This window comes from Panthera leo, chromosome B1 (genome assembly GCF_018350215.1).
Source record: "Panthera leo isolate Ple1 chromosome B1, P.leo_Ple1_pat1.1, whole genome shotgun sequence".
Taxonomy (NCBI): domain Eukaryota; kingdom Metazoa; phylum Chordata; class Mammalia; order Carnivora; family Felidae; genus Panthera; species Panthera leo.
In genome coordinates this window covers 40,685,131-40,907,364 of record NC_056682.1, presented here as the reverse complement: position 1 = coordinate 40,907,364, position 222,234 = coordinate 40,685,131, and the positions used below count along the sequence as shown (strand labels likewise).

At 38.7% G+C, this 222,234-nt stretch overlaps 1 protein-coding gene across 4 annotated transcripts; it reads right to left on the bottom strand.

Moving 5' to 3' along the window:
• Nucleotides 1–24,310: 24,310 nt before the first annotated feature.
• KAT6A (lysine acetyltransferase 6A) lies at nucleotides 24,311–137,866 on the bottom strand. 4 transcript variants are annotated; one of them, XM_042934748.1, is made up of 18 exons: nucleotides 136,280–137,273; nucleotides 135,532–135,619; nucleotides 134,301–135,217; nucleotides 79,917–80,025; nucleotides 75,689–75,804; nucleotides 75,011–75,092; nucleotides 72,657–72,792; nucleotides 70,974–71,290; nucleotides 65,331–65,449; nucleotides 50,299–50,414; nucleotides 42,451–42,592; nucleotides 40,811–40,972; nucleotides 39,652–39,745; nucleotides 37,444–37,675; nucleotides 36,266–36,473; nucleotides 34,480–35,082; nucleotides 31,408–31,720; nucleotides 24,311–29,313 (listed from the first exon to the last, which is right to left on the bottom strand). In XM_042934748.1, exons 3-18 carry the CDS (start codon nucleotides 134,898–134,900, stop codon nucleotides 26,630–26,632), a joined length of 6,033 nt encoding a protein of 2,010 aa, XP_042790682.1. In that variant the 5' UTR covers nucleotides 134,901–135,217; nucleotides 135,532–135,619; nucleotides 136,280–137,273; the 3' UTR covers nucleotides 24,311–26,629. The 4 variants fall into 4 exon arrangements, with proteins under 4 accessions (XP_042790682.1, XP_042790680.1, XP_042790683.1 ...); XM_042934746.1 differs by lacking the exons at nucleotides 135,532–135,619; nucleotides 136,280–137,273 and adding an exon at nucleotides 137,780–137,866; XM_042934749.1 differs by lacking the exons at nucleotides 135,532–135,619; nucleotides 136,280–137,273 and adding an exon at nucleotides 137,780–137,866 and having other exon boundaries at nucleotides 72,678–72,792.
• Between the last annotated feature and the right edge of the window lie 84,368 nt (nucleotides 137,867–222,234).

The window sequence follows — 222,234 nt, the reverse complement described above, 5'->3', positions numbered from 1 at the left end:
TATTTCTTTCTGGCGTTCCCTCTGTTCACACAATTCCAGCCATCCATCCAGGTGTGGGCCTGGAAGAGCCTTCCCAGAAGGCTCCATCAGGTTCTATGCACACTGCTGTTAAGACTCATCACAAAACTTTGTCCCTACCTGTTCATGTCCCTCCATCCTACTGGCCACTTTCAGTTCAGCTCAAGTACACCTTCACCCCATCCTATTCACCCTCAAGCAAAGACTAACCACCTGCTGGGCACCGGCCACTGTGCTGAGCCATGTTCATTGTCTCACTGGATCCTCACAGCCACTCCAGGGTGTTGTGGTGTACAGCACAGATAGACTGGTCCCTGCCTCACCCTGAGTGACACCAGGACTGGACCCTGGTGGTTTGTCTGTGTCACTACAAATCTTTTTGTATACAATTGCAGGGGGTGTTAAGAGACTGGTGTGAGAGAGGGAGAAGATCCTGGAGATACAGGGAGATGGATAGAGGGAGATGAGTCAGCAAAAGAGATAAGAAAGAATGGCCCTGAGGAGCGAAGGTGACCCGATCACCGGAACTAGGTCCAGTGGCTCAGTAGAAGGTGAGGGACGTTGGGCTGGGAATCAGGAGGGACTGCCAGTGCACCTTGTTCATGCACACAACCCGAGCACCTCGCACGGTGTTGGGCTGAAACCCGTGTCAGTGTCTGCTGAATGAAGACAGATGAAGCAGGGAGTGAAGGAGAGAAAGAAGCCAAGCTCTTTACCGCCACTCACATCTAGGGCCCCTCCTTATTTTAAGACCTTTGCAGATTTTCGACATTCCTTGCACTAATTTTCAGCCTTTGCCATCTGCAGCTCCTCTCCCCTTCTCTCTCCTGACCTTCATCCCACCACCCCCCCCCCCAACCCCTGCTCCAGAGCAGCCCTTGGTCTCACCTGACCTTCCCCAGCAGGGATACTCCCCACAGCTGATCTCTCCTGCCTCCGCAGGCACGGAATACCCTTGGCTCCCGGGGCACCTGCCGGCCACCTCCCCGCTGACCTTTCTGGCCACTCCCTCTTGCCTCCCTGCCTTTGCTTATTGGATGGCCCGGGACTCTCTCCATCTGCCACTCTGCTCCCTCTGCCCACACTCTGGCGCCCGATGGTCTCGTGGGTTTAGCCACCTGCATCTGCCGATGACTCCCACTCCTACTTCTTCAGGCTGCACCCTCTCCTGAATGCAGGTCCAGCGTCCAGCTTTGGACGCGACATCTCCTTTTGGATTTCCAACATGATGCTCTGAGCCCAGAGGCTTCTAACATGCTCAGAGCGGAACCCCTGACATTTCCCCCACTCCCTGCTCCTCCTACTGGCTTGCTCGTCCCACTTCATGGCAACTCCATTCCTCCAGACGCTCAGAACAAAAACACTGGAGTTCTCTTGACTCCTCTTTCTATAACATTCCACATATGATTTGTCAGCTGTTCCTACCAGCTCTGCCTTCAAAAGACATCCAGGATTCAACCACGTTTTATCCACTCCTCTGCCTCACCCTTGTTCAAGTCGCCATCAGCTCTCATCTGAAGCACTACCCAAGTCTCTCCACTGGTTTCCCTGCTCCCTTGTCTGACATCTATTTTCAAGTCAGCAGCCAGAATGCTTCTGTCAAAATATAGGTCAGACCGTGTCACACTTCTCTGTTCAAAACCCCTAACAGTTTCCCATCTCAGAGGAAAAGCCAACACCACCCCCCATTTTCTCACACACTCTGTCACCTCCCTGACCTCCCGTTACTCTGTTCCAGACACACAGGGCATATCGCTGCATCAGGGCTTCTGTACCCACTGTCCACGTCATCCCCTTAACACCTACCTGCTTGGCTCATCCTTTGGCTCACTTCTGATCTCTACTCAAAAGTTCTTTTCAGTCGGGTGCCTGGGTGACTCAGTTGGTTGAGTGTCCTACTCTCAATTTTGGCTCAGGTCGTGATCCCACAGCCATGGAATCCAGCCCCCCCATCCAGCCCATGCTGAGCATGGAGTCTGCTTAAGATTCTCTCTCTCTCTCTCTCTCTCCCTCTGCCCCTGTCCCTTGCTTCCACTCTTTCTCTAAAATTAAAAAAATAAAAAGTGAGGGGTGCCTGGGTGGCTCAGACGGTTGAGTGGCCGACTTCGGCTCAGGTCATGATCTCGCAGTTCATGAGTTCAAGCCCCACGTCGGGCTCTGTGCTGACAGCTCAGAGCCTGGAGCCTGTTTCAGATTCTGTGTCTCCCTCTCTCTGACCCTCCCCTGTTCATGCTCTGTCTCTCTCTGTCCCAAAAATAAATAAACGTTAAAAAAATTTTTTTTAATAAAAATAAAAAAATAAAATAAAAAGTGAGGTCTTTGTGTTAGCTAAGATGGCCATAACAAAGTACCAAGACTGGGTGACTCCAACAATAGAAATTTATTTTCTGGAGAAATATACTTCTGGAGGCTGGAAGTCCAAGAATAAGGTGTCTGCAGGGCTGGCTCCTTCTGAGTCCTCTCTCCTAGGCTTGTAGATGGCCTTCCCTCTGCCTGTGTCCTAATCTCTTCTTTAAGGTCACCAGTCCTATGGGATCAGGGCCCACCATAATCATCTCATTTTAACTTAATGACCTCTTTTTTTTTAATGTTTATTTATTCTTTGAGAGAGAGACAGAGACAGAGACAGAGACAGAGAGACAGCATGACTGGGGGAGGTGCAGAGAGAAAGGGAGACACAGAATCTGAGGCAGGCTCCAGGCTCCGAGCTGTCAGCACAGAGCCCAACACAGGGCTCGAACTCAGGAACTGTGAGATCATGACCTGAGCCGAAGTCAGATGTTCAACCGACTGAGCCACCCAGGCGCCCCTAACTTAATGACCTGTTAATTAAAGACCCAATCTCCAAATATAGTCATACTCTGAGGTGCTGAGGGTTAAAATGTCGACATATGAAGGGGGTGGGGATGATGCAAAATTCAGCCTGTAACAGTCTTCCCCAACCATTTTACCTAAAATTTTGTCCCCTTCCACCCCACACGTTACATTTCTCCTGTTTGTATTTTGCTCATCAGCACTTACCACTATCTGTCACACTATGTGTTGTAATGGTGTGTTCTCATCTCTCGCCTCCACTCGGGTATGAGCTCCGAGTGGGGCAGGGGACTTTGTTTTGTTCACTGCATTATCTGCAGTGCCTCTCACAGAGCCTGGTATACAGCAAGTACTATGCTAGTACAACATAATTCACATATTTAATTCACTAAAGCCACAACTGTTTTTGCAAGGTCTCTAGAGCATCCTGGCGCTCGTATTTCTTTCTTTGATTATTTTTATTAAAGATTTTTAAATGAGCTTTGAAAATGGACTCTCATCTAAAACATTTGCCATCATCATTAATGACATGCTCTTGCCCATTTATTAGCAGACTGTTTTCTCCCTGGTACCATTTCCCTCAATCCAACTGTAAAAAGCCTTTTTGGTTCTTAACCTCTTTTTGGAACCAGAAAGCATATAATTTTGTTCCCTCTTGCCCTTCTGTTTGGTATTTAAAAACGCACTCTGAGAGGCATAAATGCAGCTTTTTTTCCTTCAGTGAATTTTCTGTAATTGCGGGCCCTGCTTTAAGAAGACCCAATATACGAAAAGTTTAAGATGCCAAAACTTAAGGAGGGGGAAATGCCTTAGTAAAAGATTCTTTTTTAAAAAATTATTTTCCTTTTAAGGATTCAGTTTGCATGCCCTTAATGATGGTTCTTCTCTGGTGCTTTGCAAACGTGGATAGGCTTACACATTTTCTTTCCTACAGAACGAGTTTGAGCACCAGTACAGCATCGAGTTAGATATAGCTGTCCTGCCATTTTGGGGGTAAAGACCTTTTCTTAACCTTTTTATTCCTTCTCCCTAGAATTTCTAAATGGCTGCTCTGGGCTCCCAGTGTTGGGATCAGGGCTTGTGTGAGAACAGGGCATCAGGAGGGTGATATGGGGCCATGTGGAGGAGTCTGGGCAGGGAAACCAGCTTCACACGACTGCTCCCAGCCCGGGTGTCCCTCACAGCCTCCTCTGATATCACCTATGACCCAGGGGAAAGGCAATCACAGACTGGGATTTCAAGATTTCAGAGACAGTCTCCCTTATCCATCAGGTTTTCAAAGTTATGAAGGAGGGCCACCTCCAGAACCCCTGATGGCATCACTGGATGTCAGAGCCAAAAGGCACCTCTCAGGTCCTCCCACCCTCATCCTGCAGAGGAGGAAACGAGGCACAGGGAGGGGGTGTGACTTGCCCAAGGCTACCAGGGGATGCCCTGAGGGACCAGGAGGGAAGGCCAGGTTTCCCTGAGACATCCTGGGCTGGCGTCTCCAGAGAGTGGCACTCAAGGGTGGAGACAGACCTCTGGATGCAGCCCAGAGTGTGTGTTGTTTGATGGCTGACAGGCACTTTTAGCTCAGCTGGGGTGCACCTCACAAGGTGCCCCAGCACAAGGCCTGGCCTGAAACAGAGAAGGACAGAGGTTGCAAGGGGGCCTGGTCAAGGGCGCTAGAGATGGCCCCAGCATGGGGGAGGGATGAGGAGCGAAAGCACTGGCACAGTGAGTGAGCAGAGGGGAGCACCCTGCCCAGGTCAGGCTGAGTCCCGAGGGAGAGGCTGTGACCCTGCGTGGGGGGCTTGGAGCTGGTGTAATAAATTAAGAACATGCAGATAATGCGAGCACCTGGGTGGCTCAGTTGGTGAAGCATCTGACTCCTGATTTCGGCTCAGGTCATGATCTCACGGTTCCTGGGATCGAGCCCCAAGTCGGGCTCTGTGCTGACAATGCAGAGCCTGTTTGGGATCCTCTCTCTCGCTCTCTAGCTGCCCCTTCCCCCACTTGTGCTCTCTCTCTCTCTCAAATAAATAAACATTTTTTTAAGTTAAAAAAAAAAAAGAACATGCAGATTATAATCTGCTGCCTGCAGGCATGAGCCACCCCCGTAGGGTCAGATGGTAAACCCCCTCAGCATCTGAGCTCCCACTTTGGGGAAGTGAAAACCCCAGGGTCATTTCGATTAAAGGCACAGTTCCAATTCACTCCCACAAAGGAAGTCGAGTCCCAGATTTATGGCGAACAAATTCTAGAAACCTGGCAGGGTGGGTGGGCCGTGAGCAGGGGTAGGCCAGTCCTCCGTCCTGGGTCACCAGCGAGCAAGGGACAGAGAGCAGAGAAGCAAGCACCCACTACTTAAGAGGTGGTTGGGGCGAAGGTCACTAACTTTTCATGGGTTCAACTCTAAGTGGTTATTGTAAAGGTGGCCCCGGGAAAAGCAAAGGGGGAACTTGGGGGTGAATCCTGAGCCTAGGTCCCATCTAAATGTCCAGACTCGGAAGGTCAGCAGGGCTGTCACACTGTCAAGTGCCAAGGCAGCAACTCAGAATAGCTGTTTCTTCATCACACTGCCCAAGGACCTGCTCTGTGACTCACTGAGGCTCAGCAAGTGTGAGTGTGGCTCATTCTGTCTCTCTGGTCCCTTTACTGCTCTGCCTTCAGCCTAATCTGGTGTCTGGCATAGAATTTAGTAAATGCTTATTGAGTAAAGGAGTGAGACGTATTTCCCTATGCACAATCCCACAGAGCCTCAAAATGACAATCAGGTTGTGTGACCACAGGCAAACCCCCTAACCTCTCTGGGTTTTAGCATCCTCATCTCTAAAACAAGACGCTCTGCAAGGTCCCTTCCACCTCGAACGTTCTCAGATTCCAGAAAGTTGTACAAATGAAAAATCACTTTCTCATCTACTAGGACCAAATGTAGCTGCCCAGTACTTTAAAAGTAGACATCTATAGAAACATATGTATCAACATGAAGAGTTTCAAAGATGTCTAAACACAAGCTGCTGAGGATTCTTTTTAACCTCTAAACACAGGTTTGATTTTGTTTTGAATCCAGCAAAAGGTGCAAGGCCCTTGGGGTGCATAGGCAGCAGAGTAGGGTGAAAGAAAGAGAAAATGAACAAGAGGAAAAACACAAGTGAGAAGGAGCAGAATGAAAGCAAAAGTGAAGGGCAGGGAGGTTTTCAGGGCCCAAGAATTTAAGAGATTTCACACACAGAGGTCCCTTCATTCAAGTTCCTACTGAGCATGTCTGTGGCACAGCCCCGTGCAGAGGAAATGTCTGTGGCATTGAGCACTTGTACTCCAGCTGGACCACTGAGTAGGAAAACCCTACAGGCCACAGGAAAAAGTGAGAAGCAGTGTGAGTTAGCCCATAGGTGTAATGGAACGTTGCTACACAATGGAAAACTATGCAGCCACTAAAAAGGAGGAGGTCATTCCAGGTAGTGAATTATACACAAAAATCTCTCCAAGATACAGCAAGTGAAATAAAAATAAGATGAAAAACAGCAGTGGTGGTAGCATTTTACTTGGATAATAAAATAAGAAGAGTAGAGCTATTTGAGAGAGCCCCATGCTTATTTGCAGACAAATATATCTATCTATGCTTAGACATGCAGAGAAAGTGTCTTGAAAGACACAGGGGAATTCTTCACGAGGCTGCCTTTGGGGAAGGGAACAAGAAATTGGGGAGGAGAAGGGGGTTTAGCTTTTCACTGCATGGATACCCTTTTATGCAGTTTTAATTCTTTAACGTGTGGATGTCTTGCTTTCTTTACTATTAATTAGTAATTGCTGCTAAGACCAGCATTTTTGGGCTGTTCTTTGGTTGCTCTGGATTTTCGCTGCATCTGTCTCCTCAGTCATCTCCTGGCAGATGAAGTCCAGATGAAGGACTTATGTCTGGGCCAGCGTAAATCTGGTTAAGATGGCTCTATTTCTTTCTTGTTGTTCCATATTTATCTTTCCCGTGAGCCTGTCAGTGGCTTCCCAACTCTTCTCCCGTCCATCATTTGGTACCACTGTGCCAGGTGGTGGACCCTCCTTCCTGCTGGCACACAGGTCCTTGTGACAGCCCCAGACCTACACTCAAGGCAATCTCTCAGAAGACCCATGAAGAAAAATTGGTCCCTAGCTCTCCTTTGTTGGCTCTTTCCTTTCTCCCTCTCTTTTTAAATTGTGATAACATATCTATAACAGAATTTTACCATGTTAAGCATTTTAAATATACAGTGGCATTAAGTATACTCACACTGTTGTGAAGCTATCACCATCATCCATCTCCAGAACGTTTTCATCTGCACCCATTAAACAATAACGTCCCATTCCCCGGTCCCCCCAGCCTCTCTGGTAGTCTCCATTCTACTCTTTGTCTCTATGAATTTGGCCACTAGAAGTACCTCATTTGAGTGGAATCATATAATATTCGTCTTTTTGTGTTTGGCTTATTTCACTCAGGGTAATGTCCTCACGTTTTCTCCGTGTTGTAGCAGTTTCTTCCTTCTTAAGGCTGAGCAGTTTTACATTGTGTGTGTGTGTGTAGCACACTTGTTTATCCATTCATCCATCAATGGGCACTTGGGTTGCTTGAACTTTTTAGCTATTGTGAATAATGCTGCTATAAACATACATGTACAAATACCTTTTGTTTTTAAATCAGATTTAATCAGGTATAATTTATATACAACAAAATTTACCCATTTTACACGTGCAGTTTGATCAGTGCTGTCTAGATATGGAACATTTCCATCACCTCAAGAAGTCCCTTGTGACTCTGGGCAGTCAGTCCCTCCCCCACCCGTAGGCAACCACTGATCTGCTTTCTGTCACTATAGGTTAGTTTTTTACTTTTATTTATACATGGAATGATACAAAAAGCACTCTTTTGAATCTGGCTTCTTTTGCTCAGCATCGTGTTTTTGAGATTCATCTATGTTATCAATAATATGTCACTAGTTTTTCCCTTATTGCAAAACAAGTATCCCATTGAATAGCTATACTAAGTTTGTTCACCCATTCAGCAGTTGATGAACACTGGGTTCTTTCCAGTATTGGGCACTCGTGTTTTAAGCTGCTCCAAATAGTTATGTACAGATCCCTGGGGGGACAGAGGCTTCCATTTCTCTTGGGTAAATACCTAGTGTGTTTGTGGGGGAAGTATGTGGTAAGTTTGTGTTTAACTTTATAAGAAACTGTCATACTGTTTTTTCAAAGTGGTTGTATAATTTTCCATTCCCACTAGCAGGGTACAAGAGCTCAAATCACTGCACAACTTTATCAACATGTGGTAAGGTCATTCTAGTGGTGAGGTCCATTCTAGTTGTGTGAGGTGGTATCTCACTGTGGTTTCAATTTACATCTCCTTGATGACTAACAATGTTGAACATCTCTATTCACACATTATTGGTCATTTGTATATCTTCTTTGTTGAAGTGTTTCTTCAAGTATCTTGCCTAGTTTTTAAGAATTGGGTTGCTTATTATTGACTTGTAAGTATTGTTTATATATTCTGGGTACAAATCCTTTGTCAGGTATATGCATTGCAAATAGATATATCTCCTGACCTGTGACCAAACTTCAATGGTGTCTTTTTTTTTTTTTTTTTTTTTTTTTTTTAGAGAGAGAGAGAGAGCGAGCACATATGAGCAGGGGAGGGGCAGGGGGTGACAGAGAATCTCAAGCAGGCTCCGTGCTGAGATCATGACCTGAGCTGAAATCAAGAGCTGGATGCTCAACCAACTGAGCCATCCAGGAGTCCCTTAATGGTGTCTTTTGAAGAGAAGATTTTTATTTTGATAAAATCCAATTTATCAATTATTTTATTTTATGGTTCATGTCTTTGTGGTCCTACGTATTTTTTTGTTTGCCTTCCTTTGGTCATCATTACTCTTAAGATTCATTCACTGCATGTAACTGTAGTCCTTTCATTTTCAGTAGTGTATAGAATTCCTTTGTAGGCACATACTTCAAAATATGTCCATCTTATGCCCACTCTCACCGCTGTTGTTTAACATAGTGTTGGAAGATCTAGCATCAGCAATCAGACAACAAAAGGAAATCAAAGGCATCAAAATTGGCAAAGATGAAGTCAAGCTTTCACTTTTTGCAGATGACATGATATTATACATGGAAAATCCGATAGACTCCACCAAAAGTCTGCTAGAACTGATACATGAATTCAGCAAAGTTGCAGGATACAAAATCAATGTACAGAAATCAGTTGCATTCTTATACACTAACAATGAAGCAACAGAAAGACAAATAAAGAAACTGATCCCACTCACAATTGCACCAAGAAGCATAAAATACCTAGGGATAAATCTAACCAAAGATGTAAAAGATCTGTATGCTGAAAACTATAGAAAGCTTATGAAGGTAATTGAAGAAGATATAAAGAAATGGAAAGACATTCCCTACTCATGGATTGGAAGAATAAATATTGTCAAAATGTCAATACTACCCAAAGCTATCTACACATTCAATGCAATCCCAATCAAAATTGCACCAGCAGTCTAAAATTCAATTCTAAATTCATATGGAATTTAGCAATTCTAAAATTCATATGGAACCACAAAAGGCCCTGAATAGCTAAAGTAATTTTGAAGAAGAAGACCAAAGCAGGAGGCATCACAAACCCAGACTTTAGCCTCTACTACAAAGCTGTAATCATCAAGACAGCATGGTATTGGCACAAAAACAGACACATAGACCAATGAAATAGAATAGAAACCCCAGAACTAGACCCACAAACGTATGGCCAACTGATCTTTGACAAAGCAGGAAAGAACATCCAATGGAAAAAAGACAGTCTCTTTAGCAAATGGTGCTGGGAGAACTGGACAGCAACATGCAGAAGGTTGAAACTAGACCACTTTCTCACACCATTCACAAAAATAAACTCAAAATGGATAAAGGACCTGAATGTGAGGCAGGAAACCATCAAAACCCTAGAGGAGAAAGCAGGAAAAGACCTCTCTGACCTCAGCCGTAGCAATCTCTTACTCGACACATCCCCAAAGTCAGGGGAATTAAAAGCAAAAATGAATTACTGGGACCTTATGAAGATAAAAAGCTTCTGCACAGCAAAGGAAACAACCAACAAAACTAAAAGGCAACCAACGGAATGGGAAAAGATATTTGCAAATGACATATGGGACAAAGGGCTAGTATCCAAAATCTATAAAGAGCTCACCAAACTCCACATCTGAAAAACAAATAACCCAGTGAAGAAATGGGCAGAAAGCATGAATAGACACTTCTCTAAAGAAGACATCCAGATGACCAACAGGCACATGAAAAGATGCTCAACGTCACTCCTCATCAGGGAAATACAAATCAAAACCACACTCAGATATCACCTCACGCCAGTCAGAGTGGCCAAAATGAACAAATCAGGAGACTATAGATGCTGGAGAGGATGTGGAGAAATGGGAACCCTCTTGCACTGTTGGTGGGAATGCAAATTGGTGCAGCCGCTCTGGAAAGCAGTGTGGAGGTTCCTCAGAAAATTAAAAATAGACCTACCCTATGACCCAGCAATAACACTGCTAGGAATTTATCCAAGGGATACAGGAGTACTGATGCATAGGGGCACTTGTACCCCAATGTTTATAGCAGCACTCTCAACAATAGCCAAATTATGGAAAGAGCCTAAATGTCCATCAACTGATGAATGGATAAAGAAATTGTGGTTTATATACACAATGGAGTACTACATGGCAATGAAAAAGAACAAAATATGGCCCTTTGTAGCAACGTGGATGGAACTGGAGAGTGTGATGCTAAGTGAAATAAGCCATACAGAGAAAGACAGATACCATATGTTTTCACTCTTATGTGGATCCTGAGAAACTTAACAGAAACCCATGGAGGAGGGGAAGGAAAAAAAAAAAAAGAGGTTAGAGTGGGAGAGAGCCAAAGCATAAGAGACTCTCAAAAACTGAGAACAAACTGAGGGTTGATGGGGGATGGGAGGGAGGGGAGGGTGGGTGATGGGTATTGAGGAGGGCACCTTTTGGGATGAGGACTGGGTGTTGTATGGAAACCAATTTGACAATAAATTTCATATATTGGAAAAAAAAATGTCCATCTTATTGTTGAGGACATGTGGATTGTTCTTGGCCATTACAAATTTTACTGCTGTGAATACTCTTGTATGTGTATCCCAGCGCATAGGTGCATGTACTTGTCTAGGTTTACAACAGAATGGAATTGCTGGGTGAGAGGATCTATATAAATTCAACTGTACTACAAAATACCAAGATGTTTCTAAAAGTAGTTGAACTAATTTACACTCCCACCTGTGGTTTATGAGTTCCAGGTACTTCACATTCTCATCAATAGTTTATATATATTTTTTATCCTTTTCATGTTTACCAATCTGGTGAGTACATAGCGATCATTCATTTTTAGCCTTTCTTTTTTTTTCTTTTTTTAAATTTATTTACTTTTTATTATTTATCTCTTCCCAGTAACAGCCTATTTATGTAAATAGGCTCCATAAGGGCAATGGTCCTGTCTTCCTTTCTCACCACTGTATCCTCAGCATCCAGAACAATATTAATATGTAGGACAACAAATAATTATTTGTTGAGTGAATAAAAGGACATATGAAGACAAATAATAATAGAACACTTTTTTTTCTTTCCTTTTTTTTTTAAGTAGCTTCACACCCAGTGCAGAGCCCAACGCAGGGCTTGAACTCATGACCCTGAGATCGGAGGCTTCACAGACTGTGCCACCCAGGCACCCCAACAATAGAACACTTTAATTTTGCACTCTCCTGAAACTTTATGCAATCTAAAGTAAAAAAATTTTTTTTTTTCAAAAGAGAGAACAATTCTCAAAGAAAATGAGGCAAAAAGACAACTTCCTAACCCCCAACTCTCCCTCTTAGCAGAATATTAGAATACTTTTCTCTACAAAATATGACAAACCCTCATGAGAATAATTTAAAAATTATATTTTGATTTCTCTCAATAAATGCCTCAGTCAGTTTACTTATGGTCCATTTTTACTATATAGTAAATCTCAAGTTGACAAGCATCACCCAAATGACAAGTTTTTAAAATGTTTTAACCTCTCATTTGAAAATATAAGCAAATAAAACCAATATTGCACTGTATGTTAACTAACTCAAATTTAAGTAAAAATTTGAGAAAAAAAGTATCATAGCCAAGAATTATCAAATATCAAGAAAATCCTTAAAGACAAAAGATAAAGACAAAAATAAACACAGAGAAAAACAACTGGAATAAACATGATCATGTGCTGTAAAAAAAAAAAAAGTTAAAAAGAGAAAGAGAGCTCTTGTAGTTAAAAGAATGAGAAGGGCGATGGAAAATTCTTTATATCACTTGGACGATGAAGTTGAGGGCAAATTCCAAAAAGTAGAGAAAAAGACAAGACAGAGAGATTAAAAATAGGAGAGGTAATATAGGAAATTTAAAAGACCACTCTAATGTTCAATATTTGAACAACAGGTCTTCCAAAAAAAAAGGAGGAGAGAGAAAATGTGGGGGGGGGAGGGAGAGAGATCATTCACAAAATAACCAAAAACCAGGTACAGAAGGACATGAATTTGCAGGTTTAAAGGGTTATCAAACCTCCAGCAAGACGAGTGAAAAAAGATCCACAACACGGAACTGACAGTGAAATTTTAGGTTACAAGCTTCTGGGAGTAGCTACAGACAGGAACATAAAAAAGACTCAGTGATTAGAATGAGAATTTTTAAATATATGTATTTCAATTAAGGCCATACATTCCTCACAAAATACTTCTTTATTTGCATGTGGTGATTTTTAAAAACACTTTTATCATGAAAATTTTTAAATGTATTCAAATGTGAAGAGTATCATGAACTTCCGTGTACTCATTAGCCAGTTTCAACAATTGTCAGCTCATTGCTAATATTATTTTATTCACATTAGTGCTGGATTGTTTTGAAGCAAATTCCAAACAGCATATCCTTTCATCTATACATATTTTAACATTTAACTCTAGAAGAAAATGATCTTTAAAATTTTTTTTTAACATTTATTTAATTTCAGAGACAGAGATGGAGAGCAAGTGGGGGAGGGGCAGAAAGAGAGGGAGACACAGAATCTGAAGCAGGCTCCAGGCTCTGAGCTGTCAGCACAAAGCCCGATGTGGGGTTTGAACTCGGGAACTGTGAGATCATGACCTGAGCTGAAGTCAGATGCTTACACGACTGAGCTACCCAGGCACCCAAAAATTATATATATATATATGTGTGTATATATATATATATATACGTATATATATATATATATAATATATATATGTATATATATATATGTATATATATAGTATAACACACTTAAATAATAGGAAATTCCTAGTATCATCAAATATGCAGTGTTTGAATTTTCATATGTTATAAATACATTTCTAAGTTAATTGCTTAGAATCAGGATTCAAACAAAGTCCACACATAGCATTTCATTTACATGTCTCTTAAATCTCTTAATCTGTAAATTACCACCACATTACTTTTTCCCTCACCTCCAGTCTTTTATTATTCCTTGCAATTTATCTGTTGAGAAAATTTGGGTCATTCATCCAGTAATGTTTCTCATATTCTAGGTTTTGTTGGTTGCATCCCTGTGGTGGTGTTTAACATGTTCTTCTATCCCTTACATTTTCTGTAAACTGACAGATTGAGGTTTATTTAGAATCAGGTCGATTTTTTGGTAAGAATATTTTCATAGGTAGTGTGAAAACATATGATGTCCTGGATGTCTCTCTTTTTGTGATGCTAGCAGCATTTGGTGATCTTTGTTTAGATCCTCTATTTCATATGGATTGCAAATAATTCAGCTCAAAATACTTTCTAACTTGGACCATGAATTTTATAAAAGCATTTCTTTTTTTAATAATCTTTTAATTTTCATTAAAAAAATTGTTAATGTTTATTTATTTTTGAGAGACAGAGCATGAATGGGGGAGGGGGAGAGAGAGAGGGAGACACAGAATCTGAATCAGACTTCAGGCTCTGAGCTGTCAGCACAGAACCCAATGTGGGGATCAAACTCATGAGCCATGAGATCATGACCTGAGCCAAAGTCGGACACAACCAACTGAGCCACCCAATAACTTTTTTAAGCTTATTTATTTATTTTGATAGAGAGAAAGCATGAGTGGGGAAGGGGCAAAGAGAGGGAGAGAGATAATCCCAAGCAGGCTCCACACTACCAGCATGGAGCCCGATGTGAGGCTTGAACCCACAAACTGTGAGACCATGACCTGGCCAAAGTCAGATGCTTAACCACTGAGCCACCCAGGTGCCCCTTTAATAAGTTATTGTTTTAATGTTGACTTATTTGTTTTGAGAGAGAGAGAGAGAGAAAGCTCAAGTGGGAGAGGGGCTTGAGAGAGAAAGGGAGAGAGAATCCCAAGCAGGCTCCATGTTCAGCACGAAACCCAAGTAGGGCTTGATCCCATGACCATGAGATCATGACCCGAGCTAAAATCAAGAGTTGGACACATGGAGCGCCTGGGTGGCTCATGGGTTGAGTGTCCAACTTCGGCTCAGGTCATGATCTCATGGTTCGTGGGTTTGAGCCCTGCATTGGGCTCTGTGCTGACAGCTCAGAGCCTGGAGCCTGTTTTGGATTCTGTGTCTCCTTCTCTCTCTGCCCCTCTCCCACTTCTTCTCTGTCTCTCAAAAATAAATAAATGTTAAAAAAAAATTTTTTTAAATAGAGTTGGACACTTAACTGACTGAGCCACCCAGAAGCTCCATATAAAAGCATATTTCTTAATATCTAAACATATGGGGATTTTCTATTTTGTTGTTGTTGTTACAGACTTCTAGCATAATCATATAGTAGTCAGAAGACTTCCTTGGTGTGATTTCAATTCTTTGGTATTTGTTGAACCATGCTTTATTGCTTAGTATGTGCAATTTAAAAAAATGTATATTCTGTTATTCTTGCCTGCTGTGTTTTATATGTGTTCATGAGGACAATTTGTTAATCTTGTTCAATTATTTTATATCACGCCTGGTTTCTACCTGCTAGTTACGTCATTGACTTTAAAAAGTCTTTTAAAATCTCCCACTCTGAGCTTTCCTATATTATCAACAATGAACAAGTAGAACTTAAAATTAAAGTTTTTTACACTACCATTTACATTAGCTGCCCCCAAATTAAATACCTATGTATAAATCCAACAAGATATGTAGATTTATATTAATAAAACTATAAAATTCTGATAAAAGATAGGAAGGACAACCAAATACGTGAAGAGATATTCCATGTTCATAGATAAGTCTCAATACTTTAACGTGTCAGTTCTTCCCAACTTGATCCATAGAGTCAGTGCAATAAAAATCAAAATCTCAGCAAGTTATTTTGTGAGTTACAACAAAATCATTCTAAAGTTTATATGGAGAAGCAAAACAAAAACAAAAACAAACAAACAAAAAAACCAACGCAGAGAAGTCAACTCAATACTGAAGAACAAAATCAGAGGACTGACACTACCTAGCTTCAAGACTTACTATAAAACTAAAAAGTAATTAAGACAGCGTGCTACTGGCAAAAACAAAACCAAAAACAAACAAAAGTAAAAAAAAATAGAGTAATGGAACAGAATAGAAAGTCCAGAAATAGTACCACATGAATATAGACAACTAATCTTTGACAAAGAAGCAAAGGCAATATAATGAAGAAAAGATTATCTTTTCAGTAAATGATGTTCCAACAATTGGATACTCACATTTCAAAAAGATGACTCTGGGCACAGATCTTAAACTTTTCACAAGGATTAACTCAAAATGGATCATAAACCTAAATGTAAGATGCAAAACTAAAACTCCTAGAAGATACCATAAAAGAAATCTACGTGACTGTGGGTATAGCTATGACTTTTTAGATACAACCCTAAAGGCATAAAGCATGAAAGAAATAATTGATAAATTTATTTATTTTGAGAGAGACAGAGACAGCACAAGTAGGGGAGGGACAGAGAGAGAAGGGGACAGAAAATCCCACGCAGGCTCCGCACCATCAGCATGGAGCCCGATGAGGGGCTCAAACTCATGAAACCATGAGACTGTGACATGAGCCAAAACCAAGAGTTGGACGCTTAACTGACTGAGCTACCCAGGCACCCCAGAAAATAAATGTTTTAAAGTTAATATTTTTAATAGTTTCAAAAATAATAAACACCCAAGAATAAAGTAACAAAGCACAGAACCTCTGCAGAAATCAATAAAAATTTTGTTAGAAATTAAAGTCTTGCAATCCTTATCAAAATAACACCAGCATTCTTCACAGAGTTAGAACAAATGATCCTAAAATTTGTATGGAACCACAAAAGACCCCGAATAGTCAAAGCAATCCTGAAAAAGAAAACCAAAGCTGGAGGCATCACAATCCTGCACTTCAAGATGTATTACAAAGATTTAATCATCAAAACAGTATGGCACTGGCACAAATACAAACACTCAGATCAATGGAACAGAATAGAGAACCCAGAAATGGGCCCACAAATATATGGCAAAATAATCTTTGACAGAACAGGAAAGAATATCCAATGAAATAAAGACAGTCTCTTCAACAAATGGTGGTGGGAAAACTGGACAGCAACATGCAGAAGAATGCATTCTTACACCATACACAAAAATAAACTCAAAATGCATGAAAGACCTAAACATAAGACAGAAAGCCATCAAAATCCTCAAGGAGAAAGCAGGCAAAAACCTCTTTGACCTTGGCCACAGCAGCTTCTTACTGAACATGTCTCCAGAAGCAAGGGAAACAAAAGCAAAAATGAACTATTGGAACCTCATCAAGATAAAAAGCTGCTGCACAGCAAAGGAAAAATCAGAAAAACTAAAAGGCAACCAATGGAATGGGAGAAGATATTTGCAAATGACATATCAGATAAAGGGTCAGTATCCAAAATCTATAAAGAACTTACCAACTCAACACCCAAAGAACAAATAATCCAGTGAAGAAATGGGCAAAAGACATGAATAGACACTTTTCCAAAGAAGACATCTAGGTGGCAAACCGACACATGAAAAAATGCTCACCATCACTCATCATCCAGGAAATACAGATTAAAACTACAATGAGATATCACCTCACACCAGTCAGAATGGCTAAAATTAACAATTCAGGCAACAACAGATGTTGGCAAAGATGCGGAGAAAGAGGATCTCTTCTGCACTGATGCAAACTGGTGCAGCCACTCTGGAAAACAGTACGGAGATTCCTCAAAAAATAAAATAAAATACAACTACCCTATGACCCAGAAATTGCACTACTAGGTATTTAACCAAGGGATACAGGTGTGCTGTTTCAAAGGGGGCACATGCACCCCATGTTTATAGCAGCACTATTGACAATAGCTAAAGTATGGAAAGAACCCAAAAGTCTGTCGACAGATGATAAAGAAGTGGTATATATATACAATGGTGTATTACTCAGCAATCAAAAAGAATGAAATCTTGCTATTTGGAACTACATGGATGGAACTAGAGGGTCTTATGTTAAGTGAAATTAGTCAGAGAAAGACAAATATCATATGACTTCACTCGTATGTGGAATTTAAGATACAAAAGAGATGAGCACAAGGCAAGGGAAGAAAAAATAATATAAAAATGAGGGGGACAAAACATGAGACTCTTAAATACAGAGAACAAACTGAGGGTTGCTGGAGGGGTTGTGGGTGGGGGCATGGGCTAAATGGGTAAGGGGTATTAAGGAAAACACTTGCTGGAATGAGCACTGGGTGTTCTACATAGGGGATGAGTCACTGGAATCTACTCCTGAAAGCATTATTGCACTATATGCTAACTAACTTGGATGTAAATTAGAATAAATAATTTTTAATGTTTGTTTATTTTTGAGAGAGAGACAGAGTGCAAGCAAGGGAGGAGCAGAGACAGAGGGAGACACAGAATCCAAAGTGGGCTCCAGGCTCTAAGCTATCAGTACGGAGTCCGATGCGGGGCTCGAACTCACAAATCATGAGATCATGACCTGAGCCGAAGTTGGATTCAACCAACTGAACCACCCAGGTGCCCCAATAAATAAAATGTTTAAAAAAAGAAAAAAAAAAACCTGGGATTTTTCTGAGAAAAAAAGTAGCAGTCCTAACAAGAAAGAGAGAGAGAGAGAGAGAGAGAGAGAGAGAGAGAGAGAGAGAGAGAGAGAGAAAGAAAGAAAGAAAGAAAGAAAGAAAGAAAGAAAGAAAGAAAGAAAGAAAGAAAGAAAATATTAAAGTCTTACACAAATGTATCATGTTCAATGAGTGGGACTATTAATACTGTTAAGATGTCAATTTTTGCCAAAATGATTTTGAGGATCAGTGAAATCACAATCAAATGTCAGTAGGAACTTTTTAGGAATCTGGTAAACAAATTCTAAAAATATATGGACATACAAAAAATCTAGAAGGGGTTAATCACTCCGGAACAAGAAAAACAACTTAGGAGGACTTGCTTTACATACTGTCAAGACTTCTCATAAAGCTACAGTAATTAAGACAGGATGGATATACAGACCCATAATGAAACAATAATTAGACCTATGCATATAGACACTTGATGTAGAGCGGTGGTGAAGGGACAAGCAAGTGGTGCTGGAATTGTACATCTATATGGGAAGAAAGTGAAACTGTTCCCCTAACTCATGCTAAAAAACAAAAATCACTCTAGAGATATTAAAGAATTAACTTTGTAAGCAAAACAGTGAAGGTATTAGAAGTTACAGAGAATACTATTATAATCTTAGGGTAGGAAAAGACTTCTTAATCCAGGCAGAAAAAATAATTACCCATAAAGGAAGATATTATTGAACTGGATCACATTAAGAACTCAGTTCATCAAATGACACCATTAAGAAAGTGAGAGGCAAGTTACAGAATGGGAGAAGATAATTGTAATACATGTACCTGGCGGAAAGACATCGACAATGCATAAACTACTCCTACAAGTCAATAAGAAAAAGACAACTCAATAGTATTACAGGGAAAAGACTTGAACAGACACTTCACAAAAGAGGGTTTTCAAATAGCCAATAAGCATATGAAAAGGTACTCAATCTAATTAATAATTCAGTAAAATGCAAAATATAACCACAAAGAGATTCCACTACATATCTCGTGGGTTGACAAAAATATAAAATAATTGAAAATATCAAATACTGGAGAGAATGTGTATAACAGGAGCTCTCACTCATATACTGCTGATGGGAGCAAAAAGAAATATTATGGCTATTTTTGAAAACTCTTTGGCAGTGTCTAGTACAGAAGTTACATCCTATCATCTAGCAATTCCCCTTCTAGGAGAATCCTAAGAGAAATGTCTGCAAATGTGTGCAGGAGACGTACACAGGATTAAACATAGCCATATCACAGTAATAACCCAGAACAGAAACAACCTAAATCTATGTCAACTTTAAAATGTATAAATACATTTTGTATAGTTCTATAATAGAATATTATACAGCCATGAAAATAAAAGAATTATAGTGACATGCAACATCAGGAACAAATCTCACAAATATTTTGAGGGAAACCAGATGCAAACTGCAGAATTCCATTTTTTGAAGATTTATTACATGCATTTTTAGGTTTGTAAAATTGTCAAATATTTTTAAACCATCTCAACTTCTAGTAAATTATTCCATTTCAGCGTTACAGGCTTTTTGAAAATTCATTACCCAGTTTTCTTTTTTTTTTAATGTTTACTTTTAGTTTTGAGAAAGTGCATTGCTGTGTGCATGCGCAAGAGAGGGGGAGAAAGAGAGGGAGACGAAGAATCTCACTCAGTGTGTGGAGCCAGATATGAGACTCAAGTCCTCAACCCCCCAGATCATGACCTGAGCTGAAATCAAGAGTCAGAGGCTTAACTGACTAAGCCACCCAGGGGCCCCCAATTTTATTTCTGAAACAGATTTTTGAACTTCAGGAGATGGGTATGATGTCTTAATTAAAATTTTAGGTACCATAAACTTAGAGTGAAAATGCGTTCTTTTAAAAAAAATTTTTTGGAACACCTGAGTGGCTCAAGTTGGTTCAACATCCTACTCTTGACTTTGGCTCAGGTCAATCCAATGGTTTATGAAACTGAGCCCCAGGTTGGGCTCTGCACTGACAGCTCAGAGCCTGCTTGAGGTTCTCTCTCTCTGCCTCTCCTCCTCTCATGTGCACCCTCTCTCTCTCAAAATACATAAACATTTTAAAAAATTCATTATCAAAGTATAGTTGACACACAATTTTACATTAGTTTTAGATGTACAACATAGTGATTTGACAATTCTATACATTATGCGGTGCTCACCATCATGAGTGTAGTCACTATGGGTCACCATACAAACAACATTGTTCCAATATTATTGACTATATTCCCTATGCTTTACATGATTCCATTTTTATAAAGTTCAAAACCAGGCAAAATGAAACTATGGTGTTTCAGAATGCATACCCAGGGGCACCTGGGTGGCTCAGTCAGTTAAGCGTCCAACTCTTGATTTCATCTCAGGTCATGATCTCACAGTTTGTGAGATGGAGTGGCGCATCTGGCTCTATGCTGACAGCTCAGAGCCTGCTTGGGATTGTCTCTCTCCCTCTCCCTCTGCCCTTCCCCCCCACACTCTCTCTCTCAAAATAAACATTAAAAAAAAGTGCACACCTAAGTTGCAAAAATTTTTTTTAAAATTAAAGACGTATTTACACATACGTCTGGTGCTTATCTTTGGTCGGGAGAGAAGATTACAATTAGACAAGGGCCCTCACATTTCTGGGCGGCTGTTCTACTTTTCGAACAGATTTAGTTGTACAAACCTATTCACTTTAAACAGACGCATGAAGCTGTGTTTAATGGACTCTGTGTAGACTCTATTTTCACAATAAAAATAGGCATAAGAAGACAGAACCACCAAGTCACTCTTCTTCTCTGGGCATATTCACCTTTTCATTGGACGCCTGGAACCGTGCAGGAGGCAGCTGGAGGACAGCTGAAGACCAAGTGGCTGCACTAAGGAGGATGCAGCAAATTGATGAACACCATTCCACAGCCTGCGAGCCCCAGCAAAGTAACTCAGCAAAGATAGACTGTAGTGGCTGGTTTGGGTCTGCTTTGTTTTCCTTTGTAACTTTAACAGAATTACTTCCTTGGCCCTATAAAGTTGTTCTTTCAATATTCCACGTTCCTCACTTTTCGGATTTAAAACTTTCAATCAAGAGTCCTTTGAGGCTGTCAAGTTAGGAGTTCTGGTCAACTCTAGTTACTTTTCTTAAATAGGAGCTAGACAAACTTTTTTAAAAATGGTGTAATTATTCTATTTTCCAAGAGGTCATTGCGTTTAGTAAAGCCGCCCTTGCTGCCTCCCACTCAATATATTGCTGTTTTCATTTTCTCTGGAAAACTAGGATCAAATTCAATCATTTTGACATAATTGACTACAACTGCTTTTCTAACTTTCCTCTGAAGAAAATTGAGTCAGTCAACTTTATTAAATGTAATACACCAATTAAACAGTTTGAACTTGTACATGGGCAGAGCCTGAGTCCTAGCATAGAAGTTCTATGTATGAATGTTTTTCTTTACTTTGTTCACAAGAGACTTTAATCTTGGGAAACCAATTTAAATGTTTTATATGAAATTTCCCAAAAAAGAAGATTCTGGGGTTCAAAAAGCTAAGGCCAACTTAAATAACTTGAGAAGTGATCTGAACAGCTTGTGTCTTTCAACATGAACCAGATGTCAGTTTTTCAGTGTGTATTCACAGAAATGCCAATGAGCAGGCCCTCATTCCATGCTTTAAAGTACAGGTGACCAGTTGATGTCAGTTCATCCACTTGTCTTTGTTTGCTCATCTCTGTACACATATAAATTAAAAATGGCTGGTTAAAAAAATGTCATCTCAGAGAATGTTAAAAAAATTTTTTTTGAATGTCGCTTAAATGTGGCTTTCAGAGATGTCTGTGTAGTAGAGTTAAATGTTGGAATGTTTTTTTCTTGATGACAAGAATATATTATCTCACACTTAAAAGTTTATTCATGAAAAATCACCAGAAAACAATTCACTGAGAACGTCTCTGCCTAGTGTTTTAAAAGATCTCAAAACACCAAAGCCCATCATGATACCCCAGGGTTTTCCTTATTCCGGGCAGAAATTACATCTGTCACCTTTTTGAGGATTTATGTAATTGGTACCAATACTAATATTTAGTCTCATTAATACAGCAAGGAATCTCATTAAGCCCAATTTGTAGCTGTCACTTTGGGAAAAAAATCCATTGGTCTGTACTGCATTAGGTGACCACACCAGCTTACGTAACAAACCCACCCTGTCCCTTACCAGAAATTTATTAACAAACGAGTTGAGTTTTACTCTGGGGATTGTCAGCTTTGTTGGGATGACTGTGTTCAAGAATTCCAGACATTTGCCAACCTAAGAAATGTTAAGTCTATGTGGTCTTCTGAGTTCATTTACAGAAATGGGCCACTTGAATTTTTAGATTTCTTTAAAGTCACATCGAGAATATGGAGTTTGTTTCCCCACCACCTGTCATAATGATCTTGCTTCTTCTGTTCTGCCAATAAGGACAGTTCTTCCTTATTTCTTTTCACTATGCCTTTCCCTTTCCATCATCATTGACGTACGTCTTGCACATTAAGAGGAAGGACAAAACCCCACCATACACCGCCCCAGTTGTAACATGAAGAATCTGAAACAACAATTGTCACCTAAAGAGCTAGACTTGACTACCTGACAGGCCCCACAGTTGTCACTATGCTACAAAGGAAGCTAGGCACTACCTGAGATGCTCAGAGAGGCCCAAAAGGAATAGATTTCCTGGAACCCTAGTTACTGAATGCAAGGCCATAGAGTCTAACACTGGTAGGCCAAGGCTCTCAGCAATATACATGAATTAAATGCATTATCATTTTCCTCCCACATCTACCTTTTGATGTAGAGTGAAAAGGCCAGAAGGTGGACCATAAAGAAACAAGAGTACCTCCTAGTGAGATCATTCATGGGTTGGCTATAAATGAAATATTATTCAAGTTGTAATTTAAATGTAATTTAAATATAGTGGGAGTGTTAGCACTTTAAAAAATCTAGAATACATTCTGTGGTCACATCTCCTTTGTAAGAAAATCAGACTCGCTGTATTGTTGAATTCACTTACAACAGGTAGTCTGCAGGAACAAAGAAGCTTGTTTTGGAGACAATCCACTAATGATTGCATAGTACAAGTGCCAGCAATGGGTCCAAATTATAGTTACTTCAGCAAGCAAAGAAATCAAGGGAAACAAATCATTTCTTTTCTGGAGATGACAGAACTATAAACTTAAATGGCATTAAGATCAAGAACAAATGTCTGCTATAGGTACTGTTCATGGACACTTCATGAATTCCTCACTCAGCAAAGAGTGGCAGCTAAAACTTGCACCTGCCTTACCTCCCTACCCCCAGCTGTCAGTTTCTCAAAGCCAAATCCAAGTTTCTGGAGTCTGCCTTCTATCCAAAATTCTAAATGAAGAGAGGCAAGTACAACAGCTTGGAAAACATCAGAGAAGATCATAAATGTTCAAGACCCTGGCTTCTGGCAAAATCTTCCTCGATTATATCATAATCAGGTAAGCTGAGAAAAAACAGCTTTGTTCCAGTTCTAGGAGCTACTTGTTATTGCGACCATATTTCCTCTCTTTGCTTAAATGAATTACAGTACCTATAGGTTTCAATGGAATTTCCCCTAAAAACTCCAAAGGGAGATTATAATACCATTTTCACCGGAAGAGGAAAAACCATCTATACTGTCTGCATTTAAACACACATAGGAATGAAGACTGGCATTTCAAAGTAAAGGCCATGAACTTATACTTGCTACATAAAGAGGAATGTGAAAAGGCTAATATTTATACTTGCTACATAAAGACGAATGTGAAAAAGGCTAATATTTCTAAGTCTCGGTGTGTAGAAAAGGAACCTGAGAGTTTGAAATATTTGGGAGAAAAATTCCACATGCAAGACAGACATCCAAAATGGCTCAACATAATTTATTTTTTTTTTATGTTAAAATGTACAGAGTTTTTTTGAAAGTACTTGCTAGAAAGGGGAAAAAAAAGTGATATTACATACAAGGAGAGGAAGGGAGACCGACTGGCCCAGGAGCGCATGACATGGAGAAATACAAAGGCATCTAGGCACCCCTTCCCCGTAGCTTACAAGTCACCATGAACAAAGTACAAAGAGGTTACAAAACAGGAAAAGCAAATATAAACAGACAGGAATAGACTTAGCTTCATTTGTACATGCGGCTTTTAGAGGCATCTGGAGCTCTATTCACACACTCTAGAGATCTCTTTAAAGAGAATTTTTATCTTTCTTAAAATAGTTTTTAATATTCTACAACAAAGATAAAAAATTTTAAAGATGGAATGAAATGAAAAAGCTCTTATTTTAAAAGGCATCAAAGTCACTAACAGTGAGTTTTTTAAATTTCTTTTTTAGAAGATTACCCAAGTTATCTTGCTAAAAATACATTTTTTTTTTAAACAGAAGTGAAAAAATGACAGGTACCAATATTACTGTGTTGGATAATTTCTTTCATAATATAGAAAAGAACATTTTCTCTACAATAGTTCTACAGTCACAAAAAGGCTTGTGGAAAAGGGAGCTGCCCGATTGAATTTTTTTTTTTTTTTTAAAGAAACAAATAAAACCAAACACAACCGCAAACCAACAGAAACTGAATTCACGGCCCTCATTTCAACAGCTTCTCCTTCTGCCTTGACCCACCCTCCTCCCAATATACCTCCCTCCCGACCCACCCCATCCCCACCCCAACCAGGAAGCAATGACATAGCTGAAGATGTAGGGAGAGGGCAGCACAGTGCACTTTCTACATAGATGATTGGGAACTGGAAGAGTATATACAGAGAAACTGGGTCCTACACAGCCTTGCACATGCTCAGAATTGATAGCGGTTAAGATGTGGAATTCTGCCTTTTTCTACCTAACACATTTAATTGAGAAAGTCAATTAAAGTGTATTTAAAAAAAAAAAAACAACAAACCTGTGCATTTGAAAAAATTTAATGCCTAATTAGTACTTCAAAAATTTATCTATATAAAATGTACAAATAAAGGAGAGAATTTAATGCTTACAGGTATTTCTTTAAGCAGTACTTCCCCCTTTTGGATATTTGACTGCACATACCGAGTGGTATAATATTTTCCATCTTCTAATGATGGAACATATATATAGATATATATATATTTTTTTTTTTTTTTTACCTATCCCTGGAGCAAGTAACAGGAAGAGAATGGGCGAACTGGCTGCACAAGAGAAAAGATAATGGAGTTGGGAGCAACAAAGGAACCTGCTAAAACCCTGCTGTCCAGATTTGCCCTACTATGCTGGTGGTTGGTTTATCCCTCTTCTCTTTTAACCACTCACAGGAGAGGGGCTGGTGCACTCTGATTCACAGGGAATGAACTCAGGATCTCAAGAAAATGAAAACTAGAGGTATGTATCATTTAAGTAGCTATAAAACTCACACCATGATCTCCCTTAAATCATCTCTTCCAACATAAAATAAACAGTGTCAAATGTCTGTCAGGTATTTTTCAAATCACTGAAATGTACAGTCATCCATCAACACTTTGTATAAGAATGTAAGAGGCTAAGCACTGGGGACTGCTGTTTGAGTTTAGTCAAAGTCAAAGGCTCAAGAATCAAGACCCTTAGCATCTCAAAGTACATACTAAAAACAAGAGGCTGCATGGAATATGTGTGTTATGGCTGATTCACCAGGTGGTAAAAAACAAAGAGGTTAATTTCCTCTTTTTGATTGTTAACTGACCATCTCTATTCCTCCAAGGCTGGATTAGGATTGCAAACAGCTTTCCTCTGAGATTCTGCTGTTAATTGAGACTTACAGTATTTTTGTGTCTCTGAGTGCTGAGTGGGAATAGTAAAAAACAACCCCCCCCCCAAAATTATATTACACTTGATTTAAGAAAAACAAACATTTCAGTGAAGTCCATCTATAAAGAAACATTCTTGGGGAAAGGTTTCAAGAGGTCAAGAGGGGTGTGTGTGTGTGTGTGTGTGTGTGTGTGTGTGTGTGTGTGTGTCTGTGTGTGTGAGTGTAGGGAGTGGAGGGGATTTTAAAAGGAGAAGCATTTTCCTGCCTCGCTTTATTAATAATAATAATAATAATATTAACAATAATAATAAGTTTAAGGAGCTTGGGTTGTTCTCCATGTCCCCATCCGAGTCTCCCCTAAGTGCCTCCTGCTGGAATGAAGTAGGAAATGAAAGGTTGGGTTTGGAGGAAGGGGTCTCGTTAACCCCCGAGATGTATATATAACATTTAAAAATGACAACATTGGGAGCTGCAAACAGTGAGGGGAAACATACATTTTAAAATAAAATAAAGATAATTCACTTTTACACAAATTCTGTCCATGTGGTATGTAAAGAAAGTAAGGCTCTTTTTAATTATGAAAAGATTTTTGTGCATGTTTCCCCTATCCCCAAATCCATTTTTAGATGAGTTCTATTGTAAAATGTTCAAGATTATGAAGAAAACCAAAACCCAGAACAAAATGAACCCAAAAAAAAAAAAAAAAAAAGAGAGAGAAGACCAGGTTTTCTAAAAAATAAAATAAACCAAAGAAAAATTCCTCTAAATCTACAGCAATATTTTAACTGGAAAAAGGTCCATTTTTCTCTGGTTTGTCAGTATAAAAGGTTCCTTTATTTATATATATTTAAGTTTTTAATTGCAAGTTCATCTTGCTCATCTTCTCATGTAAGGTCCATTGAGTGACTGCTTGGGCACACCAGCAGCGTTCATGTAGCTGTGATGGGAGGGGCCAGTGTACATCATGTTTCCATGAGGGTTTGGCTGCATAGGCTGCTGGGTATAGGCCTGGCTCCCCATCATCCCCATCTGCATCTGCATAGGATACTGTGCTGTCTGGTTCATGTAGGCAGGGTTACTATGGTAACTGCTGTTCATCATGGGCTGCGTCATTCGATAGCTGTTCATGGCATTCAAGGTGTTCATATTCATGGAATTGACATTATAGGCAGGGGTCGGCATCAAATTAACCCCCATGTTCATGCCACGCTGAACAGCCAATGCACGAGGGCCAGCCTGCATGGCAACCGCTGGTGGGCTGCGGCCATACAGCTGCTGCTGGTGGGCAGCTGCAGAGGGCAGTGGCGCAGACTTGGAGCGGATGGAAATGTGCCCCTTCACTGGCATCTGCCCTTGCAACCTCTGAGTGTGAGGAATGCCGATGTTGGTGGCAGACATGTTGCACTGTAGCAGAGGTGACGTGAGGTTCATGGTGGTGGATGCCAAGTTTGGGGGCGGCGTCATGGTGGCTTGTGCTTGAGGGGTCCCAGCTAATGGATGAGACGGAGCTAGCTGAGCCAGTCCTGTATTAGACAAAGAAACACTGGTTGCATAGGAAGTCACAGCAGGAGAATGGCTATAAGGCATGGCATGAGGGTCCATAATGGTGTTAGTCAGCTGCTGCAACTTGGCTAGACTGAAGGTGGCTGATGGTTGAGAGTAGCTGCCGGCACCAAAGTCCCCTGGAATCCTCTCATAAATACTTATGTTCCCAGTGCTTCCAGATTCCGGTATCTCCATGATCATAGGCGCTGGAGTGAAACTGTTATTCATACTACACTGTGACAGGGGGGGCTGCTGCTGGGGCGGGGGCGGGGGCTGAGGCTGCTGGGGCTGAGGTGGTGGCGGCGCCGGTGGCTGTTGCTGCTGCTGCTGGGGCGGCGGAGGCTGTGGTGCTGGTTGCTGCTGCTGCTGCTGCTGCTGCTGCTGCTGCTGCTGCTGTTGCTGCTGTGGTGGTGGGGGCGGCGGCTGCTGGTTACTGGGAGGCCTCTCCACCACACAACTCTGAGGTGACTTGATGTTGCAGTTGGCAGCAGCAGGCTGGACGTTGTTCTGCTGCATCATGCTGCAGCTGTTGCCCATGTTTGCCATTTGCTGAGTGACAACACAACTGTTCTGGGTGAGGCTGCTGGAGGAGGACAACCCACCATAGGAGCAGCTGCTCTGGGAAGAGTTAGTCCCACAAATGCTGCCACCCATCGTAGAATCGTAACTGCTGGGGTTCTCATAGTTTTCTGTGGTGCTCTCAATGCTGCCCAGGTCACTGAAGCCACTGTCCACCACCTGCTGAGAGTGGTCTGATACGGAAGGCACATCCATCATGGGGCTGGTCTCCATGTTCTGCATAGAGGGTGCGGACAGGGATCCTTGCTCCGGGCTGATCTGGGTGTAACCGCTTTCAAGGGCAGGCACGTTGGGACTACTGACTGAACGGACCGATTGGCTGGGATGAGACTGAACAGAAGATATCGGGCTATTATGTTCTGAAGCGTGGCAGTCTTCCACCATCGACATCTGAGGGTCTTCATCGGCCTGGGTGTAGCTCTGCAGGGTCTGACACGCGGCCAGAGTTTCTTCGCAGTCCTGGTAGGCTCCCTCATGCTCGTTGCTTTCTTCTTGAGTCAAAGACTGCACTGCTTGCACGGTTTCCAGATCCAGTTCACTGTGAGGAATCTCTTCCTCCTCTTTTAGCTCAATTAATTCTTCTTTAGAGTTTGAATCTTCTTCATGATCGTCCTCAGACCCTGGCATGTGCTCTGATACCATGGATGTTTCGTGGGAAGTCTGTTCCTCTTCAGAATCTGGTTCTGTTTCATCTTTATCCTTTATATTCTCCCTATTGCTCTGCATATTAGTATCTAAAAAAGACTCCTGGCCACCAGGCTCCTCTTTGACATCTTCTCTAACGGGCTGCTCCTCTAGCTCTTTTTTCTTGGTAGATTCCAGATGGCCGTCGTCTTCATCATCTGCATCATGGTCTTCATTCTGGTTTGTCTCTACAGCCACCTCATCCTCTTCCTCTTGCTCCTGTTCTTCCAGCTCTTGCTGCTCCTCCTCTGACTGCCGCTGCTCTTCTGAGACACGGGGCTTCTCTTCCTCCTCTTCTATTTCGGGTTCTTTCGTTTCAGTCTCGGGACTGTTGCTATCCACTGGAGATGCCGCTCTAACTTCACTGCTGGTTGTATCTTCTTCTTCTCCCTCTTCAACCTCTTCCGCTTCCACGTGCATCTCCTCCTCATCCTTCCTTTCTTCTGTTAAAGGCAAGTCTTCTTTTGGTTCAACAGTCTCTTCATTCTCTTGAAGTTTGGGTTTCCGTCCCGGTTTAGGAATGGGAATGGTGGGCTCAACAATGCATTCTTGGGTAGAAACGGGTAGGATTTCCCGATTCAACTTAAATCCTGGTTTGCGACCAGGTCTTTTCTTCCAGTGGATTGGTTTGCGGCTCTTGCCTTTGGGCCATCCCTTTTTCTTTTTCATAGGTGTGGATGTATCTGGCTCAAGCTGAGAATCCTTCACATCACATTTTCTCAAGAGAGATACTGGCTTTAGAACAGGAGTGTCTACACAGAGGGACAAAAAAAAAAAAAAAAAAAAAAAACACACACACACACGCACGTTAAAAAAGTTAAAAGATTTTGTATATTTTCTAGTACTTTTTTCTGAGACCACATGTGCAACGGGAATGATTTTATTAATCATCACAAACTCCTGATTACCTTCTCTTACAAGCTAAGAATCTAAAGGAGAAATCTAATTAATGACATCTTTTAAAGTCACGCAGTGAGCTGGCAGAACAATGAAAGAATCCAGGTCAACATTCTGTTACCAACCACCAGTTAAAGCCAGTTCAGGTTTATCATCACCAACTGCATGGTTTTGTAAGTTAGTCTAAAATACTCAGTTTTATCATCTAGAAAACAGAGATAAGCTGTGTAAAGATGCAAATACTCAATAGTTATTACAACTACTTTAGACAAGCTGTCTTTACTATGTAAGTTACAAATCAACTCATTTCTTCTTTTTTGTTTTACCCCTGTTTGCAATTTATATTATCTCTCTGGCTTTTTTTTTAGTTTCCATAAAATCATGACTTCAGGTAATATCATGAGTTAATTACTCCAGGCCATGACTAAGCAATCTGACATGCTCAGTCAATGTTGTGTTTGTATGGGAACAGCTGCAAGGCATTTAGTCCCAAATAAATACTGACCGGAAAAAAAAACAAGTTAATGACAATGATTTATCAGAAATAAATTTGATATTGGTATTATTTTCTCCCCATTAATTTTTTTCTATTTTTAAAGATTGTAGTAAACTACGCATAGCATAAAATGTACCATTTTAACCATATTTAGGTGTGTGGTGCAGCATTAAGTACCTTCACATTTCCTATTAATTTCTAAAAGGAGGAACACCAAGCAAAAACAGGATCTGGAGAGGAGAACTAAGAAGGTACAGTTAGCAATAACTTGAAAATAAAGAATGGAAATGGTTGCATCAGAGAAAATTTGTCCAAGTCAATAAGAACTTAAACGGGGGATACTATTTGAGCTACAATGATCCAAGGCAGAAATTTTACTGAAGTGCCAAATTTATACAATAAATATTTAGTTTAATATATACATCACAATAAAAGAACTCAGTCATCTTATCACTATTTAAAACTATTTATTATATAAAAACAGGAGAATGGAGAAAACACAAGTTTCCACTAGATATGAAATTGAGTGGATTTATTTTTAAGAGAAGAATAAAAAAACTCAGTTAATAAAAGCTATACATCCACCAAGAGAGGACAACTAGATTTCTTCAAATTCACCCACCAAAGTAAAAAAAAAAACTCAGTCTGACCTTATGGTGAGGCAAACATTGCAGCTGCAGGCAGCATGAGGCACTGGCAGAAACTTTAGGGGAGGATGAACTAGTCTGTGACCTAGCACATTTCTGAGCCCATTTCTTTATCTCTAAATGACAAGGCTATTTCAAAAGTAAACCATTGGATTTTTAGCTATGCCATAAAAATTGAGCCTATTTTGAGGCACTGTCACCATTTTTATTAGAAATTTACTACTCGTAGAGAAAGGCACATTAGAGATATGATTCAGATATGATTCACATCCTGAACAGATGTGAGGCAAGTCCAATTTACATGAGTCGGATCTTAGAACCATTGTAGCATGTATTCATTTAACAATATTTACTGAGTGTCTATTTTAAGCACTCAGCATACAACAATTAGCAAAACAGGTAAGTCCACAAGAGTGTACTTTCTGGTAAAGGGTTATTACTTCAAGATCTTCCTGAGGCTAACTCCAATCCACCAACTAACGGAAGATTCAGATAATGGCTGAGAAAGGAGGAGGCAAAAAAGAACAATTTCCTAACAGCAAGATATTTTCTCCAGTGGAAAAACTAGGTCCTCAGTTGAAGGGAAGACTAGAAAAAAACTTTTTAAAAGGACAGAGGACTAAAGGAGAAAATGGGGATGAATGTGCTTGACACAAATTTTTAGAGATTATCAAGCCGTCCTTTACTTGCTTAGTGGGGTGTGTCACTTTTCAGCTTTTTTGTTGAAGGGTTTGCAGTTATCACTTGAAGTGTGTTTCTTTAGAGACACTAAAACTACCATAAGCAGCGGGTTCTGTAAAACATACCATCAGCGTCATCGGACTCTTCTTCGTCATCTTCATCTTTAGACTTCCTCTTAGAAGAGGATCGACACCTGAGCACATCCTGTGAGGACAAACGATGGAAGTATCCTCTAGAAAAGAGTTCATTTTCATCCTCTTCCTCTTCTTCCTCATCAATCTCAAACGTGGGTTCTAATCGTGGCATTGGCCTCTCAGAGTCAGAGTCTTCAAAAGGTTCATCCAATACCTCTGTAGTCTCAGAAATCGTTTCTGTGACCACGCTGCTGTTGTGGTGTTTGCGCTTTCGGATTCTCCTTCTTCGGTGAAGAATTGGTTTCTATTTAGAAGAGAAAGAAAGTATTTACAGGAATTAATACTATCATTTCTATTAATAACAAGATTAATAGTTTTTAAACCTACTCGAATCAGCCAACAGACATTTTGAATATTATTTCAAAATACTGTACCATAAAGTATCACAGAAAGATGGTGGGTAACTGAATAGAACTTTATAAAAGGCATAGAGAGCAGATATTGTAATTCCCTTTAATAGTTCAGTTAAATTTAACACCCTAGGGAATTGCCTATTTCAATACTGAAATGACACAGAAGCTAGTCCTTTAACTTCTCTTACTTCAAGAGGGGGAAAAAAAGGACTAGAACACTTTTTGTTCGTCTCATAGCTCTCTGAAGATCAACAGAACTATTAGTAAAGCTGTATGCCATCTTCATGAGCTACCCATAAGGAGTTATGGTGAAATGTAAAAACATGGAGCTGATGTGTAATTACCTGATACGAAGTATTTCAAAAGTAATAAATCTGTTACTGGAAAGTGGCACACTGGGCACAATTTTGTACTACGGTTGATCTAATAATACCTTAAATTACACAACAGATAAAACAAAATGATAGAGACGATGCACCAGAAATAATCTAATCCAATCTCCTTACTCCAGAGGTGAGACAGGTTACAGGACCTGTGTAAGGTCACATACCCAGTCAGTATGGAAACGGTTGTAAAAGACAGTCTCTGACTCCCAGTCTGGCGCATTTCTGTAAGAACTTCAGGTATTGTGTACATGATCTCACTGCCTGTTACGATATTCTCTTTTTTACACAGGGAAATAGCACAGTTTTAAAAATAGGCAATAGAAGCCTGGAATGGCAAAGATACAGTCTTCCTGATCACATAATGAATGGCAAAGTGAGCCAGGGTTCAATTTCTCTCCGCTTCAAATTTACTAGTCTGTTTAGTTGAAGTACAATTTTCAAAGTAGGTTAAACATGTCTGGCTCTTCTCTTTGGAAAAATGGCTGACTCTAGGACTGGGACATAAAATATACAAGATAAGCTTAGATCATCTCGCAGTACTAGGAAGTAAGGAAGTGCTCAAAAAAAAAAAAAAAAACAAACCCAAAACACCTTCACAACGATGGGGGTACATATTAAGTTAAAGGGACACAGAAGTGAAGACTCCTATGGCCAAAGCTGGAAGAATCTGAGGAACAAATTAAATAAAGTAGTACTACTGGTTTATAACTCAAAGTGTAAAGTAAATATCTGGGTCCATGCTGACATAAAGAAATGCTTGAATAAATAAGCAGATGGGGAAAAATGGATAAATCTCCAAGCAGAACTCCTATGGAATACAGTGCAACTCTCCACATCTTAAGCGTGGCGTGTGGGCAGTGCTGCCTTCCAAAAAGTACAGTATGGGAGAGGGGAACAAAGGAGTAACTTTACAGTGGAGAAACTGACAAACACAACCTCAAACCCGGTGATCGAGACTAACCTCAACAGTGATAAGTCATATTGACAGTAATACTCTTGTGTTTGGTGTGTGCATGTGTATACATGTACACACGTATCACACACCCTTTATATGATAAGAATGACACTTTATCTCTGTGGTCTTCTTCCCCCAAACCTATTAGCCCATTCTAATATCATGAGGTAAATTCTAAAATACCTAGCCAGTACTTGTCAAACTGTCAAGGTTGTCAAAAACAAGGAGTCTGAGAAACTGTCACACCCAAGGGGGCCCAAAGAGACATGGCTACTAAATGTAATGTGGTATGCTAGATGAGATCCTGGAAGAGAAGAACATAAGGGAAAACTGAGGAAATCTAAATAAATATGGGCTCTAGTTAACAAAATATTGGCTATTTGTGACAAATGTACTATACCAACGTAAGAGGTTAATAATAGGGGAAACTGGGTGTAAGGAATACAGGAACTCTCTGTACTTTCTTCGCAATAATTGCATAAATCTCAAACTGTTCTAAAATTAAAACCTTGTATTTTTATATATAGCCCTTTTTTTTTCATAAGGCTCTGCTTAAGGAAAGGAACAATTTCACTGCTTTGGGTGAAAGCTGTCACCCTTCTACTACACGGTGTTTCATCCAGGTTGCTGAGCTCAGTGTGGCTGGCTTGTGGAAATGCTTAAAGTTCACTCCACAGCCTGGGGTAGTTCTGGTATACAGTTAACCAGAACTTGTTTTCATCCTCTCATCGCATTTATAAACTGGTTTCATTCAAACTTTGCAAGATGACAAATAGAACTGAGAAAATATTTTCACAACCAGGTTAAGTCAAACCACTGGAAGAAAGGGGGGGGGGGGGGAGACAGAAATGGGAGAAGAGACCACAGGGGGTAAGTCCCACTCAAGACGAATGGCCTCACTCAGAGCACCCCCGACACAGGGCACCACTGTCCATCAAACTGTCAAATATTTCTCTCCTTTTCTAACATAAACATTTCCGATCTATATATGCTTTTAAAATATTTTACAAATCCCTAAAAGTCATGATCAGAACATCAAATCAGCAAGCTAAAAAAGTTTGTCGGCTCTTAAATAAGCTCATGGTGTCTATGTTCATTTCCATGAACCAAAGAAGTCCTATACACATTTCAAATGTTCACAGGGAGGATCATAAGCTACAATACACCAAGGTATAAAGTCTAAAAAATACACACTAAGAATTTCTACATTTACTTTCTCAGAACTCTGGGATAGACAAATGTATATAGTAAGCTGCAACTGGGGAAAGAACAGACAAGTCGAAGAAACGAATCACAAGAAAAGCCTTACCTTTCTCTTCAGTGTGGGCTTTGTAAGAATTGGTGGGGAGCTGGACCGAGGACTTTCTGGCTCTTCTTCTTCCTCACTACTCTCACTGAAGCCTCTGAGGAGAGCCCTGTCACCGTCACTATAGCGACGGGGCAGCCTCTCATTGCCTTCTGGTAGTCTACACTTCAGTGCCTCGGGGCTCTTCTTTAGCTGTCCTCGCCAGAGCTCAACCCCCTCACTTAGTCTTCTTTTGGGAATGTCTGGCTTCCCATCCTGGCTGGGCTGCTCCTGAGAGGCTGCTGACTGCTCCTCACTTTCAGTGTATTGTTCTTGGGAGGTTTCTGATTTTTCCTCACATTCTCCATATTGTTCCTGAGGAGCTGATGTCTCTTCCAAGAGCAGTTTAGAATCTTTATCACCAAAACGTTCCTGGGTTTTTCTGTTCTTCCTTCCCCAGCGGCCTCTCCGAGATGGCTGATTGTTTGCAGGAAGACTATCACGAGGAAGGACTTGCTTGTTCAGACGCGTAGAACTAGCTGGTGCCATAACTTCTGGTTTCTTTTCACTTTCTACTGAAGAGTAAGAATCTTGCTCTTTGTTCTCCCGAGATGCAGACTTTCCCACCTGATTTTAGAAAATAAAACCATGCTGGTTAATCTTTCAGCCTTATTCAGTTATATCTCCTATTTGACCTCCTAAATACAGAGATAAGAAAACAAAGTTTTAAAAAAGAAAAGCATAATTTAGTAGCTATCATGAATATTTCTCATGTGTTTGACATTGCTTTAAATGCTTTATAGTATACATTAATCCTCACAACAATTGTATGAAGTGTTATTATTACATCCTCATTTTACAAAACGAGGTAACCGAGGCACAAAAAAATATAAGTAACTCGCCTTAGGACATGCAATAGCAAATATAGAAGCTGGGATATAAACCCAGGCAGTGAGACCCAAGAGTTAGTGCTCTTAACCACTATGTAATCCCACCTTCAATAAACAAAATGAACAGCATTGTTCTTATAAATGTTAAATGATATAATTTTAAAATTTATCAGAAATAAAAATTTATAAACAGAGAGAAGATGGGCTCTGGGGTATGGGCAAGAGAAAAGGGGTGTTTGAAAAAAATGAAAGAAAATTTCTGTAATTATTTTGATTTATTTTTATTCTGAATATTTAATTTCATTTTGAAAATTAAATTACATTAAACAGGGGCATGAAATTGTTTACGTTTATCAAAGGACATAGATTTTTAAAGGAAGAAAGCACGGCTTTAAAAAAAAACAGAGAAAGGTAGGCATCATGTGACAAAAAATACTGAAAACTATACAATGTCATACAGTCCCTCATTAACCCTTTAATGGCTAAAGACATCTGTGTACCCACTGAACTGTTTAGTGCTCTATTAGAACATACATGTTTACATTATTTCCTTAATGTTTTACTTTAAGGAAAAGGTATCTTAATTTGTTTTAACAATGGTCAGAATTAAATTCAGATTTGTCAGTTACTACACAGCTTAAGATTTAGCCGTTTATCAGCACTCTGGTAAGAAATATTTAGTTCTACATAACACATTATTACAAATTTGAAGGTCTCCTAATGACCTAAGGCTTAAAAATATACAATTTAAGTAAACAAAACCCAGCTTTCTTGAAATCTCTATCACTGTAATCATCTCTGAAAATCTAATGTGAATTGACGGTGTTGGTTTAAGATATTGTAACACATATCACAAATAATCATGAAAACCAAAAATAGAGCCTTCTGTTATCAAAAATAGAGACTACTCATGCCCTTACACTTGTCTCTAACTCTCTTTCCTGGCACTGCGGCTCTTCGTTTTCTCCTTCCTCAGCCTCCTCTTCTTCCTCCTCTGAGACCACAGAATTGGAGACTATGACAGGGGTCCAGCGCAAACATTCTGGATCTACATCTACAGGCCGCAAATTCAGCTGAAGCTTTGCCATGTGATCCTGGATAAGTTTTTCCCGGCGGATTATCACAAATCTGGAACCAGAGTAAAGTTTATAGCAATCAACAACGTATAAGAGTACCTAACAATGAATATGGAGCTATAACCCCTAGAAAACCTGGAGATGATGATAAATGCTTCAAAAATAGCCTGCCTGGGAAGATGAAATATAGAAGTATGCCACCATACAAGATAACTAATACAAAGTTGGACACATACTTCATACTCAACAACAGCAATGGATTTGGTTATTTTAACCATTCACTGTCTCATACTTCCCAGCTCTGGAATTTCTGCTACTCTCCTGTACACTATCTCCTATTCTCCATCTTTCTAGCCCAATGCTTCCTTCCTTTCTCTGTGATCTTTTCCCAATCACTCCAGATAAGAGTGAGCTGACTTTCCCTTGACCTATATTTTATTTTATACCACATATAATGGAAATAAATCATGGACATATATTTTATTAGGCATTATTTCTAGAGTTGTTCTCATTACGTGAAGAAGCTCCCAACATTAGAAAAGATTCAGTAGCTTATGTCCAAAAGTTAGAAGAAAGACCAGAAAAAACAATTTAAAAAAAGTTTAAGGTCAACGGTATCAAGGATCATAGAAAGGAAAATGTCGTCTCAGGATTACCAAATGTATTAGTTTATTATATTAGTTTATACCCTTTCATTGATATTTGGCTGCCTGATCCAAAAACTTCCACCTGATTATCTTTTGAAAGTATAACAAAGGGGGGCGCCTGGGTGGCTCAGTTGGTTAAGCGTCCGACTTCGGCTCAGGTCACGATCTTGCGGTCCATGAGTTTGAGCCCCGCGTCGGACTCTGGGCTGATGGCTCAGAGCCTGGAGCCTGCTTCCGATTCTGTGTCTCCCTCTCTCTCTGCCCCTCCCCCGTTCATGCTCTGTCTCTCTCTGTCCCAAAAATAAATAAACGTTAAAAAAAAAAAAAAATTTAATAAAAAAAAAAAGAAGTATAACAAAGGGATGTGATACTCACTGATCACTACGGAAGTCCAGCATTCGTAGGTGGTGGAGTGTGGAAGTAATGTCTTGAGGACAGATACCTGTCAACTTGCTTAACTTCTTAATGCTGATTTGCTTGTCATTTTGGTGATAAAGGCACTCCAATATTACACTTTTCCAATAAGCCATGTAGGAAAGACGACCTAGATCGGATAATGGTTTCTCTGGAGACCCTGCTTGGCCTTCACGCTTTGATAACAAATAACCTAAAGAAACCACCAAATCACAAATATGTCAGCGAGCCTAAAATAGGCTAATTCACCAAAATAACAATCCCCTCTTCCACAACCAATCTAAGTAGTACAGGAAATAATAATTTCAAAAGCAAATTCCTCCAAGAAAAAAAAAATTAAAAAATTACTTCAACACAAATTTGCAGAAGATTATGTAATTTATATATACTGAGAGAACATGAGGTTAGCATTACTTTGTCTATACTTGCTATAAACCACATTGTTAAAATATTCAAACTTAAAAAAAAAAAATCATACAACCTCATATTAACAGGCTACATAAGATTAAGGCAATAATGCTTTTTATTTTATAGGGGAACCACTCTTGCATGTTTTACCTGGACCACCAGATGGCAACAGCTATACCTGAACTATTGAACAGTACAAAAGGATGCCTTAGTTTTTAAATAATTCTATCTATTAAGATTATGATTCTTCTGCAAGTGAATTAGATGACAATTTCTCACTTCAGTCAAAGCTCTCTTTGCAATTACCCGTCACCCTAATTCTTGATAAGTAAGGATGTCAGCGTGGGGCTGTCACAGTGAGTGTATGGTGGCATTTGTCCTCCTGTCTAGAGCATGACTCTCAAGATCAGGAAAAGAAAGGCATAAGTTCTAAGAAGAAGTATCAAAAATGGAGATGGCAGAAGAAATGTAGTTTTTTTGTCATCAAAGGAAACTTTATTAAAGGCAATCTATAAATGGTAATGTGGGAAATTAGGTTACATTAGGAAAAGCAAATGAAAACAATTAGTATAATAATCCTAGACTATTGTTTATCTCAAATATATAACAAATTTTCCCCTAACTTTGCTGTGTAATGGAATAACACATCCAAACATGAGTTCTATTTCAACACAATATATTGATATTAAATAACCTAAGCTGCTCTCTCTACTACTAATCCAAAAAGGCCAAGAAAATATATAAAATAATCAGTGGCATATTTCCAATAAAATATGGTCAGAAGTGCAGTCTAAGGCCAAGTGGAATAAGCTGTGCTGGTCCATCTTGAGAATTAACTTCTTACCACTGGTGATATAACCATCTGATACTTAGAAGAAAAACCGTATCAAAATATTCCCTCAAAAATCACTATTTTATTAATCAATATAAAATTTATTGTAAACATAGATTTACTTTCTAAGCAAGACTATCAACATGTTCCATGATGACTTTTTTCAGAACTGTTCCTTTCCATTTTTAAGTCAGATTAAATTATTTCCTATATTTCCTATAAATTATTTCCTAGATCATTTATTTTTAAGATTTTTAAAGGTGCACTGCATATTTTAACCACGAGGTAGAGTCTGTAAGTAAGAAATGATGTATACACTTTCCCAGATAATTGAATAACAAAAATAAGGCAAGTCCTGTACTTTACTGTATTAATTTAAGTAGTTATACATGTGTTTAGTATTGTTGTGAGTTAGAATTAGCATAAAACTAAGTTCCACTGTAAGTTAGCAGTTGAAAATTAAAACTATTTGCAAAAGATCACACAGAAGTTAGTATTCAGTATAAGCTATTTTATTTTATTTTTTTGAATGTTTGTTTATTTTTGTAGGAGAGAAAGAGCATGAGCAGGGGAGGAGCAGAGAGAAAGGATGACACAGAACCCGAAGTAGGTTCCAGGCTCCGAGCTGTCAGCACAGAGCCCGGCACGGGGCTTGAACTCACAAACCATGAGATCATGACTTGAGCTGAAGTAGGACGCTTAACTGACTGAGCCACCCAGGCACCTCCGGTATAGGCTATTTAAAAACATTTCATGTCCAATCCAAAAAAAAGAAAAAAGAAAAAATTCATGACTTTAGGTTTTAAAGTCCCATACAGCAGTACAACAGAAGATACTAGCAACCAATAAATCATCTGCAAATCTTTAAAAATATATACGGAAGGCCCACAAAAAGAGATAATGAGAAATGGTATTATTATAATCCTTACTGAAATCGATGAGAAACCTGCCATAGCCCTTACGCTGGTACTGGGGAAGAATCATTATGCAGGAAACGTTGTACTTCTGCTGGCAGTGCTTTTCCTGGTAAAGAAAGTTTTAAAACAACACGCTAGTAAGACTGAATAGTAATGCTAATTATTAAGAAACAAAGACTAACAGTCAAAACCACAGCCCTAGTCCTCTGAGAATAGCATATGCATCAAGGAAAAAATACCCCAGTGGGAGGAGACAGGACAACGTTAAGTCATTGTCACTACCCACAAAGCAACCATCCCAGGAGAATAAAAATATAAAATAAAATTATGCCATCCAACACCATCTGCAACTCAAAAACAGTATGTCATTGCCTAATATGAACAGAGGAATCTCAGTCCCAATCAATCTGCAAAGCTATAGATGATTGGTCAATGTGACACTCCAGAAATGGGAAAATTCATCAACTATTTCAGGGATTCTTTTGTTTCCTGCTCTGGTGCTACATAGGGCAGTCCCATCTCCCCATTAGTTGTACCTAACTTTACAAAAATAACCCCAAAATGTTGTGTACACTTTTAAAAATAAGGCAATATATATAAAATTATATTTAACTTCTGAAATAGCCAACAGAAAGCTGGTACTTTCCACTTAGCCATTTCATATACTTAGATTTTACCATAGGCCAGCTTAAATAAAAGTACATCTTTTACGTTGTTTGACTACAAAAAAACACCTTTTGTTCACCCCAAAAGAATGAAAGACTATAGGAAGGGAAGAAAACATCCGTTAATAAAAAGGGCTTATTCTTATTTCTGTGCTTCAAATTTAAAGTAGGAAGAGCAGACTTAAACTGAGAAAGAGCTCAAAGAGGTAATGACTGTGTTTATTTCACAAGTTCTATCTATTATTACCATGGGAATAGAAGTCATTTTAAAACTCTTCCTCTTGAGTATAACCGGCAGCTCATGTTCCTAGGAGACTACAGTCTGTTGAATGTTACTAGATACCTTCTAGCCTTTGGTAAGTTTCTGAATATTCCTTCTATTTTCCTTTCCAAAAGCTAGATGGTGCCCAGAAGGTGCTGCACTTTGTAGTGTTCTAGTGAGAACTGACAAAGTTTGCTTCAGATTTCCGTGTGAATTCAAACATATTTTAAGCTGATATACTTACTTTAGAAAAGTAGCCAACAAGGTGGCAGCCCTTGACATCATTCTGTGTTAGTACATAAAAAAGAAATGGCTCCACGTCATAATAGAGTGTTTTGTGGTCAAGAAACAACTTTGCCAAGAGACACAGGTTCTGACAATAAATGGTACTCACATTCCCATCAACCTAGAAAATAATAGAACAAAATGGTCAGTAAAGTCGCTCTTTAGTTCTAGAACAATAATACACATTACTTACAAATACCTGTGAGTATCCACAGTCCAGCCTAATAGGGCTGTCAGTGATCAGAACCTGGAAGCTATCCTCTGAAACAGCAGAATTACGATACCTGCTGTTGTAAGACAACTAAATATATAAAATACTGCATCTCAACAAAGTATGAATAGCTAGACAAGGAGATGATGACCCTTTTAAAAACAGCACTTTTTGCTTTTATAACAAGATCGGTTGCAGTAATCCTTCAGACAGCAAGCTGATTTGATTCATTTTTTAAAGTAATTCAACAAAAGATCTAAAAGCAGCCTCTTCTAAAATACATTTGTTAAGTAAAACAAGGTATAACTATAGTCCACTCTATGCCAGCATCCAAAAGCAATGCAGTCTGGCTGCCACAATCAGATTTGCCCCGAAATAAAGCTATTTTCAGGAGTATTAACTATTGCCAGAGGCATCAACCAAGCAGGTTCCCTAGGTAGCAACCTGGCAAATGAGAGATTTCTTGGAATCAGGATGGCCAAGATCAGGAGCACCACTGTGTATTTCTCCTGACACACCCCTGGGTTGCTGGAGCTTCGAGAGCTTGCTCTTTTACACAAATGCCAACAGATACCCACATTAAACCCTAAGACATCAATATTTCAGGATAGAAACCTCAACAATTTAAGTAATTTCATATTACTTCTTTTAAAATATACACCAATATATGCTTAAGGCGAGAAGCACTTTGCTCTTGGGTATTGTAGACCACACCCTTATTCCTCCCCCCGCCCCGAGGGTGAAGAGATCCACTACTTCTCACCTAAAATGAAGGCGCAGGGAAAATCAAGAAAGTTAGAGACTGAGTGATCCCCACAATCTGAAATTCTATCATCACAGTAATTAACAGAACTGAGCACATGGCAGGTGTTCAATTAATACCTGGCAGTAAAACCATGAACTGAGGATCTAGAAACTAAAACCCCATGACCAACAACACAAAATCACGGACATAGCCTAAGTCATATCATCATGATGAAGTAAGAAATATATATTTTTATAACTTTACAAAATACAACTTACTACAGTTATTAAATATCTCTACCAAATATTCCTTTAAGTGGGGCAACAGAAATTTTTCATTTAAATACCATTATTTCATAGATTCTAAGACACAATTTTATCACATCTAAACATAAAAAATCATTTGGTATTTTATAATCAAATGGAATCCTGAAATACAGAATAATTTATTCTGAGATCAAGATTGTGACCTCGGTACAATCTGGATTGGCCTAATTCTGCTTCTCCTATAAACTGGATTATCAGACTCAAGAGTGAGTACAACAGTAAAATAACATTGCAAAAAAGACAACTACAATTAGATACAGTATAGGTGGTACTGCATTTGAAATGATAGGAAGACAACTATAAAACATCTACTTTACCTCAAAGACAGAAATATTATTTTTTCTGTAAATCTCATTGGCAGGAGGATGGAACCAACCACATTTCTTCATGTGCTGCTGGAGAATAGTTCTACTTTTCATGTATTTTAGACAGAATTCACAAAGATATAATTTAGGCAGCCTGTAAATAATAATTAAACAAAGAAAGACAGGACTTTTTATAAGACTGTAAACTTTCACAGCTATTCTTTTTTGACTCTCATTACTATTCAAGTAAAAAGGTGGAGACTGTCTTATCATCCCCATTAACCAAATGAAAGACAGAAAACAAACTAAAGACAAAATTAATTTGGTTAATAGCATCCAACTAATTAATAGCAGGAGGGCAAGGGTGAGAAGATACCCGAGATTCAGTGCTCTTCCTATCAGACTAGTAATTCCTAGTCGTCTTAAAAGCTACCCACCTGGCAGACAATGAAAATCTCATATTCTCCCCTCCTTGATAATCTCTAATAAGTAGAAAATAAAGTCTACCTTCAAAACACACCAATAAGAAGATTTTGTCAAGCTATATATTTTCTTTGGTTCTTTATTTGATCATTCTTTTTTTTTTTTTTTTTTTTTTTCCAAGAAAATACACATTTGTTAAATACCACTGATCTCTGAACAACATGGGTTTGAACTGCATGGGTCCACTTATAAGTGGATTTTTCTTGGTAAATACAGTACAGTACTGTAAATGTATTTTATGATTTTCTTAACATTTTCTTCTGTCTAGCTTACTTTATTTTTATTGTAAGAATATAATATATGGGGCATTTAATACAAATTATGTGTCAATTGACTGTTTATACTATTGGTAAGGCTTCTGGTCAACAGGAAGCTATTAGTACTAGTTAAGTTTTGGGGGAGACAAAGGTTATACATGAATTTCTGACTGCACAGGTTGGGGTCCCTAACTGTAGTGCTGTTCAAGGGTCAACTATACTACAGTGTGTTAGGCCTTGTGCTAAATGCACTAGGGACAGAGTGCTGAGTAAAATGGATATAGGGTGGGTACTATAAAAGCAGATTTTATATTATCTTTTTAAGTATAAAATTATAATAATGAATATGTTTTTTCAAGTTAGGACATACTGCACTACCTCCTTCCTTATGAAACCCCTGAAATTCTGGCTTTTCCTCTGGTTAAATATCACATTACATCCTGTAACTTAAAAGTCTATTATTCAACAAGTGAAATAAAAGTTCAAATTAATCTTTCAGATATTCTAGTATTAATTTGTATTTATACAACAGTATTGCTATTTTAGCAATAATTTAACAGGACTTCTTCTTTACAATGTTCCTTTTATGAGGAGCTAGGCAAGAAAGTGACTGGATTAGTTCGTAAGAAGGAATATAACCTAATTAAAATTTATACCTGGTTTTAGTCTAATCCAGAAGACCACATGGCTCTTCTATTATAAAATACACACTTCATTTATCCTCAGCACAGAGACTTCCCTGCATCCTGAACTGTGTGTGTCCAGAACTGGTCATGCCTTGGTAATCGGAGATCTGATACTATCTTTAAAAACTACATACACAAAAATACTGGATATGATGACAAAATATATAATCCAAATAAATTTGTCTCTCAAATAAGTAAGTATTGAGGCTGAAGGAAATTTTAATAAACCTCATTAATTTAGTTGCTATCAGTTTGGACAGCTATGCTTTAAAAAGATTACAATGGAATTAAAGAAAAGATTAACACACAAAAGGTCTAACTTGTTAAAGTGTCAAGACCACACTACTTTTTCAAGTACCACTCTGGAAGCCACATTTTTTAACGTTTTTTTTTTTCATTCATTTTTTTGAGAAGACAGACTTTTTTTTCCATTCATTTTTTGAGAGACAGAGAGAGCACGAGTTAGGGAGGGGCAGGGGGAGAGGGAGACACAGTATCTAAAGCATGCTCCAGGCTCTGCACTGTCAGCACAGAGCCCGATGAGGGGCTTGAACCCACTAACTGTGACATCATGACCTGAGCTGAAGTTGGCCACTTAATGGACTGAGCCACCCAGGTGCCCCAGGAGGCCACTTTTAAAACTTAATTATACTTTATCTGAAAACATCTAACATTCAACCAAGGCCTTTGCCAAGGTGTATTTATGGAAACACTAGTCCTGTATGTAATAAGTGTTTCATGCTCAAATAAGGGTGAAAACTGCCAGTCAGTGCGCTAAAAGCTTCGAGGGAACTATTTCAGTATAATATTTCTAAGTGTCTACAATATCTAATACTGTTTTTCAACATCTCTCATATTAGACAGACCAATACAACTCGAAATTCTATCATTAATACAAAAGTCATTCCAAAATAAGGTACTGAGTAAAACAAATAATAAATGACATCATAAACTGAAGTCAAGAAACAGGAACCAAGGGCATGAAAAAGAAAGGTTTCCTAGGCAACTGTGCTTATTTCCTTTGCATGTTGCTTCAAATTCCACTACTCAGAGAAGGAAGGGCAGTGAGATAGATGGCTTCCCCCTCCCCCCTTTTTTTAACGTTTATTTTGAGAGAAAGAGCAAGAGAGGGGAAGGGCAGAGAGAGAGGGAGTGATAGAATCCCAAGCAGGCTTCATGTTGTCAGCACAGAGCCCAATGCAGGACTCGATCTCACAAATCATGAGATCATGACCATGAGATCATCAAGAGTTGTTGCTTAACGGACTGAGGAACCCCGGCGCCCTGAGCTTTTTCCTTCCTTACCAACCAGAACTAAAAAAAAAAAAAAAAAAAAAAATCACAAAAGGAAATGGCCGCAATTATTAACTTCATCATTAATGTGGGCACTAGATATCCTGAGTCTCAGAGCTGACCCACAACTGCCAGATTGTTTTACTGAATATGTGGATTTTGAATAATTTCTTCTTAAAAAGGAAGGTGGAAGGTAATTCTCCCTATGTAATTAAAGGCATCCTCCTCCCTCCAACTACTCTACTGCTTACCTTTATTTACCTGTGCTAAATTCTCAATGAGCAGTTTTAACTTGCTGCAACATGAAGACATAGAAGAATCCATGAACACAGTTTCACTTTGAGAGCTAAATATTACAACTAAATTTTCCCTACAATGTGAATCTGAGAAACATAGATAAAATCCTGGGAAAAAAGGAAGGGAGAGAGGAGTGACAGACAACTAAAATTTCTAGATTACGCTAAAGATAAATGCCAACTTTAAAAGCATCCAATTTAACTTTTACGTCTTGGTACAAAGACATGAAAATAAAGTACAGCTTATTTCCTAAGGCCTATGAAAGAAGGTCTAATTTTTAAAGTTCTTGTAGTAAGCAAGTTGTTCAAGAAAACACAGGAAGCAATGAAACCTATAAGAAAATTACTGCCAAGTCTTATCTGGTGAATTTTAAGTTCATGCTATTTCCTTGGAATAGCAAGATGTATGACATTTTCTTGATTAAAAAAAAAAAAAAAACTTTAGCAAATCTTAGTATTTGAAAAATAACAAAGTAAAAGCAAATATCATAATCTACTTTACTCCAATTCAGCTCTTGCTGAAAACATTTTAAAAGCCTCTTACTTTATTATAATCAAGCCCACTGGAATGACACTATTAGTCTAAAGGGAATCATCTGATAATAAAACATTTTGTTTTTCCAGGAGTTTTAACAGTACAAATGGCTGAAGTTTCCTTGTTGAAAAAATAGATCATATAGGAAGAACATGAGATCACATCAAATGAAGTATAGTCATAGAGTATGAATACTCTTAGCCCTAAAGATGGCTGCTGCTTTTTGTCATTGTCTTCCTGACAGCCCTAGTCCTTGACTATCAAATAGGTGTATGGTTGCCTAGATCAACTGCATCATGGGATGTAGCCTCCATACCTAAAGTTTATTCTAAATCAGCCACTCTGCTGACACCCTCACCTGTGAAGTCAGGACTAGGCTGCAGCTATGTGTGCTTTAGAAGCATTGCTTCCCTTACTTCTAAGATGATACAAATACTCTTCCCAGGAATTCCTACAGTATCTTCTTAGCTTCTGAACATTGCCCAAGATAGTAGCAATTTGTGTGACCATTATAAGAGGTCCACCTGTAGTAAAATTTTAATACAAATTCTATCAAATATTACTTAAATAAAAGATTATGGTACAAGCTATGTGAGATCAAGATAGACACACAGATGCTATATGGAGCAGGGCAAGCTCAGTGCTTAAAAGCTATGGCTATGTGGTAAGAGAAAAGTGAGATTAAATCCTGGTCCTGCTACTTGGAAACTGCATGGTCTTGAGTATGTTTACTGGGCCCTGGTCTGGAAAATGAAGAGAGTAATATCCACCTCTATACAGAATTATTCCAGAGATATTTAGTCCAGTACCATGCTCAATGATGATAACTAAAGATACTATTAATTTATGATTAAGACTATGAATAATTTTATTCTCCTTTCATTCATTTTACTTCATCATTTAACAGTCATCCAAAGACCCTAAGGATGTTGGTCTTTAGTAACTGAGGCTGTACATAATCTATGCATCAAATCAAGTCAGGAACAGGATCAAAAGGGAGAGGAAACTTCCTAAGCTACTCAGTTATATAGAACCCATCCTTTAGGATTTTAATGATCTTACTGTAAAAACGTTATTATAAAGTTAAGTTCTAAACAACTCGGGAGTAGAGGATATCCCATGATCACAGTTACTCTTGCCTTCAGCCCATCCATGTCATGTTTTATTGGCAGAGTGGGGCTCTCTATGAACCTGTCTGCCATGTATGAGCATCACACAGCCCTGTTGGAGAAACTTAGGGTTAAAACTCTGGTTTATACTATTCAATGTCTAAGACTTAATCATACTGCTCCACATAAAGTAGCATTACTGCTTCACTGTTGTTGATTTTGTTTTGTTTTGCTTTTTTTTAAGTCAGGGATGTAAGATTACTTCATATACAATGCACACACAAATATCTGGATATTATGGGAAATAACGCATAATCCCACTTCCCAAAAGAATATCCTTTTGGGATTCTTTTTTTTTAAGTTTATTTACTTATTTTGGGAGAGAAAGAGAGAGAGCAAGAGAGAGAGAGAACCCCAAGCAGGTTCCACACCATCAGCGCAGAGCCCGACGTGGGGCTCAAACCCACAAACTGTGAAAGCATGACCTGAGCTGAAACCAAGAGTCAGACGCTTAACCGACTGACCCACACAAGTACACTGAGATCTCTTCTTTTTCATTTGCCCCAATTGTTCTGTTTTTGCATGCTTTGGGATTTTGAATTTTTAAAAAAGTCCTTAAAACCTGTAACAACAAAAAAATAACTTCGAATTTGGCAAAGAATAGTAAATAGTCATTAACAAAGTAAGGATATAAGTTTATTATTTGGAAAACATTAAGAGTTCTAAACATTTTAGCCAACTCAATTTTAATAGAACTCAGAAGTAAAACAAGCCTAAACTCGTTTAAATTAGACATATGGTTTTTTTTTTTTTTTTTTTTTAAATGTTTTATTTATTTTTGAGACAGAAAGAGCATGAGCAGGGGAGGGACAGAAAGAGAGGGAGACACAGAATCCGAAGCAGGCTCTAGGCTCTGAGCTGTCAGCACAGAGCCCGACGCAGGGCTCGAACTCACAAACCACGAGATCATGACCTGAGCTGAAGTCAGACGCTTAACTGACTGAGCCACCCAGGCACCCCAATATATGAATTTTTTCAATGTAACTAAGATAATTATGAATAGAGAAAAAGTCATAATTACTAAAGAACCTATTAAACTACAGAATATTTTCTTGGAACACGGCACAAAGAATAAGGAAATGTACAGAAAATGTCTAAAATTTTATTTAAGAAAGTTGATAAATTTTACAGTTCTTATCACACTGCTGCCGTCTGCTATGATTCCTACTTAGTGGTTATTTATTTTTCTGCCTGCAATGCTTATTAAGAATAAGCTGATAAGCAATTCCCTCAAATCTTATTAAGAAATCAGGTTCTAGTGACAATCTAATCAGAATAAAAAGCAACATTTTTAATGAAACCTTTTCATATCTCAGAAGACAACAACTTCACGGTTACATTCTCATTATTCTCTTAAAAGTGTGTGCTGAGGCTGGCCCTCTAGTTCCATTTCTAAGTCAATTTCCTCTCCTCCCCTTGAGTACAAGAGTCAAGGTGCCAACGGTTTCAGTCTATCTATACCACAATCCGTGGAACAGTTGATATATGCACATGTTGAACAAACTTTGTTGCCTAAGTTGAGCATGCTTTTTTGATTTGAATAGCTTGCAAAGAGCTCACTAAATAAATTATAATAATAATTTACTTTAAACCTGATGAAGAAATTAATTCTTCAGCATATTTCTTATTGATCCTGTAATTCTCTGGCTATCCAGAACTCCTGAGGAACTGCCTTGAGTACCTGAGCTCTGTAGGTAGTTGAGGAATTTCCTGCCCTCTTTTAACATATATAAATATAAATACATAATCACCAATAAATATAATTTAATGTTCTTTTAACAAACTCATGTTAATTGTTGTTATCCCAGGATATAAATAGAATGCTGCCTTAAAGATCTAACATAGTGTTTGGGGTTAACTGACCTTACGATAATTGGCTCTCAGTTGCTGTTTTATAAACTTGTGTGTTAGTTTCCTGAAGTTTTGCTTTCTCTTCTTTTTTTTTTTTTTTTTTTTTGTCACTGAGGTCTATGTCTATAGCAACATTCTCACTCATTTTTTTTCTACTTCTGCTTAGGTTTGGAAACCAACTATCAAATTACACAGACAGAAAAAGTAAAAACAATACTGAGTTTTAGTTTTTTAACAAATATACTGGCTTATTCCCAGCTTCTGGTAATAACCCATGTTAAAGATCTCTGTATACTGTAAAGTACTAAATAAATTAATGTCGTTATAATTATTTTTGCTAATGTCTTAGACTAGCAGTGTTACCAGACAGGTAAAAAGCCGAATAACGAGAGTACTCTGAACATATGTTTAACTCACAGAGCACTTATTATTCCTCACAACACTCTGCTAAATGAGAAACTTGAGATATAAGTAGTTTACAGATTAAAGAGAACATTAATGTAACTGTCACATGTCAAAGTTTAATTTTTTGACCAAATCTTACTTTCCAACTCTTTTAATTTCAACCCTAAAGGAAAAAAAAAATATCTGACATTTTTGAGCACTTAATCATTTTCTAAGCGATTTACATGTTTTAACTCAGTGCTCAAAATAAACTCTATGAGGTAAATACTATTTTTATCCCCATTCTGCAGATGAGGAAACTGAGGTACAGACTAGTTGGGTAACTTCTAAGGTTATACAGCTTATGAATGTCAGAACTCAGTCATGAAACCAATTTGGCTTCACTAAACATGCTGCCTCATCCCAAAAAGCTGGTGACTGATGACTTTTTAATGTCAAGAAACCCAAGCTATTTACATGTAACATAACTGTATACCAATTATCCAAGTATTTCTGGGAAAACAAACCATTCACTAGATTTGTTAAATCATAAAAATTTAGATAAATGGCTACGCAGTGAAACTTGTAAGAATCTCTCTCCAATTCTTAGTGTGAAGTATGAAGGCAAATTTCTCTTAAAGAAAAAATGTTCCCCTTGTCATTGTGACCATGCGTCAGGTTTCCAACTTTAAATAAAAGCTTTGGACAGGTTACAGAAAAGAAAAAAGAAAATCTAAAGCCAACTGGGTTTAAGTGGCTGCCAAAATATCCTGTTACTATGGACATTTAAAAGCCACCAGTTTCCTCAAATATGTAAAGATGAGCCAGACTAAAATGTCCTCAAGATCTAGTGTTGGGAGTTCTATGAATCTAAAAACAAAAGGTAAAGGGTCTCTCAAAACATACCTTGAGTATTCTTGAGGATATGGGGAGGAGTACCAGGTGTGAATTTCATACTTCCCAAACTCAATGACAGAGGGACAGCGAACTTGTGGATCAGGGGGACCAGTCACTCCAACTTTCTGTGCAGTCAAAAAATACATCACAAAAGTTAGCTAAATTAAATACACTGAGATAGATATAAAAAAAAAAAATTTGAAACTAAACATCTTCTTAGGATTCCACAGAAGAACAAAAAAAGCCAGAAATAAGCTAACAAGTTTTGAAATAAGCTGTCTTATTCTTTGTAAACAGGGTACTTTAATGAAGAACAAAAATGCTAATAAATCTTTTAGAACCAAATGCAGTTGGTCTCATTGCATATTCCATATTTAATAATACTGCTAATATTTTCTGCATTTAAATTTACTCCCTTAATGACTGAGTTATTAAAGAGAAACTGCTGGCATTTGGGGATAGAAGATAGAGCACAATTTTTAACAAGGAGGAAGAGGGAGCTCTGTACACTCGCCCACGTCATACATACAGTGCCTCCCTCACCTGACAACAGAAACGACCTACTAAACATGTATGCACACAGAGAAAAGAATGACTTTCTGGTTTGGGAAAGTAGATAGTATTAGAAGAATATGACAAAACAAGTATCAAAAGAGTCCATTCATTTTACACTAAAATTCCCTTCATTAGTAGCTCTTTATAGATTTAAACCAAAGGGAAAAAAATACTGTTATACACATACTGTTATCCCTTTTATCTGCCTTCTGTTTATAATGAAAACAATCTCGATGCCCCCCCATCCCTGCAATAACCTGAACTATACTATCTAAAAGAAGAGTAACTTGTAAAGCCTTTATGATGTCCACACCAGCAATTTAAATACATTACTGACAAGCACAAAGATCAAGTTTTAAAACCTTAAATTCAAGAGCAATTTGATTTGCTCTACAACCAATACAGGAATAGATTCATATATATATACACATAGGTGAGTGTATTAGGTATATAATATATATGCACTATATGTACATTTATCATGAATACTCTGTAAACACTCATTTTTAAGATTTAACATGAACACTGACTTAAGAAAAACAGTTAGAATTTAGCCTAATTTAGTATTAATAACTCTTCATCAAAAGAATAAACAATATTATCCTTCAATTTTATGCTTTAAAAACCAGAGATAATATACTAAGAGTCTCACTGAAGACCATAGACAGACAGACAGACAGACAGACACACACACACACACACACACACACACACTTTCTAACAAAATTAAAGAGACCAGGTATTTTCTATTTATGTAAATTCATTTAAGGAAGAAGCCTCTTCACTACAACTCATGAGAACTCTCCCTGGCCTTTCTAACCATTCCCTTTTATAAAAAGGCCAAGGGACTTATCTCCGGTTTCATACTGGAGTACAGCCAGGTGAGAAACCTCAACCTCTTCCTCAGACATCTCAAAACAAAGACAAACATCTATTAGTTGGATCAATTGTGTTATGATGCCAAGGAATACTGGGACTCTCCCAAATGCAAAAACCATTAAAACCAAATACAAGACAGGGTTAAAATTAGATTTTTTTCATTTCTCAAAACCAAAATAGAACTTTGTAAAAAGCCTTTAAAAACACTGTTCTTTAAACTACATTCCAGAATCAAGTATTATAATTCATAAAGTAGCAACTTTTAACCTATCTTCAAGGCTCAAAACAATAAGAACAATAGGATAGAACATATCAGAATGACCAAGTATCAGAAAACAAATCTAACTTCCTGATCAAATAGAAAGCACAAAAGTTGAAGAAGATGCACCTGCCACAGCACTGCCTGTTCTTTAAGGGCTTTCCCATCAGCTGCCTGTCGCTCCTCCAGGCGGATGCCCGATGTGAAAGTGGATATCCAGTTCCAGTATAACTGTTTGCACATCACCGCAACTAAGAGAGTCTGTGAAGAACTAGATTCACAGCAGATTTCCCCCACTGCCTTTACCTATCCTCACCTTTTTGCACTGCGAAATGTCTGGCACATGCGCTCATCCACCTCTGTCCTCCACCACCATCTCTAACTCCCTTGTGAAAGCCTCAAGAGCCAGTGTGTTGCTGTGTTTCCATTCACTAAGGTAAGTTAACAAAGGCTCTCTGCGGTGAGGAAGCAACAGGTGCATCCAAACCACTCGTTAACCCAGTCCTTGCCAAAATCAGACTGCCCGATCTAAATTACAACATCACTTCTCCTAGGTCATTTTATTTTTAAATTTCAGCCAAATACTCTCTCATTAAACATGAAGGTTTCCAAAGCAGTAGAGCACAAAAATAATATTTAAAACTTTTAACTAGAATTCTGCCACACTCTGTGCCTCCTTTTCATTTGAATATGCCAACATCTTGAAAGGATGACATACATTCCTGGCCAGAATGGAGCTTTCAATATAAGAAAGCAAGGGGCGGGGGGCACTGAATGCACTAATAATTGGGTTAAACCAAAAGATAACTTTACATATGCCTATTCTAGATAATAAAACTTTTATTAGTAGGAGTTTATAAGAAAAGTTGCTGTTCTGCAAAAACTCCACCTCCACTAAATGGCTGATCTAATTCCAATTTCCAATGTATAGAAGCAACTCTTCCAGAGTCCCCTCCAAGTCCAGATTGGTACAAACATGAAGATTACAACTGATCTACAACTGATCTAGACACAGTTCTGCTCCCTTCCTCTTGCCTTCCATTAGATAGCTCCCCCTTGGCCTACCCTTTCCATTCCTCACGGGAAAATGGCATTTTGAAGTGGGAATAGAGGGTAAGACTATACCCTTATTATTAGTATCAGAATATGAAGTGTAGAGAAAAGAGATGTCTTCTAGTATCTGAACATTTTCCTATAGAAACACTGTAATAAAAAATAATTCTGTTCATTAGGGATCAGAAGTTGCATGATGAAAGAGATATGTAAGGATGAGTTCACACGCTCCCAAATGGAGACAGCATGAAAAAAGAGAATAAAGAGAATCGGCATTTGTGGAGCAGATACTATGCCAGACTCTATGCCTTATATTGTTTATCTCATTTAATCCCCACAATCTGTTCCTCAAAGTCGAAAACAATATGTCCACTTCATAGATGGGGAAAAAGGCTCAGAGAAGTTAAGAGGCAAAAAACTTCAGGAAAGCAGCATCAACAGTGAAGAATAAAGACAGAAAAGAACAAAATGGGAGGGGTGAGATACAAAGGATGCACTACCCTCAATTAATTAATGTTCTGAATTCCAAAAGTTCTGTGTATGGTTTTTAGAACGGGAATTTAGTTTTCCAAAGAAGTGAAGCTACAAGTTCACAGACTCTTATCCAAAACCCTTGGCACAGAATGTGCTTTGGAATCTTGAATTTTTCCAATGTTAGAGAAGTATTACATATGTATCTGAAATCCCAGTAGGATTTGGGGCAACATTCCATAATCAGACAAACTAGTATTTCTTTTTTTTTTTTTTTTAATTTTTTTTAATGTTTGTTTATTTTTGAGACAGAGAGAGACAGAGCATGAACAGGGGAGGGGCAGAGAGAGAGAGGGAGACACAGAATCTGAAACAGGCTCCAGGCTCTGAGCTGTCAGCACAGAGCCCGACGCGGGGCTCGAACTCACGGACCGTGAGATCATGACCTGAGCCGAAGTCGGACGCTTAACCAACCGAGCCACCCAGGCGCCCCCAAACTAGTATTTCTTTAGCAAAGCATAGGAAATATTCACATTAAATGGGGTAAGTAAAGAATATGTATAGTTTCATGTCAGTTAACACCACGTTTTGCCAACAGTTCTGTTTAGGTAAATGAGATCTTACTGCAAAATGAATTATAATTTTTTCCATTCTCCAAAGAAGATATACAGATGGCCAGTAAGCACATGAAAAGATGCTCAAAATCACTATCATTAGAGAAATGCAAATGCATTTGAGATATACCACTTCACACCTACTACAATGGATATTATCAAAAAAACAAAACAAAAACAAAATAACAAATGTTGGAGAGGGTGTGGAAAAACTAGAACTCTTGAGCAGTGCTGGTGGAAATGTAAAATGATGCAGGCACTGTGGAAAACAGTATGGCAGTTCCTCAAAAAAAATTAAACAGAATTTTTGTGTGAACCAGCAATATATAAAAGAATTGAAAGCAGAGACTCAACAGGTATTTGTCCACCCATGTTCACAGCAGCATTATTCACAACAGCCAAAAGGTAAAAGGAATTCAAGTGTCCATCAGATGAATGCATAAACGTTCATGGTATATACATATATCAAGTGATATATATATAAATTCTGGTAAGGGAATTTTGACACATGCTACAACATGGATGAACCTTACAGAAGTTATGCGAGGTAAAATAAGCCAGAAAGGGACAAATATTTTATGATTCCATTGAGACCTACCTACAGTAAATTCAAAATCACAAAGTAGAATAGTGATTGCCAGAGGATGGGCAAAGGAGGAATGGGAAATTATGGTATATTGGGTACAGAGTTTCAGTCTGGGAAGACAAATTCTGGAGACTGATGATGGTGATGGTTGTACAACAATGTATTGCCACAGCAATTTTTTGTTAAGTTTTCAGGATTCCAGATCTCAGAATTGTAGATGTGATTCCAGGCTACTTCTGTCTCTTTCTTCTCCTATGTCTCTTTTGTTCGTCTACACTCAGACATCTCCTTTGCTTTACCATTAAATACTGATTAAAATCTAGGATTTTGTCTTTAACCCTCTTACCCTTTCTTTCCACAGGACCTATAATCCAATGATCTACCAGTTTTTCACTCTCCATATGCCCTCCTTCTCTTTATCCAGCTTAAATTCCAAGGTCTTTTACTATACTTCATCTTTGCCTACATATATCCTTAACTTCCCTGATATTCTCCCAATTCAACAACAAAATCTCAACTCTCGTTAAATTCAGTTCTCCACATAATCCAACATCTGGATATGGTCAGAGAAAAACACAGAACCCATGCTGACTAGACTCAAATTGTAATTTAAACAAAAAAATTTTTTAATGTTTATTTACTTACGAAAGAGAAAGAGAGACAGAATCTGCGAGCGGGGAAGTGGCAGAGAGAGAGAGGAAAACAAAGAACAGGAAGCAGGCTCCAGGCTCTGAGCTGTCAGCATAGAACCTGATGCGGGGCTCGAACCCACAGACCACAAGATCATGATGTGGGCCTAAGCTGGACGCCTAACCAACTGAGCCACCCAGCCACCCCTGAATTTGTAATCCTTTTTTTTTTTTTAATTTTTTTAATGTTTATTTTTGAAAGAGAGAGAGCACGAGTGGAGGAGGAGCTGAGAGAGAGAGGGAGACACAAGAATCCGAAGCAGGCTCCAGGCTCTGAGCTGTCAGCACAGAGCCTGACTCAGGGCTCGAACTCACAAACTGGGAGATCATGACCCGAGCCGAAGTCGGTTGCTTAACTGACCGAGCCACCCAGGCGCCCCTTAACTTGTAATTTGTAATTCTTAACTACTGACCTCAAACGGGCCCTTGATGGTTCTCTAACTCCATTCACTCTCTCAATTCTCCTAAAAAATTCTTTTATACTTTCTCCTATCTCTTTAAGCCTCCAACACACCTCTTACCCCATTTTCACTGTCAATCCATGCCTTTGCTTTCTACTACACTAGAAAACTAAGAAGCAATCAAAAGAGAACTTCCAAAGCTTTCCAAGGCCACATCTGTATGTCTACCCTCTGTGCCCACATAGCCTACCTTTCCTTAATATTATGTCTAGATGGTCTATGCTCCCATCTAAAGCCAACGCTTTCACCTGTGCATTAGATGACATCCTCTCTTACATTCCAACAATCTTCCCTTCCCTCTTTTGCATCATCAGATTTCTATCCACTAGATCATTCCTATCAGCATAAAAACTACTGCTATTTCTCCCATATTAAAAAAAAAAAAATGGATACCTTCTTTTGCCCTCACATCTTCACCCAAATATTCTCCTCTGTTCCCCTCCATTGCAAACCACCTCAAAATAGTAGCCCCATATTACTTCTATAACCAATTTCTCTTTTCTTTCTCAAACCAGTTCCAATTATATTTTCATCTTCCCCTTCCCTCACTATGGAAACTTTCTCAAGATTACCTCCATGTTACTAAATCTGATGGTCAATTTTCAGTCCTCAGACCTATCCGCATAATTTTCCATTCCTTCCTTCTTGAAACATTTTGTTTCAATTGGCTTGTAAGGAACCAATATCTCCAAGTTTTTTCCTCCTTCCCTAGCCATTCACAGTTTCTCCAATCTCTAAAAAGGGACTTCTCAAAGGTCTCTCCTTTTCTTTGGTGACCTCATCTAGCCTCATTTCTTTAAGTACCACCAACTTGCTAACAAGTCCTGGATTTAAATTTTCAGTCCAGACCTGCACTTTGAGTTCCAGACATATACTATCCCACTGTCGACTTGATATCTCCTCTCCTGAATGTGCTCAAGTTTAATGCGCTCAAAATCAAACTCCTGATCTTTTTTCCCCCTCAAACCTGTTCCTCCGGTATTCTTCTACATTTCAGCAAACAGCAACTCCTTCCTCCAACTGTGCTCTAGCATCATCCTTGATTCCTGGTTTTCATAACCATCCAATCCATCAGCATATCTAATGGTCTACCACCTTCAAAACATAATCAGAATTCCAATTCTACCACTACCACTATGATACAAACCACTGTATCTCTTACTTGGATAATTCTAATAGCCTCCTAAGTTCTCACAGTCTGTATTTTCCCCTCATTCTACACAGAAGCCAGAGTAATCCTTTAAAACCTATGTCACTCTTCTACTCAAAGTCCTCCAAGAGTTCCTACCTAACTCAAAATAAAAGCGATAGTCCTTACAATGGCTTACTTGGTTCTGCCCTCTCCTTCAACCCCAACTCCCAACACCATATTTTTCGCATTCTATCCTAAATCTTTCTCAAAATCTCTGCTACTGTATCTCCTCCACCTTCATTCAGTCCTAGTCACTTCTCGTTCTGACTACTGTAATCATCAGACTGGTAGATGTCCTTGTCCAGGTCTTCGTCAATCCAATGCTTACCGAATCACTAAAGTTGAGTTTCTAAAAGCAAATACAATCATGTCACTCTTTTTAAAAAGTCTTCAATTCAAGAGCTATTTAGCTACTTTAAAGAGCTACTGTAACTAAAAAAGAAAGTGCAAACTTTTTCACAAGGACCATGGGAACTTTGTGATCTGGTCTGTCCTTACCATTTCAATCTCATCTCTTACTTGAACTTCAGCCAAACAAGCTACATGCAGCTCCAAGGGTTCAATATGCTTTCTCACACTCAAATTGTTCTTTTTGAAATGCTTTCCTCCTTTTGCCCAATAGTAAATTCTTACTCATTCCCTCAACAGCCTGCTCAAATAGCACCTCTTCTATGAAGGCTGCCCTAACATCCCTAGACAGATGCCTTCCTGTTCATTCTCATTTCATCTTATGCCTATCTCTATGGTAGCAGACCATGAACTAGAAATTAAGAGTTATGGATCAGAAGTCAGACTGTGGGTTCAAATATTGACTCTGATACCAACAACTATATAATTCTAGGTAAGACAATCCTTCTAAAGCTTCAGTTCCTTCATCTGTAAAACAGGAACAAGTAACAAGGTTGAACTAAATGACAAAATTTATATATGACGTTGAATGTAGTACCTGACACACAGTAAAAGGATACTATTACTAACCACATGGCTTTATTTATAAAGGACTCTTCAACTGGAGAACAGGGACACATTTCCTATTTATCTAAGTATTTCTAGCACTTACCACTAAGATAACTAGCAGAAGCTCACATTTATTTAGTGCTCACTACGTGAATGGCATGCTAAGCACTTTGCAAATATCAACTCAATTAATCCTTTCAACAAACCTATTAAGTAACTTGTTTGACCAAGGTCACTTAGTAGAGGTAGGATTTGGATCTGTTCAGGCTATCTCTAATACCTAGGCTCTTAACCAGGATCTTAATAAATACTCAATAAAACCGTGCTAAACTGTCAAATGAATGAACTCAAAATACAATTAACTAGCCTTTAATATGTAACTTAACAAATGGCTTAAGACACTAAAACAATCTCCCACTCCTCATCTCTAATTTCACCAGTACCAAAGAGAAATCATTTTAACAACAAAAAAGCAGTCATGGGGTTACCTTAAAATCCTGGCATGCCAAGACAAATGTCCTCTTTCTAGCTTTTAAAGCCCTCCAAATTTCAGCCCTATACTACTAATTCAATATATTTCTTACCAATGCCCAACAAAAGTTCACTGTTTTACGTATTAAACTAAACCACAAGCAGTTCTTACTTTACACGGTGCCATGTTAACTGAAACATAAGAATACCTAAACTGAGATCAAATATCAGTCACCACAGCAATGTATAAAGAATGGACACGATTAGGGGCGCCTGGGTGGCGCAGTCGGTTAAGCGTCCGACTTTAGCCAGGTCACGATCTCGCGGTCCGTGAGTTCGAGCCCCGCGTCAGGCTCTGGGCTGATGGCTCGGAGCGTGGAGCCTGTTTCCGATTCTGTGTCTCCCTCTCTCTCTGCCCCTCCCCCGTTCATGCTCTGTCTCTCTCTCTGTCCCAAAAATAAATTTAAAAAAGTTGAAAAAAAATTTAAAAAAATAAAAATTAAAAAAAATGAAAAAAAAAAAAAAGAATGGACACGATTCTAATAGGCACATGTTTCCATTAACACAGTGACGTGCAAAGCAAGGACTGCCTGTATTGTGACACCTTTATGAGCAGCTATTGTGTTTTCTACATCAACTCCACAATGTGAGTTGCACATATTAGGCCCACAAGTATTTGTTGATTTCATGGGACCAATAATCACAACGTCTCTTGCATTTACAGTTGTCATTAATTCCTCAAAGCTCAACTTAATGCTGGTTACTCTACCTGGGAAGCCCTCATTCTCTCCATTTACCTAAATCTGAATCATCCTTTATGCCTGTTTCTTCTGTAATCATCTCAGATCACACCAGCTCTTACTCATCTTAGTATATACTGTTGCCACATGGAACAATCTGTATCATTTAATACAGCAATGACTTACATGAACTGGTAATCTTATGTCACTGTTTGCTATTTGTCTTCCTATGTACTTTGCCCTACTTGCATAAATGCACATGCCTTATGATTTTGATGCCTCCATAACATTTTTTAACAGGGTAATATGGATATTATTATCATTAAGGGCATAAAATATGAAGCCATACAGGCCTGGGTTCAAATTCCACTTCTGCCATTACTAGTTACATAACTTTAGGAAAGTCACTCAACTAAAAGTCTTGGTTTCCTCATATGTAAAACGGTAATAACAATCCTTATGAGGTTAGGAGATTTGGTGAACCTAGTTTATTCCATTTCTAATAAATGTTCAATTCTTTATGCAAAGAAAAAAAATACTTTAATAGCCCACATAGATTTCAAAATTGCTCTGTTAACTTTCTACAACCACACACACACACAAATTCTTCAAAATTAGCATTAAAATTAACATGGAAATATAACATGTTCTTTGGTGACATTTTACGTAAAAATCATTGTATGTATTTTAGAAAGGTTGCTATGCTCCAATGAGATGAGCCAAATACAAATGCTTCTTTTTGGTGGTGGAACTCAAAAAAACCATTTACTCCAAGTCCATAAGATTACTGTAAAAAAAATTCCATAACAAAAGCTTATACTGCTAATTTTTCATGCTTTTATTTTCAGAGGTGGCTCTTTTTTTTTCTTTTTATGAACATATTCATTGTATAGCTAATGAAACACAGTACCAGGTAAATGATATTCTTACTTCTCCTGAAACTAAAACAAAACAAAACAAAAAACAATCAAAACCAATTAATAGGGCCCCCTTTTTATAAACATTTCAATAATTCTTGACTGACTTAGGTAATGCACCACACAAAACCTAATTACTCAATAAAATCACTCAAAAGCAAATACTGGATTTGCTTTTTGGGCACATTTCCTATGAGATGGTAAGCTCTATGAGAATAAAAAATATATAAAATAAAATTGGTTTCAACCCACTTTCATGAAGTCAGAGAACATGGGAGTCAACCCTAGTGTTCTCTTGCTCCCTCAAACAACACAGCAAATCTATCACCAAGCTCTACTGATTCCATCTCCAGAATATATTCTAAATCCATCCACTTCTCTCCCATTTCCACTGCCATCTCTCTAGTCTAAGCTACTGTCTTCTTTCAGTTGAACCATTGAAAAAGCCAATAAATTGATTTCTAAATTGATTTCTGTGCCTTCTCTTGCCTAATTCCACTCCATTCTTCATATAGTGGCCAGGAAAAAAATTTTTTAAAAAAATTTATTTATTTTGAGAGACAGAGAGAGAGAGAGAGAGAGAGAGAGAGAGAGAGAACAAGAACATGAGCAGGGTAAGGGCAGAGAAAGAGGGAGAGAGAGAATCCCAAGCAGGCTCCATACTGCCAGCACAGAGACCGATGCAGGGCTCAAACTGACAAACCGTGAGATGATAACCTGAGCCGAAATCAAGAGTCTGATGCTCAACTGACTGAGCCACCCAGGCACCCCAGGAAAAAACAAATTTTAATGTAAATATGATCCTGCTATTTCCTTGCTAGAAATCATTCAATGGTTTCCTACCACAATTACAATAAAAACCCAAATCCTAACTTACCTCTTCAATCTCTCTCTCCAGCTTCATTTTATATGGCTTTTTTATTCATCGTACTCAAGCTATACTGGCCTTCTTACAGTTCCTCAAACTTACCAAGTGCTTAGGTACCTCAGAACATTTACACAAGCAGTACCCTTATGTCCGGAACATTTCTTCTTTCTAGCTCTTTGCCTTGCTGACCTTCTACTCATCTTTTAAGTGTCAGTCTCTGTGTAAATTATTACTTCCCTAAAAGAGGAATCCCAATATCCAGCAATCTAGATCAGGAAGCTCCTGTTATAATCTCTTGCTGCATTTTTATTTTCTTCCTATTAGCTATCAGTTTGTAATTACAGATTTATTTATATGATTGTCTATTGTCTTACTTATGCAACTGAAAGCTTTGTGAAAGCACAGTCTATGTCTTTTTGTTCACCCTACAGCTCTCATAGCATGCCAGGCACATGAATACTAAATGAATGAACCTCACGGACAAATACCACCATCCTAAGAATTTTAGTGCACTGCCAATGAAAATAAGGACCAATTAGAATTTAAATATCTAGCTGTTTATTTCCATGGTGCCGATATACACATGGACAATCACAAGTTTAATAAAATGTGCAAGAAACACACAGTTAGTTAGATTACTGTTGATACAAATTTATACTGTCTCCACTTGGCCTCAGCATCCCTTTTAACTCTTTCTATCAATCTTTCTTTCTGCAACCCTATTATTCCAACCCCTGCCAACTAGACATCTAGACTAGAGGAACAGCAATCCAGGCAGAGGGAACAGTAAGTACAAAAGGCTCCCAGGCAGGACAGTGCTTGGTGTGTCTAAGAAACAGGAGGCCTGTTGCTGGAGTAGAGTGAACAAGGGCCAGAACAAGGGGAGTAGCTAAAGAAACAGGCAGGCACAAGATGATACTGGGTCTAAAGAAAAAGGAAAAAAAAAAAAAAGGATAAAGACTTTGGTTTTAAAAATTCTAAGCAAGACTGAAAGACATTAAAGATTTTCTGTGCAAAGAAGTGGTATGATCCAACTGAAGTTTGAAAATATTGGGGCACCTGGGTGGCTCAGTCGGTTAAGCGGCCGACTTCGGCTCAGGTCACGATCTCGCACTCTGTGAGTTCGAGCCCCGCGTCAGGCTCTGTGCTGACAGCTCAGAGCCTGGAGCCTGTTTCAGATTCTGTGTCTCCCTCTCTCTCTGACCCTCCCCCGTTCATGCTCTGTCTCTCCCTGTCTCAAAAATAAATAAACGTTAAAAAAAAAATTAAAAAAAAAAAAAAAAAAAAAGAAAATATTTACTCTCGGCCCTGTATAAAGAATATGGACTACAGACTGGGGTGAGGGACAAAAGTAGAAGCAAGGAAATTAGTATAGAGATATTACACTAGCCCAATCAAGAGATAATGGTGGCTTTGACTAAGGTAGTAGATGTGGAAGTGGTAAGAAGTAGTCATAAGCTGTATATATTTTGAAGGTGGAAACTATCAGGATTTCCTGATGAATTAAATATGGAGTATGAGATAGAAAAAGAGAGAGAAAAAAATCAAGAATAATATCTCACTGGACCTGAGCAAGTGAAAGGGCAAAACTGCCATTTACTCACATTCTCCAGTAAAAGAAACCACGGATTCTTAGAGAAATGGCTAAATTGACAGCCAGAACAATAAGACCCTGGAACAGATTGCTGTGGTCAAAGGTAAGTAAGAATGATTATATATATAAACAACGAATCATTATGTTGGGGCACCTGCGTGGCTCAGTTGGTTAAGTGTCCAACTTCAGCTCAGGTCATGATCTCATGGTTTGGGAGTTCGAGCCCTGCATTGGGCTTTCTGCTGTCAGCACAGAGACAGCTTCAGATCCTCTGTCCTCCTCACCCTCTGCCCCTGCCCCACTTGTGCACACACATTCTCTCTCTCTCTCAAAAATAAACATTAAAAAAAAAAATCAAATCATTATGTTGTACATCTGAAACTAGTATAATGTTATATATCAGTTATCTCAATTAAAAAAAAAGAGTTGAACAAACTGGACAAAGTAAAAAAAAAAATGACAGAGCCATGTCAAAAGGACACAGGAGCAGGCTTGAAAAAGCTCCCCTACCCAAATGTGGAACAATTTTAAGCATCAAAACAAATATTGATAGCAACAAATTATAAGTCATAAGAATCTTCAAGTCTAAATGAAATGAATAAATGGAAAGAAAAAAGGACCTTCCTTACACTAGAATGCCAATTAATAGACATAAAAGGAATGATGAAATTAGAATATCATCTGTTTAATAACCAACAAAGCAACAATTTCAGGCAAAAATCACCACTGTATGCTAAATCTAGTGGATAAAAGTTTGATAAGAAATAGGGTACATTTACATGGTTTCAAAGTGTATTGCTGCAAGATATTTATAGAAGGAAAATAATTTTACAGGGAAGCAACATGGCATAATACTACCTTAACCAAGTGATCAGAGTTAACATCATTCGTAATAGGACAAATTAATACTACATACCTCCTGATAACATGCAGAGAGGAGGACACATCGTCTCTATAGTATTTCTGCCAAAAGTAGATCACCTGAATCTAATCATGATGAATCATAAAACAAGCACAAACTAATGGACAGTCTACAAAATACATGATTTGCGCACTTCAAAACTGTCCAGATCATGAAAGATAAAGACTGAAGAGCTGTTCCAAGTTAAAGGAGACTAAGGAGACATGACAACTAAGTGAAACACATGATCCTAGACTAGATAAAACGAACCAGGGCAAGTTGTTTTCTTTTCCCCCTTTTGCTATAAAAGAACATTAGTGGTATAACTGCTAAAATTTGAATAAAACCTCCAGGTTGGATAATATACTTTATCTGTGTTAAATTCCTGATTTGATGATCGTACTGTGGTCATGTACAAGCACGTCCTTGTTTTTAGGAAATACACACAAATAAGTAAGAGTAAAAGGACATTAGCATTATGTCTGCAACTTAATCAGTAAAAAAAGTTCTTCAAAGGAACTACTAATTCCTTCTTTGAATTCCCACTGAACTCCATGTGAATTTCTACTATAGTACCTATAGCACTTTGTTTTACTTATTGGTAGGAAAAGAAATGTGCTTTCAGAGGTTAAACAACCTTCCCAAAGTAGAAGTTAGTAAATGACAAACTACAAATTGAATGAAGATCTATCTGACTCAAAGTTAACACTCTGTGAAATCACAAGATTGTAGAATGCTCAGTAAATGTTTGCTGACTATTCATATTGTTATTTTTAAAAAATACTCACAGAATGATCTACATAAACAATCTATGCACAAATAGGTTTCTTAATCCCAAGAATTTCACCTGCACAACAGGAATCCCCAGTGTCATGCTTATAAAACTATAAACTCTTACTTTCAAGACAAGAGATAGAACTCAACTTGGCTAACATAGTGAGTTGGTGGCAAAGAAAGAAAAAACACAAGATAAATGAACTTAACATAGAAGAGCCTTTATGATCTAGCCCTGTGCTTTTCCAATCTCATCCCTTGTCATTATCTACACCCAGTGTTCTTTATCCTATGTGGAAATTTATTCCCACAAGTTAGTGAAAACATGCTTTGTTTTCTCCCATTTTCAAGTCTTTGCATTTTTGGTCCTTTTGATTATATAGGACCCCATTCCTTGTCATCTGGATCAATTCCTATATATTCTTTGTAAGACCAGCTCAAATAGTATTTCCCATCAACGAATCCTCTGACCTCCCCAGGCTTAGACAAATGCTTGTTCCCTATTCTTCCAAAACACCATGTACCCTATAATTAAACTTTTTACATGAATGAAATTATTCATTTAGTCTCTCCAGGACTATACTTGAGAGAAGGAATCTTGTCATTCACATTGGCTTCTTCAGCATCTGAAGCCTAATCAGGTTCTTTGTCTATACATTTATATTTTGCTTCATGTCCCAAAGGATCAAGGCAAAAGCAGTTAATAAATATTTACTGAAGTAATGAAAATGGGTGTTTTATCACTTGAAAGGAGCTTGGTTTTTGTTTGTTGGTCAAATCCCAAACTCTTCTTCATACATAAGACAGAAAATAAATACACCAAACTCATTTAATACTGGTAGTCAGAAGCAACCTGTTTATCTGCAAAACCAAAGAAGTCACAATGTTTAAAAGGAATACCTTAACAAGCAGAACTACATATATGCACAAACCACATCTGTCTGCAGATCAGATGGATGAATAAATTGCTGTTACTTACTGCTCTATCCCAATACAATTAATCCTGTTTCTCATTCACGACCAAAGTATTTAATTGTCCACTCTGCATATCCAACTTTACCTGCAGTGCTTGTTCTTGGATATCACGAAATAATTCCATATCTTTCTCAGTCATGATTTCCTGGCTCCCAAAAAGCCGTTCCTCACTTTCTTGTTTGCCATCCCAGCCATCCTGATTGTCTGCACATAAAGAAAGGGCTCACATGTTATTAACTTTATCCTTAGTTTAATACATAATTAGGAAACATTTCAAAAGTGTTGATTTCAGTTTGAAGACCTTAATATTATAAAAGAAGAGGATACGAGTAAATGGACACCTAGAAAGATGTATCAGTAAATAATATGTACATATTCTATCTGCTTTATGATGGAAAATCTGAACTGTTCTAAAACTTCTTAAAATTATCACATAACTAAATTTCAACCTCATCAAGACATTAGATTTTAGTATAATATATATAAAAGTTTGATGAGCACCAAGTGGTGAAGTGCTGAAATACTATATTGTACATCTGAAACTAGTATTACACAATTTTATACTGTGTACGTTAACTAACTAGAATTTAAATAAAAACTTAATAATAATACAAAATCAGAATAGAGTAAAGGTCTAAGGAATAGGAAACCTACTTTGAAATAATCTGAATATAAAAGTTTTACTATGAATTTAACATATCAACATTCAAATATTGCTTATTCATACTTCAGTAGTATGGAAGAAGTTTATGTTTTACCAGGACATGATTTTCATCATATGGGACCAAAACAGGGAAAATTTGTTCCTTTTATAATTCTCAATGATTCCACAATCAATAGAAGGCCAGTACATTCTTATCTCAGCAAGAAGATAACCTTTGAAATAACTACCGTAACTCCCCACACATTCTGGGTGCCGTTTTAAATAAAGCAGAACTCCACAAATCTGAGGATCACAGATGATAATCCTCAGGGTAAGTATGAGAAATTATAATAAACATCCATAAATGACGCATCTTCCTCAGATGGGCAAGGAAATTCATGAAAGGAGTACTGGAGGGATTATGTAGATCGTTATCCTCTGCATTTGAATATGGCACTGTTGACGGACGAATTTCCTCTTTGTAGGAGTATGGCTGAAAAGACAGTTCTTTTCAAATTAAATAGACATATAGGCTGTCAACAGACACCTGTGCACTTAGTATAAGAAGAATAAGGACAAGAACTCACTGCTGAAAATATTCCCAAATTGAAAAATATGTATCTGAAGATCCTTTGTGATTTTAATGCCCCCTAGTGCACGACACAGATGGATGCAGGCACCAATCTAGTACGGCATTCAGTAGCATTCTATCATATATATGGTGCAGATTGTTCCTTAAACTCTACAATTCATAAGAAACTTACAGAGCCAATTATAGCAAAAACTCACACCAATGCAGAAAAGTCAATATTGATTCTCCATATACTTTACACATTTGCTCTAATTATTTCTATTTCTAAAACTTTCCAGGAGATTCTTATAATAATCCATCTCCAGTTTATTCAAAAATGGCTTTCATTAGAATCTGCTTTAGATTCTTTCTTCCTAAGCCCTAAAGGACTTGTATATTTTCTTAGATAAACATACTCAGACTGGAGCTACAGTGTACATGGCTGATAAAGACATGAAAAGTACCTGAATGCTCAAAGAGTAATTAGTTGATTGCCACTCTGGTGAAAAGCCAATCAATACAAGCATAAAAAGAGGGAACTGATAATGATGAGGATTTCCTCTCTTGTGCTGGACCAATCAACCATTTATATAAGCAGGAATGAAGAAGCAGTGAATACAACTACCAATGGGAAATTCAGAGGAAATCAAAGCTAAGAAATTCTCTTGCAGTATATTAGACACTCACTACACCTTTGGCCGTTGTGAACCAAGAATCCATTCTCATTCTTCTACTTTCCTGAGAGACTTTTCTACTTACTTCAGAGGGTCACATTCTCTAAACTCAAGGCACTAAATAGCAACGAGACCAGTTTAAGCTTTAATTATCAAGATAGATAATCAAAATTTTTCTCCTCTGATTTGAATTACCTGCTACACTATTAAGTCTTCTCTACAGATCTTTTCTACCTTGAAAACTAGGAACCTTAGCCTCATATTTAAGTATGAAATGAATAAAAGAGGGGATGTTACAACTGATACCATAGAAATACAAAAAAATCACAAGAGACTACTATGAACAATTATACACCAAAATGCTGGGCCTATTTGGAAGAAATGGATTAACTCCTAGAAACATATGACCTACCAAGGCTGAATCATGATGAAATAGAAAATCTGAACAGGCCGATTACTAGTAAGGAGACTTGAATGAATAATCAAAAATCTTCCAACAAATAAAAGCTTCACTGGTGAATTTTGCCATTCAAAAAATACTTAATACCAATCCTTCTCAAACTCTTCCAAAAAACAAAATGGGGAACTCTATTTTATGAGACCAGTGTAACTTAACCAGACAAAGAGACCACAAGAAAAGAAAATTACAGGTCAATACCTCTGATGAACACAGATGTAAAAATCCTCAACAAAATACTAGCAAACCAATTTCAACAATACAATAAAAGGGTCACACACCATGACCAAGTAGGATTTATTCTAGAGATTCAAGGATGGTTCAATATCCCCAAATAAGTCAATACGGTACACCACATTAACAAAATGAAGGATATAAGTCAGGTGATCATTTTAACAGATGCAGAAAAAGCATTTGACAAAATTCAACCTTCATTTATGATAAAAATGCTCAAAAAAAGCAGGTATAGAGGGAATGTACCTCAACATAATAAAGGCCATATATGATGAGCCCACAATTAACATCAACCTCAATGGTGAAAAGCTGAGAGCTTTTCCTCTAAGATCAGGAGTAAGACAAGGATGCCTATTCTCACCACTTTTATTCAACATCAGATTGAAAGTCCTAGCAGAGCAATCAGGCAAGAAAAAAAAATAAAAGGTATGCAATTTGGAAAAGAAGTAAAACTTGTTATTTGCAGGTGACATATAGAGAAAACCCTAAAGACTCCATAAAAAAAAATGTAGAATAAATGAATTCAGTAAAGTTGAAAAATATAAAACCTGCTGTATTTCTATACATTAATAATGAACTACCAGAAAAAGAAATTATGAAAACAATTCCATTTACAACTGCATCAAAAAGAATAAAACACCAGAAGTAAATTTAACCAAGCAGGTGAAAGACCTGTATGTTGAAGACAAAACACTGTTACAGATATACATAAGACATTAATGAAGGCAATTAATGAAAAAAACAAATAAATGGAAAGATATTCCATACTAACAGACTGGAAGAATATTGTTAACATGTCCACATTACGCAAAGCCATCTATAGATTCAATGCAATTCCCATCAGAACGCCAATGAGGTTTTTCACAAAAACAGAAAAAACAATCCTAAAATTTGTATGGAACAACAAAAGACCCCTAATAGCCAAAGCAATCTTGAGAAAAAAAGCTCCCTGATTTCAAACTACATTACAAAGCTATAGTAATTAAAATAATACAGTATTGGCAGAAAAACAGAGATCAATGCAACAGAATAGAGGACCCATAAATAAACCCATGCATACATGGTCAATTAATTTACAACAAACAAGGTGAGAATATACAATGGGGGAAAAGACAGCCTCTTCAATAATGTTGGGACAACTGGACAGCCACATGTGAAAGAAGGAAGCTATACAACTCTACTATACCGCACACAAAAAGTAACTCAAAATGGGTTAAAGACTTGAATTTAAGACCTGAAACTGTAAAACTCCTAAAAGAAAACATAGGTGGTAAAGTCCTCAACAGTTCTTAACAATTTTTTTTTAATCTGATACCAAAAAGCAAAAACAAAAGCAAAAAACAGTAAGTGGGACTATATCAAACTGAAAAGCTTTTGCACAACAAAATAAAAAGGCAACACACTGAGTAAGAAGATATCTGCAAATCACATATCCAAAAAAGAGTCAATATCCAAAATAATAAAGAACTCATCCAACTCAATAGCAAAAAACAATCTAGTTAAAAATGAGGAGATCTGAACATTTTTACCACCACAGACATAAAGATGGGCCACAGGTACACGAAAAGATGCTCTACATCAATAATCAACAGTGAAATGCAAATCTAAAACGCAAGAAGGTATCACCTCACACCTGTCAGAATGGCTATCATCAAAAAGAGTAGAAATTACAAGTGTTGGTGAAAATGTGGAGAAAAGGGAACTTCTGCACTGCTGGTAGGAATGTAAATTGGTGCAGCCACTATGGAAAATATTATGGAGGTTCCTCAAAACTTAAAAATAGAACTACCATAAAATCCAGCAATTCCACTTCTGGGTATATATCCAAAGAAAACAAAAACAATTTAAAAAGATATGTACAGGGGCGCCTGGGTGGCTCAGTCGGTTGGGCGGCCAACTTCAGCTCAGGTCATGATCTCGCGGTCCGTGAGTTCGAGCCCCACGTCGGGCTCTGTGCTGACAGCTCAGAGCCTGGAGCCTGTTTCGGATTCTGTGTCTCCCTCTCTCTGACCCTCCCCCTTTCATGCTTTGTCTCTCTCTGTCTCAAAAATAAATAAACGTTAAAAAAAATTAAAAAAAAAAAAAAGATATGTACACCCCCATGTTCACTGCAGCATTACTTACAATAGCCAAGATATATAAGCAACCTAAGTGTCCATAAATAAAGAAACTGCAGTGTGTGTCTAAGTATATAATCTTATTCAGCCAAAACAAAAACAAAAACCTAGCAATTCCTAACCCAACCACCAGCTGTGCTGAAATGAAATAAAGTGGGTATGTTGCAAAACTAACCCCCCAAAAAAACCAAATCATGCCGTTTCTGACAACATAGACCTCATTATGTTAAGTGAAGTCAGACAGAGAAAAACAAACACCATGTATGCTGTTTGTATGTGGAATCTATAGATAGATAGATAGATAGATAGATAGATAGATAGATAGATAGATAGATAGATAGAACCAAACTCCTAGATACAGAGAACAGAACAAATTGGTGGTTGCCAGAAGAAGGGGGTAAGGTAGAGGGTAGGAGAAATGATGAATTTTTTTGTTTTTCAGTTTCAATAAATTGAATTTTAAGTAAATAAATGAAAAGTAGGAAACAGCCTGATACATAAGTAAATTATCTGAAGCTGTAGTTCTCTCTCTTTCTCTCTTTTAAAGTATAATTCATGAAAAATTACAAATCTATTTGCCAAGATTTGAAGTAGAAAAATTTTGGTCTTTTCTCTATACTTACTTGATCAACAGTATTTTATCTACCCACATTCTTTATAATTTCTTTCTGGAAATAAAGCAAGCATCATGATGCTCATCACATGATTTATTTTGTAATTTATGAAATGTAAAGATATTCTTGACTTAAGGTTATGCCTTAAATTTCTATAGGAAGATTCTTTGTGGTTCTACCAAAAAAGCACCATCTTTTTCCTACGAGCTCTTATTTGTCCATTCTTGCAACTTCATCTTCAGCCTCTCAATTTCTGCCATAGTTATTACCACCTTACTTTCATCTAAATAAGTATCTTTAATATCTTTTTCTATTCCATAACCAGTGTTTAATAATCAAATAAACCTATTCCAGATAACTAGTGTTATTTCAAATAATGCACTTGTGGAATACATTTTGCTTCTAAGTGAACTTTTACCTGTGGGCCAATCTGAAGTGCTTGATTTTCTGTTGCCCTTTTTCCTGATTCTATATTGCTCAGAGTAATCTACCACTTCCCCTCGAGGTTTCCGCCCATCAGGGGAAGGGGTGAAGAATTTGGTAAGGCCATCAATGAGCCCTTTGGTTTTCTTGTTGAACTTCAAGGGGTGACTGCTATCTCTGCAGAAGTCCAAGCCATCTATTCGCTCTAAATATCCTTCTTCTGATGACGATGCTGATTGGCTGGAGAGAGTGATTTTACGTTTACGACCCCTTCCAGGACCAGTTCGAACTTTGCTGAAGGGACCTTTTGATCTAAAGAATCAAACAGGGAAAAGGGTAACTATTAAAAAAGAAATTTTTAAAAGGTTTCTATTTAATATATAACTTGTAATTGGTAAATAACCTGTGGCTTTATTAAAAAAAAACCACAGTTACGAATATTCCATAAATCATAAATACTATAGGGAATGAGAAATAATATTGTTATTAGAAATATCTACTTCCAGGAAGCCTAATATTTCATAGCAAAATGAATCCTAGGTTGGGAGTCAGAAGCCATGTTTGACTCATAATTCTGCCACTTTCTAGCTATACCTCTTGGAGAAATCATTGTCTAAACACCAGTGTCTTCATCTGTAAAATGAGAGTTGGACCAGATGACAACTAAGACCCTTCCAAGTATAAAGTCTCATTATCTCTGCACCAACTCAGAGTTACACTTTACCTTTAAACACAAGGATGTATTACCCTCTGAAAGTCAGAAATCAAAAGATTATCTCATAGGAATATTTTAAAGCTTAGATTTAAGATTTAAAATATGAACTACAATACTGGTGCTATATATTTCAAGCTGCTAATGCCCATTCCTTTCAGTTATTAAGACTGTCATCTTTAAGACACTCTTAAGTGTAGAAAAGGTGGGTAAAATTTTTAATAGAGGTTTATAGGCTTAAAGATATTTTGCATATTATCAAAGGGGAATTACTTATAGAAATACTCCATAAAAAAAAAAAAAAAAAAAAAAAAACTACTACTGAATCTTGCCCCACCTCCTCCAGACATAGCCCAGTTTCCTAGTCCACAAGGGATAATTATATACCTGATTTCTGCTAATAGATGAAAAACACATTATTTTATTTTACATCAGGACACAGAAATGCGACTCAGCTATGACCTCAACAGAAAAAGCTACGCAGTGATTTGTACATCTAATATAAACTACTGAGACTACATGAGAAATCTATGAAATGCTATAGCAACATAATTTTTTCTTTGTTTACATAAGAGGAACAATATAAGACAGTGGCTGAGTCAGACTTTGGTGCCAGGCTACTTGGGTTTTAATCCCAGTTCAACATTTATTATAAAATGTAGTTTCCTTATTTCCTTCTTATTTGAAAAATAAGAGTAACAATAGTATCTACTTCATTTGGTTGTTGGGAAAATTAAATGATTAACACACTGTAAGACACTCAGAACTTTAATAACTTTGTTCTAACTTTATTCTACTGAATAAAGAGCTCTTTATTAAGAGCTCAGTAAGTATTAGCCCTTTTTATTATATGAAAGTGCCAGTTGTAACAACTGAAAATTTTTTTCATAAAGCAAACAAGTGACTCCTACACTATAGACAAACCCTATTCTTTTCTCCCCTCACCTTGCCACAAGTACAACTTACACCGTGTTTTGTTTCTTTAACCTGTTTTTTGGACGTCCTATTGGGTTAGCATAGCGCCGTTTTATCTGCGCCGCCTTCTTCTGTAGAAGTTTTCGTCCTTTTTTCCTAGGTCGACATATTTGACATATCCACATACCTATAAAAAAATCAAATTCCACATAAAAGCACAATAGACACAGATACACTGAAAGAATTCAGATACTCTAAGCCAGTAGTTCTTAACCACTTTTAGGTCAAGAACGCTTTTAAAACACTGATGAAAGCCCCCTAAAAAAATAAACATGAAAACGTACACACACAAAATTCTACAAATGATTGGAAAAGACGCACAAGTATTCTGAAGCCCACATATGGTTGAAGTCCACTGATCCTCAGGTAAAAAAAAAAACCATGGTCTATACCTGGCACCCAGATTCTACAAGAAAAGAAGCCAGGTTTCCTTAAGTAATAGATGATTCCAGGACTGAAGCAGGGAAAATACTGGATAACCTGAAGCATCTCATGGTGCCAGAAAATGGAAAAGTATTCAAAAGATGAGGAAGGCATGTCAAAAGGACCTACAAGCCAACTTGAAGGAGCTCCCAATAGCCAAATCTGGGTCATTCTGAACAAAAAAAAAAAAGAAATAATCATGTCAATGGATTATAACCCACTGAGTAAAATAAATACCCATCAGTCCATAAGAATATAAGTAATTGAATAAATAAATGGGAAAAGCGATAGCTCTTCTTTACAGCAGAATTCCAAATAGTAAATACAGAAGGGATGATGGAAGCTGAAAAATAATCAATATGCAAACACCAAAGTAAAACTGGTACAAACAAGAATCACTGATGGATGCTAAAGTCAGTGCAAAGAGGAAAAAGAATAACTTTAAGGTCAGGTTTCTTCTGTAATCAAGTGATCAAAGTTAACATTACCAGTAATAAAACATATTAGTATTATACACCTACACTACAATGCACTAAGAAGGGCACAGTATCAATTCTGTGGTGTTCTTGTCAAACTTCATAATCTTAATTTAATCATTATAAAGAAAGAGACAGACCCAAATTGAAGCACTTTCTACAAAATCGCTAATGAGTATTCTTCAAAAGTGTCAAGGTCAGGAAAGACAGTCTAGGGAATTAACAGACTGGAAGAGACCCATGATGATTAAATGCAGTATGAAATCCAGCACTGGATTTTGGACCACAAATTCAAATAAGGTGTATAGATTTACTAATCGTATCATATCAATGTTAGTTTCCTGGTTTCAGTAATTGTACTACAGTTTTATAAGATGTTGACATTAGAAGAAGCTGTGTAATGGGTACAGTAGGAAGTCTCTGTACTATTTTTGCCACTTGTCTGTCAGTCTGCAATTATTTCAAAATAAAATGATTCCTGCTTTAAGCTGCTATAAAACTTCTTTTGTAGGCATTAAATACAAACAAATGAAGTCCTAAGAAAATCTTTCTTATCTTGAAGGATTCTCAGAAGACCTGTTACCCAAACTTCCAAGTAAATGGAAAAGGTAGCAAAGGGGGTGACATAAGAGTGACATAAGAAGAGACTCAAGTTAAGATTCTAAGTGGAATAACTTAACTATACCTAAGGTTGAGTCCCTTTCCATCCACAGGAAAATTTTTTCTGAGCAGAAATTATAAAATACTCTATAAGCATTTTACTTAAGAAACCTGTTAAGTCACAAAAACAGAGTTAAAAATGGAATTTATGATAAGGCAAAGCAGGAGACACTAACTGTTTTTGTTTTTTTTTTTTTTTTTTAAGAAACTATAAGCATATAATAGGATGGAAGTTCAACCAACAGGCAGTTACATCCCAACCAAATACTTGTCAAGGAATAGGAGTCAAAAGAATAGAATACACTAAGCTATATTCTTATGATTTAACACACAAAAATTATCTGTTTACAAATTATTTTATTAAAAAAAAAGGCTCTAGGCCTTTCAAAAGTGATGAACAGTGAAATAACCAATACTTATATAATCAACATGATCTAATACAATTTCATTTCTTCCTTTATAGAAAGAGATATTTCAAAATTACATAAGGCATGTATTTTGTCCTCTAGCTATAGGACTGGCAAATACTCATAAATGAACCACTTCACTCTCCATGGATACTTAAACATTGAAAATAGAGGAAGATAATAATGAATCCATACACATAGGAATGTCAAGATGCCTAAACAGACTGTCCCCACCTTTAAGGTGCCAGCTCTCTTCCTACTTATACAACCCCAAATAGAAAGATGGAAATTATTCTTTCATTTTAACAAAGTAGACAAAAAGTGCTTTCACGGACATGCCCATTACAGTGCCAGTCTGACTTCAGGAAGTATTTCTCACCTTTTGGCATCCGGGTGAGTGGCGGATCACAACACTCCATGTGAAAACCTCGGTCACAGGAATCACAAAAGAGCATATTATCCTAAAAAAGAGAAGGGACAGTTCTGCTTAACCTTATGAAACAAAAACACATCAGGATCACGGCTTCATAAAACCTAGAAAGCTTCAATGATCTCACAAAGATGACAAGCTACTATAGTAGTAAAAGTTTCCTTAATTTGCATTAAACTGAGTAAATGGACACTCCAAGTTAGCAAAAAGTTTTGCTTCATCTAATCTTTAATAAAGAACTACAGTTTCATAACTTTCAGATATAAGCTAACTTTAGTTTGTTCTAATGGAAAAGAGAAAAGGATGATTTGTAGTTAATACACTGACCATTCCTAAATGAATGCGCCTCCATAATACTCAAACAAATTTCAGAAGTATTTCTTTAAAGTAGCTTAGTCTTTCTGCAAACATAGAATTAAGGTGTTTTAGAAACTACCTAGAATAGAAAGAATCCAAGTCTCAAATACCAAGTATTCTAAACTAATGATGTGTAATTGAATGGGACCAGTGTTTCAAATTCTGCTGGTCCAAGGGAATGAAAAATAATCAACAAAACTTTGAGGAAAATATTAGGTGTACACTCTACTTCTACATGAAATAGTCACATCAGAAAGCAAGGATACTCACTGCATTCTTGCCTTGATCTCGACAGGAGCTGCACGTTTTACACTCAATGCACTGCCACCGTAAGGCCTTCACTCTAACCGTTAATTCAGGGGAAAACTTTAAACAGGATGGATGACCTAACAGGAGGGGAAAATTCTCAAATGAAACAATCAAGAATCATTTTGTAATTGTATTAAAGGAATGATGAAGAAAAAGGCAATTACCTTAAATCATAATATGTATCAAAGAAGAGATGCCCTTGGAAGCTTGCCATATGTGTCTCATCAGGATTTGGCATTCCAATTCAGTTGTACTGATGCTAAGTATAATTTAGTACACCACCTCCCCAATATGATTATAAAACACCTGACAAACTCCTAACTTGTAATAAGCCTGCATTAAAGCATCATGGGTATACACATGCTTATACGTATACCAATACATAATATGCTCAGGTCATTTCTGGAAGGACACAAAAACTGTTTGCAACTATAATGTCCTAAGATATGAAACTATAAACATCTTGATTTTTAAAATATTTTTTATAAATTTTATTTATTTATTTTGAGAGAGAGAGAGAGAGAGAGAGAGAGAGACCGACCCTTGAGTCGGGGAGAGGCAGAGAGAGGGAGAGAGAGATAATCCCAAACAGGCTCCTTACAGTCAGCGCAGAGCCCAACTCAGGGCTCAAGCCCACGAACCATGAGATCATGACTGAGCCAAAGTTGGATGCTCAACTGACTCAGCCACCCAGGTGCCTCAAAACTATAAACATTTTGAATAAGGATTTTACCTTTCACTTTATACCCTTCTGTGCTCTCAATTTTTTAGCAATAACGTATTACTTTTATAACTGAAAATCTATTTTTATTAAATCCCATCATTTAAAGTGAGCTACTTCCTCATATTTTAAGGCACTCAAGCTAAAAACTAATACCTAAACAATATTTCTATTGTGATCAAAATTAACAGCAACAGAAAAAATTTTCCTCTTCCAAAAGAGTATCGTTTGATTCTCAAAATTATAGAAAAGTAAATCTGCCTTCACTCTGGGAAGATTTGTCCTTTTCCTCTAAAAGTTGGTTATGTTTATTTTTCTTTGGTGAGAGAAAAGCCTGGTTATTTTTTCTCCTCTCTCTTCTATTCCTAAATTTCTCTTTTATGAGATGATATGAAGTTTATTATCAAAATATCACTGACATTAAAGGAAAATGGGAGAGGAAGTGTAAAAATCTCATTCATAATCTCCTCGTCCTAGATTAGCCATTTCCTGTTCTACTTTTCCTTTGTAGACTTCCTAAAGGTGCTTGCATGGTTTTAATTATAGAGTACATACAGTTTTGTTTTGCTTTTCTTCATCCTTTTAGTCAAGTAAACTTTATATTCTTTAAACTATAACCTATAACCTACCTGACACTACTTCCCTATTGTTAACTAATTAAACTACTACCTGTAATAGAATACTACAATGAATTATTTTATATCTACAGATTCTTCCCTTCTTTTATTTATTGACTTTGAGAGAGAGGGAGAGAATATGCAAATGTGAGCAAGGGAGGGGCAGAGAGAGAGAGAGAGAGAGAGAGAGAGAGAGAGAATATCCCAAGCAGGCTCTGAGCTGTCAGCATGGAGCCAGATGTGGGGCTCCATTTCATGAACCGTGAGATCATAACCTGAGCTGAAATCAAGAGTCAGATGCTTAACCAATTGAGGCACCCAGGTGCCCCATCCTTCTTTTAAATTAATTCCTTAAAATAAATTTCTGTAAGTGGGGTTGGTAAGTGAAATGAAAGAAACATACCAGCAAAGTACCAACGTTTTAATACAATTTCATCAACTCTAGGTTTGGGCTCTTTTATCTTTCAAATTTTATTATTATAAAAGTTATAAAATGGCTTTCACTGCTGCACTGGTGTGCATGCCTATAATTACTTGGGTAAAATGTTTTTTTAATATGTTCAACAATTAACTTTCGTTCATAGGCTCTGCCCTTTGACTTTATGCTAGAAATGTAAGCACGCTCTTCATAGCTTTTGGCCCTTTATCATATATAATGCAATTATTTTCCCCCAAAATTTTTTACTTTTTAAAATTTCGGGTATTTTAGTTCTCACTTTGGTAATATCAAATATCATATACTTAACTATGTTCATAGTTTTCTTCCTTGCCTACTGTAATAGTCAGGCTCCAAGCTGCCCTCCAAACGTTCTTGTCTTCTGGCAAGAATACCAATTGACACCTGTGTAGTTCCCTCCCACACAGAATAGGGCTGATTTGTGTGCTGCAATGACAAGCTAAGGCTAGGTAACAAAAGATATTGCCGATTCCACCTTGCTACCTCTATCAGATACCTGCTTAGGGGATGCTGTGGGCAATTCATTTTTTTTTTTTAATATGAAGTTTATTGTCAAATTGGTTTCCATACAACACCTAGTGCTCATCCCAACAGGTGCCCTCCTCAATGTGCTGTGGGCAATTCATACAGCCCTATGAAGAGGTCCACATGGCAAAGAACTGAGGCTCCCTGTCAACAGGCAGCATTAACATGCCAGCCAAGTGAGTTATCATGGAATGGAAGCCTTCAGATAACTGAGTACCAGTTAAAATCTTGATTGCAACCTCATGAAAGATTCCAAGTAAAAATGACTTAGGCAGGCCATTCCCAAATTCCTAACAGGAACAACATGAATTAAAAACTGTTGTTGCTTTTAGCTGCTATGTTTTGGAGTGGTTTGCTTCTATAGCAACACATAACCAATAGTTATTTATTCTACTAGTTCTTTAAAAGTTCCCTCTACTGTTTTCAAATTGCAAAGAACTCAGAGACCACCCCAAATACAATGCTTCTTAGAAGACAGGGGTATACCACAACTCTCCTTCCACCCCCATTTTATTCCCACCTCACCTGAGTAGATTTTTATCTGTTTTATGTATTTGGGCTCCCATACAATTTCTTAAGGGTGCTCCTACTAAAATAGTTTGGAAGTCAATGCATTATAGGACATGTCACTATATTTTTATCTAATATTTTATGATTTTATGGTTTATATTTAACTGTAAAATCCATCCCAAGTTCATTATGGTTTGTGATTATTATGCTGGAATATGGTCACCTACCACTCAAGATCCCTTCCCACCTTCTTTTAAAGCCTTCTATCAACAAAAACCAAAAAGCTAAAAACTGTACTTCCTAGACTCTTTTGCAGCTTGGCTCTAGATATGAATTAACTCCTACCAACTGGATGTTTGAGTGACTTTTTGAAAGGGAGAAATGAAACAAAGACCACTTTTCTTCTGGTACTGCCAGTACCCAGCCACTTTTCACCTTCGTGGCCATCCAGAGGTAAATGTGGCGATGGCCAAATTCAGCCTTTCAATATCCAGCTACAGCCCAGTAGCCCCCTGCTTCCACCTCTTCCAGATGGAGACAGATATAGTGACTCCCCTGGTGGATCACTTCTGCGATATTCTAAGATCAGTCCCTAAAGCCCAGCCTAGAGCTCTCCTCTTCAGCATTTCTAATAATTTCACAAATATTTTGTTCTCGCATTAAATTTCTTTCCTCTTGAAGTATCTACAGTGATTTCTGGTTTCTTGACTAAATCATGGTTGTTATAGATATAAAACACTGAAAATTAAGCCAATGATCAGAGATAATGTTGATTTACTAAGGCCTTCCTACAAAAACTTTTAAGTTCTGAAAATATAGACCAAGAATATCTCTAGAATTGACAAACTAGAAGAGTCTTTGCAAAATCTTTTTTAGACCTCAGGATCTCACACAGCTCACTAAATTGCAGTGTCAACATTCCATTTCCCAATGTGACACATGTAAGTTTCTATCAAGAAGAACAAACGTGTTATCATCCCCGTTCTATTCATAAAGCCTGATGCATAAATCAAGAAAGATAAGTAGTGATTATTAAAGAAGCTAGCAATAATTTCAAACTGATTGCTGTGATTTGAACAGATGTTTGACAGTCAAATATAAAGATCAACAAGAAAAAATAAGTCTGTGGAAAGATTTTTATAAAAAACAAAAATCCGAAACTAAGACCTGACTGAAATTAACTGAATAAAACATGTCAACTATACATTTAAATCCCTCCCTCGCCTAGAAGATTCATCTCAGTTACCTAAAACCAGCATCAAAGTATTGTTTTATAAGGATCAAGGATACCATCTCAGTTAAATACACTTCCCTCCTGCCTGAGAGCATACATCAGAAGGAATAAAGGAGATTACATACCACTGTTGCCACAGTCGGCACAGGAGATGAGTTCTTCTGGCTTCTTTTCTCGGTTTTGTTCTTTTGTACCAAGACAGAAACTACAGATGGGGATTGGTTCAGCAACAGGCTACAAAGAAAAAAACAATTCACTCAGGTACGAGTACTTTATTTTCAGTATTAATTCAAAGACATTAAAATTACAGTTTTAAATTCCTATGAGAGTTACATGTAACCAAGACAACTGTATCACTCTCCTAAATTTCCAACTAAGTAAGGGAGTTTTAACAAAGCCTGCTTTGGCTGGGCCTTTACAACTAGTCCTTCTAGTGACAACTTTGGTCCAAAAAAATCACATACCAACCATCATTTTCACTCAGAAACTTAATGACACAATATGGACTGGACAAAGCAAATCCTTCACCTAAAACAAAAAATTCAACTGAATTAGGCATAAGAAATCATAGTATCAGACCTTAAAAGGTATGTGGTGTCAGAGAAGTGATAAAATGTGCAGAAATAAACACCATACAAGGCAGCAGACCTTAAGTGGTAGAAGAGACAACCAATAAGTACTCTGTACAAGTATAAAAGATAAATTTCAGTTGTGGTTTGGAGGAGAAGGGTTGAAAGAGGAAGATAACATGTATTAAGTACTAGTACTAGGCTATGGGATCTTGAGAAGTTTGTCCAAGGACAATAGACAAAACAATTGTTAAAACTGGGTTTAAACCTAGGCTTACATGTGGCTCTACAACACTACCCCCTTCCCCTCCAGCCCAAAGGATGGAGAGAAAGGCAGTACAGGTAACATAAATAAGATAAATTTAGGTGTGCAGTCTGCTAAAGCCAGTGCTTAAAGGATATGGTTTCTGTCATAAGTGGTAGTAGAGAGGGTGGGTAGATCACTTCAGTTTGTGAAGACTGCCACTGAATGTCTTATAAAGTTGGATTTTACACTGCAGGAAGAAAACAATAGAAGACTACTGAACCAAAAGAAAATCACCTGTATTTGAGCAAAACATCCAGTAGCAATATCAAAGATGAATGAGGAGAAACCTAAAGATGGATAGAACATTTAAACAATGACCACAATAGTCTGGTGAAGACAAGAACCTGAACCAAAGCTAAAAAAAATGGAACAGAAAAAACAGCTATGGACTTAGAAATAAACTAGTTGTGGAAGGTAATAGAAAAGGAAATGAGTTTAATAAGACTGACTTAATGAAAAGATGGTGTGAAAGGTAAGTATTTTAAAGAAGAAAATCAGAAGAAAACCAAAGATGCTGAGTCTGATTTTAGATGTGTTTAGCTGGAGGCAATCTCAGTCAAATCTCAACCACTTATATGGGAGAGAGGCATAAAGAACTCAAGATTCTTTTAGACAACTGGTGAAAACAGATAAAATGTCTGTCAGTGCTATTACAGAAGTGTTACAATGAGAAACAACAGAGGAATCAAGCGGGGGAAATGGGTAGCAAGGAAAGGTTTCCCAGACTTAAGTTCTTCTGGAGGTACTTGACAGGGAAGGTGTTCAAAGAAAATATAGAATCAAGCTTGAGAGGAGGGGGGATGAGCTTAGTTTGGGACTGACTCATGGAGCTTAAAATGCCTATGGAGCATCTATGTAGCAATGCCCATGGGCTTTGTGATACAGGAATCTGAAGTCCAGGAGAATGGTTAGTCTGGAAATAATCTAGAAATCATATACCTATAAAATGGCATTAAGATTCTCAAAATTGAGGAGTTTTCTCATGGAGAACAGGTAGAAAGAAGAGACCTAAGGTCAGAATACCAAAATTTAAGTGGCTGTTAGAGGAAAAATCCTGAAAAGGAAGTGGATTAGTGAAAGAGTTGGATGGTACATCAATAATGTCCAACACAAGCAAATTAACAGTATTGCTCAGCCAAGAGACGAAATGAGAGATGAAAAGCTGGAAGTTGTCTTAATAATTGTGGCTGTGGTAAAGACTACCACATCCTTTCTTTAAAAAGGAATATAAAAAAGAACCAGGGAGTAAAGTTAGGAAAGACTTCACTGAGGAGTAGAAATTGGAAGTAAACACTAAGTGAGAAGACCACCCACAGAATGGAAGATATTAACAACATATTTAACTAACAAATGGCTCACAGCCAGAATATATTAAGAACTCTTACCTGTCAGTATGTAAAAGACAGACAATTCAATAGAAAACTAGGCAAAAGTCTTCACCAGGCACTTGACAACAGCAGGTACGTAAATAATAAATGGCCAATAAACATAAGAAAAGATGCTCAACCCATTAGCCATCAAGGAGGTAGAGCTTCATGAACGGCTAAAATTATAAAGACTGGCAATAGTTAAGTGCTGATAAGAAACTAGAACAACAGAACTCTTAACACTGCTGATAAGAATATAAATTGACAAAACTACTCTGAAAACGATTTGACAGTATTCACTAAAATTAAAGGCATATCATATGACTCAGCACTTCCATTCCTAGCAATATATCCACCAAATGAAGCACACACACATATGTACAATAAAACATACACAAAAATGGTAAGAACAGCATTATTCATAACAAAATTTACTCAAACAAAAAATTACCCAAATAACCAGCAATGGGTGTACAGATAAATTGTGCTATATCCATAGAGTATTAAACAGTAATGAAAATAACAGTTAACAACGTGGGTGACTATTACAAACAATGCTGAATGAGAGAAAAGACGCAGAAGACTACGTACTGTATCATTTTATTTATATAAAGTTCTAAAACAGTTCTATATAGTTATAAGTTGAGACAGCAGTTACCTTTAGAGAGAAAAGAAGAGGCAGTGAATTGGAAAGGGACTCTGAGGTGCTGATAATATTCTTTTTCTTGACCTGGATGGTGGCTTCATGAAGGCAACACTGGAGTTTGGAAATTAGAATAGGCTAAAGAGATTTAAAAGGCAGCAACATGTAGGTGATAACTGACAGCACCTGGTGAGCAAGAGGAGTGAAGTTGTAGTAAAAATGAACAAGGAGAGGGGATTGGAGAAGTGAGACAAAGTCTAAGCAGAAGAGTATGGGGGCAGGGGAAGAGGGGGGACAAGAAAGGACCAGTCTGAGGGAAAACAGAACGAAGAGGAAGTCCTAACACAAGAATTTCAAGAAGCAGAGAGCAACCAACAATCAATTTGGGGAAGATAAAATATCTACTGGATTGCACAACTGAGAAATAGTTGGAGACCTCACTAATAGTGAGCCTTTCTCAGGATAGGATTTGTCTTATCCTATGACAGGATAAGAGCTAAAGTCATAGGAACCAAGAAACTGCCATGAAGGGACAGAAAACAGACAAGATATGGCTTAAAAAAATGGCAAAAGGTTTTGATGTGTTCTAGGTATTTAAGATGCAAAAGACTAAACCTATTTAAATGTGGAGAAGACGACACACATGGTCAGAGAGATTCAAGAAACAAGAAATAACAGGAACATATTTTATGGTTAAGGTTTAGAGCTATACTATTCAACATGGTAGACCCTAAACCTTGTGGCTATTTAAATCTGAAATAAAATAAATTTAATTCCTTGGTCACACTAGCTACATTTCTAGTGCTCAACATTCACATATGGCTAGTGATTATGGTACTGGACAATACAAATATAGAACAATTCCATCATTACAGAAAGTTCTACTGGATAATTAATACTGGTTTTGAAAAAAGGACGAATTTTAAAGCAGGGATAAAGGGACTGCCCTTCATAGTATAGGATGGTATCAATGCACACTATTTGTAGGTGGGATATGGTGGGAAAAGGGAAATGCTGAGGGTGCTCATTTCTGACAGATTCATTATTTCTGGAAAATAGGAAATAAAAATTGCCTGCCAAAAGTGGGACAGGAATTGGCTGGATAGAGCAGGAGAAAGTGAAAGCTGACTGAGAAAACTGACAAGTGAGATTGGCCGGGTCTAAGAGCAAAGATAGCAGAAAAAAAACCCTCCTATCAAAATGGAAAGTGGACACACATTTTTCAGGCAAGAAAGAATCAGAAAAATATGTTATTAACATAGAGAATAAATTCAAAATAGAAGAGAGAAAAGTTGATGGAGTTCCTACAAAATGGCCTCTATCTCTTCACTAAAATAGAAGACAATGTCACTTACTTAAACAGAAGTAGACCAGTATGAGTTTGGGCATTTACAAAAAGAAAAAAAAAAAAAAAAAAAAAAAAAAAAGGCTGGAAGTCTCCGTGTGGAAGATGATAGAGAATCAATTAGTGATGGAAAATAAAACTGTCAATCAGCCCTAACCACACAGCTAAGATCAGAAAGTGTAATTTGTAGTGTTTCCAATCAGAATAGTTCTACATCTTTCCTTAACTCCTCTGCAGCCTTGGACTGATAAAATCAGAGAGCTGTAGACTGATGAGATAAGCCAAAGGGTAAAGTCTACTAGAATGCAAATGCAAACACAGCTGACCTTTGAACAACATGGTTTGAACATTCTGGGTCCACTTATAAGTGGGTTTTTTACAAGTGTATGTTGTTACCTTATGATTTTTACTTTTTACTTTTTTCTTGGTGGGAGGGACAGAGAAGGAGAGAAAATCCCAAGCAGGCTCCGCACCATCAGTGCAAGGGGGGATCGATCTCTCGAACCATGACATCATGACCCAAGTCGAAATCAAGAATTGGATGCTTAACCTACTGAAACACCCAGGCGCCTCTATTTTATGATTTTGTTTTCTCTAACTTACTCTATTATAAGAATATAGTATATAATTATATAACATACAAAATATGTGCTAATTAACTATTTACATTATTGGTAAAGCTTCAGGTTAACAGCAGGCTATTTAGTTTTGTGGAGCCAAAAGTTATATATGAATTTTTGACTACACAGGGGTCAGAGTGCTGCGTTAAGAAGGGTCAACTAAAACGGTGGGACACAACGTTGAGGCTGGATCATAAGCAGGTGGGGGTTGATAAAAAGTGTCTGGAGTTAAAGTACCATGGAAATCTGATGAAATGAAAACAAAGGTCCACAGGAAGAAAAAAGGATTGAAGACTGGGGTCCACAGGGAAACTTTAGAATTTGTGATTTCTAAGTCTAAAGTCCTAGCTAATAAACGAAACCTCCAATGGCAAATGTGCATGAATTCTTTAATATTTAGTAAGCACTATTACAGACATTTGAGGGAACAATGGTGAAAAAGGCAGCCAAAGTCTCAACTTTCATAAAGTTAACACTCTAGCTGATGACAGAAAAAAGTATAATTAAAGACAAAGAAATTAAGAAGGCAAGGGGAGCCTGGATGGTTCAGTAAGTTAAGTGTTCAACTTGAGCTCAGGTCATGATCTCATGGTTCATGGGTTCAAGCCATGTGTTAGGCTCTCTGCAGTCAACACAGGGCCTGCTTCAAATCCTCTGTTCCTCTCTCTCTCTCTGTCTGCCCCTCTCCCCTTCTCTCTCAAAAATAAACAAACACTTAAAAAAAAATTAAGAAGTCAAGAAGCTAGGAATGCGTGATTTTAGAAGAATCGTATAAATGTGTTCAAGTCAGCAAAAATGATGATTGCACCCAAGAATAGGGAGGTTTTGCAAAAACTTTTCTGAAGTTTTAGAGAAAACTTTTTATTTTTATGTTTTTAACTTTTTTTTTTTAACGTTTATTTATTGAGAGGCAGAGAGAGACAGAACATGAGCAGGGGAGGGGCAGAGAGAGAGGGAGACACAGAATCTGAAGCAGGTTCCAGGCTCTGAGCTGTCAGCACAGAGCCCGATGCGGGGCTCGAACTCACAAACTGTGAGATCATGACCTGAGTTGAAGTCGGACGCTTAACCAACTGAGCCATCCAGGTGCCCCTAATGTTTGTTTATTTTTGAGAGAGAGAGAGAGCGCGCACACGTGTGCACACGAGGTGGGGGGACGGGCAAAGAGAGAGGCAGACAACAGAATCCAAAGAAGGCTCCAGGCTCTGAGCTGTCAGCACAGAGCCCAATGCGACGCTCGAACCCAGGAACTACAAGATCATAACCTGGATCAAAGTCAGATACTTAACTGAGCCACCCAGGTGCCCCCACTACACACTTTTTAAAAAGCAGATGGGAAGAACTTCATGTCAGAAGAATTTGTTCAATAAAGGAACAAAAATCATCTTAGAGGCTGTGAAGACCAATGTGTGACCAATGTGTCAATTCTTCTTCTTGGGTCTCTCCCCACCCCCACCCTCCTTTTACAATAGGGTAAGAGTATGAAAAAGTAGCTCTACTAGTGGCATATGGACATAAGGTTATAATTCAACGTAATGACCTACTAGTGCTAAACCGGTACCACTTTCACATATAAAGTATATTATATTACTTCAGCAGTGTGGTTACAAAAAGAACAACTTGGGTTCAGATAAAGAATCCTGTGTAACCTACAGTCATAGTGGAGAAGAAGTCTACATTATAAGAAGCTGTAGGGCAGAGTAGGAATAGTATTATGATTCAAACTCAGTTACCATAATTAATAACATTAGTAATAGCAAAGTACTTGGTTAATCTGCTGCTACTTTTAGGATTAGATTATATGTAAGGGAGATTATATCATACTTAAGGGAGCAAACATACAAGGATGAAGAAAAGAGAAAGTCTGAAAAACAAATTATTGTTATTCTTCAGCACAGGAAAACAGTTCGAAAATTAAAAGTGACATAGCAATTTGTGTTTTTAAATATGTGTCTTTATCATCTAGAAAATAAAGTTCCCAATGACAGAAAATGTTATTTAAAATCATACGTAAGAAATCCTTAGCAAAACTATCCCTATATATTCTTGTATAATCTCTGTAATATTACTGCTGTTAATATTTTTATATGTGATCAATCACTTCATATTACTAGATTTTATCTATCTCAAAACAAAATAACTGATGTCATTTAAGTGTTCATTAAAGTTGGTGAGGGGAGGAGGGGAGTGATTTAGACAAACTGGCTGCCTGGCTACTTAGAGCTGTGTAGATAGTTTAACTCAATTATTTTGATTCTTATCAAATGACCACAGTCTTAGACCTTGCCTACTTACTAGACAAAACAATTTGCTGATTGTTCTCAGTATGAAATCTTACCTAAGTTTAAACAATATTGATATTTTTAAAGTTTTTATTTAAATTTCAGTTAACATACTGTGTAATATTAGTTTCAGGTGTACAATTTAGTTATTCAGTATTGATATGCACAGTGTGAAAATAAGACATAAGCTGAAAAGATATCTGTTAAGTCAAATAAAGACAGTGGTCCAAACAGACTCAAATTACAAAGAGAGTTGTCAGTAATACAGAGGGTACAGCTATAATTTCCCTCACCTACACATTTCACATTGAAGATATTTACTCTTTGGCATCACAGAACCAAGCACAAATATGATAAATTTTTCAGCTACCAAAACAAAACTAAATCCACAGAGAAATACTATTACTAGCAATGACTGTATCTTAATTGGTAATTTCAGGATTTTAAATGCAATTTGGGAAAGCATACTACTACTCTGAAGATTGGTCATTTTAGCTGATAAGAATACAAGCCAAAAAAGTGGTTTAAACATATTATCTAGGTTACAACATAAATCTATGAGTTTTTCTTTGATCAAACAGCACTGCTGATCAGTAATTGTGTGATTTGTTTTAGAATATGCCTAAATAGAACGTAAAAAATTACAACTCCAGATCATTCTCATTCCTAAAATATTAAGAAGCATGAAAATAAATAAGAAAGGGGCTAAAACTACATTGGGTTTACTATAAGATTTGAATCTGAAAATGTACTGGGGTGATTTTAGGACAGTGAGGAGATATTAATACCATTTTCCAAGTGAAACTCTACAAGCTGATTTCAATTATTCTGTATCACAAAGAATAACTGATAACCTATGAATACAGTTTTTAAAAACCTGTGCAGAGATATGCACCATGACATACAATTGCTGTTCCCAAATCTGTCCACACTAAGTCTTAAAGCCTACTGTTCTCATATCTATATAAAGTGAACCTGTTCCTACAGCTAATAAAACAAGAAAAAAAGTTTGTAGCAAATGACTTTACATACCATTAAACACAGCACCCCGAGTGAACCTGTTAAAAGGTAAATCAGAGCACCTCACTCGGCTGCCCCAAACCCTCCATCCAGTCCAGAACCTTCCATCTCAGATTACATGCCAAATGAACTACAAGGCCTTATGTGACTTGTACCCCCACATATAAATACACAATTACACCCCTCTGACCTCATGTTCTATTGCCCTCTTCCTCTTACATTCTACTCCAGCTTCCTAGCTTGCAAGTCAGATGTCCCAATCACAGGGCCTTTGCATTTGCTTTCCTTCTATCTGCATGCTCTTCCCCAGATCTTTCCAATCTTTACTCAAAAGTCCCCTGCTTGGTAAGGCTTTCTTTGACCACTGCATCTAACACTTCAAAACAACTCACCAACCACAATAATTTGTATCCCCCTTTCTTGCTTTATTTCTTCTCCTTAACCCTTTTCATTAATTAACATATGATGCACATGCATGTGCGTGTGTATCTTATTATTTGTCCCCCACTAAATATAAACTCTATGAAAGTTCTGATTTCCATGTGTTTGTTCACGACTGTATTGCTAATACTGTCAACAGTACTATAGGATCCAGTAAGAACAGTGTCTAACAAACAGTATGCATCCAATAAGCATTCAATACCTTAAATTACCTTGTAGAAATAAAAATAAATAACAAAAATACTATCTTAGAACAATGAGTTGGCAAGAGCCTGATAAAGATATGTGCATCTTAATAATATATAAATGTTCTGTTTACAAAGTAATCTCACAAAGTAATCTCATGGCCTCAATAACCAAATTAAGATTTCTGCCACACAACCCACTTTTATTCAATTTCTTAAAAACGGGGAGATTTGTGGCAGAAAGCACTTAGATTGCACCTTGCATCTCTTAGGGTGCCTTAAGCACATGCTGCGATCTCCATAATAATCGCCAGATGGCAGCATTGAGGCAAAGTAGATGCTCTGATAAGTAAACAGCCGGTTGAGCAGCCAGCATTCTGACATGAGCTTTTGGAAATAACTTTTAAAAACAAAAACAGCAAAAATTTTGCCCAATGAGCTCTGCTACATGAGGTTGATACCATGAAAGAAAAGAATTTTTAGATATAATCATTTAGAATATCTTCAATATTTCTGTATTGAGATATTCCAATCTGAAAGTCGAATTTTCATTTCCCCCCAAAAAACTTGTCTTTAATTTTTTTGAAGCCATTATCCACTTGTCATTGTCTCCATTTTCTAATATCTTCTGAGGAACTCAAAACATCTTGTCTTCGTTCTTAAACACTGACATAAAGAATAGTCAAGAATCTGTTTTGTTCTATGTAATTATTTCTAGTTCTTTCAAGACAGAACTGAATAAGTTCTAGAATTTATGACCACCAGAATTTTCAAGTAAAAAGACTGCACGTGTAAATTTAGACTTATGACTTCAGAAACCTCTAAGAGATCATTTCATAAGCTATCAGGCAATAAAGATGTGTGATTTCTTAAAAGCTACAAATTTTCTCAGGTTTTATGGACACTGGAAATTATTGAGACAAATTAACATAGCTAACATTAAGAATATGGAAGCACATAATTCATATAGGACTTGCTATAATACCCAAAGATGCACTAAAGCAATAATGGTCACATCATTCATTTAAATAAAAAAAATCTATAAAAAATTATAAATACCTCATTAAAAACAACGTTCATCTATAATTACTGCAACTCGTTTTTTAAAAAATCAAGTGGTATACCAAAAGAACAAATACTGTTTAATTCCACTTATGTGAGGAACCTAGAATAGTTAAAATCATACAGGCTGAATGTAGAAAAGAGGTTATCAGAAGCTGGAAAAAAGGAAGAAATGGGGAAGTTACTGTTTAATGAATACAGACTTTGAAATGATAAAAAAAAGTTCTAGAAATGGGCAGTATTAATGGTTTCAAAGAACTGTGAATATACTTCATGCCCCTCAATTATACACTAAAAATGTTTAAAATGGTAAATTTTACAATAAAAAATTGAACTAAAAACTTAAGTGGTATGTTTCAGTCTCACAGGTCACATGATTTAAGTAATAATAGGTCAAAACTCACACAGTGAGGGATGTCTGGGTGGCTTGCTTGGTTAAGCGTCCAATTCTTGATTTGGACTCAGGTCATGATCTCGTGGTGGTGAGATCAAGCCCTGTGTGGGACTCCACACGCAGCATGGAGCCTGCTTAAGATTCCTCTTCCTCTCCATCCACCTCTCCTCCCCTGTCCTCCTGACCACCCTGCTCCTGTGCTCTTACTCTCTCAAAAACAAAACAAAAAAACAAAAAACCCTGTCACACAGAGAGGCAACTACTTATAATCTGTCTTCATTTTCAAAACCTGTTCTTTTAACTGTTCCCATGGAACCCCTTATTATGTTCATCTTGACTACAGTGATTAGACTTAGAAATACCACTTTAATCCCCCCCCCCAAAATTATTTACTAATAGTAAATTCTGGCTACTGAATTTAAAGGTCAGCCATTTTATTCTCACTATACGCACATCAAAGTTAGTTTCACCTTTTAATCCAACTAAATAAAAATAGGTCACCCTTACACCTTAATATTTTTCTTACAAGACAAGTCTAAGAATTAAAATCTATCTACGGGCACCTGGGTGACTCCGTTGGTGAAGTGTCCGACTTCAGCTCAGGTCATGATCTCACGGCTCATGAGTTGAAGCTCCACATTAGGCTCTGTACTGACAGCTCAGAGCCTGGTGCCTGCTTCAGATTCTGTCTCCCTCTCTCCCCCACACATGGTCTCTCTGTCTCTCTCAAATATAAGCAAACACTAAAAAAAATATTTTTTTTTAAGAATTAAAATCTATCATGCACTGCTAAATTACCAACTAAAACCTCTTTTTGACTGCTATGTATCTAATCCAGCCAGGTTACTCTGCATGAAACATCATAAGCCCCTCTCAAATCCACCCACCTAATTCAAAGCACTTATGTCAATAAATACAAAACAAAATCCACACAAAATAATTAGAAAACAGTTAAATACTACTCCCATTATCCACTTACATCCCAAAAAATTCAAAAGTAAGTCTTCTGAGAGGATATCTACACAATTACTTATTTCTGATACTGTAAGAGCACACAAAGCTCACGTTAGGAAATTAATGCTTTGTTGGAAGGTACTTTGTTGAGAAAGCTGAACATTCTAATACAGCGTTCTCTTCTCAGGCAAACCTTCCTCTCGGTTTTACCCAGTGCTTCATGTCTTCACTACTAATGGCCTTAGATGAACTCCCGCTCCTCCCAAATCCTTTATGATAGTTCAGAATTTAGCTTTCCTTGATCTTTTCCAGAAAGACAGCACTAGCTAAGCAGATATCACGCTAGACATCTTAATTCACCTCTTAAGTACCTTGCACACAGTTATGTACTAAATTCTGTGTGCTAAATTTCAAGAATTCAATGAAATTAAAATACAACAAAATCATGCTTAGCTCCAAATAAGTTTATCAATTCTTACTCAAAGCCTCTCCTCTAAGATTCAGTAATCTTCAGAGGAGCTGTACTTGGGTAGGATTTAATCTCTTTAAATTTGTCAGCACCCCATATACTATCAAGCACTCCATGGCAGGGACACCTAGGTGGCTCAGTTAGTTAAGTGTCTTAACTGACCTCAACTCAGGTCATGATCTCACAGTTTGTGGTTCAAGCCCCCCATCAGACTCTCCGTTCTCAGTCCAGAGCCCACTTCATGTCCTCTGTCTCCCCCTCTCTCTGTCCCTTCCCAGCTTGTGCTCTCTTCATCAAAAATACATAAACAGAAAAAAAAAAAAAAAGAGTACTCCATGGCTGCTTATTAAACATTTTCCTCCAAAGTATACAGTTGCAAAATACATATAATAATAAAACAACATAAAAGGCCTGGAAAAGAGCCCATTTTTCATTATTAATAGTCTACAATAAGGTAATCTTGTATAATTTTAATCAGTTCCAACATAACCCATTAGCCATTACAAAGCTTTTAAGAGGAGTACTAAATTGAATTCATTCTTATTTTGATGAGTCCATTCAATGACTTGTACAATTAGACACAACAAGATTATTGGTAAAATAAGTTAATGATATAATTAGAATAGTAATAATCAATTTCAACCTACACTTTTACTACATATACACATTACCATAAATTTAGATGAGATAGCAATCATCTGTCAAGATACTATAACAATTTTCCCTTTCCTAATCAGAGGTGACATCAAAAATAACAATGTGCCGGGCACCTGGGTTTCAGTCAGTTAAGCGTCTGACTTCGGCTCAGGTCATAATCTCATGGCTCTTGAGTTTGAGCTCCAAGTCAGGCTCTGTGCTGACAGCTCAAAGCCCAGAGCCTGCTTTGGATTCTGTGTCTCCCTCTCTGACCCTCGTCCACACTCACTCTCTCTCTCTCTATCTCTCAAAATAAATAAAACATTTTAAAAAACTAAAAAATAACAATGTGCATATTTGCTGAACTTCAATTCTATGCTAAGAAATTGTAAAGAGTTATCTTTCTTTCCCATATTCATCAATTAAATTGAAAGTTCCACTTTCTGTTTGTCAGTAATAAATCATTCTCTTCATTCACCCAAATAAGATACTGCCAAATTATTACTGCTTCTCCTTCCCTTTGTGGTCCTTTACTTTCTATTTTAGTTTGTTTTATGTAAGTATGGCTCTTCCCTAATTCAGAGTCACATCACCATGTGCAATCTTCTACATGGACTGACTCTAGCCTTTCTTTGATTTTTCTTCTGCACACTGCTTCCAGATGAAGCCCCTTAAATACTATTTTTTAAAATACATATAGATTTTTAAGTTTATTTATTTTGAGAGAGAGAGAGAGAGAGAGAGAGAGAACGTGCACAGAAGCACACATGTGCGCATGGGAGAGGAGCACAGAGTAGCGGGGGAGAGAGAAAATCCCAAGCAGGCTCCACACTGTCAGCACAGAGCCTGATGTAGGGCTCAATCTCACAAACTGCGAAATCATGACCTGAGCTGAAACCAAGAGTAGGAAGCTTAACTGGCTGAGCCAGGCAGGCACCCCTAAAATACTATTTTTAAAATCTAGTTACCATGCTGGCTCAAAACTTATAAAACATATCCCAAATGCTAACTCCTATGGTTTGGTATTCAATTCCTTCCACCATATACCAAACTAGTTTTTTCATACTATCTTTCTCTTCTCCCAATCTATTCACTTGTCTTCAGAGATCACATTTTATGCTCTTTCTCCTGGTTATCTTACCATTCCCCTCAAAGTTCTTTGTATTCCTCCCACTAGGAATCAGCTCAGCAGAGCTTAGAGAAAGACTGAGTTCTGCCACTTACGGCATCACTTTGCCTATGTAAGTTAACCTCTTTGGTGTAAAATGGTACAATATACCTACCTTTCAAGTTACCGTAAAGATTAAATGGGATAAAGATATGGGAGTGTAACTCAAACATAAGAGGTATCTAATAAATGCGGATTTCCTATATCCCTTTCAAAACTGTATCTATCCTTCAAAGCTCATCTTTGTTAAGTAACCAGTTGCCACTTTTTAAGTCAGGACAAGATTTTGTTTTGTTTTAACATCCCAAAAAAGGCAAGGTGATGAAAATTTTGTGTGGACTAATATATTTTCTATATATGGTACTTATCTACATGATTGCATTAAGACACATTTACCATACTGTGCATTACCCACATTTAGAAAAGTCTTTAGTAGTACTTGAGATTAGGAGTATTAGCATGGGAGTATTTTTTATGCTACAAATGTATGAAATAATGGTTTAGAAGGAACAAGATGTTCAACAAGACTTTCCTATTCGTTGCAATTTTAAGAAACTGAAACTGTAGGCATTTATTTTGGCCAAACTGACATCTAAAAGAAGTAATGGTTTGAATAAATTGGCAAATAGCATCATTTTCTTCAAGACCTACCAAAAATAATAACTGATACATAGTATTCTGCTACCATCAGAATCATGGTCTGTGGAAGTGGAAGGGAACTTCAAAAAACATTATACAGCTGACCCTTGAATACAGGGGTTAGAGGCATGGACCCTATACAAAAATCCATGTATAACTCTGGACTTCCCCAAAACTTAATTACTAAAAGCCTACTGCTGACTGAAAGCCTCACCAATAACATAAACAGTCATTTAATACATACTTTGTATGTTATATGTATTACATACTGTATTTTTACAATAAAATAAGCTAAAGAAAAGAAAACCTTATTAAGGAAATTATAAGGGGTCGGAGGGCCTGGCCTGGCTGCCTCAGTCAATAGAGCATATGACTCTTGATCTCAGGGTTGTGAGTTCAAGCCCCATGTTGGATGTAGAGATTACTTAAAAATAAAACCAGGAAGGAAGGAAGGAAGGAAGGAAGAAAATCATAAGGAAGAGAAAATATGCTTTACACTACCATACTGTATTTATCAAAAAAACCTGCAAAAAAGTGGACCCGGACAGCTCAAACCTGTGTTGTTCAAGGGTCAACTGTATACTCATTTTACCAAAGATAAAAATCATTGCCAAAGGCTATACGTGACTAATAAAGTAAATAAAATTATTCAAAGTCAGGTACTCCAAGTCCAACTCACAAAAGAGTTTTAACTCACTCACCCAAGTAAACAACCTACAGATAAATTCATTTTTTGAAAAAGAGACTTTAGAGATGGTAAGTGTTGAGTTTCCATTACTGGCAATTAGTGATACTATTTATTAACAAAATGGTGTGGCAGGATTTAAACTTGTGTCTGTGTATATACATATACATATACATATACATATACATATACATATACATATACATATACATATACATATGACTGACCAGAGATTCTCCTGCCTTCTTCAAAGACTAGCATTATTCACAGCACTAAGTTTGGTTCTAAGCAGAGCTAAGAGAACTCACCCAAGGAACCAAGGCAAAAGTAAGACGGAGGCCTCAGGAACCTAGTCAGAAGCATCAAAATAATGCAAGTCCCTGAGCATTTGTAGGGACCTGAGAAAAGAATGAAGTTTTCCCATGAGGAATAAGGATCTTGTCAAAAGACAAGCCTCAGTTGTCAGATGCATCTAGGCTGCAGTGGGAAGTGCTATTCTACCCATAAAGCATGCGAGGTTAGTATCAGGACTTCCAAAAGTAATGAAATACTGAATGTGTCTTTGCCAGCTTCATCATTTTCAGTTATAACAGAAAAACTTTACTGTTTATTCTAATTACAAAATCATGATATTCTCACCTTAAAAATTAGATAATAAAGAAAGGGAGAGGTGCACCTGGGTGGCTCAGTCGGTTAAGTGTCCAACTTGATTTCGGCTCAGGTCGTGATCCCTGGTTCATGAGATCGAGCTCCACATTGCACTCTGTGCTGACAGGGTGGAGCCTGCCTGGGATTCTCTCTCTCTCAAAATAAATAAATAAAATTTTAAAAATAAAATAAAAAAGAGGGGCACCTGGGTGGCTCAGTCAGCTAAGTGTCTGACTTCGGCTTGGGTCATGATCTCGCAGTTTGTGAATTCGAGCCCCACATCGGGCTCTGTGCTGACAGCTCAGAGCCTGGAGCCTGCTTCAGATTCCGTGTCTCCCTCTCTCTCTGCCTCTCCTCCACTCACAGCCTGTCTGTCTGTCTCTCAAAAATAAACATTAAAAAAAAAAAACTTTAAAAAAAAATGAAAAAAAAAGAAAAAACAGTAAACTTCTAATCTTTCTCTTCCTCCTCTATATATTATATATACCTAATGTTAATGAGCACTTGAAGCAGCTACATATGCTTTATAAATATTAACACTTTTAGACTTAACAACTACCCTATGGAGTATGTACTACTATCACCATCTTCCAGGTAAGAAAACAGATCCAGAAAGACTAATTTACCCAAGGTCATAAAAAGTGGCAGAGTCCACATACAAAGCCCAAGCTGCCTGGCTCCAAAGCCTGCACTCTTCAACTTGGCATTGTGCTCTCTTTTTTATGTATTTTTTCCTCAACTTTCCCTATATATTGAAAGAAAGAAAGAAAGAAAGCAAGAAGAAAGAAATCCATACTACATATAGCATATAATCTGTTTTGTTAAATTTACTTCCACATCAATCAATCCAAGTCAGCCTCATCTTTCTAATGGCTATATAACATTTCACTACATGTGTAAGATAATTTAACCAATCCCAAATAGATAAACATTTAACACTTCTAATGTTTTTTATCACGTTCAACACTGTAATCAAACACCCAAAGGGGCGCCTGGGTGGCTTAGTCAGTTAAGCTTCCGACTTCGGCTCAGGTCATGATCTCAAGGTTTGTGGGCTGGAGCCCCACGACGGGCTTGTTGCTGACAACTCAGACCCTGGAACCTGCTTCAGATTCTCCCTCTTTCTCTGTCCCTCCCCTGCTTATGTTCTGTCTCTCTCAAATGAATAAACATTTAAATTTTTAAAAAAATCCTTGTACATACATACATCTTTGTGCACTTTTTGGATTATTTTCCTTAAGATATATTTCTTGAACTACAATTGCTAGGTCAAAAGATTTACACATTTCTAAGATTTTTGATACATATTGCCAAATTGGATTTTACAGAGGCTGTACTCCCACCAATAATATCTGTGCCAGCTATGAAGCTGTTGTCTCTCAATTTCAAGCTCGCCCTTACTCTGCTTTGTGGTGCTAGGCTCAGAACGCATTATGTCATTTCTCCTCTGTCAGCCGCCTTCCATTAGGCTCCACCAATAGGGAACACTAGAGGGAGACAAGATGATGACAAAAGAATGGACTTGCTCCTTCCAGACACTTTCCTCTTCCTGCCAGTGTCACCCTAGCATGGGTCCTTTTTCCCAGCAGCAACAGTTGCTGGCAGTCTTCAGCTTCCTACAGAAGACTGATTTCTCATAAAACTAGCTTCATCATGTTCCCTCAGAAGTACCAGCCACAGCAGAGCAACATATCCTCTTGGGAGGCTTGCGTCCCAACCTTTGTGCAGGCCCTCTCTAAGGTTTTAAAAGCAACCAAGCAGTGAGACCTCTTCAAAGGTCTGAACCCCAGCTCCATGGGGCCCCTCCTCTAAACCTCTAGGTTCTAAGAACCCAAATCTCTTTCTTTTGTTCCTCCAGCCCTAGCAGTGGTGGCTGCTTAAGGAAGTTATTACCTCTGTGTCACTTCAATGTTCCCACTTTGTCACTTCAACATCTGCTTTATCAATTCCCTGTACTACAGTCACTCATGGTTTCTGTTTCCCTTACTGTAATTTTACTGACATGTTATCTAATAGCATAATAACCTGGCATATCTTTCTATCTTCAAGTGTTATGGACTGGACTGTATTCCCCACAGAATTCAGATGTTTAAGCCCAAACCCTTAAGAGAGAGCGCTTCTAAGGAGTAATTAAGGTTAAGAGAGGTCACAAGGGTGGGGCCCTAATCCTATAAGCCTAGTGTATTGTAAGAGGTGGAAGAGACATGGGGGGCGGGGGGCAGATGTCTGTACCCAGAGAAAAGGTCATGTCAAATGCAGCAAGAATGTGGCCATCTGCAAGACAAGGAGAGATGGCTCAGGAGAAACCAACTGTGCCAGCATCTTGATCTCGAACTTCTAGCTTCCAGAACTGTGAGAAAATAAATTCTTATTTTTTAAGCCATCCAGTCTATGGTATTCTGTTTGGGGAGCCTTAGATGACTAAGTCAGCTTGTGAAACGGCCTCACATTATTCTCATATTCAGTGTTACTTCCACATACCATTATCCATAGTATCTCTCATACATAAGGACACTGAGTTAGATGCTAGAGAAACAAGATATAACAAAACTGGTTCCCTACTGCTGGGTCTTACAATCTAATTGTAAAAATAAAACATGCATTAAAAATACATTACAATACAGAATAGCATGTGATAAGGAACAAATGCAACGAAAAATACTATAGTTAAAGGTATATTCAAAATTATACTTTACTAAATCATAATAAGACTAAAGGATTTAGAAAAAAAGTAGGACCTTACTTTATTTTTTTAAGGACTATGTAATGCTTTAATAGCCAAAACCTTTTCTTTAGACATGGATTTAAGCAGTTTCACCAAACTGTGGAAAAGAATAAAAACTAATTTTTTTCTCTGAAATCACGGACACATTTTGCACAGTCTAGATCCTCAACTTTATGAGCAATCTTAAAACTAAGAACCCCAAATTTAAAGGTCTCATATTATCTTCTTTAATTCAACATACAGTAAATAAATTAAATCACTTCTATTCTAGAAATGTCTCCTTGCAATGCTGATCAACAGTTAAAAATCAATACCTCTCTAAGCTGTCTTCAAGGTCCTTTAAGAAAATGTCTCTCTTGCTGAAGAATTTTTGTTAAGCAATGTAATAATTTCAGGTGGTTACCAGTACCTTATCTTCTCTACACTATCATAATATTGCCCAGAAACACATGTGCGCACATGTACACATACATACCTAAGTCGATATTCATCAAATTAAAATTTCTCTTTCAGACTTAAATATGTTTCATCTTCAATATCACCACCATAATAGTATAAATAAAGCCTTAAGTGTTTAACAAGTTTGAAGCCTGAGGACAGTAGCTCTTCAAAAGAAAAGACAGGGTGGAGAACAGTGACGTAACGCTCAACAAGGAAAGCCCTGACAAGTGTAGACTGCACACACACAATAAGAGATCAGGAAAGCGAGGCTGAAGCAGCCAGTTTGGTTTCATGCTGCAAATTTTTGGCAGACATTCAATTCCTTCTGCTGCTTTCCTAGCCAGCACATTTATCTATGTAATGTCACCAGATCTAGGGAGGGAGTAAGGTTGAGAGAAGGGGGAAGAGGAGAAAAAACTGTTTTACAGGCTGCCAGCCCCTCTGCACATGCTGTTACTATACAAAGGATGTCTAGAAAGCCAACGTGCTGCACAGATCCAAATGCTACAAGCAGGCGTGCCTGCGCACGCGCCTGTGTGTGCGCGCGCGCGAACACACACACACACACACACACGTGCGTGCACTCCACCCAAAGAACAACTGCAGAAAAAGGAAACTGTCTTTCAAAACAAGAAAGCCTATAATTAAAGTCTTGATTCACAAGCCAAAGACTCCCTTCTGAAGCTGATTTCAGTTTTGGGAGAAAGGAGGAGGAAGGAAGGTATTCTAACCCTGTGAGGAAACAACCAGTATTCTGCAAAAAAAAAAAAAGGCTGAGTTGGTCTGGTCCATGCCAACTACAAACATATGCTACTGCAGAAACAAACCAGTAACACTCCTACGAAGCAAAAGTATCCTGTCAAGTAACAATTACCTTATGAATACCTGATGACACTCTGTCAATGACTATAGGGAATAAAAATGAATTTTAAGAAACAGTTAAGATACCCCCGAAATGTAAATCTCGACTATACAGAGGATAGTTTGCTATTCTTAGCAGTCCTATGAGTGTGTATACACAATAGTAATATTGAAACTGAAACTGGAATATAAAAATAGAGATTAAAATTCATAGCTGGGAAACAGTCAAGACTAGTAGTTTCTATAAATGGACACTTCAATCCCATGACATATTATATAAATTACTATTACCAAATGCGATACATGAAAATACAAACCCCGAGCATTTATTTAACCTGAGAAACCACTCAATCTATTCGAGTCTAAAAACCAAAAATGCTTTTCAAGATCAAAATGCTGCATCTCCAAAAATAGCATACAATCTGCCCCTAAGAATGTGTCATAAGAAACAAACAGGAAATATCGTGTGTTGAAATCAGGAGTTATAAATAACTTTGTTCTACACTGATACTGTTTATACACACAAAATATAGTCTTCAAACAACAGTAGTGCTTAGGACTTCCCTGAGATTAAACTGAACAATCAACTAATTAAGGAGATGGCTTGATAGATGGCTCTCTAGTCCTAGTTCTCCAAAGAAGGGCAAGGAACTTAACCTATCATGGTTCTTTATCAGTAAAATACCATGACTCTCTCTAAAGTCTCTTTTGTTCTTAGTATATACAACTACAGGTATTTGAAGTACAAAACAGGGTTTCCTACTTTCAAGGAGCTCATAAATCTAGTTAAGGGTAGTCTTAAATGAATTAGTAAACAATGTAACACATTGACAGGTCTAGAGTAGTTACTTAACAAGTGTGTAGACTGTTCCAGGAGGCACTAAACTTAGAGTCCTGACTTTAAGGGCTTAGAGTTTAAAGAAGGAGAGATGAAGTTGAGATAACTTCAAAATGGAGCAAAGAGTTCTGTTGGGACTAGATTCATTAGGATTTGACTTTTTAACTTCATTAACCCCAACCAATTAATCCAAATTCCATGTAGTTATTATCTCATTATCTTCATCCAACAGAATAAGGAAAACGATATTAAACATTAAGGCTTAAAAGATACTAAGCACTAACAACCTAAAACACGTATTTGCAAATTTTGTTTTAGTCCAAATTACTCCTCAGGCCCAGTATGATTGATTTACACAGGGCCAGAGAGACTAATAAAATATTAGGTTGAGTTTGAACATGACAAGCTTGATCCACAGACAGTAAATCACAAAGTCCCTCTCATTAGGATATATAATCCAAAGCTAACATTTTAACTACAAAAGTCCTAAAGCCTAATAAACAAAAATAAAACAAGTCCTCAAATGATATTTTCTTTAACACTGTTCTTAAGAACAGCACTGTTTAACAGAACTTTCTGCAGTGATGAAAATATTCTGTATCTGTACAGATATTATGTAATGGTATGGTATGGTATGGTATGATAATATGGTAACCACTAGCTACATGTGGGCTACTGGGTACTTGAAATGTGGCTACTATGAATTTTTCTTAAAGTGTAATTAACTTAAATAGCTACATGTGGCTCATGGCAACTGTCCTGGTATAGTTCTAGAAAACTTAATAAAGGGAAGACAGTTTAAAGCTGATTAATAAGGTTTTAAAATTTTAAAGTTAATGAATAAAGCAATATGAAAAGTGAATACAGCAATGTCTACATAGCAATTTACCTTGAAAAACAATTTTTTTTATTTTTTTAATGTTTATTTATTTTTGAGACATAGAGAGGCAGAGCATGAGCAGGGAAGGGGCAGAAGAGAGGGAGACACAGAATGTGAAGCAGGCTCCAGGCTCTGAGCTGTCAGCACAGAGCCCCATGCGGGGCTTGAACTAACGAACTGTGAGACCATGACCTGAGCTGAAGTCGGCCGCTCAACCGACTGAGCCACCCAGGCGCCCCGAAAAACAATTTTTAACATGAACTCTATAGTGGATGACTCTGCATGCACACTACCCCATGCAAGACTGCTTTCTATACCAAGTGCCTCATATTGTAGATCATCTCTCACCTTTAATATAATGTTCTCAGGCTTCATTTTAATTGGATGCTAAAAATATAGCTAGTTACCTATACTGGTTCTCTTTCCTCCTCCATAAAATGGAGATAACAGTAACTACATCTGTCTGACTTGATTAGATAAAATAAAACCAAAACCATATTCTGAATTGAAACATAAAAAAGCATTGCTATTACTTTACATAGGAATAAAATTTTTAAATATTATTCTAAATGCTGTTATCTCAGGAAACTTCACAGTAACCGTGATTCTCACTGAACAACCATATATATAGCATTATTCTAGGTGTATATAACCTAGCAAGGGAATTAAAATAAAGAAAAGGCATAACAAAAGTGTGTTCATAAGAAAGGTAAATGAGGTGGCCCTAAGATGACTAACATGTGTGTATGTGTTTTACATCCTTTGCAAAACCTTTAAGGTTTTTTTCCTGGTTTTCCTCAAAATATTTGATATTAGCATCCTTTGTCAAAAGCACAAAAGTCCCATTAAAGAAAAATCATACCTTTACCTAACCAAAAAAATAATAAACCCAATTCTGGAGTAATAAGTTTACCTTTATGAAATCAGTCTTGCTATATATACTGTCACAGCGATTAATCTCAATTACAATGCTCCTATTAACAACCCCCAGACAGGACTTTTAAAAACAAGGATAAAATTCTACAGTATGTACTTGACTAAAAACTTCTGCTATCTCCCTAACTGAAGAATTCAAGTGTGCTTTAAGACTTAGAAATTAATCTTAAAGCCCATCTTTCCAACCTACTCTCAAATGTGTACTACAACTATCTATGGGACAAAATGGCAAGAGAGTGTCAATTTATCTGGGAAAATCTTTCAACACTAGTACAAAGAAACATTCAATAACCTTCTATTGACAGTAGGCCAGAAGCCTGCAGATCAGACAACCCATATATTCTTTGAGTGAACAGGACAGCTAAGCACAATACTAGTTTCCTATGGAAAGGAAAAGAGAATTAGGTTCCGATTCTAGAATTTTAACCTTATCCATAAAGCAATTACATTTACTAATTAGGACAGATCTATAGAACCTTTGGCTCTGTTTACATTCAGTTCTCAAAAGGATTTAGGAAAGCCTAGAGCTGTACCTGGCTTCCTCATATACACTTTTAGGCAAGTCTGCCCAATTCAAAAGCCCTCACACTCAGAGCATCCTATCCTGCAAAAACCAATTATCACCTCGTCAAAGGGATTCGTGAGGCAGTCCAAGTTTACACCAGTACCTGGCACACTCTTTCAAAAATGACCTGGTTTGGATGACAAATTACATAATCACTCTAACAACCTTCACTAACTCAGCAGTCAAACCCACCCTATAGCTTTTTATATTCTACTATGTATTCAAACATTCTGGACTCCAAACCCCTCTCTGTCTGGAATTTCCCACAGCTGCTTCAGAGAGTAACACATAAACAGTCAACAGGAAAGTGCTATAAAGGGACAATACAAGAAGCTGAACAGAAGCCCCCAAGGGTAAGTATAACAGAGCAACATGAAAATGAATGTCATTACTGATGTTTTAAACACCTGGTTGGCCCATACATATCACTCAGTCCACTGCATTAAGTAACTAGAAAAAAGAGCGCTAATCAGACTCTACTGATTATTGGTTTTTTTTTTAATTTTTTTTTAATGTTTATTTATTTTTGAGACAGACAGAGACAGAGCATGAACGGGGGAGGGTCAGAGAGAGGGAGACACAGAATCTGAAACAGGCTCCAGGCTCTGAGCTGTCAGCACAGAGCCCGATGCGGAGCTCGAACTCACGGACCGCGAGATCATGACCTGAGCCGAAGTCGGCCACTTAACTGACTGAGCCATCCAGGCACCCCGACTGATTATTGTTTTAAATAAGGATCTTAAACTTAGTTTGGACTTATGCCTACAGGTAACTTAGAGATTATTTCTATTCAAATAAAAATATTAACACACATGACGATTAATACCAGAATTAATTGTTATTTCCAAAAAGTAAAAAAAGAAAAAAGGCATTAAGTGTGGCATCTTAATGTAGGTTCACTTGGAAACACAGTGGCAACTGTGTTTCTGTCTATCCACCAATCCCCACCCTACAAGGCCACTAAACCCAGATTGAGCCAATTGTAAAAACGTATTGATTTATTCATTCAAAAACCTTTACAGGCCTACCATATGCCCCATACTGTACTAGAACTATACATACAAAAGTAAACAAGACAATGTCCCTACATTAAAATAGTTTACATAGTCTAGTGATGAAAAGACAAAATCCAAGAGATGAATAAAATGACTCTTAGTTGTTTTAAGCAGTATTGTGAAGCAAATAAGTAAGCTTGTAAAAAGACGGGAATGAAGAAGAAGCTACCTGTTTTAGAAAAAGAACTGGGGCGCCTGGGTGGCTCAGTCAGTTAAGCATCCGACGTCAGCTCAGGTCATAATCTCATGGTCTGTGAAGTCAAGTCCCGCGTCAGGCTCTGTGTCAACATCTCAGAGCCTGGAGCTTGCTTCAGATTCTGGGTCTCCCTCTCTCTCTGTCCCTCCCCTGCTCGTACTCAATCTCTCTCTCTCTCTCTCTCTCTCTCAAAAATAAATAAACATTAAAATAAAATAAAATAAAATAAAAAATAAAATAAAATAAAATAAAATAAGAAAAAGAACCTCTCGGAAGTGACAATGGAGCAGAGACATAACAAAAGAAAAGCTCTGCCCCTAGAAAGGTAAATCACTGCATGCAGAAGGAACAGCATGTGCAAAGGTCTCAAGAAGGGTGCCTGGGTGGCTCAGTTGGTTGAGTGTCAGACTCTTGATTTTGGCTCAGGTTCATGGGGTCGAGCCCCATGTCAGGCTCCACGCTGACAGCAAAGAGCTGCTTGGGATTTTCTCTCTCCCTCTCTCTCTACCCTTTCCCTGTTCATGCGGACTCGCTTGTTTTCTATCTCTCCAAATAAATAAACTTAAAAAAAAAAAAAAAAAAGAAAAGGTCTCGAGAAGACAAAGAACTTGATATATATTGAGAAACTAAAAAGAAGAAAGAAAGAAAGAAAGAAAGAGAAAAAGAAAGAAAGAAAGAAAGAGAAAGAAAAGAAAGAAAGAAAGAAAGAAAGAAAGAAAGAAAGAAAGAAAGAAAGAAAGAAAAAGAAACTACGAGGGCACCTGGATGACTCAGCCAGTTAAGCAGCCCACTTCGGCCCAGGTCATGATCTCACAGTTTGTGGGTTCGAGCCCCACGTCAGGCTCTGTGCTGACAGCTCAGAGCCTGGAGGCTGCTTCAGATTTTGGGTCTCCCTCTCTCTCTGCCCCTCTCCCACTCACGCTCTCTCTCTCAAAAAAAAAAAAAAAAAAAAATTTTATATAAACACATGTGCACGTACGTGTGTGTGTGTGTGTGTATGTGTGTGTGTGTGTGTGTGTGTGTGTGTGTGTGTGTGTGGTTTGGCAATATAATATTTAAAAAAAAGAAACAGAGAAGAACATTGTGGTTACAATATAGTAAGCAAGGGTGATGGTCTGGATATGGAAAAGGGCTGGCTATTCCTTAAATGGTATCAAGGAAGAATCAAAAAGGACCCCTTGTTTTCTGGCTTTGATAAGGTGTGAATTTACTGGTGTGGGGGGGAAAGGGAAAAGGAATCAAGAGTTTGTTTTGTTCACGTTGAATCTGAGTTAAGTAGGTCAGAGTGACTGCTTTAGTGACATGCATGTAACTTCAACTGAAAACTCCAGGGGCTTTTGAACAAAATTTGAAAAGATCCTTTTTTTCCTCTAGGGTCACAAAGGTGGAAGGATCTGAGTCGTAAGACACCTGCAACCATAATCCCAACCATTTGGAGAAAACCTGTCTGAAATAAGAGACACTGTAACCAATTCAAAGAGAGAAGGAGAAATGAGGAGAAACCAAGCAATAATCTTACCCTCTGTCCAGCTGTCCCTAAAGCCAACTCCATCCCTATCCTCCCTTACAGCTTGATAGCATGCAATATAAATAAATCACTCTTTTTACTCAAGGGTTTCAATCACTTGAACCCCAGACCTGACTAACCCACTACATGCTGATTTAGATTCTATTTCCTTTACTGAGTAAATATATTAAGAGCCAGAAAGGAATTCAAGTCTAATTTATTTAGCTTTAGAAATTCCAAAAGGAAACAAGTTTGCACCAAGTAAATATGAGAAGCAACAAGAATTACAAAAGAACCAACATCTTCCTAATTCCCTAAGGCCCTGGACTAACTTTGGGCAGAACAGAGGTGTTAAAAAAACAAGCAAACTCAACAGAGAAAACAACCCAATTTTTAAAATGAGAAAAATACATGAACAGACACTGCACCAAAGAAGATATAAGCACATGAAAAGATGTTCAACATGACTAATCATTAGGGAAATGCAAATTAAATCATAATTAGATACCACTATATACCTATTAGAATAACTTTAAAATGACAATACCAAGTGCTAGTAAGGATGTAGTGCAAATGAAATTCACATACGTTGCTGGTAAGAATGCAAAAGAGTATAGCCACTATGGAAACGGTTTGGCACTTTCTTATAAAATTAAATATACCCTTACCATATGCAACCCAGCAATCCCCCTCTTGGGTGTTTAAGTGAAATGAAAGCCTGTTGTGGTAGGCTAAATAATGGCCCTCAAAGGTATCAGCTCCTAATCCTTCGAACATGTACATATTAATTTATTTGGGAAAAGGCCTCTGTAGATTTGAGATCTTGAGATTAGAGATCACCCTCTATTATCAGGTGGGCCCTAAATGCCATTTCAGTGTCCATATAAGGCAAAGACAAAGGGAGATTTGACACAGACACAGAGGAGAAGGCATGATGGGAAGATAGAGGCAGAGATTAACATGATGCAGCAACAAGTCAAGGAATGCCAGGAGCCACCAGAAGCTGGAAGAGCTCCTGGAAGAGTGAGTCCCTGCCAACACCTTGATTTCAGCTTAGGAATACTGATTTTGGACTTCTGGCCTTCAGCAGAAGTATAAACGTCTGTTATTTTAAGGCACCTAGTTTGGCAATTTATTACAGCAGCCACAAGAAAAGTAACACATTATGTTCACAAAAAAAACCTGGAAATGAATGTTTAAGCATTCACATGAATAAATAAGCAGCCTTATTCATAACTGCCAAAAACTGAAATCAACCCAAATATCCCTCAATAGAGGAACGGATAAATTCTGGTTCATTCATACAATGGAATACTACTCAGCAATAAAAAGGAACAAAATATTGATATACACAACAAGGATGAATCTCAAGGGCATTATGCTAAATGAAAGAAATTAGACTCAAAGGCTATGTATGATTTTATTTATATGATAATCTGGAAAATGCAAAACTATACGGACAAAAACAGCTCAACAGTTTTCCTGCTTGGGCGGGGGGTGGGGGGGGGAGAGCAGGGAGTGGGATTTGACTACAAAAGGGTAGCATGAGGGAAGTTTTTGGGAAGAGATAATGGAACCTTTCTGTATCTTAACAGTGGTGGTTATATAACCCTATGCACTTGTCAAAACTCATTATACTACACATCAAAAAGAATGCATCATTGGGACACCTAGCTGGCTTAGTCAGTAGAGCGTTTGGTCTTGATCTCGGGGCTTGAGTCTGAGCCCCATGATAGGTACAGAAGTTGCTTAAATAAACAAAACAAAATGGAATGCATCACTGTATGTAAATTTATAAATAAATAAATATAGGAGCGCCTGGGTTAAGTCGGTTAAGTGTCTGACTTTGATTTTGGCTCAGGTCATGATCTTATGGTTCATCAGTTCAAGCCCGGCATTGGCTCCGTGCTGACAGTGTGGATGGAGCCTGCTTAGGATTCTTACTCTCCCTCTCTCTGCCCCTCTCCCATTCTGTCTAAATAAACATTTTAAAAATTTTAATAAATAAATATAACATCATAAAGAGAAGTAAACTGCCATTTGCTGGGTTTTTTTAATGCTCATATACACACATGTGTAATCACTCTTTTATTTAATAAACATTTAAACAACAGATATGTGATCTTTTGCTCCTATCTTAACCAAGGGTGCTAGTCTTTTTGTGACTTTCTTTCAAAACTGTCCTTGATATTAATTTACTAACCCTATTTCATCTAGACAGAAGCTGAGAGGGGAGACAGTTGAAACACTATAATGGCCTTCCCAATCTAATATACCTACCCCTCACAGACTAGGTAAACATTGAAAACAGCACTAATCCATACATAAATGACATTCTGAACAATTTAATAACTGCCAAGCATTTTTGTCAACATGCCCTAGAAATAAGACTGGCCTGGAATACTATACTGAATTCCCAGAGGTGCCCCATTTCCTGCCCTCCATCTTTCCCTTTCAGCTTCCTCACAAATTCAGTCACTACAAACACATAGAATAAAATGACCAAAAATCTCTTCTGCCTAACCTTTTTAGGAAAGTAATCTTCAATCTGCAACCCAATTTTGTTCAAAAGTCTGTTTGTAAATCAATTGTTTACAATTTGGAACAAAATATCCCATTTTAACGATGCTCTAAAAACTAGTTAAGCCCAAAAAAAATCAATGAAGTACAATGTTACTGAAATAGATCTCTAACTACTTTTCAAAACACAAAGGAGGTCTGAATTAAAATCCTAGATGACAGAAACACATTCCTTCCCTGACCCTATCCCTTAAAATATACTGGGGCAGGGAGTGATTCCTAGGCACCAGAAATCTGTTAACTACACCTTTACAAAACAGAGCTATGTTCTGTTAGGTATTTTTAACTATATACTCATACCTTATATGTATTAGTTCATTTAGCCATTACAAAAACCCTATACCATCGATTTGTTTTACAGATGAAAAAAAATAAGGCTTAGAAAAGATAGTTTGCCTAAGATGTCACAGAAGAGGGAATACCACTCATTACTGCTATGAAAAAAGGTACATAAAAAATAATGAACTAGAGGGCACCTGGGTGGCTCAGTGGTTAAGCGTGGGACTCTTGATTTCGGCTCAGGTCATGATCTCATGGTTCATGAGATCAAAACCCACATAGGGCTGCACTGAAAGCACAGAACCTGCTTGGGATTCCCCCTCTATCTTTTCCCTCCCTCCTCCCACCTTCTCTCTCAAAATAAATAAACTTAAAAAATAATAATAATGGGCTAGAGACTCTATACCTAGAAAGCTGTGTGACACCAAAAAGCTGATGTAGCTTTCTAGTCTCAATGCAACCTATAAAATAAGTGAGATGGATTGCATGTTCCAATTGTGAAGTTCCATTATTTAGGAAGACCACAGCAGAAAAGTATCTTTCTACCCTGGAAGCAACCAAGAAGGTGCCTGTAAGTCAGAGACTGACAAACCGTTTCTGTAGAAGGTCAAAAGGAAATGTTTTAGGTTTTGCAGACCACATCAGATCCATATCATCCAGAGCATATTATCTATTTTGTTTTTGTTTTTGAAATATAAAACTGGCTGAAGGTCCATATAAAAATAGGTCTCAGGTGTGATTTGGACCACAGGATGGGTCAGGTGTGCTGAGCCCTGCTCTAAATCAATTGTTTAAAGGATATTTTGAATTGGGAAACAGAACAGTGACAGATGAAGGAAGAAACATTTGGGTAGACTCCCTTATAGCAAAAGAAGTTGGAGATCCATGTCACTAAATTTGTATTTGAGTACAGCCTATGTTTCTCTTCTCTCCCGTTCAATCACTTCCCAACATCACTTTTCTTCATGGCTATCTTCCTCAATATAAGGTTAAGTATCCATTTGGTCTGAAAAGAAACAAAATCATCTTGAAGAGTTCTTAGTGATGCTAAATTCCTCCTTTGCTTCCAAATTTATTACCCAGTAACCTATTTCTTATTAAGAAGCAATAAACACATGTGATGATAAGCATGCTATAAATACACTGGTTATGAGTAAATCTAGGGATTATCAGTTCCCCTAGATTGATTCATTTCATAAATACTTACTGAACACTATGTGTCAGACACTAAGGTAAAAACGCCACGCAAATATTTACTTTGGAGATACCCAACCCCCAGGTCTTCGCATACATGTTATTTTACCCATGAGGTCTCTCTGAGCACACTCTATTTTTTCCACTGCACATATATCATAAAATAATGTATCTTCTATTTTTTTATGTTTGCTAATTTTTTTCACTGTTTTCATAAACACACAAAGGAATGCTGACTACATACAATGTGGGATTTAGGTTTTGCTCACAGATATATTCCAAGAGTTGAGGACAGCACCTCATATATAGCAGGTACTCAACAGATACAGACTATCTGGGGGAAGAGTGTTCCAAGTAGAAGGAACAGCAAATGCAAAATGCTGTGAGGCAGGGATGTACCTATAAATCAATGTAGCTGGTAGATAGTAGGGGAGAGACAGAAGTAAAACCAGGAAGTATATATACATGGAAAGGTAAGGGTTTGGGAGGATTTCATACTATCTAGAGCAGAAGTCAAAAAACTACAACCTCTAGGACAAATCTGACCTACCACCTGTGTTTATAAGTAAAGTTTTACTGAAACACAGCCATCCATGTCCACTTGTTTTCATATTCCTATGTCTGCTTTCACACAACAGTGAAGTTGCATTGTTGCAACAAAGAAACTTTATATTCCCAACCCCTGATCTAGAGCTTTGTAGGCCATTATAAATAGTCTTTTACTTTTCACACTTACTTTGAACAAGACATCAAACTTTAAATAGTTTTGAGCAAAGCAATGACAAGATCTGGCTTACCTATTATGAAGATCATTCCTCTGGCTATACAGGTGTAGGGGGACACAGACAAAAAGCAAGGAGATAATTAGAAGGCAATAGCAACAGTTCAGCCAAGAAGTCCAAACCAGATAGCAGCAGCAGAGGAAATGAGAAGTGGATGGATTCTGCATTTCCTCTAAAGCAGGATTTGACAAACTTTTTCTGCAGAGGGTCAGGCAGTAAATATTTTAGGCTTTACAGGCCATAAAGCTTCTGTTGCAACTACTCAACTCTGCTGTAAAGTATGAAAGAAGCCATGAACAAGTGTGGCTGTACTCCAATAAAACTTCACATGGACATTGAAATTTAAATTACATATAATTTGCACATATGAAATATTCTTCTTTTGATTTTTTTCAATCATTTAAAAAGGTGAAAAACATTCTTAGCTCACAGTCTGTACCAAAAAAGGTGAGGGGCCAGATTTGGCTGGTGGCCATAAATTGCCAACCCCTGCTCTAAGGGCAGAGCCCTAAGTATTTGCTAATGGACTGCATGTAAGGTGTGCAAAGAGGAGATGTCAGATATGCTAATACAGTCTCTTTGCTATCGTTAGTTTTCCTACCTAACTGTCCCATATACAATACTGGACTTTAACTGGGTAATCAGCTAATACAAACTATTAACAATCACGTATACCCAGGCTATAGAGATCAAATCCCATAGAAAAATCAATTGAAGGCAATACATTAGTAAAAGAACCACATTTAGGGGCTATGCTCCTTCTTAAAATACAGAGAGAAGTCTCAAGCTACCAGTTTTTTTTTTTTAAGAAATACAAAGTTAGGGGCGCCTGGGTGGCTCAGTCAGTTGAGCGTCCGACTTCGGCTCAGGTCATGATCTCGCAGTTCGTGAGTTCAAGCCCCACGTCGGGCTCTGTGCTGACAGCTCAGAGCCTGGATCCTGTTTCAGATTCTGTGTCTCCCTCTCTCTCTCTCTCTCTCTCTGACCCTCCCCCGTTCATGCTCTGTCTCTCTCTGTCTCAAAAATAAATAAACGTTAAAAAAAAAAAATAAAAAAAAAGAAGAAATACAAAGTTACATCAACAAATATACGTCGAATCCACAGCATGATCAGTTTTTAATTTTTGTTTTTATTTAGGGTGGGGCAGAAATCACAGCAATAAGACAAAGACAAAAGGGAGGACAAGAGAAGTAAAGAAAGAAAGAAGAAAAGGATAAAGTGGGACAGGGAAGACAACAGATTTATCTAGCTATCTATACACATTTTTTTAAAAAAGCAATCTAGGGGCGCCTGAGTGGCCCAGTCACTTAAGCATACGGCTTTGACTGTGGCTCAGGTCATGATCTCATGGCCCATGGGTCTGAGCCCTACATCAGGCTCTGTGCTGACAGCTCAGAGCCTGGAGCATGCTTCGAATTCTGTGTCTCCCCCCACCCCACCTCAAAAATAAACATTAAAAAAAATTTTAAGCGATCTAAAGATATTTTAGGATGAGCAATTTCATACATAAGATACAAACATACTTTGGTGCATTCAGTGATTCACTTGTATTTACCAGTTCAGGATTAGGTCAGACTGTAAGATCAGGTCTCTTTAATTAGCTGAGGAATCACTGTTCATAATTCTTCCACTACTCCTCATCCTTAAGTCTCAAGATTCTATTTCAAATGGTTTAACTACTATATGAGTGAAGACATTAAGGCAATGAGAACATACTAGACTAAGCTAGAAGATGTCAAGTCAAAGTTAGAGGTGCTCCACCAATGTCATCCACAAAGACATATCAAAACCTACTGAGTCATCACCGACATATCAAAATCCATAACAATCTGTCCAACGAGGTCAGGACCATGGCCTGTGTCTCTGCTGTACCAATGAGAATCTTGACTCTCAAGCTGGCAGCCTACACTATGGTAAGCAGGAATGTAATACACAGCCCCTAGGTGCTGGGGGAAAGCAGAGCTGGGAAGCAAAAGAGGACAGATGAATCAGAAGGCAAATATATAAACAACTTTCCAGATACCACAATAGCATTTAATGGCCAATTACAGGTGATTAACAATGTCAGACACATAGGAGGCACTTTGTAAGTGAATATAAAGTCATTCTGCCTTAAATTCAGACACAGATTACTGTCATTCGTAAAACGGTATTTGCCTGTCAGCAATAAGAAGACAAACACTTTACTTGCAAGGTGCTTACAAATTAGTAGATCTAGAAAGCCTCCAATGCCAATTCACAACTTCCTACACAGTTTTATAGACATATTTCAATTCCTAGAATATCTATTATCCTATCCTCTCAGCAGAGAAACAGGTAATTTATTACCTGAACAAAACAATGCTCAAGGGTAATTTACTTCATTTGAAAGTTTTTCTTAAAAAAAAAAAAAAAAAAGGCATTTTAATTTAATCATAATTTTGTTTTAACCATCTTGTCCCTTCCAATGCAATGAACAATTGATGTGAACATCACTGTATTTATTCCTACTCCAACCATCCAAACAGCCCAACAAGTCTGATGTTCAAATAGGAATTAAAAGACAATAAAGAAGTTTGCTCATGGATATACACAGACCCTAAGGACAGGCTTTTCCAACTGAAACATACTGGCTCCTTTCCCTCCTTGAAGTAACTCCCGCAGATTATTTTACTGCAAATGCAGAAAAGCACAAAGATTCTAACTGCCATTGGTGACCAAATAGCTAAGTTCCGAAATATTAGAACCCCAGAAAAAGCAAAACAGCAGTGTTTCCTAAACAGGTCTTAAGGGTGGTAAGAGGTGGGACAAAGGGGTGAGGGTCTTCCCTTATACAAATAAATTCGGTTAGCAAAACTAAAGAGGTATAGAGCTGGAGACTCCACAATTCTTTTAATATGTTTACGTGAACTATGAATATGCACTGTTTCCTTAATTTACTGTGACAGGGATTCCCTCTGTTCTTCAAATGTATATTCAGGAACTGATGTACCAAAGAAGCAATTCAGGAAACAACTCTCTCCTACTTATTGTCTTAAAATCAATATTAAAAGTGAGCAGTAAAAATTAACATCAAGGATCATTAGTCAAAGATTAAACTTTTTCCTTTTAACAAATATACATAACGTGGTATAGTTTAACAATCCTTTTTACGTATGCATATCCTTGAATTTAAAAAACATCAGCATGAATACACAAAACACTTTTAACATCCCTGTAAACACAACAGATTGACAGATTAATGGTTACAAATACAATTTTAAAGAATAACATCCATAAAATAAGACTCAAAGAGAACTGCAATATGAAAATGACTTATCTACGATTTCAAAAAAGAGGAATGATGGTGAAATAGGAGGTCTATGAGTAGACAGCTCTACTATAAAAGTGAGAGTGGGGAGACAAAAAATTTTCTCCAAGAGTAGCATTAAAAGGTCAAAACTTTACTATTAACTGGAAAAAAGAAAACATTTACAAGCCTTCACATTTTTTGTGTGTGAACATTTTTTTAAGTTTTTATTTAAATTCCAGTTAGTTAACATACAGTGTAATATTAGTTTCAAGTGTACAATATAGTAATTCAGCACTTCCATATATAAGCCTTCACATTTTTAAAGACAAGCAATACAATAATGAGCAAACACAGTTGTTTAAAACATATTTTGTATGTAACTAAACCATCCAAATGACTACGGACCTCTGGGATGTGCAAAAAATATTACCATTGCCTATACTCCCATTTTCCCCAGCTTTTACCCCCAACTCTTTTATTACTTAAAATTTTAAAGTAAACTTACCGAGGGGCACCTGGGTGGCTCAGTCAGTTAAGTGTCCAACTCTTGGTTTTGGCTCAGGTTTTGAGCCCTGCACCAGGCTCTGTGCTAACAGTGTGGAGCCTGCTTGGAGTTCTGTCCCCCTCTTTCTCTGCCCCTCCCCTGCTCATGCCCTCTCTCAAAATAAACTTAAAAAAATTAGTTTTAAAAAATAATAAACTTACTGAAAGTGCTGACATATTTTTATCATATATCTTGTGCATACAAAAAAGAAAAATGTAAATATAAATAAAATTAAGTACCCACAAACCTTTTTTGAATTCAGAATTAATCTCTTCTAATCACTTTCTATTCAAAGTTGTCAGTGCTTATTTTTTGTTGTTGTTCTTACTTATTTTTACAGTGTCATTCTTTGAACCACCCAGGGTATCAGTGATGTGGTAATTTTTAAAGACTATTTCCCTCTGGTCTCCAGAATTTTCTTCCAAGCTACTGACCCTATTCTGCAAGTTAGATGCTGACACTTTCTTGATCTACCAGAAGGTAGATCTACAGAAGGTTTTCTGACAAACCAGGATTCATATTCCTTGTTCATATGATCCTAAAATGGTTTGCAGATCCCCAGATTTTTAGGTCTCTTTTCAACCGTTTATTTTTTTTAATATTTATTTATTTATTTATTTATTTATTTATTTTTGAGAGAGACACACAGCGCAAGTGGGGGAGAGGTAGAGAGAGGGAGACACAGAATCTGAAGAAGGCTCCAGGCCCTGAGCGGTCAGCACAGAGCCTGACGCGGGGCTCAAACCCACGAACCGCGAGATCATGACCTCAGCTGAGACCCTTAACTGACTGAACCACCCAGGCGCCCCTTTCTTCAACAGTTTAAAACACTGCTTCATTAAAAAGACAACATCAGGGGCGTCTGGGTGGCTCAGTCAGCTGAGCGTCCGACTTTGGCTCAGGTCATGATCTCATGGCTCGGGAGTTCAAGCCCCACATCAGGCTCTGTGCTGACAGTTCAGAGCCTGAAATCTGCTTGACATTCTGTGTTTCCCTCTCTCTCTGCTCCTCCCCCACTCACTGTTTCTCTTTCTCTCAAAAATAAATAAAAGCATTTTTAAAAAAAAGATAACACAATGGGGCACCTGGGTGGCTCCGTCAGTTAAGCATCTGACTTCATCTCAGGTGATGATCTTATGGTTCACAAGTTCAAGCCCTGTGCCAGGCTCTATGGTGATAGCTCAGAGCCTAGAGCCTGCTTCAGATTCTGTGTCTCCCTCTCTCTCTGCCCCTCTCCGCTCGTGCTCTGTGTGTCTCTCTCTCCCTCTCTCAAAAATAAGTAAAAACATTAAAAAAAGATAACATCAGCACTGTTTGGATACTTGACTGAGACTTATTAGTAACATGTGTGCACACACTTGTGTGTATGTGTGTCTAATAAAAAAGATAGTCTGCTGTGAAAATAAGTTGTCAGCCTTTCTTTTGACTCATCCCAGAACAAATTATCTATTTATCTCCATTATCTGGCACAAAGTAAACACTCCACAAATTCAAAAGTTTATTGAATGAACCCCCCAATATTCTTCAGTCAGCTTGAGAGACTGAAGTTCAGGCATTTCACTCATTTGTTCAATGAATATTTCAAACTATGAGCCAGGCCCCTTGACAGACACTGAGAAAGAAATATAAAGCAGCCCTTGCCTTTAATGCCACTAGGAGAGGCAGATAAATAGACTATCATAATACAGAGGGAAAAAAATGTCATAGCATCAGCATGCCTAACATGCCACGAGAATGTTTGTTATGTTCATAAAGAAAGTCATCTCACCAAGCCAGTAATGGTAGTGGAGGCTTAAAAGAGGAGCATCAGCTATTTTTCTGTTTGTTTGTAGGAGCGTCTAAAAGAATGACACTCCAAGCAGAGATACATTTATATAAAAACTGAAAGGCACAAGAGTGTAGTGCCTGCAAGGAACTGCAATATGTTGGAAGGCAGAGGGTTAAGCAGAGTGTAGCAACAGATGACAATGCATAACGGCTGAGGAACCTGAACTTCACCCAAAAGGCAACAGAACTCCACTAGACTTGAGGATTCTAAACAAAGGGAGGACATGATATTTTAGAGAGAGTAATAAGACAAAAGTATAGAGAAGTCTAGACTGCAGTTAGCTAGATAATCTAAGCTCCATGAGGACAGAGATTTTTATCCATTTGGTTCACTGCTAAATCCCCAGCACTTACAATGGTACTTACCACATGTCAGGTATCCTTAAATATTTATTGGATGAATGAAGGGAAACCAGCCTAAAAACAACTAAACGCAGTAGCCGAAAAAAAGAACTGAACTAATAAGTAAGGAAATGGGAGACAGACTTAGGTGGCACAACTAAAGCTGCTAGACAGCCATTGCTCTCTATATATATGTAAAGACTACTTTTTTATGTAATCTCTACACCGAACGTGGGGCTCAAATCCACAACCTCAAGATCAAGAATCACATGCTCTACCAATTGAGCCAGCCAGGCACGCCTACTTTTTATATGCATATATAAATATGTATTTTTTGTAGCTATACATAGCCTGTCAGTAGCGAATGTCACCTTTCCCTTCTACTAATACAGCTCAAAGAGACTAACAATGTTGTAAATTTAAATTCTAGGCTCTGTAAAAAATCCAACTTTACTACAGAGCTACAAAAATGTCATAGAAAACTGTTCCTAGTGGCAATTTTAAGGAAATCAAAATTAATTTACAGTCAGGACTATAGTTACTCTCTATCTCTGTGGAGGTCAGAAACCTGAGTCTACATTTACCAAGTGTACACAATAAACTGCTCTGCAAGCAGGTCAGAAGGGAAGGAAGTGACATCTACTGTGGGCTTACTATGTACCAGTGCTGTACTAGGTGCTATCAAATACAGAGTTTCTTATCATCTCCAAAACTGTGTGCAGGATCATGATCTCATGAAGAAACAGAGGGGCAAAGAGGTTAAATAATCTGCCCAAGACAATACAACTAATTAAGTGGTGAAACCAGAAAGCAAGCTACAGAGCTCAAATTCTGTTTATTACCCTAAATGATGGTAATTGATTTCAATATCCAAGGAGGTCTCTCCTCTTCTGGTCCTGTATTATATATATTTTTCAATACTGACCAGAAAAGGCAATTTACAAAATACTTCACTGCATAACTATGTGAGATTCCCTAACTCTTCTACCTGTCATGGCTCCTTTCCCCACACAATAAAAGGAGAAAAGTCATTTGTGCTGCTCTTTAGGAGTGCGACCTAAAATTCTAGAGCAGTAGTTTTTTTAAAGGTCAAGTGGGACTCAGTTGTCCACGCTTTTTAATTTTTTTTAATGTATATTTATTTTTGAGACAGAGAGAGACAGACTATGAGCCAGGGAGGTGCAGAGAGAGGGAGACACAGAATCCAAAGCAGACTCCTCTGAGCTGTCAGCACAGAGCCTGACGCGAGGCTCGAACTCACAAACTGTGAGATCATGACCTGAGCTGAAGTTGGATGCTTAACTGCCTGATCCACCAAGGCGCCCCTAGAGCAGTTTTTTACCCTTCTTTTCCCAGCGATACACAAGACAAATGACAATCACATGTACAATATATTCCCCCGGTATACACACATGACAAATGACAATCACATGTACGATATATTCCCCAGTATATACACATGACAAATGACAATCTCATGTACAATATATTCCCCCGGTATATATACATGACAAATGACAATCTCGTGTACAACATATTCCCCCAGTATATACACATGAGACAAATGACAATCACAGGTAAAATATATTCCCCCAGTATACGGCATTACTGTTTTATTGGGCTTTTGCTTTGTGTGCTTTGCAGATACTGCCATTTTTTACAAATTGAAAGTCTGTAGCAACCCTGCATCAAGCAAGTCTATTGGTGCCATCTTTCCAATAGAATCTGCTCACTTCATTTCTCTGTGTCACATTTTGGTAACTCACAATATTTCAAACTTATTCTTTCATTATTATATTTGTTATAATGATCTGTGATCAATGATTACAACCACTGACAGCTCAGATGACAGCATTTTTTTTTTTACCAATAAACTACTTTTTAGTTAAGTACACTGTTTTTTTTTAGACATAATACAATCGCACACTTAATAGACTACAGTATAGCATAAACATAACTTTTATATGCGCTGGGAAACCAAAAAATTCACTTGACCCATTTCATTGCAATTACGGCAATGGTCTGTATGGTCTGCAACTGAACCCGCAATATCTCCAACATACGACTGTATAAACAATTCATATTCCCAGACAGTATATTTGAATGCAAATAAATCAGTGATGTTATTATAGAGATAACCACCTTAATTTTTTAAATAAATCACTTCTCACTTTAAATTATTTTCAACATGTTTCACAACTGAATGTAAAACACTGCTGTTCTAGAGCAGGGGTGGGCAAACCATGGGCCTACAACCAAATTCAGGCCACCACCTGTTAGGTAAGTAAAGTCTATTCTCTATTGAAACACACTCTCATTCATTTACATATTGTCTACAGTTGCTCTGCACAGAGTTAAGAAGTGAGATGAGAGACTCTACGACCCACAGAGCCTAAAATATTTATCCTCTGACACTACAGAAAAAGTCTGCCAACATCTATCTGAGACCGACAATCATTCAAAGCTCCACTGTATTGGGAACTTACATGTCGATACATCAGACAAATCAGTTTCCTTCTCTTCCTGTTTTTTGTTTGTTTTTTTTTTTTAAAAAGCAGTTTTTGTACTTAGATTCTCAGAGCTCCCTGGACTTAGGCATCACCACTTCATGTAATTTATTGTTATTTCCTTGGTAAGGGCAGAGTATCTATGTAGTATCCCTGTTATATAATAATCCCAGTACCTAGCATAGCAGCTGGAACACAGAGATTCTGTGGATATCTGCTGAATGCATGTCTGAAAATAAGCATATGACTTAACACAATTAGTCAAGAGTACAGGAGAGATTCGATCCTACAGAAACTTGTTACTCAAAGTGTATCCTGCTCAGCAATGGAATACTTGGGACCTTGTTAGAAATGCAAAATCTCAGGCCTCACCAAAGACCTAAAATCGAATTTTAACAAGATTCCCAGATGAAAATTTGAGAAACCATACTATACGATGTGGTGCTTAATTATATTAAACTCATTAGTTTGATTCCTAATATGAGCTAGGTCACTTTGCATGGGGAAAAACAGCAGCTCCAGGACTTCATCCTTACCCTAATCCTGAGCTTCAAGACATAAAATAAAGACTTATTTTGATGACTTTGACAAAGGGGGTTGTTATTTTGTTCTTTTATGGGGGTAGGGGGAGAAACACTGTTACTAAAAAAAATAGGTCCAAATGGGGGGACTATTCAAATATTTTGCCTATTCCAAAGGAGTATGACCAGAGAATGTCCATCCTAATTTAAATGGATTATAAAGTATATGAACAATTTTAACCTATCAAGATGTCTGTTTCTATGTCCTCTTAAAATTGAGAGGTGTTCATAAAGACTTCAAATAGTTTTCAAAATACAATGGCAATATTTTGCAGGTTAATAAACTGATTTGTTTTGTTGTTTCACTGAAGAAAAGAAAGGGAAGTCAGCACTACTTCCTGATATTTGTTTCTGAAAACAAACGCTAAAAAACCATAGCAGCTATGACCTGCCTAGACTAAAAATAATCTTCAAAAAGGCTGTTGCTCGATGAGTTTGGTAATTTAGATACTATTACTATCCCTTTTGCAGAAAAGAAACTGACACTTGAGGATAAACTTAAAGATTAAACAATAAGTTAAGTGATGAGGCTGAGATGTATGGCCCTTAAATACTCTTATATAAGCCCCAAAATAATCAGAATTAGAGTTGTAATAATTTGCGAAGTACTTTAAACTACTGGACCAATTTACCAGAATCTTAGTTTATCTCAACTCTGAATTCATAGTGTTTTTTTTCTTTTGACCATTCCACTAGCTTCTACATTCTAAGCACGTATATTTTGCTATATAATCTTGGGCAAATCACTTGACCTCTATGAGCCTTTAGTTCATCTAAAAATAGACAATCTTCCTTAAACATCTAGTACATAATATTTATTCAAAATTATGTAAGTTTTCAAATGCAAGTATTATATAACATGCACTTAAAAAGACTAACAAACATGAACATAATCAATCAAACAAGGTTTCCCCACCATCAGTAGAAAAGCAACAAAGCTAAGATGGTGGGGCAAGGGAGCGGGTGGATGCGTGGAGGGTGATTCTACAGGACAGAAATCTAACAGTACAGGCCACTACAAGAGAGAAGTTGTTACAGGCTTACAAAAGACCATGCAAAACGACCTACATATTTCTCAAAGCAACACCATATAACAGTTATAAAAAAAAAACTAAACAAATTTCTGATTACCTCTAAGTATGTATGTTTGTATGTTTTTAAGTAATCAGGCTTAAGACATACTAGTAGTAGAAATACAAATCAGAGGCTGTCTCTGGGCACTAGGTTGGAAGAACAAACTCCAATAAGAGTCAAAGAATGCAGTCAAAAATGGATTGGGGCGCCTGTGTGGCTGAGGCAGTTGACTTCGGCTCACGTCATGATCTCATGGTTTGTGAGTTTGAGCCCCACATCCAGCTCACTGCTGTCAGCACAGAGCCTGCTTTGGATCCTGTCTTCCTCACCCTCCCCTGCTCCCGCGCGCGCGCTCTCTCTCGCTCTTTCTCAAAAATAAACATTAAAAAATGGATAGGGGCACCTGGGTGGCTCAGTCAGTTAAGCATCTGACTTCAGCTCAGGTCATGATCTTGCAGCTCGTGGGTTCGAGCCTGGAGCTTGCTGCGGATTTTGTGTCTCCCTCTCTCTCTGCCCCTTCCCAGCTCTCTCTCTCTCTCTCTCTCTCTCAAAAATAAACAAACATTAAAGAAAATTTTCTTTAAGTAGATAATGATTTTTCACTTATTATAAGACTGCCAAAAATCAAAAAGTTTGATAACACTGTGTTGTGAAGGATGTAGGCAAAAAGTACTCTGATACACTGTTGGGTAATCTCTATGGAGAGAAATTTAGAAATACCAAACTGGGGCGCCTGGATGGCGCAGTCGGTTAAGCGTCCGACTTCAGCCAGGTCACGATCTCGCGGTCCGTGAGTTCGAGCCCCGCGTCAGGCTCTGGGCTGATGGCTCGGAGCCTGGAGCCTGTTTCCGATTCTGTGTCTCCCTCTCTCTCTGCCCCTCCCCCGTTCATGCTCTGTCTCTCTCTGTCCCAAAAATAAATAAAAAAACGTAGAAATACCAAACTTACAAAGTCATACATATTCTTTGACCCAATTGTTCCATTTCTAGCAACCTACAAGTCTAAAATAATGCGCAATGGAGGTTACTGAGTACTGTTTGTAATAAAAAAAAATTGGAAAGAAATGTCCATCAGTGAGGAACTAGTTACGTAAATTATGGTACATCCATAAAACAGAATACCACCAAATCTTACATAATGACATGGAACACACTTTTAAGATACATTGTTAAGCGGGAAGAAAAACAAAGCAAGATGTAGAAAAGTGTATTAAGGTATGCTCTAAGGTATGCTCTATATGGGAGAAAAAAACATATATATAAGTGACTGCTTATATACACAGAGAATCTCTTTGGAGGGTAGAAACCAAACTCATTGACTACATCCCAGGAGGGGAACTGGTTGCTTGCGGAACTGGAGTTAAAAGAATACTTTTAATGGAACTCTTTTGTACTTTTTTAATTTTATGCACTAATGAATTATTATTACCTATTAGGAAAACACAATTTCTTAAACTTTTTAAAATACTTTATGGGTAATAGAGAACAAATATCTTGAAGGAAGTAGCAAATGATACTTTACAGCTGATGTATCAAACATTTGCAGAAAACATCTGAAACTCTATCTCCCCTTTTAAATCTACAGAGGCTATAAATTTTGAGAGGATAAATGGTTTAGCTTCTAAGTTTACTAAGAGAGTTAATAGTTGTTGTTTTTTTTTAAGTCAACCTGATTTCTATCATTCCTCCTTCCAGTTTAAACCTGACAGTTTCAATTCAACATTTTCTGAGCATCTTACAAAGTGAATACAAAGATTAATAACATGTATGACCTGATAAATGGTTTGACAGATGTATGTAATAAACGGTAAAAGACACCACTTTTTTTTTAACGCTTGTCATTTTCATGAACAAGAAGCAGCCTGATGTTGCTGAGAAGTACTGGGATTGAAAGAGACCAGGACTATAGTTCCATTTCTTCCCTTAATGAACCATATAACTCTCCATACACAAAATCTAGCAATCATAACACCTGGATGGCCTACCGTACTACGAAAGTGTTAGAGCAAAAGAAGATATATGTGAAACCAAAATCTTTTATCATCTGTGAAACACTTCAGAAACATAATTATACCACCCATATGAAGTTTTAGGGAGAAATACTTTATTTCACTTTTTCTTTCTCTAGCTTTCTTTGCTGAAGAGTTCTCTGCTTAGCTGAAGTTATTAGAAACAAAACTTTATTTTTATTGTTCTTTCAAAGTTAATAGATGACAAAGCCAACCCACTTGTAAAGCATTCAAAGAAAAAGGTACATTTTTACTCAAAGTTACATATGTAAAATCCCAAACAGAGGAAAGCAGGTATTCAACTGCAACTCAAAGTTGGAGCTTACACAGCACATTAACCAAGGCCTTGATGCTCTTACAATGGAGGGTTAATGAGACCAACAGGAAACCTAGGGTGGCAGCAATAAGGGCAAAAAGGGCCAATACAGAGTGGAGCTACAAAAGTACCAACAGCTGTGGCTGTCATGCTGGTAGCCTTTCAGCCTTCTTAATGATATGCTTTGTCAGTGCTCTTAAGTTTCAAGTTGCTTGTTTAAAATCTTGCTCTATTCTTTTTTTTTTTGTTTTAATTTTTATTTAGTTTTGAGAGACAGAACGAAAGTGGGGAAGGGGCAGAGAGGGGGAGACAAAGAATCTGAAGCAGGCTCCAGGCTCTGAGCTGTCAGCACAGAGCCCAACGTGGGCTCCAACTCACAAACCGTGAGATCATGACCTGAGCCAAGTCAGACACTTAACTGACTGAGTCACCCAGGCGCCCCAAATCTTGGTCTATTCTTAAGCAATGAGAGCAATGCGTTTACCTCAGCCCCCACTGATGTATACTCACGCTGCAGAATAATTCAGATGAAACAAATCCTATCTTCTACCGCTAAAAGGCTAGCAAACACGTGTGCGCGCGCGCGCGCGCGCACACACACACACACACACACACACACACACACATATATGTATCCTGCTGGCTTGGAGGTTACCCTATCACACCTTACCATCATCTCAAAGAAAGCAGTATATCAAGAATAAATGCTAACTAATGTTTGCTGGGGAGGGTAGTGACTCCAAAACTAAGATCTAAAAGTTAGATGTGTGATTTGGTTCTTTATTCATATTCAATTAAACATTTATAAAGAGCCTACAATGTTTTGCTTCTAGGCCTTTGTACATGCTGTTCCCTCTGCAGGAACCACTCTTTCCCACCCCACCCATTTGCTTCCCCACCTCACTAACCTCTCACATGTGACTTCCTCTGAGAAGACTTCCCTAGTTTTCTCCACCCCTTCCTGTGTTTCCACAGCACTCGGTTTTACCCCATCAGAGCCCTTATCACTGTGTTAATTACACAGACAGTATGTCCTTTACCCAGGACTTAATCACTGTGCTGGCACCTGAAAATGTTCCATACATACTTACAAAGCATACCAGACATTGTGCCAGATAGGGATACAAAGACAAAAAAACAAGATCCTAAATTCCCTGTCTAGTAGGAGACAAGCTAAAGCAACAATACAATATAAAATGGGCTACGATGGAGGCATGTACAGGATCTCAGAGGCATAAAGAGCACTAAGTCACCCTGGAAGCAGGATGAGTAATAATGAAGAAAGAAATGGAAAGAGGATATGCCTAAATTAAGCCTGCAAGATTAAATAAGAGCTAATCAGTGAAGAAAAGAGAAAGGATAATCATTCCAGACAGGAGAAAAACAAGAGCAATAGAAAACAAGGTGGATCTGAGGAACTGCAAGTAGTTTGGGATGTACAGTGGTTCTCAAACCTTAGCATGCATCATAATCACCTGGAGGGCTTATTAACATACAAGTTGCTAGACCCCACCCCCCAGTTTGTGATTCAGTATGCCTGGAATATGGCCCAAGAATCTGCATTTCAAACATTTTCAGGTGACACTACTACTTCTAACCCCTGGGACAACACTTTGAAAACCACTAGAATAGTGGAACACAGAGGGCATAAGAAATAGCAGTAGACAAGTTCAGAGCAATGCGATGGGGTGAAGGGGGTTAAAAACTATATACTCTATACCAAAGAATTTGGCACTAAAGAATTTTAACCAGAGAAGTAAGTTTAACTTCAGAAAGATGGTAATAACAGCTAGTATTTATAGAGCACTGGATTTTATGTATTCTGTACTGTCCAGTAACTATTAGACATATGGCTATTTCAGTTAAATTAAATTAAATTAAAGTTCTTTAGTCAAACAACCACATTTCAAGAGCCACATATGGCCAGTGGCTACTGTAGTGAGCACAGACATAGAACATTCATTCCATCATCACACAAAGCACTATTAGACAACACTGATACATATTAACTCATTAAATCTTCAAAACTTCATTTTGAGATAGGTACTGTATTATCTCCATTTTATAGAAAGAAATGTGGCAAAGAAAAATTAAGCAAATTACCCAAGGCCATAAAGCAAGTGCTGCCAATATGGGATGCAAACCCAGATGGTCTGGTTCTTGGGCCTGTGTTCTTAATCACTTCTTAACAAGATCATTCTTGGCAATAATGTGGACTGGAGGGAAAGGATACTGGAGGAAGGAACACCAATGAGGAAACTACTGAGGTAAATCAGGAGAGAAATGACAAGGACCTGCACTGAGAGAGTAGCAGCTGGAATAGCAGTTAATTAAAAGACGTTAAAGAAGCAGAAAAGACTGGGGGCAGACTAGAGCTGAATCCAAAAGAAGTGCAAGTGAAGTGTAGAAGATAATACCAAAGTTTCTTTTAGGAATCAGAGTCAATATCAATGTCTTGTACCACAGTAAGAAATCAAAAGAACAAGTTGAAGGTGATAAATTCCATCTGGGTCATCACTGAATTTGAAATGGCTGAGAAAAGACACTACACTGTGGGATATACAAGTCTACAGCTCAAAAGAGAGGTCTGGATTATGAATTTAGTCATTAGTATAGTGAAGGTTAAGTCTAGACAGAACTCAAATGGTTGAAACAACAAGTAGGCACAGATCAGGACCTTAGGGAGTCCAATATATAAGATTCAGGCAAAAGATAAGGAGCCAGTAAACTGAAAATAATCAGAAAGATGCAGAAACAGACACCTAGCAAAAAATTATCCCAGAGGTCAAGGGAGGAGAGAATGGTTAACAACCATAAATGCTGCAGAGAAGTCAGGTAACATAAAGACTGAAAACTGTCCATAAGAGCTGTTTCCAATGGTGCTCTAGGCCAAAGGGCAGATTGCAACAGATATGGAATGAATACAGACTTTTTCTCAAGGAGTTTCAAAATGAAGGGAAGACAATAGAGTATAGATGTAGAGAAGGATTTGGAGCAGTGTTTTTGTTTGCTTTTACTCTAATTTGATGGGAGAGACTTCCCCATGTTAAGGGGAAGACTGGGAATATTATTGATGGAACAAAGCCCCCGAGACAGGAGAGAACAGATTACTATATACACAGAGAGATGAGCTCTAGACAAGACACTTCTTTTATAACCTCTGAAAAGGTAGCAAAGGGGGTAAAATACATACAGACGTATGTAGGTTTGTGTGGGAGGGGTATAAACTGAATGAGCTCATATGGCCAGAGAGATTCCATTCTGTGAAGGAGAATACAGGAGGGTCAGCTGACGATGAGAAAAGCGAAAGGGCTGGAGGAAATACTGAACTGCTGCAGAGAGAACACACTAAAGACACAGACATACATCCCAAAACAGAACTGATTAGATGTTACAAATTTGTAAGTGGCATCCCACCACATGGTTCGTGTAATTTTCTTCAAAATGATAAACAGTCCCATAAGAAGCAGGGAGAGAAAAATGATTGGCTTAATGTCAAGTCTGGGGTTTGCCAATTGGAGGAGTAAAGCGAGTAACTGAGGTGATAAACCATAAGGCCAAGCAATTAGAAGAAAAGCATTAGAGTGGTGGGAGGGGGGCACCCATCAAACTCACACATGGAACCTTCTCCAGAATATGCACCAAATGAGACCCTGACGGGAAAAAAAGAGCAGGTGCGTAGGAGAGAAAGGTGAAACATTAGGGCACTTATGGTCAGGAAGTAGGATAAAACAAAATTCAGGTTTCCATAAGTACACTGTCCTGGTTCAAAGTGTGTTCATGAGAGTGGGGGTGAAGTATGTTGTTTCATGAATTTGTCTGAATTTCGATGATTAGGTAAAAAGCATCTGCTTCTGTCCTAACCCCCTCAGCAAGTTCAAATAGAGGGTTTTCAACCCTGGCTGTACTGAAGATGCACATGGCGACCTCAAAACAAAACAAAATTTAAAAAATCTCATATCTGGGCCCCACTGCTAAATTTAACTGCCCTGGTGTCTATTTTTTGAGGCTCCTTGGGTCAAAAATGGATTTAGTATCACTGCTTTAGATTTAAGTTACAAATTTAAGTAAGAATTTACTGGCATGAGAAGAAATTAAATAACTAAAGCAGGAAAATGGTAAAAGAGGATCTAAACCCTAAGTCAGATATTTAAAGATATGCTCAACAGAAAAGTTGGGAAACCACCCTAAAGCACAGCATCACACTCAACACACAAAAAAATTTAATAATGTTTCTAAGGGTTCTGTTACAGGTTCTAGAAAACTCAGGAGTTAAATGCTTCACTGTAGCCAATGAAAGAAAAAGAAAAACCTGCAGTCTACTAAGCAGAAAGAATTGAAAACCAACTTAACAGCACCTCTCCAGGTCAACTACAGTTCACAATTCCCTGGAGGAAAAAGCAGCCTATAATATAAGCATGATAACATCACCCCCCACCCCTTGCCACACACACACGGAATCTCTACCTTCTGCACGAAAGGTAAATGGCAAAGGAATCAGCTGTCTTCTTTCACACATACAAAAATTTTAAGTTTTTTAGCTGACAGATTTTCTTTCCACGTCATTTTCTCCCTAATCAGTTTTACCAATAATCTTAAAACCACCCAGTTATTGTATAAATAACTGTCTCCAATCTCAATCTTTACTTGCCATTACTGTAACGCACTGCAAAATTTTACCACAAAGTAAAATAATGCAGAGATGAACTGTTAGTCAAAACGACCAAAAAAGACAAACATAATCTGTTTGCTGCCTTCTCTTTTAAGGTTTGTTTCCTATTACAAATCATCACCCAGAATTAAGATTCTATGTATACATAACAATGCATGGTAGACTCTACATTTGTTTTCCCCATATTTAATGACTTTAATAAGAATTACTTCATTAATAGAAAAGCTTGTACCTTTCTATCTCAGTCCTAAACATTTTAAGTTCTAACCAATTATCCAAGTCACTCCAAAGATCTATGTTGTCAACTTTCTGAAAATCAGACTTAACTATAAGCAGACCTTTTTTTTTTTCTTTCAAAATTCAAGTACTTTCTCTTCCAGCATTATGGTAGCTCAACATGTTCTTCTGATACATACCTAAAAACAGAGGACCACTTTCTAATTCCTCTAATGTGGACCATAAGAAAGCAGTCTTTTACAAAACGATAAAATATTGCTTCAACTTTCAAGAATGTACAGCTATCTTCAAACACTGAAACAAGCTGATTTACATATTTGTGGTTTATAAAAACCACCAAAACTCTCTAGACCAGAGTTTATTCTATGGTTTCCATTAAGAAATACATTATTTTATACTTGTTGCTCTCTAACACTTTAAAGCAGTACTACAGCCTAATGAAAAAAAAAGCAAAGAACTGAGAAGGGTCTGACCACTTTCTCCCAGATTAACCTGCTGCATGGCACTGAACTAGACACTTAAATCTCTTTGACCCTCAATTTCTCTATTCATGAAATAAGATTAGAAATACTGTTATCCAAGACTGTTACTGGCTCAAAATTCTACAAAATGCAAAAGATTCTTTTTTTCAAAGAATTTATCTGTACTTTGTAAGCATAATATAATCCAAGTATAAAATATACCTAACACCATAGCTAGACTTATTTTTCCTTAGGTCTTTTTTTTTTTTTTTTTTTTTAATTGCCAGCAGTTAAAAACTATTTTGACCCAGAATGGCATTCTGCAAATCGAAATACTACACCACTATAATCCCTATGCTTAATTTCAACCCTTAACCAAATAATACCATATTACAAACAGTTTCTTTGCCTGTTCCCTAATGAAGTTGAGAGTAGTTCTTTGGACTTGAATTTACAGAGTTATGTACAGTGCTGATGAAAGCCATCTGTCGGGAACTATGACTTTCCTGTCAAAGGAAAACACCAGAAGAAGCAGTCTAGATTTTCCTGGGAACCAGCTGCAGCTGAATGAGTCCTAATCCTGCTCCAGCTGGGAAAAGCAGAAGGGTGAAGTCGCTACAGGTCTAATTCATCTGCTGCAGGTCCTTTGTGAACTGACTCCACCCATAAGTAGCCAATTGGTAAACAACTTTACCAGAAGGAGGCTCTTAATTCCTATGCGTAACAATCATTTGTTTCTTTAAAAATGTTTAAATCAGAACATGAAAAGTATTCATTATTCTAATTTTAACACTTCCCAGTTCACTTTTAAAAAATCTTCTTAATTCTACTTTAACCAGCCAACATGGCAGCCAGATTCAGTCCTCTTATATAGCTAAGATCCAAGTCAGTATAGAAAATATACTTTCTCCAATACTGTAAATAGAAAGAAAAAAAATCCTATTATCTATTTGCTTTCATAATATTAAAGATAAGTGTAATATAAAAAAACACTGGCTCATATGTCAGGATGAACTAAATAAAAAACAGGCAGCAAAGACAAGAAGATAATGTATTTTGCATACATTTTCCATTTGGTGTTTTATGAGAAGCCATAATGAAAACCTGTATTATTAAATGTTATTAAATGGCTATTATATATATTACACCTATAAAATTTAACCATCTCAAATTCTTCTGAGCCTTCAATAAGAAAACATGTCAAAGCACTCAGAACAGTACTCAATGCATTGTTAGCCCTTTAACAAATGTTAGCTATTAATAGGTTTCTATAAGCAACTGCTTACATTCCCTTGGCCTACTGATACAGGGCAAAGAAAGGTCAAAATGGTTAGATCCTCTAGGTCCTATTCCTGAAGCACTTTGTAGTATCTGATGTCTTCATTAATTTCTTCCCTTTATTTCATCAATTTATTAGAAATTAGTCCAAAAAAAAGTAGAGTGCTAGTAACTGTTAAGTGTAAGAAAAATGTTTAGGTTGTGTGCATTGGCTAGGTATAGAAGTTTTGATTAGCAATGGCTAAACCAAAGGTTGCTTTAGTAGCTCAAATTTTCTTTCAGGGTGTGTCATGGACTGAAAATTACCAAAACACACAGAGCTCACAAGCTAACTAGAAGACCAAAAATTACCTGTACAGTTGATTGAATTTAAATAAATACTGCATTATAAATATATCTCTGCCTGAATTATTTTTAAATTTCTGGGTTGTTTTTTTTTTTTAAATAAGAACAAGTCTGCTGAGACAAAGTCAATTCCTAACCCCATTTATATTTAATCTACCTCGATAAATTGTTAGTAACAAATTTTTATTTTTTATTTCTAGCCAGCTTTTCCTCACAGTCCAATTAGAGTCACCGAAAATTGATGTAGCATCAATCTTACTATAAAGGCCATTTCCAAATAGCTAAATCAAAGCTTTATTATTCTTAACTCAGTGTTTTCAAATATGAAAACATATTTGCATCCCTACATCAAAAATCTAAGTTCCTGTCAAAGTCCCATTTATTCTACAAATTTAAAATGTCAAATTCCACTAAGAAAAATAATTTGGATTCAGTATACTAAGAGTTTACTGTACTGACGTAACTTAGAAGGTTTTAAATGTATCGCTTGATCTTTCTACTCTAAGTTACCTAAATATGGTAATAACTAAACAATAACATTAGTTGACAATACTTTCTCTTCCCTTTCCAATTGTAATGCTTCCGCAAATTATAACTCTGTTCCACAATACTACTCCACAAAATAACATTTCAATGACGTGGTTAATTATCATTAAGAGTACAGTTTTCTGGACTAGTAAGAAGGAACATAAGCTAGATTTTTCTGTGTGTAAAATGAACCCAGAAATTTGATATCAAGGTGAAAATTATTCCTGAAAAGGTTCCTTCCAAGACTCACTGTCTAAAGATAATTTTTTTTGGTGTTTATTTATTTTTTTAGAGGGGTGGAGGGGCAGAAAAAGAGGGAAAGAGAAAGAATCCTAAGCAGGGGGACTCGGGGACTCGATCTCATGAACCAACAGTGAGATCATGCCCTGAACCAAAATCAAGAATCAGATGTTTAACCAACTGAGCCACCCAGGCGCCCCTAAAGATAATTTTTTAATTAATTTTTTTTTTTAACATTTATTTATTTTTGAGACAGAGAGAGATAGAGCATGAATGGGGGAGGGGCAGAGAGAGAGGGAGACACAGAATCAGAAGCTGGCTCCAGGCTCTGAGCCATCAGCCCAGAGCCTGACGCGGGGCTCGAACTCACGGACCGCGAGATCGTGACCTGAGCTGAAGTCGGACGCTCAACCGACTGAGCCACCCAGGCGCCCCAAGATAATTTTTTAAATAGACCATCACAACCTCAAATAATACAGCCCCACCCAAGAAACATCTCATTATTTCTGAGATTCACAATGCTTAATTGATATGACAAAAAAGAATGTATAAACTAAAAGCTGTATTTCATAAACTAAAAAATAATTCCAAAAATATTTATTTCACATCTCTCTACCTTAATCCTCAACAAGACCTAAATCCTAAATTCATTGTTCACGGTAGGCATCTAAATGTTTGTTATATGAATAAATGAAATAAATGAACAAATTATCTTACAGTAAAATCTTTCAAAAGCAAATAAATTTTCAAAAAGCAAGTTGTTATTTAAGCCAGTGTCACACTATCACTCTCACCTATATGCCACAATTCAAGGGAAAGCAACATTTGGTCCAAAATGAAAGCACTCTACTTACAACCATGCAACAAATCCCAAAGTGCAAATCAGAAAATTTCAGTGATAAATAAAATGAAAATTAATAAGCACAGAAATTATCTTTAAGAGAAATAAAATGTCATGTAAACAAAATTATTTTTTTATAGATCTCAGGCACACAAAACTAGATTTTTCATAATCTTTGGTTTCTGATACATTCTTATCACTGATTCAAAGTCAGTTTTAGAATTCATTCTATGATAGAAAGAGAAAAAAAGGACACAAACCAAGAAGGGGTAGGGGGTAGAAGGACATATGGCCTTTCATAATTAGAGAATGTGCTATGGAATTAACACCAAAAATATTCACAACTGTGTACCTGAGTGCAGTGTCAGGCACTGTATGTAACAACTCCCAAGAGGCAGGAGGTAGCTAAAGCTGTTACAAAGACTGGAGCCAGACTGCCCAAGTTCAAATCCCAGCTTTGCCACTTAATATCTCTGCGACTTAGAGAAATTAGTAAACCTCTTTTATGCCTCAGTTTCTTCACTTGTAACATAACAGTACCTACTTCATGGATATGTATGAGAATTAAATGAGTTAATAGATGTATAGCTTTAAAGTAATGTGTGGCACATAGTAAACACATCAAGTTAAATACACTTACCATAAACTACCACAACCCTAAAGCTAGCTCAGAAATTTCCCTTACAACATAGATTAAACTTTTAGATCATAGTATCCCATGGATTTTCCTATTTATCAGTGTGAAAACACACTTAAGTTCAAGTGTGTTCACAAAAACTCTTAAAAAAAAAAAAGAACTACTTCTACACAGCTGATCCCACAAAAAGCAGCAAACACTACTCAGTTGCTGAAAATCTAACATACAATTCTACGGTTCCTTCCAAAGGCTGGTATCTCCAAGCAATAAAAGTTAAAAATTGATACAGAAAAAAATAAAGAGGAACTTGAGATAATGCCAATTCAGTTCCAGAGTGCCTGGCCCACAATAGGTACTCACTCAATAACCATTTGCTGAATTAATTAAGGCCTAAATGTGAAAGTACTTCTGGCCTATCTTTTCCTTTCTCCATCACTGTCAAATACACTCTGTATAATTTTTTTGAGAATATCTAGGTTCATAACAGCAAACCAATCAATTTTTAAAAGAGAAAGGAAAGTACATAAAATACAATAAAAAGAACAAACATATAATCTGTTCAGAGGAGTAATTCCTCACCATATTATGATTTTGAATGTGAGCTTTTCTTATCTTTGGGGGAAGTCACTCAGGAAATTCACTACTTAAAATAAAACTATTTAAAAATATATAGCAGATCTCATCAACTCTAACTCCATAGATATCATAAAATTAGTTTTTAATTCAGACCCATACACATATATAGAAGTCTATTCAACAAAACTCAAAATACATTCTTAAATGTATACTCCAAATTTAGTTACTTCAGTTAACAACACTATATATTACAGTTATGTAACCTAAAAGATATTTCTAACTAAAGTCAACCAACAAATCTCTATTGGATTAAGCTTTTTTTTTTTTTTTTAAATATAGAGGTCTCAGCCCAACTGCAAAATAAGATGGTTCTCAAGGTCCCCTTTCAAAAGTAAAATCCCAGGGTGACAAAACTTACATTTGTCCCATAGTGCACTATACTGGCTACCTTTTAAAAATACATACACAATTGATACTTTATATATGGCTAATATTTTCAAAAATTAAAATATCTAATTCAAGCAAGGGAAATTATAGTAAAAGCAAGCACCCAGGTGTTCTGGCAAAAAATTTATAATACCTAATTCACTGATATAACACTGCATTCTAAACTATAAATTGTTTCCCGTTTCCATGCAGTTAACCTGTAAATCATTTGGTAACAATTTTTGGAATCAACCATTACATTTCACTTAACTTCAGCCAGATGTGATCAGAAACAGCTCTTACAGTAAGAGTTCTTACAGCACTGGACTACAGAGTAAAACATTTCAGTTATTTGCCCACCTTGAAATTTTAATACCACACTTTTAAATAAAATGCTCAAATGACACACAACCATTCTAACAGAATAATTTCAAGAGTAATAATGGTTAAGATAATGTTTCCATTTCAAAGTTCATAGGGAAAATTGAACCTTAAAATAGATCTCTAAAACTTCATCAAAGAAAAATACTGTTATTTTTCGTTGCTATTTAAACAAAAATCTATAGCTGGGTTACTAACTGCAATAAATTTAGACTGAACCTCAAGTATTTTTAAACACATTCAGTGTTAACTTTACAATCTTCTCATCCTAGCTTCCATGATCTTAGGCAAAATAAAGATTATTTTACTATTGTATACTAAAATGTGCATTAAGTACTACCACTCTCCCCACAACTACAATTCAGAACACTTGAAATAAATTCACAGCTAAGACACTAGGTCAATGTAAAAAACTGCTACTGACAAAATTCTCTTCATCTCCTAATATCTATTGAAAGGCCAAAATTTGCTGTTTCTTAGCATACTTTTTTAACTGCACAAAATAACAGCATAAAACATAGCACATTACCACTGTGTACCAAAACTCCCACAGAACTTTAGGAATATAGGATACTTTTTCCTGACCCATGTAGTTACACCACTCATAAATAACACTTAGGACTTCATCATATGCAAAGAATACATGACAAAAAGTTAGAATACGACAAAAATAAGAATTGATAAATTTGCTTAGCTACAACTACGGATGAGTCAGGAGACTCAGTCTCACTCCTTCCTAATGGTAATGTGCAAGAAAAAAGAAAAAAAGGAAAAAGGTTCTTAGAGTCACCTGCTTGTTTCAAATCCAAGCCTCGAACATTTAGGAGTGCTCATCAACTTCCAGCAGTAAGATATTCTAAGAACTTATAACAGCCTTAAAGTTGAATGCTACTTTTAAACTCTAAATCTGTTCTTTTCGGTACATCAATACACTCTGAATGTCAGGTGTCAAATATTTCAAAGTATCAGGGCAACTGGTATCTACTGAATTCCAACAACTTACCAATAAAAAACCAAAGATGATCATTCCCTAAGTCCCCAAACGCAAAACTTGAACATAACTTCTACATACTTCCTAGAAACATGACTTTGTAGCATGCTATATCTTCAGCTCTATGAACACTGATGCGTATACCACTCTTACCTTATCCTTTTCATGTGGAAGGAGTGACACTGGAGGTAAAGAGGAAAGAGACTCACAACTCTCTTTCCCATCCACACTGGTTGCTTTAGTGTTGAGCCGATAAAGAGGTCCATCTTTAAGGAGTCTGCCGTGGCCAACGGCTCGTTTAATAGCCAATCGTAACTGCTGGTGAAAGCCAGAGGCAGCGCTGCCTCCAAATAATGCAGACACATCCTTCTGACCTTTCAAAAAACGTTCAATGCTTTTCAAAGTTGAGCCACTGGACTCTGCCAAGCCCTCAACTGCCCGCTTGATCAGTTTATTCCAATCTACGTTTTGTTTATTATCCAATTTTCCATGGTTTCGGGGTTTAGGAAGTGCTATTCGCCCAGGATTATCAGGATCTTTATAGGAATTGAGTCCTTTATTTGAGACTTTTAAAATTGTTCCATCTTTAACACTCAACTCCAATTGTTCTAAAACAGTTTTACGATCCAAGCCATGGGATGAAGACACTGCATTGCATATCCTTTCTTCTGAAGGACGCTGTTTTTGCTTCTTCACTTTTTTGATGGCCTCCAAAATCCACTCCGTATACAGCGGGTTAGCGAGTTTTACCATGGTGAAGGATTCTGTATATCCATAGAGTCGTTATCCCTTATCCTGATGCTGAGTAAGTTTTATACCATGGAAAACAACATTCTCGGAAGCTGGGAACCAGTTAACCATAGCATACAAGTTTTCTGGCCTGAGTCCTTCCTCCTTGCACAAAACAGAGTGCCTCCTCACTTTTACTTTAGAAACCAAAACAACCTGTTATTTGAAATGTCTTCAAATTTCCCAATAAATTTCTCAATAGCACCACACATGGGTCTCTTCATGAACTTGTAAGAACTCAAGAACATCTCATTCCCAGCAGAAAAATGTGCACCTTATGCCTGAAAAACAATTAAAACAAGATCAGTTTCCTATCAAGTCCCACTTTGTAAATAAGCTATAAATGAAACATCCTAATCTTTAAAAACAATCAAATAGCAAATGTTTATTGAGCACCTGTAGAGTTTTAACAAGTTTCTATCAACATTCTGAAACAATTATGTATGTAAGTATGTAAAGGATTGGAATAAAAATGAAAAAAAGATGAATAATTAGGATACAACAGATATATAAGATGAGATATACTATGAATGACCTTAGGCTACAACTAACCAGAGGGGTGCTGACTATTCTGTACTCCACAATCTCTGCTCACCAGTCTATGAATTCAAACTCTTCCTTGTCATCTTTCCCCAAGAAACTATTCAGCACTTCAACAAGTATCTGGATTAGTAGAAAGAATCCTGCAATGAAAGTAAGAGTGAATCTTTCATCTTTCAAAATTCCAGACATTCAGACTGCATAAAAACAGTCAATAAAATAAGGAAGAAAACCGTTGAGAAAATTTTAACTATTTTATATAAAAAAAATACTATTTACACAGATCAAGTTCATATTTTAAGTAAACACTGCAAATGGAAACAAAAATATTGAAAATCATCAAGTGTCAGAAGTGCTTAAAGAATTTTAAAATAATCCAATTTCATTCAAATTTCAAGAATAACATGCTGATAGCTTCTCCTAAACCAAACTAAAACACTAATATTCAATATAACGGCAGGAATAACAACTGTCAAAATGTTCATAACCGAGCTACAGATACAGCAACTAGAAATGAGAAAGGCCCAGAATCACAGGGTTCAAATGCACACACATGTCAAATGCACAATATTGCCTGTCGGCAGGTCTAAAGAGAAGATCTCATAGATTCAAGATTTCTGTCCTGAAATGAACGTGAAAGAGTAAAACACAAACACATAAATACATTGCCTCTCCAGGATCAAAGTCAATATTCTTCTTTCAGACAAAAGAATCTGGCAGATACAGATCTTTTTAAAAATCACCAAAATAACGAATTCTGAAACCAATTAACTTCTTTGCTTCCAAAAATAAATGTAACTTACGTGATTTTTAGGACGTCTGCTCTTATTCTGAGAAGCATTTACATTACACCCTAAAAAATTATATGAAAAATGGCTCCCGCAGCAATTATTCTTAAAATTAATATTAAAACCAAAAGCAAAACAGATATTAGAAAAGCTACAGTGCTATAAACTCTGATAGGAACGAAAAAGGCTGAAGTAAACACTCAAACTTGAGCCAAGATTTATTTTTAAATTAGCTGGCTAAAAAGAAGCCCCCTGAGAGAGCTATGCTTCATTCTGGTGAGAGTCTCCAGAGGATAGAAATCATAGTATTATTACTCCAAGAACGTTCATTACGTAGGCATTAACGCTAAACTGAAGGAGAAGCTACAATCTGAGTTTAAGAAGCCGAGAACGTCCTAATTGATTATGCTCGCAGGTGAAAGAATGAATGACAGCTACTCATTGTCTCTCAGGCCAGGGTTTTCGGTCTTCAGACAGTAAAGAGCCTGCAGACTTGAACTTTAACTCTCTGAAAGTACACCAGCGGCTAGAGAAAAACTACTCCTTGCTTCCGACAGTCCTTCCCCGGTCTGGATTCCCCACCCCCAAACACATCTTCGCGCTCTCTTTTTAAAGAGCGAGAAACTTTAAAAACTTCAAACTGCACAACCCTGCAGCTTGCCAACGGGTAGCTTCGCCGTACCCATCAGATGGAAACAGAACCCAAAGACTAAGTTAACAATGAAATCACGTGAAAGAGTTAAGAGCAATGTATCTCCCATTCCCGGTTCCTCCAAATCCTAAGCCCCACAGAGGCCGATTCAAAGGAGGCGTTTGGGGCACGCAGGCTGCCCAAGAAGCCTGACAGGTCCGGCAGCTCCCGTCCAAACCGGCCGAAGGTTGACAGGCAGCCGCCGCTTCCCCTCCCAGCGCAGGGGCTGACAGCCCGACAGACACAACACCACACGTGCTGCCTCCTCCGCACCACAACACCCGCCAGCCTGTCACCCCCACTTGCAGCCTCAGCCCCGCTCGGATCTCCGCGCACCCCGCCGGAGCCGGAGAGCGAGCACCCGGGAGCGCGGGCAGCAGGGGCCGCGCCCGGCCTGGGGCAGCGAGCGGCCGGGCGCAGGTGGGGCCGGGGCGGTGGGCGCGCCCCCGAGGGAGAGCGGGCTCGCCGGCACAGCCCAGCCCGAGGCTCCGCGGCCTGGGCCGCTCTCCGCCCGCCCACCCGCCGGCTCCCCGGGGCTGGGCCCGGCCGGCGGGCGGGCGGCGGGGGCGTTGGGCCCGCGAGCGCCGGGCCGGCGGGCGGCGCGCGGGCCGCAAGGCGGGGGGAGCCGGGCGCCGGCCGGGCGCGAGGGGGCGGCCTCGGCGCCCCAGCCCGAGGCCTGGCGCAGAGCAGCGGGAGGCGGCGCAGGCCGCGGCGGGGCCTGCAGCGGCCCGCCGACCCCGCGAGGCGGCGGAGCCGGCTCCGGAGCGGCTCGGCCTCGGGCTCGACGGGCAGGGGCAGTCGCCGGTGGCTCCTCGGCTACTTACCGGGGGAGAAGAGAGCCGGGATCCCGGAGCCCCGGGCCGGACCGCGGAGATGCCCCAAACTGACACGGCCGCCATCTTGGAGACAGTGAGCTCCGGCCGGGGGGAGGGGAGGCGAGGCGGCGGAACAGCCGCGGGGGGAGGGGAAGCGTCGCGAGGGAACGGCTGCCTGGGGGAGGGAGCGGTAACAGCCTGGGAGGGAGGCGTGGGGGAAGGAGAAGGGGGAGCACGAGAGGGGGGCGGGCGAGGAGCGGGAAGAGCTGCGCCGAGAGCCGGGAAAGGCCGGAGGGCGGGGCGGGACAGGAGGGAAGAGCCGGCCGGGCAGGTCACGTGGGGCCGGTACAAAAGGCCAAAGCCAAAGTGGGAGGAGGACCTGATGGGGCTGGAGGCCAAGAACTGGGGGTTCCTTCTTGTCTTTCTCACGCGGTTAGGTCAGGCAGATAGCGGGAAAAGGAAATGGTGTATCCCCATTACACAGCTGGGGAAACTGAGGGCAGGCGCATGGGTGGGGTGGCTTCAGTATGGCACGGAAATCCGGTAGCCAGACTATCTGAACTCCTGATGATGTCTGTTTACAGTTAGCAGATCCTCCCTCCCCACTTCTGTGCTCACACCCCACTTCCACAGTAACTCTCCCGGAACCCGAGGTCAAGAGCTGGGGGAGCAGGGAGGGGACAAAGAGCGGGGAGGAAGTTGCCTCCCTTTATCATTCCCTTTTGGCTCCCATCGCACCCCACACATGTCACCCTACTGTAGGAAAAAGAGTAGGTGCAATGAGGAGGGAGGAGAGGGTGGAAACTTAGACACCCGTGTGAAGCCCTTTCACCACAATGACTTCATCCTCCCCACATCCGAGAGGCTTGTTGGACCTTACCAAGTCGTTTTTAAAAGAAACAGCAAAGACTCAGGTCCAGTGACTTACACAAGGTCACACAGCTCTTTTGTGGCACACATCTGAGTTTCAAGGCTTGATCTCTTTTGTTCCAGTGCTTGTCTTCTACCCATTCCCTATGCAGAATTTCTCTTTTCCAAATTGAAAGCTGAACCACGAACTGGCACCTTTCATGGCCTGTCTTCTGGTGGTATGTATGTTTCTTTGTCTTATCTCTCATCTAGTAAACTCCTTGAGGCAGAGATTGAGTCATATGTTGTTGTTGTTTTTTTTTTTTTCTGCAGTAAATGACAAAAAGACATACTAAATGCTTAATAATTCTTAGTGGAAGTGTATTCCTGCTACTGGACTTTTAACTGCTGTGTACCCCTCTGTATAAACTGTCCTCCCCATACCTCATGTTATCTCAGCGTTCCCTTGTAAAACCACCCTCTCACTCACTGCCTTAGTTTTAATGTGTATCTCCTTTCTGAACTCTTATAGTATTCACCATTTGCCCTATTCCTTTGGCACTTGATACATTGCTCTTGCGTACATTTAATGACTCTATTCCCAAACATATGCTCTTCTGCGATGCCTCTTTGCATCTCCAGCAGCATAGTCTTGTACAAGCAGTACAGACTAAAAAAAAAAAAAAAAAAAAAAAATTAGAGGCGCCTGGGTGGCTCAGTTAAGCCTCCAACTCTTGATTTTGGCTCCGGTCATGATCTCACGTTCCTGGGATGGGGCTCTGCACTGACACCACGGAAACTGCTTGGGATTCTATTCTCTCTCTCTCTCTCTTCCTCCCTACCCCACACTCACTAGCTGTCTCAAAATAAATACACATTTAAAAAAATGTTGCTAGTGAATGAAAATTTTTTCAGCCACTAAAAAAAGATGGAATTTTTACCCCCAACACAAGCCCTGCCTTGTTTATTCCTGGACCTCTACTTTCCTTTCTCTATAGCTTTTCTCCATTCCAATCCTTAGCCTTATTGTTCTACACTACAGACTGTCTAGATCATTCAGTAATAACATAACATATATCTTCAGATGATAGCCCAGCCAACTCAATATCCAATACCGACACTGATAACTAAGTGTGGTGTGGTGAGATTTACTGAATCACCATTCATCACTTATATCCAAGCCATATCCCCAAATGAGGAGAGAAATTTGGGGACACAAGATAATCTATAGAAAGGATATTTTCCATCTTGGATGAATCAGACAGATGTACTCTCAGGTAAAATGGGAGCCATTATAAAGGAAATACATCCAGGAAAAAAAAAAAAAAAAAAGTAGTGTTGGGTGGAGGGGAAAAATGAGTTCTTCATTTGAAACTTGTATGTGGTCTTCACAAGAAAAACAATACAGAGATGAGTTGTGTTTGCTTTGGACAATTTGAAAGAAAACTAACTCATAGCCAATCCTGTGAAAAGACCAAACTGGAGTTTAGGCACACAGTAGCAAAAATTTAAAACTATTTGCAACAACAAAACACAGTTTAGCATTTCAAAAAGCTTCCATAGAGAATCTTTGCTTTTACATTTGCATAATGTAATGGTGCATTCAGGTCTTCTCAAAATAAAAGTTTTGCAACAAATATTAAAGTCCTCATCTTTTGCATGTTAAACAACAACCCCAGACTTGAAAGGACAGTTTGTCTCTTTTGCTTTTTTTTTTTTTAACATTTACTTATTTTTGAAAGAGAGAGAGACAGAGCACTAGTGGGGAAAGGGCAGAGAGAAGGAGACACAGATTCCAAAGCAGGCTCCAGCCTCTGAACTGTCCTACGGAGCCTGACACGGGGCTCGAACCCATGAACCGTGAGATCATGACCTGAGCTTAAGTCAGATGCTTAACTGACTGTGCCACCCAAGTGCCCCCAGTTTTTCTTGGTTAAACTTTATGCAGAATTCAGCCTTGTGGCATTGGCAGCTGAAAGTTACTTACCTCTTCCACATTTTGCTCTAGGAGTTCTGACTTTTCAGTTGTATTTGTTAACTACATTTTACGCAGAGTTAAGCCAGACCTAAAATTGGAGAGCTGTTCTATCCTTGTTTCAACAGGAAAAGCTTTAGTCCATTTATATTTAATATAATTACTGCTGTATTTGGATTTATACATGCCATCTTACTAGGTATTTCCTTTTGCCCACTTATTTACATTCCTTATTCTGTTCTTTCTTGCCTTCTTTTGAATTAAAATATTTTCAATATGCCATTAATCTCCTCTATTAACTTCTTAATTACACATTCTCCTATTTTTTTTAAATAACTATTTTTTTTAATGTTTATTTATTTTGGCAGGGGAGGGCAGGGGCAGGGAGAGAGGGAGACAGAGGATCCAGGGCAGGCTCTGCACTGACAGCAGAGAGCCTGATGCAGGGCTCGAACTCACAAACTGTTACATCATGACCTGAGCTGAAGTAGGACATTTAACAGACTGAGTCACCCAGATGTCCCTTAATTACACATTCTCTTAGAAGTCTTACATTACAACATGCCTGTTTTACTTATTACACTATATTATAAATGACTACTTTTACCGCTTCCCCAAGAATGCTAAAACCTTAGAATACTGTGCTCCCACTTACCCCTTCCTCTTTTTTGTTTATTGTTGTTATGGATTTTAATTGCACATATATTTTAAGCCATGCAAGATTTTATAGTCAGTGTTCTGTACAGTCAGTACTCATTATGCTTACCTACACATTTACCCATTATTTACACCTTGTTCCAATATGCATTTATGTGCTTCTGAATGGAATTTTTGCCTTGTGTTTGAATAATTCTTGTGTTCAGAGCAGGTCTGCTGGTGACAAGTTCTCTCCATTTTTGTTTGCCTACAAACTTCATTTTATCCTTAATATATTTACTGAGTATAGTAATTCTAGTTTAGCATTCTGATTTAGCAAGTTTTTCCCCCCAGCACTTTGAAGATGTCCTCTGGTTTTCATCATTCCTTTGTCACTCCTTTGAAAAATAACATCTTTTGGGGTGCCTGAGTGGCTCCTTGGTTAAGCATCAGACTTTGGTTCAGGTCATGATCTCACAGTCACAACACTGAGCCCTGCATTGGGTGAGCTCCAGCCCCACTTCAGGTAAACCCCACTTCTCTCTCTCTGTCTCTCCCTCCCTCTGTCTCCCTCTCTGTCCCCTGTGGGATTCTCTCTCTCTCTGCCCCTCCCTCACTTGCACCCTCTTTTTCTCTCAAAAAGAAAGAAAGAAAGAAAGAAAGAAAGAAAGAAAGAAAGAAAGAAATGTCTTTTTTCCTCTAGCTCCTTTTAGTATTTTTTTTTCTTCAGTTTTCAACAGTTTTCCTGTGATATGTCTAGATGTGGTTTTCTTTGTATGTATCTCACTTGGGTTCTTGAGTGGGATGAGTACCTCTCATGGCATTCCTTGAATCTATGGCATAATATCTTTTACCTGTTTTGGAAAATTCTTGGTCACTATCTTCCTATCTCTCTTTTCCTTTTAGGATTTCAGTTATACATATGTCAGAATTTTTCACTCTTTACCATCTGTATTGCCTCTCATCTTTTTTGCCTCTTTTTGCATGAGTCTGTATATGATGTACCTATCTATCTAAATTTTCTCTTCAATCTGTTGAGTTCTTAATATTGGTCATTGTATTTTTAAGTTCTAGAATTTTCATATTTTTTTAAATAAAATCAATGCATTTGGAGAAATTCTCCATTTTTTTATTTATGTTCTCCACTTTTGCCTATACTTTCTTGATATATCAATCCTAGCAATTTTCAACCTCATTCTGATCATTACAATAGCTAGATCTTCTGTGGGTCTATTTCTATTGTATATACTTTCCGTTTGTTTTTGGTCATTTTGTTTTTACTGGCTCTTGGCCTGCCTGGTACTTTTTAATAGAATGCCACACATTAAGTATGAAAAATCACAGAAGCTCTGGATAGTATTATCTTTATTTAGAGAGGGTTCACTCTGTCCCTTACAAAGTAGTTGGAGTGAGACCTGAACACCTTAATCAGAAACTGAACTAACTTGAGGTTGGGTTTTGGCAAGGCTTAGTCCACCTCTGTTTCGCTGCTTTTCCTGTAGCACAACTCTGCAGGTGTTCAACTGAGAGTCCTGTGTGTTCCCTGGGGTCCTTGGCCCCAGTGAACACTCAAGTCTAATCCTTGTTTTCTCAGAACAAAAAACTCCACTCTGCTTTTCAGAGGTTTTCTGCCTGGTAGCTTAGCTTTCTTTCTCATGCATCTTCAGAATTTGGCAAGTCCCCTGTGGGAAACTAGCAGAGTATTAGGCTCGTTCACTCTCTTTTCTCCCTGGGAATCTGGCCCTTCTGGTCTTTAAGTTTTGTATCTCCATCCTTGCTTAATGGCCCAAATCCCTGCCTGTGTCTTTGCCTCCTGGGGCCTTTTTCTTTGCTCTGTTCCAAAACTCAGGTGGTCTGATACCCAGAATTTTCCTGAGAGACAAAGGTGCTAAAGAATATCATATCACCTCTAGGTTTAGATTCCCTTCTTTAAGATTGTGTCCTCTTGAGTCCTGGTTGCCTCAGCTGCTTGCTGATGCCTCCAAATAGATGTTTTATATTGTATCTGCTCACTTAATTATTTTAAGTTGGATCATTATTGGTTGGCTGTAATTACTCCATCATACTCAGAATGAGGAAAAGTTTTAAAAATGAAAAACGTCTGTCCTTCCTTTTAATTAGAAGAATGTCTGAACAAGCCTTTCCTAAAGTATCAAGATACAGTTTCCAACTGTGTGTATATCAGAATCACGTGAGTACTTTTTAATAAGTAAAGACTCCAGGATTCCATACCAGACCTATTGAATCAGAGTTTTTGAGAGTGAGATGAATTTGGCCCTCTATTTTTAAAAACTCTCCAGGTAAGAACTTCTGTTCTAACCATGATTGAATAATGGGGACTGGATTCATCCTCCCCTCAAAAACAACTAGAAAACCTGGCAAAATAAATGAAACAATGGTTTTCAGATATTGGATAACAGACAGCATAAGACAGTGATCACTAAAACATAGAGAAGTAAACAATTGAGCCATATAATTGTTCCAGCCAACTCCTTTGAGAAGGTTTCTAGGCCATAGCACAGAGAGTGGGGACCCAAGAGCTCACAACAGAGCTGAGTTGAGGAGGCTAATATCAGAACTGAGGGAGACCAAGACAGCTAACATTTGCAAGACAGACAAACAGAAAGGAAGAAGATGCATGGATACAGAATTCAGTATCTACAGAGGAGTCCTTTTGATTCTTTGGATGAATACTGATTTGTACCTTTTTGAGGAGAAACTAATTGAGGAAAAGAATCACCAAAAAAGGGTGGTGAATTACCAAAAGAATCACCAAAAAAGGTAAAACAATTCCCAGAATACCCATATGGATGGAAAGAGTACCTGTTTCCAAAAGCCAGGATAGAAAAACCTTTAAACATTTATGGCCTTAGGTACAGTCCTCAGGAGGACTTAATATTATCCCTCAGTATGAATTTTTCCTATATTAAGGGCTGGTGGACAGATTTGAAGAAATAATGGCTGTAATATTCCCAAATTGAATAAAAACTATCAACCCACAAATCCAAGGAGTTCAATGAACACCAAACAGAATAAACAAAGTCACAACCACTCCAAGGCATATTTTAGTAAAATTGCTGAAAACCAATGATAAAGAGAAAAATCTTAACAATTGCCAGGGGAAAAAAAAAAAAGACATGATATATATAAAGCAACAAAGAATTATACCCGGCTTCTCATTAGAAACTATACAACCAAGAAGAAAATTTTTAAAATATCTTGGGGCACCTGGGTGGCTCAGTCGGTAGAGTATCCGACTTCGGCTCAGGTCATGATCTCGCAGTTCAAGGGTTCAAGCCCCATGTCAGGCTCTGTGCTGACAGCTCAGACCCTGGAGCCTGCTTTAGATTCTGTGTCTTTCTCTCTCTGCCCCTTCCCCACTCATGCTCTGTCTCTCAAAGATGAATAAACATTAAAAAAAAATTTTTTTAATACCTTTAGGTTTCAGAAAGATAAAAAAAAACAAACTATAATTCTTTATTCGGTAAAAATATCTTTCAGAAATGAAGGGAAAATAGAGATTTTCAGACCAAAAAAACTGCTAAGACAGCTTATCACTAGCTGACTTCAACTGCCAGAAATGTTGGAAAATTTTCTTCAGAAAGAAGAGAAAAGGATATATCTTTTATTAGATGGAAATTTGGATTTATGGAAAAGTATTAAGTGTCCTGGAAATGAGAAATGTGTGGATAAGTATATATCTATATATTTTTAAAATTTAAATCTGTTTATAAGATTGATTTTTAAGGCAAATTAATAATAATGTCTGTGGAGTTTAAAACTCATGTAGAAGTGAGGTTGAGATGCAGTTGTCTGGGGAAGTGGTTGCAAGGTTTTACCATGTACATGCAATGGTATACTATTTGAAGGTAGAGTGAGGTAAGACACAGATGCATACTGCTAACTCCAGAGCAACCCCTAAAGTAATAATAATAATAACAATAATAAAAGTAAGATATACGTAATAGGCCAATACTAGAAATAGAGTCACAAAATTACAGAATCTAAAAGATTCTAAGAAAAAAGGAGAAAAGTACAGATAAGACAAATAGAAAACTATAGCAAAATGATAGATTTTAAACTCAACCATATTAGCAGTTATATTAGATATAAATGGTATAAAATATCCAATTAAAAGGTACAGATTATTGGGGCACCTGGCTGGCTCAGTTGGTAAAACATCCAATCTCGGAGTTGTGAGTTTGAGCCACATATTGGGGGCAGAGATTACTTTTAAAAAAAGAAATTTAAAAGGTACAGATTATTAGATTGGATAAAAGCATGAACCAAATATATGATGTCTATAACAAGCAATTTATTTTTAAGTTTAGAGAGAGAACATTAGCAGGGGTGAGAGATAGAGGGAGAGAGAGAATCCTAAGCAAGCTCTATGCAGACAGAGGACATGGAGCTTGATCCCATGACCCTGAGCTAAAATCAAAAGTAAGAGGCACGGGGCGCCTGGGTGGCGCAGTCGGTTAAGCGTCCGACTTCAGCCAGGTCACGATCTCGCGGTCTGTGAGTTCGAGCCCCGCATCAGGCTCTGGGCTGATGGCTCGGAGCCTGGAGCCTGTTTCCGATTCTGTGTCTCCCTCTCTCTCTGCCCCTCCCCCGTTCATGCTCTGTCACTCTCTGTCCCAAAAAAAAAAAAAAAAAAAAAAAAAAAAGTAAGAGGCTCAACCAAATGAGCCACCCAGACGTCCCTGTAAGGAATAAATTTTAAGTAAAAATACACAAGTAGCTTGGATTAAAAGAATGGGGAAAGATATGCAAAGCAAATGCTAGTGAAAAGAATGCTAAAATTGCTACATATAATATTAAAAAAAGGTATATTTTGGAACAGGGAATATTATCAGGAATAAAAAAAGATATTTTAGAATGACAAAAGAGTTCATTCGTCAAGAGGACATTAACAATCTAAACGTACAGTTGACTCCTGAGCAATACTGGGTTTAGGGGTGCCAACCCATGCAAACTCAAAACTCTGTGTATAACTTTTGACTCTCCAAAAACTTAACTACTAACAGCCTGACTGGAAGCCTTACTAACAACATGAACAGTCATGAACACTCAAACAACACATATTTTGTATGTTATATGTATTATATACTGTATTCTTTTTTTTTAATGTTTATTTTTGAGAGAGCAAGACAGTGCAAATGGGGGAGGGGCAGCGAGAGAAGGAGACACAGAATCTGAAGCAGGCTCCAGTCTCCTGGCTGTCAGCCCAGAGCCTGATGCGGGGCTCAAACCCATGAACCATGAGATCATGAGTTGAAGTCAGACAATTAACAGAGTAAGCTACCCAGACACCCTTATATACTGTATTTTTACAATAAACTAAGCTAGGATAGGGTGCCTGAGTGGCTCAGTTGGTTAAGCCTCTGACTTCAGCCCAGGTCATGATCTTGCAGTTTGTGAATTTGAGCCCCACATCAGGCTCTGTGCTGACAGCTCAGAGCCTGGAGCCTGCTTCAGATTCTGTGTCTTCCTCTCTCTCTCTGCCCCTCTCCCACTCACACTCTGTCTTTCTCTCTCTCAAAAATAAATAAAGATAAAAAAATTGTTTTTAAATGTAAAAATAAAGTAAGCCAAGGAAAAGAAAACATTATTGAGAAAATCATAAAGGAGGCACCTGGGTGGCTCAGTCCGTTAATTGTCCAACTCCGGCTTAGGTCATGATCTCACTCACGGTTCTTGAGTTCAAGCCCAACAGCTCAGAGCCTGGAGCCTGCTTCAGATTGTGTCTCCCTCTCTCTCTGCCCCTCCCCCGCTTGTGCTCTGTCTCTCTCTCTCTCAAAAATAAACATTAAAAAAAAGAAAATCATAAAGAAGAGAAAGTACATTTTAAAATAATTTTTTAATATTTTTATTTTGAGAGAGAGAGAGAGAGCTCAAGCAGGGGAGAGGCAGAGAGAGAGGGAGAGAGAGAATCCCAAGCAGGCTCCATGCATCAGCGGAGAGTCCAATGTGGGGCTCGAACTCACAAACCATGAGATCATGACCTGAGCTGAAATCGTAAGTCAGACACTTAACTGATTGAGCCACCCAGGTACCCCGAGAAGATATATTTATAATACTGTACTGTATTTATTGGTACTGTAAATTTACATCTTCTGATTATGTCTCTCAGTACCTACATCAATATTGTCTTATATGATACAAAACACTGTGGATGTTATACATATTATTAACGGTAGATGTCAAAAATAAAATGATAATGTGAAAAAGAAATTCATATTTATTTACAGGTATAATGATTCATGCATTGATAACAGAAGTAGCAATATGATTGCCATAATCAATACAATATGCCTACTATAATCAATCAATCAATCAATCAATAACAATTGCCTCACAGTACCCTAGCCTATACATTAATGAATGAATTATTATACAATATTTATGGCATATAGTATTACCATCATATTTATAATGCAGTATTGGAAACATTGTTATACTTTTTAAAAACCACTTATTGGTGATGATATGCTGATAGTTTCTTCAACTACGAGAGAGGTGTACTATATAGTGATGTAATTCTTTGAAAGCAAAATTATAAAAAAGAAAACTAGCACATTATTAATTTTATACTAAATACCACCTTGGGCCTATGTGAGGATAGGCTATTCACTCTTCCATACGAGCCTTACACGTGATTTTTTTTTTTTTATTAAGTAGACTCCTCACTCACTATGGCACTTGAACTCATAACCCTGAGATCAAGACTCACATTTTGTTCCAACTGAGCCAGCCAGAACCCCTGCACCTGATATTTTACACGATGAATACTTAGGTGATGACAGTGATGATAACACAAAAAAGGTCTCTTGCAATTCTCACTGTACAGTTATTAGATTTTCACACAAAGATACACACACATACACAACAGATAGGTTTATTAGCTGTATGGCATGATTATTATTATTTATTTTCTATTAAGTGAAGGTGGATCATCATGAAGGCTTTCATCGTCATCGTCTTTTGTTGGGAGGGCTGAGGAGGAGGAGGAGGAAGAGAAGAGTTTGGTCTTACTGTGTCAGGTGTGGCAGAGGGGGAAGAGGTGGAGGATGCGGAAGGAGGCAGGAGAGAAAGACATGCTCAGTGTACCTTATAGAAATGCATCATAATTTCTGACTGTTTTGCTCTTTTATTTCTCTAAAAAGTTGCTATATGATACCAATCCTTCTTCCACCAATCCTTCTTCCCATAAAAGGGTCCATGTTGTAAACGAAGTCAAAGTAGTCCTAAATAGTCAGAAGGCTTGTGCCAAATTGTCTAATGTCAATTTGTTTTCTGGCACTGCTTGTTCTACCTCTCTTTTCTCATTGTCTGGCACTGGTTCAGAAACACTCATCTCCATCAAATCATCTTTTCTTAATTCCTCTGGGATGGTATCTATTAGCTCTTGAATTTCTCCAAGATCCAGATCTTGAGACACTTCACCCCCCCCCACCCCACCCCACCCCCCATTATTGGCCATATCCACAGTCCTTGATTTCCTTGATTGGCTCTGTTGTAAATCCTGTGAAGTTATGCAGAGCATCTGGACTCAGTCAGTTTTCTCCAGCAGGAACTTAACTGTTTCAGGCTTAATGGCTTTCACAGCTTTTTCTATAACAGCAATGGCATCTTCAGTCATATAATCCTTTCAGACTTCCATGATGTTCTCTCTGTCAAAGTTCTCTTCCATAACATTAACAATCCTTTTCACAGAGTACCGTGCCTTAATGGTCCTTATGCCCCCCAATCTAGAGACTGAATTAGAGATGTTCTGTTTTGGAGCAAGTAGACCACTTCTATACCTTTGGCATTGAATTCATGAGGTTCTGAGTGGGCAGGGGCATTGTCCAATAGCAAAAGAACCTTAAAAGGCAGTCTCTACTGGCAAAGTACTTTCCAACTTCAGGGACAAAGCATCAATGGAACCAATCAAGAAAAGGGATTCTTATTGTCCCAGACTTCTTGTTGTACAACCAAAAGATTGGCAGCTGGTATTTATCTTTGCTCTCCAAGGCTTAGGGTTTGACATTTTTAGCCAAACCTCTTTCTGAAATATCAAACCATCCTTTGCTGGCATTAAATTCCCCAGCTTTAGATCCTTCACCTTCCTTTTGCTTTGAGTTGTCATATAATAACTTCAGTTTTTCCCCAAACCTATTAGAGTCTGTGGGTATGCCTTATAGCAATTCAGTACCCACATAAAAGTTGCATTTTCAAAAAGAGGTTAGAGTGGGAGAGAGCCAAAGCATTAGAGACTGTTAAAAACTGAGAACAAACTAAGGGTTGATGGGGGGTGGGAGGGAGGGCAGGGTGGGTGATGGGTATTGAGGAGGGCACCTTTTGGGATGAGCACTGGGTGTTGTATGGAAACCAATTTGACAGTAAATTTCATATATTAAAAAATAAAAAAAATAAATAAATAAATAAATTAATTAATTAAAAAAAAAAGTTGCATTTTCAATACAGGAGGAAAAGGCATTTCATGCCTTCTGGAATAGCTGCAGCAATGGCTTCAGGAATTTCCTTTTCTTTTTTTTTACAATGGTCCTTACATTGGATTCATTTATCTTGAAATGGTGAGCAATTGCAGCTGCAGACCTCAATCTACCACATGTATCAAGCAATTCAACTTTTTCTTGTAATGTCATGACTTATCTCTGCTTCTTGGGAGCACTTCCGACATCACCAAGTGGGGCTTTGTATGGGTCCTATGGTGTTATTCAGTTTACAGTATTGCACTAAACACAATGAAAAATACACGAGAACTATAAGAAATCACTTTTTACTTCGATACAAAATTTACTGGAGAGTCAAACTGTTCACACGGAGATGATTAGCATCACATGGTGTTTTAAGGGACTACTTGCAACACTTGAGCTCACAATAGCAACAGGAGGTGACTACAAAATTATTACGGTGAACAGTATATACTGCAGTTAATTGTATGCAGCTATGATTTAATATGGCATCTTCATGTTTGTTTACATTTCTCTCAACCAAATGGCACCTTGTTAGGTCTGTTAAGTGTTGGTGTGCATAAATTTAGATGAATTTTAACTTTTTATAATTTGGATATATTTTATGGCAATAAATGATAAAATAGACTAGTATCTACATACATTTTTTGTATTCATGACATACCTAACTTTTTCTTAATTGTTTTGATATTTCTAAGCTTTACAAACCTCAAATTTCCAAAAAATTGTCCAACATATTTGTTTAAAAAAAATTCACATAAGGGGGTGTCTGGGTGGCTCAGTCAGTTGAGCATCCAACTTCGGCTCAGGTCATGATCTCGTGGTTGGTGAGTTCAAGCCCCATGTCGGGCTCTGTGCTGACAGCTCAGAGCCTGGAGTCTGCTTCAGGTTCTGTGTCTTCCTCTCTCTCTGCCCCTCCCCTGCTCATGCTCTGTCTCTCTCTGTCTCAAAAATAAATAAAACATTAATAAATAAATAGATAAATAAATAAATATTTAAAAAATTAACATATAAGTGGACTCATGTAGTTCAAACTGTGCTGTTAGAGGGTCAACAATATTTGAAATTAGTTTCAACAGACATTCAAAATGCTGAAGCAAAACATGAAAGAAATGAAAAGAGAAATAGACGGATCTACAATTATAGTTAAATCTTTCAACATCCTATATCAGTAACTGATAAAAATCAGTGAAAGAAAATGAGTAATGATATGGAATCCTTGGAAAACATTGTCAACTAATTGAGACTTATAGAACATCATACTCAACAAAAGAACAATCCATGTTCCCTGCTAGTGCACACAAAATATCACCAAGATGGACTATATTCTGGGTCATAAAACAAGTTTCAGTAAATCTAAGAGGATTAAAACTATATAAAGTATTACCTCTGATAAAAATAAAATTAAACTGGATATTAACTACAGAAATTTATCTTGAAAAGCAGTAAATATTTGCCAATTAACCAACATATGGATCAAAGAAGAAACCACAAAAGAAATTAGAAAATGTTTTATTGAATGAAAATGAAAAGAAACATATCAAAATGTGTGGAGTCCAGCTAAAGTCAGTGCTTAGAAGGCAATTTAGAGCATTAAATGGTTATATTAGAAGAGAAGAATTGTCTCAAATCAATTAGCAAGTCATCTACGTTAGGAAATTAGAAAAAGAAGAGCAAAAGAGCAAATACCCTCCCCCCCCCCCATTGTAAGCAGAAAGGAGGAAATAATAAAAGGTGCAATTGACAGAATGGAAAGCAGAAAAGCAATGGAAAAAAAAAATAAATGAAACTAAGGGCATGTTGAAAATATTTAGAAAACCATTATATTTTAAGAAGATTGACTAGCAAAACAAAGAGAGAAGACTTGAATGAACAATATAAAAAATCAAAGGGGAGACATAACCACAGATCCTCCATACAATAAAAGAACAATAAGGAAGATTATGAACAACTGTAGGCTAATACATTCGACAAGTTGGATTGAAAGACATAATCTACTACAGGTCACACAAGAAGGAACAGATAATTTGAATAACCCTACATCTATTAAAGGAATGGAATTAATAGTTTAAAAACCTGCAAAGATATTTCAGGCATATATGGTCTCACTGGTAAATTCTACAAACAAACAAACAATAAAGAAAGAAAACCAACTCCACATGAGTTTTTCCAGAAAACTGAAGGGATGAGAATATTTCCAAACTCATTTTCTGAGGTCAGATTACTCTAATTCCAACACAAAAGACATTACTAGAAAAGGAATTTCCTTCATGAACATAGATGCATAGATCCAAAACTCTCTTAAAATTTTTAGTGAATTGAATCCGACTGTATATAAAATAGATAATGTATCGTGACCAATTGGGTTTATCCCAGGAATGTAAGGCCAGTTTGACATTTAAAAATCAATCAATGTAATTCACCTCAGTAGCAGACTAAAAAAGAAAAATTATATGATCATCTCAATAGATACAGAAAAAGTATTTCACAAAGTCCATCATGTCTTCCTCATAAAAATCTCTCAGCAAATTAAGAACAGGAGGAAAAATTCCAAAACCAGACAGAGACCACACTAAAAAGAACTATAGACCAATTTCCCTGATGAACATGGATGCAAAAATCCTCAACAAGATATTAGCCAACTGGCTCTAACATTAAAAAAATTATTCACCACAACCAAGTGGAATTTATACCTGGGATGCAGGGCTGGTTCAATATCTGCAAAACAATTAACATGATTCATCACATCTCTAAAAGAAAGGACAAGAACCATATGACCCTCTCAATAGATGCAGAGAAAGCATTTGACAAAATACAGCATCCTTTCTTGATAAAAACCCTCAAGAAAGTAGGGATAGAAGGAGCATACCTCAAGATCATAAAAGCCATATATGAATGACCCAATGCTAATATCCTCAATGGAGAAAAACTGAGAGCTTTCCCCCTAAGGTCAGGAAGAAGACAGGGATGTCCACTCTGGCCACTGTTATTCAACATAATATTGGAAGTCTTAGCCTCTGCAATCAGACAACACAAAGAAATAAACGGCATCAAAATCGGCCAGGAGGAAGCCAAACTTCCACTCTTCACAGATGACATGATACTCTATATGGAAAACCCAAAAGATTCCACCAAAAAACTGCTAGAATTGATTCATAAAGTCAGCAAAGTTGAGAGATATAAAATCAATGCACAGAAATCGGTTGCATTCTTATACACCAACAATGCAGCGACAGAAAGAGAAATCAAGGAATCGATCCCATTTACAGTTGCACAAAAAACCATAAAATACCTAGGAATAAATCTAACCAAAGAGGTGAAAAAATCTATACACTGAAAACTATAGAAAGCTTATGAAAGAAGTTGAAGAAGGCACAAAAAAATGGAAAAAGATTCCATGCTCCTGGATAGGAAGAACAAATATTGTTAAAATGTTAATACTACCCAAGGCAATCTACATATTCAACGCAATCCCTGTATAAGTAACACCAGCATTCTTCACAGAGCTAGAACAAATAATCCTAAAATTTGTATGGAACCAGAAAAGACCCCGAATAGCCAAAGCAATCTTGAAAAAGAAAACCAAAGCAGGAGGCATCACAATCCTGGACTTCAAGCTATACTACAAAGCTGTAATCATCAAGACAGTATGGTACTGGCACAAGAACAGACACTCAGATCAATGGAACAGAATAGACAAACCAGAAATAGACCCACAAACGTATGGCCAACTAATCTTTGACAAAGCAGGAAAGAATATCCAATGGAATAAAGACAGTCTCTTCAGCAAGCGGTGCTGGGAAAACTGGACAGCAACATGCAGAAGAATGAACCTGGACCACTTTCTTACACCATACACAAAAATGAACTCAAAATGGATGAAAGACTTCAATGTAAGACAGGAAGCCATCAAAATCCTCGAGGGGAAAGCAGGCAAAAACCTCTTTGATCTTGCCCGCAGCAATTTCTTACTCAACACATCTCTGGAGGCAAGGGAAACAAAAGCAAAAATGAACTACTGGAACCTCATCAAAATAAAAAGCTTCTGCACAATGAAGGAAACAATCAGCAAAACTAAAAGGAAACCGACAGAATGGGAGAAGATATTTGCAAATGACATATCAGATAAAGGGTTAGTATCCGATATCTATAAAGAACTTATCAAACTCAACACCCAAAAAACAAATAATCCAGTGAAGAAATGGGCAAAAGACATGAATAGACACTTCTCCAAGGAAGACATCCAGATGGCCAACCGACACATGAAAAAATGCTCCACATCACTCATTATCAGGGAAATACAAATTAAAACCACAATGACATACCACCTGACACCTGTCAGAATAGCTACCATTAACAACTCAGGCAAAAACAGATATTGGCAAGGATGCGGAGAAAGAGGATCTCTTTTGCATTGTTGGTGGCAATGCAAGCTGGTGTAACCACTCTGGAAAACAGTATGGAGGTTGCTCAAAAAAACTAAAAATAGAACTACCCTACGACCCAGCATTTGCACTACTAGGCATTTATCCACGGGATACAGGTGTGCTGATTCGAAGGGACACATGCACCCCCCTGTTTATAGCAGCACTATCAACAATAGCCAAAGTATGGAGAGAGCCCAAATGTCCATCAATGAATGAATGGATAAAGAAAATGTGGTATATATATATATATATATATATATATATATATATATATGTACACACACACAATATAATATATATTACTTGGCAATCAAAAAGAATGAAATCTTGCCGTTTGCAACTACGTGGATGGAACTGGAGGGTATTATGCTAAGTGAAATTAGTCAGTCAGAGAAAGACAAAAATCATATGACTTCACTCATATGAGGACTTTAAGAGACAAAACAGATGAACATAAGGGAAGGGAAACAAAAATAATATAAAAACAGGGAGGGGGACAAAACAGAGGAGACTCATAAATATGGAGAACAAACTGAAGGTTGTTGGAGGGGTTGTGGGAGGGGGGATGGGCTAAATGGGTAAGGGACATTAAGGAATCTACTCCTGAAATCATTGTTTCACTATATGCTAACTAATTTGGATATAAATTTTAAAAAATAAAAAATAAAAAATAAATAAAATAAAATAAAATAAAATAAAATAAAATAAAATAAAATAAAATAAAAAAGAACAGGAGGAAACCTTCTCATACCAATAAAGGGCATTCATGAAAAATCTACAACTAACAGTATACTCAGGAATACAGACCAATACTTTTTCTTTGAGACACTGTCAAAGCAAAGTTGTCTGTTGTCACCACTTCTGTTCAACATTGTGCTCTAGATTCTAGTTAGATCAATAAGGCTAGAACATAAAAAGACATCAGATTGGAAAGAAAGAAATAAAACTGTCTTTATTCATAGAAAGCAAGTTATCTATCTGGAAAATCCTACAGAATCTACAATTACTAGAATTAATATTTATCAGGGTTGCAGGGCAATATACAAAATTCAAGTGTAAAAACTGAATAAAACATGGATAAAGGATTTGAATTGACATTTTTTCTAAAGAAGATATACAAATAGCCAATAAGCACATAAAAAGATGCTCAACATCACTAATCATTAGGGATCAATGATTAAAATTGATCAAATCCACGAGATCAAAATCAAAACCACGAGATACCACTTCACATGCGTTAGGATGCTTCTATGAAGGCACAAGTGTTGATGAGGATGTGGAGAAAATGGAATACTTGTGGATTGCTGGTGGAAATGTAAAATGTTGCTACCACTGTAAAAAATAGTCTGGTGGTTCCTCAAAAAGTTACAAATAAAAATATCATTTGATCAAGCAATCACACTTCTGGGGATATATCCAAAGAAATTGAAAGCAGAGTCTTGAAGAGCTAATTGCATATCCATATGCAGAGCAATATTTACAATAGCCAAGAAGTGGAAGCAACCTAAATGTCCACTGATAAATGAATGAATAAACCAAATGTAGTATATTCATATTATTAAAGGAATACTATTGGGGTGCCTGGTGACTCAGTTAAGGGCCCGACTTTGGCTCAGGTCAAGATCTCGCAATTTGAAAGTTTGAGCCCTGCTTAGGGCTCTGTGCTGACAGCTCAGAGCCTCGAGCCTGTTCAAATTCTGTCTCCCTCTCTCTGTCCCTCTCCTCAAGAATAAATAAACACTTAAAAAGGGGGGAATATTATTTACCCTTAAAAAGGAAGGAAATTTTGACATATACTACAATATAGACAAACCTTGAAACATCATGCTAAGTGAAATAAGCCAGCCACAAAGGCAAAAACTGTATGACACTACTTATACGAGATACCTAGAATAGTCAGAGTCATAGAGACAGAAAGTAGAATGGGGTTGCCAGTGTGAATGTACTTAACACCACTGAACTTTACACCTAAAAATGGTTAAGATGATAAATTTTATGTTATGTGTATTTACCACAATTAAAAAAAATAAACTGTATTTCTATATACCAGCAACAAACAATTGGGGTTGAAAATCTAAACAACATATTTTACAAGAGCATCAAAAATATGAAATATTTAGGGGTACCTGGCTGGCTCAGTCAGAAGAGTGAGCAACTCTTGATCATTACATAAATAAAAATAAAACTTTAAAAAAATATGAAATTTTTAGGGGTAAATCTGACAAAAGATGTGCAGGATAGGGGCACCTGGGTGGCTCAGTCACCTAAGTGTCCTACTCTTGATTTTGGCTCAGGTCATGATCTCATAGTCATGAGATCAATCTCCACATTGAGCCTGCTTGGGATTCTTTCTCCTCCCCCCCACCCCCCCACCGCCCCTCCCCTGCTCGCACGTGCGTGCTCTTTCTCTAAATAAATAAACTTTTAAAAAAAGATGTCAATATTTCCCAAATTGATTTATAGATTCAATGCAATCACAATCATAATCCCAGCAGGATTTGTTAGTAGAGACTGATGAACAGATTCTAAAATTCTTAATGGAAATACAACAGATGTAGAATTGTCATACAACTTTGGAAAGAACAAAGTTGTAGGAGTTATACTGCCTGGCTTTAAGACTTCCTGAGTTTTCTCATGCAGGGCATACCAATTACTAGCAGTAAAGCTAAAATACTATCACATAGAGGGTGCCTGGATGGCTCAGTCGGTTAGGCGTCTGACTTCGGCTCTGGTCATGATCTCACACCTTGGGGGTTCGAGCCCCAAGTCTGGCTCTGTGCTGACAGCTCAGAGCCTGAAGCCTGCTTCAGATTCTGTCTCCCTTTCTCTCTGCCCCTCCCCTGCTCATGCTGTCTCTCTCTTTCAAAAAGAAATAAACATTAAAAAAATTATATTTGTTAATTTTCAAATACACGGAATTTTTCTGGTTATCTTTTAATTATTCATTCCTGACTTAATTGAGCTATAATTACAGAACATAACTTACATAATTTTGATCCTTTTAAAGTTTGTTGTGAATTGCTTTATTGCCCAGTGAGTGCATGATCAATTTCACAAAAATTTCACCGTGCGTGGGAAAAAGTAATTTTGGAAACCAATACTCTACCTATGACTATTGGATCAGGCGTCTTAATGTTTATTTTTAAGTTTATTTATTTTGAGAGAGACAGAAATAGCAAGAGTAGGGGAGGGGCAAAGAGCGAAGGGGACAGAGAATCCCAAGCGGGCTCTGCACTGTCAGCACCGAGCCTGACTCGGGGCTCAAACTCACAAAACCATGAGATCATGACCTGAGCCAATACCAAGAGTTAGATGCTCAATTGACTGAGCCACCCAGACACCCCTTAATTTTGTTGTTTAAATCTTGTTTCCTTATGATGTTTTTCTCCTGCTTGATTTATCCATTATTGAGAATAATGTTGTAAAATCTACTATGATGAGGGTTTGTCTATTTTCTCTTAAAACTCTCTCCAAGTTTAAAAATACAAATATATTTTGAGGCTATGTTATTTTGAGCCTATGGTATTAGGTGCATAAACATTTAGAATTGTGACATCATTCTGGGGAATTAAACGCACTACACACTGATATGTAAGGTCCAGTAGCACTTTTTGCCTTAAAACTTAATTGATCTAATGCTAGCTTTCTTTTGGTTAGTATTTTCCTATTATATGTTTCCCCACTCTTTTCCTTAAACTTTCTATATCCGTGTGGCGGAAATGTTTCTTGTAAGCCACGGTATATCTTAACTTTTAAAAATATTTTTAAAGATTTTTTTCTTTAGAGCTTTAATCTGTTTATTTTTATTTGTATTTACTTTTATTATTTTATTTTGTGGTTTCTATGTATCCTATAATTCTATAATTATTTGTAGTTACTTTCTTGTCTTATTTTGGATTTATTTATTTTTTTAGATTTTTACAAAACTTTACTGATTTGGATTTCCTTCTTTTAGTGGGATTGCCAGAAATTTTAATATGTATTGATGTCAATGTCTAAGTTAATATCCTTATCATCTTCTTGAATGGCACAAGAATTCTAGAACATTTAAACTGTGATACTTCCCTTTTTAAAAACTTGGTATTGTTTTTATACATATTGTCTCTGTTTTTAAGCCCTCAAAACATTATCAATTGTTTATATAGTGGCTTTCTTTGCTCATCATTCCTTCCTAAATCTCAGATCTTCCACATATGATCATTTCGTACCTGCTTGAATAGGTCCTTTAAAATTTTCCTTAGTGAGAAAATTTTGGAAGCAAAGGTATTATCTTTTATTTTTTACTTCTTACTTTGAAATAACTTTAAAAACTTTTTATTTTGATAACAATAAAATTTTTGATTTATAAAAAAATTGCAAAGATACTACAGAAAGCTCCTACCTGTCCTTCATCCAGCTTTGGGGAAAAACACAGAGATGATGTGCACTGCATCATATCAGGGGATATGTAATATCACTATGGTACATTTCTTTTTTTTTTAATTTTTTTTAATGTTTATTTATTTTTGAGACAGAGCATGAACAGGGGAGGGGCAGAGAGAGAGGGAGACACAGAATCCAAATCAGGCTCCAGGCTCTGAGCTGTCAGCACAGAGCCCAACACGGGGCTCGAACTTACGGACCGTGAGATCAGGACCTGAGCCGAAGTCGGACGTTTAACCAACCGAGCCATCCAGGCGCCCCTCACTATGGTACATTTCTAATGATGTTAACCTCAATGGCTTAGATAAGGGGACTTCCCTACTGTAAAGTTAACTATTGTTCCATTGTGTATTATAGTGTTAGAAGCCAATCACTCATTTCAACCTGCACTCAGGGGGAAGGTGAACCTCTACCTCTCAAAGAGAAGCGTATTAAAGGATTTAGGAACATGCTGAAACCACCAAGCACGCATGCAATGAATTATCCTCCAGAGGAGGAGGGGAGAGCGGCAAAGCTTGTGGAGGGGAAGAGGTTATGAGAATTTCCCCCCAAACCGTAAATGTTACTGGAATTTGAGCTGGTCCTTGTCACTCTTGTTGGCAACCTTGCTTGGCTCCCTATCATCCATGGGAGAAAGCTTGCGCTTCTCCATAAGCCCTATCAAGTTTACCTGCTGAACCCATTTTCTTGCCCTCCATGTTCTTGGCCTTCCTGAATTACCTGCAACACCTCAGATAGGCTGTGTTTTCTCATATCTACATGTGTCTGCATATACAGTTCTAGTCAAACTAGAAACCTTTTTTCTTTGTCTGTCTGAGGCCACAGGCAATTCCAATTCCATTCCCACCTGTCAATAAGAGGCCATTCCACTACTCTATAAGGGCAGCTACCCTTATATATATATATAACGGCTGTTGTGTGACGGAATACAAGATGAGTGAATCCCGACAAGAGAAGACTTTCTTCTTTTATATAGTACAGACTGATTTTCTTGGTTAGAAGTAACATTTGGGAATACCATGACAGTGTGGTGTTCCCTAAGTCCCTGGATGGAGTGCCAGAAGGATAGCAAACAGAGAAAATGAATCCAAATTCAGAAGAAGTTTCCTTGTGAGGCTGTATTCCTGCCCCTTTCATAACTGAGGTCCAATGGTGTGCAATCAGCCCACTGCCATGTGACAACTGATTCCCCTGGAAAGTCCCCACACTGCGAGCTGAGCATCGTTGCTGCCGTTGCTGTTGGCAGGTTAGGCACTCAGCAACAGCAATCAGCGCACGATATACAAGTCTGGTGAGAGTAAGTCCATGTTGATGAGACTGCATAGCTTCTGTCTTGACATGACTACCACTTTATTCATGAGCAAGCTGAATGATTAGAGGTTGACTGGCATCCACAAAGTGAGTCATCTTGCCAAACTAATTATTATGATCCTTCTCCATAGTGGAGGGCTTTTGTGAACATTTACCGGGGCACAAATTGTTCTGAGAGGTCTGTCCTTAAACTTCTTCCCCAGAGCCCTTTGTCAACAGACATCAGTTCTCTGCATCATGGTCATTTCAAGTCACTGATCATCCATTCAAGACTCAAGCCTCTGTCCATGAATTGACTTTGGTTCTTAATTCAGGCTAATCTCTCCTTCTAGATTCTGTGGACAAGGAGATACACTGCCTAATGTTCTGTTTTGCTGTCCTTTAGGGCAACTTCTGAGAGGGGCTACACGACAAGCACCATCAATAAACCAGGCTCAAAATAGCTCAGCCTCAGTCAGTTGGATTCAGGGAATTCCCCATGATGACACAGTAATGTCCACAGTCAAGCAGAAGCCAGAATGTAGTATAAGTAGACATACAGCAAATATGATCCATCTGCTCTTGAAACAAATGTCTTTCAGGACCTGTTCAGGCATCGTCCTTATTATACATACTAATTCCCTTTTTTGATGTAGCACCTCTGGGCAGGCGCAGTATAACAGCTAATTGGACCAGCTAACATCTGGTCCATGTAAGGCAGCTTAGGTTACATGGTATCTTGGTGTTTAATGACCAGGTGTTCAAACTCTACCAAAGCCCAGTGGCAAGCCAAAAGCTGTTTCTCAAAAAAATACTTACCGACTCTAAGAACTTGGCACATTTCCCGTGTGTTTGCTCGTTACATGTTACTACTGGGGGTCCAAGGTGCCTCCTGATCTTCCCCAGACACATTGTTGAAGAAAGGCTAGGGGATTGGGAAGTCACTAGCCATACATATGTAAGCCTTATCTAAGTTAGTTAGAGACCTCCCTGCAGGTCAGGATTATTTTAGCATACAAGGCCCTTCTAGATTGGGCATTGTCTGCCTCTAGAAATTCATCTCCTGCACTCTGTTACATTCAACCTTCCTCCAACCATATGGAACTACTTGAGCATTTAAAAATGGATTTTAGAAGGACCCTTAAAATTCCTTGTGGAAGAAACTGCTTTAAATTATCTGCCAGTATCTATAAATTCTTGATTCATGAAAAAGAACTTTGAGCAAAGTGCCAGTAATTTTGCTTACACTCCTTTAAAAGAAATTTTTGTTGTAAATATAGCAAACATGCAGATACCATATATATAATATAAAATATATATAACTTGCAGAATAATAATACAATCAACATCTACATCTCTCTGTGTCTCTTTCTCTATGTCACACACACACACACACACACACACACACACACACACACCGCTAAACATGTTCAGATTAGGCAGCTCTTTCTGCCCACAGTTCTTGTCCCCATGCTTTAATAAAACCACCTTAAAGGGGCACCTGGGTGGCTCAGTTGGCTAATCATCTGACTTTGCCTCAGATCATGATCTCAGTTCGTGAGTTTGAGCCCTGCATTGGACTGTCTGCCATCAGTGCAGAGTCCACTTCAGATCCTGTCTCCCTCTCTCTCTCTCAAAAATAATTTTTAAAAAAACCACCCTAAAAAAATCAATTATGTTCAGGTTAATAAATAGAATATTGCTGGTACTTTTAATGTTTTCCCTTAATTTCTCCCTCCCTAACTTCCAAATAACCATTATGCTTTGTTTATAATTTCCTTACTCTTCTACAGTTTTCCATCAGTGTATTTCTAAACTAAACAATACATTCTTTTGGAAAACTGTATAACAAGTAGAATACTAGTTGTGTAAAGAAGGGGCCACTGTTAGGATGCATGCCAAAAATATGTCAGAGAGGGGCACCTTGGTGGCTGAGTCGGTTAAGCACCTGACTTCGGCTCAGGTCATGACGTCACGATTCGTAGGTTCGAGCCCCTCATCAGGCTCTGCACTAACAGCTCAGAGCCTGGAGCCTGCTTCAGATTCTGTGTGTGTGTGTGTCTCTCTATCTCTGCCCCTCCCCCACCTGCGCTCTGTCTCTTTCAAAAATAAATAAACATTAAAAAATAAATTCAAAAATATTGAAAAAAATTTTAAAATAATAAATAAATAAATAAAATATTTAAATAATAATAAAGGGATCATGGGGAGACCCCTCCAGAAATAAAGGAGTTTGTAGGTGCCATTTCCCTCCCAACCCCCACATAAACAATGGCCACCTGTGGGAACCAGCACACACTGACACTTCTTACCTAACTTACTTGCACCAAAGGTCCACCCCCTGCACTTGGGCAGATCTGCCCTTCCCAGTCATGCTCATCTAAGTCCTCACACTGTGGGCCTCTACCCTAGAAGACTGGTGCAAACCCAGCCAACACCATATCTCCTGACCTGCACATTTGCCAGACCTCAGTTCCAGTGGCAGATGGGGCAGGTCTCATTTCACAAGCACACCACCACACAACTTGCTGCCAACAAGACAAAGAGAGTCTCTGCAGACACCTGGTCTGAAGGAGAAGGTGGCCAAGACTCAATAGAAGAACACATAACACACATAGGAGACAGTTCCTGGAATTTCAGGCCCTGGGAAACAGAGAACACTGCACTGCAGGGCACTATAGGTCCTCGTCTTCATAAGACTATTATTGTGAAAAGCAAGAGAAGTAGCTCTCTTTCCTAACACACAGAAACAGACACAGAAAGTCAGACCAAAGGGGAGACAGAGAAACATCTCCCAAATGAAAGAACAGGATGAAACCACAGCAAGAGACCAAAGCAAAATGGATATAAGTAATATATGCTTGATACAAAATTCAAAGAAATGATAAAAAAAAATACTCACTGGACTGGAGAAAAGAGTGAAGGGATATCAGTAAGACCCTTAACAAAGAGATAAAAAAGAATCAATCAGATCAAAAACACAATAAATGAGATTAAAAATACACTTGATAGAATAGATAGTAGGCTAGATGAAGCAGAAGAATGAATTAATGACCTGGAAGACAGAATAATAGAAAGTAACCAAGCAAGGTAAAGGAGAGGAAAGAAAATTATGCAAATTGGGGAATAGTTTTAGGGAATTCAGTGACTCTATCAAGCATAATAACATCCACATTATAAGAATCTCAGAAGAAGAGAGAGATAAGGGGGCAGAAAATTTATTTGAAGAAATAATAGCTGAAAATTTCCCTAATCTGGGGAAGAAAACAGATATCCAGATCTAGGAAGCATAGAAGTACCCCCGCCAAAATTCAATCCAAGGAGGTCCATGCCAAGACCCATAGTAATTAAAATGTCAAAATGTAGTGATAAAGAAAAAAATTATTAAAGTAGCAAGAGAAGGGGCGCCTGGGTGGCTCAGTCAATTGAGCATCCAACTTTAGCTCAGGTCATGATCTCATGGTTTGTGGGTTCTAGCCCACATTAGACTCTGTGCTGACAGCTCAGAGCCTGAAGCCTGGTTTGGATTCTGTGTCTCCTTCTCTCTCTGCCCCTTCCCCACTTGTGCTCTGTCTCTCTCTGTCTCTTAAAAATAAATAAACATTAAAGTAGCAAAAGAGGGGTGCCTAGGTGGCTCAGTTGATTAAGTATCCAACTCTTGGTTTCAGCTCAGGTCATGATGTCCTGGTTTCTGGGATCAAACCCCAGGTCAGTCTCCGTGCTGACAGCATGGAGCCTGCTCAGGATTCTCTCTCCCTCTGTCTCTGCCCCTCCCCCCCTCAAAATAAATAAATAAAAATTTTTTTTAAAGTACTAAGAGAAAAAAAGGCAGTTATATACAAGGGAAACTACATAAGGCTATCTGTGGATTTTTTAGCAGAAACTTTTAAAACCAGAAACTTTTTAGCCAGAAGGGAGTGGCTTCATATATTCAAAGTGTTAAAAAGGAAATACCTGCAGCCAAGAATACTCTATCTGGCAAGACTATCATTCGGAATAGGAGAGATAAAGAGTTTCTTAAACAAACAAAAGCTAAAAGAGTGCATGAGCACTAACTCAGCCATGCAAGAAATATTTAAAGGTACTCTCTGGGTGGAAAAGAAGACCAAAAATGAGAGTATGAAAAGTAAAAAATATAAAAACAGAAGAAATAAGTATTTCTGTAAAAAACAGTCAAGGGATTCATAAAATTAAAGGATGTAAAATATGATACCATATACCTAAAATGGGGGAGAGAGTAAAGAATGGGTTTAAACTTAAGTGACTGTCAACTTAATATAGACCGTTATATGCAGACGATGTTATATACAAACCTAATCATAATCAGAAATCAAAAACCTGTAATAGATATGCAAAAAATAAAGAGAAAGGAATCCATGTATATCACTAAAGAAAGCCAACAAACCTTGAAAGAGAGCAAGAGAAGAAAGGATCAGAGAATTATAGAAACATTTTCCTGTTTGTTTTTGTGTCTTGCCTTTTTAGCTCTCTGTGCATAAATAAGTGTGGAGAACTAAAAAGGTGATTAGAAAGTCTGACCATGTGGTTGGGGGTCACAGACCTTTACCTTCATGAAAACAGTCTCAGTGGGCTGTTGGGGAGAGAAGACTCCATATATCTTTAGGTCTTTCCTCTTGAGCTGCTCAAACTCCCTAGAGAGGGATATGCAAATCCCCTTTCTGTAGGGTAAAGATCTGGTGACAGGCATTTTGATAGCCAAGGGCTAGTGGTAGAAAGGGCCTGGTGTTCTTTGCATTGTCTCTCTTCAAAAGAAAAAAAACAAAACAAAAAAACAACCAAACAAAAATACCTTATGATTTTGAAGTAATTTCAAATTTACATAAAAGTTGCAAAAATAGTACTGAAAATTTCCATATACATTTTATCCAGATTTACCAATTATTAGTATTTGCTACATTTAACATTTTGTTAACCCCCACACACATAAACATTATTATTTATTTTTCTGAACCATCTGAGAATAGAGATTCATGCTCATTTACCCCCTAATACTTCAGTGTGTATTTCCTGAGAACAAAAGTAGTGTCACATAGTATATTTCTTTTTTAAGTTTATGTATTTACTTTGAGAGACAGAATGTGTACACATGCACATGAGTGACCAGGGGAGGGGCAGAGAGAGAACCCCAAGCAGGCTCTGTGCTGTCAGTGCAACCAAGCCACCCAAGTGCCCTAGGCATGCACTTTAAATTTATTTTAGTTTGTCAGAAAAAAATACTGAGAAATTTAGAGAATTTGACTATTAACTATTAATCTATTACCCACTATCTGGAATTAAGACTTATTTTTTTATTTAATAGGTAGACCTCAGCAAGGTGTCTTTAATAGGGAAAATGTCTCAAAATCATAATATTGAGTGACAGAAGCAAGTCATAGGAAACGTCAGGTGGATTAGAATATTCTGGTTTTGGCTTTTCTTTTTTAGATTGTGGTATAGAAATTTAGATTTATTCCTTTTAAATTATTTTTTAATTGTAAAATGTAACAGATACACAAAAGAGCATATAAAAGGATATGCTTGGGTGGCTCGTTTGGTAGAGCATCCAACTCTTTTTTTTTTTTTTAGAAATATTTTTTAAATGTTTATTTTTGAGAGAGAGAAAGAGAGCGCGCAATCTGGGAGGGGCAGAGACAGAAGGAGAGATTGAATCCCAAGCAGGCAGGCTCTATGCTCATAGCACAGAGCCCAGCAGAGGGCCCAAACTGAAGAACCATGAGATCATGACCTGAGCCAAAATCAAGAGTTGGACACTTAACCGACTGAGCCACCCAGGTGCCCCAGTAGAGCATCCAACTCTTGATCTCAAGGTCGTGAGTTGAGGCCCTGCATTGGGCATGGAGCCTACTTTAAAAAAAAAAAAAAAAAAAAAAAAGATATGCTTATTTTCAAGGACAACAATAATATAAATGCTTGTGTTCTTTTTTTTTAAATATAATTTATTGTAGGGGTGCCCGGGTGGCTCAGTTGGTTGAGCGTCTGACTTCAGCTCAGGTCATGATCTCACACTCTGTGAGTTCGAGCCCCATGTCGGGCTCTGTGCTGACACAGCTCAGAGCCTGGAGCCCCCTTCAGATTCTGTGTCTCCCCCTCTCTCTGCCCCTCCCCTGCTCATGCTCTGTCTCTCTCTGTCTCAAAAATAAGTACAAACATTAAGAAAAAAATTTTTAATATAATTTATTGTCAAATTAGCTTACATACAACACCCAGTGCTCATCCCAACAAGTGCCCTCTTCCATGCCCATCACCCATTTTCCCCCTCTTCCTAACCCCCATCAATTCTCAGTTTGTTCTCTGTATTTAAGAGTCTCTTATGGTTTGCCTCCCTCCCTCTCTGTTTGTAAATATTTTTCCCCCTCCCTTCCCCCATTGTCTTCTGTTAAGTTTCTCAAGATCCACATATGAGTGAAAACATATATCTGTCTTTCTCTGACTTATTTCACTTAGCATAATACCCTCCAGTTCCATCCACGTTGCTGCAAATGGCATGATTTCATTCTTTCTCATTGCCAAGTAGTATTCCATTGTATATATAAACTACATCTTCTTTATCCATTCATCATTTGATGGACATTTAGGCTCTTTCCATCATTTGGCTATTGTTGAAAGCACTGCTATAAACATTGGGGTTTATATCAGCACTCCTGTATCCTTTGGGTAAATTCCTAGTAGTGCTATTGCTGGGTCATAGGGTAGATCTATTTTTAATTTTTTGAGGAACCTCCACACTGTTTTCCAGAGCAGCGGCACCAGTTTGTATTCCCACCAACAGCTCACGAGGGTTTCCGTTTCTCCACATCCTTGCCAGCATTTATAGTTCCCTGATTTGTTCATTTTAGCCACTCTGATCCGTGTGAGGTGATATCTCAGTGTGGCTTTGATTTGTATTTCCCTAATGATGAGTAATGTTGAGCATTGTTTCATGTGTCTATTGGCCATCTGGATGTCTGCTTTGGAAAAGTGTCTATTCATGTCTTCTGCTAAATACTTGTGTTCTATCACCCAGGCTAAAACAGAACAGTATTCCCTTGCCTTCTCCCTTGCCCTGCAAGGTTCTCTCGCACCTTGTGTCCTTCTCTAATTATATTCTTCACCACTACTCCTTCTGCACTACTCTGCTGACTTTTGTGATCATCACTCCTTTGTTTTTCTTCAAATATACAGTAAAACCTTGGGTTGCAAATAATTTGTTTTACAAGTGTTCCACAAGATGAGCAAACATTTCTAATAAATTTTAACTTGTTAAATGAGCGATGTCTCACAATACGAGTAGTACATGATACCAAACATCACATGATCACAAACTGAGCCAATGTTGCGCTCTCTCTCTCTCTCTCTCTCCAGGATTGTGGGTGATCGTCTCCTCTGCCTGGATGCTTGGTCTCAGGCCATGGTGTTTGGCAGAAATCAGTGATTTTTCAGAACGTTGGAAGGTGCCCACAACTGGCACTAGTGTATTTTTTGTCACTTCAAAGCACCTATGGACAGTCCTTTGCTTTTCCATCCAAGAGTAAGCTTAGGAAAGCTTTGCTCCATTCTAGGTCAGGCTGCCCTTTCCTCTGCTGCCTTATTGCCAGTTACATTAAATACAGTATATAACAAGAGTTTATTAATACTGTACTGTAGTCAACACCCTTGTGACTGTATACAATGGCCCCCAAGCAGAAAAAGGTTGAAAAGAAAGGCAATAAGAAGATGATTTTGGTGGAAGTTAAGAAGGAAATCATAGAGAAGTACGAACAAGGCATGTGAATGGCTGAAATTGCAAGATTTTATAAGTCTACGTCTGCATTTCTTCTGCAGATGAGGAGGAGAAAAAGGCGGAGGAATCCCTCACTTCAAATAAGATTAGGAAGATGTGTAAAATGTGGGAAATAGTGCAAAATTTGGTAGAAAAGCACCACCTGAATAAAGGCTGTGGCAGCGCGAGTGATGAATGTGTTTAACGACAATGCATCGTCACATTTCCATGAAATTCTCAAAAGGAGGCAAAAGCAAGTGTCATTGGACAGGTTCCTTGTTAAAGATGTACGAAAAGAAAAAGATTCCATTGAGCCAATAGATACCAGTGATTCTGTTAGTGATAGTGAAAGTCATCCTACACAATAACCCTCTCTCTTGTCTCCCTCACACCAGCCATAAAGGCTTTCAAAGGTAAGTTCAGGTTTATTTATTTTTCTTTATATTTTGTATTTTCTTTATCATTTTGTATATTACAGTATTGTAATCTTTTTATATGAATATTTTTGGGTTGTGGAACGAATCATCTGAGTTTCCATTATTTCTTATGGGGAAATTCACTTTGATATACAAGTGCTTTGGATCACAAGTATGTTTCCAGAATGAGTTATGCTCGCAAACCAAGGCTTTACTGTATTCCTTTATGTTGATTTCTAATCTCTCTGTGGGAGAGTAGATTGTATGTACCATGCCTCTTACTGTTAGGTTTTTCCCCTTATAGCAAAGATGTTTTCTTGCCTAACCATAGTGTACTTATGGAGTTCAGGAAATTAACCTTGATTTGATCTTTTAACCTACAATCCAGTTATAATTTTGTTAATTGTCCTGAATATGTTCTTTAAGGCATTTTTTTCCCCCTGTAGGCCAGGATCCAGTTCATGATCACATATTGAATGTCTCATTAGTCTCTAATGTGGTAAATTCCTCAGCCTTCATTTTGTCCTTCATGACACTGATATTTTTTAAGAATACAGACAAATTGGGGGTACCTGGCTGGCTCAGTCAGTAGAGTACCCGTGAGTTCAAGCCCCACGTTGGGTGTGGAGCCTATTTAAAAAATATATATAGGAAGGGGTGCCTGGGTGGCTCAGTTGGTTAGGCGTCCCAGTTTAGCTCAGGTCTTGATCTCGCCATCCGTGAGTTCGGGCCCACGTGGGGCTCTGTGCTGACAGCTCAGAGCCTGGAGCCTGCTTCAGATTGTGTCTCCCTGTCTCTCTGCCCCTCCCCTGCTCACACTCTCTGTCTCTGAAAAATGAATAAACCTTAAAAAAATTATATGTATATATATATATATATATATATATATATATATATATGAAGAATACACACAAATTAATGTATGAAATGGTCTGCACTTTATGTTCTGTTTTCTTAGGATTGGATTTCCATTACTCATCCCTAGCCAGAATACCACAAAAGTGAAATATACCATTCAGGGTATCATCTCTGAGGTATATTAATTCCACTTGTCCCTCACTGATGAAGTTAATTTGAAAAACAACTTTGTGGAGACATGGTTCACATACTATAAAATTCACCCACTTAAAGTGTATAATTCATTGGTTTTTACTATATCCATAGAGTTATGCAACTACCACCACAATCTAATTTTAGAACATTTTCATTCCCCCTAAAAAAACCATACCATTAGCTGTGATTCCCCGCCTCCCTAACCCCCCCCCTCCAACCTGCCTCTATTTTACTATTAGCCCTAAATAGCTACTAATCTATTTTCTGTGTCTATACATTTGCTTATTCTTGACATTCATATAAATGGAATCATACAATATGTGGTCTTTTGTGACTCACTTCTTTCACTTAGCATAATGTTTTCAAGGTTCATTCATGCTGTAGAATATATCAGTACTTTATTTCTTTTTATGGCTGAGTAATATCTCATTGCATAGATATATCACATTTTATTTATCCATTCATAAGTTGATGGACATTTGGATTGTTTCTATTTGGGGGCTATTATGAATAATGCTTCTAAGAACATGTGTGTACAAGTTTTTATGTGGACATATATTTTCATTTCTCCTGGGTATGTATACCTAAGAGTGAAATTACTAGGTCATATGGTAACTCTACATTTAAGTTTTTTAGTAACTGCCAAACTGTTTTTCAAAGTGACTACACCATTTTACATCCTCACCAGCAGCCTGTGAGGCTTACAATGTCTCCACCTCCTCATCAAAACTTGTTATTGTCCATTTTTAAAATTATATTCATCCTAGTGGGTATAAAGCAGAATCTTATTGTGGTTTTGATTTCCCTAATGTGTAATGATGTTGAGCATCTTTTCCTGTACTTAAGAGTCATTTGTATATCTTCCTTGGAGAAATGTCTATTCAAATCCTTTGCCCATTTTAAAATTGGGTTGCCTTTCCATGATTGAGATATAAGAGGTTTTGTTTTTTGTTTTTTGGTGTTTTGTTGTTGTTGTTGTTTTTTTTTTTTTGTATTCTAAATACAAGCCCATTATCAGATAATATAATTTGCAAATATTTTCTGCCATTTTGTGGATTGTCTTTTCACTTTCTTCCCCTTCCCCCTGCCACAGCTTTATTAAGTTATAAGTGACATATAACATTGTATAAGTTTAAGGTATATAATATAGTTTGATACTGATATATAGTGTGGCATGATTACCACATTAACCTAGCCATTACATCCTGTGTGTGTGTGTGTGTGTGTGTGTGTGTCTGTGTGTGTGTGTGGTGAGAATACTGAAGATCTCTTTTAGCAACTTTCAAGTTGCCTTTTCACTTTCTTTATGGTATTGTTTGCAGCACAAAAGTTTTTATTCTCATGTAATCCAAATTATCATTTTTTCTTTTATTGCTTGTGCCTTTGATTTGTCTCTAAAGAAACCATGGCTAAGCCCAAGGTCATGAAGATGTACTCCTATGTTTCAACCTAAGAGTTTTATAGTTTTGGCTTTTACATTTAGGTCTTTGATCCATTTTGAGCTATTTCTTTTGTATAGTGTGAAATAAGGGTCCAGGTTCATTGTTTTGCATGTGGATATTCAATTTTCCCAGCATTTGTTGAAGACTACTCTTTCTTCCTTAAGTTATTTTGTTATCTTTATCCAGCCTCAATTGGCCATAAATGTTAAGGGTTTATCTCTGGACCCTCACTTCTAGTCTATAGATCTCTGTATCTACTAGCACTATAACATATTGATTACTGAATTTTATAATAACTTTTGAAGTTAGAAATTATGAGTCCTCCAACTTTGTTTGTTTGTTTGTTTGTTTGTTTTAATTATTTTGGCCCTTCTGGGTCTCTTGATTTCCATGGGAATTTTACGATCAGTTTACCAATTTCTGCAAAGAAGCCAGCTGGAATTTTGGTAGGGATTGGGTTGAATCTGCAGGGCAATTTGGGGAGTATTGCCACCTTAACAGTATTAAGTCTTTCCATCTGTGAACATGAGAGGTCTTTTCATTTATTGAGATTTTATTAAATTTCTTTCAATAGTATTTTATGGTTTGCAGCATACATCTTGCACCTCTCATTAAATTTATACCTAGTATTTTATTATTTTTGATGCCATTGTAAGTGTAATTGCTTTCCCATTTTCATGTTTGCAATGTTCATTGCTAATGTATAAAAATACAACTGGCTTTTATATTTTGATCTTATATCTTGCAAACCTGTTGAACACACTTATTAGCTCTAATAGCTTGATTCCTTAGGATTTTCTATATACAAAATCATGTCACTTTTTTACTTTTTCGCCTATCTTTCTTGTCTATGCCCTGGCTAGAACCTCCAGTACAATGTTAAATAAAGGTGGTGAGAGCAGATATCCTTGCCTTATTCCTGGTCTTACAGGGGAAAGACATGAGTTTGTAAAGGATTGATATAATTCTTCTTTAAATGTTTGGTAGAATTCACCGATGCAGTGAGGGGCAGAATCCAAAGCAGGCTCCAGGCTCTGAGCTGTCAGAGCAGAGCCCCACATGGGGCTTGAATTCATGAACTGTAAGATCATGACCTGAGCTGAAGTCAGACACTTAACCGTCTGAGCCACCCAGGTGCCCCTGTTTTTATTTTATTTTAGAAAGAGCAAAGGCAACTGGGGGAGATGGGCAGAGAAAAAGAGAGTCTTGAACAGTCTCCATGCTCAGTGCTGAGCCTGATGGGAGGCTTGATACAGGGCTCTGATCTCATGACCCCAGGATCATGACCTAAGCTGAAATCAAGAGTCAGACGCTCAACAGACTGAGTCACCCAGGCACCCCTGTGGGAAGTTTTTAAATTACTAATTTAATTTTTAACTTTCTGTAGGTCTACTCAGATTTTTTGTCTTTTTTGTTTTGTTTTTTCTTGAGTCAGTTTTGGTGCTTTTGTCTTTCTAGGAGTTTGTCCCTTTTGTCTAGTTGCCTAATTTAGATATACAGTGTTGTTCATAGTATTCCTTTTTAATCCTTTTTTTCCCCCTGTAAAGGTGGAGTGATATCCTCTTTTTCATTTATGATTTTAGAGATTTGAGTTTTCTCTCTTTTTAATTCTTCATTCTAGCTAAAAGTTTATCACTTTTGTAGATCTGTTTTAAGAGACAAATTTTGGTCTGGTTGATTTCCTCTATTGTTTTTCCATTCTTTTTTTTGTTGTTGTTGTTTTTCCATTCTTGATTTCATTTATTTCCACTCAGGTCTTTGTTATTTTCCTCCTCCAGTTTGCCTTGGGTTTTCGCTCCTTTATCTAATTTCTTAAGTTGAAAGGTCAAGGTATTGATTTGAGATCTTTCTTTTTTTAAAATATAGATGTTTAGTTTGCAAAGTTAAGTCTAGTTATTGTCTAGTTTTACTACTGTAGAGTTACTATATTTCTCCTTGCAGTGAATAATCCATCTATGGGGAAACTATACACCTTTTGGTAGAGGTTTTCTCATGGAGTAAACACTTTTACATTAAAAAAAATATTTTATTTTTAAGTAATCTCTACACCGAACGTGGGGCTCAGACTCACAACCCTGAGACCAAGAGTCACATGCTTTATGACTGAGTCAGCCAGGTGCCCCCAGTCGTACATTTTTTTAAGGCATAAGGTGGCAATTAAAAGGTTCAGTCTGCTTTGCTGTCTAATATTAGAGATAATAAGTCACCTCCATATCATTTATGTGCATCTTCTTAATTAAGCACTTAATGCCCCAGGATAAGGATGCAGCATGAGCATTTGTTAATAAAGTAACAAAGACTACTCCTCCCAATATTCCTTGCTATGATGCCAAGGGGAAAGGAAATTCTGCATAAAGACCAAGATTCCTCCAAGGTGTTATAGAATTGAGACCTTCATTCCTCCCTTCTCGAGCTACACTGTCAGAACATTTCAGCTGTAATGAGTCAGGCCTAACTGACATCCTCCATCAGGAAAAAGATACCAAGCATCCTTCATTTATTATGAGGGAAGGGGAATCTGAAACAAAACCCAGGCTAGATTATCAGGGAGGCAGTGTAACTAGGAACACTATCACATGAGGGAGGCTGGACACTCCTTCTGACCCAGCCATTGAGGCCTGTGGATGAGTTTAAGAAATTTAGGCAGAGTGTGTGAATATGAAATAAAGAGTCTGTCCCTGGGGGACCCTAGGCACAGAGAGAGAGCCCTACAATAATGGAAATGAGAATCACTGATCACAATCAGAGGCTCTAGCTCTCCCTCCAATAAGGTGGATTTTGAATAATAAAGGAATGTGACATTATTTGTGCACTGAACTGGTGAAAGCTGGTCATTCCAGTTGCACTGCTTTTGTTTTTTTCTTTTAATGTGACTATGTTAATAGATTTATTTTTATATCATGTGACGTACCTAGAAAAAGATCAGCTTCCTAAGATGGAATTCTGCTTATTTTGCTGTACACCTGTTTATAATCAGATAGGGTCTCTCTGGTTTAGATCTCTATATTTAACAACACCTGAAGCAACTCTTTATAAAATCCAACAATGGTTTGATGACGAAAGAGCACAGGTTTTCAGGAATAAGGCTAACTGGAGGGTCTACAAAACATCTAAAAAGCCAACCAAAATATTAAAATTACTCATTTAAATTAATGGGTGCATCTGAAGAATTCAGGTGGAATTTCTTTGATGCCGGCAACAAACCAGCACAGAAGTCCATGAAAGAAAGGAAGGAACTAAACACTGATGATGCTGCATAATAACTCAGAACTACTGCCCTGGGGCACCTGCTACTAGGCATTGGGTCTGTGCAGGATGGTAAGTTCCCCACACCTGAGAAAATAAAGCCCTGACTCAGCAATGACAAGACTTGGAGCTGGGAGAATACACATTTAGAAAAGGCAGATGGCAACAAAAATTGTTTCCACATTTTCTTTGTAAATAAGTTTTCTTAAAAAGAAAGAAAAAGCCTCTTGTTGACATTTTGTAGTACTAGCTTTTTTTGAGGTTTCCTGGCCCAAATTTTCACTCATTGCATGATCCAGAAAAGCATCAGCTGAAAATTTTAGTTTAAAGTAGACCAGATCTGCGGTGCCCCAGACACCTGGCAAGAGCAAATGCAATATACCCTGAAGGAGTGTACCCTCAGCTGAAGCCTAGAAGAAATCTGACAGAGAAACTTGAAGATGAGCCAACAACCCCAAAACACAAAACACTCAAGGAAACAAGCCACCATGGGAAGATTCAACAAAACAAATGAACCAGTCCTATAAAGACTTCTGATATGGGAATTAACAGATGATGGCCAGATAAGATACAGGGCACCCAATTAAATTCAAACTTCAGGTAAGTAATGAATACATTTTAAGCATAAATATGTCCCATGCAATATTTGGGACATACATACACAAAAAATGTGTTGTTTACCTGAAATTCAAATTTAACTAGGCATTCTATATTCTCAATTGTTTTTTGTTAAGTTGATTTATTTATTTTGAGAGAGAGAGAGAAGAGAGTGCATGAGCAAAGGAGGGGCAGAGAGAGGGAGAGACAGAATCCCAAACAGGCTCTGCACTATCAGCACAAAGCCTGATGTGGGGCTCGAACTCACCATGAGACCATGACCCGAGCCGAAGTCAGATGCTTAACCAACTGAGCCATCCAGGTGCCCCTTAATTGTTAATATACAGCCTTATGGACTATAAAGTAAATAAGTCTAATATGTTTGAGAAACAAAAGAAGGAAGTGGAAAGGTGAGTGATATTACGAAACACCAGAAATGACCAGATAGATATGAAAAAGGAACAAATGGATCTTTGAGAAATGGAAAATAAAAGAATCAAAAATAAAAACTAAATGTAAGGATTTAGGGTAACAACTTACTTTGATATGCGCATAAGAAAGTTGGACTGATGGATGCATAGGGGGATAGATGATACATATGTGATAAAGCAAGTACAGTAAAATGTTAACTGTAGAATATAGGTGGTGAGCATATGGGAGTTTAGTGTAAAATCCTTTCAATGTACCTGCACTTTGAAAATTATCATAGTAACATATTTGGGGGGAAATCTGGAATGTTAAGCAGCATAATGGACAGAATTTAAATATGGAACTAGAGGATAAATCTGGAGGAATTTCAAAGAACACAGCCCAGAAATAAAAATGATAGAGACTCTTAAAGGCTCACTGAGGTAGGTGTTGGTAAAATGAGAAATTGCCATCTGTCCTAACAGAGTTCTAGAAGTAGATTATGGAAAGAGGGACAGCCAACATTCAAAGTAATAGTGGCTGAGAATTTTTCATAACCGATGAGAGACATTAATCCACATATTCAGGAATTCCAATAAGTTCCAAGAAGAATAAAAAGAAATTTATTTTGCACTAAAGGAATTTCCAAAGGACATGCCTCACAAAACTGAAAGCAATAGTATAAAGAAGATCTGAGATGCAGGTAATTCCAAACAAACATTGGTTTCTAGAAAATAGTGACATATAATGATATATAATGTGTGAGGTTAAAAAAATCCCAGCAAGATAGAACAAACTGGTTGGCCCACAGTAACACTGTAAGCTTGAAGCTTGGAAGAGTTGTTGGAGTTAAAACATTATTTGAAGTTTAAAGATATCAATTATCTTTAGATTTTTATTTATTTATTTTTAAGATTCTATTTTTAAGTAATCTCTGCACCCAGCCTGGGTCTCAAACTTACAACCCAGAGATCAAGAGTGGCATGCTCCATCAACTGAACCAGCCAGGTACCCCTATCTATAGCTTTTTAAAAAGTAGGTAGTCAGGGCCCCTGGGTGGCTCAGTTGGTTAAGCATCCGATTCTTGATTTTGGCTCAGGTCATGACCTCATGGTTCATGAGTCCAAGCCCCATGTCTGTAAGAAAAGAATTTTAATTAATATCTTTAAAACCAGTAAAGAGTAAAAAACAGACTTCTTAACTTGATTTTTTTTTTACAGATAAAGGATATCCAAAGATATCAGCAATAATATATATAAATAGATTGTATAATACAGATAATAATTAATGATTTCCAGCCTGGATATATCTGCCCAGTTCCTTCCTCCCCAGCTCACCATTCTGTTGTATATGCTACCAGCACCAAATGCTAATTATTGCATGGTATACCACCGTTAAGAACAGAGGTTCTAAAATCTGACAAACCTAAGGCAGAGAACCTATTCTTCAATTAATTAACTGAGTGACCTTGGCACTTAGTTAAACCTCTGTAAGTCTCAGTTCATCATCTACAAAGTGGGGTTAATGGATGGGAAGTACCTACATCACAGAGTTGTTGTGAAGATTAAGTGAGATAATAATGTAAAATTCCGAATACAATGCCAGCATGGATTAACTATTCTGCAAATGCCACTAGTATAATCTACTATTTCTAAATAACAATAGAGGCTAAAACAAGCCACATATATTACAGAGAAGGCAAAGAAGAAATCAGTGGTCTCCAACCTAAGACTGGGCATTTTTTGATCCTTCCATGTACCTTTTTATTTTTAAGATTTTTATTAATGAGATATAATGAGTTTACAGTGTTAAATTAGTTTCAGGTGTATAATATAATGATTCAACAATTCTATACATTTCTCAGTGCTCATCAAAATAAATGTACTTTTAATCCACTTTATCTATTTCATCCATCCCCCACCTACCTCCATTCTGGCAATAATCACTTCTCTGCATTTAAGGGTCTGTTTTTTTTGCCTCCTTTTTTTTTTCTTTATTCTTTCATTTGTTCTTTTAAAACAATTTTTTTTAATGTTTATTCATTTTTGAGAGACAGACAGAGCATGGGCAGGTGAGGGGCAGAGAGAGAGAGGGAGACACAGAATCTGAAACAGGCTCCAGGCTCCAAGCTGTTAGCACAGAGCCCAATGCGGAGATTGAACTCACAAACTGTGAGATCATGACCTGAGCCCAGGTCAGATACTTAACCAACTGAGCCACCCAGGCACTCCTCATTTGTTTTTTCTTAAATTTCATGTATGAGTGAAACCATACGGTATTTGCCCTTCTCTGGCTTATTTCACTTAGCATTATACTCTATAGTTCCATCCATGTTGTTGCAAAAAGAAAGATTTCATTCTTTTTTATGGTTGAATAATATTCCAGTATATATAATATATACAGGTATATATTATACACACCAGTATATATAAAATGTATATTATATATATCAATATCTATATCTGTATCTATAGATAGACATATACATATATATATTTATATCACATCTTTTATTCTTTCATCTATCAATGGATACTTGGGCTGCTGTTGCAAATAATACTGCAATAAACACAGGGATGCACTAATGTTTTTGAATTAGTGCTTGTGTTTTCTTTGGGTAAATAGTAGTGAAATTACTGGATTATATGGTAATTCTATTTTTAGCTTTTTGAGGAACCTCCATACTGTTTTCTTCAGTGGTTGCGCCAGTTTGCATTCCCATCAACACTACACAAGAGCTCCTTTTTCTCCATATCCATGCCAGCACTTGTTACTTTTTGTGTTTTTGATTTTAGCCACTCTGACAGGTTTGAAGTGATATTTCATTGTGGTTTTAATTTGCATTTCCCTAATGATTAGTGATGTTGAGCATCTTTTCATGTGTGTCTGTATGTCTTCTTTGGAAACATGTCTATTTTGGTCCTCTTCCCACTTTTTAATTGGATTATTTGTTTTGTTTGGTTGTTTTGTAAAATTTCTTCATATGTTTTGGGAAACTTCTCTGTATCTTTCATCTAGCTCTCCCATTCCTCAAAATTCCAACATACTCTTTCCAAACCTGTGCCTCTTCTCGAGAACCCTACCACTCTCAGCATATGATATTGCCTCTTACTCTGTAAGGAAATTGGGATGGTTAAGAGTGAAACCCCATGAGACACCCAGGTAGCTCAGTCAGTTAAGTGTCCGACTCTCAGTTTCTGCTCAGGTCATGATGTCTTCGTGGGTTTGAGCCCCACATAGGGCTCTGCTCTGACAGTGTGGAGCCTGCTTGGGATTCTCTCTCTCTCCCTCTCTCTCTGGCCCTCCCCACTCATTCTGTCTCTGTCTCTCTCAAAATGAAAAAAAAAAAAAAAAAAGGCAAAAAAAGAGTGAAACCCTGAATGTCCTGCACCCATACCAACTTCTTTCCAGGGAGTTTATTCTTTCAGAAATTGACCCTTCCACCTAGAATTTGGAGACAGTTCCTCTCATCAATTCAGAGATCTGGGCTTTTCACACCCCATCTTCCTCTCTTGCCTTTCAGCTTACAGATATGCTCAAAAAAAACCATCTCACAAAAAGTCAAGACAAAACAAAACACTATCCCTCTCTAAATCTTATAGCTATGGACCCTTTCTCCTCCCCTCGGAGCCAAGCTATTCATTAAGAGAATAGTTTACATTCATTGCATTTACTGCTAAATAGCACTGGCTGTCACAAAGTGGGACTCTCACTCTCATTTTTTATGAATGAGGTACCTAAGACTTAAGGAGATTTAAGTATCTATTCTGGCTCAAACAACTAAAATGTGACATAATCTGGATCGGAACCCAGGTGTATGGGAATGCAAGTCATGTTTTTGCATCTCATCAGTAGTTCCCAAACCTGGCATGGCATCAGGGTTATCTAGAAACCTTAAAAAATATAGGTTCTTTTGTCCCAGCCCTCATCTACCAAATCATAATCTAATGAAGAGCCCAGGAATCTGTATGTTCTAAACTCCTCGGGTGGATCTGATATAGCCAATTTGACTCAGGTCTTCCATACTTTGCCCATTATCCTTAGCTCCTCCCACTTTGGCTTCTCATTTCAATCCTCAAGTCCAACTGCTCCCAGAGACCTCCTTGTGGCTAGATCCACTGTCCACTTTCCAATCTTCTTCTTTCTTGAATTCTTAATAGCATCTGACAAGGTGACCAATTTCTAAGCTTTCTTTAGCTTCCAAAATACCATACTCTCCTCTTGGATTTCCTTCCTTCTTTCTGATCTTTTCTTCTCCGTCACTGTCTTCTCTGTGATCTTTCCACCTCTGGCCACCTGTTGGCACACCCACCTTGGTTTTAACCTCACCCTTTTCTCACCCTAAACACTGTGTTTGGGTGATCTCAGCCACTCCCATGGATCTAATTGCTGTTTATGGATTAATGACTTCCAAACTGGTATTTCCAGCCCTGCTGTTGGCTGCTGGATCTGCACGTCCATAAATGAGAAATTGCCAGTCGAATATCACTTTGGTCCCTCAGAACTCAACAGGTCCATAGTGGAATTCATGATCTTTCTCAAACAACCTGCTCTCAGGTCTGGCTTGGCAGGTGTCTTAGTCAGCCCAGACTGCCATAACAAAACACCACAGACTGGGTGGCTTAAACAACAGAAACTTCTTTTGTCACAGTTCTGGAGGCTGGAAGTCTGAGACCAGGGTGCCAAGTGTTGGGTTCTGGCGAGCTCTCTACCCGGCTGGCAGATGGCTGCCTTCTCACTGTGGGCTCACATGGCCTTTCCTCGGCGTGTGAGTGTGTCCTTCTTCTTATGAGGTCTGGATTCGGGCCCCACACTTATGACCCCACTTAATCTTAAGTATCTCCTAAAAGCCCTGTCTCCAAATACAGTTACATTGAGGGTTAGAGCTTCAATATATGAATTTGGGGGTGGGGGTGGGGGACAAAAACATTCAGTCCCTAGCAACAGACCTGCAACTAGCACAGTCCCACAGGGCCTCAAGCTCAGAAGGACACTGTGCTTGAAGTTTAATGCTCTGCATTGGTTGTTTTGAAAATTTTAAGGGGCACCTAGGTGGCTCAGTTGGTTAAGTGTCCAACTTTGGCTCAAGTCATGATCACAACGGTTCGAGTTGGAGCCCCACATCAGGATCTCTGCTGTCAGCACAGAGCCTGAAGCCTGCTTCGGATCCTGTGTTCGCCTTTCTCTCTGCTCCTCCCCGACTCATACTCCCTCACTCTCAAAAATAAATAAACATTTAAAAAAAATTTTAATAACTTTACCTTTTCACTTATGTTTTGTGAATAGAGTCCTATGAGACAGTGGAGCATGTGTGTTGGCTCACACAGCATCCTGCCTCCCACTCCCTCCCTACATCCCTTGGGTAGGTTCTCAGACAACTGCCCTGCTCTCAGCACCGAGGGCCTCTCTTCCTCATCCCCTGTGACTGCTGCCACCTTATGTCCCCACTGGTGGGATCCTTGGCCTGGGTGCAGGGAGGATCGGCACATTCACGTTCACATTGGCACCTCTTGTGACAAGGTGTAGCAATGGCCGTCTCAGCTCCAGGTTGGCAGTGCAGTGGCACATTCAGGGGAGAACTAGGCAGGCAAACTTCTTGCCCATCCTATCCAGGTACCTAGTGCACACTGGCACAGAAGTAAAAATATTCTTGGGAGTCACCCATCTGCTGTTGGTTGGGACTGTGGCCTCATGAAAAAAACACCCCTGGCTTGAGTTCCAGGGGTGTTTATCCATGGTTGGCACACGACCTAACCTGGTAGCTTTGTGCCCAGTCTTGAAGTGGGGCCCCAGGAGTCTGGGAAGGCCTGCATCTACCCTGTGTGTGTCCCTGTACCCAAGAGAGTGTGACATCATGTGGGAAATGAAGATCACCATGACAAGTTGAGAGTGAAAGAAAGGAAAAAGAGTTTTCCTGCATTTTGACACTAAGACACTAAGTAGAGAGTTATATGAATTTACGTTCTCAAAATAACATTTGAGTAGGATATCAGGTCAATATCTGCCCGCCTCCTGTTTGTCAAGATGACAGCAATCACTGGGCGCCTGGGTGGCTCAGTTGGTTACATGTCCATCTCTTGGTTTCAGCTCAGGTCATGAACTTGCTGTTTGTGGGATTGAGCTCTGCATTGGGCCCACGATAACAGTCCGGAGCCTGCATGAGATTCTCTCTCTCCCTCTCTCTCTGCCCCTCCCCTCTCACACTCTCTCTCTCTTCTCCAAATCAATAAATAAACTTAAAAAAAAAAAAAAGATGACAGCAATCACATACCCAAGAAGCAAAGTCCTTAAAATTAATAAAAAGAAAAAAGAAACTGAAGGTCACTACTAGTGTTACTATCATAAAGTCTATTTGGTCCAACACAGTACAGGATAGTAAATCCATTGACATATAGCCTGGTAGTTGGCTCAGAAGTTAACCACCACCTTGACTCTCAGACCTACTTATGGCATTATTGGCTGCTGGTATTAATGTTCACACACACACATGCACACACACCACACCACACACACTATTCAATTTTTGTACAGAGTATTATAAGCTTGTATTTTAAATCAATAATTTTATTCACTGGGTTTTCAAATATAAATTAAAATTTTGACATTTTGACATTTAGGGGCCCAGCAATTTCATTTTGGACTGAACCCTGTAAATTATGTAGCTGGCTCTGACTACTCCTCTTTATCCCTTGTCTCAATCAATGGTGCCATCAATCCAGTCACCCAGGCCAGAAATCCTGGAATTATCCTTGACTTTTCCTTCTCTCTTATCCCGTTACAAAGAACTCAATTGTTTATTTTCTAGATCTTTCTAGCATCTTCATTTTTAAATGCCACTGACTAGTTCAGATAAGTAGAAGAAATTTTAAATGATCCTGTTTTGTTTTTTTTTTTAAGAGAGAGAGCACACACAAGTTGGGGGTGGGGGGCAGAAGGAGAGACTATCTTAAGCAGGCTCCATGCTGATCACAGGGCCTGACATGGGGCTTAATCTCACGACCCTGAGATCATGACCTGAGCCAAAATCAAGAGTCAGATGCTTAACCGAGCCACCAAGGCGCCCCTAAAGGATCCTGGTTTTAATTAAGCTCAAGATACTTTCTTCCCATCAGAATGAAAGATACAATAGTTCATACTTAGTTCATCGTCTGGAGTACCTATTGTAGTGGGCATGATAGGAGATGGGTAACAGTGAAAGGTATTTTCTAGGAACCTTAATGAATGTCTAAAAGACCAACAGTGATCAGGGGGCATCCAGGACCTATAAAGATATAGTTGAGGCATTTAAAGAAGAAAAGAAAATAGGGGCGCCTAGGTGGCTCAGTTGGTTAAGCATCCAACTTCGGCTCAGGTCATGATCTCACAGTTGGTGGGTTTGAGCCCCATGTTGGGCTCTGTGCTGACAGCTCAGAGCCTGGACCCTGCTTCGGATTCTGTGTCTCCCTCTCTCCCTGCCCCTCCCTCGCTGTGCTCTCTCTCTCTCTCTCTCTCTGTCTCAAAAATAAATAAACATTTTTAAAAATTAAAAAAAAAGAAGAAAAGAAAATAAATCAGTCCAGGGACACCAATACTTTTTAAACTAAAATAGAACTTGATAGAATAATTTTTTAAAGACCAGCGTTTATTAATGATGCCCCAAGCACCCTTCCCCCCCGGAGGGACCCCTGAAGCTGTGTAGGGCAGGACAGAAATTTCAGAGTAGAGAAAGGCAACATGGTTGCCATGATGGCTGTAGGTGTTCAAAGCGTCCTTTTATGGGCCAGTTGGCAAGTGATTCATGGGTGTGTCAGGTTGGCATAAAGCTGTAGGATGGCAACAAAAAACTCGCCCTCAGAATGCTCTTCCTAAAACATCACTTTCTCTACATCACCTGTCAGATATCCTTCAGTAGTGCCCCAAAGTTTCACAGGTGAAAGCCCAGCCAGTTTGGGAAGAGTTTCAGGACTCTCCACTCAGGCTCTTACCTTATTGCCCCCACTTCGTGTCACTGGTCCTCAGCACCCAGCTTGCACAGCAGTCGAGCCCACTTCCCTCCTGTCGTCTAGCATTGCCACTCTTGCACCTACCTCAGAAATGTCTTCATTTAACAATACTCATATTATCCAACTGGAGTTCTACCTTCACTTTTATTGTATTTAACACAAACACCATTGCTATGCATAAACATTATTTAACTGCTACCCATATATTTATTACTTCAATCTGCACAACATCACTGTGACGGAAGGACTATTAACCATTTACAGCTTATAGAAGAAGTTAACCTTTCCCAAGGGCACAGAGCCAGAATTTGAGCCCAAACACCTGCTCCAGACCAGAGTCCTTGCTGTCACCCCATGCCATGCTGCCCGCATTAGGCCTTTAATGCCCTCTCCAGCCCATAGTGAATTCTTGTTTGTTTGCTTATATTTTATTTATTTATTTCTTGTGTGAGAGAGAGAGACTGTGTGTGTGTGTGTGTGTGCAAGCGGGGGGAGGAGCAGAGAGAGAGGAGGACAGAAGATCCCAAGTGGGCTCTGTGCTGACAGCTGCGAGGTCGATGGGGGCTCAAACTCGTGAACCATGAGATCATGACCTGAGCTGATGTTGGATGCCTAACCGATGGAGCCACCCAGGCACCCCTGTTTGCTTATATTTTAAAACGATTTGCTGGTATTTACATCCTGAAAAACCACAAAAGACCCCTTCCATTTTCTTCTTACTTTTGGTACATCTTCACTTTTTGTGTGTCTTTTTTTTTAAGTTTATTTACTTTGAGGTGGGAGGGCATGCACACAAGCATGGGAGGGATAGAGAGAGAAGGAGAGAGAGAATCTCAAGCAGGCTCTGTGCTGATAGCATGTCACTCAACACAGGGCTCAAACCCATGAACTGTGAGATCATGACCTGAGCTGAAATCAAGAGTCGGACACTTAACTGACTGAGCCATGCAGATGCCCCATGTTGTGTCTTAAAATCTTAAAATCTAAGCACATTACACATGATTCTACAGACAGAGCAACAGACATCTTTGGTAAAAGAAAAGGAGAGAGACAAATATGCAAGAGCTTAACAATTTCATAGTTGGTTAGCACAAATTACACTTTATGCATTTTTTCAATGGAGGTACTATATGGGGGTCAGTTCACGCAATGGTGTGCAAGCCATGGTCAATAGCACATTAGAAGCTGCTCCGGGTATCTTAAACAGGTAATGAACCTAATTCAAGGAATTAGGTGTTTACAAGATTGTTTGAGAGGTTAGAAAAGCAGGCTCTAGGTTGGACCTTTGGGATTAATTCAGAATGACTCTACAGAAGTGACCCTCTGTTCTTCCCGAAAACGGCCTGAGGTGATGTCTGAAAATGCTTCACTGCTTACTTAACCCAGAAACCCCCACAAAACTGTGCAAATCTAAGATACGGATCTTCGTGTTCACTTCAAGAACGTCTGTGAAACTTCCCAGGCCATCAGAGATATACATACATACCTGAAAATTCCCCAAAGCTCCAAAAGGTGTCACTTTACAGAAGACATGTATGCCATTACATGGTTACGATGACAGAGCTGGTAGGTGTGCCAAAACCAAATAGTGGGGGGCTGAACACAGGGTCAGTGGCCCAAAAAGAATGTTGAATTTTTGTTGCACATATGTAAAAATGCAGAGAGTAACATGGAACTTAAGGATTTCGATGGTAGATTCTCTGGTCACTGAGTTCATCCAGGTGAACAAAACCCCCAAGACGCACCACTGGATTTACAGAGCTCCCGGTTGGATTAACCCCTCCATGAGCTCCTCCTGCCACCTTGGGATGATCCTTACTGGAAAGGAGCAGATTGTTCCTAAACCAGAAGATGAGGTTTCACAGAAGGAAAAGATCCCAGAAGAAACTGCAGAAACAAAAACTTATGACTTGGGAATAAATTCAGTGTGAAAGTAGAAGCACAAAACCAAAGTTATCCTCCGAGCGAACGACTACTTTGCCTTGATCGAGAGCTTTGGGAATCAGGACACAACCATCTAGAACTCAGGCTCTAGGACAGACATTGTTGGCATTTTGGGCAGGATAAATCTTTGTTGAGGAGGCTGTACTATGTATTGCAGAATGTAAGACAGCATCGCTGGCTTCTACCCACTTAGATGCTGATGGATGCTTTCTGTCGTGACAATCAGAAATGTCTCCAGGGGCGCCTGGGTGGCTCAGTCAGTTAAGTGTGGGACTCTTGATTTCAGCTCAGATGGTGATCTAGCAGTTCATGATCTCCAGCTCCAAGTCGGGCTCTGTGCTGAAGTGTGGAAGCATGGAGCCTGCTTGGGATTCTCTCTCTCTCTCTCTCTCTCTCTCCCTCTCGCTCTGCCCCTTCCCTGCTCTCTCAAGATAAATAAATAAACTTTAAAAAGTAGCTGTTAAGAAATGTCTCCAGGGGCGCCTGGGTGGCTCAGTCGGTTAAGTGTCTGACTTCAGCTCAGGTCATGATCTCACGGTTTGTGAGTTTAAGTCCCACATTGGGCTCTGTGCTGACAGCTCAGGGCCTGGAGCCTGCTTTGTATTCTGTGTCTCCTCCTTTCTCTGGCCCTCCCATGCTCATGCTCTGTCTCTCTCAGTCTCTCAATAATAAATAAACATTAAAAAAAAAAAAAGAAAAAGAAATGTCTCCAGATGTTGTTAAATGGCACCTGGACACAGAACAGCCCCCAATTGGGAAGAACTGCTTTAAAGTATCATAATCTTAGCTTCAGTCAGGAGTTCAGGAAGCTGCTGTCATGTTACTATTTCCAGGCACATCTGTCTTAGCTGTAGTCTGTGGATCATCAGCACCCTGGAACAGTCCACTCCAAAGCACATCCACCCCCTGCGATCCATATCAGCAAAATGAATGCTTCTGCCTCCTTACCTCAGTTTGAGTCAGTTCTTGCATGAAGGAATCTGATTGGTGGAACCCAAATCACTCCAGATCCCAAACTGCAAGGGAGTCTGGGGAATGCCATTTTAGTCTTTCTCTCTCTCTTTCCTTTTTTTAACGTTTATTATTTATTTTGAGACAGGGAGACACAGAATCCCAAGCAGGTTCTAGGCTCTGAGCTGTCAGCACAGAGCCTGTTGCAGGGCTTGAACTCATGAACTTGAGCCGAAGTTGGACGCTTAACCGACTGAGCCACCCAGGTGCCCCTAGCCTTTCTCTTTTTGCAATGCTAGGAAGCTCCCTAGAAGGAGGCTGAAATAAGTATTGCGAGTTTCAGTCTACTGTATCTGCCACAGCATGGATGTTTTTTGTTCTTGGCAAATGAATCAGATAAGATGAGAATGTTAATCTAAGTGGAAGTGTTTTATAGTTGTTCTACATTTAAAAAAATAATAATAATGGGGAGGCGGGACCAAAACACTCTAAAAATGTCCATTATTAGGAAGAAGATAAATTCTGGCACATGGTATTTTATCACTCATTGTCTTAGTCATCTCAACATGAATGATACTGCCCTGTGATTTCATTTCACATGTATAAATGTCTTTTCTCCCTGAGAAGCTGCAAGTTCTTCTTCAAGGGTAGGACTTTGTACTCCCCAAATGCTTGAGCATAATTATAGGTATGTTATGTACATTCAGTAAGAATTACTAAGCATTTTTAAAAGTAAGTTTAACTAATTCTCAGAAATAGAGTCAGTAGTATTCCTAACCACTACTATTTAGCCAGGACCCGAGATTCTTTTGTTATCTCTTAGGTTCATTTCTTAATCTCATAACCTTGACACATTAGGAGACCTTTCACATACCAGTGGTTGGTGTTGAATCTGAATCGAGAAATATATTGTGGGTTAAGAGTTTAAGAATTAAAAACATTTTTTTTTTTCACCTAAAGTATGTACCACTATCACTATTCCTACCCACCATGGAGTAATAGGGACCAGACTTACCTTTCTGTGTGAAACAAGAGCAGCAATCCAAACAGACAAAATATATGGAGCAATGGATTTCAGGACCCTGGGCTCTAGACAACAGACAGTGATCCCTGTGAAAGAGGCAACAAACGAGGTGAACACTGCAATTGCTTCAGGTCACTGCTTTGAGAGAGTTCCTAGGCACGGCATAGGGAGGCAGAACTGAGAGAGCCCAGGAGATTCCTTCTGGGCAGGTGGAGGTGCTGAGAGTCACCAAAGGGGAGAGAGATGAACAGAGAGATGACCAGAGATGTGCTGAGTGCCCTCCCTGGGTCTTGAGCGGACTGCTGAGCAGCACGTGTGTAGGAAGAAACTATCTGAGGTCTGGAGAAGAACCCTCCGAAAGAATTGAACAGTAACAGTGCCAGGTGCTCACACAGGAGCCGGACTGGCGCCTGTTTCCACCAGCCAGAGCAGAAGCCTGCTGAGTCATAGGCTTGGGGTAGAGTAATCAGAAGGGTGTGGCCTCAGTGGGGGTGGGGGTGGGGGTGGGAGGGAATAATTATCTCTAGACTGAGTGCTTCAGACCCTCCTAACAAATCATAAAAGCAAAACCTAAAAGGATAGAACTGTGTCCAACAAACTACGTCCCAGAATGAAAGTCAAGAATATTTACAGTAATGCAAAAATATCTGGCAACTAGTAAGGTAAAATTTACCATGTCTGACATTCGATAAAAAAAAAAAAAAATTACCAATCATGCAAAGAAGAAGGAAAATATGACCCATAATAAGGAGCTAAATCAATCAAAACTGATGCAGGACTGACATCGATGCCAGAATCAGCAGACAAGGACATGAAAATGGGTATTATTACAACTGTATTCCAGATGTTCAAAAAGCAAAGTAGAGACATTTACTGGCCTTTTTTCCTTCTTTCCTTTTGAATAATTCAGTGCAAAAACGGTTAGTGAGACCATGCAAAGTAGGTACCTGTGTAGGAGCTGGCGCTGGGGCTGGGGCACGCGCGGTTCCAGAGCCCTGGCTGGCTGAGGAAGACAGGTGTGTGCTGGGGCACTTGTAACAGTAGATGGATGAACACAGAGGGGTTCATGCAGGAAGTAAATATATTGAGGAAAATGGGAATTAGCTTTCTCATGATCAAAAAAGGGAATTACAAAATGGGGAGGGAAAAAATTAGATCAATTAGAGGTATGGATAAGAACTTCATAAATGTATCAATGGATAATAAAATGAGTGTGAATATGGAATATATTCACGTGTATTCTTACATACATTCATATGTACATACATAGGCATTATGTACATACATACATATGTACACTCATACATACATACCTACATATACATACACACGTACATACATACTTTCCCTAGCTCTGTCCACCAAGAGAGTCTGGAAGCAGCCTCACCCCGGTATCATGGGAATACTTCTAATAGGAGGTCAAAAGATAGATACGTTCACAGAGGAGAAAACTCACCTAGTTTTAGCTTGGTCATTTGAACAACTTTTCTTCAAAGAATGTCTTTAATCTTTACAAGTCATAAAGACAAATCGAGAATGTCAATAAGCAGGAGTTCCTGGGTGACTCAGTTGGTTGAATATCCAACTCTTGATTTCAGCTCAGGTCACGATCCCAGGGTTGTGAGATCGAATCCCCCATAGTGCTCCACACTGAGCATGGAGTCTACTTAAGATTCTCTCTCTCCTGTTCATGCTCTCTCTCTCTCTCTCTCTCTCAAATAAAAAAAGAATGTCAATAAACATTACATTTCCACATTCAAAAATTGATTTTACAGACATGAACTATTTATCACACATAAAAATGATAGAAAAATAGAGTGTGGGCTTTGGGTTAGCCCTGGGATCCAGTTTCAGCTCTAACATTTACTAATTTTGTGACCTTGGGGAATCATTTGATTCCCTCGGAGCCTCATTTGTCTCAGATGTAAAATGAATATACTTACTTTTTAGGGTTTTGTGTCATTAATTAGATTGTGTATATTCCTACGATGCCTGGCATAAAACAAATGCTCAGCAAATGGTAGCCATTCGCACATTTGTGTGTGGTAAAAACTGGACAGGTTTTTATTATTTTGGTTTAACAGGGAAAGACAAGGGGTGGCAAAGATGTCAGAGCACAAAGTACCAATTAATTCAGACAATAACTTTTAAGTAGGAACTGGATGCCCGGGCTAGGAAGACATTCCAGAGAGCAGGGAGGATGGGAACAGAGCTCCGAGACGGGGGACAGCAGATGTATAGGCAACATCATCACCTGGGTCCGGCTGAAGGTAGGTGTGAGAAGGAGTGTGTGGGAGGGAAGAACATCAGGATGATTTATTCTAGTTTGTGTAGACTTTCAATACAAACGTAAACTAAGCCAAAGAATTCTGGTCATTATTGTGTAGCAGAGAATCTTGTATTTAAGATTTATAGCCCACTAGACCATTCTATGTCTAGATATCTCTTAATCACGAGTAACCTCTCATTTAGAGGAGTTACTATGACCAAGCCAGGAGGCCTCCAGTGGCTCTTGATTTCGCAAGTAAACCCTGCTTTTTATTGTTGCTTGATGAGGAGTATTTAAGAGTGAGGAGCTATTGCTAACATGAATAAAGTCTGGGACATATAAACCCTCTGGGGGTGTCTCCCCTGCATTTACCAGTAAGAAAGATCCTTCTGGGCAGCTCCCATATGAGCTGACACATATACATCTAAGGCATCCGAGAGGAATGCAGACCAGGGGAAACAACATATGTTTGGAAACATGTATGGTTCTGAAAGGTTAAGTGAACTGGAATTATTGAATGATAAAAATATGTAAGGCAATAACTTTTCTCCCACCCAAACAACAAAGCAAATAAGAGAATACTGTAAGAAGAATTCACATCTCTTGACCAAAATCACAGACATTTGCGATTTTGACATAATACTTCTTTGACTCTAACTAGAAGTGTTTCCATGATATTGTTTGTGTAGTTAAAAGGTACCACAAGTCCAAAGGCCCCACCCTCAAAACAATGAAAATTACAATTAACTTTAACGTTCCATAAAAGGTGGAATTTGTTCCTCCTTCCAGAAGGGTGTGGTGGAGTTGTGCACAGTTTTACTTTTTTAAATTTACATCCAAGTTAGTTAGCATATAGTGCAACAATGATTTCAGGAGAAGATTCCTTAATGCCCCTTACCCATTTAGCCCATTCCCCCTCCCACAACCCCTCCAGCAACTCTCTGTTTGTTCTCCATATTTAGGAGTCTCTTATGTTTTGTCTCCCTCCCTGTTTTTATATTATTTTGCACACAGTTTCTTAATTAATGTGTCCTTGTGCTTGTGTTTTTAGGGCTATTTATGATGTCCTATCATTTGGGTCTGTAAACTCCATTTTGCAAAATTCCACACGGGGGAAGAAGCAGAGGTTGTAACTATTGTGGAGAGAAAAAGGTGAGTGTACAGATTTAAACAGGAAAAAAAAAGTAGTGGAAGGTTAGTGATTGGAATCAACAGATGAGAAAAGCAATGAAATCACCTTTCCTAGAAACTGTTGAAAAACAAAAAATGTTTATTTGTAAAAGCTAATGAGTTTATTAAAAATGAGTTAATGAATGCTAACTTAGGCACTAGGGATATGGTAATAAAACAAGTAGCTGCCCTCCGGGAGCTCTCAGCTCCCCAGTAAGTCAGACACACACACTAAGAACTCTAATACCATGGGTAGGGTCTCTAGCAGAGGCCTGGGGCATAGGACTGGGGAGGAAGGAACATCCAACTGCCTGGAGAAGTCAGTAAGTCCTAAGACCTCACCACACCTGGACAAGGACTGGGAAAATGAGGCAGGATCCACCAGCAATGTGGAAGGCAAAGTAGCTATATGCAAAGGCAGAAGGGCCTGTGAGAGCTTTGGGAGGGCTCCATGGTTCAGAGTGGCTGCCTCATGGGATGGGTGATGGAGAACGGGGATAAAAAGGCTGTGCAGGGAGTTGGAGTCATCTCAGCCTTCGGTGCAATGTTGAGAAATTTGTACTTATGGATGTGTATACATGCACTGCGAAAAAGCTAGAAGAATATATACCTGTAACATGGAACCCTAGTAAATGTCAAAACGGATTGCTGTTTTCAGAACTAGTAGGCGTGACCCCTAAGATCACAGACGCTCAAGACAACCTGCCTGGGCTCAAGTCCCAGCTTTGAGGCTTCCTAGCTGTGAGCCCTCAGGCAAGTTACTTAACCTTTCTATGCCTCAATTTTTTCATCTGTAAAATGAAAGTACCACACGTAATACTGATCTTAGAGAGTTGTGGAGTAAAGGAACTAGTATGGAGAAAGCTTAGAATAGTGCCTGGCACAGTGTAGGTGTTTGCTGTTACATACTGGGGACGCTTTGTGTTGTTTCTTCCCCTGAGAGAGGAAGAGGTTTTGTAGTTATTGGGGTTTCTCCTCCTGTTTGTTTTTATGGGAGGAGCTTAGAGAATGAAGGAAATGAGGGAATGGTGTGGTGTCTGTCTCTTCTTGCTAGACTTTGAGACTCTGAACACAAGCAATGGGCTTCAGAACCCAGTGAGCAGTCACCCCAGGGGATGGGGGAAGAGTATTCTTTCTGCTCTGGGTCAGCGCACAAGGGCAGTGCGGGACTGTCCAGTGGAAGGATTGGGGGAGAGTGTTCTCATGGTGGACACCTGAAGAAGAAGCCCCCTCCTTAAGGGCTGGAATGCTTCAGAATCTCCATGAGGAGGAAGATCACATGCTGACCTGTTTCTGAGCCCATCTGAGACACATCTCGGACTCCTCAGAAATAACTGAGGGAGCCTTCAGGGAAGGGCTGAGATTGATACTCTACTGTCGTGAGATGGAATCTAAAAGTCATTGTAATTTTGACATTCATGTTAAAGTGGTCTAAAGGGTTTCCAGAGACATTCATATTATATGACAAAATATTTGCAGTTGCTATCTTTGGATGATGTTCCACCTTTTCTTTGTGCTTATCTATATTCCCTAGGTGTGTTTTTAAAATATTTTATTTTGAAGTAATCTCTACACCAAATATGGGGCTCGAACTCACAACCCCAAGATCAAGAGTTGCATGCTCTACTGTTATTCCCTAGGCTTTTTTCCCTTCTAGTTTCTATAACAACCATATAACCAGGAAAAATTTCTTGATTAAACATTTTTTTGGCTGAAAAGAAAAGTTTAGATTTCACTGTAGATACCCAGTGGGGTTTCATTGAAGGATTTCAGGAGAGTGAATTGATCAATGGTGAGAGGATTGTGGATAATGAATTAGAGAGGGGTGTGAATGGAGACCAAGAGATCCGTTAAGGCAATATTTGCAATAGCAGGAGATAAAGGACTGATGCTTGGTGGCAGGAGTAGAGAATAAAGACGGAGAAACATTTAGGAGTTAGTTAGCCTGCTAGGGTCATGTGATGTGGGGACAGTAGACCAAAGAAAAGGCAGGAACAAACCCTGCGTAACATTTTCTCTGGCCTTCTGGTAGCCCTCCCCTTCTACCCCTCTGTTGCCTTCTGGATTGCAAATATGATTGACTCTCACTGATAGACCTGCAAATTCCATCATTTGACACCAAATGTCCTACTGAACTGCACCCATTTGTGAGCAAGGTCACAGATGAGTTTGCTACGACTCTCCCCATTCTGCTGGCAGATAATTCCTCTGTGTGACAGAAAATTAGGCTCTGTAAGAACCCAACAAATGATCTCCCCCATTTTAATCTTGTTCCCATGCTGCCTACTTGGATTTCCATCATGATGGTTGGGGATCTCATGAAATTCATAATCTTCATATGAAACTCATATGAAACTTCATATGAAACTCATAATCTTCATAAAGGATGAATACCTTCAGATGTGAATCAGGTCATGTTCCTTAGCACCTGATGGTACACAAGGTAGGGAGATGGGTGGATCTGCAAGCACATGCAGGCCAGATATGCTGTGGGCTCAGTAGAAGATGTTGCATAGTGACACACAGCGAGGTTCAAGGGACTCTGCAAAACAACTCAACCTGCGCAACCATGTTCCAAGAGGTGTGGTTCCTCCTCCATAGAAAGCCAACATTCACAGATAGGGATGCATTTTGCAACTCCACTGAGTGGTGCATGGTGACTGTGGCCACATGCCTTTCTATCCACTAATTGCCACCTCCATGGTTTACCTTCAGCCTTGTCAAACTACCACCTGCAAGGCCATTTTGAAGACCCTGAACTGCCCCTCAGGTGCATTTATTTCAGCCCTTAAGTAGCACCTTACTCCATGTGATCTTTCACCAAATCCCACATGTAATTATGGAAACAAGTGGCCATAAATAGCTTTAATTAATGGAAAGTACTTTATGACACAAATACCTGATGTTAAGTGGCTAGATTTGAACATTAGCCCCAGGTTGAAAAAAGTTCATTGATTCTTTTTCTAAATGAGTATGTGAAACCTTGAGCTGCTTTCACTTCTTTGTTCAAACCTCCAGGTGTTTCCAGGATTCCAGTGTGTGTGTTACTTTTGGAAGCTGCTGGGAATTCTTTTTATTCTACCAAAAGTCTTCTCCCCTCCCATATTCTAGCAAGGTTTGGCAGTGAACTTTTTGGCTCCTACCTTTAGGAATCTCCCCCAATCCAGACCTGCTTATAATAACTTTAATTTGCTCATTCTGAGCCCTGTTACCCCTTAATTCCTGGGGCACAGATCTCTTTATGAGAACCAAGGGCACAAACCTTAAAAGTTCTTCTTGAAGAGAAACTCTACAACATGGGTCTGTCTGCTTATGTACCTTACCTGCCAGGGCTGCCATCTTACTGATAAATGTCCTGGGACATCTGTTTATGTTATTATAAAGCTATGTCAGGCTTTGCTTTCTGCTACTGGTGCTCCCCAATCTCTTAGACCTGCTTTAGGGAGCCTGGGCTTGTAGAGAGGCTGGCTGCTGAAGACTTTCAATCTGATGAAGCTTCATTACATGATGAATGGAACACTGGATTATCAGACCATATTTAGGGAACAGTATCCAAATGCATGTCTATAACCAGTCCATTCAGACAGTTCCAGAGCCACCGATCCAGTCTCCCCTTTACCTGAAAAGCTTAAAATATCTGTGTTTCACCATCCTGGGTTCTGTGCTGGGATACGTGTGGATTGGACATGAAATCAAGGGTGCTAAGCAAGATCGGTAGGGGGACTCAAGATCGTCTCATGCTTCCCAGAGCTCACCAAATGTTAGGGGATTATGCGTGTGCCTGTCAACTGCTCCGCATGAAGCCTTTTACTTAAGCCCAAAGCAGGAATCTGTTTATTTTTGTCACAGACCCTAAAACTCCGTCCTCTTCCTTTTTTTCAGAAGCTGCCACTTCTGCTGTATTTTAAGGGCATTTCCCCCCATCCTCTCCACCTCCTTAAGCCTGCTTACCAGTGGGCCACAATGTCACTTACTCTTACCTTCAAAGCTGCTCTCCACAAATGAGCACATAAGACTTTGGGGCTTAGTTTCTATTTACTGTAGAGGAAACATGGAGATGCCAAGAAAGTTGGAAATTTGCTTATTAGTGACTCCTCATCTAGCACACCTGAGAACTTTGGGGATGGCTAAGGGCTCACCTCACTGCTTTTCTCTCTAAGGTTGGGACCTGTTATCTTACTACTCTCTTCCATTTGACAGCCTCTTTTGGAAGCCTCCCATAGTGCATTTTAGAGACCCCTTTTCCAACCCCAAAATGTAAGCTGAACATATTGCTTTGCCCACATGGGGAATTTTCATCTCTAGTATTTTCTCATATCAAATATTATCAACATTTTGTGCAATGCCCTCCCTTCCTAAGGGCCCGCCTCCAGTTATCAGAAGAAAGGATGGCCACTTCTATCATTTTCACTATTCTCACTGGAAGTAGGCAGAATAATGGCCCCCCAAAAATGTTTATGTCTGTGATGGTTAGTTTTATGTATTGACTTAGCTAGCCTATAGTACCTAGTTATTTAATCAAACACTGAACTAGGTTTTACTGTAAGGGTATTTGGCAGATGTGGTTATTATCTACAATCAATTGATGTGATGTAAAGGAGATTACCCTCCATAATGTGGGTGAGCTTCATCCAATCAACTGAAGGCCTTAAGAATAAAAACTGAGGTTTGCCAGGGAAGAAATTCTATAAAAACAGCTATTCAAATCACCAAGTTCAAGGAGTGGCAAGCTCAAATCTGATCCAGAAGACTCAAACCCTGATGCCTAAGGTTCTTGGACAGAAAGGTTATAGCTATCCTCAGCCTCAGAGTCACAGTTCATTCATTCATTTATAAAAGATGTAATAAATGCCTACAATGATGCAGGGCCAAGACAAAGCCCTGGGCAGTAGCTCCAATTGAGGACAGTCCATAATAATGCAGGAATCTACTAGAACTTGAGGGATAACAGTGTAGAGTCTTGGTAACTAGAGACTAGCAAGAGCAGTCAAATAGGCTGAAGTTCAAGGCTGGGTGGGCTTCACCCCCAGGAGGCTACCTGGACCAGAGGCTGGTGCTGCAGATGGGTTGCTTATAGAAAAGTTCTGAGAAACTTGCAATTTCCTCCCCTCCCCCATCCACAGCTCCCAGCCCACTGTACCACAGGTTTAGACACCCAACCACCATCCACTGATGCAAAGAACACTCTGAACATGATTGCTTTGGAAGGCTTGAGACCTATTCTAGAAATCTGTGGTTGAGTAACAAACCCCAAATTTATGGTGTGAAATAACAACCATTTTATCATGCTTGTAGATTGTGTAGGCCAGGTATTTGGACAAGATGTGTCTTGTCTCCACCATGGTGCTCCACCATGTCTGGGACCTCAGTGGGAGGATTTAAATGATTGGTAGCGACTTACACGGCTAAAGGCTAGAATCATTCACTTACATGTCTGGTGCCTGTGCTGGGAATACTCAAAGGCTGGGCTTAGCTGGTACTGTCAACTGGAGCCTCTCCATGTCACTTGGGCTTATCACAGCATGAGGGCTTAGTTCCAAAAGTGAGTATGCTGAGAGGTGCAAATCTGGAGAGCCAGGAGTCTAGAAAGCCAGAAGCTGCTTGGCCTTTGCTGACCTTGCTACCAAAGTCAAGTGGTTTCACTCTACCTCATTCTACTAGCCACAAGTGAGTCAAGGAAGTCAGCCCAGATTCACGGGTAGGGGAATTAGACTCTACTTCTCTCAGTGGGATAGTGACACATTATTACATTGCAGAAAAGCATACAGGCCCTCAAGCAAATAAAGTACCTCTACAAAAAATCCACAACTAACTTTATACTTAAGGATGAAAGAATTAATATTTCCCCTACAGGAACAGGAATAAGACAACAATCTCCCCTCTCACCACTTCTATTCAGTATTGTACTGGAAGTTGACAATTAAGCAATAAAATGAAATAAAACATGTGCAGTTTGGAAAGAAAGAAGTAAAACTATCTCTACTTTCAGATGAAATGATCTTGAATATAAAAAATCCTAAAGAATCCCTTAAAAAATGATTAGAACTAATAAAGAGTTCAACAAGTTTGCTAGATACAAAATGAGTATATTCAAAAATCAATTGTACTTCTATACACTTGCAATGAACAATTTGAAAAAAAATACTTAGAAATATATTTAGCAAAAGAAGTGTGAAACTTAACATTCTGAAAACAATAAAACATTGTTGAAAGAAATCAAAGACCTAAATAAATGGAAAAAAATCCATGCTTATGGGTCATAAGACTGAATATTTTTTAAACAGCAATACTTCCCAAATTGATCTACAGATCCCATGTAATCTCTCTAAAAATTTCAGCTGACTTCTCTGCAGAAATTGACAAACTAACCCTAAAATTCATATGGAATTGCAAGGGACCCAGATAGCCAAGATAATCTTGAAAAGGAAGAACAAAGTTGGAAGACTCATGCTTCCTGAGACTCATGCTTAACTTAATATAAAGGTACAGTAATCAAGACAGTGTGGTACTGGCTTAAGAATAAACTTTCAATGGAATAAAGTTGAGAGTCTAGAAATAAACCCATACGTTTTTGGTCAATTGACTTTTGTCAAGGGTATCAAGACAATCCAATGTGGGAAAAATAGAAGTCTTTACAACAAATGATACTAGGAAAACAAAATATCTAAGTGTAAAAAAATAAAGTTGGACCCATACATCACACCATATATAAAAATTAATTCAAAATGGGTCAAAACCTAAATGTCAGAGTTAAAATTAAACACTCTTAGAAGCAAATATAGGCATAAATCTTCATGGCCTTGTATTAGGCAATGATTTCTTAAATACAACCTCAAAAGAAACACAGAACAACAGAACCTCAAAAGAAGCACAAACAACAAAAGAAAAAATAAATTAGACTTCATCAAAATGAAAAACTATTTTGCTGCAAAGGACACCATTAAGAAAGTGAAAAGACAAGTGACTGAATAGGACAAAATATTTGCAAATCACATATCTGAAATGGGATTTGTATCTAGAATATATAAAGAGCACTTACAACACAATAATAAACAAACAACCAATTAAAAATGGGCAAAGGATCTGAATAGACATTTCTCCATAGAAATACACAAATAATCAATATGGGGGTGCCTGGGTGGCTCAGTTGGTTGAGCATCTGACTCTTGGTTTCAGCTCAGGCCCTGATCCCAGGGTCATGGGATTGAGCCCTGGTCAGGCTCCATACCGAGTGTGGGGCCTGCTTGGGATTCTCTCTGTCTCTCTCTCCCCCTCCCTCCCTCCTCTGCTCCTCTCCCCTGCTTGCTCATGCACTCTCTCTCTTAAATAAATTTAAAAAAAATAACCAATATGAATGTTCAGAATCATTAGTTATCAGAGAAATACAAATCAAAACCTAATAAGATACCACTTTGCACCTAGTTGGATGACTATAATAGAAAACACAGGTAATAAAAAGTGTTGATGAGGATGTGAAGAAACTGGAACCCTTATACAGTGCTGGTGGGAATGTAAATGGTACATCTGCTTTGGAAAACAGTCTGGCATTTCCTCAAAAGGTTAAATATATAGTAACCATATGACTCAGCAATTCTACTCTTTGGTATATACCCAAGAAAATGAAAAGGTTGTTTACACAAAAACTTATACAAGAATGTTTACAGCAGCATTATTCATAATAGCAAAAACATGGAAACAACTAAAATGCCCATCAACTGATGAATGGATGAGTAAAATGTAGTACATTCATACAATGGAATATTATTTGGCCATAAAAAGAGATGAAGTTCTAATACTTGCCACAACATGGATGAACCTTGAAAATATCATGCAGAAAGTCTCCTGGGTGGTTCAGTTGGTTAAGCGTTGGACTTCACTTCAGGTCATGATCTCACAGTTCTTGAGTTCAAGCCCCACGTTGGGTGAGTTTGAGCCCCGCTTCAGGTGAGCACGAGTCCTGCATTGGGTGAGCCCTGCTTCTCTCTTTCTCCCTTTCTCCCTCTCTCTCTCTCTACCCCTAAAGGATTCTCTCTCTCTCCCTCTCTCTCTGCCCCTCACTCACTTTGCACCTTCTTTCTCTCAAAGAAAGAAAGAAAGAAAGAAAGAAAGAAAAAATATCATGCAGAGTGAAAGAAGCCAGTCATTTAAAAAAAACACATATTGTGATTCCACTTATATGAAATGTCGAGTAGGCAAATATATAGAGACAGAAATTAGATTAGAGGTTGCTTAGGGGTGGGTGGTGGGGAGAGATGATTCCTGGATAAGAGGGGTTTTGGAGGGAGGGTGTAATAAATGTTCTAGAATTGATTGTGCTGATGGTTGCACAATTCTGAATATATTAAAACTACTGTACAGTTTAAATAGGTGGATTATATAATATTGAATTACATCTCAATAAATGGGCGTTATTACGATAGTCCTCTTTAGAAAAGAATCAACAAAAGGCTTGAGCAAAGCTGAGCTGGTGAGTAGTGGGTGACCACATCTACGTGGCATATGGAAGTTTGGAGAAGGACTGACAGACTACCATTACCCTGGCCCTCCAAAAACTGGCCTTTTGAGTCATTCCAGAGTGTCTCCAGATGACCATGGCTGGCCCAGGAGTGGTTTGTGGCAATGGCCAACAAACCAAATGCATACCAGAGGAAGCCATTTCCATGGAAGACTGGGAATGATCCTTGTCTTAGCCACACGGATTCTCATTCCTGGTCTTAGAAATTGGTTTCGTTAGCTCCATTTGCTCTACCTGCTATTCCTGCTATTCCTTTTTTTTTTTTCTTTTTCTTTTTTTTTTTTTTTTTTGGAGGGGAGGGAAGGAAAACTAAGTCCTGCAGAATTCAACTGATCTATATGCAGTATTTCTAATTGCTAAAGTCCTGTTTTAAGCTTAGTTCTCTCCCTAGAGGGCCCCCCTCACACCCCACCCCTTCTACCCCAACCCTCACATAATTTTATAGTCTTTGAGCATCTGAAAAATGTCTGCAGCTCCAAAACCATGCTTTTGGCCCTGGAAGCACCTAAAGGCCTCAAGCAGAAAAAGTGCTGAGGCTAGGACCAGCCATTTAAGTCTGTCATATCCTATCCTGGACTAGCGCCTTAGCTGGGAACTATGAATTCTGCCACCTATTGATAATTATTTCTACCTCTATCCTCCTAGCTTCGTGTGCTTCCAGGGACCTTTCAAACTTCAGGAATTCACCTTAACCAATTCACTGGTGTCCAAATTCACTTGTTACCTACCTGCCTCCTCCTAAACACTCACTTCCTGATTGTTTGTTGACTCTTCTGATGGAGGCCAACAGACTGTGTGCATCTGACCCTTCTGGGCTCTGCAGTTTGGCCCCAAAGGTAATTGACGTGGACCTAGAACTTTTGGCTCCAGCCTAAGCTGGTCAGATACGGTTGTCACTTTTAGGCATCCACAGACAATCTTGTATATGGTGGAGCCTACTTCTTTAAGACCTACCCCCTACCTGATGGGGATATGACAGCTAAACATAAATAAGACTTTGGTTTCTTAAAAGCCTGGTGTCTATAGTATTTCTAATTGCCTGATCTTAGTCCATGTCTACACTTTATCATATCTTTGCCTTCTCTGTGACTGACACCAAATTTGCCCATTCATTTCTCTGTATCTGTGTCTCCAGTCTCTAGTCTCATAGCTAGTGCTTGGCTCACTGTTTATCACCTTCTGGCTCAACAGGTCTTACTGACCAAAGGGATGACTTTCTGCTTGCCCAGGGCCATTTTCCTGCCAATAGACCCTATGTGCAGACCAAGTGAGCCCAGGTCATGTCTTTTCCTGGCCTCTGGACACTAGATACTCTTGTTTCTGGAGGGTTAGATGGCCCATTAACTCTTGACCTACAGACCCTGGCACACTTTCACTTCATAGCTACCCTGTGAGAGGAAACTGAGAATTTGATGGAGAAAGTGAGAAACAATTGGGAAAACAATATCCTTCACAGGTCTGCAAGAATGAATATTTAGCAGGACAACTTGAGAATATATTGGCAGAGTGAACCACCTTAGAGCCATAAAAAGCCCTCTCTTTTTCAAAAGGTGGCTGTAATAACCAGAAATGCTGGTCCTGCCCTAATAGAGCCAGCCAAGAAGTGGACACCCCTCTCCATAGTGGGGCCAGCATGGCGGGGGTTAGAAGAGATGAGCTTGGTGTTTCTTAACTTGGGCTTGGAGTTTCTTAACTGAGCAGGGTTTCTTACTCAAACTGCTACAAAAAAAAAAAAAAAAAAAAAAATTAAACCAATGAGTTCAGTCCAAGACAAATTCTTGACAGAGAGCCAGAAGTTGAGGCACACAGCTCTAAAAAGGCCTAATGCATGATGCATTAGGAAACTGCATGCATGATGAAAGTGCTTAGACCCCAAAGAGGGCACTCTGATGAAGGCTGGTAGTGAATGAGCACCCACACGCATCTGCCCACAAGCTCCTATGGTTCCCAGGCTGAGGCTTTGTCTTGGTTGGCTAAAGATGTACTTGGCTCTCCCCAGCCATGGCTCTCTGAATCCCATACTGTTCACAGCATTGCTTGTGAGCTATCCAAACAGACTCGGACGTTCCAAGTCATTTCCCACCCCAGGAGATATGGCCAAACCTCAAAGAATCCACATCTCTCTACTGCCACCCACACTCTGCCCCCCCCCCCAAATATGACTGCCTGTGAGGTCGACCATCAAGTTTGGAAAGAGTGCTGTGATGATGCTCTAGCACTACCCTCAGAGTAGATGGGCTCAGCAGTTTCTCACAGCAGATCATGAAAAGCTGCCACTCATACCTCCATGCTGAATTCCCTTGTGCTGAACTGTAGTAACTTTAACTTCTGCTTCCCAACCATCTCCCTTCCCCCACTGCTAGTTATAGAGCTCTTATTTCTTATGGGGATTTCATACTGTATGTTTCAAGTGGGGTTAGCCCTTCACCAACTCCCACCACAGAATTGGGAAGATGAACCAGGTCTGGACAATTCTATCACACTATCCCCTGGCCATTTTGATTGGCTCCAGAATAAGCATGTGACCAAAACTAGGCCAACCAGCAGAAGACTGGAGACTTTTGCTGGTGCTATCAGGGAAGAGATGCTTTCTTTTCCATGGAATCTCCAGCTAAAGGATTAAATAAGCATAATATTGCCTTTAGCCATCTTTGCCTCCACAAATGAGTGTGGTCATGATGGAAACCAACACTAAAGAAAGCAAAAGCAGCAGTTAAAGCAAGAGACAGAGTCTTGAGGACATGTTTAAGTCCTTACATGAGTCATGTCTCAAGAGAGATTGCCTCTGCGTTTTTTAATTATATAAGCCAATGGTATCCCTTTCCACCTTAGTTAGTTTTGCTGGTTTGACCACTGCCCCTAAAAGAGTCCTCACTACTGCATACTCTTCCTCTGACTGTAGATTCTGTCCCCAGTTTTCTTCATTCTACACTGCCAGCTGTTCCAGCAACAGATCAGGATTGAGAGGGTGGGTCAGCTAGGGATAAGAAATACTTAATCCTTAAATATTTAAAGGGTTTATTTACAAAGGAATTAATTTCCTAAATGTGGGTAGAGTATAGGGGACCCACATGAGAAACTAAACAGGAATCTGGAGCATGTAGCCTGAAGGGATGGGAGGATGAAGAGTTTGCCTGTAATCTGAAGAAAAGTCATGTAGATTTAGCTGCCTTGAGAGCACCAGTGACTTTCTGTTAAAGGACAGCCAGCCCAAGGCGCCATGACAGGGAATGAGGGAAACAAATACTCTAGCCTCATTCTCCTCCCTGCTTCTGTTTTTTTGATGATGTTCCCTACTGACTCTACCCAAACCAGAAGAAGGAGGGACAAGACTAAATTACACAGGTCAGCCTCCCAGAGGAGAAAGCAGGGATGGAGAGTGGATCTGTAGGGCCAAACAGAAGATACACAGTACAGAGGAGTTATTCCCCACATCAAAGGGCCCCCAGATGACCTAATGAGTAGTTCATGGCTATGAACAGGAAGCCAGATTCACATGAGAGGGGATCATTTCAATGGAGAACTGGGAATGACCTAATCTTGACCAGAACATGGATTCTTGAGCCCATTCTCAACATCTGAACCAATCAACTCAGTTTGGTCTACATCCCATTTATCTTCTCAATCTTCCTTTGGCTCTTCCCCTACATAGGCTGCCACAACCCCACCCTGCATACCACATATCCCTCTCCCTTCCCACAGACAAGAGATACTGAACCAGTATATACATTACAAGTTGCCAGGTCCCTAATATCAAGTAGACTGGAAGAGGCACAGTCTCAGAGCACACTTTGGGGCTCAGAGCCCCACTAAACATGCCTCCACCTGTATGACTGACTTTTACTGGGAGAACCAGGAGAATCCTACTCTACCTAGGCTGTAGAGTGGGTTGGGAGAAGTTGGTATCTAGAGGACAGCCCAGTAAAACAACTATGGAGGGCAATACTTCCTGCATAACACTCCACTGAGTTAGCCAAGGTTTTGTTGGGCTTCCTTCTCTGTTCACATTCTTCCTCTGCCTGATCCCACTTCCTCCACTTCTGTTCATAGGTGTTGATCCCTAATGAACATCTTTGTCTTAGTGTCTGTTTCTAGAGAATCCAACCTGGGACAACAGCAATTAGAGAAGTTTCCATAAGCTCTTAATATCAAAACTACATACTTATTTCCATCTGTGCACTGTACTTTTTCTCCTATTGCTATAGGTGAACTGCACACTTGATTACTATGGATAATCTTCATTTGTATACTAAGTTCTGACCCAGCTCACCTGCTACTCACCCAGCTTGCCCCATCCAGTGACTGTTCTTCTCTGTAAATTTTTCCTTTTCTTTTGGATCCTTTCCATCAACATGTAAACCTACTGCTACTTCACTCATTTATAAAGACAAATCAATGCCTCCTTGATTCCACTACCTCCTCCAGCTATTGCCTCATTTCTCTTCCTCTCTTTACAATAAAAAAGTTAAATGTGTTGCCCTGATTTCTCACCTTCCATTCCTTCTTGAAACCCATCACTCCACTGAAACTTCTCTGAACTTGGTCTCCCGTAACCTCCACATTGTTAAATCTAATGAAAAATTCTCTGTCTCTGTCTTACTCAACTTATCAGCACTGTTAGATACAGTTTACTGCCTTCAGGATCACACTTGTCTGGCTTTCCTCTCTGGCCACTTCTCAGTCTGCTTTACTGGTTCTTCCTCATCTTCCTCACTTCTATGTTGGCATGGCTTCAGGTGTCTTTTCTATGTACTCTCACTCTTTAGATAACTTCTTCCAGTCTTGGGCCTTTAAACACTATCTATATGCTCAAAGCTCACAGTGTTTTCCCTCTAGCCCTGACTCTGAATCCTCAGAACTGAGTATCAAGCTACCGACTTCCTCTGTTTCCACCCTACCTGGTCTGACATCAATTGAGTGTATTGTAATACAATTCAATTCTGATGCTAACCACCAGTGTCTCCAGGTCACCACACTTCTGGCTATAATTGGGGGATTCGTATAATCCCCATAGGTTCAATAATTCACTAGAATGACTCACAGAATCCACTGAAAGTGCTATGCTTACAATTGTTTTATTCTAAAGGATACACATAGGGTATGATCTTGGGAAGAGTGCAGAGTTTCTATGTCCTCTCCTTACACAGTCAGGGCACATCACCCTCTGGGCACATCACTGTGTTCACCAACAAGGAAACTCCTCCAAGCCTTAGTGTCCAGAGTTTTCATTAGGGATTTATTATGAAAGCATGATTGATTAAATCACATTGGCCAGTAGACTAAAATCAATCTCCAGTCTACCTCTCCTTCCTTCAAGTCAGGCTGGCTCAAAGTTCCAACCCTCTAATTACAAGATTGTTTTTTCTGGTGATCAGTCCCTATCCTGAAGTTACTTAGGGGCACACCAGGAACCACCTCATTAGCATAACAAGACACTCCTATCACTTAGAAAATTCTCAGGATATTTGAAGCTGCATGTCAGGAACCTGGGACAAACACTAGATCTATTCTTTCTTTTCTTGAGAGAGAGAGAGAGAGGGCATAAGTGAGTGAGAGGCAGAGAGAAAGGGCAGAGAGAGAGGAAGCGGGGAGGGAGAGAGAAGCAGGGCTCACCCGATGCAGGGCTCATGCTCACCCCAAGTGGGACTCCAACTCACCAACCTCACCAACCTCACCAACAGTGAGATCATGACCTGAGCCGAAGTCAGATATTTAACCCACTGAGCCACCCAGGCACCCAAGACTAGAGATGTTCTTTATTATATCACACTACCCAACAGCTCTACTTGGAGACATCTTAGATTTAAATACCTCAAACTGTCTAAAGAGACCTCTTGGTATTTCAACCCAAACCTGCTTCTCTAGACTCTTCATGTTAGTAAAGAGTTGTAATCTCATTCTTTCCCGGTACTTGGGCCAATAACTTTAAAGTCATTCTTGACTCCTCTTTCTCTCACACCTCATAACCAATCTGTTGGCAAATCTCGTTGCCCCACCTTCAATTTTATGAAGAATCTACTTCCACTATCTCTCCCGAGGCTACCCAGGTCATTTCTCACCTTACTTATTGCAGTGGATTTTTTTCCTGGTATTCTTGCTTTATCCCTTGCCTCTTTCCAGTCTCCTTGTCCTTCTGCCACTCCCAAGTGATAAGAGAGGAGGAAACAAGTGACCAGTTCTCACACATGGAGGTTGAAGGGAGAGAGTAGAAAGGCAAAAAGACACTCACCCTGTATTGGAGAAAATAATGTATACAGAAAGTAATCCAAGAACATGGAAGATGAAAAGAAATGCAAATATCATGATAACAATGAAAAGAGGGAGGATGGGGGGAGAGATAATAGCTCCTTTTTTTTGAGATTTTTTTTTATAGCTTTATTGAGATCTACTTCACATATAAAATTCACTCATATAAAGTATACAGTTCAATGGATATTAATATATTCACAAAGTTGTGCAAGCATCAGCACAATCTAATATTAAATCTTTTTCACCACCCCAAAAAGAAACTCTATACACATTAGCTGTCACTCCTCATTCCCACTCTCCTTTACCCCAAATCCCAGGCTAATCTACTTTCTGTCTGTATGATTTACCTTACCTATTCTGTGATTTTTGTCACTGGGTTCTTCTTTGACTTAACATATGCTTTCAGGGTTCATCCTGTTGTAGCATCTATCATTACTTATCTTTTTATGTCACTGTGTGTATATACTACATTTTGTGTATCTGTTCATCAGTCGATGGGACATTTGAGTTATTCTCACTTTATGGCAATTATGAACAATGCTGCTATGAACATTCATTTACGACTTTTTGTGTGAACATAAGTTTCCAATTCTCTCAGGTATATAACTAGGAGTAAAATGGCTGGGTCACAGGATAATTCTATTTTTAACTTATTGAGGAGCACCCAATTGTTTCCCACAGCAGTCGTATCATTTTACATTACCACCATCAATATATGAAACTTCTCATTTCTCCACATTTGTCGCAACTCTTGTTATTTTTTGGATGTCTGTTTGCTTGTTCTTTATAGCCTCCCTAGTGAGTATGAAATGGTATCTCATTGTGGTTTTGATTGGCATTCCCCTGTTGACTAAAGATCTTGAACATCTTCTCAACTGTTTCTTGGCCATTTGTATATTTTCTTTGGAGAAATGTCTATTCAAATCCTTTGCATATTTTAAAATTGGTTATCTTTTTCTTACTGAATTGTGAGTGCTCTTTGTATATTCTAGATACTAGACCCTCATCTGATATAAGATTTGAAATATTTTCTCTCATTTTGTCAGTTGTCTTTTCACTTTCTTGCTAGTGTCTGTTTAATTTGGATGAAGTCCAATTTATCTATTTTTTTTTCTTTGATTGTTTGTACTTTAGGTGTCATACCTAAGAAACTATTGTATAATCCAAGGTCATGCAGATTTACACCTGTTTCCTTCTAAGAGTTTGATGGTTTTAGCTCTTATATTAAGGTCTTTGATCTATTTTGAATTAATTAAACATTTTTTAATTGTAGTAAAATATACATAACATGAAATTTACCGTCTGAACCGTTCTTAAGTGTACAGTTCAATAGTGTTATGTATATTCACATTGTTGTGTTATCAGTCTCCAAAACTTTTTCCTCTTGCAAAACTGAAACTCTGTACCCATTAAGCAATAGCTCTTCATTTCCCCCCTAGCCCCTGGCAATTGCCATTCAACTTTCTGCCTCTATGAATGTGACTACTCTAGATACCTGCTTAAGTGGAATCATATCATATTTGTCTTTCTGTGACTGATTTATTTCTCTTAGCATAATGTCATCCAGGTTTACGCATGTTGTCACATATGTCAGAAAATCCTTCCTTTTTAAGGCTGAATAATAGTCCATTATATGTATATATTACATTTTGTTTATCCATTTATCTGTTTGTGGACACTTAGATTGCTTCCACCATTTTGCTGTTGTGTGAGTAGCACTGCTATGATCATGGGTGTGCAAATATCTCTTTAAGTTCCTGATTCCAATTATTTTTTTCTTTTTTAAGTTTATTTATTTATTTTGAGAGACAGAGAGAGAGACACAAGTGGGGATGGGGCAGAGAGTGAGGGAGAGTGAGAATCCCAAGTAGGCTCCACATTGTCAGGGCAGAGCCCAATGCAGGGCTCGAACCCACAAACCACAAGATCATGACCCGAGCTGAAAACAAGAGTCAGATGCTTAACTGATTGAGCCACCCAGGTGCCCCTCCAATTCTTTTTAATATATACCAAGAGGTGAAATTCCTGATCATATTTCTATATTTTTAATTTTTTAATGAATTACTATACTGATTTCCATAGAGGCCACACCATTTTACATTCCCAACAATTGTCCAAAAGTGTTCAAATTTCCCTATATCCTTACCAACACTTGTTATTTTATGTTGTTGTTGTTGCTGTTTTTAAATGTTCATTTATTTTTGATACAGGGAAAATGTGAGTGGGGAATGGGCAGAGAGAGAGAGAGAGAGAGAGAGAGAGAGAATCTAAAGAAGACTCTGTGCTGATAGCAGCAAGCCCAATGTGGGGCTCAAACTCACAAACCTCGAGATCATGACCTGAGGTTAAGCTGGACACTCAACTGACTGAGCCACCCAGGCACCCCTGTTATTTTTTACACTAGCCAGCTTAAGGGATGTGAGGGGGTACCTCACTGTAGTTTCAATTTGCATTTCCCAAATGATTCATAACATTTAGCATCTTTCATGTACTTGTTGGCCATTTGTATCTCATCTTTGGAGAAATGTCTATTCATGTGTTTTGCCCATTTTGAAATTAAGTCTTTTGTTGTTGTTGAATCACAGAAGTTTTTTATATATCTGGATATTAATGCTTTATCACTGATATGCTGAGTAATATATTGTGATGACATTTCTTTTCTCATACAGCATTCTGTTTTTCCTGAAGTTAATTACTTTTCATGTGTTTGTTTACTTGTACTCAAATTATTCTTCTTTCACTCTCCAATAGAACTATGTAGTGCTTCTCCTTTATTTCCCCCTGGTCAAATGCACCAGATAGCCTATCACCTCTCTTCTTTCAACTCCACCTTCTTCTTTTTCTTTTCTTCTTCTTCTCCTTTTCCTCCATATTCTCTTTCTCCTTCTTCTTCTTTAAATCCATGTAGGTTTTAGGTATTTCTTCTTCCTACTGTGGGTAGTTTTCATTCTTTGACCTAGGTACTCACTGAGTCTTTTCAGTTTAGATACTCAGGCCCTTCAGTATGGGGAAGTTTACTAGATTTAAAAAAAAAAAAGTTTCCTTCTTTCCATTTCCTCTATGCTCTATAGCATTCCTTTTAGTAAGATATTAAACTTTTTGCATTAGTCTACTGTTTTTCTTATATCTTTCCTCTGTTTTCTCTACTGTCTTTTTTCTATACTTTCTGGGAGATTTCCAGACTTACTCTCCTGAATGTTTTTTTGAATTTTCAAGTTAAGATAGCCATATATCAAATTTCTAGGAGTTCTTTCTTGGTCTTTGTTCTCTATTGCTCCTTCCTCATATTGTTCTGTTCTCATTTCCATAGATCCCTCTTATCTCTCTGAAGATATTAATAATAGTTTTTGTTATCCTCTTATTCTCATGGAAAAATGTTTAATTATTTTTCCATTTCTTCTATGATGATGGGCCGTTCAGATTTTCCACCTTTTCTTGGGTCACTTTTTGTCATTTACATTCTACCAGGAAATTTTACATTTCATCTAAAGCTTCAAATATGTTGTCACATAATTCATAATTTTATGAAGAACACTTGTTTTTGTTTTTGTTTTTTTTTAAGTAGAATCCACGCAGGGTGCCTGGGTGGCTCAGTCGGTTGAGCACCCGTCTTCAGCTCAGGTCATGATCTCACGGTTCCTGAGTTCAAGCCCCATGAAGGGCTCTGTGCTGACAGCTCAGAGCCTGGAGCCTGCTTAGGATTCTGTGCCTCCCTCTCTCTCTGCCCCTCCCCCACTTATGCTCTGTCTCTCTATCTCAATCTCTCTCTCTCAAAAATAAATAACCATTAAAAAAATTTTTTTTAATAAATAAAGTAGGCCCCATGCTAAGGGCTTGAACTAATGACCCTGAAATCAAGACCTGAGCTGAGATCAAAAGTCAGATGCTTACCCAACTGAGCTGTCCAGGCACCCCTATGAAGAAAACTTTTTAAAAAAATATCTTCTAGGGGCACCTCGGTGGCTCAGTTGGTTGGGCTTCCGACTTTGGCTCCGGTCATGATCTCACAGTTCCTGGGTTTGAGCCTCGCATCAAGCCCCACATCGGGCTCCATGTTGACAGTGTGAAGGCTGCTTTCAATTAGATTCTCTCTTTCCCTCTCTCTCTGCCCCTCCCCTCCTTTCCCTTTCTTTCTCTCTCTCAAAAATAAACATAAAATAAAATAAATAAAATAAAATAAAATAAAATAAAATAAATCTTTTCTATATCCATGATTATCTCTTACTTCTTTTCCATTTTTACTTTCTCTTTTCTTGATCAGTTTTCAACTTCATTAATTTCTATAATTACTGTTCTTTTCATTTTCTCTTCATATTTTTTTTCCTTTTTTCTAATTTGGTAAAATAAGTACTTACCTCTTATGCACTTAATCAAGGGAGTGGGGGATTGGAGTTAGGGTGCTATATTTGTATTTTAATATACAAAAATATTAGATAGTAAGCTAAGAAAAGTCATCAAGTTTAATTGACTACAAAATGTTCACTAGTTGTACACTTCATAGTTCAGATTCTTTTCTATTTATTCATAGTATGCTGAAAGGGCTAAGGACAGATTGAATATTAGTTGGTGGGTAGTTTGGCATCTGTGGGAACAGATGCCCATGGGTGCTTAAAAAGAAAGAAGAAAACTTTGAGACTTTGACATCTACACTGGGTTGAGGCCCTTTAGGAACTTCTGGAAGATGGAAGCCTACAAAGAGGGCAATCTGGGAGTGAGAAACAAGTAATAGCAATTTAAAATTGAATACAAAGGGGAAAAAAAGAACATTCCATTCACACACACAATTTGTGTTATCATCTTGGGGCACCTGGATGGCTCAGTTGGTTGAGCTTCCAACTTCGGCTCAGGTCATGATCTCGCAGTATGTGAGTTGGAGCCCTGTGTCGGGCTCTGTGCTGACAGCTCAGAGCCTGGAGACTGTTTCGGATTCTGTGTCTCCCTCTCTCTCTGACGCTCCCCCATTCATGCTCTGTCTCTCTCTGTCTCAAAAATAAATAAACGTTAAAAAAAATTAAAAAAAATTTGTGTTATCATCTCTAAAATGTAAGAATACTGGGAATTAGGGGCTCCTGAGCGGCTCAGTTGGCCACTCAGCGTCTGACTTCAGCGTCTGACTTCAGCTTAGGTCATGATCCCACAGTTCGTGGGTTCGAGCCCTGCATCGGGCTCTGTGATGACAGCTCAGAGCCTGGAGCCTGCTTCAGATTCTGTCTCCCTCTCTCTCTGCCCCTCCTCTGCCTCCACTCTGTCTCTCGCTCTGTCTCAAATATAAACATTTAAAAAAAATTTTTTTTCAAAGAATACTGGGAATTATTTTATTAGGAAATTCCAAATATTTTCCCCAAAGTGTTTTCAAGCTTAAGAAAACCATTGAAATTATTTAGACTCTGAATCTCATTCTGTGTTATTATTCATGGTATCCTTATGATCTTAGGGTGTTTTTTGTTTTTGTTTTATGGAGTGGGAAATATGATTTTAAATGAAAAGTTCTAGTATTTTCCCAAATATTGGTCTTGCTTTGTTCTTCAGAAATGTTGAGAAAATGGAGCTTTCAGGTCAGAAAATTATCTGAAAATTTATTAGAAAATATTTCAAACATAACAGAAAATTTGAAGGAAATGTACAGTGAACACCCATATATCCAGAGCCTAGATTCTATAGTCAGAATTTAATTCTTATCAGCTGGAATTAGTGTTTGCCTGCCTCTAAGTGATATTGAGTAGAGTGAGCTCTACCATAATTACATAGGAAGTAATCTGTTCCTACTGGTAAGTCCAGTGCTTCATAAGAGTTCTGTACTATGGCCAATTTCATGAGTGCTTTAAACAAGCCAACACAAGTCAGCTGTTAGCTGGGTGGAGGAGCTTCTAGAGAGTTCTTCCCAGCTTAAAGAAACAAAATTTCAAACTCAAAAAGTTCTCTGGCTTGCTGCCTAAATACACCTACAGCTTTTGGCTCTTATAAGCAGGTGTTGTCCATAGGCATAAACCTAGGACTTTCTGGTTGTGCAACAAGGGAGAAACTGCCACTGCTCTGAGCTAGAAGGTGACAGGCACAGCGATGGAGAGGAAGGGGTAACTGGGATTCATAGCCCTGCAAATCAATTTTCTTCAAAGTTCTACTTTAAGATCAGTGGCAACTGTCCCCATGAATGGCAGAGTGCTCTTTTCCTTCCTATGTGCTTTCTCCTAGAAATTCACACAACCTCTCCCTGTTTTTCAGAGTCACTAAAGCTTTTATTTTTTAATTTTTTTTATTTTAAGAGAAAGAGAAAGAGAGCATGCATGAGCAGGGGAGGGACAGAGAAAGAGAGGGAGAGAGGGACTCTCAAGCAGCCTCTGCGCTGTCAGCGTAGAGCCTGATGAGGGGCTTGATGTCACAAATTGTGAGATTATGACCTGAGCTGAAATCAAGAGTTGGATGTTTAACCCACTGAGCCACCCGGGTGCCCCAACAATTTTTATTTTTATGTGTAGAAAATTCATCAATGTCTTCGGGGTTCAGTAGTCCAGTTCACTAATTATAAATCATTTTGTAGTTAGGAATATCACCCTAATGCAATGCCATTAATTTAATTTGGGAGCCCTGTGGTTAATTTGATATAATAATAGATGGATTATACAGTGGAATCCTCCAACATCAGATGGCCCTCAATGTATGTTTCCATATGCGACTGGCCACTGTGACTACCTTTACATATCTGTGAGTTAATGGCATTTGCTTGTACATATATACTTTTAAAACTAATATTTATTAAAGCATTTTTAAAAAGGCGTTTAGATGCCATATGGAGAGTTCCAAATCTCATTCGTGTTCAAGCAAATACAATTTTTGAACTCTTAAAAGTTTTTTAAAGAGGTAATAAATACGTGGTATATAGGATAAAATTCATAAAGTACAAAAGACAATATGGTTTTCTGAAGAGTTTTCTTCACCTCCCCACTACATACTCTAGTCCCAGTCGGCCCACTAAGACGCAACCGCTCAGAGACGCAAACACACCAGTCTATGTGCCTATGCGCGTACACAGGCTGCTCACACTGTTCTGCACCTTGTTTGATTACTTAGACTATACCAGAAAATTCCCGTATCTCCACATACAGAGTTGCCTTGTATTTTTTTAAAAAAACTTTTTGATGTTTATTTAATTTGGAGAGAGAGACAGCACGTGCAGAGGAGGGGCTGAGAGGGAGACTCAGAATCCGAAGCAGGTTCCAGGTTCGGGGCTGTCAACACAGCCTGACGCAGCGCTGGAACTCGCAGGGCTCCAACTCATGAACTGCGAGATCAAGACCCCAGCCAAAGTCGGTGGCATAACCCACTGAGCCACCCAGGAGCCCCTTTGCCTTGTATTTTTTAATGACAGCTTAATATTTCATCAGAGGGACGTGCCCCACATTATTTAACCGGCCCCCAGCGACGCACTTTCAGGTTGTTTCAAACTGTTTGCTCGTATGGGGAAATTGCAATGCTGCCCTGTAACTTCATCTTGACACGGTGATCTGGTTTTTCTCCCAGCACGACGGGAAAGCTACTCCGTGGGGCTTTCCCGCGCCGCCCTGGCCCCACCCCCGGGCAGGCGTTCGCGGAGTCGCCCGTTAGTCCCCCGCGCCATCGGTCAGCCTCGCGCGCGGCGGGAGCCGGGGGCGTGACGAACTGAGCGCCAGAGCGGCGGCAAGCGCGCGAGTCCCACGCTGGTCCCTGGCGCATGCCTGCGTGGGAGGCGGCGAGCCCGGGCGCAAGCGGCGGCTTGCTCCCCTCGCCGAGCCGCGGTGGCGTCGCCATCTGTGGTATGCGGTCCTGGCGCGCAACTCCCGGGGACGCTCTCCGGCTCCCGTCCGCAGCCCTCCCCAGAACGCGGGGAGGTGTTCAAAGGTGTCTCTTAGAAACAGGCGCAACCCGGGCAGCCCCGCTCCAGAACAATGGGTCCTTTCAGCCACCCCCTTTAGATGGAGGGCTCGTCGCCATGACAACCACCCCATTATTGAAAGTCGGAGCCGGTCCCCGTCTCAGACGCTCCCCTCGCCGGCTCCCCTCCCCCTCCGGCCCCGCCGTATGGTGTGTGTGGCACTGGCAGCTGTTGTCAGAAGAAGGCACCTCTTTGTCTCCAGGGGATGAAAGACATTTGGTTTTCATCGCCCCCCTTTCTCTCCCCCCGACAACTTTTCTCCGCGCGCTGCACCCCGTCCCCAGAAGGCGCCCCTGGACGCTAGAGCCCAGCCCCGAGACGCCACCCTTAGCTCTGGCGTCTGGCGTCACCCTTAGTCTGTTTCCTTCCGGATTCCCTCCTGCCGGAGCATTTCTGCCTTTACCTCCAACTCTTTGAGTCCCTAGAAGTCTCACTCTCGAGTATTCCAAGCAGGGGGACTAGCTTTAGAAATCCCGGGTTTCTTTTTGCAACTCTGCTCTGGGAGTTCCCCGGCCAGCCCCTGCGCCCCTCAGACCCAATAGCACCACCTTCTGTAACGAGGAGCTTATTACCGAGTTTCCCCCGTTGTTGGCGCAAACGCTCTGCCACGCTCGTTTAGAAATTCGGCCCGTTCGCTAGAATAAAGACTAGTTGGTTCATTAGACTGAGGCTTCGGTCTGAGGGATGTCGGACTCAGACAGCTAGGCACCTTCTGGCTGAGGACAAGGCGACGCAAATATGTAAACAATAACCTGTATTTTTCTCAAGCATCTAATTGAAATGTATCATTAAAATGTATACTTTTTGAGTTTTGCATTGCTTTTAATGAATACCTGAATACGATTTACTTTATTTTGTCTGGGGAGGAGATTTGCAAAAATTAAACTAAAAAATGAGAAAAAGTCTGGCTGGCCATGTGTCTGGGATTTTGGGTTCAAGGAATAGTGCCCCTGAACGTATAATCTGCACCAGGGATCCTTGGAACAGATGGTGTTTTCCAGACCTATCTGGAAATTAAAGAGGTTACGTTTAGTGAGAGAAAAAGCAGGATCAAGAAGGAGGAAGGAAAGCAGTGGAGAGAAAAATGCAGAAGCTTATGGTGGGGAGAAAGAGAGGAAAACTGGGTATAATGGACTATTTTGGAGATAAAGGTAAGCTTAGGTTTCTGTATGGGTCAGAAAAATAAACAGTAGTCATAAAATCTTATCCTCAAGAGTGTAGATACTAGAGGAAGAAACTTGAAGATAACTATTTCAGAATCCATTGAGTCTTTCCAGTATTACTTTTTCGAATAAATTAAAGTTTTAAAAGGGTTTTTAAAAAACTTTGGGAATGTTAAAAGTGTAACAAGTGAAAGGGAAGGAAGTTCAGCAGGTGACTGACAAGAGGTACTTTTTTCTGGTCTTTGCTTTGAATTACCAACAATTACTTTTGGTAAACAGGAAGCAGCCAAGTCTGGCACACAGGAAACAAGTATTTGCAAAGTGAAGGTTTGTTTTTTTTTCCTCTGAGAATAATTTTTATCTAAATAACTACCTAGAAAATAATAAGTATGTTACTCTGAAAACTTTTCTTTATAATCCAAGCTTCTTTCTTTCCCAATGTTACTGAACACATTTTGGAGGAGATTGTCAATTTTCATATGAGATTTGATTAATATTTCCCCAGTGATTTTCACCTGAGAGTCACAACAGAGTATCACAATTTGAAACGCTAATGATTTAACTTGACTTTTTTTTTTAAGTGTTTAAGATTGTTTTTAACAAATAAAACCAACTTTCCCTCTCTGAAAAGAATACCGCTGTATCTGTAGCCTGACTTATACCAGTAAAAACATCGTTTTATTTTATTACAGTTACACATGAAAATATAAAGAGGTACGCTCTATAGAGCTCAAGGGTCACCATGGGGGTAAAGACTGAAACCAAGTAGACAGAACTTCAGGATTCTGATCCCTATATCATTCTGCTTTATCTGTTTTCTATATAAGCTTTCATTTGTCTAAAATATTTCACTGCTAGAAAAGAAAGAAAGAAAGAGAAAGAAAGAAAGATCATTGTTAACAGAAATTTAGAGTTGGGAAAGATCTCAGAGATAGTTTGATCCAATCCTCTCATTTCACAGATAACATTTTGATCCAAAGAATTTATCTAGCTAACCTGCCCCAGATCACATGGTCAGTTTGTGGCTATTTAGGACCCTGAGACCAGTTGCCATCCTACAGCCCTTTCAGACCAGAGCTGACCACATTACCCTTTTCCTGGCCATCACTTACCAGACATTCTTGTTCTATGGACATGTTTTTATTGTTTTTTCTTAATTTATCTTGTGGAAATTACATAAAAGTTATCTTGTGGAACTTCTCTGTTTTCCAGGCAGTCTTCCCTAAGTCTTTCAATTCTAGACTTTATTTAAAACATCCAAGCTAGGGGCACCTGGGTGTCTCACTCAGTTGGGCGTCTGACTCTGGATTTCGGCTCAGGTCACAATTTCACCGTTTGAGCCCTGCGTCAGGCTCTGCACTGTTGGTGCGGTGCCTACTTGGGATTTCTTTCTCTCTTCCTCCCTCTCTGCCCCTCCCCTGCTCTCTCTTTCTCAAAATAAATAAACTTGATAAAATAAAATATCCAATCTATTCATGGACTGCTCTATTCACTCCCACTGGCTGTGGACAGCCTGTTAGTTGTCTATCCAGTTTTCCATTCTCCTGTCTTCCTTATTAACAGAGTCCTGTTTGGGAGGTGGGGGTAGTATTGTGCCCAGCTAAAAATATTCCCAGGACCTCTTTTAGCTCAATATTCAACAACAGAGCAAAAGTGGGACCTCATGAAAAGCTCATCAAAGAGAACTGACTCCCCTTTGGCTCATGTTCATTTGCTTTTTGTCTTTCCTCCTTTTTTGTGTGTGTGGAATACAGCTTGAGGCCTGGAGCCACGACGGCAATGTTGTGAGCACGAAGGTGCAAGTTCCACCCTAGGAAAGGTGGAATGCCAACCTAAGAGAAGCCTGAATCCTTGAAGCGAAGCTGATGTTCCAGCCCTGGGTTTCTTGCCTCTCGACTTCTCATAATGTGACAAAAATAAACCCCTATCTTGTTGGAGCCAGTATTATTTAAGTTTAGGTTTTCTGTTACATGCCCCTGAATGTAATCCCTGATGGCTCCAATTTAGGATAAGAACAGAGTAGGCTAGTAATTCAGTTTTATTGAATGAGCTTTTTTTTTTTTTTAACACTTACTAGTTGCTTACATAATAGTCTGTATATACACCATCACAGGACATATAACACAATGATAATTCATTCCCCTAGTCATATAATGAAACAATTTCTTCCTCCACTGCCTAAAGGTAAAGAAAAGGGGCTAGCTATATGAAGACCAGGGGGAAAACCTTTCAAGCAGAGAGAACAACATATTCCAGGGCCTAGAAATGGGGAGTGGGGAGAGTGGGTTGGAGGAGGGACAAGAGACTCCATTGGAGAGAGGGGAGGAGATAGATAGATGTGCCTTAGTCTGTTCAAGCTGCTGCAACACAAGTACATAGACTGGGTGGCTTAAACAACAAACTGTTATTTCTTTTTTTTTTTAATTTTTTTAATGTTTATTTTTGAGAGAGACAGAGACAGAGTGTGAGTGGGGGAGGGGCAGAGAGAAAGGGAGACAGAATCTGAAGCAGCCTCCAGGCTCTGAGCAAGCTGTCAGCATACAACCTGACACAGGGCTTGAACTCACAAACTGCGAGATCATGACCTGACCTGAAGTCGGATGCTTAACCAACTGAGCCACTCAGGCGCCCCACAAACTGTTATTTCTCACAATTCTGGAGGTGGAGAAGTGCAGGGTCAAGGCACCAGCAGATTTGGTGTCTGGTGAGGACGTGCTTCATGTTTCATAGACAGCCATCTTTTCTCTGTGTCCCTACATGGTGGTAAGTGCAAGGTTCTTCCTTGAGGTCTCCTATAAGAGACGGATTCATGAGCACTAATGAGGACTTCACTCTCATGAACTAATCACACCCCACAGGCCCCACTTCCAAATACCATCCTATTGGACTTTAGGATTTAACATATGAATTTTGAGGGGACACAGTCTATAGCAAGGTGGTAAAGGCATTTAAATTTATGCTCTTTTAAACTCACTTTTGCTGCTGTACAGAAAATGAATTGAAAGGGGTTAGAGTGCAATGGGGAGACCAGTCTGTAGGTGTTTCAGGCAAGAGGCGATGGTGGCCTGCATGGGGGTTGTGACAGTGGAGTTGAAGAGAGGATGGATTCCTGATATACTTTGGCGATGGAAACATCAGGGTTTGTTTCTAGATTAGATGTGGGCACAAGGGTAATGGAGGACCTCAGGATGATTCGTGGGTATTGGTCTGAGTAGTTGAATGGATGATGATGTTGTTTACCAAGATGGGGAAAACTGGAGGTGGCGCAGGGCTGGAAGAAGGAACAGATCTGGGAAGAAAATTCAAGAGTTCCTTTTTGCCCCGTTAAGATGTCTGTGAGGCACGTAAGTGGAGATGCCAAGTGGGTAATTGGATATGTAGATCTGGAGGTTTATGAAGAGGTTGAGGTTGGAGATATTAAATCAAAATTCAATAATGAAAAGAGTACTTACACTCATGAGGTAATCTATGCAAGGAGTGTAGAGAGAGAATGAAGGAACATCTAGCAAGAAGACACAGAATAGTGCTGTGCCCTAGGTGGACCTGTTATAAAGTCCAGGGATATCCACAGTTGGGTATTTCTGGGGATAGCGTCTAGGGAAGGAGCCATTTGATTCCATGACTACTTTCCTCAGGAGACTAGAACCAGGAGGCCAGCCTGAGGCTGCAGTGAGAGGGACGCTGCTGTCTTCTTGTCAGGCAGGGTTTGGATTTCAGGAACTTGAGCTGGCTTTGCTGGGGTTCCTGAGTAGGAGGGTTAGAGAGCACTTCTGCCACCTGGAAGCAGGTGTGCATCCCAGCATATCCTGATCACATCACCTCTTGTGATCTACATTGTCGGGTGTATGTTCCTCTTTCTGTTCATTTCCCCTTTATGATCCCCAAGTCTTTAGACAAGCTTTGTATAAGCATCCACCCTGGTCCTTGCTCTGCTGTGGGAAATTAAAAACTAGTGTGTCTGTATTGGTGTTGAAGAGTTAAAGGAATACTAATCTCCCAAGTCCAGCATGGTGGGGAGTAGCAGGAGGTCCCTAAGAGGAAGATGGGTCTCTTGTTGGAGGGTAGGGATGTTAGGTTTAGGCTCTCCTCTCTGGAAGGACAGGCTCCTTCCATGACCAGCCTTGAAGGAGCTGCTTTTGAGTTTTTAAAGACACCGGGTCCTTTCTTTAGAGTCTTTTTCTCCACATTAGATTGTAAACTTGAAGGAATGCTTTAATTGTCTTTGTACCCTCAGTGTCCAGGCGGCAGTAGGCACTCCATAAATATTAGTTTAATAGATGAATGAATGTATATTAGGCATTGAGATATGCACACTGTGGTTCTCAACTGATTTACAATCCAGTTGTGGTGATCAGATTGCATACCCAAAGGTGTGGCACAGTGTCAAAAGCACTGTAGGTTATATGAAGGAGCTGTGAAATGCTACTTAATCACAGAAGAGGGAGAAATTACTTCCAATGTGGGGGCATCCAGCTTAGGACAGATTTTGTGGAGGAGAAAACATATGGCTGGGCCTTGAGGGCTGGAAAGAATTTCCACAAATAGGGTGAGTAAGAGACAAATACATGCCAAGTAGAGGGATCAGTGAAAATACAGACATTGAGGGAAGGCATTCTGTTTCTTCAGTGCATGGCCAGGAATGAGGTCTGAGACAAGAGAGGCCTTGCTCAGCGAGATGACATTTTTAGGGCTCAGTAGTGGGGCCCCAAAACCCCTCTCTGGCTTTGATCTGAGACAAGAGAGGCTTTGCTCACTGAGAAGACATTTTTAAGGACTCAGTAGTAGGGCCCCAAAACCCCTCTCTGGCTTTGACACATCTCAGTGAGCAAAGCCTCTCTTGTCTCAGACCAAAATATTAGTAATAATATTATTAGCTAAGAGCTGAGATTGCCTTCTCACAGTAGACAAACAACTCAGTAGTGAGAGCTGTTAAACACTGTGATAGTACGTCAGTGGCAGGTTTAGAAAATCTTTTCCCAGAGATTTTTATGCATAAAATAGACTTGCTATTTGTCAATGGTTTCCTGTGGTCCCTCTTAATATCATGACATGGTACTGTATGAGCTCCCCAATCTATGATGTTTGATTAAACTAAAAAAAATACTTGGGTGTTGACTTTGGACATGACCCTTGGCATGGCTATGGATGCATTCATGCCTCCTGTCCCTCCAGTCAATGTGGCTCTCTTCCAATGATCCCCATCTCAACAAATGACACTTGCATCCATACGGCTACCCAAATCAGAAATCTGTGAGTGATCCTTGATGCCCCATTCCTCCTTACTACTCAATTTCTAATTAACCCCCCATCATTCTACCTCAAAAACACCTCTAGAATTTGTCAAGTGCCCTCCAGTCCCCCATGCTGGCTGAAGTCACTAGCATCTGTCACGTGGATTGCTGCAGTAGCCTAAATGATCTCCCTACCCTCAAGCTGGGCCTTCTCTAACCCATCCCACATCCCTTGTCTCTCTGAAATGTCCATGTGAAAGCACTTCCCTTTCCTGCTTAACATTTCTTCACTGTGGCCCCAGGCTTATGAGAGAGGCCAAAGGTGTTCAGTCTGGGCCAGACTGCTTAGATCTTCCTGTGTGCTTGAACTCCAGCTTGGCTACTTACCTATTTACTTGACCTCTGGCAGATTACTTATGCACCCACTGCAGTTTTCTCATCTATAAAAAGGGGATCATGACAATAATTCATTTTAGAGTAGTTGGGAAGACTAAATGAATCTGGATCTTCCTCTCCTATGTGAACCCTTAGATTCAGAGTGCCCCCGGACTCTGATCCTCTTCTCCATACTCATTTCCTTAGTCATCTCAACTGGACTCTTAGCTTTAATATCCATATCCTGATAACTCCCAATGGTACATCTCTAGCTCAGACCTCTCTCCTGAACCCTAGATTCATATATATCCAGCAGCTTCTCAACATCACCACTTGATGGCTAATAGATACATTAAACTTACTATGTCCAAGGCTGAACTCTGAATTTTTTTCATTCAAACCTTCTGTGCCCAAAGTCTGTTTAAAAATTTTTAATGTTTTGGGGCGCCTGGGTGGCCCAGTCAGTTGGGCGTCTGACTTCGGTTCAGGTCATGATCTCACGGTTTGTGGGTTCGAGCCCCGCATCGGGTTCTGTGCTGACAGCTCAGAGCCTGGAGCCTGCTTCGGATTCTGTGTCTCCTTCTCTCTCTGCCCCTCCCCAACTTGTGCTCTGTCTCTCAAAAAAATAAATAAATGGAAAAAAAAATTTTTTTAAAAATTTTAATGTTTTATTTATCTATTTATTATTTTTAAACGTTTATTTATTCTTGAGAGAGACAGAGACAGAGCATGAGTGGGGCAGAGAGACAGGGAGACACAGAATCTGAAGCAGGCTCCAGGCTCTGAGCTGTCAGCACAGAGCCTGATGCAGGACTCTCGAACCAATGAACCGTGAGATCATGACCTGAGCCGAAGTCCGATGCTTAATCGATGCTTAATCGACTGAGCCACCCGGGAGCCCCTCCCCCTCCTTTTAATCTCAGGTGATGGAACCGTCCTTCCAGATACTCAGGCTCAGTAGCTCCTCACTTTTCTCTTGTTCTCACTTCTCACATCCCATCCATCTGGAAATCCAGCTGGCTCCTTCAAGCTGCAGGCAGAAACTGACTCCTTACAATGTCCGTGGCTGCACCCTGGCCCAAGCCCCCCACCGTCTCTTACCTGGATTACTACAGTGGCCTCCTGACTGGTCTCCTTCCACTCTGTCTGTCCACAGTCTCTTCTCCACCCAGCAGATTGGAAAATCAGACCCGGTCACTCCTTTCTCAAACCTTCCATTGGCTTCTCATTCCACAACTACTACACGCCAAAATCTTTATAAGATCCTATGTAGTGAAGTCTTCACCCTCCACTTTGTAACCTCATCTCCTACTTTACTCCTTGTTCATTCTACTCCAGCTACAGTGCCATCCTTACTTTTCCTGGGACTCCTCCAGGATGCTCTGGTCGTAAGAATTTGGCACTGCCTATTCTCTTTACTGGAGTGCTCTTCCCCCAGATATCCCTACGGCTAACTCATCTCCTGCTTTAAGTCTTTGCTCAAATGTCTCTTCTCAATGAGATGTACTCTCACTACCCTTTTAAAAACCTTAACTTTTCCTGAAGTCCTAAGGCACTCCTGATCTCCCTTCTATTTTTTTCCATTATACTTACCACCCTCTGACATACTATACACTTTACTTATTATGTTTATTGATTATTATTTGTCTTCTCCTACTAGAATGTAAGCTCCACTGGAGCAAGGATCTTTGTTTTATATTCACTGGTGTTATGTATCCAAACACTGGAACGGTGCTAGTACATAGTAGAGCCCACTAGATATCTATAGAATGAATGGGTAGTGCATGGCACACAGTTCTGGACATATATATATATATATATATGTATTTATAATTACATTAAATATTATTATATATTATTTTATAAACAAAACATGCAGACAATTATTAAGCTCACAACCACTTGGCTCTCTGTATCTTCCTAATCTCATCTCCCTTCACTCTTTGTCCAATTCTAGTTCAGCTGTACTTAGTTCTCTCATCTCTAGAGCTTTCCACATGTAATCTTCTCTCTGTCCATCCACCCTTTTATTTGAGGAATATATGTTCATCTTTCAGGTGTCAGTTTGGAAGGACTTCCCTGATTCTAGGTCAGCCCCCTCCGCCAACAATCCTCTTCCTGCCACCATGTGCTCCTTGCCCATCACTCTGCTTTGTAATTACTTGCTTCTCACTTGTCTTCTCAGCTAGTCTCTGTGACAACAGACACTATGCCTGTGATGGTAGTCATTGCAGCATCCCCAGCACCCAGCACAGGGTTTGATACGTGGGAGGCTCTCAGTAAACATTACTGCAATGAATGAGAAAGGCCCACAGCAGTGATTGCATTTCTGCATCTTTGACACACTTGCTTAGTAACCATATGCAATAGCTTCTTGTGCTGCTTCTTAGGTAATAACCATTGCTAACACTTTTCTAACTCAGTCCTCACAACTCTGCAAAGTAGGCACTACTAGTGCCCTTATTTGAGAAGGTAGGAACTTGAAATTTACAGAAGTAAAGGTACTTTCTCAACGTAACAGAGCTGGCAAGTATTGGATCAGGATTAAAACCCAGGCAGTCTGTCACCAGAACTCATGTGATGCCACATCATCCAGCCATTTTGATTTTGGATTTTCTCTTTTACTTAAAAAATTAGTCAACTATCTCTCCTTAGCAAGTATGTAAGAGAACAATCCCTACC

What these genes read in the sequence shown, in the direction of transcription:
- KAT6A (XM_042934746.1), bottom strand. Translation starts at nt 134,900, where the DNA reads ATGGTAAAACTCGCTAACCCGCTGTATACGGAGTGGATTTTGGAGGCC. An exon ending in TATCCTCAAGAATACTCAAG is followed by an intron (nt 42,593 to 50,298) that starts GTATGTTTTGAG and finishes TATTATTTACAG; the next exon opens with GCTGCCTAAATTATATCTTT. An exon ending in TTGTTGGCTACTTTTCTAAA is followed by an intron (nt 39,746 to 40,810) that starts GTAAGTATATCA and finishes TTTCTTTACCAG; the next exon opens with GAAAAGCACTGCCAGCAGAA.